Raw genomic sequence first — 229,323 nt, forward strand, 5'->3', positions numbered from 1 at the left:
GATGTGTGTTAGTGTACAAGTTTTGGTCAAATAAACTCAAACATTATTCTTGAAGCAATCCTTACAGGGCTGTTAATCATGTGAGAATGTGTTCAGCCTTGATAAGGACATAAAAATACAGAAATGAAAGTCAACTCGAGCATTAAAGCCAACTGGTTATTGAGTTTATCCTGTTAAAGAGGATCTGTCTTGTGAAACTTTGGGATTGATCTCAGCTCACAAAGATAGCTCAAGTTCAAGCTGAGTTATGTTGCTATGGTAACAAATGGAAAATCCAACTCCTGACCAATTAACTGTAAGGAAAAAAACGTTTTTGTAAGATCCTAGTGGGATAAAAATTAAAAACTTGATGTATTTATCAGTGTTGATTGTTCTATATACAACCTTCATCTGGTATATGAATAAACATGACAACAGTTATATATACATACAGTAGATGCTGTGTAAATTGTCTGTCCCCTTGATGCACGTGTCACATTCAGGTGTGCTGTGTTATGTTTCTGGACAGTAATGTCTTTGCATCCTTTTTATCATTCAACAACAACATCACATGACTCCTAGCCACAAAAGGGGCTGTTGAAGCCTCATGGGAGCATAAGGGCTGCAGTTGTGAATGCTGACAAGATAATCTGATTTGTTCAAATGTGACAAAATTTCAATCACGAATGCGAGAGCCTTTAAACTGGCGTTAGAGGTTGTTGTCCATGACTGTCATCACAGTGGAGAGGCACAAAGGGTCACTTGGTAATCTGGAAAAGATCACCGCTGAAATGATTAAACTGGGTAGAGACATCGACTTTTGAGAATTCAATCAGACTAGTGAAGCAAGAACATGCTAGAAAGTCTTTCCCCCCCACTGTACTTCACAGTTTGTTCTGTAAGTATAAAAATGGTTTGCTGTGATTACTGGCTCGGATTCCTTCAGGGCTCCTGGTCACAGTGCTGCTACTTGTGATATTGATGGTGCAGAAGAGGCAGTCTCAAGCTCTCATACAAGAAACCCTATGCAATTAGAAAAATCCTTTGAGCCTTCTGATCCCCAAAACCTACCATCTGAATCATGTTTTCCACTTGCTGTTGCTCTTCTTGCACATGTAGGATTCCCTCAGGAGACATCCTCTGCTAAAGTCCAGAGAGAGCCATCCAAATAACATCTGAGCCCTCAAACAATCTTTTAAAGCTAATGGTGCAGAGCAGAACACAGTCTTAAAAATGCTTCCGAGCAACTCTGTGTGACCATTAATCTGCAGCACATACATCCTGATCATGACATGACTGATGACGACCTCTTGATTAACACATCATGTCCAGCGCATCGTGCTTTCTGACGTGCACAGCTGGCTGACGCTGCGGGACATTTCTCCTGCCGCCCTTGCTTCCCCAATCCTGGAGCTCTGCACATTCAGGAAAAGCTTGCATCTGCCACATCAACTCTTTTGATGCCAGTGTCAGAGTAAGTTAGGGCAAGCTAAGCAGCATCACAGGAATGTGATCCTGCCCCCTGGCTACTCAGCCTTGGCCAATATTGGTAACCTTAAACTCAAATGACTCTGAGCTGAGCGCTGGATTATGTTTATCTTCATGGGGATGAAATAGAGAGCAGAGGGAGAGAGGGCATGGAGAGTTTAGGCAGCAGCAGGAATAACGTGGGCAGACTTAAAATGATGTGCAGGTACAGCAAAACTCTGTAGGTCAGAGTTTGCTCAAGGAAAAAGTAGCAGCTAAAACACATCACTTTTTTTTTTTTAGTTCTTCAGTCTTGCAGTCCCTCAGACAGATCCACCCTCATCATTGTTCAAACCAAAGAAAGATTTTCTTTTAAAGACTCTAGTCAAGGTCTCAGGGTTTAGATATTAAGTACACTTTTGTGTTAAGACAGCCAATGTAGCCATAAAAAAAATCCCAGAGAGCTAAATTGATTTGATTATTGTTATATACAAAAGGGTAACCTTTTCGGAAATACTGGCTTTTAAAAGATGTTCCTACCTTTGAAGAAAACGACCTACACTCTGTATGAAAATGTCAAAACATTCATCAAGATACTGTGTGGCAACCAGCAGCTGTATATGTATATCTGTGTATCCAGTGCCTGCTGTTTGCACTATGTGCCTCGGTGATATATTCATATATGTTTATAAGTATCTCTCTTGGATCCTGTGTCTTCCCTCAACCTTGAAATGATGTTTACAAAGACTTGAGGCAAGTCTTGTGACCCAACGCTAGATTAACCAACTGGGCAAAACGGGCAACTGTCCCAGAACAGTCCAGGCTTGTTCTGTGTCAACTGGTTTGTGTTAATTTAATTGAACGTTGTTTGAGAACATGCACTGCTAAAACACAATATCAATGCATGATAAAGCCCTTCAGGTGGGTCCTGCTTCGTTATCTACAATAATCTTGAGGCCTTGTTTTACAGAGTCAAAATCTGTGTCAAAATCCAGTTTTGTTTGTACTTAAATTTAGCTTGATCCTATGTTAATTTGTGTAATATCAAATTACCATACAGTTATGAGCAACAGCTCATCTGGCTGTGTTGTGGCCTATATAGTGGTAGAAGTGTATGGAACTGGTCTTATATTTTGTTTTACAGTATTTCATTTTGTTTTATTTATTTGCTGAAATACACAATGACGTATTAATCACAAAAAAAGATAGCAGCACCCAGTCGTAAACGCAGCAGACCTTTCCGGACTGGACTATTGGTTTTTCAAAGCCCCGGGGCTGTTGTGTGTCAGTTCTGGTTCTGTCTTTGTACTCGGATTGACTTAAATAAAGTCTTATCAATGCAACAGAACCTCAAATAAAAAAAGATTAAATCAAAATTGAGGGTTGGATGTAATTATTTCACTCCACATAATGTGTGTGATAGTGCTTCTACAAAGTACTGCAACAGTCAGGGAGAGAATACTGTAGATGTACTGCTGTTAAACTTTGAAACTACTGTAGGGAGGATTTAGGGAGAATGCTGGGTTTGCATTTTAATACTGAATTAGCACAAGATAAAACAGTGCCCTAAATAATTCATGTACAAAAAGTAGCTCGTTTATGAAGTTTAGACCACAGAGCCGTGATAAATGTTTGCTCCAGGTATATCTGATAGAGATTCAGGTTTATCAGACACCTTATTGACACCTCTGATCTGACTCATTCTCTCCCAGTTCTGCTAATGAACAAATTATGGGTGAAATTGAGCACATTTTAATCTAAATTGAAACTAATTTGCCCTCAGGCCCCTCAGGAGTCTTTCGGTGACCCTTAGTAGTCTGTGAAGCCCATTTTTTTTATAGTTAAGCCGCTTGCAATTTTCCCCGCATTTCTTCCAACTTAATTGTTTAATTGAGTCACCAATTTCACTGTCTGCTTGGAACTCAATTCAGAGGGACTTTATTGGCATAAAAATTAGACAAGCCCTGGCCTTCTGCCAAGAACTATTAAGAACAATGAATAAAATCTGATTGATCATCAGTACAACAATAAACATCTGTTCCACTTGTATCACCCATGCAGTGTGACTATTAGGGAGTGTGTGTGTGTTTGTGGGGGCTGGTGTTTTAAACAAGAAAAAAGACGGACTAAAAACACTTAAATATTGAAACCAAGTAAGCAGAAATAAATGATTAGTGCAGGATCTAATTTCTCCTTTAACTCTCTCTCCCTCTATTGGCATGATTGTCACAACAACATTGCAAAAGCATCAAGAGTACATATTATATATAATTATATATAGTATATCTATGTATTTATGTGTATATATATACAGTACATCCTGTGTGTGTAGAGTTGAACTTCTCTCTCTCTCTCTCTCTCTCTCTCTCTCCCTCTCTCTCTCTCTCTCTCTCTCTCTCTCTCTCTCCCTCCCTCTCATTTCCATTCAGTCTGTTGAAGCAGCAGCAGCCTCAGCAGCAGCCTCAGCAGCAGCAGTCTTGTATGTGGATCCTTGGCTAGAGGACAAGCAGTAGGATACATCCCAGTCCCCCGAACTGCCTGAGTCAACATGGTCGCTGTGAGAGTCGTCGCCTGCCTGTGCCTGCTGGTGGGCTTCTCGCTCCAGGTGGACGTGAAAAGTGGGAAAGAAACAGGGAAAGCCGGGAATTTCATGGAAGATGAGCAATGGCTGTCAACCATCTCCCAGTACAGCCGTAAGATCAAGCACTGGAATCGCTTCAGAGACGTGAGTGGTGTATTTAGTGTAATTTGACCAGCGTGTCGTATCTTTCTATATCTCGTCCGGTGCTGTGCTGGTGTTTGAGATGCTGCCTGTGGAGGCAACGCGGGTTGTCTGCTCAGGTGATTTTGCGCACAGTTAACTGTCGCTCTGAAGTGCACATATACACGCAATATTAGCAGTTTGTGCGATAGAAATACTTAAAAAAAAGAGGGAGAACATATAACACAGGATAGTATGTTTAATAATTGGAATGCGCGTGCGTGTGCGCGTGCCTTTTTCTGCGTTTTCTGGGTATTTCACACATTGACTGCCCTCAAATTGACTGACATGCCAAACAGGCTACTATTTTATAATCTTTTGGTTGAATTGACGTTTTTTTTCATCTACAGACCTGCCATATGAGAGTGAATGAAATACAACTCACAGGAAATCCATGGTATTAGCTCCAAGTCTCAAAAGCCATTTCCAAGCTCCTTCTGGGAAACTGATATTCTGAACAGTGTCTGTATTCCCTGATCAATACCCACTGATCTGCCATATTGCACATAAAATGTAGGCTCACAGTTTGGAGGCTTCCAGAGCTTTCAGATGAAAAAAAGCCACACAGCAAGACATCAGTTGTGTGTTCTCTAAATCACAAATATCAAGTAGCCTGTAAGAGTAAAACAGTTCTTGTTCTCATGTGGATCTGTTGTTCAGACTGATTTCAAGGCTGTAAATGGACAGATTTGTTTATTCTGTTCAGCCATGCCAGAAGGACCATTCACTAGAGATAAAAGAACTTATCATCATACAGAAAAATGAATCTCTTACCAACTTAAATTTACTCATATTTGAATTTCCAATAAATAAATGAAATCTTTAAGCTGAGGATGATATGGATAATATCCTCTATAACAATACAGCTTGATAGCAATATAATCTGAGAAACATTTTATAGATACTATAACCTGTTGGGAATGTCAGTTTTTAATCCACTGAATTAAATACCTCTCAAATCAAGGTCGTGCAAAATGCTGTAAATCCAATGTTTTCGTAAAGAAGTCCTGCTCATTAATTTTGCAACATAGTCAGCACTGGGCTGATACAACTAGATATGAAAGCTACCTAAATATTAACAGTATCAGTGTAGTGAAGGATCAAAGCTCTTACCTGGTGTCTTTAAACCAGCAAAATCTGCATTTCCAACTGAAGGTAAACTGTTTTGCTGAGTAAAAAAGTGTCTTTTGAAGGCTCCTGCATGCTGACTTCTGCATGCTGAGGAAAGCAGTGGCCAAAATGTTTGTGCTTGATCGCTAAAGAATAAAGATAAAGAGAATGTGAACCTCAAAAGACAATATTTTACTCTGAGTACAAACCTCTGTTTTATATCGTCATATCATCTACACCACCTCAGTCCAGTCTGTAGCTAACAATTATTTTCATCACCATTCATTTTCTGGATTAATGGATTAGTTGTTTGGTCTATAAAATGCCCGAAAATGGTGAAAAATGTCAATCACTGTTTCCCAAAGCCCAAGGTGATGTCCTCAAATGTCTTCTTTTATCCCAACTAACAGTCTTTAACCCAAGATATTCAGTTTACTGTCATAGCAGACTAAAATTTGAAAAAATAAGAAGCTGGAAAAAGATGGACATGTTTTTTGTTTTTTTTTTTAAAATGACTCAAAACGATTATCAAAATAGTTAGTCCTTCTGTCCATTAATCGACTAATCATTGCAGCGCTAGTCCAGTCCAAAAGTGTAAACTCATCATACCCTAAATAATCAGGGCAAACATCAGGAAATATCAATCACTGATACATAATAAATTTCTAGTTTATTAAGTTAAACTAAAGCAGTCTAACACAACAGCCCTGCAATAAATCCTGCCTTCATTTAGATAGTAATGAGCAGTTTTTGTTTAAATCACTTTCAAGAGACATTGACTCAACTTTATGATCGTTTTGGATGCTGTGGTGTGTGGTGTTGCTGAGAGGTGTTTTTTATATTTATTGTGATTCATACAGTAGGGTTGATAGATTTTATATCATCCAGCCTCTATTTTCACTCTCCTGTCATGATCCAAAAAAAAACAACCAACCAGGGAATAACATGGGTGATTGGGGGGTTGTAGTGAGCATGGTTAGGGGTTGGGAGACTGTGATGCTGGGTGTGCCGCACCGGTAAAGTGATGACGGCTCCCTGGTGCCAAAAGACAGAATACATGGCATGAATCAGGTTGCAAGAGATCTCTGAGGAGGAGTTGGTTAGCAACGGCTCAGATCCAAGCCTCTACCTTGACAACCGGACAGTTGTTTGATCTTGTTGCTGAGAAAATATCACCTCCGACAGATATTCTTATCAATGATAGCCAGAGAGAAGCTGTAATACCTTTGACTGTGCTTGGAGGCTTGCAGGAATGTATCTTAGAGCCCTGGACCCTCAGGGAACAAGAAAGCCCAGTTAGAGAATTTGTACTTGAAATGCAAATTTGTGCTGTCATGCAAATTTGAATATTGTCTTTGCTGGTGTTTGGATTGGTTTGACTGAACTGTCTGATTGGATCATTGCTTGGCTTGACTGATTTCCAGAGGTTGGGTATTAGATGTGTCTTTAATGTATTTATGTTTAGCTGCATCTGGAATCTCAATGTGACAAATGCAAAATGTTGTGAGGAAGCCATGATGTCATTGTGTGATTAAAACAAACCCAGAAATAATAATAATAAAAAAGAGGATAAAGTGCTGTCACTAATGTGGTTTAAAAGTTGGGGTCCCGCATTTGATCTAGGGCCACAAAATATATAGCAGGATTACAGTTCATAATGTATGTATATACATTGTCTATTAAGGTTGAAACAAGTTAAATGATCAATTAATCAGCTACAAAACATCAAGAAAATGTGAAAAAATTCCCAATACATCTCCCTGACATCCTCAATTTGCTTGTTTTGAATGACCATCTGTCCAAAAACAACCCAATCTAATTTAAATTTACAATCATACATTTGCTTAATAAATTACTTATAAGATTAATTTATAATTTATAATAAATCATTTTCTGTCAACTGACTACTTGATTAATCAATAAATTGTTTCACCACTAGTGTTAGTGAAAAGTTTTCACCCTCCTATACTTTTTGCTTGATTTATTGTTTTACCTCTTTGTCTCCCAGTGGATTAATTAATCTTTTCTTCTTCATCATTAGAGAAAGACTCTTAAATGTCAAAGTGAAAACAAATCTGATGATTAGTTTCATTAAAGTTTAATTAATCTGCTGTTATTCGCATTTGTGAAACCACAAAAGATGGAAGAAGTCACAGTTGGGGGAGTGGATACTTTTCATAACCACTGTGTGTGTGTGTGTGTGTGTTTGTGTGTGTGTGTGTGTATGTGTGTGCATAGTGGTATGTTGTAGACTTCCTCAAACTTACCTTGCGAGGCAGCTGAATTTGCGAGATCACAACATCACAAGATCACGTAAGAATCCATCTTGTCAGGCCTCAAGTAATACGCTTGTGTCCGAACCAAGTGGGTAGCTCCCGGTCTGAAAAGTGAAGCCAATGGGAAGGGCCTTAAACCTGCATTATTTCTAATGGCCAGCAGGAGGCGACTACACTGGCTGCAAAAAGAAGTCTAGTTGTATGGAAGTCTATGAGAAAATGACCCTACTTCTCACTTGATTTACTACCTCAGTGAACACTTTCCTAATGAGTTTATGCTCTCAATCGCTAGAATCAAGTCTTCTTCAATGCATCATGATGTTCATTTTGTAAATTATGGCCCTGTAGATTGTAAATGCACCGTGCTAACCAAGCTAGCAGCTAGCACTGTGGTCAGCTTGACCCTCAATCAATTTTTTTAACGAGTCATTACGGTCTCAAACTCTAATTTTGGGCCCTCTAATAAGTGTGCTGGTGGTCATTTTGGAAATTATTGCTCCGATAATAAGATATAAAGACGAATAGTAGCTTTGATGTCTGCCGTGGGGGTGTTGATTGACAGCTGTGATTGACAGTTTGCTCCCCGGCTATGGGATTCACACTGAGTCGGACTACTGTCACAATATTTCAATAAGTATAATATTACTTGATAACGATACCTGCCGTGTTAGTTAGCTAATGTCTGTAGCAGTCTGCATCGCTCGGTGTTCCTGCTAAGCTAGCCTTAGCTTCAGTCCATGGTAGCAGGTTGTGTTTCCAGAGCATGAAAGGAAACACCCCACAGTCCTTATTTCCTGGCTCCAAACATAAAAGATGGTGCTGACCATAAGCAGCAACTCTGGGCTTCAAACTGGCTCCAATGCAAACCAATGGATGATGTTATGCCTTGCAATGTCCATCTTTACATACAGTCTATAGGTAGAAGTTGTGTGTTTTGAGAAGCTAAGTCACAGCAGCTAAGGTGCTATGTGCTGGTCTGTTCATGGATGACTATGAATCATAATAAACAGTTAAGTTCAACAGCATGAGGCAGTGAACTTTATGACATGGTGTCAGAAGTGACCCTTCTGGCTGAATAAGAAAAGAGGTAAGTTTGGAGCAGCGAAATGGCCAAGTTTCAAGCGCTGGAATCACTTGACTTCATCCAGCCATCGGCCATCATTTCTCTCGCTATTGGATCGCAGTGAAACTCAACCAGGAAGATAATGTCATTCCAGTAAAGACTTGTATGCTATGGGCAAAGAGGCAGAGCCGATATTTAGCACCTTCACGTTCGTGGAAAAGGACAATGATGACTATTACGAGGCAGTAATCAAGAAGTTTGAAGAACATCTCGTGCCCAAGCGGAACACTTTACACAAGCATGCATATTTCCACAGAAACTCAGACCAGCAACAGGGGGAGAGTGCGGAGGCGTTTGCAAGACATTGTTACGAACTGGCAGAAGATTATGATTTTGGAGCAACTAAGGACGAACAGATAAGAGATTGCATTGTCATTTGAATCCCAGATAGCAACATGTCTCAGAAACTACAAGTGGAACCGGATTTAACCCTGGAGAAAGCCATTTGCATTGCTTATCAGTCTGAACTCATTAAAGTGCAAAACACCAGCATCAGATCCACTGAAAGTGAAGTAAGTGCAGTTACATGCAAATTCAAATAATTCAAACCGTTTAAGAGGAGGCATGCTAAAGTCAAAGGTAATCGACAACTTAAAGGAGCATCAAAAGCAACATATGACAAGAACTGTTAAAGGTGTGGGAGGATGCAGGAGCTTGGAGCATGTCCTGCAACAGGAAAACGCTGCCGTAAGTGCAATAAGACTGGCCACTTATAAATAATGTGTAAAACTAAGCTCGTAGGGGCAGTGGAAACTACAGGAGCCATTTCAGAGGACATAGATCTTGATGAGATCTATAATGGTTTACAGATCTGCTAATTAATGGTACTACTGTGCAATAGAATTGACACAGGCGCAGATATTACAGTAATATCAGAACACACATACATAAGCCTGTCCCAGTGCCCTCTTCTGAGAAACTCTAAAGCAGTTTTTACAAGTCCTGGTGGAAAGCTTGTTTGCAAAGACAAATTTCTGACTGACTGTGTGAGACATGGACAGAAATACACATTCTGTATATATGTGATAAAAGGCCAATTTACCACTAGGTTACTTGGACGAAAAACAGCAACCAAAATGGGGCTTGTACGCAGAGTGGATGGACTTGAGTCATTTGAGGATGTTTGTGGAGACATTGTACTATTAAACTATCATCCAGTGAAAACGGAGCTTCGGCCAGATGCTAAGCCCTACAGTATCACCACACCACGACATATCCCTATCCTACCTCAAATGGAAGAAGAACTGAAATGGATGCAGTAGGCATCATTGAGGAGGTAAAAGATGTCATCGACTGATGTGCTCCTATGGTGCCTGTGATTAAAAAGAATAAGAAACCCGGAATCTGTCTGGACCAAACTAAGCTCAACAAAGCTGTGAAATGGGAGAGATTTATTCTACCCACACTGGAGGACATTGCATGAAAGCTCTCTGGCAGTTTTCTCCACTGTTGATGCCTTGAGTGGATTTTGGCAAATATCACTTGATGCCAACAGCAGGAGGCTCACAACTTTCTTTACACCAGTGGGCCATTTCTGTTTTTGGAGGCTTCCTTTCAGCATTACATCTCCCCTGGGAATATTTCAGCAAAAAATGAGCACCCTTTTGAGAGGACGATATCCTGACCATGACCACAACCTCAGAGCAGTAATGCAAACCATTAATGCTTCAGGACTGAAACTGAACAAGGACAAGTGTCAGTTTGGGAAATCTGAAATCCAGCATTTTGGGCACATCCCTGGGAAAGATAGTATCAAATCCAACACCGAAAAAGTCATAGCTATCACAGAACTGCCCAGCCCCACAAACGCTACAGAGCTACGCCAGAGGGTTTGGATGATCAACTACCTGGGCAAGTTTTTCCTTGACCTTTCATCTATCATGCACCCCATTAACTATTAAAAAATGATTCTGTATGGATTTGGGGAGAGGAACAGGAACAAGCATTTTAACAAGTGAAAGCCATGTTGACCACTGCACCAGTCTTGGAATATTATGATGCAACCAAGCCAACAGTGATTAGTGCAGATGCAAGTAACTACGGTCTAGGAGGCAGTTGCCTTTTGCTCACAAATACTGACTGAGACGGAGCAACGATATTCTCAGATAGAAAAAGAATGCCTTGCAAGTGTTTGGACATGCAAGCAGTTTGTGAAGTACCTACAAGGCAAGGAAAGGTTCCGCTTGCAAACAGACCATAAACCACTTATCCCTCTGATAAAGTCATATAAACTTAACAAAGCACCTGTGAGATGATGAAGTTGTCCATGTCCCAGGAAAGCAGCTCGTCGTGGCTGACACTCTGTGGGACAGTGTATCTGACACAGAACATGATGTTAAAGCCTATGTACAGCCGATGATATCAACAAGACCAATAGCAGGTGACAGACTGGATGTTATCAGAGAGGCTACTAGCCAGGATACCGACCTTCAGAGAGTTCTTAAAAAATGTCTCAAATGATTAATCTATTATCAAAATAGTTGGCGATTAATATAATAGTTGACGACTAATTGACTAATTGTTGCAGCTCTAGAATAGTCATGTTTTCATGAAATATAGGCAGTCATGTCCTCAGTTATGTTGGTTTGTGCCAAGATGTGACATGAGCACGTGGCTTCTTGACACACTCCCAATCAGCAGTGCGGAAGATTATTGAGAACTTTTATTGAATCAAATAGACTGCTAAAGCACTAAGATTATTTGTTTTGAGATACGCACCTCTATTTTGTGATTTATTATATTGTTTTCTATTATCTTTTTTATTGGTAAAATGTCATTTGTCTTGCCATTTGATAACTGGTTTTTCAGTTTCATTTTCTGAATGGGCCATTTGTTTATTTATATATGGAATAGTTTGACCTTTTGGAAATTACAGTTATTCATTTTCTTGACAAGAGCAAGATATCAAGATAGAAACCTTTTTCATTTCTGTAAGATAAATATGAAGCTCAAGGCATCAGGAGATTAGCCTAGCTTAGCATAAAGACTGGAAGCCCAGGAAAACAGCTAGCATGGCTGAGTCCAAAGTTCAAAAATACTCCTATTAGCACCTGTAAAGCTCATTAATTAACACACTGTATCTCATTTGTTTAATCCGTCACTAAACAGAAATACAAAAACGATAAATTGTGGTTTTACGGGTAACTATTTCATGGTGACTAGCTGTCAGTTGCAGTGACGGTTAGCTGAGATTGATGACTAAGCCGCTAACTGCCTCTGCACTCAAGCTACAGAGAGTATTTGGTGCATGGACATGAGAGTGCTGATCTTGCTATCTAACTCTCAACAAGAAAGCAATTTCACATATTTCTAAATATGTTTAATGTGTGAAATATGATTTTGTTTTGTAGTTCTGGGCTTCTTGTTTTTACATTTTTAGCTATTGTATTTTAGCATTTTGAGAAGAGGCACATAAAATGATCATGAATGGTTAGCGGTGCTTAGTCCTGTCTCTCCATGTGAATCTACAGGCTCCTCATCAAAAACTCTATGCGAATGTTGAACCACTGCACTTGAAGGGAGACAGACAGCAGAGTTGGCTCGGTTCTGCTCAGATGGGACTATTCTCTGATGTACCAGGCAGAGAGATGCACCATCTGAAATGTGAAGGGGTCATATTTGTTTACTAGCTGTCTTGGCAAACAGGTGGTGAGAAAACAGCATGCAGAAAAATTCATACTGCATCTAAATAAAACATGAAAAAAATGAAATCACTACGTGGGCTTTATAAACACAGTGATGCCAGCTTGATTGATGTGACTGGTGTTTAAATTGGACTAGTATACATATGATTATCCAGCACAGATACATAATGAGGAAATGTTAAAAGGGAGAACAATAAGACCAACAGCTGCAGAGGCAGGAGGTGTCGGGATAATCCACAGCAGGTTACAGAGTGTTATAGAAGCTCCATTATGACTGGCATCAATGTCAAGACATAAAATCTCCCGATGAAGATTCCCCCGCATTCATGTTTGCACAGAATTCACCCACACAAAGCCGGCTACACAATCCACAAATTAAGCTCGGCAGTAATTAATTAGCTGATTGTGTCTTCCTGAATCTGCTCATCACTCTTAAAACCTCTTTGACTACTTAATGCATCCGCGATTTTTCATCCTAACACAAGTACCACTTTGCATTCTGGTGCGTTCGGGTGGATCCGCTCAGCAGGAGCTCAGGCCACCGCTCATGTGAACAATACTGTGCTGTTCATTCATGGCCACATTAGATTCTCCCATCTCGCTCTGTGAGCGGTGCAAAGAGGGAACTCATTAAGGAGCTGTACAGCCTTTCAGCCACAGAGGGCTGTTTAAGGTTTGCACCTGCTCTACTGCCAGCTACATTTTTAATGAGGGAAAATTGTTACATCTTCTTCAGGTAAATGGCTTCCTCAGCGTCTTTGGTTGTTAAGATTAGCAGAGAGTGAGTCAAAAATACGAGTGATCATTAGCCTTATCGGTGCATACGAACAAATTAATTCGATTTAAGACAGTGATAAATGCAATAATTAGATAACAATGAGCAGTTCTTTAAATTTCCCCCAAGCCTCTCAGTGTGCTTAAATCTACATCCTCAATATTCATGAAGGAATATACTGTATGTGGAGAAAGGGAGCAAGAGAAAATAACTGAAATGTTCCATATACTGTACATGTATAAGCTTTAGGACTGCAACTAAAAATTCTTCATTCATTATTAATCTATTGATTTTTTAAAATTTTGTTTTAAAATGTCAAAAACTAAGTAAGCTAGTTAAGAGTCTACAGCCATGCAGCTCTGTGAGGCTGTCAAGTGGTGCTTTGAGCTAAATGTTAACATCTGGATGCTAAATATGCTCACAATGACAATGCTAGCATGCTGATGCTAAGCAGGTTTAAGGTTTATCATTGTCATTAGCGCATTGACTAATTAGCACTAAACAGCAAGTATAACTGAGGCTGATGACTGTACTAGTTTTTCAGGTATTTGGTAATGAAACAAAGTATTGGACAAATTAAAAATTTGAACTGATAATGGTGCTAGAGTAAAAGTTAAGAATCTATGATCTGGAACTATGAGTGTCTGTACACAAATGTAATCTTAATCCATCCAATAGTTGTTGAGATATGTGAGTGGTGGACAGACCGGCTGACATTGTCGTCCCTAGAGTCACACAGCTAGCATGGCTAAAAACAGCTAAAGATATTCAATTCACAATAATGAGAAACAGAAAAAAAGTCGAAAATCATTTGACAAGTTGGAATCAGAGAATTTTTGCCATAACATAAATGATTGATGAACTGTCAACATTCTTGATGATTAATTTTCTGTTATTTGACTTATCAACAAATCATTTCATCTCTCAAGCACATTTTAGCCCCAGTGACATATAAGAAAGTGTATATGGCAGTGCTTAGGCTACATAAAGACAGCAAAGGATGGATTAACTAATCAATCTCTTCTCTGCTCTAATAAGCAACCTGGTGCTTCATCCATCTATGAACCAGCTAGAGTCATTATTTATCCGTGCTACTGTGAATGAGATGTTGGCGATGGCCCGGTCACTGATCCTACATCAAAAACAGCTCCTCTGTGAGAGCCCTTTGATAAATGCAGGACCAGGGTTCACTCTGTTTTTCTCCAGATGAAGAGCAAACATGATGCTGTTGCATCCTAAGTGACACTGAGCTCCTTTACTTAGCTCAAAGACACGCTGCCAGCTGTGGGTTTTTCTGCTCCTGTCATCAACCTCAGCCATTTATTAGCCTCCCACAGGATTTATGCTCCAGTGCTAACAGCCAGTGTAATTACGGATATGAAAAATTAGAGTAAGAGGACAGTATGCAATTGTAGAAAATATGATAATGAGGCCTATTTCCAATTAAAAGTGAATGGCAGTGCGGGGGTTGAAAATTAAGATGGGAGAAACCATAACAGTTAAATGAGCTAATAGTTATCTGTATTTCCTCTGCTTTCTGAATCTGAAGATCAGCCTATCAAACCAACTATCTGTGGAATTCCGCTCGTTGCACGCTAATAGGATCAAAATGGCAGAAGCAGTGGAAAGAGACGCTTTCTTGTCTTTTTGTCATTACCGTGCATGTCTTTTGCTGGAGGTGAATGTCGGGAGGGGGGATTTGCTGTGAGTGTTTGGACTGGGCAGATACGATTCACAGTAGAAACAGAGAAGAAAGGAGATCCTGTTGGCTTCCCAACACAAGCGTGGGTGGCTCTTAATTGAGTGGAGAGGCTGTTTTGTGTTGTTGCTCCTGTGGAAAAGCTCTTCTCGCCAGATAGCAATTTATGCTTTGTAAAAAAAAAAGCAAAGGAAACAGTGAGAGAAGCTCAACGGCTGCCTTGAACAGAAGGAAAGCTTTCTCATAAGCAAAGCCATGTTCCACAGCCCACAGATTGTCCAAATATACAAAATCTCTTTCCCCTTTTCACCATGACTGAGTACGAGGAAGCAACTTGTTGTGGTGGCACGGTACATGTAGATTAATGTGTTTCATAATGGAGCCTGGCTGCACCTACTACATCAGTATATTAACACATGCACCAGCAGCAGACGGTCTGAATTCTATCTTTTTTAGCCGTTAACTTCTCTGTGAGTTGCTGAAATGTCGGGCTGAATAATTAGCCTTTCCAAGGTTCTTCTTCTGGCTCTATTGTTCATGCATTATTTATAGTGGCATCTGCCTGAGAGTTGTCTCTGTACTGGTGAAGCTCCTCTATGCCTTGCAGCAGGCAGAGCGATTTTATGCTGCCACTCTGCTTGTCTGTCTTCAGTCATGGCTGGCATGGTGGCACACCCAAGACTCAAGTGATGATTCAGCTTTTTAACAAACAAACTGAACTATATCATTGCTGACTATGCATCAATAATAGAAACTGATGGAACACCAGCTTTATTTCTCATTGTTTACTGGAGGATGTGGTTGCAAAGCTTCCCGGGGTTCATGAATACACAAACACAATATTAGACAAGAAACAAAAAATATAGACACTAACAGCTGTATATAATTGCATAAAAGTAAAAACTAAAAAACAAGACTGAGAGCTTTACTTACTACAGTGGTTCTTTGAGCTCAATGCTAACATCAGCTTGCTAACATGCTCACAATGACAATGCTAACATGCTGATGTTTGGCAGGAATATGTTCACCATCTTAGTTTAGCATGTTAGCATGCTAACATTTGCTAATTAGCACCAAACACAAAGTACAGCTGAGGATTATGGGGTGTAATTAATTGTGTAGGTATTTCGTCATGATCCAAAGTACTGGACAAATTAACATCTAGTCCTGAGTGGAACTTGAATGCCCAAATTGCACCGCAATCCAAATGATAGTTGTCGAAACATTTGACTAAAAACCACAAATTTCAACCTGCTGCTGGCGTTAGAGGAAAAGTCAGGAGATAATTAAAGTCAGTAGGCTTCATCCTCAGGGAACTTCACACAATCAATCCAACAGTTACTGAGATATTATTGTTTGGACCAAAGTAGTGGACTTAACGATGATATTACCATCCCTACAGCCATTGCTGCTAGCCTGGCTAAAAAGCAGCAAGACAAATAAAAAATGTAAGAAAAATGAAAGGAAAAAAGAAGTTAACACAACAGTTAATTCATGCTGATTATATTTGTAAAATACAGTAATTGATGTGAGTGGAAACAGGTTTGATTCTGAAGAGCCTCTTTAGAGTGTCATCTTTCAGATAATTTGATGTAGGCCTGGAGATAGATAATCGACCGTTCTTAGCATTCCTAATAAGATTAAGTACATCTTTAAAATGTATTTCACTTAGAGTTTGAAACTCCTTATATATGTCATATATTTGATGTGAGTCGGTAAGACGTTCTAATCTGGAGAGGTTCTGTATAGAACTGTGTTCCTCAAATAATTTTAGGTTTGAGAAGAGATAATTGACCCTTTTGGCTTTCTTTGCAAGATTAATATTCACTAAAACTAGCTCTTCCCTCAGAAATATAAAATATCACATGCATGATTACAGACATATGATAAGAAACCCAACTGTATTTATTACCACCTGGAAATCCATATACTACTTGACTGCAGTGACATCCCTATCTGTTTATCTGCAATGACCTTTATTGTTATCACACACAGACACGAGGCAGAAACCTCAGTTTACCCTTCACTGGGTAAATAGGCTTCACCTGCTGAAATCACTCTCCAGTAAGGGCCTAGTCATGGGACCTGTTATTTCAGTGGAAATATATATATATATATATATATATATATATATATATATATATATATATAACCCAACATGCAAACATAGCTGTGCATATAATAGCCATGTAGTAAATATACTGAGGCAGCAGAAAAGTGCTGTCCTGAATATATTCAGGTCTGCTTCAGGTGTCTTTATGTTTTTGATAGATGTGTGTTTGGGGCCACCGTTATTGTTATGAATCGCAGAGGACTGAGCTGCACTAAACACGTGGTCTGAGCAAACACAGCCATATCGCTTATGTTCAGTAATAATAGGTGTAATAATGCAAGGTGCTCAGGTTCAACCTGGCATTGATAGATTCTTTGCTTTAGGCCACAAATCACTCACTGTTGAAACAGTAGGGCAAGTACTGTACAATTAGGCCAGGCAGCTATATGAAAACTTTAAGGACATGCTCTTGCCTGAGGTGAATCAGCCCTCTTCTGTATGTTTGATTTTCACATTGGACGAGACAGGTGTCTGGCCGTGTTGAGCTCAACTGTCCCAGAGCTGCATATGGAGGAGCAGAGAGAGCTGAGCCTCCTCTCAGTATTAACTGTCAGAGGAAGAGAGAGGTGTCAAGGACATGCTTGGAAGGGACTGCGATCCTGTCTGTGTACAAGCTGTATTTAGTATGTGTGGCATGTGGTGGATATGTGTGTTTGCGTGTGTGGGAGAGAGAGACAGAGACTATTAATTTGTGGAGTTGGCAGGGTAATGGATACACACTACAAAGTCATATTGAAATGACCTTAAGCAAATCGTATAGCAGGGTAGGGTGCAGAGCTAAAGCGCTAATAGCTTTTTTCTCAGTTGAAAGAATCCGACAGAATCTCATTTATGCGTGATGTAGTCCTTCCTCAAGCCATAACGTGACATCTCAATGTGGCTCCCTGTTTTACTGTAATATCCCGCTGCCACTGCAGGAGATTAGCATTATCAGCAGCCACAACAACCCAATTTGTTCTCATTGCCATGGCAGACAGGGGGAATTAAATGTAATCAGCCAGCTAGCATATTTAACTTAGCTACCCCTGTGAGCTGTGTCATGCAGATCCCTGTGGCATTTCAACTGGGATGGTTATCATCATTATCTTCTCTTTACCATGCCGCTGGTTTCTAAACTCATATGTCTGACAGTTGTAAAGGAGCTCTATAGCTTCAATGGACTTGTCATGGAGCCTAATTAATTTAAACAGCAGGCGTAGCTGTTAAAAAATTGGAAATGGCAAATAAAATAATAATCACAGGCACAGATAGTGAAGTGATATTGTAATCATAAGTTTTTGGAGGTTTTGCTGAATACACATGCTGACAGTTCTCTACAGCACGCTCAAATGGTTGCACAGCTGCTCAGTACAGCCAAAGTGTTCACACAGGATTTTGGCTGCTGAGCAGATCAGATTCTGTATTTTTTGTATTGTCTATTAATGCCACAAAAAGACCAAAACCAACAATGCATTAGTCTGCATCTCAATACTGTCTGACTTCCCTTCCCTGTCTATGGCACTCAGCCCCAAGCACACAAGTTCTCAGTAATATCCTGACATAGCTGGGCACTGTTGTGTATAACTTTAATCAAGTAGGAGTAAATAGTTGATTTGTTGGGGACAATTTTTAGCTGCAGATGATTCACATTTGGTCTTTCAGTGAGAATTTACGGCAGCAGGACAAAGTATATTAGCCTTGTTCCAGACCTCCTTCACATTGGTTTTGGTGTTGTACTCACTGACAGTTGGATGTTTTTGTCTGGCGACAAGACAGCTGACCAATAAGAGCTTTGTAGGTGTGATTGTGTGTGTTGAGGTCATCGTCCTACATAGCTATACACATGAAATAAAGCCACAGAATAATGGCCACAAAAACGGTGACCAGGGTGGATGAAATGGTTGTTGCAGTTTGTTGTAAGTCAACTTACAGAAGTAACAACTCTTTTGGGAAATACACTTATTTGTTTTTTGCTGAGAATTAGATAAGAAGGTTAATTTGATACCACTGTCATGTAGCTTCTAAATATGAAGCTCCTGCTAGAAACCAGATATCTTGAAAAACATTAACTGAAAATTTAGTAGGCTGGACAGATTTATCACTTGCTTCTGGTTGGTTAGGGCAGAACATACACCCTCTCATTCAGAAATCAACATGAATGAATGAATGAAGTGAAACAAAATGGCAATTCACTGTGATTTTAGCTTTATGTGGGATTGAGGATCGTAATGAAGGAACATGTCAACCAGTGTAAAGCTGATGTATTTCAAACAGTTTTTGTGCAATAATGGAGGTCTATGGCACAGAGGAATCAGGCATCGGCTGCACGGATATTACTTGTTAGAAGGATCCATTCATTGTTGGTTTTGGGCTTTTCATGGGATTTGTTGATGATAAAAAATACGGAATATCTCCATCCTTATCCTTTAAGAGATTTGTGTCTCTCACTTAGGATCAAGTAGGACTCATTTTTTAAAAAAGGGAAGCATTACTCACTCACCTTTCTCCACTACGTTTTGCATAGTCTTTTAAGTAACAAGAGGAAATATGAATACACAATTTGGGGAAAAAAAGGGGTTTAATACACCATGGACTTTGGAATAAAGAAATCTTTTCAAGCAAGCTGAGATTGACGCTTAAACACTAACAACATGATGTAAAGAAATACTGTATTTGTCTACATGAATACTGTTTTCCCCCTTGATTACATTTACTGTTCTTCTTCCATCCGATAATTAGGATAATTACATGTCAACACTCAAAAATATCTTACAGCAGTCACTCGGTAACAAACAGTACAAATAACAAGCCCATGCTATGACAGTTAAATGAGTAAAGCAAACTATAAAATCGATTGTTTTTTTTTCATTTCTTGCTGTGTTTTTACAGATTTCCATAAATTAAATTAAGATTGGGGAAAAGAGGCACACTTGAATCTGGCCATCATATGTATGCTAAAACCCTAAAAAAATTCCAAATCAATCAGAAGTCTGTGATAACCAATTCATGAAGACAGCTTGTATTTTAAGTAGTAAAAACCCTGCTGGTCTTGTTTTTCTCTGGGGACACAAAGTCGGTTTGTTAGAGTCTATTGGAGTGGAATTTATTTTCTTAGCAACCACCACATTCAATATTGATTTAAGTTTCCTGGATTAGAAGAGTATGCCAACACCAAACAAGATTTAAACTCATTTTTCTATGTATGTATACTGATAACTTTTTGTGTTAGCAGATCAATACTGATGAGTCTAGCTACTATAAAGTGAAAATAGCACACAGGCATCAGGTGCTTTAGTTTCTGTGGAGCCACATGCTTCAGCTTGTCTTTAGTATGGCTTTTTTTCCCCCTTGCTAATATTGTATGCAGAAGCAGCGTGGCTCAGCACAGTAAAGACGGCCCTGCATAAGCTGCGAGCTCCCTGGGGCATCTGTGTGGAGCTCAACCTGAAGGCTCGCCTCCTCTCTTTCTGCTTCTTTGTTTTGCAAATGGGGGGAGGGAGCGATAAGATGCTGCAGAGTCTCCGCCGTTCCAGGGTTCTGCTTGGCTCAGCAGCAGGGTCCAACAGAATCCATTTTTCTGCAACGCCGTCCTCCTCCTCTCCAATTACTGCACCTCTCAGAGCATGCAATGCCTTCATTCAGCGGTGGAGTCTGCTACAGTGAATTGAGCCAGGCCACTGTTTGATGTGTCACTTCATCAGTGGTTTTTGAGACCACAGCTAAAAGACTCATGAGAATGGAAGAGGTTAATTTTTGTGATGCAACTTCTTGAAATTAGGTCTTGTTAGCCAATGGCTGCAGCTCAGAAGAAAAGCCTGTTGAAGGTCTTAATGTTTTCAGACTTTTCTCAGGTTGGAAAGAGCCTCATTTATGTTAACTACACATAAACCAGCCTGTGACTGGATACAAAGTGTTATGGCCAGTTAGTTAAATCTTCTGCATTCTTAGGCAAGAGCTAAACCAAATTCCCCAGTCAGCCTGATTATTTCTGCATTTCAGCACAGTGCAAATGTTTCAGATGGATGCACGCTTGACAGTCCACCACTTCGTGGCTCAGGAAGAGCGACGTGCCCTTCAGTGTGCAGAGATGGCTGCAGATTGTGCTTCGACCTGTACTGCATTGCAGGCAAGCGTCTTACCTTGTGAAACAACATGCGTCCTTCGCCTGCAGGCCCCCCGAGCACTCCGGCTCAAATGATCAATTTGATCCAGCTCTGTGTTGCTGGGCTGCGACTTAATCCCATAATGCTCTGGTGTTTTGTTGCAATCGAGACACCCTCATTTTTCCCCGTGGGTTGCTTATTTTTTGTCTTTGGAGTGTGATGAAAAATCTCATGCACCTTTCATGTACACCGTGTGTAATCACCTTTAACAACCTGTAATACAATCATAGTTCATGGCAGCATCTGTCAGAGTGAATATGGTGAAGAAATCTTAGACCTGTCATGGTTTAATAAGAGAAGGAATGACCCAAGGATTGGTTTCTTTATACCACACGGATTGGTATGCGGAATCAAAGGAGATGTGAAAATGTGTCCTTAGCTGTTTCTGTGTGATTTCTGCCTCATGTTCAAGTGAAATTGCAATGTTTTGCCACTCTAAAGCCAGTGGGTTCAGGCCGAAAGACACACAGCCTCATTTTGGAACACTCTAATGCATTTCTAAGTGGTTCAATCTGTGGTGGGTCCGCGCCATTAGTGTCTCTCCCATTTCTCTGTCGTTTTCAAAGACGGCGGGGTACAAACTGAGTGAGACATTACCTCCACCACTCAGGCCCCAGCATGCTGAATCAGAGCACCATAATGTCATGGCAAAGGCAAGATGCACTCCCACTGCTCCCTGGTAACTACAGAGACATGGAGAGCGGAATGTAGATTCAAGACAGCCTCCGCCTGTGTGCCCTTTTGCAGCGATTTAAAGTAGGCAGGGAGACGTAGCTAATTCGGCCACATTAATCAGGCAAAGCACATTACTGTGCAAATGACGGCCGGAGTAATGATGAGCTGACAATGTCCCGCCAGTCAGAGAGTCAGACACACCTCGGTGATCTGATAGGATGACACGGCCCCAGCCCAGAGCTGAGCATTCAGCTGAGGAACGCCTCTCTCAGGTTTCCATTAATTACAGACATGACCTGGATCACAAGTCCATCCATCAGCTGCTGTTTATCCAGTCACCGCCAGAGTAAATGACTTCATGAAGCTGGATAAATGACAACTGGAGGAAATGCAGAATGTCTAGATCATCATTTAGCCTCTAACTCATATTCTGCTGCTTAAGTGATATCTTCACTGCAAATATCATCTCTGGAATATCAATAAGGAGTATTGTGGAGGATGAAGCACACAGTTACTGCGCTGAGAGGCAGAGTCTCTGAAATAAAACTCTTGATATATCAAGAGTGTATGTGTGACTTCAGTAATATGGGTTTTTGAAGGCAGCATCAACACTTGTGTAGTGTGGGGGCTGTTTAGAAATCCGTTGAGAAATCATAAGGATCCAACATTAAAGTAAACATAGAGCTAGATAAATATGTTGATTGAGTTTTTAGAGAAGAGGGCTTTGCAAAAAGAAGAGTAATGACCATTTAAATTCATCATGTTGCTGATGTGCCACCTAAAAGCAAAATGCCATTAGGTTTTGCAGGATCACTAAGTTGTGCGTTTGTCATCTAAATTTGGTTGCATTAGCATAATTGGTTCAAAGCAGATTATGTCAAATAGGCCATAAAAATAAGAAGCCAATTTTTGGAAAATGGCTGGTAATGTCTGTTTATTTTATTGGGTTCATCCAAATGTGTTATGTAAGACGTTTGGTAAAGACTGGATGAAATTAACATGTCATATCTTGTTTGTTTAATCCATACAAAAATCTAACTGTGGAAACGATGGCCTGTGGTTTTATGTGGGGTTTATGTGCGTAACTTTCTTGGCCGGGTGCAGTGACCTCCTAGAGTTTTGTTGTATTGAATAAGCAGTCTTTATGCTAAGCTAAGCTAATCACCTCCTGGAGCCAGCTTCATTTTTAACATACAGACATGAGGAAGGTATTGATCTAACTATCTAATGTCAAACTATTCCTTTAAGATATCTTGTTAAACAAACATACAAGACTGAAAACATAACCTCCTTTGGTGGAGGTAAGTCAGGATGACCTATACATTAGAGGCTGTTTGGATACATTATCTCTAGATAAGAATCAATCAAGAAAAATATGATATTTCTGAATTAGATTAGGGAATATGATGTTCTGCGGTGGTCAGAGAGCAGCTTATCTGGATGAGATAAGTCTGATCATTATCTGATATATAATATTTGTGTAGAATAGATGGAGGTGTTGTGGTTCGTAAAATGTTCTGTGCTTTTAAGAATTTTTTGACACCCACCTTTGTTTGATTCCAAATGTCTCCACCATTTCCAGCACATTCACTACAGCAGACAAGTGTTGAAGGTGTGTGTGTGTGTGTGTGTGTGTGTGCTGAAGTTTAGCTTTGTGTGTCTGTGTGTCCTTTAGAGCCCAGACTGTACCGACCCTGTCACATTACAGGGACAGATGAGCTGCAGTGATGGAGCAAGCAAGCGGGCTGAATGCACGTGATGGATCATTGCAGCAAGGCGAGGAGATGCAGATTTTCACTGTGACATTTCTTTTACAGCGCAAGCATTTCTCTGAGGAGCTGAAGTGAGGTCGTGCTCTGGCAGCTCTCAGCTCGAACACTTGGAGCCCACAAGCTCCTCTTCGACAATTCTGCCGTGCAGTTTTTTGAATAATCTCTTTGGAGACAAAAACATAGATACTCCCTTTATTTTTAGATTAAAACATAGTTTGTATTAGAGGTGTCAAGGATTAAGGGTGTCGCCTGTTAATTGCACTTGACGTCTAACATTTAAGCTGTAGATAAACATGGCTAAACATTACTGATGGCTTAACACCACTGTTTTAGATACCAATTACGCAACACTGAGTATGGGTGGATAGATATTAATCCACTACTTATTTTTTCTTCTTCTACTAAGATGTTTATGAATGATAACCTCTACTTTTCTGAAGATAGCTATCTTAAATCTCATGTGAATGTACACAACATGAACATGACTCAATACTTGTTAGCATGGAGCGCCGCTTTTTGCAATGCAACTAAGTAAAGCTATCAGACACACGTTTTAGCTCCAAATGTCAGCTATAAAAGTCTTTGCTGAAGTATTTTCCAAGAGTTTCTAAAGGAAACTTCTAAACTTGCTTGGACCACCAATTCAGAGAAGAAACGTTGGTTCGGCAGCGTGTAACAAGGGTTTGTGGTAAGATGTTCTCAAATATGGAAAAAGGTTGGTCCTAGCTTAAAATAAGTCCCACGCTTTTCTCAGCTTTTCAGCTATGGTTGCTGTCTAGAGGGAGTTTCTCACTCTTCACTGTTTCCAACAATGTTTCTTGTTCCGGTGACACTTTTCTTCTCAATACTTGTTGCTTGTACCACTTTGTCATATTCCTTTTCACAATGCTTTTGCACGGTTGCAGTGTTCCTGTTCTAATTCTGTTCATGAAAACGTTAGTATTGCAAAAGTTTGAAGTCTGCAATTTGGCTGTTTTCCTCTTTTAGTGTTAAGTATGATAACACCATCCTGGAGTTCTCACTATAGTGACTGCTGCTGATATCACATGACATGTTGCTACAAAGTGTTGCTGTGCAACTTTTTTGGGTATATTTTTCAAAGGTTATAATCAGAGTGTGACTTTTTTTTCAGACAATCTAAACCTGAAAGTAGCCTTACCAGCGGGTAATCTTAGCAAGCCAGTTAAGAAGACACTACATGAAAATAAGACAACTTTGGATTTACCTGGAGTCACATTTCTCCTCTTTGGTGCCAGCCTCAAGCTAGCATGTACCCGGGCAGTCTGTCCACTGAACGCACAGAGACCAAATTGATATCAACCCTCCAACAAACCACCAGTAAGACAGCAAACAAGTTGACCCTCAAATTGTCTAAATAATGGAACATTACTGTAACATAATTACTGAATTTCACAAATTTTACACTACTTGTTACTGAAAAATTAATCCAATTACTGTAATGTGAACTGCTGAACACTGAACGTAACATCCCCACTTTGTTTACCTTAATGACCTCTCTAATGAAATTTTCTTCTGGCAGCTGATCCAGTGTTTGGCTTGTGTCAGACCAATAGTGAGTATCGGATTGGTGCATAACTGGCTAGCTCACAAGCCAAGCTGAGCAATTTATTCACTGAGAAACAAACATGCACTTAACTGCTTTAAGACTAAAAGGTTCAGCTTACCCCTGTGGTTGTCATGCAGAGCTGGGATGTGTATGAACATTTTGGTCACTGCTAAGGACAGGTGTGTGCGTGTGTGCAGCAGGGGGGTGACGTTAAGGTTGGCCGGTTCAGGGTTATCAGTGGTATTTATGTCACCTGCAGACGGGGGCTTGGTGGAGGTGAGATAGACGTTAACTCAGAGGAGCGCAGTCAGGCTTGCGGCCAAACGCTGTCAGCCTAATGCCGGTGAGCGGTCCAGGAGGAGCAGTCGCAGCATCTGGATAGTCAAGCTCCATTAGCCTCCCGGCTCTGTTTTACACTGGCTGCATTACAGCCTTGTTGACAAATGGCAGAAGAGGTGGTGTGTGTGATATGAATCACATAACTCAGGGGACCTCCACCATGAATATATACCTCCTTGCTCCCTGATCTTTCCCTTCCTCTCTCCCTCCCTCCCTCTTGTCTAGGCTTGCTGCATACTGTAGCAGCAGCCTGGCTGGGATTCAGTGGGACAGCATTAGCTCTCAACCTTGGTGAAGGACTAAATGCAGCCTCAGCCTGGTGTCCTTGCTGTCACACTGCTGCTGGGAGAAGATAAGCACTCCTGCCTTTAGGACACGCTGTGGGGCTCCCATCGGTCCCTGCAGCACTGGGAGCTGTGTAATTGCAGAAGCACTGCGAATAATTAATTAAGTAATCGTTACATCTGACGTGCGACATGCTACGGCAGTCATGTCTTTGATGATGAGAGCGGCCGTTTTGTGGGATTTTATGGTACTCTACAATTTTTCCAGTGCTTGCTAAAGCACATTCTGAGATTTAAGGTTGGCTTAGCAATAATTTCTCTATATACTGCACCATCACCCTGAAAGTTCAGTGTTATAGCTATAACCTTTAAAATGCCATGTAAAGATGCAGATCTGAAAAGAAAAGGCAATTTTATTCAGCGGTGGTGGTGTTTACATTTCATATGACCTGTTTAAAGGTTTTTTTCTCCTTCTCCTTTCATATGACTCCAGCTGGTTTGGAAGATTTCTAAGATAGCAAACAGTGATATTGCCCCTCGTATATGTAGCTCCAGAACATTTTAACTGCTACAGAGAAAATATTTACCTCTAAGAAACAGTCTCCAAGGTGAAATCTAAAGTCCTGCTGCATCTTGGTGATAAATACTTGCCTCAGTCTTTTAAAGCCTTCCGCTGGCTTTTTGGCTCGTCCTTGTGCCGCCTGTAAATTGTTCATAGTTATATATTAAGATGCTGTCACAGCACTGTTAAGTAGACAGGTGTGTGTGTGTGTGTGTGTGTGTGTGTGTGTGTGTGTGTGTGTGTGTGTACACCAGGTATTCCTCATGTTGTGGGGACATAAATCTGTTTACACAGTCACGTTATGGGGACTCGCCTCCCTAATGGGGACGAAAAGCAAGTCCCCTTAATGATAATCATTAATTTTACAATTAAGACTTCGTTTAAGGATAAGGTAAACTTAGGGTTAGGTTAAGGTGAGGGTAAGTGTTAGGGTTAGGCAAGTAGTGGTTATAGTTAAGTCAATATAATGTCCTCTGAAGTGATGGAAACCTGATTGTGTGTGTGTGTGTGTGTGTGTGTGTGTGTGTTTAAAAATAATAATACTTTGTTAAAGTACTTAAGTATTTTTTGGGAGTATCTGTACTTTATGAGATTTTATATTTCTGTCAACTTTCACTTGTTTTCTGTTCTACCCCTCCTAAAAAAATGTATACTCTTACTCTGATACATTGCCCCTAAGCATAAAAAACAAATCAGAAGAAATTTGGTAGCCTAATGATGTTGGAACAAGCAAGCAGGTTTTGTGAATCAGTGGTCCTAGCTTGCAAGTTAAATCACTGGTTTATCACGTTAACGGGTAAGTGCAAGCAAGTGCTCTCAAAGCCGCGTTAAGTTTCAACCACAAACAATGGTGGTTACGTAGATGAACGCCCATATTTGCGAGAAATGTCTCATGTTGGAGTGAAAGATTCTTCTTACCGGATGAAGTGCCTCTTATGCTTACCCAATGACACGGAAATATTGGCATTTAAAAACTCGATCCAACCTCAAGAAACACATTGAAGTAAATTAAGATTAATCCCGTGAAGCCACAACGTTAATGTTCTTTAATTATCATAATTAGTGTTAAAGGTGCAGTGTGTAGAATTTAGGGGAATGTAGTGGAACTGACTCGGCAGAAATGGAACATAATATTCATAAGTATGTTTTCATTAGTGTATAATCACCTGAGACTAAGAATTGTTGTGTTTTCATTACCCTAGAATGAGCCCTTTATATCTACAGAGGGAGCGGGTCCTCCTCCATGGAGCCTGCCATGTTGTTCCGCCATGTTTCTACAGTAGCCCAGAACAGACAAACCAAACACTGGCTCTAGAGAGGGCCTTTCAGGCTTTTTCACAAGTTTCACGGCCACCGTAGGTTCTCCTACACGCTTGGAAGGGGAGGAGGAGGTGAGGGCTAGGTCAGTTGGTCAACCTCACAGCTAGATGCCACTAAATCCTTCACACTGGTCCTTTAAGCCTGTTCAGATATCTGGTTTAACATGATGGCTAGCTAACGTTGCTGATTACATTCGAATCACAGATATAACGTTTACCACTGAATATTGTCGGAATTAATTCAATGCAAAACTCTTGAAGACATGTCCATAATCCTTAAACACTCTTAATGGTATAACCTACCGGCTGAATATTTCCTCAGGTTACTTGTATTTTACACCAGTGGAGGAAATATTTGCGGTAGTGGCAGGTTACAGAAGAGGATTCAGGATTTTGCATGTCTTCAAAAATGCTATATGTTAAATCTTGAGTTTTGCTTTGAATTAATTCCGTCAAAATTCAGTGGTTAAATCAGTCAGTCAATCAATAAATCAATAAATCAATCAATCAATCTCTATTTGTCACATGTAATCACAGTCAGTTCCTTCAATTTGTGCAACAAGAAGGAAAAACTGGATTTTGTTCTTTAAATTCTTTAAGTTGTGAAAACCTTGTTTTTCTTCAAGTGTAACATAGGCTCTGTTTTTAAAGTGGTGTTCATGCTCAAAAGAATAAACTTCATAATTCTCAAAATGCTGGTGACTTTAACTTCTACCAAAGTCATTTTGTGGTAAGATATCTGTACTTCTACTCAAGTGCAGCTTTCAAATACTTCATCCACCACAGGCTGAAATAAACCATGCAGTGCTATATTTCTCCCAAACACACCGGAGCATTGAATGATGAAACACACAGGGAGAGGCTGTGGTGGGTATTGATGTGTAATGCCCTTGGATCGAAGCCTAGACGGTGAAATGGAATGAAAGGAAAGCAGTCACTCCCCTGTTAACTCAAGGTTGTACTTTACAGGAGCTATATCTGTCTGTGTTGTCAATGCTATGCTTAGTAAATGTGTACTACGTGTCTGCCGCAACTATAAAAAACATCTAAATCACATCTGCCTGTTGACTTTGAAGATTCCCACCAATTTGCCTGTATATTCCCAAGGCCGATGCGGTATGTCATGGCTTATCCACAACTTCCGAGTTGGCAGGAGGCTGGCGTTTGGCAGTCGCTTGTAAACACAGCCAGAGAATGAGCCCTTAGTGATCGGGACCCCTGCCAGCTCACAGAAGTGGCAGCTGATCATCCTCGGTTAATAGGCGCTCATAATCCTCTGTGAATGTCTTATGTTGTCCCCCGAGAGGAGCGAGACTAAGGCATGTATTTGCAATCAGAGTGCATTAAGGGCTGACAGTTTAACTGCTGCCATAACTGTAATAAACCAACCCACTGTTTGCATGCTGAATGGAAGCAAAATGAAAACTGCAAAGTGTTATTTTATCTCTAACAATGGCTCTCTCTCTTTCTCTCTCCCCCCACTGCTGCTTGTCATTGCTACAGGAAGTCGAGGTTAGTGGCTCTTTTGTGAATGTGCACAAAGCATTTTCTGTCTTTTTTGACATCTCTTTTAGGCTGTAGGTGTCACCTGCCCTATGAGTAAAAGCTCATCTTGGCTAGAGCACAAAAAATACATCATTGTCCGCTGTAGTGGAAATTTGCCTTTAACTACAACTCAGAGGTGAAAAACACTGCAAAAAAAATAGATAAAGAACATTAGAAGCAATAACATTTAAAACATAAATAACATCAAATCTGCATGTACAGCTATATGCATACTGCTTCCTAGAAAAGAAGTAGAAATATCGTTAATAATGAGAAAAAAACAAACACAACTGTAAATTTTATGTGGTATGACTCATAAATGGATGTGTGTTCTTCATTTCAATCCAGAAAAACAAAAGTATCAACACAAAAACTACCTCTTTAACTCTGTATCCTGTGCACAGTATTTAAGATGCCTTCGGCTATACTCTTTCAGCTTGACTTGAGAGCTCAGTCTTCGTGTCCCCTGAGCCGAATAAGACCGAGCTAAACTGAACAGACCTGATCCTTAGGGTCCTCTCTGGGCCTGGTGCCGAGTAGTAACCGCTTTATAGTTGATCCTCTCTGTCCTGACACAGAGAGAAATGGGTCAGAATGGATACAGCAGGGGGACGCTGAATTTTTATCATCGTTCCAGCGCAACACCGCGAGGGACACAATCTAAAAAACAGTTAGTTTGCAAATATTCCCTCTGCAACAGTGCAGGAGCTAAAATAGTCCAAGGCTTCTTATAAGATGCATTTAAACTCTTGCCTTGGCTGTTTACTTGATGTTAGAAGCTACATCTACAACAACTACTGTCAGTAGTGAATAAATAATAAATAAATAATAATAATGGTGTTTATACAGACCTTTTAAAACAAGAGCTGCAAAGTCCTTAATGAAAGTGCCACAAAGACATTATGGTTGAGTTTGATGGTTCACTCTTGGCCTTGGAAACAGAGGTTTTTCAGACAAAGCAACCTAAACTCCAGGTCCACTCACTCGCTTTTTCTGGAGCCTTTGACCATATCACATGGTCTTCATCAGTGCCACAGATCTGTAGGAGTTCAATTCTTCGTGATTCTGATGATTACAGCTGCTGATGAAGATGGCTGTAAAACGGCTGATAGTTCCAGAACAAGCAAATAAGTGGACCTTGAGATTGTCTTGTCAACAAAATTATTATTGTTTTAACTTTTCATGAGCTGAGAAAAACCTCCAAATTTGGAAAGACACAGTTTTCACTGGACAGCAGCAATACATTACAATAACCCAAACATTTCAAAAGTGATTTTTAAGAAAACACTGAGTCATTCAGCCTGATATCCTCAGGACATTCACACTGAGTCTGGGGGCCTTCAGAGCCAAAGTCACCTCCACAACAAATCCTTTAGGGGGGAAACAGCCGGGATAGTCCAGTCTGATGATCTCAAGCTGCTCTCTGACTCATATGATGACAGCAGGTCTGAAATGTAGCCATGCACCAGACCAAGCAGTTAAAGGTTAAAATATGTCCATAAATGAACCATATGTTTGTTTGGGTTTGTTTTGTTTTTTTTTTAAAATGAGAACTATTTAATTCTCAGGAGAAGAAATTAATGCATAAATTATCTGTTCGTCTGAAAAATCTATGGAAGGTCTAATTTTTGTTTTAATTAGGAGATAAACAAACAAGGATGCTATTTTTTGTGTGCTGTTCCAAAACAACTTAATTTTGAAACAAAGATAAGATGCCATTTTATTGATCCCCACAGGGGGGGAAATTAGGTGTTACAGCATCACAAGAAACAGCCAGATAAAGATATAAAAGTTGGAAAAAAAACAGGTAGAACTACAACATAAATGAAAGTTATATACAGATACGAATAAGTCAAAATAATATATTGATTTAGTTGACCAAGGAAGGGCAGTATTTTACTGGATGTATATGTTATCCTGACTGAAACTTTTATCCATTCACCACTTGAAATCATTTAAGATTTTACTGAAGTATAATTGAATGTCATCAGCAAAAGAGCAACATTTAATAGTAAAACTTGATAAATGACATGCTTGATTGGATGCTGTAATCCTTTTTTGACATTTATACATTATTTTGTTGCTGTGTTAGCACTTGGTTAATTTCTATTTTCACTGTTATTATGTAATTTAAAATAAATAAAGATTGACCCATCAAACTGACTGTATATGCAGTGCATAAAAATTCTCCCAGAATTTAATGGAACTGAAATAACCTTGGATTTTTAAAAAATCTTAAAATCTTATGTCTTATGATAATTTGCTTTTTGCTCACTTGCTGCCATCTCTTCATCATCGGAGCTGAGTGCATTTGAATTGCTAAAATCACATCCAGATTTAAAATGTCATTCATGATGTGAAGCAAAGTTTCCACATCATTTTGCATGACTGTTATGTTCCTTCATTATTTATGCTCCTCTGAATTCTCATTAAGCACGAGTGCAAGAGCATGCTTCCTCCACTGTGTTGCCTAACATGAATTATTAAATCCATTAATGCAAATATGTTTTCTTTCCAGGATGACTACCTTAAAAACATGGAGGAGAACACAGGTTCTGATGAAAGTAAGTCAGAAAAAAAAGATTTTCTGTGGCACTTACACGTGTGGAGGACGTTTTAGGATGGATGTGTTGTTTCTTGTGAAGTTTTGTGTGTTTTCCACTTACAGCCTGAGTGCATGGAACTGTACTATATGCAGCTTAATATTTAAATGGATTTACTTAAATGGCTGGTTCCACTGTAAAGGAAAAAAAAGCTACTGCAGTTCAGACTCTACCAGCATAATCAATGCTAAGTGCTGTCCGCCTTTATAAATCTGCTGTAGACAATGAAATAGCATGGTGCACATTATCGAAGTGCCGACTTCTTTTAATTGCAGCAGTTGCCTGAGGTCATCCAGCCCGTGGTGAGCACTGGTCCAGGGTGTCAGAGCTTGTGGAGGGTGAGGACGCAGTTGTGATTCAGGAAAGGAAAGACTGAGCCTTCAGTCGGATCCATTAGTTTGAAAAGCCTACTATAATTGCCTTTGTTGCTGAGGGCTCAACTCGAAACTCCCACCAGGCTCCATTTACCTCCATTGGGTCTGTTCCCAGCTGGAAAAAAAATCTTACATTTAGAAAATCAGCTGTGGAGGAGGAATGGAAACTATTTGAACATAGAGAACAGTTGTGCGTTATTTCAGTCAAACGGTCTTTTTGTATTGAACAGAAATGAAACTGATGTAATTAGAAATCACTTAGAGAATGCATACCTCTGCAGAAGTTGCACTATCTTCCAATAATTACCCAAATCCTGAAAAAATTAATGAGTTGTATTGAGCCAAGCTTTTGCAAAATTCATCAGCCGTGCCATCTTTCCAGAGACAAGGTCTTGGTTACTCTAGTTGTTAGTAGTTTTTTTTTTCATTTGGTCACAAATATATAGCTGCTGATGATCTGAAATCTGATTGCTGTAACCTCAGAAGCTGAGGTTTAAAGCCCAGCTGTGGTTTAGCCGCCCTGTCATGTACAATCAACTGCCCCTCGAGGTCACTGTCTCTGAGATTTAAGATGCAGTATATGAGTAAATATAAGTACAGTATAGGCAAGTATATAGTTATCTATTCACCTGAAGCTATAAATAACAGTTACAAAGAAAAAAATATTGCAGGTATATTATAAGATTAACTTCAACCGCAGGTCTTTTACATAGGCTAATTAATTGATGCTATCAGTAAATTATGATGAGACAGAATTTTTTAAATCTATTTAGCATTTGTAGGGGAAAATTATTTCATAATATGAGTAAAAGAGTAATAATTAGTGTTGTATAATCAAAAGTGATCATAATATATGTAATCATAATTATTTTCCGAGAAATTAATGAAATAGTAGGTTCTCTAAACAACCAATTTCCCATGACACCAGTATAGGTAACTGGTGTGTCATGTTGCCATTAATCTCCTGTGCTTGGCAGATTTTAAGATAACTCCATAGTACATCTGGTTCAGCTGCAGTTCAGCCTGTGCATTTTTAATCATAGAAACACTGATCCTAGCATGCAGCTGTTGGCTGAACCCCAGGAAGTACCTGCTTTAACTGAACTGCTGATACTAACCCTTCTTTGGTGGAGGTAGTGAAGTGAAGTATGAATCGTTTTACAGGTCAGACTAGAAAGTACGTTTCATACATAGTGTAGCCAATTTAGCAGGCCCCTTAGGGTTACCAGTGTGTTCCTGCTGCAAGGTGAGTGTGGGAGGTCGGGTATAGCACCACACCCACACTGCCTCACTTAAAAGACACTTGACTCAAAGGAGGAAGATGTAAGAACAAGCAGTTCCAGACGTTATCCCAGTCATCTGTTCTTACAACAGGGGGAATAACTAATGTAATCTCAAGAAAACGCCTCGCTTGCTGTAGTGTGGGCGATGTTCATTTGAATACCATTGATTTCATCCCCGTCCCAGCTCCCACTGGGACTAATTCTGCAGACCTAATTGATCAGGGTCCTCTTCATTGCAAATTCAACGAGACAGCAGAAACTCCGGCAAGGTGTACCTGCAAGCCCCGGATACAACAAAGGACCTAACAAGAGACTTCAGACACCACCGATGCTTTTTTTTTTAAGTGAGGTGATTAAGACATCAGCTCAGCCCCGGAATCTGCTATATGTTTGAGGGTCATTTCAAAACAATAAGGTGCCCACTGCTCAGAATTAATAGAGGAACTGTCATATTTGACCCGGAGAATAAGAAATATTGTACTAATTGGATAAAAAAGAAAACAACTGACTTCAGAAAATTATTCAAACAATGTGCTATAAAAAAAAGAATTAGAGCTGAATGTGTGTTGCATCTTTACTAATTATAAGTAAATAATTTCATAGCTCCAATGAATTTGAATAAAAGCTGAAGGCTGCTTCAACTCAGTGACCGCCAATTAAATTGAAGGGTATAAAAGAGACTTCCAAGATGACAGTAATTGCAAATCCAGTTCAAACTAATTCACTTAAAGCTGTCAAATGAGCCTCTCTCTCTTATGCTTTTAATGTTTATCACAGATAAATCTTTTGGTTTCAGACCGGTGCTACTGTAATTCTTGGCAGCCCAATAACTTTTTTTTGTTCATAGCTTCTAAATACTTTTTTATTAAATGCATACTCTGACAATTTGACTTTAAAGCAAATGGTTGAAAGCTTTTGATGGAGGATCCTGTCCATCTGCAAGGCTTCATGTTCAGTAGAGGATTCAGAGCTCTGATGAGAGTACAGACTGCAGCTCGTGGATGAGAAAGCAGCCATGTTCTCATGTGTTTTTGATCGTGGCGTAATAATAATAATAATCTCTTAGAAAATGGACACTGCCTCAGTGCAGTCACATCGCCTTTGCTGACATGATTACAGGGGGATTTAAAACCCATAATGGCCTCTGCACATAGCGGTCCTGCACTGAATTCTCAAAGCATCAATATGTAAACAACAACCAGGAGAGCAGGCACGCTTGATAACCCACTCGATCTTTATCGCGAATTAAATCTTGTGTTTGGATTTTATTTCCAGTATGTAGGTGTAGGATAAGAGCACTGTGTGAACGTTTTAAGCTGTTGCTTGGAGGCAGACTTGAAGATGCTCGTAAATATTGTACATGAGAGCAGTGAGAGAGCTCTACGTCACCGTCTAAAACTATACTGCAACACAGAGCTGTGTTTCTATGGGGACAAACAGTATACTAATGTTGTGTGTCATTCAGCAGGATTTTAAAAAAACTACCAGATATGGTAAGGTTTAATCATGGACCAATTAGCAAATTTTTATTTTTAGGTTTTGACTCAAAACTCCTGAACAGAGAGGTGTAGTAGGAATATCCTTTTGTTGCCTGGATTCCTTTAAGATTAATCTGTTAGTATCAGAAATGGCCTTTTTTTGGAAATATGCTTATTCGCTTTATTACCCAGAGTCAGATGAATTTATCAATACCTCTTTCATGTCTATCCACTAAATAAGAGGCTAGAGTTAGGAGGCTATTAGCTTAGCTGAGCCTGAAGACCGGAAGCAAGGGAAACAGCAAACCTGGCTGAGCCTAAAGGTAGAAAAAGGACAAGATGGTAATGTTTTATTTTACAGGTGTACAGATACTTAATTCCACACTAATTACCTAGAAATTTAACGGTGCATTTTTAGGACATTTTACAGAGGGTGGGGCAATTTGGTACAAGTTATAAGAAACAAGTAGCAGTAGTAGTATTAGTTGGCGAGTACCTTGTTGCATTTGGGTTCATAAATAGTTGTTAATTTGCAAAATTATTAATAAATTTGACTTTCAACAATTCTTTAAATGACAGAAAATACTTATAGCATATGCATACTAGATTTTTACAATAATTTCTTAAAAGTAGCTGCTGTGTAACTGTTAATTACAGCACGTAACTCCCCATAAAATGTTTCAACATTTCGAATTTTGTACAGTTTAAACAAATGAGATGTAATGTGAGATTTTTTTTTTTACCTTTAGACAGTGCCTGACTAGCTGTTTCATCCTGCTTTCAGTCTTTATGCTAAGCTATTTTAGCTACTTAAATAATTAGGGGGAAGGTATGAGAGTGTTATCAATCTTCTTGTCTAACTCTTAGAAAGCAAGAAAGCCAAAAAATATATTTCCCAAAAATGTGGAACTATTCCTTTAACAAATTTTTTATGAACCAAAAGTGAAACAGTCTTTCAATACTACAAATTGTATCCACTCTTCATTAAATTTGATATAACATATTTAGATTGTCTTTTGCTATTCCAATTTTTCTTGGAATTCTCTCAAAAATTCACCATCAGCTAATAAAAATGTTCTATTATTGAACTAAGATATAAAGAGGATTGTAGAGCCTTGGTGGAGGTGTGTGCTTTCTGAATACTGTCTAGTTTTATTTGATTCTTCCTCTTATATATGCACAGCTCACTGCTCGGCTCACTGCATGGCTCACTGCACCTCCTGTAGCTGTGCTTCTGTGTGAGTGAACGGCAGGTAGTGACTGCTCAGTGGCCAAAAAATAATAAAATGGCACAGAAGAAAGATGGGGAATTACACCACACAAAAAAGCATAAAAATTTATGGTCCTTGACTTGAACCTGCATTAACAAAATGAAATATTAAACCTCATACTCTGATAGCAACCACCAACAAAATATACAGTGACAGTCTCTGTAACATAAACCTGAAGAAAGCCGGAGGAAAAACCTGAATGATGTGTTTCGCTGAAGATAACTGTGATCCATTGAGGCAGACTGAAAATATGAAATATCTTCACTTTCTTTATTGTCGAGAAATAGTCAAAATGATATGTATGGTGACAGTTAATGTCTTCAATCAAAAAAGGAGCATAGACAAATGTATCATCAGCGGTAGAGTGTTGATATTGTTCAGCCACCGGGGTTAAATCATGACAGAACATAATACCTTTTGGAACAGATGAAGGGAATAAAAGTCAAGTGGTCACAAAATCTTATGGAATGACTGTTTCCAGTTTATGAGCTATCAACACCGCCAGAATCCAGCTATCAGTCTTTTAGATTCTCTGCTGAGCCTAAATGCTACGTCTTGTATTTTTATGAGTTTCTACCCCAGCGAGAAGTGTAAGATAAACTGATTTGTAATTCAATTAAGATGGCATAATGCCAGTTTTATCTCACTTATCCTAATGCCTTTTGCTTCTGACTGTTTACCAGTTGTTGCCTCTGATGTGGGTCAAACATTTCTGGGAGCTGCTGGCTTATTTTTACACCAATACAACTGAAGTCCTGGTTTACTTCAGGGTTAGTGTCTGATTTCTGAACCCTTGTTGCTCAATGTACTTTACACACAGCAGAGGGTTTCTTTCTTCTGTCCTGCTGTGAAGACAAAACATGAGATTTTTTTGTTCATACATTTTATCAGAGGGATAAACCCTTTGAGATGAACCATCTTGTTTTCAAGGGGGTCCTTAACACAAATATACAGAAAATACAGTACATAAAGCAAAACAACACAAATACACTCACACATACACAGACAAAAGCTCAGGCCAGGCCTAGCCACTCTCACACCCGCTGATTCCCCCAAAAATGCCAAACTACATACAGTAAATGTACACATACCCATACAAAGCTATATACAAACATTTACATGCACCTACATATTAGAAATAAATTATTTCCATATCTTAAATTTAATTAGAAGCAAGAGCAGGTTGTTTGAAGATAAGTAAAAAGAGATGAAATGAAAAGAGGTAATAGATCTAAATTAACTAGGCAGGTTGTTAAAAACATTATACTCAGTATGCCTTAGACCATACAATGAAAATGCATTTAAAAATGAATTGCAACCAGGGAAAATGGATTTAGGTGTTAACCTATACAGTGACTCATAAAACATTGAGGTTATATAAGGACACCACATTGAGTGGATTAAGATTTGCTTCTGTGGTATTCTGATAGAAAATGTCAGCATAATCTAATATTGGTAATAGCAACTTCTTTTCATGACCTGTAAGGTGAAACAGTTGATAGAACAATAAAAAATTCTCAAATTATTTTCTTTATCACCGAATCAATATGAGGCTTAAACGAAAGTTGAGAATCAAGCCAGATAACCAAATATTTAAATTCCTCCACTTTCTCAGTGGTGTCCCATCCAAAAAATGAATCGACTAATTATTGGTTAAATGCAAAGAATTAGGTCTAGTGCCAAACATACTATAACTTCTTCGTATTCAGTAGAAGTTTGTTGAAAGAAGTAATAATAACCAGTTTTGAGTGGCATCAAATCAGACTGTAATGTACATTGAATTTGTGAGATGTCAGGCTTGGGAGCGTAAATCACAGTATCATCTGCATATAATCAAATATGAACAGAATCAGAACAGATTTGTGGGAGAGCATAATAAAAATGGAGAACAGCAACGGCCTTAGAGATTAACCTTGAGGTACACCTTTTTTCATAATCATAAAATCTGACTGATTGCCCTGATAAAAGACACACTGACATTCATAGTGAAGATATGAATTGAACCAAAGTAAAGAATGATTTGAAAGACCAATAGCACAAAGTGTGTCACAAAGGAGGCAGTGAACCCTGAATACAACTAGAAAGAAGGTTGAACAGTCCTCTGAATGTATTATTGTAATAATAGAAAATGTTTTAAAATCTTTATGAGAAAATTTTGGAAATGTTAAAAAGTCTGGTGATATTTAAGAGTAACTGCACCCAGTCTAATAATCCTGCTTGCCCTTACAACTAGTGCTGGAGTGATGTTGTGATAACAGTGAAAAGAGTGAAGTTTTGACTTCCCCTATGGTTTACATAGAGAACTCTATGTGGCCAAATCTGGGAGCAACATACGGAGATGCCTTTGCTATCCTAAGGATAAATCATCAGGACCATAGATGTAACCTCCTTTATAGCATTGTGGACAAAAAGGCTGGTGGAACGCAAGCTAGCTTGGAAGTTGAGCAGTCTCTTATTTGTTTTTATCAAAGTACAAAAACGCCACAGGCACAAAGCCTCCGATTATTGTTTTTGTATTTCCTCAGAGTTGTCTTGTCATCCACACATTCCACAAAAGTCCACTGTTCCCTCATACTTCCCTCCTGAAGCATCAAAGTATCACCTAGTCGCCGGATTTGTAGGGATCTGGCTGGCAGCCACCTCGTCTGCTGACCGTGTTGACTACAAAGCAGCCGCTCAAAGCTGACTCAGGATTTCACAGCTTAAATTTCTCTCAGCGACCACCGCTTGCTACTCGCTCTTAAATTTTAAAAATTGAGCCTGTAAGTTTTCAGAGGCCTTTCTGACAAGGCGGTAAATGGACTGGGACAGTGTGACAGTTTCGGATGGCATTGACCACAGGCTGAAGAAGGTGGAGGACACAGTGCTATTTCCATCTCAGTCTATCAGTGGAAAAGAGGTTGGCATTGAACCATTCAACTCACTGAAGATGGAGAGAAATACTGGGGCAGGGGGAGAGATGGGAACATGGGAGACAAAGATTGAGTGTCTGTGTTTGTGTGTGAGAGAGAAAAGGCATGCCGGGGAGAGACAGTGATAAGTTGACATGGGGGAAGTGAGATGTGACAAGCCGAGAGAAAGAGATGCTCAATCAGTGCTGTCAGGTTTTCTTGCAATCAGAGACAGCCGTTAGAGACTGCCGGCAGTACTACGATGGGCTGCCTCACTAATGACAGCTAGGCGTCTATGTTTTCAGCTGTGCTGACTATAAAATCAATGGACTCATTTGTGCACACTGCTAGAATATTTTTCATGACACATACCATGATTTTTATTGCATGCGTCTGTGTAAAAGATAATTTTAAATGATGTAAATAACTTGATTATACAGCATGTAAAATAGCTGCTTTGCTCTTTTTTATTTTTGGCAGTGCATGCTATCAATCTGTTAAACACATGCTCCATGTCAAAAGAATAAAAAAACAGCCTGAAGCTCTGTTCTTTTTTTCTCATGGAGGTGGCAAAAATAGAGAATTAAAGCAAAACACCTCAACTGTGATTGACACCTCTGGATTTTCTGTGTTCTTGTTTTCTGTCTGCAGCCGTGGACACCACAAAGGACCCGTGCCAGAATGTGAAGTGCAGCCGCCATAAGGTGTGCGTCGCTCAGGGCTACCAGAGGGCCATGTGTGTCAATCGCAAGAAACTGGAGCACAGGTAGGCGGAGTTTTTAGTCCTGAAATCAGAGGGTGCCTTGCCTTATGTTTGCAAGGCAGGTTACCCCTGTTTAGAAAATTTTTACACGGACAGGACAGACATTTCTGTGACGCTCATGTCAATAGCTGTTAGCTGTGTGCCAGTTAAAAGCCTTTCAGTGTCTGGTTGGAGAGCTATTGATTAGACTCAATAACAGGGCCAGAGAGTGTCATGAGCCAGGAGTGATATCATTTCAGCTGCAACACTCACGCTGTGCAATGACTAATTAACTGTGTGGATGGAAGGTGGTAAAACCCAACAGAGACCGTTCTTATACATGATTGCACTTGAGATCATAACAGTCATGCTACAATCACACACATAAGTAAGAGATGCAAGTGGAATGGAAAATGCTTAATGTCAAGGGTACATATCTCATGATTAATTAATGCATAACTAATACATGACTCACCATCGTCTAATGCATGATGTATCATGAACTGCTGTGACTCAGTATTAATTAATAATGAAGCCACTATTAGTCAGTTTAATTACTTAAAACTACATGGATCATCAGTTTGTGAACTCATACATATATGTAGTTAAACTAGACTAAAATTAAAATGTGATCAAATTAGCTGAAAACTGGTAAAAGCAGACAAAGTTTTCTCAGCTAAGTGCATTTGATATTTCTTTTTCCAGAAGCGAAATAGCACCAGATTCTTATGTTTGTGCACAACATATAGTAGGAAACTGGCTGAGGAGGCTTTGATCAGCTTCCTCGGCTGTAGTGTGTATTGATGTGTGCCCCAAACTCTGCATTTGGACTTGCATTCACGCATAACCTGAGTAGGGTTTGGTCAAATCGAGGCTTATGCTGTGTTCATGTCTTATTGTACACATTGTAAATACAAGCACATGAAAAGGAAAAACCACTCATGTTAGACTTCTATTTGAGATATGGAGAATTTTGGACAGCCGTGTTATCTCCCACTTGGCAAGAAGAACTGCAGAAGTGTCAACAAACCGGTGCCAAAATGCCTGCAAATCATCACTGTGGTTCAAGTAAATAAACTAGGATTCAAATAGAATTTCTCTTATGCTACCTTTGATACTGTTGATCATGATATGTTAATTAAGAGACTTCAAGATTCGTTTGATCTAAAAGGTCCTGTTCTTAACTGGTTTTCCTCCAACCTCAAATCTGCTGAAACTAAGGTTTTCTCAGGGGTTCCACAAGGGATGATACACAACTGCTCTGTCTTCTAAAGGAGCATAATATCAACTACTGGATGTCAAAAAAAATGCTTACAGCTAAATAAAGACCAGTCTGAGATACTTGTAGTAGGTTCAAAAAACAGAAATAGGAAATTTATTCACACCCAGAGTCACTTTCTCTGGAGCACAGTGAGCAAGTCAGGAGTTATTTTGGACTCTCTTAGCTTTGAAAGTCATGTCAGTAACTAACCAGGCCAACTTTTTATCTTTTGAAAAACATCAAAAGTCAGAGGAATTAAATCTCAAGATGACTCTGAGAAGCTGTTTCATGGATTCATCTCAACCAGGTTAGATTACTGCAAACAAACAATAAGAAGACTCCAGCTCATTCAGTCCTCACATGGTACATGCAAAAATGGTTGTTGCTCAAATGGTTTAAAGGATAAGGCTGGCGATTTTCTATATTTTTCTAATTGTCAACAAATCTCATGTGCAGAGCCAAACCAACAATGACTTGATCCTTCTTACAAGTATTGTATGTGAATCCAAAGTCTGATATATTGTATTCCTCTGTGCCGTAGTCAAAAACACGTCACTGAGCCACATAGCTGCACCGGGAGACATGTTCCTTGGCCCTGAAGGCAATAACATAATAGCAGCGATTACATTTTCAGTCTCAGGAGAGATATTCCTTGTGCGGCAGACACCACTGTGTACAGTTCTGTTTACACGGCTTCGCTAGCTTGATGTGCATATCACAACCTCTTGACTTTGTACTGATGTTCTTTGAGAAATGTCTAATGTAGCACATGTAGCAAAGTAGAAACATATAAAAAAATCACCAGCTTTATCCTGTTACTCAGATTTTTTGTGAGCACAGAAACATTCCTCCTCAGGCAGATTACTGTGAAAACATCCTTCAAGTATCAAACTCTGCACAGCTGAAACAGCCAAGTGAAGGAACAATAAGCAAAACACATTTTTGAGTGGAGGGGGACTTTAATATTGTCTCGCGTCACTTGTTGCTGTATGCACTTTAATGTAAAACCTACTGAGTTTGCCTGTAATGAAATGTGCTATATAAATAAAATGGCTTTGCATTACCTTACTTGACTTCCCATGTCAAAAACGATACTTCACTCTACTTCCTATACTGATAATAAGGCAGCTTTAGAAAACATGGTACAGGCTAATCAGAGGAAGTGGAAGCAGAGGAGGTAGGAGAGTGGGTTGAAAACCAAGACAACAGCATAAAGTAAATTATTTTGGCTATTTAATACAGTGTAATACAGTGGTTTATGCTCGTGTTGCAATGCTCCTCCTTTTACAAAGGCCTTTTAGTTTTCTCTGGTAAACCTCAATGAAAAACATTTATCTATTCCCTCACCCATTCATCCCACTTTGACTGAAAAACAAATGAGCAGGGTTGCAGTCTGAAAAGAATTAATGGAGTGAATTATTACTACGTGCAAAGTCTATCTGCAGTGACAGGTATTTATCTTTTTCAATAAAGTGCTTCATTTACAGTCACTCCAGAGATGAGAGAGACTGTGCCGAATAATGGGTAATAAGCACGGCCGCAACCACACTAAACCATCCTAGCATCATTATGTAGAAGCCTCAGAAGTCGTACTGCAGAGCCTTAATGCTTGTGTTCACTGAACATGAAGTCAATCACCATGCGAGAGGAAAGCAAGCACGGAGAATTTTATGAAGCAGTGCATCCAGATATTAGCAGGCAGATTATGGCTTTATGGTAATTGTGATTAGAATTGTCCTGTTTTGTTGTACGGATATACAAGAGACTGATATAAATGATACAGAGTTGTAATAAAAACATCTTGTTACAGGATTTGTAGCTCTGTGTCTGACCTTTTTGGGCCAGTTTGCTCAAATTACAAAACATATCTTCTCACTTACCTCTAGCGGTGTATAGCCATGCAGATAGTTTTGGTTTTATTGACTCAGGATGTTAGATATCTGCCTCTGATATTTATGTTGTCATCCCAACACAATGAAGTGCTCCCAGCACTGAAAAATAAGATTTAAAAAATTCAACATAAGCGAGTCCTCCTGAAAACAATGTGTCCCATTATATTACACTACATTCATTTTACAGACACTTTCATCCAAAGTGACTTACATTGAGTGCATTTAAACTTGATAGGAACAAGAGCTAGCTGTCACCAAAACTTGGAGGCGCATCTCGCTTAAATAAACAACTAAAAGCATGCTCAGTGCTACAGTACAAGGTTTGCTTTAAGAAATGAGACATAAATAAGTCCGGGTGTTTAAACGTAGTCTGAAAAGGTGAGATTTCAGCCAGCAGCAGAAAATGTGCAGCGACTCTGCTGTCCTGGCTTCAGTAAGCAGTTCGTTTCACCATTGCAAGGTGCAAACAGGCATTTAGCTTTTACTCTGGATAATCCAAAGACCTCTCTGTCAACATTTTTCTCTAGAATTACTTTCTACCAAAGAAATAGTTCCTATGGATACTGTTGACTGTGTGTAGCATGTAATTTTCAATGCTGTGAGCGCCACAAAGAATTCCATTCAGCTCCTTTGTATTGGGGTGGCAACAGACATCAGAGAGAGAGAGATATCTCGAACTGTGAGGAAATGTAAGTATCTGCATGGCTAGATACTACTAGAGGTAGCAGTAAGTGAGAAAATGTTTTTCTAACTCTTTTTTTTTTTCATGTTCAGAGTCAAACAGTCAGGGCAGCTGGAGACCCATGACAGCAGCTGCAAGCCTTGTCCTGTGGCTGCCTCCTCACCTGTATGTGGCTCTGATGGACACAACTATGCCTCTGAGGTAAAAGATAAATATTCTACACCAGCATCTCTCTTTGAAAGCATTCAGCCTACTTTTTACCTAGATATATTTTCTTTTGCTTTATGACTGGATTTCGCCACCATAAAAACCCTGAAAAGAAAAGGGAAAACTGCCCGTGTCATCGTTTTAAATAATGAGAGGAGTCTAGTCAAGTGCTGTTTCCTGCTGCGCTGACATATACATGGACATCACAGTTCATCACTGAGGACAATTGCACTGGCCTGATTTGGCCGTATGATTAATGACTGACGTTGTTTTGAGCTGCATCACCGTACACCGGCCACTGCCAGGACTCCTTATTGATTTATGTATAGTTTTTAATTTTGACCTTGCATGAGAAGACAGCGGAAAATGACAGCTCATTCTTGCTGCCTTTCTCTAAGTGCAGTGTCTCATCTGAATGAGCAATCTCTTCTTCCTGCGGTCACCCCCATAAATATTTTAACTGCATACGTGCCTTTCTCTCTCTCTCTTTCTCCTTACAGTGTAAGCTAGAGCAGCAGGCCTGCCTCGCAGGCAAAGAACTGAGTGTCATGTGCGCTGGATTTTGCCCCTGTGCCACAGCCTCCATTACAGTCACAAATACTGATGCAAAACGTGGCAAGTGCCTTTTCCTCACTTTAATTTTGGGATTCACACCTCCTCTTCTGCATGACTGTCATCCTTTTTATGAGTCAAGGTTTCAAAAAGAAAAGAAAAAAGTTACGCTGCAGTTAGGACTGCAGTTTTCTCACAGAACCTATCAACAAAGTGCTCAACATTTGGGATCAATACTCACCAATTTCAGAGATTACTGTTACCCAAATAACCCCCATGTGGTTAAACTGCTCTTTCAATCATGTAGTAATTAATTATTTAGAGTGTACACTATCTATCATTGCAGCCAAACAGTATTGATTGTGCAGGCTCTCGGGCACGTGAAAATGCCAATTGATCAAAGGGATGAAATGTTACTCCTGTTTTTCATCTGTAGCGTGGGATAAGTGCTCAGCCTGGAACTGAAAGTGGATTTCTATTGGATAACAGCAATTTGCTGTGGTAGAGTTAATTGCAAAATAATGTTTTCTTTGATTACCAGATCATACACTTATAAATCACAGTATGAAAACCCAGGTCACCTCAGCAGCTTTACAGCAAGGGAAACCTGTGCCTTTCATTCTGCTTACTGTACATCAATAAGAGCAATATCAAGCAGCGTTGAGCCCCTGCCTGCCTTTTAGGAGGGTGAGTCAGATTGCTGTTAAGTTTCTGCCAGGGCTTTTTGAATGCTGGGATTCCCTTTTTGCTCCCTCAGAGAGCTGCACTGGCCAGGACCTGGCAGACCTGGGCGACCGCCTTAGAGACTGGTTCCAACTCCTTCATGGAAACGCAAAGCAGAATAACTCTGGCAAGCTCGGATCTGGCACCGCTTCAGGTTCGAAACTCACAAAGCGGCTTTATTCTCCGCTGCATTCACACTTACAACTCGATTGTCCATGCAAAGAAATGTAGTACAAACCGAAAATGCATTAAACATGAAAAAGAAAGAAACTAAAGTACCTTGCAAATTATTCCTGACAGCGCTGGACAAGAGCCTGGTAGCCAGCTGCAAGGACTCCATTGGCTGGATGTTCTCAAAGCTGGACACCAACAGTGACCTGTATCTGGACCACGCTGAGCTGGCTGCTATTAACCTGGACAAGTATGAAGTCTGCATCCGGCCCTTCTTCAACTCCTGCGATAGCTACAAGGATGGGAAGGTCTCGACGGCAGAATGGTGCCTCTGCTTCTGGAGAGAAAGTGAGTGAAAGGAGCTGTGTGGAGAGCTGAAAGAGTCTATTTTGAGACTAATAATAAATAATATCAAGATTACATCACAGAGAAATAGAGGGTATGCATTGACGTCATTTTATACCACTGTCTGAGGACAGAGCTAGGACGGTGAGATACGAGGGTGCTATTGATCTTCTAACCTCCCCACAAGAAAGTGCACAGCATCAAATGTGTCAAAATGTCAAACTATTCCTTTAAGTAAGTCTGACAGCCAGCAAACACCTATTTTAAAGCAGGATTTGCTGCCCAATCAAAATTGGAGGATTATATGGTGGTTCTCTTTACTTAAGGCTTCAGTAGTCTGTACAACCTTGAATTGCTAGAATCCTCCATTCATCCACTCTCCATCACTTATCTAGGTCCAATATATATAGAGTAATCCCAAACAATGATTAACAGTTCTCCTGCTCTGTTGAGAGCAATCTGGGTGAGAAATCTTTTAATTGACTCATCTGACAGTTTGCCAGAATCTCTTTCTGACCAAATTGAAAGTCCTGAACTCTGCCCACACCTAGTTTTTCATTTCACGTCCACAGAAAACACAGTCATTACCTGATTAGAACAAAACACCAAAAGTCTTTTGGTCACAACTGCACAATGAACCCCAACCAGGATGCGGGAAAACTTACGGACAGGAACCTCGACAGACCACCCTCACTGCATGCTTTGGTTTACTTGGTCTGCCCGTCGACACATTCACCACCCAACTCACAGCTGATGGCTTTGAATTCGTTCACTGATCTTTGGTCTTTGGTGTTCTGGTACCAGGTACATTCATGGACTACCTTATACTCAAACATGGTGTTTGTTATGAACAATCCATGAGTAGCACAGAAGTCCAATACCAAATCAATACTCAGGGACAAATCAAGCAGTCACCCCCTTCAGGTGTCTCCCAGGAGAGGTGGCGCCCTCTGTAGGACTTCTGCACACTCCCTTTACTAGTGCTTTGCATTTTTTTATGAGCTCATACAATATTCCTACATCTTTGTGCTGGAGATGTTTAACTGAATATTGAAATATAGATTAAGATCTGGCTTGTTTTGATTATTTTGACACTGAGAACATACTGTAGTTCTATTTTTTGAAGAACAAAATTAAATGCCTGTGCCATTTGTTGGTTGCGTAGAAACTGAAGGCAGATAAATTACATGGTGACACAGAGGATTTCCACAACCAGAAATTCCTCAGTTAGTTAAGAGAAATGTCAGATAATGCATGGAGTGTGGTTAAGGTGTTGTAAAATGTAAAATGATCTGGTGTCTCCATGGATGTTTTGCACATGTGCACCATTTGACCTTTACTAAACAAATACAGGACTTTCCTGGCAGTAACCTCATTTGCACGCTGATTATCCCATTGATCAGGCATTTAACCTGCATGCAATAGATTACACCGACTGCCTAATCAATTTTTCATTACTAGCTGGCGAGATGTATAAACTACCCCACACTGAGCCATTAAATAATAATAGTATCATGAAAATGATTTGGATACATACTGTAGAAATAATTACAAACTCTTAAGTGTAATCTTTTCCCTTTGTGACTTCACAATGAAGTCTAGAGAACTGAAAATACCCCGTGAATTCATCTAGTTGGACATATTTTTGTGACAATCTATAAATACTGGGGAAGGTTTATGGCCTTGAGGGCCAAGACAAAATGTCTTTCTCTTCTTGGTTTCTATTTCTATCTCTTCTAGAGATTCAGCCTGTTTCCTTGTCGTTCTCAGACTACATCCATATGTTCTTTCACCCTAGCTCTTGACAATCGATCAGGCCCTGAGGGAATGAAATATAAGACTTAAACAAATCAATACGGGCAAAAAAAAGTGTAATTATGAAGAGCATTGATTGAGATAAAGTTTGGGGAGCCCGGGTTTAAAGTACTGCCTGTCATCACTTTTCTTGTTTGATTCTTCACAGAGCCGCCATGCCTCGCCGAGCTGGAGAGGATCCAAGTGCAGGAGGTGGCCAAGAAGAAGCCTGGTAAATACATTTGTCACAACACAACTGTAGTATTCAAGATAAATTCAACTGAAGATTTTTCTTTCATTCACCTACACCTGACATACGTGGAAGTGCAGAAACACCTTTTGGGCAGGAAAGTGCCACTGACTCACTTCAGATCCTTTTAAAGCCACACCATGCCACGTAGTTAGCCATGAACTGCACTTTCTCTGTGGCGAATGCCCCCGCACTCGCTCCGGGTGTAATTATGTTACAAGGTGCCTGGAGCAGCAGGCGAGAATCTAGAGGAGGCTCATTAAAGAGATCACAAGCACACGGCTAGGATTAGGCCCTAATCAGGCTGGGGGGGATTAGGGGGCAGCGCTGGCTTTGGGAAAGAGCAAGGCTAACGTGTCCGTTTGGCTCCCTGAGAAACCCCACACTATCTATCCAGCATGCTCAACATGCTGCTTTTCTCTCATCAGCTCCAAACCCAGTGATATGTTCTTTCATTCTTGAAGCCCACTTGTCTCATTCGTGGTGTTTTCTTTAGTTTTCATGGTGGGGGTTGTTGCTTGTTAGAGAACTTTGCTTCACAATGAATGCTAAGTTGCAGTCGGGTTTGACAAGAGTGTCCTCAGGGAGGCTGGAACAGTGGAGTGCTGTCACCGAGGCTGTCACTACATTTTTACATGTCACTCTCACAGCATAAAGAAACACACTACGCCAACATAACTGTGTGAAATCACATCCACCGGCATATGCATGGTTGTGTAAAGCAAATAAGGAAAGCTCTTGGTCTCTGTGGTTTTCTCTGCCAGAAAGCTGCCTCTCTATCCTGACTGATGGTCTTATCACAGGTTCACTAAGGCGTGCTGGCATTCTCGTTTATGTGGCACTCATCTCAGGTATCAGCATGATTCGACCATGTGTGCTGAGGGTATAAATATTTAACAACTAGATATGCGTATGTGTTTGTGTGCATCCTCGCAGGTATGTACATTCCCAGCTGCGATGAGGACGGCTACTACAGGAAAGTGCAGTGTGACCAGAGCCGAGGTGAGTGCTGGTGCGTCGACCAGCATGGTGGAGAGATGATGGGCACCAGAATCCATGGCAACCCTGACTGCGGTAAGATATTTGTCACGCTGAGCACCGCAAGAAAGTCTCCTTCTTATGAGGTCATTTTTGTCTCTAATTGAGTCCTCGAAGCTGTATTTTCTCAAAAGATGAAAAAATCTGCCAGTGTGTGTGTTTCAAATGCAAATTAACTTGTTTCATGTATTTTTTAAAATCAAGGTAAGCATTTTTCTTGATCTTAGTGCACTGAGTGGCCTTATTCTTTCTTATTTCAAGGTACAGACACTGATTTCTTGAAACTTCTTGAAAGTTCCTCTCCACTCAAAAATGTGTTTTTCTTCTTGTTCCTACAATTGAATGTTTGAGCTTTACTGTGCAGGATGGTAATCACAGAGTTCGACACTAGAAGGCTGTTTTCACATTTCGTCTGCTGAAAGGGGAAAGTTTCTAGCTTTGAGCTTTTTGAATGAGCATGATTTGTGACATCACTACTAGTTTGAAAGCCAATTGTGGTCCAATATTCAACAACAAGTGTGATATGGACACTTGAAGCCTGCAGTGCACAAACACTGAGAATGGATTTTTCAAGTAGGAGACATCTTGTTTAACAGTTAAACTTTTGAAATGAACAATATTTGCATTTATATAGATTTTGGAATATTTAATGAGGGAGAAAGCGTAGATGTCATTTTAAGGACAGAAGGTAATTATACTATTTTGTGGGGGAAAAAAATCAGGCACATATTATTGTTCCAAGCAGAGTATTTTTATGTCTACATACATGTCTGGAGGATCTTTAAACAAGCTGATTTTTATGGGAAACTGGTTGTAATATTCTTACTTAATTGGCGGGTTTTTCACTCGTTTTAAGATAGTTTTAAAAGTTTTTAGGACTCAGATATAGACAGGAATGATTTTAGAAGATTAATGGATTGAGAAACTAATCTTAATTGTTCTTTTGAGTAATCAATTAATTACTTATTCTATAAAATGTCCAAAAATAGTGAAACATGCTCAACAAAAGTTTTCCAGAGCCCAAGATGCCATTTTCATATTGCTTTTTTTAATCTGACCAAAGATAATGAACCAACAATAATGTGAAACAAAGAAAAGCAGCAAAACTTCACGTTTGAGAAGCTGGAAACAATTCATGATTGGCACTTTGCTTGATAAATTACCAAAGCAATTCATTATCAAACTTGTTTTTAATTAATTTTCTGTCTAGGCACTTTAATTAAAAATAATTCCTTGTGTTTTTATCCTTACCCAGATGAAGTGGCGGGATATTCCGGAGATTTCGGGAGCGGAGTGGGCTGGGAGGATGAAGAGGAGAAGGAAGCAGAGGACAACGGGGAGGAGGCGGAAGAGGAGGAAGAAGAGGAGGGCGAGGCAGACGACGGGGGATACATTTGGTAGAACTGTCTGACCCCACGAGGAGAGCCGAATCACAGCTGCTGGCCTGAAAATCTACAGGGATGGCTCTCTCCTAACAGCAAAAGATTTTGGGATCAGGCTGGGGAGGCATGGAATTGTGTATCATCCTGTTGGGATATGGTGCTGGGCAGGTCCGGTGATGAGACGATGACCAGTTTTTGTCTTAGATATGTGTAATTGCTTCATTCTTGTCTCTGTTTTTTGAGCAACAGAGCTTTTGTTTTGCCGTCCTGGAAAGCAGGACCCACTGACTACTGCGCCATAGGTAGCTAAAGTCCATCAGAATTCCTATCTTGTCTGACCGCCATCTATGCATATAGAGATTACTGGTAATTTTGTATCGTGAAAAATTGCTTGAGTATTAGAGCCGCCGTCCCACTGGAATGACTAGAGATCCAAATTTAAAGGAATAGTTTGACATTTTGGGAGCTTATTCCCTTTCTTGCTGAGAGTCAGATGAGAAGATTGATACCACTCTGACTCTCAGCAAGATTGCAAATAAGCGTAATTCCCAAAATGTCGAACTATTCCTTTAAAGCAGTTCAGTGCAATGTGGTTAATTATTTCAAAACTGATTCTGTACATAAATCCAGTGTAAATGATCTTAGAGAATTTCAGGTTTCAAGCTACCTTTATGATAAAGGTGTACCCCAGCTCCTAGCAGTTTTTAAGTCTTACAAGGATAGACGTGACTATACAGGACCTCCAGTTTGATTACTTTTATTGAAAACTTGTAGAATGTACTTTAATGACCCGAACTGCACCTACAGTAGAAACCACTAGTCGCTCCCCTCTGCTAACTCTGAATTCATGTCAAAGAATGTGCCACAACTATGTTTTATTCTGAGTTTGCAACTTGAAAAAAAAAATGTATTTTGTGTTTATATATATATATATATATAAAAAATGTGTGCATTACTTGAAGTTCTGTGTGTATACTTGAAATCACATTGTAATTTTTTTTCTATGAGAATATTGTTGCCACGTCTTCATTCATGCTATTGGTAGACCAGACATTTGGTTGTTTTTAGTATTGCATGTTAGTAAATAAGAATGTACTTCTAGGCTGAGCACTTTACTAATAAAGGCACTGGAGCCAAGCTGTATGCTGCCGTCCATCTTTTCCAACTATTTCAGGGATCATCCAGGGAGAAATTAGGTTGGATTTGTGGACACTGTGCCACCAAGTCACCCTCCATCTTCTACTATATTTAATGATGAGTATTTTTGCAGTGATCCTGCTGGATAATTAAAGGAACACTGTGCTGAGGTGCCTGTGGGGAAGTTAAATGAATTTGTAGGATAATGGCAGGTTGTTTTTACTCTCTGTGGGAAGCAGTGCTCAGCTTGTTACCTCAGCTGATCCATATTTTCAAATTTAGCTTGGGAGCTAAAATGAACATAAATGAGCTGACCCTGTTTTCAGTAACACCCCGTCCTACCTTACGAGGACTGTGCTGCTTGTAAAACATAAACTAGGCATGTAAATATGAATATTTTTGGAGCACGGCATTATTTTCTCATGACCTTTGGGTACCCCACCTGGTGCATGAAGCACTGATTACTGAATGTTGTTATAGCTAAGGCCCATTACAGCCACCATCACACCTGATTGTGTTTAACAAGGCATTATCTAAATACGATTTCATCATCATCCACAATCACGGAACTTCTGTTGAATAAAAACAAGCTGCAGAGTCTCCTCTCGGTTGGGTCTCTTACAAGCAAATAGGGATGATTGCTGGGATATTTTAATGCTCAGCTGACAACTCATGTTAGAAGAACAAATTACAGCAGCAGTTGGCTGCCAAATGGCGTACCACAGTGACCACAATGGATAAAACAGCACTGTCAGAAGGCATATGGATGATAAAATCTGCAATTTGACTGAGGAAAATATAATTCTGAATGGATCTGTACCAGTCGAATCCTTTACTTAAGTAAAATTAGCAGTATTACAAAGTCCTGGGTTAAAATTCTTGCTTAAGTTAGTTAAGTGTTAAATTACCAATGCATTAACATCCACCTTGAGCACATTATAGCATAACTGAAAAATACAAGGTTTTTCATCTGTCAGATCAGATGAAAGATTACATGCTCCTCTACACTTTGAATAAATAATAACTCTTCAGAAAAGCCTAAAATGCATTGTGTCATCGAGCTGAAACAAGACGTGTCCCTAGAAAGGCTGACATTGTAGAGATACAAGATTTCTACCCAACAACAGCCATATTTTACCAGCGATTAGTGAGATATAAAAAGGTACAATATTTAACTCTGAAATGTCGTGGAAAAAAACTAAAATATCTACCGAAATGGAGACAGTGAAGTAAATTAAGACCTAAAAACTGTATTTTAACACAGTAGTTGAATAAAGGTACTTAAAATTATGCTAAAGTTAATTTATATGGCATTATGATTTAGAATATGAAAACAGCAAGAGATGGTTACAATGGAACTATAATACAATGGTAAAATAGAAAAATCATAATAATTTATCATGAGATTTAAAAGTGGACACTTTGCATGTCTGAGATCTTCATGCAGGGAGTTCCAGATACTGAGAGGTCTGGACAACAACAGTTCTCAGGCTGCCATCATACAGTAGACATAGCTTTACAAATCAGCAGTAAATCTTAAGATATTCTCTAAAACTGACGGTGAAGGGCAGCAAGGAATAATAATCTGGTCCCTTCTCTTGGAGAGGGTTAAAAACCTGGCAGTAAATCTCTGAGCTGCAATTGGCTGATATTACAATACGGCATAGTACAATAATTAAGCCTGGAGATAAAAGCATCTTATCATCTTGAACATTTGAACAAAACATGAGTGCACTACTTGAGTTACTACATGAGTATCTACTGATGGCAGCCTTCTGGCATCACATTTGTACATAGGTAGGCTATTAAGACTACACATAAGATACAGTGCTGCTTATAAAAGTATTCACCACACTGGACCTTCCATGTTTTTTTTATCACATTAAATGAGAGTGGGTTTTTCATAGATAATGTCCAAGTGAAAACAAATTAATATACAAAATAATTGATGTAAAGTTTCTGTGTAACTGCAATAAAAATGTCCGATAGGCAGTAATTAACCTTAAAGACTCTAATTAATAGTTGTACTGAAGCTGGGAGGAGTAATTATAAGGATCCCTGACCTGTAATGATCCAACTGGAGAGATTTGTTCTACATATCCAGCACTTATTATCAGAGAGACAAGACATAATGAAGTCTGTAACACAAAGCTTTATTTATTATTTTTCTGTTTGCAGATGATCTGCTCCAAATAAACAGAATAATATGGGACCCATAATAGAGCCTTGGGGTACTACTAGAAGAGGAGGCTCCTCCAGCCACAAAAGAGAAAACAAAGTACGAGTCGCTCTTCATTTTTGATCTCTGGACTGTCTGTCAGGCGGTTTATCTTGAGATAACTCTCCTGTCAGTGTCACTCACACTTGATTTTTTTTTGTCAGGCTCAAAACTTGTAGCAGATCCCGAGCAAAAGATCTGATGTGACAAGCCTTAAATAATGTACAGGCTCAAAGTGCCACCTTAGTACAGTTTCTGTAAAGCCACAGAGGAAGAACAAGCTTGCTCCCTAGAACTTATATGCTTCACTAGTTCTGTCTGAACAAGGAATATGATCATGTGACTGCTATTGAGGTTAAAAACAAAAACACATGCCCAGTTGAGTCTAAAAAAGGCTGATTTTATTACAGCATTTGAACCCTCCTCATATTTCTGTGTGGATGTTGTCATCCAAGTTGAAACTATTTTGCTGTAAATACTCATTCAAGTTGTTCACATGAATACAGTCTGTTATTTATAAATACCTCCAGTGGTTTATGGTGTCAGTGAAAGGGCAGTTACTGTACAAACATTTACATCTGTATTATACATAATTTACAGGAGTTCAGCGGCCAGTGCAGAACACTGTTCAAAGAAAAAGCAGTTTGTTGACATGCATAATATACTTCAGTAAACACTCAAGACTCCCTGTATAAAATCTTTCATTTGTATCTTTATATCTCTATATGCCACAAATAGCCCTGCATATATTAATTAATAGAATATTCCAAATATGACCCTGTAAACATGGGATGCAAGAAAAACTAAATGGAATACAGTGATCACATGTTTCTGTTCCCCATTTTCTGTTTCACAGTTTCTCATAATGAGGATATACTGTGCACATACATGCATCGGCTCAAAAAATATGATGCATTAAGTGGTGCAAGAGCACTCTCATATCTTTACAGATAGTCAAAAAGTACATTACCTGCAGCACCTGCACAGTTTACATGCTGAATACATGCCAATATATGGATCAGGCTCTAGAATAAACTAAAAAATTAAATTAACTATTCATTTTATTCTCCTATTTAAAATATTGATGCTTCAAAGTGAACAGATTTCAATAAATAGACTCAGACTATGTATGTGTATTCTTTCCTACTCTGAAATGCGGTCGAGTGAGATTGTCTCTGCTACATACACTTGGTTATTCTACTTTATTGCTTCCTGACATTTTAAGGGCAATGCATTATTGCTGCCTTCATGGACAGCCATTGAAAGTAATACAACTTCTGTATTAACATTTTATCTTTGAGTTCTGTACTGAACATCACAAAGTCAAAGACAACGAAGACATCTTTAACTTGTTTCAGTCCATACTAAACACATCTTCAAATTAGCTGCCTTCAGCGCAACATGTAACATCACTTTAGGTCAACAAATACAGGAAATGATGTTGTCTTTATAACAAAAATAAACCAACCAATTACATAAAGACAGCAGCACATTATTCACAGCACAGTCATCAGTGAGCTGTGCAGTTTGACTCAGTTGACTCCATCATTCATGGGATGTGCCGTCTTTTTTTGGCTTCTCAAGGAGATTTGATGATATTTTAGCTCTTTTGTTGAAGTCCAAATCTCTCTCCCTGCTAATCCTGAAGTCATTAACGTACATCTTTGGCTATATGCTTTGAAGGCAGAAACTGCGTATCATCAGATTAAATTAACTATAATGAATCTTTTGGAGGTTGTTTTTTTTTTTTTTTGGTGTCTTTTGTGAGGAGTTATTTGTCTCATTAATCGTTTTAAAATGTTAACCCAACCAATCTGATGTCAGACAAGCATTAAACTACCCACCACAATCACAACGAGTCCTTAATTTTCCATCACTCACTCACTAATAAATTCCAACTCAAGCAGTTGATCTATTTCATAATAATAAATGCAACACTGATGTGCACATATCTACATTTTTGCATAATGTATGGCTGCTCATGTATTGTAATCAGGTATGATGTAACCCTATTGACATGCCATGCACTTAGACAATTTAGTTAACTCTCACATTAATAAAACACGTAGGACAGTTCACCATGAACCACTTTTACAAGTTTGCATAGAAACACTCACTAAATGCTTTGGGTATTAAAAAGGATATGATCTTAACAATATGATTGGAAATTTGGGATGATCGACATGAGGCAAATTCTTTGTCATGCTTGACGAAAATGTGTTGAGAAAATACCCTCCGGTGAGGGTTGAGTCCTGCGTGTCAGTCGATGTACTGTGATAGCCATCTGAAACCTTCCCCATAGCCTTGTTTTTTCAAAACGCTGCACATGAAAATCTCCAGCGGTCGGGCGTTCAGCTCCTTCAGAGAGACATTTCCCTGTTGATTACAATAAGGGTAAATGAGGGCAACAGGAGTCAGTATTCATAATTTAAGAAAGCAGTCATCAGGCACCGGGATATATGCTCACAGAGAGAGAGAGAATATTTCGGACTTGCCTACCTTTCCAGTAACTTGCCCGTCAAGAGCAAAAGCTCCTCTCAGTCCACCTTCACTGATGGCCTCAGGACGGTCAATTTTATTCCCCAAAACCAACACCGGTACATTCACTATGGTTTCATCTGCTAGGAGAGCCTACAAATAGACGAGCAGCAACAGTCAGCAGCAATTTACTGTTTCGAGACACGTGTGGAAACAGCTTGTAACAGTGATGTTATTAATCTTACATCGAGCTCAGTCTTGGATTCTGTGAGTCTGTCGTGATCTGCACAGTCTACAAGAAAGACGACTCCATTCACAGCTGGCAGGTAGTTCTTCCAAACTCTTCGAGCTATCAACACAGTAAAAACAGTGAATAAGCTGTCCTTGTAGTGATTCAATATGATAGTGAACTCCTATCATAGCATTTATTGTCTCTGTGTAAAATCATACAGAAAGAGAATTTTCATATTGGGGTATGATGGTGTTTTCAATTACTAATAACTGTACAGAGTTCACCTTTTTACAATAAGATTTACAATACTGTGATAGTTATTCAAAATTATCTTATCCACACACATCTTTCTGTGTTGGGATAGTATTTTACTTTTCCACATATGTCTTCTGAAGCACTAGGACGACCTCTGTATGCAGTTACTTTCTGCCTTTAAATTTCCATTCAAATGTGCTCAATAATTTAAACTCAGTATCTTAGAGTAGTAGTGTATACAGGGGATACAGACACACCATTTGGCAGATACAAGAACTGATGGTCAACTTGCCTCCACAGGTGTCTGATACAGATACTACTGATACAGTTTATGGCGTCTGATAAAATTAGAAATTGCTGATAGTGAAGACAACATGGAGAAAGTTGAAGAAAGCTCAGTAATGTTGTGCTTTTCAACTGACAACTGACAACAAGTGACATGTCTGTATTTTGTGATCTAACAAACCTATTTCCAGTACTAAGCCTGTCCTCCCTGCAAATTTTGTTCTCGACTACAAAACAAATGAAATAATGTGAACGACTACTTCTACTGTGAATGAGTGAGTCAACCTAATGATGTTTGATACATCAATGTAGTGTTGAGACGGCCCAAATGACAATGTACAGGTTAAATGCTACGCTGAATTTTAAACAACCTTCAGAGATATTTGGCAGAGAAGTCCTGCTTTACAATGTTTTGGCAGCACAAGAAAAAAAAAAAAAAACAGTGACACCTACTTACTTCTGTATGTAAATGGAGAAAGATCTCACCTTGTACGTGTCCTCCCAGATCAAATGTAGTAAATGTCATGCCGCCAATTGACAGCTCTTCAGAAGCTTTGAGAAAAAGAAAATGATGATGAAAGTCCTTTTCATACAAGTGCTTTTTTTGGCCTGCGCAGTGACAACAGCAGGATCTAGGAATCACAGTGTAACTCACAATACAAATCTATCACAATTTGACCACATTAATGATGGTATGACCATACAGGAAAATCTGCAATATGCTGCATATTGCAAGAAATTCATCACAATAAATAACTATATTAATGTAACTGATGATGAACTCCAAATTAACATTTTTTTTAAAAAATGCAGGAATGATTTATGCTGTGTTTATTCACCGCATTAAGAGGAGCTTTCAGTTTCAGAGATCTTCACAACAAACTAATAAAACACAGCGTGCAATTAAGTGCACAGAGACTTCAGCCTTAATACAGAATACTGAAAAAAACATGAATGTGTGAACTACCAGAAAACAGGGGAGTATGGTAACACAAGAAATAACCATACTGGTGCTAGTGCACTGATTAAACATCACTAGAGAAAATCACTATATGTAAATATTAATCACCCCTACAGAAAAACATCTTTTTAGAGCCAAATATGGGTTGGAATCATTATTGCTTATAAGTAAATGCACAAGGTTTCTGTACAACCCACATGTAACCTGTACTATTATACACAGTGGTAAAATGTGAACTATATTCTGAGTAAAGCTGACCCATCCATGTTCAAACACTTCAACCTAGAATGGCACACATCTGAATCTCTCCTTACTTGGATGTAGTGTGGGTACGTGTTGGCCAAGTCGGTCATCTTTCAACATGTGCAGTAGTGTTGTTTTACCAGCGTTGTCCAGGCCCAGGAAAACCAGCTTCCCCGTCTTTTTGTAAAGACCTGGGGGGAAGATTGTCAAATAGTCAGAAATGATCCATTATTGGGGTGCCCCAGGTGCCTGTGAACTATGACATCCCTGGTTTGTGCCCATCTCTATGTCTCCCCTCATTTGTTGTCATCTCTCTACTGTCAAATTTCTAATGAAGCCATAAAATGACCCAAAAAATACTTTTAAAGGGAGGGGGAGAAAGGAGTAAGTGATAGGGGACAAAATCCACGGTCCTTGTTCCGTGTAAAAATATATTCCAAAGTTTATCTGAGGCTTAATGTGAGGCTTCAGTAGCCTAAATTGATCAAGTGGGGATTTTCCAAAGTTCTGGCCTTTTTAGTACAAAATTCCCTCTTTGTGTTTCTTAAGACAATGTTTCTTTGCTGAGCTATGGTGCATGGATAGTAACATAAAGCAGGAATTTGTACTAAAAACACTGTAACTTTGGATTTGTCATCACTGCTGAAGCCTCATATTAAATTCAGATAAACTTTGTACTACACTTTTGCACAGTATGACAATTTGTCCCCCATCACTCACATTAGAGGTGCATTAGGAAGGCAATTCTTCTTCATGGCCAGTATGACCAGTATGCAAGACCAGTTCCATATGGGTACCTGACTATTGTTTTACGACATACTTGAAAATCTGTGCTTACCTAAGAACTGTAGAACGCTACTAAATCCCCTGTAGATCCAGTCAAATAAAAATGACATCTTGACAATCTTTACCTGAAACAGAAAAAACATCACATTACTATTACAGAATACTGCTCTGAGTGACCAGAAAAATTAAAATGCCTGTCACTAATTTTGTGATTTTTTCATTTTTGAAGGCATTATTATTGGATTGTATTATATATATATATATGCATGCATAAGGTGTTTTATATATGTATATTGGCTCCTTCATTTAAATAAGGTTAACGAAATACCAGAAAAACCTATCAACATACAACAGACTTGGCTCAACACACTGTAATCCAGTAGTATATTAGTAGTTTGTACAAAAATTTAATAAAGTCGTATTGTTGCAGAGCTACTATTGCATGTCATTACGTCATACAGGTGTTTTTTAGTATCCTGGTCTACAGATATGTGACATAACATATAGTGTGGCAGGTGGCTAACGGTAACGTTAACGTTACCTTTAAGCAAAATGTAATGTTCACCTGGAGTAGCAACCTTAGCGTGTCCTAACACCTGTATTCATTATCAGGTGTGATGATAAAAGTCCATCTCAAAGGACTAAACAGGTGACTGATGAAATGATTAACTAATCAGCTAGCTTTACCGATGACATTCTTTATTTTAATAGCTCTCCTTTCAGCTGTTAATCGTTAAATTGTAAGATGACTATTACAATTATCAACAGTGTAGGTCAATGCTCCAACCATCACACGCACTGCAACATTTCTGAGCCATGTTTTGGTTGCTATTTGGCTGGTTTCAGTGCGCTTCGTGTGCTATTTAAACCGACATAACGGCAGCTAACTATATAACGCTGCTAATGCTGTGTAGCTAATTAGCATTAGCATACCAGCTAAACCTCTGGTACTTTCTCTTGCCTTATTTGGGTCACGACAACGTGCCTGTACGCAAAATCATTTTTTGCGAGATGTCAACGGCACATAATATAGTTATATAATGTTGTTATGTCAAAAAATGTGCATCCTAGCTAGCTGACTTACCCCTCGGCACTGACCAGCAGCAGCCCAGCACTTGATAGTATCGGTGGTCTCCTTGGAAACAGTCAATCAGAGGTCCTCCACGTCTTCTTCTTCTACAATTAAGCACTCGGTATCCAGACTGTCACTTTAGCGCCCCCACCCCCTCCCCTCCTCTTGAGGTTTGGTTGATGAGAGATAACTCCTCCTGCACGGTACTCCAGAAATAAGAACTGTTTTATCACGTTGAGCCTCCAATGGAATAAATATGAGGTAACCATTACTGTGGAGGACAGAAATATACTCTAGCAGCTGTTTTTAAATGGGCTGCTGCTCATTATGAAGTCAACTAGTGCACAGCATGGATGACAGTATCCCTCATTCAGATAAGTGTCTCTTGCATTTAGCTTTTTGTTTACATTTTTTAATAGGTAAGAGAACGTCTCAAGTTTGGCTTTTTGTTTAGACATCTCATTTTATAAATTAAGAGTTTGCCAAATGCATAAATACAAGGCTGGATTACCAACTGGGCACTGCCCAAGGGCCCCAAAAGCCCCTGCTTTACTGCATATCATTTGGGTGTACATACTCTAATTAATTGCACATTTGTTATAAATTTGCCACATGTAAGACTTAAATAGTTTTAGTTTATATTGAGCTTTGCTTTTTTGTTGTAAAGTTGTGTTTCATTAAACTGCACACAAAAAACTGCTAGCAAGGTAGTATTATTCCTATCATACAAGTACTGTAAGGCTGCAACCAACTATTATTTTCTTTAATAATCCATTGATTGTGCAATGTATAAAATATCAGAAGATAGTGAAAAGTGGCGATCATTATTCCCTGAAGCCCAAATTAACAGATTCAGATGACTTGAACTATTTGACCAACAGTCAAAAACTCATAGATTGAGTTTACCATCACGGAAAACTGGTAAAACTAGCAAATATTCACATTTGAGAAGGTGGAATCAGAGAATTTGGGGCATTTTTGTGTAAAAAATGGCTTAAACAATTAATCATTTCATCTGCAGAGTACTATCACGTATAGTGGGGGTCAACAGGCGTCCAACAACAAACTTTTGCCCCAGGGCCGTATAGGAGGTTAATCCAGCCATGCATACCTCTGGCTTTTTCTTCCTCTTCACACATTTCTACAATATTATATTGTCAAATATCATTTCAACATGATACTAATTGTTCCATTGTATGTAAAAATATCTATATACAAAATAGGCAAATAAATAAATAGGCTATTAAAAATTATTTAAAATTGCTTAAAATTAGCTCATTCTATCAACATTTTTATTCCACTTGATAGAATAAACTATATTACGTTTTAAGCACACAACAAAAAATATGATGTCCACTCAGCACATTATAATCCATAGTACATTTTTTTTTATCCTATAGGTGCATAAGAACACCTCTTAACTCTTGTAACCTCAGTGTCTAGCCACACTGTAAAGGCCAGCGGTGCTTATTGAAGCATACTGTGTAATTGCAGCCTACAGAAGCATCCCACAGGCTTCATCCAATTACAGTTAAGGACTTTAATAGCCAGTAATTTGTACTGTTAAGTAGCTATTACATATCAGGAAAATTAAATACATCATTTATTGGAATTGCGATAGGCTAGAGTGCAATATGTTGTATGTACACATGAATTATTGGATGGAAGACTGCACAGAAACTGGTGTATGTGCTGCTTGTCAAAGATTACAGTTTTTTTTTCCTATTTGGACGCCATATAAATCTGTGAGTAAGTTCAGGTCTATGAGGTAATGACAATGCAGTATGTAATACTGTCAATTATGTCAATGCAACACATAATACTGTGGGATTTAGTTTGGTTTATTGCAGTGTTCTTACAAGCATGAAATAGGTTACCATCCAGTCACATGAATGATGAAACAGCATTAAAATGCTTTCACAGGATCTGAAGTTTATTATGTACCATAATCACACAATGAGCAGTTTTGACACCCAAGTTTGAACGAAGAAACATGTGAAATGTGACATAAAATGTACATCCAATCTGTCAAGTTCATATGCTGCTTAGATGGTGGTGAAATCAGCTGAAAGAAGAAAGAAGTGAAGGCAGGAATGGTTTTCTGCCCAGGATTTTCTTCTTACTTCTCATAGTAGAACCATTTGTCAACTGAAAAAAGATCAAGCAGATTGTCATAAAGTGTCAACAAAATTCTTAGTAAATGGAATTTTGTTGTTAACTTAATAAAACAGAGAAATGCACTTTATCTCTCTCTCTCTCTCTCTCTCTCTACCTCTCTCTAACACACACACACGCACCTGAACTTGGAATGGGATCTTCAGCTCCAAAAGCAGATGCCTGTAAAGAGTTAATGAAATCATTAAATGGTGTTACTTTTGCACAACAAATGCACTTTGAAGGTGTAAAGCTACGATATTTGGACCTCATTATGAGCTGTGAGAGAGCATGTTGTATCTTGGGGGTCTGTTTTCTTTTTTGTAAAAGTCATGAGATGCTGGTCTCCGTTTGAACTAAAAACCCACACCCTTAAGTTGCCAAGTGAATCAGCTGGAGTGAAGCGAAAGAAACGGCCTTTGGCATTTTTTTCTCTGTCTTCAGTCACTAATGATCCTTTCCTTTTTTCTGAAGGCTATGCATCATGCTGCTATGTTTATCATCTCTATTCTATTACTTCTTTTTTTTGGTATCACTTTGGTGTATACTTCAGAGTAGGAAGGGATAGATTGTCAGACCACTAAACATGAATTTTTAAAATTAAAAAGAACTTACAGAATTAACCACAGTCTCAGCGTCCCCAGCAGAGGTGCAGAACGGACTATCGGAGACGCTGGTGTTCATGCTGACACAAGAAATGGACAAAACAAAGGAAACAATATCAGCTTATGTTAAAACAATATTCTGACCCTACAGAACTTCACTTCACTTTAATGGCCACGTGAGTCGGTGGAATATTATGCTTTATTTACAGTATGGAAAAATGCTCAGTACACAGTGCCAGCAGTTTAACATACAGGCAGACATATTAAACAATAAATAAAAATCATATATATTTGGATATGCAATATTCCCATACAGTGTGGAGCTGTATGTATTACAATGCAAAATGGGATTAGAGGATTAGAGTCCTTATTGCAACTGGATAAAAAACTGTTCTTAAAACTGAGTTGTTTTGGTGGACAAAGAGCTGCAGCACCTCCCAGAGGACAGAGATTGAACTAGATAGTGAGCAGAGATGGAATAGGTCAGATATCATTTTACCTGACTATTTGATTGACTATGCGTACAGTGTCTCAATTGATAGGAGGGGAGAGCTGATGATTTTGGACAATCTCTTTTTATTGAGTGTTTGACACGGCTAGAAAACTTTCGAGAAAGATCTAGAAATGCATTTATTAACTTATCACTAATTTATCAGCAGTCTGAGTGTCCTTAGTTTTCTGCTCTTACTCACCGGCTTGTGAAGTGTTCTGGGTGAGAAGATATTTTACAGTCCATTAATCAAGCAGCTGTATGTTCTATAATTTAACAGGATTACGATTCAGTTGATTCTCACTTTCTTGTCAAGTGTTCGGTCCACATTCACAAAGTGAGAGATACTTATCTCCCGCTTGTGAATGTAGGAAATATCACTAATAGCGCTTGTCACATACACTGTCATATACTCTTTGCATAATGGAATTAAGAGGATGAACTTCTCACCAATTTAGTTCACCAGCGTTGGTTTTCTGAGAGATCAGTGCTTTCCAAAACTCATGAGTGCTCTTCACTGTTTCAATAGCAAAGTCCTGGAAAACACAACACATTTTCCTCATTTTGATCTTCCAAAAAAAAAGCATCAATATATATTTATAACAATAAAGTAGATATGCAAATGATATAAGAACATATGTCCTTTTCCCTCTTAAAATATTTATCTTAATATAAATTGAATTTTTAATTTGTCAGATGCCTATTTTTTTCATAGAACAGATGAGATACAAAGTCCTGATTAAAGATACACGTCCCTTTGCATTATCTATCACTTAAGTTTGAAAAATACATCTGAGTATGTATAAAATTTTCAAAACATCAACAATAACAACAAAAACAGGCTCACCCTGTCCTTGAACTGTCCATCGAAAGCAAACTGGTTTTCAGGTTTCCCATCTGGGACTTTGTATCTTTTGAACCAGTCGAAAGTCGCTTCCAGGTATCCAGGCTTGAGTCTTCTAACATCATCGATATCTGCAGAAATCAACAACAGAGCAGATCAGCATAAATTGAAATGTAACTAATGGAATAATGTCTGGCAGTGTTGAAAAAATGTCATTGCAGGTTCTTCCTACTGTTAAAGTCCCCGGCTTCAGGGTCCTCGGTATTGATCACAATGACCTTCCAGTCTGTTTCACCCTCATCTATCAGAGCCAGAGTTCCCAACACCTTGACTTTGATTATTTCTCCTCGAGAGCACACCTGAGAAATAATGATGGCGGACTTTTGAAAAAGCAGCAAACAGTTGAATTCATGTTTCTAGTTATCTAAGTTCGACTTGTTCACACACCTTATTTCCTATGTCACATATATCAATGGGATCATTGTCTCCGCAGCATCCTGTGTCGCCGTCCTTGTGGTTGGGGTCTTCCCACGTCTGTCAAAAGGGAGAGCACGTCTTTGATGGAGCAGAGACATTGTTGGGTTTCCTGTTGTTTGAATATGGTGTGAGAAGGACTTACCTGTGGAATAGCTCCGTAATTCCAGATATAACCTTTGTGGGGAAACACATTTGCTACATAACGAAGATTCCCCTTTTTTATATCTTGCTTCAGTGGGTTGAGGGGATCTTTGGTGGCAATCTGGGAAAACATACAGAAAAAACACAAAGAGACTGACACCTGATATCTTAAACTAAGATATGTAAAAACAAAAAAAAAATAGAAATAATATAAAATATCATGAAGCATCATTGTGTGCCAAATCTTGCAGACAAATGTAAACCATGTCAGTGGCAAAAGTAAGAATATGAATCTCTACACCTTATTTACACCTTCATCTTAATTTATAAGATGTATACATTTATGGGCTGAGTATTAGGACATAATATTCAATTAATACATTAATAGCTTTCAAAAATATGTATATATACCTCCATCTTTGCATTTGTCCATCTTGGAACCTCCACAACGGCGTGAAAAATATTCTGCAAGATGATCATAAACATAGCTTTGTTACCCTGAGGATGAATTTCTATGAAACTTATCTCACTAAGACCTACATAATAGTGATTATAGGCTGAAAGACAGGCCAAAGCTTTTCAGTACTATATGCAAACTCCACACACTTGAAAGAAATAGTAGGTGTATCCAGTGTACAGTATGTGCTCAAACAACTGGACATCCATTTATTAAGTGAGCGATAGTGTTCCTAGAAAAGTGAGTTAGCCAAAGATAAATGACTCATTGCCAACAGAATACTAAAAAATGGACGGACAGGAGCAGCATATTTTTGTACTGAAAACTATTTTTCACATATATAATCCATAATAGGCACAAAATGGGGTCCCTTAAGACCAATTGTGAACCTTTTCTTGCACCATAAAGGCAAAATGTAATTACTGACATGTAGTTTTACAATGACAATTTCAGCCTATACTAAAAGTATACAGTCACTTAAAGCACAGTAGCACAGACATTGAGGCATCCAGTTGGTGCTAAGAGAAAAGCATCTGTCCACCACTACAACACAACAACTTGCACTAGTGTTGGAGACTGATTGGTCTGTCTACATGCTCCTAAAACCAAAACAGCAGCAAGGACAGTAGGGTGGAGGGATTAAAAGGGAATATGCAACAATGGGAAAAAAAAGAAAGAAAGGGCAGTATATATTTTCTCAATATTGTGACACAGTTTAGTCCCTTAGAGTACATCATTTGTAGCTATAAACCACAGGTATATAAAAACTGACATGCAAGAAAAGGTATTTTAATGTACTTGAATACAGCACAGCCCCAACAACAAGCTTTTGCACTCCAAAAGGAACAAATTCAGCTTTACTTTTTTAACAGAAGGTGTAATAATCTGTAGCATTAACAGTGACACATGATGCTCACCTCTGCCTCATTTGCGTAGATCGGTATATCATGGAATGGAGAGATGTATTTACCCTCGGAGTTTTCTATGAAAAGGAATAATAAAAGTGTGAGATCATAAAATTTTTAAGTCTAGTAGCCAATACAGCATGAACAAAAGCTGTTTCTACAGGCTAGTACAGCAACTGTGCATAATCCAGGAAAGATTCAAACAAGTTCATTCAAAGAGATGTGCTTACTGAAAAACACCCTGTACTCCTGGGTGTTCGGCCTGCCCCTTTCCTCGATGGTAAAGCTCATGTCTGTCCCGTGTACAACTCTCCCACTGTGGTCTGTGTGCACTAATTCAGGAGGACTAACTGACAGGTAGCCACTGAGAAAGAGGAGCAGACATGCGCACTGCTTAAGCCGAGGTTACCTGACAGCTGCCTGCATGTGACAGCAAGTCTTCTGTACAAAGTGTGTAAAGGCCAGATGACACCATGCTGGCTTCTGCATGTCATTTCCTCTATGGTTACTAAATTTTAATCACATCAAATATTGGCATCTGTAGCTAAGAAGTGAGTAAAGAAACAAATGAGAGAAGCAGAATTTCTCAGAATAGCAATCACCAGCTAATCCTTCCTTATTGCCACTTTCCCACGGCTGCCACATGGCATGGATCTGAAGTTTCTACTGTCTTTGCGTGTTCAGTGATTTGTTTTCCATTTCCCACTTGTAAGCTGGGGCTCTCAAGAGCTCTTTTCAGACAAAAACAGATGGAGCTGGCGTTAGCTGTAAACCAATTAACAGGTAGGATTAGGTGGTGTGCTAATGTTGACTTCTTGCCTCTGGAGTTTCACTGTAATCATTTGATAACATACTTATGGACCTATTTTTAGAAACCGTATGTGTAAAAATATTTTACTCATCTTTTTTTTTTTTTAATCCATCCCTTTAAGAAACAGGTAGCATGGTATATTAAAGGTAATGACATGTTATGGTACCAAAGGTACAAAGGTTTTTTGTTGTATATCAGATTTTTTATGTCAAAGTAAGTTATGAAGGAGAATAATATTGCACTGATTGACATACATTTAATTTATGATATAATGTAGCTAATACAGATGCTAATTTACACCATTATTTGCACTAATACAGATCTAGGCTACAAGTAAATGCATCTCAAGTATGCAAAAGAAGAAAAATATAAGCGCACTAGCTTCAGTGTGTGGAAGTAACACATTTAAATGAGTGACAAAGTCACCATATTGCAGGAAGGCTGCACAAACTGCTAATCATGTTAGCAGGTGTGGGAACTAGACTGCTAATTAAAACACATTTCACATTTACCATGGTACAAGGTACTGGTTACTCAGAGAAATGGTGCCATATTTAGCATAACTCAGACAATCTAGTTTACAGCAAATGCCTATTGCCCTAAATGTCTGTAGTTTTACTCTGTTATATAGATGATGAGAGCACGGTGATTCAGAGGGCAGCAAGATGCACAATGAAAGGTCAGCGCCTGGGCAGCAGAGCAGTCACGTGACGCTGTAAGCCTGCAGTCTTGCTAAATATTTCTCTTGGCCAGGAGAGATTCTCCTTTAGCCGACTTGTAGATGTTGTAAGAGTCTGGCATAGAACTGTAGAATAACACCAATGACACCACCCTCGTATAAAATAGGATTTTTAAAAAAAAGTCTTATACAGAAAAGCAATATAAAATGATCTGGTGAATTATTGAATGCCCCATATATCATATCCTTCTGTGTCTATGCCATGGAATCGCAACAGTGAGCCCAAACATCAGCTTTAGGTAATCCAGACTGAACAGTGTTGCTATTTAAAGAATTCTCAAAAAGCCTAAGCAAAATACTTTGAATGGTTCTCCTGTGGACTAGTCTCTGTCATCTGCAGCCTCTAGATGACAGATGGAGGGTTTAAAAGCTTGATCATTGTCTATGCTGCTGTGTGTGCTTCCTCTATCACCTACTAAATCAAGCCTCTGCTTTGCCTCCAACTCACAACTGGTGACTAAATAGAATGGATTTTGCTTACTTTAGTGCGAGCCCAACTATAGATCCCTGTGCAGAAGCCTGACAGTGAACTACAGGAGAACATACTGTTCTAATAGTTTTTCTTCCTGCTCATTGGCCAAATGTAACTGGGATCTACATCGCAGCTTCTTCTTAACTATTTGTAAAACAACGTTTGTTATTTTCTTGTTGTGAATGTGAACCATGATAACTAGAGCCGAAACAATTAGTGGATTAATCAAAAAGGAACATTCATTGGCAACTATTTAATAACCAATTAATCATGTAAGTCATTTATCAAGCAAACATTCCCCTGTTCCAGCATCTCAAATGGGAGGTTATACTGCTTTTCTGTTTTATATTTACAATTGTAAATTGAATATTTTGGGCTGTTTCAGACTGTTGGTTGGACAAAACTAAACATTTTGGGCTTGTGATGGGCTATTTTTTTGACCATTTTCTAACATTTTATTGACAATAATTTGAAAAGAATAATTGTCAGACTCATCTATAATGAAAATAATATTCAGTTGCAGTGCTAGATACACTTTTTTACTGAATTTTGCTTCAGTGCACACACGCCATCATGTGTCTTTGGTGCTAGAAATGGATCTGACAACCAGTGAATAATAATGACACGAGACTGTGTAGTTGACAGTATCATTTTTAAATTGAAAAAACTTTATACTATCAAAGTAATAAATAAGTCATTACAAATATCTCTGTTGAGAAAAAAAAACATGTCAAATGGTGTATAAAGATGAATTGTTTTCATGTCCAAAGATGCATCACATTCAAATAAATTTCAGCTCTTTGTAATTCATACAGAGACGACAAAGTAGGAGCCACAGGGTGTGGTCACCAGCTGTAGGATGCCATCTTTAAATGCCTCTGTTTTCTTGATTGTTGTACAACATTGTGCTATCTTCAAGTATTCTCTACAGTATTGTCATCTCTCAGGCACGCAGAAGTATCCAATGGAAGTAGTTCAAGGCACACAGCATGCAGTCTATAGGTGGTGAAATACTGTTTTAGGGCATTAGGACTCCATTGTAGACAAAACGTCAAATTTGAGGGGAGATTTCAGAGCACATTGGGTATCTGTGGCCAAAGGGTTTGACTTCATGTTCAGCCACTTCAGTGCAGGCATGGCAGACAGCTTCTCCACTGGTATTTCTGTGGGTTAAAATATTAAAAAACAGTCAACAAAAGCTCAAACCAGGTCATGTAAGACACATACAGCATGTATTCATATATCAGTATTACCAGTGATGCTATTTCCCTCCAGGTCAATCCTCTCTAGTGTGGCTATTTCAGTAAGCTTCTCAGGAAAGCTGGAAAAGTTGTTATTAGCCAGATTGATGCTGATCAGATGCTGCATTTCTTCCACGGAGTCAGGCAGTTTGGTGAGAACATTCCCTTGCAGGTCAAGTTCTGCAAAGTATTTCAAAATACAAGTAAATCAAAGGGTTGCTTATCTGTTGTGAGGTGAACAGCATACAACAACATGGAAATTAGCACACAATATTTTCTTGAAGATTGAGTCCATGAGTCAACTAGCTGCAGTGTATTATCCACTACCTCTCAGCTGAGTGAAGGTTGAAAAGAATTTGCTGGAAACGGCCTTCATCTCATTGTCAGCCAACGTGATAAGACGGATATTTTGTGAAACATTCCTCAGGACCTTGAATACGCCTTCTGGGAAAGAAATGAGCTTGCAATTTGACAGGTCTGTAGAGAAGAAGAACATGATTATGAGATTAACAAGCATTAACACAGCAGGGAATGTTGAGGGAAAAAAAAATATATATATATATATATACAAACACTTGGTGGATTTCATGTTATAGTTACTTAAGCAAACAAATTTAAGCCTCTGTCACCACCTGCTGGTGAAATCTGAAATAGCATCAACCAGGCTATTGAATCAGTGCTATTCATTCATATGCTGGGAAACTGTTGAAAGAGAGTGAGAGACAGAGAGAGAAATATATGAAGGGAGTCTTACCCAAAGTTTCTTTCCCCTCCTCCACGGTCGCATTGATCCTTCGGGCCACATTTGCGACTGCCTCAGCCATTTTTTCTGCTGTAACTTTTCCTACGAGTATGTCATGCAACATTACACTTAGATGTATGACAGACAAACAACAATCACAGCAACTAATATTATTACAAAGGTACAGTGTCATGCAGTTAACACACTCACTATAGAGAGTGAATATTAAATTGGTACTATCTGTGCTCTTGGGTTTTTTTTTATGTCATCCACATCATATGTGACAGAATAAAAAATGTATTGAATGTCCTTTATCGCTGGTTATGTCCACCTAGCAGCAAGACAGGATGGTGATCAAGTCTGTCTTAAAACAACAGTCAGGTGTCCATATCAACACTGAAAGAGGTTTTCCTTGCTGTAATCATTCCTCCTGTTCATACTGGTCATTAAAAGATCCTCTTCAAATGCACCTTCAGTGTAAGTGATGGGGGCCAAAATCCACAGTGTGTCCGTACAGTCATTTTGTGCATTTAAAAGTTGATGTGAAGCCTATATGAGGCTTCAGCAGTCTGAGTTAGTCATATCAAGTGGATATCTGCCACATTTACAGTCTTTTTAGCATCAAATTCCCTCTTTCTGTTTCCCTGGACAGTTTTTCCCGGTTAAGCAGCAGTGGAAGTATAGTAACAAACAGAGGGACTTTGGCACTAAACAGACAGTAATGTTGAAAGATTTCTAGTTGATTTGACTAATTTGGACGACTGAAGCTTCATAATAGCTTCAGATAAACTTTTAAATAGACTTTTGCACAGGAGGAGGCTTGTAGATTTACATTTTAAGTGCATTGTGGAGGGATCTTTTAATGATCAGTACAATAGCAATACAACAACACAAAAAATTACCCCCTGAGGTTGATAAGGTTTTCAAATAAAAAGAGAAAACACAGGTATGCAGTATTGTATGCTGGACTCAAGTATCAGAAGTAAAAGTACTTAAGTACTCATTTTGAGGAATAACTTGTACAACTAGAAATAATTAAATAATGAGAAAAACCCAAATTAGGAATAACTAGTGAATCTCAACAATAAGTGACTCGTACCCAATGAAATAACCTAATAGTTCCCAAAAATGCTGTTTTTTATGCTTTCAGGTAAGTTAAATTACAAAGTAGTACTTTGTAATACTCTAATATAAGACAGTTTCCTGAAATCTATTGACAAATCTGAAGCTACTAGTCAATACAGTCATTATAGACATATAATAAAAGCAGAAAGTCTAAGTTTAAACCAACAGGAGACTGGTTAATGCCTCTAACGTTATATTATTTGCTTTGGACCTGCAGCAAGGAAGGACCACATTTCCTTCCTCTAAAATGCCCACAGAGGTATGAATTAGTATAAAACAGGCCTAACAAAATCATGTACGAATACAAATGCAGCATGTTGAGCTATAGTTAACGCTATACAGCCATTATGTAACTAAAACCACGCCAAGAAGCCACTTACCCAAACTAGAAGCTACTGTTACAGGACCTGGCAGCTGTCACTGTTAGCTAACGTTAGCTACACACACACAGTCAAATTTGGTGTGTGTATTTTTAGCCCCAGTGAGGGCAAATCGCCTGAAAGTTGCCTTGCTCATTAGAAAAGTAAGACCTATTAAAAACACCTCATAGCAACGACACTTTGTACAACTCGTTGTTGCTTGGCGACAGCATGTAAAGCATGAGCTATACAAGCTAGGCTAACTGTTGCTAGCTAACCGGCTATTCATGAGTGTCAAACCTGCGCTGCCAAGTTGCAGACGATGTAGTTCAATGTAAGTAACCAAATAAGTCAAATAAGCTGTAACAAACTAATTACTTCACATCATCAAGTAGTAATACTTACTATTACTTACAGTTTCAATTTGTCAATATTGAGTATCTACATATACATTTGTACATTCTGCTGTGTACTGAGGCCTTATAAAATATATGCAGAAAACATGCATACTTTTTTGTATATTCGTCTCTACTTTAAGCAATATCTCTAAATATATTTTAAATTATAATTAAATACTTTTTTTTGTATATTTACCTTCGATTGACATGAGGAAGCTAAATGTTGTCTTACCTTCCAGTGCTGGTCAACTAACTCACTGTTTGACTACTGTCATGGTTATGACTGCAGTGAATTCCTGGTTAGTCAGTGTATTTTTCAAAGGATTTGAATACAATGAGCTCTCCAGCTTTAGAAGAATAGTTTAGCATTGTTACAACTAGCTGCCACTTTGCAGTATTTGCTAGATATTCCTCCGCTCTGCAATGCTTTATTTTGAATTAGTGAACATGAGGGGGAGTTTGGCTAGGACTCACTTGTTGATGGCTGAAACAGTGAAACTAGAAAAGTCCACCTCTTCTGGTGTGTCAGTTCTTTTGTATCACACAGTAGTAGTTAACTTTGCCAATTATTTGAGTAGGGACATGTATTGTGTGTTTATCATATGTTTGCAAGCGTAGGATATTGTTGTATGACAGCATAAACCAAATCATACCAGACACTCTGCTATTAGGCTGGATATTATGGGAAATGTTCCTATTCTAGTGCCAGGACAATAGCTGACCAAATTTGTACTTTTTGAAGAAATATAGTCATATTTTTCTACAAAACCCTGTTTTTTTCATTTAAAAAGAAGCCAAACACTCAAATATTAAGTGTTGTTTAACCACAGGCAGCTGTTCAAGAACTTTTCCTAAATAAAATTGCCTAAAACTGGCAACATTTTTGATTATATCAGGAAATATTTGATCAGTGAATAAGTGAAGAAGTTTACAAATCTGAGCAAGGAATTGAAGGAAGCTTTTTGTACTTCGAATGTACAGTTTTTGATACTTACAGCTATGTACACAATTCGGTAGGTACCAAAAAAGTACTGAGTAGCATCAGGGTCAGATAAACTTGGATGGTACTCATGCAAAGGCCAACTATTGTATAAGTACAAGTAATATAAAACATATAACAAAATACATAATCCATTTGCAAATTGTACATAAATACATTTTTTATATTTACAATACATATACATTAATTTACAGTTACACAATTGGTAGAGTACAATAAAAACAGTGCTGGAATATTCAACAACATTGCCATTTCATGTTTACATTGATTAAATCGATAAGTTAAGGGGAATAAACTTGTACATTTGATCGTGAAAACTGCACACAGCTGGAGCACTGGATGCTATTGTTGAGTTTGTATTTCAGCACATCTTCAAATAACAATGTTCTCCTTACAAACCAGAGCTCACATCACAAATTCAAATCCTATCTCTGCACACAGATCAGCTACAATCTTACAGTGCACAGCGACAAATATCAAAGAGCTTTTTTTTCTCGTCTGGCTAAGTGTATTCATTTGTTTTGTTTTTTTCAGAAATTGGTTGCCTCTGTGCAGCGTTTTTGTCCTGTTGTACAGCGACACAGGCCACTCGGGGGTGGTTGTAGCTCTCACTGGCAGCCGCACTCATCCACAATCATGTCTTCGTGATGTTGAAGTAGCATTTCTCCGTTCTCATAGTACAACATGCTTAATGGGCTCATTTTGGTAGGGGCACAGCAGGGCGATGCCACTCTGTCAGGGTGGTAATGTTTCAGTAAACTCTGGAAAAAGAAAAGACAAAACAGAGGATTTTTGTTAGATTGCAGTAGAATGACAGATAATTCCAGTCTCAAAATACAATTTCCCTGTAAACAAAGCCAATTATGTTCCGGGTGTGTATCTTTAATTTTAATTGTTTTTGTTTGTTTGTTTTTTTGTACTTAATTATAAGGGTGTAATGTCTGGTGTAGACCATTGAGGCTGATTTAAATTCATAAGAGGGAGACTATTTTGGATCTATAAGCACCCAAACAAGTTAAACAGTTCCAGATTGTGTGTATCATGTTTGCAAATATCTCAACAACTGTACTTGTGAAACAGCCATTACACATTTTCCACTACATGTATGAACAAGCTGCATCATTTACCTGCATATAAGCATGATTTGTTGGATTTAGGTCTTCTCCCAGAGGACCGGGGCAGGACCCTTCACAGCGGTAGGCATTATATCTTTTAGGAAAGATGATCCAAGACCCCCAGCCGATTTGATTAAAGTCTACATGCAGGTCGACTCTGCGACAGAGAGGTTTTTCACTCCCTCTTCTGGACACGTGCGGGCTTCTCGCTGTTTGCTCTCTCTGACCCCGTTTGCTCCTGCGCCGCTTTGGCCAGTGGGTCTTTTTGATTTCGGCGGGGGACAAGAACTTGGATTGTTCAGCTGTATGAAGTAAGCTTGCTTTGGCCTTTGAGTTTTCATCAGAGCCAGTGTGCGAGAAGACAACCAACAAGGCCCGGTCACTCACATCCTGCTCCCTTCTCGAGCTCGCCGCATGGATAGGCTGATCAGGAAGCGACAGGCCTCTCTTTGTCTTTGTCGCTTTCCTTCTTCTCGACACTCTCTTGTGTCGGATTCTCGCCGTCGATCTCTCCCTGAGCCAGCTCAAGAGAGGACTTGTCATGTTGAACACTTTCCAACTCTGTGATGAAGTGACCAGTGATGATTCAGTGAGCAGCCCCACCAGCTGCTGTTCTTGGCAGCTCTTGTGCGTATGGCACGTCTGGCCATGCTGGTGATAGACCTCCACGGAGATGTTGGAAGCACTCGATGTCCGAGGAAGTCTGATTCTCAGCTCTGCTGCCTGGATCTGTTTATCAGCCAGCAGGGCGTGGAGGTCAAAGGTCGCCACCCAGCGCCTATGTCTGTACACCAAACCTAATATGGTGAAAAGAAAAACATTTTCATGATATTTAGCAAGCTGTTAAACAAGGGTAAACAATGCATAAGCTTATCAGTATTATATGTCAAGATCTGTATAAAACTCGTGACTAATATGTGATGTGATGACACATTAATGTGCCAGAGAGAAAAAATCCACCTGTTGTAGAAAAAATATAACAGCTAACATGTTTGAAACTGTTATACCAAATAAATATTATATTGTTTAAATTGAGGTAATTCAAGTTCATCTCCCTCAGTGATGTAATACTTTCTTTATTTAATATTTAAAATTCCTGATACCATAATAAAATATTTTATCTTTCTCACCTACACGGTGGTATTGCAGTGAAACAAAAATATTCTATTGGCTGAAAAGGAGCCACCAAATTTGAGTCAACAAATATCAAAAAAATGTTAATATGGTGCATCTCTACTCCAGAAGTAATATATCTAAAAAATATGGCATCAATGGAATATGTCTATAATATATGCAAGTTGTGGGCTAATGGTCACTTGTAGGCCTAGTCATTTTGTTTTGCAAAGTCAAGTCTAAGGACAAAAAAAAGGGGTAAACATATATTTTTTGACAACCATTAATATAAATTTACGATTGATGCTTGTAATGATGGAGATTTCAGCAATCAAAGCAGCACGTAAGGCTCTTAAAAAATAATCCAGTCAGATTTGTTACAGTGCGGGACAACTGGGGCTGCACCCACAGCTGTGAATGGGGGCAATTGTGAGTCAATGAACAGGTGTGGTTCAAATTAATCTAAAGGATTAAAGCATGTTAAACATTTAACATCTGCATTGTCCAGTGCATCGGCCTATTTAGCTTGACTGTTGATCAAAAATGCAAAACTATCCTCGCTATTAATCCACTCAAACCAGACACCCAGGCCGAAACCAATCATTTAACACATCTTTGCTTCTTCTTGGCTTCTGCATATCCTCAGTCAAACAAATAGGTAATAACTCTAACACCTAGCAGCGATGTGAAATTGGGTCCAGCAGCAGGGAGGGTTGTCCTCTGTTGGCTACTTGTGCCACCATTAAATCCCGAGCTCTAATCTAATCAAGCCAAGTGTGAAAAAAGAACTAAGGGAAGTTGTTGATTTGACTTGACAAGAGATTTGTATAGGGGGATGTCTGGCGAGATATCTAATCAACATCACCTATTTAAGAAAAAAGAGGTTTGCTTTGAGAATTAGACAGAAATCCGGCCTTTTCACACGCTGATCCTGCATGGTTATTCACCCCCTGAGCGGGATGTGGATTGAAACCCTCTGAGGTCGTCTGGCACGCAGCTTTGACAGGACAACACTTGAGCCCCAGAAAAAACTTAACATTTCAGAGAGCCTTTCAATAAAACTGTGACCTGAGCTTCAAAACCTTAAATAACATATACACCTTTCTCCCTGTCGTTTCCATCTGCCATCATCTCAATCATAATTCCAGCAGGCCTATTTTTTTTGGAGAAGAATAAACCAAAATCTTACTTTTAGCCATCACACTCTTCACGGTGTCTGCTTGCTTTGCGGCATCTTGCTCCATAATATCCGCAGGTCTGGAAAAATTTGACTTGAAATTCCTGTAGAGATGCACCATATAGGTTGGCAGGTGATACCCGGTTGATCTGTCCATCAGGGAAAAACGATGCAGCGACCTCATATAAACTCCATCTCTGGCTTTATGAATCCCTTGAGCCAGCAGCACCAGCAGAGATGCGTGCAGCGCAACACTCAGAGCTCCCAATGAGTGCATGTTTTAGGCCGGTTAATGACAAATTCCTCTACTGGGAGATTAGGGGTGTCTTATATACCCTCACCCACCCCCTTTCATGTTTAACAAGTAGCTGAGAACATTAAAGGAAATTGACATGCGTCCTCAAGACTTGTTACCTGACAGCTCATCATTCATTCAGTTGGTAATGAGGCGCCTGGGTGCGTGTTTACAAGGAGCGCAACTTTTTTTTTTTTGTTTGCGCCATGTTCTTTGGGCTTCTGCAGCCTGATTCCCCATCCGTGGACTAATTGTTTCAGCTATTTGGCTTACACTAATTGTTAGGCTTTCCCATAGTGTAATGTAGTCTACTAAATGCCATCTGAAATGGACAATAGGGAGACCCATTGGGCTACTGTGCTTATTAGACACAGACTAATTAAACACTACAAGCTTTATTAACATAAAACACATAGACAACATTCACTATTATCAGCATTGTAAATAATATCTTGCATAATATATCTCCTCATATGACCTTGTTGCAATTGATCTCCAATGTATTTTTAAATTTATGTTGTAAAATATTAATTTAAGGGATCTATAGTTCACACAAGGATATTATGATAAAAGATAAAAACTGATAAAATGAGGTCTCCCACAAAATAATATATGGTCAATAAAAACTTAATATTCACCTTAAACACACTAGAAATAGAATTAAACAGAATTAAACAGGAAACAGTCACCTTATCGCCCTTCATCATATTATAACTTCCTGAGGTTCACTTAATATTTATACAGCTTATAGGACTGCGCAGCATGTCTGTGGTCAATAAATAAGTATTCAGTGACTTTACCTTACTTTTAAAGTGGATTTTTACACGATTATTCCAGTAATATTAATGTTCCCATAAGCTTTGAGTGATTGATAATTTTAATAATAACATAAACTATGTTAAAAGATTACTGTATTTTTACAGTTTTTTATATTTATGCTGTAGAATATCATTAACTTACATCTCACACTATGTCATGAAGCTCAATAATTAATATTTTAAAAGTTAATAGTCCAATATTATGATTAAGGACTTGCAGAGAGCATCCGAGGTGGACCGCAAGGCTGCGCATGCGCTGTCTGTCTGTATTCGCATGGCGAAATCCTTTTCCTCGTAAATTTCCCGAGAAAGGACAAAAAAAATCAATGGATGTTTTTTCAGGGGTTTAAACAGAAAGCGGTGCACCTCGGCTACATCCCGTTCACCGGACAAACCGAACTGTGAAAACATGTTTACTTCACAGATTGACGCTTTTTCACCTACCGTGTGCTGAAATGGTGAGTAGCTTTAAAGTTTACGGCTGTTGTTGCACGAGCCACGGCAGCCTAAAAGTTAACATCCGTGCCCATTTAGGATGCAAAGAGTCTCGCAGTTTCTGAATACCTTCATTAATTAATGATGCATTGTAATGATCTACAGCAGAGCAGTCTGACAATACTGAAACAGTTAAGGATGTTTTGATGATGCAAAGTGTGTGTGTGAGTGTGTATGTGTGTGTGAGTGTGTGTGTGTGTGGATAATGGGGCATACATGTGCTTGGCACCCCCAACTCTCCATGCCTGCACTGTTTTGTGCACTGCATTGATTCAGTGATATGGTCGCATGCGGTGATGAAAAACAAAAAGTTGGGTGAACTATGACCTCCAGTTGATGCTCTTCATTAGGCAAACACACAGAAACAAGCACATTTTCAGAAAATAATATTTTATGCTTCTGTTTTCTTTAAAAAAAAATCCATATAACACATTTGCATTTTCTGTGATCTATGGCCTGCAGCTGTAAGTTGTTCACATAATATAAATTAGTGTAATCAGAGTGTACTACATATCAAAGTCACACTTCAACACTTTTTCTCAGCTCTCAGAAAATAGGAAAGACTGCAGTATTCAAAATGCATTCAAGCAGCTAAATTATGTATTTGCCGATAATGTTACCAATTTGTGGAAGTCTTTGTTTTGGATAGTTTTCCTGTTTTTTGAGAGCTTCCTTTTTTCTCAGAAGAAACTAGTCCTCTCACTAGTTTCTTCTGTGAAGTAGTATGATGCAGTAAGCAGTAAGATGAGGTTGAAAGCTCTCAAAAGCTAGTAAGTGGACCTTTGAACTTAGATTATTTTGTCACACATACAGTTTTCAAAGGTCAAGAATCAACTTCCTTGCTCAAATACACAGTTTTGGAAATCATGTAGTATGTTGTCATCAGCTCATTTTCAATACAAAACAAATATGTTTCCGGCCAAGTTTTGTGCACTTGGAGTCATTTAAGTATTTCACTGAATATAATCAGTTAGTGCAAAAGTATTTCCTCCTTGTCCAGAATGCCCATATCCATGAACAACACTTACAAAATAAACCAAGACATGTTCATTCCTGTCATAAGTTGTAATACAAAGTATAAAATAGTGCAGTAAGACAAAGCACATGATGCCCTTTGATGTATTGTATCCTGGCTTTTGTTTGCTTTAGCCCGTCCAGCTGGGATCAGTCTCCTCTGTTCATATCACTTTTCTTACAACCTGGGGGAAGACAGAAACTGGTTCTTGACAACTGAGAGCACAGATCACACCGTGAACATCATAGTTAATCAATCGTGAGAGCACGAAACTCTTCGATGAATGGACACCCAGATCATAAATTGATTGAGCTATTTATTCTTGGGTTATCTTGAACAGAAACATTACTCCTCCCAGGCTTAACTTAAAAAAGCTGCTAATTTTCTGTTGTGAAATGTTGTCAGAGTCCTTGCTTTATTATAAAGTATTTATGGGTGGTAGGGGATATTGATAAACTTAAAACATGGGTCCTATTAAGGTTTGGGGTTTCTTTGAGCAAGTTGAACCCCCCACTCAACACCCAGGGGTGCTTAGGCTGGGTAATGACAAATTCCTCTACTGGGAGATTAGGGGTGTCTTATATACCCTCACCCACCCCCTTTCATGTTTAACAAGTAGCTGACAACATTAAAGGAAATTGACATTCAATTCAATTCAATTCAAAGGGGCTTTATTGGCATGGGAAACAGACGTTTACATTGCCAAAGCAAGTGTGAAATAAAAACAACAAAAAAATAAATATACATAAACAGAATCAGATTTTGACCAGCAGATATGGAAGTTTTGTTATTATTAGCCATGTTTTCAAAGTCTTTTTGGGTGGTTGTAATCTGAGCGTAGTATACAGTATGTCTCTGATGTCTTGGTACAGCTGGCAGGTGGTTAAAAAGTGCAGCTGGGTTTCCACCTCCTGCTGTGTGCAGTGGGTGTACAGTCTGTCTTCTGTGGGGAGCCAGGTCTGCCTGTGGCGGCCTCTTTCCACGGCAAGGCTGCGCTCACTGAGTCTGTACATGGTCAAGGATTTCCTTTTAGTATTGGATCAGTCACAGTGGTCAGGTAATCTGCCGCTGAGTATTCTCTGCTTAGGGCCAAATAGTATTCCAGTTTGCTCTGGTTTTTGGTTGATTCTTTCCAATGTGTCAAACAGTTTTCTTTTTGTTTTCTTATAATTTGGTTTAGTCTAACGGGGTTTCTGTCTGGGGGCTCTTCTTGTGTTTATGAACAGAGTCTCAGAAGGTCTCTCTAGGGTCTCTCTGTAGGTGAAGGCTCTGTTATGGAGCGTGTAAGGGTCACTTTCTTTCAGGTGATTATAAAATTTAAATGCTGTCTTTTGAATTTTTATAATTAGTGGGTATCGTCCGAAGTTTGTCATTGGATGTGGAGATTGGATTTGCGTAATTCTGCATGCAGAGTCTCAATTTGGTGTCTGTCCCACTGTGTAAAATCTTGGTTGGCGAGTGGACCCCAGACCTCACAACCATAAGAGGAAGTAGGTTCTATAACGGAGTCCAATATTTTAAACCAGATTTGAATTGGGACTTCTAACTTGATGTTCCTTCTTGCCTCGTCTCTCAGGTCATTCACAGCTTTGTTGAAGTTACCTGTGGTGCTGATGTTTAGGTCGAGGTAGGTATAGTCTAGTTTTTTGTATGTTCCAGAGCAGTGGTATCTAGAAAGAATTTATATTTGTGGTTTTGGAGGCTAGGTCTTTTTTGGAATATCATAATTTTGTCTTAGTTACATTCACTGTCAAGGCCCAGGTCTGGGAGAATTGGTGCAAAAGATAAAGGTTCTGTTGTAGCTCTTTGGTTGGAGACGGGAGCACCAGATCATTTGAAAACAGTAGACATTTGACCTCTATGTATGCTAGACTAATGTCAGGCACTGCAGACTGTTCTTGTGCCCTCACTAGTATGTTGAAGAGGGTCAGACTCAAGCTGCATCCTTGTCTGACCCCCCGGCTTTGGGGAAAGAAGTCTGTGTGTTTTTTGCCAATCTCGACAGCGCGCTTGTTGTTTTTGTACACCGAGTTAATGATGTCATAGGTTTTCCCCCAACACCACTTTCTAAGAGCTGATAACAGCAGATGCTCACGCTAAATTGAATCGAAGGCTTTTTTTGAAATCAACAAAGCAGGAGAATAATTTACATTTGTTTTTGCTTATTTGGTTGTCAGTTAGGGTGCTTAGGGTGAAGATATGGTTTGTTGTATGATAATCTGGTAAAAAGCCAATTTGGGATTTGCTCAGGACATTATTTTTAGGAGTTGTAAGAGTCTGTGGTTTATGACTATAAAGAGGATTTTCCCGAGGTTGCTGTTGACACAGATCCCACGGTAGTTATTGGAGTTTAATTTGTCTCCACTTTTGTGGAGGGATATTAACATTTCTTGAATATTGGGGAAGATCCCAAAGCTAAGGGCGATGTTAAAGAGTTTTAGTATAGCCAATTGGAATTTGAGGTAGGCTACACTTCATGTTCACTGCATTGAGTCAGTGATACGGTCGTAGGCGGTGATGAAAAACAAAAAGTTGGGTGAACTATGACCTCCAGTTGATGCTCATCATTAGGCAAACACACAGAAACAAGCACATTTTCAGAAAATAATCATTTATGCCTCTATTTTCTTTAAAAATCATCTATGTAAAACTTTTTCATTTTCTGTGATCTATAGCCTGCAGCCATAAACACTTGTGTGCCTGAAAAGTTAATCTCACTCACTCTCAATATAAATGAGTGAAATCAGATTGTGCTACATGATAAAGGTCACATTTCAACACTTCTCAGCGTTCTCAACATTTGCTTCATCTTCTGCAAGCAATGAATGTATTACTAATAATGAGAAGATTTTTTGAGATGCAGTAGCTCTCAGAAAATAGGAAAGACTGCAGTATACAAAATGCATTTAAGCAACTAAATTATGTATTTGCCAATAATGTTATCAATTAGTGGAAATCTTTGTTTTTTGAGAGCTTCCTTATTTCACAACAGCTCAAAAAAGTCCTCTCACTAGTTTCTTCTGTAAAGTACACCGTAAGATGTGGTTGAAAGCTCTCAAAAACAAGTTAATGGGCCTTTGAACTTAGATTATTATGTCACACGCACAGCTCCCAAAGGTCAAGAATTAACTTCAATGCTGAAATATACAGTGTCGGTTATGTTTAATGTCATCAGCTCATTTTGAATGCAAAAAAAAAAAAAATCATCAAAGTATGTCACTGAATATAATCAGTTAGTGTAAAAGTATTTTCTCATAGTCTAGAATGCCCATATTCATGATCAACACTTATAGAATGTACCAAGACATGTTCATTCCTGTCATAAGTTGTAATACAAATTATAAAATAGTGCAGTAAGACAAAGCACATGATGCCCTTTGATGTATTGTATCCTGGCTTTTGTTTGCTTTAGCCCGTCCAGCTGGGATCAGTCTCCTCTGTTCATATCACTTTTCTTACAACCTGGGGGAAGACAGAAACTGGTTCTTGACAACTGAGAGCACAGATCACACCGTGAACATCATAGTTAATCAATCGTGAAAGCGCGAAACTCTTCGATGAATGGACACCCGGATCATAAATTGATTGAGCTATTTATTCTTGGGTTATCTTGAACAGAAACATTACTCCTCCCAGGCTCAACTTAAAAAAGCTGCTAATTTTCTGTTGTGAAATGTTGTCAGAGTCCTTGCTTTATTATAAAGTATTCATGGGTGGTAGGGGATATTGATATTGGTTTGAGCAAGTTGAACCCCTACTCAACACCCAGGGGTGCTTTAGAAAACATAATGAATAGTTGATTTTCTTTCATAACAGATTTTGAAAGTGTAATTGTCATGAACACCTGTTTGCAGTTGAAATAGTTATGAGATAATGAACATGTGTGTCCCATAGAAGTTTTGTGTACACGTCTGAGTGCAATGGATACATTTTACCACAAGGTGTCATATTTGGTCTCAACTGAATATATCAGCCCCCAAACGTGCTCCTCTGGGTGCTTTTAATGCATTTCACTATTATGCTCATACTACTTGTGGGAGCTTAACTCTGGCTCAGGTGAAGTATTTTCCTTTACTATCTTTGCCTTTCCTGTTGCTGTTATAAGGCTTTTAGCATATGGGATTTTCAGGGGTAAGACAGACACCAGGCCAGAGAAAGGATACGGACGAGACAAGTGATATTAGCCGTGCGCTCCTCTTCACATTTGGGACATTTAACAGAAAGGATGTTTCTCTCAATATGTCACAGGACATATCCTCTTCATGCTCTTTCTCAGACCTGTGCTCTGTTTTATCGCCTTAAAATAGAAGGAAATGAAGGACTTGAGAGTTACTTCAGAGTAACCATCTTTTTTTAGCGCTTAATTTCATTTTAACTGTCTTTTTACTGACTTCTTCAGGACCACTTCTTGCCTGTTGATATTTGATTCTGATCTTTCAAAATCACTTGGGAAAACATTTTAATATGATTTACTCATCTCACTGATTCATTCATGTTATGAAGCTTGATGGGAGGGTGTTGTTTCACAGTTAGGGCGATACGAGAACATCAGAGTCTTGGCCTGCTGTGCTGCAGGAAGGAAGGAACAGGTGTGGCAGCACTAGATTTTACATCCATATCTCGAAACTCGCCACTTGTGCAAATAAGCTTAATTAGGACATTATGCTGTGTGACAGACTGTTGATTACACATAGTTTTACAAGAAAATATTCCCACAGGCAGCTGCTTAGAAGATAAACCCAATGTTTTTGATTGTTTTGTTCTCTTCTTTTAGCTGTAAAAGATGTATGTTTGGCAGAATTAGTGGGGTTTTTTGTGTAAGTTTATGCCTTTATAGTAGGTATAACATCACTGGATGTTGTTGGCTTTGTTCTTGCTTCATATAGCCTACAGGATGAAATGAGACACTCAGCACATGATGTTGGTCTGACCTCAGGGTTACGACTACAAGAGGTAGAGCACACAGCCCTTCGCAGCTGAATCTCAAGCTTAAATCTAAGTATTTGCCCAGCTGTAAGCCTGTTTGCCTTCGACATGGCATGTGTTAACCGCTAATGAATGGAGTAATTAGAGCATCGTAGTGAATTAGGCTTACGTGATGTCATCTGTGTGCAGTTGTTACCCTCTTACTGATTGTCAGCCTACTGGCAGGTCAACATCAGGCTGTGTCAGCGAGGGCTGCAGCTGATTGTAAGAAGTTTCGATAACTGAAGCTTTAATTTATATGTTTGAGACATTTGTTAAAGTGTTTGCCATGTGTGGGAGGCATTGTGCTGCCAGGAGGCTCTGATAGTGATTGGATAGTGAACTGGATGATGAGTAAGCCTCTCTTGGTCCGCCTCCACATCCTCTTTACACATCCCCACACACATACATACACATACACACACACACACATACACAAATACCGGCATGTGCGACCAGCCTCGCACCTCATGCACAGGGGCTGCATACAAAAAAGTAACAAAAAGCCAACAAGGGAGTATGCTGTCACCCATCTAAGCCTCACTCCCCACTCCTCACCCCTGCTTTCTCCCTTCTCCTGCTGGGGTGCCTGTTTGGGATCTGTCCTCACTGAAGGACACGTTCATTGACTTGCTTTATAAGGACGCGTTGATGATGCGAGACGTAGTGTGATCAACGGGCAGAGACAGATTGCCTCACAGATCGCAGAGGGATGCCAGCAAGGATGTCTGACTGAGACCGGTGCCGCTGCCTGCCGGAGAACTGTCATTTGGGCTATTTTTAAATCCACAATTTTTTTATTTTTTTTATTTTTTTGGTTTTTCATTGTATTCCTTAGAGACTTGAGCACCTATCGGATGGTGGACTGCACAGCTGAATGTCAGGTACAGTTGTGATACTTTACGTTCTCTCTGTTATGATACTCGACTCCTGCTGCAGGCTTGTGGTCGCTATCGGTATGTCCCTAAAGACTGTGATAGTAGAGATATACGCTGGCTTAACATAGCCTTTTATAATAACCCGTCATGTTTGGTATTCAAATAGCTAAATGGATTACATTCTTCATGGCATGTGATGCCTAGGCTCTCCTCTGAAGTGTTTATCAGCTCTCATTCTTTCACCAGAGGACCGGCGCCTGAATGATTCAGGCATCCTTCTCCAACTTAGAGACTGTAGCTGCTAAACAGGACTTGTTTGCATATACACAAGTTTACGACTCCAGTCTGAGAGGCAAGCAAAACTAAACCGTGTTAACAAATGTGAAATGTGCCCGTGCAGAAGTTCCTGAAGGCGTTGACAAATGAAAATGCTGTCAGTTGGCCTGGCAGTGCCGACAGAATATTGTGGTCAGACGCTGGGGTTGAGAAAAAATGAAAGCCACATTACTGCAGCCTTGAAATCATAGGGGGATAAAATTGCCATCTTGAAATGAAATAAATTACAGGCAGGGGCTTTAAAAATAGATTCACACACCCTTTTTAGCAGCTCAATGTCGAGCTGTGATGAAAGCAAGAATGTAGAAGGCTAAAGGTTATTCACATGATTTATGTCATATTCATCCTAGTTGCATAGTTTGTTTTTTTGCACTCATTACGTCCCAGTTGATTTGCTGCTTGTACTAGGAAAAAAAAAAAGCCATTCAGTCAGTTGTTTTCCAGTCATTTTGTGTATTTTGTCTTTTAATCTGGACCATCTTACTTGCAGCGCAAACGCTATTTCAGGCAGCTTGATCAGATTTGGAAATTGCATCCTTGAACAATGCATCGCATGGCTTCCTTTTTGCCACAGTCTCTTTCTAAACAGGCTGTTAGTGATTTTATTTCGAGCAAAAGCAAACATCAGAAGCGTAAGCTGACACAAATTCACAATGAGATCTTTGGAACAGTTTTTGGGGAAACAAAAAAGATTTTCTGCAGAGGAAGCACTGAGCTCATTTCCGCACAGCACTGATATTTAGTTCAGGAACTAGCAATGTCCTGTGGAGTCACGCCTGTATGTAACCCTTAACCTCATTGGTGAAATATGTGTACAGCTGCACGGAGGAAGTTTCAGAGAGTACAACTAAGAATTTCCTGTAAAGGTGTGCTTACACTTCCTCTGCCTGAGGGCATGTGTGACTGTCTTGTGTTCATTGGTTTGGTGGTTTTAGTATCCTGTGATAAGTGAGAGACACTGTCATTGTAGTAAATAACACAGGGATTGGTTTTCTCCAAATCTTATAATATAGTCAGATTATAGTCAAAATCAACAAAAAGTAGCAATGAATTTGGTGCCGTTTTGGAATTGAAAACTTGAGTGCATCATGCAACCACAGCTGATGTTATATTTGTATAATTCTGTTGTTTTATTTGGCTTTGAGAAGCCAAAGAGGCTTTCAGACTTCACATTGTCAGACTGAATGAGTGGTCTCTGTGGAGCCCAGAAATTCCCAGGATCCTTGTCTAAACTGAGTAATGTCACCAATGTTAAATATGCAAATTGCTCCAAATTTGGTATTTTTCTGCGGTCCTCGCTGCCACGCTTGCGGCTCTCCTCTTGGCCTCGATAAGGGAAGTTGCGTTGAAAGATCTCCCAAGCGTTACAAACTGATACCCATCCCTTTTGAACCCCTGCATCTCTTGTGAATGAAGAACGCTCTGCATCCTTCCTCGGGCCACCAACAGATGCATCCTGCAGCTGCACGCTCCTTCCTGTCTGCACTCGGACCCTTTTGTCTGAAGACGTTGCTACAGCAAAGTTGGGACACCGGCTGAATTTAAATGGGGCAGCCCTGAATGGAGCAATGCTGATAGGCTGGCAGGAGGTTCCAGTTTCCATGGTCTTACTGCGCCATTAGTGAATTTGAATATTAGGGTCTTTTGCAAACTACGGCCGGCTGTTTACGGCCTTGGTGGTAGTGTCACAAACAAACAGACAAAGGTGAACTCAGGAACATCTTTATTTTCTTTTGATCATTTAATTTGACAGGAATAGTTTAGCTGAATCTTGCCCCACATTGTCAGAGGAAATCCGAGTTTGTGTTGTGATTTTATTGGCCTCATGAGCAGTGTGACACTACTCTGGCTGACATGTGGGATAAACAGCCTCTCTGATGAGTTGCCTTGATTGGTTCTCCAGGAGGATGTTTATGACTGAGGGCTATTTCTACTCAGGCCTCCGCCCCGGCTGCCCGCCCGCTAGACCAGGCCTTGCCATGCTGAAATCAGTGTGGCTGATGCACTGAGTGTGTAGCAGAGACATCCGTGTGAATGTGTCTGTGCACTATGGTCTTGCAGCAGAGGTGACAGCCTGTAAGGTAAGACAGAGGAAGTTTTTTTTTCTGATGTGTCAGTTTCAGTGAGCAAGCAGCAGTATGTGCTGTAGTATCAATAATGTCACATTTCCTTTGGAGGCCTACAAGCGTCTGCCAGGAAATGTCAGTTAGTCTCATTTTACAAATAACAACACCACATGGGATAAGGTAGAGGAAGTTCTAGTGTCTGGAAGAGGATAATGAAAGAATCCGTTGTCAGTAGTTTATGGCCTTCGACTGAGCCGCATAGGAACATGCATATTATCATGCATGACTGTGGTGGTGGGTAAAGGAAACCTACTGATTAAATGTCCTTAAAGTGACAGAGATTAAAAAGGGTTTGCCATGTAAATGCCCTTTACTGTGAGGAATGCTTGGACTGTAAGCTGTACTTTCAATCCAAATAGGAAACCAAGGAGATGCAGAAGACTTTTTATATCTTACGTGTGTCATATTTTACCTACTGTAGACTAAACTTTGTTTCACTCGAGCAGATGACATTACACTAGGGATGCAACTGTTTATTGTCCTTGCGTCATTGAGAAACAGAATGACTATGTTGAGTTGTAAAAAACGACCATTACAAGTTAAGGTCTTACAATGGCTTTTTTTTATGTTTGATCAGCAGAAAACCCCCCAAATATTAGATTTTCAGTTTTATAAAACAGGGAAAATACATTTGAGAAGCTGGAACTAGTGAATGACTTAATCATATTTACTCTTGATCGATTAATTGAGTTATCATTCCAGCGTGTTCCTTTGTACCTCTTGCTGTACAGTACAAGAGTCAACTGTGTCGTCTTTGTGCACAGCCTGTCCCTGTGAAAGGCAGCTGAACTTTAGCCATCTGGCTGCCAGATGTACCACTACTTCCCCCGGTCCCCTCCGTAGAGACTTGAGTCTCTCGCATGATTCTACTCTCTAACACCAGACAGGAGATAGGAACGAGAGAGCGAGGAGGACGCTGCCTTAAAGCTTGAACTCCAGAAGTTTTTTTTTGCCCAATGCCAAGCGACTAGGCACTTCGAGCTTTGGCAAGGGGTGTTTCCCACCAACTGGAGGGGGTGGGTGGGCGAAGAGATTCAAAAGAGGAAGATTTCTTTTTGGATGTGATGCCAAGTTCTCACACTCCTTTTGGACCATGGCGGACAACAAGCAGCACAGAAAGGGGTCTGGGAGTACAACAAATCGCTCCTCATCTCACGCGTAAGATGTCGGATTTTAGTGGATTGTTGCAGTGTTGGAGGGTTTTTGTTGTTTTTGTGGTAGTCAGAAAATCATGGCAACGGAGATGCTTTTTGTATGTGGTGAGGACTCTAAATAGATTTGGGCAGTGGGAGCACAGTATCCTTGAAAATCGAGCTTCCTTTTATGGAACTTGGGAAGAGGTTCTGCCTCTGTTCACTCTTCATCCCTACCTACCTAAAATCAAACAATTATTCAAGCTGTAAAAACATTTTAGACTTTATTTCTGTTGTTTTTTTGTTAAGCATACCACAAGACAAAGTAAAAAAACAAATCGGTGTGTTGCGATCTTACCTGTTGTTTGTGAGAAGAGAATCTCTCTACTGAATCAAAAGGTCTTTCTGTACAAGGATGACCTGCCCACTCAGCTCCAGACGCAACAAAGAGGAGAGTAGCGGTGACTCACCCGGCACTTCTCTCTCCACAGAGCCTCTGTGCAGAATGATAGTCCGCTCTTTTCGAAGCTGGAGATCACACAGAGGTGCTTTAAGCTCAGGCCGCAGCAGACAGCCCTGCCATACCCCTCATCTGTGTCACATCAAATAGATTTTGATGTTGGATTGATTCTGTACTCTTGCTCTACACAGTGCAGCACCGGTGTTACAGTATGTGTGCGTGTTTATCTGTGGTTCTGCATTGGGCGACATACTGCGATTCTCTGTGTCCGCTGTTTAAGGGTTTATATGTGTTTCTGTGTGTCTTTGTCTAGTCTTTCTGTGTTTGTGTACTCTGGGAGACGGCTAGTTCCTGACCATCTACATGTTACAAGTGATGCTTGAGGAGCGGTGTTGTTTCCGACACTGACTGCTTGTCGGAAGACTAGTTTGTTTATCTGCAGAGCTCCGTGCAGAGCTCACTGTTTATTCAGAGGGGAGGAGGTTTTGCTTGAAACCTGTGGCTGGCTTGTGTGGGGGGGGACTCAGTGCTCCATATCAAGTTGCATGATTAAAATATAAATACTGTCACACTCAGCTGTAATCCCCCGCCACCATGATTAAATCATAGAGATAGGACATTAATGGTGATTGTAATTTGAGTGCTGAGTAAAGCTAAAAGAGGGATTTCATAAGCTCTTGACAGATAACTCTTGCATGTTGTATCTCTCTCAAATGAGTCACTAACTGCTCTAGTTCACAGTTTTTATATTTATTACATTGACCTTTAATCACAGAGAGACAAAACAAGTTCAATATGTACTTTTTTCATGTAATAAATAAATAAAAGTAATAGCAGGCTTACATTACTTCAAGTGTAAATGACTGTAATATTTACAGTTTTTGGATTCAGCAGCTGCACAAAATAACAAATTGCAAATAACAAAAAATGATGAAATCATAATATAAAGTCCACATTTAAAGGAATAACTCTGCATAACTTAGAGAAGGTTAGTTTAGCTTAGCTTAACAATAAGCCTAGAAACGAGGCTTATTGTTAAGCTAGCTAAATAGCTAGCTATACTCTGTCCAAAGGTAACAAAGTCCACCTACCAGCACCTCTAAAGCTCACTAATTAACTTAATTTAATAATAAATAACATGTAATATCTTGTTTGTTTAATTTGTACAAAACTGAAGTGTAAAGACAGTGTTTCCAGTCTATAAGCTAAGCTAATCGGCTGCTGGCTGTAGCTTCAGATGTAGCATTCACGTATGAAAGTGGGATAGATCTTCTCATTTCTTTGCAAGAAAGCAAGTAAACATAATCTCAGAATGTTTAATTATTCCTTTAAAATGCTTCAAAATTTGTTAAAATGTGAACATTTTAAACATCTGTTATGTTACTTGATTATTCATTCATGTGTTATTTATAAAATATCAATCACTTCACAGTGTACGTGTGAAACTGTCCCCAAATATCCTGTATGTGTTAACACTGTGTGTAGGCTTTTTATTTAGCTGCGTGAGTGTGTTTGTTTCCTGTTTCTGAGTCCGCTGCGATGTCATTCACAGCTGCTTGTGGAGCATGGGTACAACTGCCAGTGCCGCGCCACAGCCTGTTTCCGTAGCATCGCCACTTGAAAGCGTCCATGGCAACGGGATGGCCGACAGCAGGCAGTCTCTTAGCATGAGCCCCTTTCAGACAGTCAACATCCACAACAACAAGGCCAAGTCCATTATCACCAACAAAGTCGCACCTGTCGTCATCACGTAAGTCCCTCCCCGAATCCGCGTTCTCACAATTGGGTGTTAATCCTCTTTGATCACTGTAGTGACATCCCCCGCCCTCCAGCCGAATTGTTTGCCCTCATTATCATCTCATTTGTCAATCCGGGCCTGGCAAATAGTAGCTGATAATTGAATTGACCTCTCTTTAACATCCAGACCTACTGTTTTGTTTTGTTTTGCAGGTATAATTGCAGACAGGAATTCCAGATTCACGATGAAATCCTTAAGACCAACTACAAAGTCGGCCGGATATCAGACACTATGCCTGAGCACTACCTGGTGCAGGTAAAGATGACATGCAGGACCACCCTCTCAGCTGCAAGAGGGCACTACACTGTTGCGGAAAGACGTGGAATCATCTCACCTGTCTTTATGTCTGCTCTTTTCACATTCACATGTCCAAATTGCAGAGTGGCGTAGGAACATTGTCATGCGCTGTTTTATGATCTGGGGCAGCTATTGAAACAGGAATGTTGTCACCCTTCTATCAGGGCTTTGATCTGCTCTGTCACCTCTGCTGTGACTGTTCAGGCATGCAGTGATTTGTTGGTGGTAACCCACAGCTTCTGTTTACATTTGTCAGCAGTTTCACCAAAGACTGTGTCCATTTGAAAAAGCTTTCTTTTAGTCTCTTTGTTGCTTATCAAAAACACTCTCAAGAGTGGATAAATCTGAAAACCTCAGCCTCATGTTGGAGTGTGGACATACACTATCAATAAGACTCAGGTCCGTGTTGTACATCAGAAATATTAAGAAGCCAACCTTAAGTCTCTAACTCTAACTCCTCTGTCTGTGATCCTTCATTTTGAATGCCAATATAGCTGATCACACAATACAAGTGTTTAGGGTTGCAACTAATGTTTATTTGATTAATCTGTCAATTAATTGATTAGTCATTTGGTCTATAAAATATCAGAAATTGGCAAAAAGTCAGTTTTACAAAGCTTAAGATACAAACTGAAATGTCTTGTTTTGTCCCAACAAGCAGGCAGTTAATTTTGTGTCATCTAATAAGCTCTAAAGGTGTTATCAGTGATGTGTATGTTTATATAGTCAGACAATTTTGAATAACAACGGAATGATTTGATTGATAATAAATGTGCAGCAGTGTTGGAATTATTGTTCACCTCCATGAACTTCAATCTCATCACTACTTTTTTGTATACTTGTTCAGTTTTCTGACAATGTAAGCAGTAACAAATGTCAATGATTTGACCGATTTCGACAGATTCGACTCTACTGAAGCACAATATAAGGAGGTGACAGAGCAGGGATTTAACCTGTTGAGACAACAGAGTAACCAGACTTCCTGTCGCATTCATGAACAAGTTTGTTATTTGGCAACAGAAAGAGGAGGAAAAGGAAAAGATGTAGAGATTATCCAATTGTTTTGGTGTTTCAGTGTGGGTGAAGAACTGAGAAGTAAATAAAAGAACAGAAACCTTAACTAAAAACAAATTTTCACATCTAAACGCCATTTTCAGATTTATCTGACCGCCTTAGTGTTGACAGGACCTATTTTCTCTACAGAATTCACAAATCCGTGAGGGGAAGCTGGGGAAATGTTTTAACATATGTCAGGGTCACGTTTTCAGATAAATTCATCTGCATTGCTTTCCAGGGGGAGTACTTCATGGTCCAGGACGTGTACGGCAAAGCAGACGTTCTTAATACCACAGGCAGCTACGGTGCGCCAAACTTCCGCCAAGTCAAGGGATCCTACCCACTGTATGGGATGGGTCAGCCAAGCCTGAACGGCTTCAAACAGGTCCTCCAGAGGCTCCAGGCACAAGGACACGAGGTCACCGTCATGCTCTATATACACATGTAGCATTTTGAATCAATACACACAAGCTCATATAAGTTGACTGTTAGATTTTATTTCCCTGTGTCGCTGCCTGTGTAGCTTTGCCCGGCCTCTTTCTAGCCATGTTGTCAGTAAATATTTGAGGAGTCAAGTGCTCAGTCGAGGCTGTGGCTGAATTGTAGAACTGAGCAAACAGAAAGTTGCGGTCGTGTGTACCAGTGGAAAATGAATCTCTCTGCTTACAGCAGCTAGAAACTGACCGTAATTGAAAAGAAATTGACAAAATTATACATCAGCCCTCTCTAAATTCCTTACTCATGCACTGTATGTTATATGACGACAGATTGTTTCCAGTTGCTCTTGGAAGTGGTGTAGTTGCTAAAGGCAGCCAGCAACCATTTACTTTAAAACCCTATTATTTGATTGCTATCTTGCTGTGTTTTTGTAGGAGGTTATATTCTTCTGTGTAAGAGAGGAGCCGGTGGTTTTCCTGCACAAGGATGACAACTTTGTGCCGTACACCCCCAGGAGGAAGGAAAACCTACATGAGAACCTTCACGGCCTGGAAAAAGAGGAGCTGGTGGAGAGCCTGGAGCTCACCATCAGGAAGGAGGTGATGAACATGCAGTTACTCAGCACCTACCATGTGTTTCAGCACATAACAGTGTTTAGAGGAATTAAACCCCCCGCCTCCGTCCTCCTTCCTTCACAGCTGCACGACTTCGCCAAGCTCAATGAAAACGTATTCTACGTCTACAACGACATTGAGTACTTCAAAGACGAGCCACAGAAGATCACTATCAAGTGTGAGGAGGACATCCACGTGACTGAAGAGGTCTATAAGAGGCCCATGTTCACCATGCCTGCCTACAGGTTGTTTACATTGTTCTTTTATTGACCCTAGCTCCTCCACTCTACCAGCGGTTAAGACAGCAACGACGTGTGTCCGCCTAGTCGCAGAATATGCAGGGCAGGTTATAAATAGTGACGCTTGTTTGTGCAAAGGCTGGATGCCCTGCTTTTTTCAGAATAAAGGGGGTGTAAAAGCTAAAGACTGCAGCATCCTGTTTGCAATCAGATCAGCAGAGTCAGCTTTATTGAGATGTCATGAGCTGCTGGCGACATTTCCAGGGCAAGATAATATATTATTCCCCTGATAATGTTTCATAATCCTTTTCTCTGACTGAAGATTTGTAGTCAGAAGAAAGCGGCAGGATGTTTTATTACTGATAGTTTGACATTCCAGGTGGTGTATTTTTAAGTGAGATCATTTTTGAGATCATAGATTATTAGTGATCAAGCAGCAGTGTCTCATAATTCTGATCTCTCCCATTGACCCTTGTCGGAGGAGGCGAAGTTTGTATCCGAGACTCATGAGATTAGTAAACACAACATGAGAGAGCTCAGCTGTCGAGTCTTACTTTATGTACAGTGTGATGTGACCTACTTAAAGACGATATTGACACAACACAGCCAGGGGTTCAGTTGTCGGTAACAATCTTGTTGTATTGCAGGTACTACAGATTACCACTGCCGATGGAGGGAGCGCCATTAGAAGAAGACTTTGACGCGTTTGTTAACATACTCAGGGTAAGCTCATGTAAAAACGCCAATCATGGTACAAGTCCACCCATCAAACTGTCCTTTTTTGGTATGCTTTTTTTTGTCAGTGAGAATATATTTACACAGTTGTCACATATACTGTGATTTTTGTTTTGGTGTGCTATTAAAGTAATTCATGGCTGGAATACTGAGGACATCTGGACTTTGTCACTGAGGTAGACAGAAGGTCAAAGTAGCTTTTTTTTTTTTTTTTTAATCCACATATAGCCTTTTGACTCTTTGTGCTATATATCACTAATAAGAGTGATAGTTATTAAAAATGGCGGAAAACCTGCACTCTGTACTTACTTTTTATCCGCTCTTTGGTCATCCGCTCTGTCTGGTTTCCGTCTTGCCCTTCACTCACACAGGATGTTCTTTTCTTCTTGTTTTTCCCTTTTTTGGACTGACTTGCAGCAGCCGGTCCAGTTCCCTGTGGTTGGAAAGTGGCTCCTTTTTTTTCAAACAGTGTGTGGATCAGAGCTTTACTGAGTCCTTCCATACTCTTTTCTTTTTGTCATCCTCACTTGAGCCATTGTCCTTCTATTGTCTTACTCGAGAGATGCTTCCTTCCTTCATATTTACCGGTGCAATTATGCCTTCATGGATGTTCCCTCACCTCCCATTCATGTGGTTAAAACAGGCTTTAATACCACAGTTTCCTCATCACAACGCAGATATTTCTAAAATGATACACATAGTGACTAAATGATGAAGTGGTGATTTGCAGGTAGAAAGATATTTAGGTCTCTTGGTTAAAACTGCTCAATTTGGCTTGACTTCAATCACCAAAACCATGCTCACTGGAGAACATTTCCATCTTTTGCACTGCTGTCATGATAAAAACATGTCATTACCACCTTAATTATATAACACCGTTCACCTCTGATACCTGCTTTACAGTCTCCTCTATATATGCTTGCTCTTCCAGGAGAGCCCTAGCTTGTCTCTGGGACACGATGCGTCGCGGCCGCTGCCCGCTCTGCTCTTCAGCTGCCAGGTGGGCGTTGGCCGAACCAACCTCGCCATGATCCTGGGCACACTGGTCATGAATCGCTTGAGGGGTGACTCACAACCGCCACCTCAGTAAGAACTCTGCACCGAACACATCTGGAAAACGGAGAGAGAAAAGCGTCACATGAAACTTCATTACACGTTTAATCACACAGTCTAAAGATGTAGCTTTGAAGTTTCTTTTCTCATTTAACCTTTTCCTTGCAGAGTTGAGGAGGCAGCAGCTTCAGAGCCCAAACCACTGTTCCGGGTCATCCAGTCTCTGATTAACAAGCTGCCTAATGGACAGCAGGTCATGGAAGAGGTAAAGTAGATAATTTACACCATTGCAACCTTCATTTATATTGTTTAAAACATCAGAATGGTTTTATATTTCATTCTAGGGGACCAAAAATGTAAATATAACAAGTTGATTATGTCTTTTCTTAATCTGACAGGTTGACCAGGCTATTACTCTGTGTTCAGAAATGCACAACATAAAAGAAGCAATATACGAGAACAAGAGTAAGCTGGAAGGGATTGGAGATGATTATCAAATTCAGGTTGGTGATATTTCTTATTTTTGCAGTGACGTAGCAACTTGTAATTTCTCTCCAGAAGCAGCACCTTGTGACGTAAATGACTGTTGATTTCCAGCGATGTCTGCTGCTGAAGTTATGTTCTGCTAAATAGAGCAACAGTGACACGGCAATCAAAGAATGATGATGAGTCATCAAAAGTCCTTATCAACTGCCTTAAAGAGCTCATGGAGAACTTGAGTAACTGAGAAGTTTAAAGAGCTGAATTTATGACGTAATCTCTGTCAGGAAATCAGTGGGATCTTAAATGCGTGTTTAGTTGAAGTGTGTCACTAAAGACGTAAAGAAACTCCAATTTGAACAGATATTGAAGCTTTTGTTTTTCTTTTAGGGAAGCAGTACCAAAGACTACTTTCTCAACAGAACGAAGCAGAGCTTGGAGCGCTACTTCTACTTGATTGTATTTAATGCATACCTTCATGAACAGGTACAAATTTTTTTTTTTGCTAAGTGAATATTCATCAGAAATATATTACAAAGCCATGAAAATAATCTGAGTTGTATCTCTGTGTTGCATCTTGCAGTATCCTCTCGCCTTTGTGTCCAACTTCAGCCAGTGGATGTGCTGCCACACGTGGCTGTACAGGTTACTGGCCTGCATGGACCTGTCGGAGCTGTCGGCCCCGTCCGAGCTGGTCACCAAAGGAGCCCGCGTCCTGGCAAGTTTTTCTTTCTCTCATGATGCCGTGGCCACTTGAATTTCAATTACATCTGTGTCTCATATTTAAAACCAAAACCACATTGGTGTTGATTAATTTCAGCATCATGCCGCATACAAATACATTCTCATACAAGCTCAGTGTTGCGTGCAAATCCCTCTGCCATTTTTTTTTATACAGATAAAGCTCGCCACATGATATGAATCTTTTCTCACACAGTCATCTGTATCCTCAAACGCACTATATATTATATGTTATGAGTAATATGTAACTGCATGTGTTTGCGCAGGTTGCTGATGAGTATTTGGCTCCTGACGTGCTCAGCACAGTGAAGGAGATGAAGGCAGTCAACTTCAGACGAGTGCCCAAGATGCCTGTTTATGGAATGGCTCAGCCAACATCAGAGGTGCCACACACTATCATCAAATGAATACAGAAGCATGTATTTACTCTGTCAGTGAGAGAATAATGAATCACATAAGTCTTAACCATAATTTTGGAGGACTGAGTTGAAATAAAACCTCTCTGGTGATTGTTTATGTTATGGACAACAGTTTCCATTTAGAGAGGAACCACTTGTACTTATGTGTCCTTAAGAAGTTGTTTGTAACCAAATGCACACAGAAGCAGGAACGTTTCAAATTTTCTTCTATATGTAGCAAATTCAGGACGTTTTCAATGTTATCTCAGAAAATTGTATGTAAATTTTATATATTCATCATCAATTTGCACTCACACAGTCCTGACTATTCATAAGAGTACAAATAGACTTAGGAATGACTCATAATGATTTCGCATAGACTTGCTCGCCCACCACAGGATGCTGGAGACAGACTTCCAGCTCTGTGCCGTCTAATTGTAAACTCGCTGTGTGCAGGCTACCGGAGCAGTGCTGGCCCATTTGACGGATGAAAAGAGGAAGCACAGCCACGTGTTGTGGGTCAACCTGCAGGAGGAGCTGGTATTAGAAGGGAATGGCCAGATTTTCATGCCAAGGGAGCCCTCGTGCTTGGATCAGCATGTTTCTATCCCATCATCAGACCCTCAGCAAATAGAGGTAAAGTTAAAGTTATTGATGTTTAGTCCTTATACATTTTAGAGCTGTTACAGTAAAACAAATGACCAAGAGTGACTAGTTTTCCAGTTACGAGCTTTAGAGTGCTCTAGCGTCAAGTGTTTTGAAGTGAAAGGGTGTTCATGTCCCCTCTGGCCTGCAGAAACTGGAGATGTCTCTGAAGGAGGAGATCTTGAAAACCCAGAAGTGGCTGGAGGTAACGCTGGAGCAGGAGAAACAGATGAAGATGTTTAAAAGCTGCCTGACGGTCCAGGAGATCTTCAACCAGCACAAAAGCTCCCACCAGGGCCTCGTCTACAAACGCATCCCTCTGCCGGACTGCAGCGCGCCCAGGGAGGAGGTAATGATTTGTATGTACAAGTACAGACAGGCAAGAAGTGCAGAGGTGTATTGCAGAAGGTTGAAAATGAGTGAGCATAGTGCTCCCTCTAGTGGTTAGGACCGTTACTGTCTTAGTGAGCATTTTTACCGTTGGGCACTCAACCACAACCACCAACATTGTACTTTATCATCTTCTTAATCTTTGTTGCGTAAGACACTATCTTTGCTGGTTCACCGATATATTTTTGTACATTTATTTCTGAATTTCTGTCAAAATTCATGTAAAAATATGAAACAATAGTTATTGATCTTTTTAAAGCAATTGAATTTAGCAATAAATTACCATTTTAATGTATTTCATTTACTATATATATATATATATGTTCATATGAAATTGTTGTCAATTAAGATTATGTGTAAAAGGGAAGAGATACTGTGGTAGAGATGTGTGTGTATGTATTTATACATGAACTTGGCATGTGTGTTTTTGTCCTCAGGACTTTGATAAGCTGTTGGAGGCCATGAAGAGTTCCTTGGCCGAGGACTCCCACTCAGCCTTCGTTTTCAACTGCTCCAACGGCAAAGGCAGGACCACGACGGGCATGGTTGTCTCAGTTCTTACTCTCTGGCACTTTAACGTAAGACACAGCCTGGAATGTCCTGTACTGTATGTTCATTAAGGCCTTAAATATCCGAACGCCATTTACTGAAAAATGGTCAAATGTGGCCACGATGTAACATAAAACCCGATGTTTTGTACCTGCAGGGTTTCCCAGAATTTGCTGATGATGAGATTGTGAGTGTTCCTGACGCCAAGTACACAAAAGGAGAATTTGAGGTGTGTATTCTTTAAAAGCAAATGTCTTTCTCCTACTCGTAAAGATTTAGTAACACTTAATATTTTCTTTTTTCAGATGAATCAACTGCAGGGTTATGTAGAGTATACATCATTTAAAGTAAAGCATTTAATTTAGTACAGATTAGAGGAAAAGAAAATATTCAGGGAACTTAACATAAGAACAGTCAACAACCATTTAGTCAGTATGTCAAAGGTTACCGATTAGAGTTCCTTGTCAGTTCCTTTCAATCTCACAGTCATTTCCTAGCACAGTTTTTAACATTTCATATCGGTGTTTGGACTGAGATATGATCTTTGGTCGCCTCTCTTCAGCGCATTAAAAAACAACAACGTGGGAGTGGAGATTGACGCGGATTCTAATCTTCATCATGATTAGTTTTACTTTTTATTTCGATGTGAGGAAAAACAAAACCTAAAGACGCATCAACTGACTCATCAAGTCTGCATCTTGTCACTGTAGTCAAAAGTAGTAAAAGAAGGTTTTCTCAAAAGTTGAATGCTCAGAAGTGGAGGCTAATAAACTAACAAAATATCATCACTTAAGTTAATTGAACAGTTGTATGAACAGCAACACATTTTAGTTTGAAAGTAAATTGATACTATTAAGTATCAAACTAATAAATATATATGTATAAATATATTTCTCAAAACTATAGAGCTTCTCACTTTGTAACATTCCACATTCTCTCTGTTTTGTTGTTTAAGTTGTAACGTCATGTCTGTATTTGTTTTTATTTGGTGTTGAGTTAGTATTGCTGTTGTTTTGTTGCATTGCATTCACCACAAGTTACTTCACAGTCAAAGAGCACAGCCAGCACCGTGACCTTCAAAACCTTTTCTCTATTGATTAAGCTTGAAATTCTGTAGGTGGCACTTAATCCTTTTATTTGTTCAACTATGATTGCTATTACTGCTGCTGTGAAAATGCTTTAACCTTTTGTACACACTTCTGAGTGCTTAAAACAGCAACTTTTAAAGATTCAATCCACTCAGTAAATGTGAGTCAGTGAAAGCAGGAGAGAGTGTCAAAATCTTGACATTGTACTTAAATTGAAATCGTATTTGCTTCTCACAATTTTTAGTATTGCAGCTACTATAAAGTTTATTTTTGACGTCCGCTACAACCAGATTTGTGCGACCTCTTTAATGAATCACATCACCAGTTCCTCCAAACAAACAATGAATGCTATAAAATTGTATATTAAAGGAGAACAGTACAGCCTTTTTTTTTAGTTTTCTGACCTCTAACTCTGCACCTGTGATTGAAAGCTTTAGCCAAACAAAGCCAAAAGCCAGAGCTTTTCTCCTCTGGTCTGAATAGTGGCTGTGAATTGGAGCCGCTGGGTGTTTTCTTGATTCAGAGTTGTGACAATGAATCGTTGGTTGGAACCTGCTGGCCGTGTCCTCTGCACTGTAAACATGGCCACACAGAAAGAGGCCGCGCTCTGCAGGCACACAATGCCGCATGCCAATCACAACAGCGCGGCCAGAGGAGTTTCTGGGATACACAGAGCGGTCACCACGGTAACCTCGTCTGCCTCCAATTCAGCCTCTGAAGGATGTGTGATGTTGCCATCCCCATTGCTTTGTCTGCCAAAAAAAAAAAAAAGGTGTTGCTATGGCTGTGAGGTCCAAAGCATTACATGACAGAGGAACTGGTATGGTGTTAAATAATCCTCTCCTGGTGTGATATAGAAACTAGGTAGTGTGAGGTAATCCTCTGATAATCAATGCTCAGGTGTACACAGCATCTTAAGAAAATATAATGCCCTCAGTAGACCTGTGAAGATTTTCTTAAAAAAGGAGCTTAACGACTTGAGCTTAACTCAAAAACATCTGTAAATAAACAGTTTTTTATCCTCATGTATATCAGAATATATTTTCCATTAGTTAAATGTTTTAAGATGCTCAATCTGTAATTTTTGACCACATCTTAAGTTGCATACAGATACATAATAAGTGAGTTATAGATGTGAAAAATGTCTTAACTATGAATAATGATAATTCATAATACAGGCCTGTTTTACTCATTTTATAAAAAAAGCCATTTAAACCAGAGAACATGAATGACTTGGATAACAATGCAAATAAGCAACTTCATATGTAAATATAATTAGGGGGTACTTACCAACTAAACCAACTTTTTTCCTTTTTTTCTTATAATTTGTACCAAATTGCACCACCCTTTATGTAAAAATTACCATTCAATGCTTGTAAATTACATAGCACATTTCCAGGTAATTTGCATAATATTAAGGCTGCTGAAAAATAAAGCATCACTGAGACTTTCAGTCGAATGCACTATAGGTAAGAGATAATAACACATTAAGAGAAATCCTAAAGAGAAACATGTAATCATTTTATGCAACCTGGCACAGATTTGACAGTGGTCAGGCTGCATGCTGATGCTGCTGGTCTCACACACAGACTGAATGAGAAAATAGGGTTTTTGCCTGCAGGCCTGTTCTGTTCTCTGATCCCGCTCTTTGCCTTTCCCGCTCTCTGCCTCCTGTTTCTTGTTATTATTATCGGTGATTTCATTAGTATCTGAAATGAGGGAAGTCAACCAGCTGTAGTGGGGCCACCAACGAGGTTAGTAAACCAAGTTGCAGCTGACTTCTATACAGAGCTGTGGTTTTACATCATACAGACGTGCTGATGGAAACATTCCTCTTCAAGCTAGGTCAACGACGCTGTAAATGAACATGCTGACACACACTTGCACCAATATTTCAAATAGGTCAGGAGTGACAGGCAGTGCTCTTCTTATCAGTTTGTCTGCCTCAGCTGACAAGAACCGTTATCAACAAGCCTCCCACGGTGGACTGGTTGTTTTGTTTTTTTTAATCAGTTTTCATATTACTTGTATGAAGGAGGATTAAAGGGACAACAAATATTATAAAAGATGAGTTTGAAAGCTCATTTTGTCAACTATTTAAAAAGAAGTTTAAAAGTTTAAAACAGAGAAATTGTAGCTTCAGTACATCTCCATCCACTTGTTTTACTGAGCAAAAAAAGTATGTTTATATGCCAGAAATGTGAAAAAAGACAGTTTTTACACATTTTTTGAGCAAATGATGATGTTGTGGGGCCTGCTCCTGCAGAATCTGCATCTTCCTGCCGCTCACTGTTACAGGTCTCCATTCCACCCACGCTCCATACACAGGAGATGCTCTCAGTCGATAAAATAACGTAAAGTCATTGAGGCAGGTGTAACAAAGATTGTGGTGTTTTGGCAGTTTTGTAACAGCTTTTGAAACATTCTTGAAACTTTTAGATGGAAACATTACAAGCGTGTGTTGTCTCTGGTGTTCAGGTCGTGATGCAGCTGGTGCGTCTGCTCCCCGACGGCCACCGGATGAAGAGGGAGGTGGACATGGCCCTGGACTCCGTCAGTGAGACCATGACCCCCATGCATTATCATCTGAGAGAGATCATCATCTGCACGTACAGACAGGTACACACCTTGCTGGTGTATTCGTTAACCAACCCCTAAGATACAGGACATCCAATTTATTTGAAATAAAACTGGTGGACGTTCTCATTCTGAGAGCAAACAACAAAGGAAGGATGTAAATAGCTACAAAAACAAAATGAAACTGCAGACACACTTCTGTGTTCTTGTAAATTGTATCTTTGTGAGGACAAATTTTAGTGTCATACCTTGAAAGTGGGGATGTTTTGTCCAGTCCTCACTTCATCAGTGGGCTGTTTTGATGCTTTGTTTTTAGGATAAAGGTTATAATCAGGTTAAAGTTGGGGTTAGGGATGTAGTTGTGGTGTTTAAAGATTAGAATTAAGTCAAGGGGAATGCATTGTGTCATCGAGGGTCCTCACAAGAATAACAAGAAGAACATAAATGTTCTCATTAGATGCAAAGTCAGTCCAGATGAGTATTCTTAACTTGTGTTGATTATATATTGCAAATTAAGGACAGACAACTGTGTGTTCAAAAGCAAAAAATCATCACACATTCCTCTGAACTTCCTGGATGCTGCCTGAATTGCTACGTTTCGGAAAAATAACAAATACTGATTACTTATGAATCTGTCTCTCTCATGCTGAGAGACAATCAACATGTTGTTATGTATTTTGGTGCACTTCCACATGAGCCCCATAGATGGCGTCAAGAACTTGTTTTAAGGGTTTTTTTTTAAAGCCACAGCTTAGATCCCAGAGACAAGAGTGAGAGGGATCCACTGCTCTGTAAGCACAAACTGCACAGCGTGGAAACATTACTGTGGTGCAATAAGTTATCTCTAAAACTCAATGGAATTCATTTGGGTTTAAATGGAAAAAAGAGTGAGAGGGAATAAGGGTAGGAAAAGAAATGATTACTTGTGGGATTTTGAGGCTTGAACTCTCTATGCTGTTTGTCCAAGTTGTATTAAATACCATATCACATTAGTGTCGGTTGTTTTGTTTGCTACATGCATGGAGTGCACCAGATTTCAGAATCACCAACATCTCATGTCAAGTCCACTGAATGATGATTTTATTATTCATTTACCAAACACAGTCTAACCACAAGGATGAAATGCAGATAAGAAGAAGCAGATGAGGTAGCAAAATATTTTGAATCTTAAAATTTTGAAAGAAAAGCATGGACACAGACTCCAAGCTCTGCAAGATGTTCTTCATTTGTTGGACATTTTGTGCAATAAACAAGGCTGAAATTGGACAAAAGTAGTCTGTAGTGGGGTTTTTGAGACCTGTCTGGACAGGGTCTCTTAATGCTGTGTCCTCTGCAGGACCAAGGCTCTGTTTTAGCCATTTGTAATGCAGACTGTAATCATTGCGCCTCTGTGCACCGTCAGCCGTTCTCAGAAAGCTGGAGGCACCCGGTCCTGTCTCCAACGTATCAATGGGCCTCATTGTCCTATGAACTCTGTCTTTCGCCTATATTCTCTCTCCGTCTGTCACTCTCTGATGCCAGGCTCCAGGAAAAGGCTCGCTATCAGCTGTCAGGGATATTTGTATTTTAAATATTGTGAGGTAAACTTGCACTGACCTCACCTTTTCCCCAGAGTTTAAAGAATAATTCCAGTTTGGTTCAACTTGGCACTTAGTTTTAGCCGTCATTCCTATTGCTGTAATTAATTTTGTACTCACCAGGTTGATTGATGATATCTCAGAATCCAGCTATATCTCTAAAAAGACGCCAGATAGGGCATGAAACATGAGCAGTCAGGGAATCATATATGTTTTGATCAAACGGCCTGATTAGCCAATTCTAAGCCGGATTTATGGTCAGCGCAAGGGGTTAACGTGTCTCCCGCTGTAGATACTCATGGTGTGTGTTTTGATTTATAGTTCAACGCCAGATCTCTCCCGCTGATATGACCACCATAGCATTAGTTGTGCTATCGTGCTTTTAGTAATATTCCCCACATTAACCGCTGACGTTCTTTCATTCACTCTGTGATACGGGCGATGGTGGGCCTTGTTATATGAGTGAATATGTTACTATTCTGTGTTTATGTTGTTTCATTCACTGTGATAGGGGGTTGAAGGTTTGCATAGGAGATGGCTTTCCTAGATGTTTGTTACTGAAAAGGAGAAGATAAGTGAGCTTATCATTTTTCAACTTCATGTTTACTTCACTCACAACCATTTCCACTGAAATCACAGGCATCGGAGAGTTGTTGGAGAAAACACAAGCATCCAGTCACTGGTCTTACAGGTCCACTCAGTACCCCTGTTTGAGGAAGTGCAAGTCAGCTATGGCATAGCATCAGCTGTTATGTACATAGACTTTTAAGCTATGCTGTAACCCCTTAACACGCGAGGGTGGACCCAAAAATTCCCAGAAAAACTGTCACTATAAATCCAGCTTTAAAAAGCAGTACTATAACGTTATTACCCAAACTTTCAGATAGGGACTGACAGACCAGCTCCCTGGTTGGTTTGTGACATACTGTACTTGATCTGCACACCTCTCCTTATTTGCCTCATCAGACTTATTCTTATGGGAGTCACTGTGTTTCCAGATCTGAGCACTTACTTTGGTGAGTAAAATGTCACCGTAACTGATAGAAATAATAGCCAAAACTATAAAAATCAGACCCAAGTTGAAATTAAGCAGCTTTGTCCTTTAACCTTGCCCTTGCGGACCTCAGGTTGGCACTGTGTTCCCCTTTCAGCCTTTCCCCTCTTGCCTGAACCAGCAGGCCAGGTGATAAACAGTGCCAGATGTTGCTAGAACCCGGCAGGCAGCAGCAGACGAGAGAGAGAGAGAGGGGAGAAAAGGGGGTAAGAAGAGGGAAAAAATTTCACCCCCACTCTCTGTCTCTTTCTCTCTCTCTCTCTCCCACTCTCTCTTCTCTCTTGTAGCCCTCCCCCTCCTCACCCCTCCAATGCACCCTCCTCCACTTTGACAGTGGTTGGAAAATGTGTCTTTGATAGAGAAAAAAATATATTTACACTGGGACCCGAACCGTCCGCCAGCTCCCAGAGGGGCCAGGGAAAAGGGGGAAGGGAGGGGAGCAGGGCGAGTGAGGTTTTTTGGAGGGGGGGGGGGGGGGTCTTCTTGAAGGGCCTGTAAATCCCTGCTGCCGACCAGGCGTGACCCCACGTTGCAGATGCATCCTCCAACGTCGGGGCCAATGCAGAAGAGAGGCTGCTTCCTCTCCTCTTCTACCTCCTCCTCCTCCCTTCTCCTCCTCTGTCTCCTGCACAGGGATCAGCTGCAGGGGCCTTTCTTTCCATTGTCAAGCCAGTTTGAGGTAGAAAATCGCCTCGAGTGATCTATGCTCACTACAGTTTACTTCCTCCGTCTCCTGCACAGGAATCAGCTGCAGGGGCCTTTCTTTCCATTGTCGAGCCAGCTTGACGTAGAAAATCGCCTTGAGTGATCTGTGCCTACTACAGTTTACTTTGATATTGTCCTCTTTCAGCGTGGAGCTTTGTTGTGTTAACAGGTGTGTTATATTTAGTATGACACTCAGGCTGGATTTATTGGATGATTATCAGAGATGATTTGCAGATGGGCAGAGAATCTGATAATGCAAAATGTCAAAACATATTCTGCCCACATAAACCAACATCTTCACAATCTTCAAATTTCCATCTGTCTTCCCACGGTTGCAGCCTTCTCTTATCTTTCTTTTTCTTATCATCAACTCACATCATCCTAATTTCATAGCAGTATATGCCATTTCCACGAACAATCATATTTCTCTGTTTGTCCAGTATGTTGAGTTTTGTTTAGCATTTTAGACCATCAGGCATGGGGATGCATGCATTGCCTTGTCTAAGCAGCTTACAGAGATTTCTCACTGCATGTACAGAAAATGTGATCACTGAAGATCGCTGTCTTCTACCCAGTCTTTCAAGAGGCTATTAAAGCAAAGCGAGCAGAGTTGCAGAAATGGAGATTGTCAAATCTCCTAAACCCAACTCCTAATCCTTTTTGTTGGGCGAGACTTGCAGCACTTTTTTCCCCCTATCACCTTTTTTTTTTCCCCCCAAAAATGGAATGCTTTTTCACCCAGGTGGTGAGAAAACTGAAACGCATGGATTGAGAGTGAATGAGCGCAAATCATGCTGTGTGTGTCCAAAGAAAGGCCCTCATGGTTTGGACGGGGCAGTGGAAAAATATTTTCAGAAAGGGGAGAATGCTGCGAGCGGGTTTTTTTTTCTGAGGAAAGGTAGTGGACGTCTTTAGGAAAGAAGAAGTTAGAGGAACTGGGGCCAAATGCTCAGAAGTTTGCAGAGGTTGAGGGGACCGCTGCAGCACTGACAGCCAGATTTTTTTTTTTTTGCTTTGAGAATGCACACACAGCAAGGAGTAGACCAGTGTGAGCTCCAGTTCAATTTGCCTGAATTGAAAAATTTGATCATTAATGGCATAAGATGAAATAGTACATTTTCTTGAGAGTATTGTTAAAAGATTATATGTTCTGGATTTATGGTCATCAATATTTCTCTTATAATTATTTTATCAATTTTGGATTCAGTAATTTTGAAGAACAGTTTATGACAAGTAATTTGTTGGTCACATGATAAATCAAGGAGCCTCAGATACCACCCTGTTGAAGGCGAGATAGCCAAAAAATGTTCAGTGACTAAAGCATGGTGCACTGGAGAAGATTTGTGTGATGGGAAAGAAGAACGAGGGATTAGAAAGAAAGAATGGAAAGAGGGAGAAAAGTAGGTGAGGTGAGAAAGTAAGAGGCAGTCACACTGTAACCTTGTGTCTAGACAGCAAGTGTTTCAGACACGTTTTTCACGCGCACGTCACACATAACAGATACGCTCCCATTTTAATCTATGCAGCTGTCTGCACCGGCTCCGTGCAGGCTCGCCTCTCAGCCATTTACGCTTCAAGTCTATTTTCCTCCGTTTTACGTGTGTCACCGCGGTCGTGTGCATTGGGCTCTGAGTGATTCCAACACACGGGTGACCTATGCTCAACACCGTACCTGAGCGCCTCCAGTGTAGACACACAGACGGAGCATTCGCTGCTGCTGCTGCTCTGCTGACGTGCTGCTCACGCTACGTTTGCTGTTTAGACGCGGGGGTTAGGTTAACGATCCACTCTGTCCACTTTTGAAACTAGTATTTTGCAGCTTTGCACTTTAACCTCAGCTATCTCTAATACTCCTTCAGCTCAAGAGTCTTTGTGTTAACAGTTTTCGTCTCAATTAGGATGACCACTTGACATAAGTGGGCCAATTACAAGGTGGAGTTGGTGAAGGCCAAAGGAAATATTGGCAGGAAAATGAGCCCACCTGAACCAGAGACAAGTTCTTCTTCTCGCCTGAGGTGTGCATTGACTCACAGCTCCTGAAAAGAGGCTCTTATTTAGATCCATCGCTGGGTGGGAGAGGGAAAAGTGGTAGAGCCAGACGTTGTTGTTGTTGTTTTTATTCATAATTTCCAGCCTCTCACATGCCAATAGCAGTATTTGCTGCAGCTGTCTACAAAATGACTTATTTTGACTGAATTCCATTTGAACAGGTGCAACCAGCTGAGGTATTTGGACATGGATAACACCTTCTCCAACCTTGTGATGAGGTTTTATACATATACATAGAGGTAAATAAAGTGTCTCCTGGGACTTTCCAGAGAGGTTTGGTGAGCTATGGGGGGGTTATACACAGCTGCTACTAGTCAGTTGCTATTCAGGAGCTATTAAGGGAGTTTCCACAGCTGTAAATGACTTCAAATGATACTCTAATACATCTAGTTAGTGTTTATAGTGCTCACTGATGTCTAACATGATACGATCCATTAGAGGGCTGCTGCATTGTAACATTGATGCTGTTGATTTATTTCTACGGTTGAGGAGTTATGTGTCTTCATTAGTAACTCTTAAGATAAAATAAAAGAGGTGTACTTGTTTCCTGCACTTGTATCTTTAAGCATTGGGGAAAAAAAACTACATGCGACGTTGACAGCTCGGAGTTGACTGATTGCATATTTAAATGATCGGGTTCCATGTTTCCTACCCTCTGTCAGTGGGCCAATCACATGCCCTTTAAATTATAATTTAGGCTATAAGGGCTGTGTATGCAGGTTTTTGTTCCAGCCTTATGTAGCGCCAGGTCATTTCACGGATTAGTTCCTCTTCTTTGGCTGAAAACGTGGTGATCAGTGAAATCACCTGGTGGTCTATGTCGTTGGAACAAACACAGGCAAATAAACTCGGTTTTCATGGCAAACGATTCAAAACTCTGGATTATAATAATTTTCTGACTGCTTATTATTCTAACTTCTGCTACCACCGTGGCCATGTTCAAAGTTTAATTGCTAAGTCATTTTATACTGTGTAGCTCCACTTCAACATTTTGCTGCACTGTGATTCACTGTGATTCGATGTCAGCAGGATCTCCAGCAGCTGAACTGAAGTGATTTAAAATGTTATTTTTAACATAATAACGCTCTACAGTCAGAACTGCGATCATCTGGTTTCTGATTTTCCCTTTTGGTGATTTAGTTATACCCTTAAACCTGTATACATCATATGTCTTACATAAAATATGAAGTATATGTTCTTGAGGTTAACAATAAGTAAAACATTACCCTCATTGATATAAATGGTGTGGAAAAAAAACTTGACATTAAAAGCTTCATGAAAGTAGGATTTATTGTAGGACTGCTGTGTTAAACTGTGTTAGTTTGGTATTAAATATATACGTGAAAGGATCCATAGGCATAATATATACAAACATGGAAATATTCCTGTGCAAATTATATAACCGACATGTGCTGTACGCTTTGTATGGTAAGATATTTTATTTTTCTCACCAGCCACCTGTTTACTTCAGCTGCCATTTCACACTGCAGGTAGTGTTGTAGGAGCTGTGTGAGTTCTGAAGCAGCTGCCCTTAGTTTTACATGAACCAGCATTGTTTCTGTGTTTTTGTTAGTCCAACTAACACAAACAGTGAGCTGAAAGCAGTTGAGGGCTGCAGGGGAGTCATTTAATTAAGTTATTAATTATCAAAAGTATCGTCTACTACAGCTTCAAGGAGCATGAGCTAATTAGCAACCTTTTTAGCATACTTTATAAACATGTTTAGATCAGCCTCTCAATAGCAAGACCATTGCTAAAGTTATATAGTCTACTTAAGAAATAACACAAACTGAAAGAGGAAATCACAAAAGTCTGCAAGAAACATATAGCACAGATCAAAAATCTCTTAGGTTTTCTTAATTGGCATATTACGGCATTGCATCATTACGTTGTTCTTTCATTAGACCTATAACACACTAATCTGTGTTTTAATTTGCTTTTATGATCCTGCAGCTACTGCCAAGGCCTCTGCAGTTATTATAATTTCGTGTGTTCACTCTCCCTGCGAGAGATCAAGCTCTCTTGCTCTCATGCTCTGACTCCCTCTCTACATGCTGACCACTTTAGAAATCGTCATGTTTGCCTTGTAGTCTATCTCCTTTTACCCTGAATAACTGAACTGCCCTGGCCTGCCCTTTGCCCTGACCTTCCTCATGTCCCCCACCCCCTTTTTCAACCACTGGCCCCAGGACAGCGTTTCAGACCTTGCCGGGCACTCAGAAGGGTTGCTATTTCCTGCCCCCGCACACTAAACCTGTCATTGCCCCAGGCCCACAGACCAGGAATAACTACCTCCAAAACCATGCATGAGTGTTTAAGCATGCCCCCAGTAGCTGTGGTCATGGTATCTGACAGATCCTGCTAAGCCCCAAATCATTTCACCAGGAAAGGGTCTACCTTTTTTGTCTAAGCTTTCACACCAGCTAACTACTGGCACTGAACAAATACCTACAGGAATACAACCCCAATGGTGAAGTGACTTAAATGCCAACCATGTGGGATATGCAGTAAGTCGTGACTGGGTTGAGTTGCTCCAGGAATTGCACTTTCACAATGCCCCAATGGGGAAGCTATGTTTCATACGTGAGGACAGTTGAGCAACAGATGAATCCTGTGTTAACGACGCTATAACTACTCCCATAGTGCCAACAACTCACACAGTCAGCAAAGAACATTCAAACTTGCCTTGTCAAATGGCTTTTTCGTTCCCACAGAGACTGCTCACAGTAGGGGGCAATGTGTGTTCTTTCTGCATTCTTTTATTCTTGGACGTAATCATTATAATGACAGATTTGACACATATGGGCACTTAAATGCATAAGCAATTAGTGAATATATAATAGGTGCATGAACACAATCTATGGGTTGACAGCAGCAGCTGCTCAAATTAAACAAAATAGAAGAAAAGTCTATAGCTGGGCCACCAGCCTAATGAGGAAATAATGATCGTTACACAGAAGACAAAAATCTTTATATTTTTTGCCTCATTAGTCATATGGGTCTTAAAGAAGCAAAGTTTTGTCTGGGGGTGGCGCCAGAATAGCCTGGGTCCAGACCTCTGAATTGCTGCCCACATCTCCTTTTTCAACGATTCAAATAGGTCCGGTATTGGGCTTGTTGATGGCTGCCTCTCTGGTTGGAAAAACAACCTAGCCGATGACAACTTTGATGGCGGAATTAATATTCTGTGCCACGGCCTGGAAAATGCAGACAGAAAATTTGCCATCATCAACCTGGCTGTATAGGTTGTTGTAAATCATTTACAGTAATAATTCTTAAATTGGCACATTGGCATATATATTGGCACATATCATTTTTGTGAAAAACATTAAATTCAATGTTTCTAGCAAACACTACTGCAGCTTCCTAGTCAACGAAAGAATGACGTTGACAGTGCAGATATATCAGTCACCACTGGGGAAAAATGTAATCTTTTTTTCTCAAACAGAAAATGGCGAACATAAACACAATGTCAGATTGAATAATTAAAGGTAAAGTCAATATTCTAATCTAAGACACTTTTTGTCAAATTCAGCGAATATATCCGCTAGCTGTCTGTTCTGCGTATGCGCTGAAAAAAACTCGGGTGGTCATACACAGCACTGTGCTCTGTAAACACAATGTTACTCTGGCCAATCAGCAGCAGGGGGCATTCGTGCTCATGCACAGGACAGGGGGAAGTCAACAGAGCAGCTGTCTGTGTGAAGACATGACAGTCTCCCGTGTCCAGCACCCGTTTAATGGTGGGAGAGGGCTGGCGAACTGGAGAGAGAGGCCGTGGCCAATTCTCATAGGAAGTGTTTTCTCACGGAACAGATACACTTCCATTTTATTGAAGGTATCAATTCACACATTTGTATCAGTAAATACAAACACTGTTTTGTCATTTCTTCCCATGGAGCTGACATGCAAGCTCTAAAAACTTAACTGGACACTACCTGCTCAGTGCCAAGCTACAACTTTAGGTGAGAGAATTTGTCAGTGTTGTGTTCACAGCTTGTTCCCACTGCCCCAAACTGTCAAGAAAAATAAGTTACTGCAGGTTTTAATATAAACAAGATTGGTGTTTTGCATACTAGCTAACATTGCATATTTGGTAGCTTAGCCTTGCTAACACTACTTTGTGCTCTATTAGCTTATCTTTGTCCACCAGTATCTCTTTTTTTCCCTCTTAGCTGACCTTAACAAACTAGCAAGTGAAGAATTGCATTAATCATACCATCTTTACTGTTGTAAGCTACCCCCAAAATATTTATCTTCTGTACAGTGACAATTTTAGCATGTAAAGCTTAGCCTGTTGATCTAAGTGCTAACTTTGAGGTTTGAGCTTTGATGTTAGCTGGTTAATACGCTGTATGGTTATGGTGTTAAGATGCATGTTTGTTTGTTTTTAGCTTGTAATAATTACAACGATTGCGAGTTAATGATTATGTAACATTAGCAAATTTTCCCCTCTTGTCGCTGTATGTTTTTGAAGTACATTCATAAAGCTCCCCGGGATACACCCAAATTTTTCACTCAAGTTGAAACATTTTCAATTTAAGCAGACTTATATTCACGTCAAATTGTGCTGCCCTGGGCGAATTTGCGTATAGTTCACTTTGTATGTAATCATGCCACATCTAAAATTTGCATTGCATTCTGTCTGAAAATGGAAATTTTGACCTGTTGGTGGCGCTAGGTGGAATCACCAAATTCTTTAGGACTTTTTCACTGGGACCCATGAATATCTGTACAAAATTTAATGGCAGCCCATCCATAGTTAGTTAAAAATGTCCCTCAGGTCTAAAGTGTTCATCCACGCTGTACTGTACTGTGGCTGACAAACAACATGTTCTTCACAGCAGCTTTGTGGCTTCCTCACAAGAAAAAAATCAACCATCAATACATTTGCTTTCTATTAACCACCAGCATCAATACAAAATGTCACTTGTGGCCAAGAATAAAAATTTGATTAGAAGAACTCAGTGGGTTTTAAATGTCTGATTAGTTGTAGCTCGCAGACATACCAGTTTAATGCCCAAATTTGGGTTTGCATGCACAAGATATTTTGAAAGCTCAATAAATGATTGATTCACAGTGGGAGTCTCCATGTGCTCTGTTTCCAGGCATGTGCACGTACAGAATGTACCATAATGCGTGTGGTTAATGTGGGCAGATATTCCAGTCTCTGTGTAGGCTAAGTTGATGAGCCCTGTCTCCTCCTGCGGCTTTTGTAATCTCAGCTCAACAGACATTATGTATTTTTGCTTGTATTCATTGCACAATACATTCCTTCATTAGTTCTCCATGTTTTGTTAATCCTATCCTTAGATCCTATTTGTTTTATTGTTGATTAGAGCTGAGAGATATTCAGTTTAAATGCTAAAGAAAGGCTAAATCTATATTCTGATAGAGACCATAATCCACAAGACTTTACTTGTGATGTCATGACAAAGTATCTGAAATGTTTTAACCACAAATTACATTTTCACATTCATTTTTAAGCCGTTGGATGCAAGATGGACAGATTGGTTGATGGCAAATCTGCATATATACAGTATGTGGATTGACACAGCTTGCCCCTAAAATCCACCTCAACCTCAACTTCATGATTTAATCAGTGTAGTGTGGCTGAGCAACTGGAAAAAGACAGACAGAGGATTGGAATCTGTAGAAACCATTAACATAAAGGCATCTCCGTCCCCTCCTCTCACTGGCTGCTACATGGCTTCTCTGTTCCTTTTTAAAAGGAGAGTTTTGGGCACCATCTTGATCCATAAAGATCAGTTCTGCAGCTTGAAGCCAGATGATGTATAACTTTGATTGCTTAGCTACTGGCCAACCTGGCAGGCGGCAGACAGACTGGGTGGGTGGATGGTCGGGTTTTCAGAAAAATGGGAGTGCATGTGAAAAAAAAACATACAGATGCTGGGTGGGTGCATGCAACCTGGAGAAATATTTAAGTATGTATGATGTAAGAAGTATGTTGAAAGTATACTTCTCTCAGTTTTACGCATTGCAGCATCTGGGGGATCAGCAGACTAGGAAAAAGGTTTTAATAGTACTAGTATTATTCATAATAATAATATGTTGCCCCTCTCTAATCAAAGTTGGAAAGCTACAAAGACTTCAACAGAAGCTAATTTGAAATACGCAGTTTTATAGAAGTATACTGACCAAAAAGGAAGAGTGATGTTAGGAGTAATCACTTGTAAAAAGAAGATGGGAGTTTTAGCCAAGAGAGCAGAAACCTCAATGATGCAAGTCTATAATTGACACAGGGACATAACAGCCCTGTTATTTATAAGATGATGGTAAACAATGTTTTGCCTCAGTATGTTTCTTGGTAACACAACACAAATAATGGCCAGTAGAAAAAATGAATTAACTGCTTTAGAAACAATTTGAAGTAACATTAGAAGCATGAGCATTTTTTTAAAAGATAATTCTTCTGTTTGACGGCTGTGTGTAGGCGCTAAGGTGTGTTTTGATCTGTCTGAAGACTATTGGATTTTTATGTAAATAGTAATGTGGTAATGAATGTTATTACCCAGATTGAAGTGAGGTCATAGGTTCACATTATTATGTGGCAGCCACCAGAATGTGTGCAACAATCATTCTTTTCATATTCAGAACGGGAATGGAAAAATATTTAAATGACATGTCAGGCTATGTTTGCACATCAGAGAGAATGTATTAAGTACTTTCAGAGTAGAAATGAATCATTTGTGTGTAATCTGTGCACACAAACAATTAATTCAAGGGTATTAACTGCTAATTTGTGTGAACAAATTATCAAATGTTTCATGTGATAGTTGCCTGGATCTGTAATATTTTGAGTGTAGTTTGTATTTCAATTTCCTTTGTCTGTCATGTTCAAACAATCTAATTATATTACCATCATAAATTGCTAAATGCCACATTTTAGCAGGTTAAGCTCCAATAGCTGTTAAACATGCAACTAAAGATACTAATTATAGCCTTGTGAGCATGGTAACATGAACGTGCATGTTACTTATTCACACTTTTGAGCATTCAGTGCAAACCACAACTTAGTCAAAGTCCAAGTAAGGCTTAAACTGATGAACATCTTGCGAAGTTTGATGATGTAGATCTGTCTGAGATGTCCTAAAATGGGAATTGTACAAATGATTAACTTTTCTGAGTCATGGAGTGACATGTTGGTGCCAGCAGAAAGGTCAGTTATACATTTTAGTGAAGATGAGTGACATGTGAAATCCATTAAATATGTACAGCACATGGACAGAGAGGAAAAAAACAGTTAAGTTTTATCTTGAAGCAACCTTTATTTCGGTTTGATGTAAATATCTGATACACTATCCCATTATCATTCAGTTGAAATGGCAACTGTCACCTTTGGCAACCGAAAGTCAGCCTGGACGGAGAGTATATCCAGAAATTGCAGCTGGACCCTGGTTTGGGTCCACTTAATGAACCTACCTGAAAATCAGTGTGTGTACTTGACTTTGAGTTGTCTGTACATTGAGTCAAGGAGCCATGTGTAGGCTGCCTGTCCACTCTAGACAGGTTGGGGTTTGGTTTAGGATTTGGGTGGGAGGTGTTCTGCAGGATCTGATGAATGGCTGCTTGTGCTAACCTGGGTGGGAAGGGCCAATATGGATTGGCCTCTTTACCTCGGCAACCCCATCAGCTGGTAATTGGCACCATATGTCAGGCAGACAGACCTCTCCATAATGTGCACTTCTCAGTTCAGTCCTCACCCACAAGAGCCCACAGAAAGGTCGACCCTCAGCGCTTGTCTGCCAGCGTTCAAGGATCAGACTGTGGTGCTCCCTGCAGAAGCTCTATGATACGTTTCTTTACAGATGAGCCATCCTTGATACATTTTTTAAAAATGCCAGCATGGTAGTGGTTTTACATCATTAGTACAAAAGAATTGTAGTTTTTATAATTTATGTTGAGGTCCACTTGGAGGCCACTGCTTAAAATGAATTTCAGATTTTATGTCCCCGTGCAACTGCATTAAAAACCACAGCACAGAATATCTTCTAAAGGTGAAGAGAAAAAGAGAAGGAAACTCAAATATGAATGCACCAGTGTCACTCTTGAGTACAAACATCAAAACAATGTTAAAGCACAGAGAGGTTGTGGTAAAATTTTATTTTTAAAATCCAGTTTCTCTAGGTGGCAGTCGTCAGTATTCATAGTGTAGAAAATATAACCAGAAGTCCCTGCTTTGCAAAAAGACAAATTAGTACAAACTACTGTAGCTTCTTGTTTTCACGCTAGTTGGAAACTTGTGAAAATATTCTTGTATTTCTTCAATAACTTTGGCAGATTAGCCAAAGTTGTTCCTATTTGTTGTTTACTTGCATATTACACTTTTGTTTCTCCTCTCATTTACTTACCAAAACCAATGAGAAATCCCTCTTTTCTCAGCTGCCTTTTCCACTTATTCAACATGCTCAGTCAGCTGAACAGCCACCAGTAAAGAGTAGATTAGTGCCAACGGCGCTGAACACACCGCAAAGACAAGGGCAATGGATGGACACAGACACCGAACAACACTCTAATAACAGTCCTGCAAAGGCTGATGGCAGACAGTTGACTTGGTGTGTTCATTACATGATTAATATAATACTTGTTGCACTAATTTAAAACACATCTTCAGAGAGATTCACAGCAAAAGATGGACAGAAATCGCTAGTGCCCTGAGACACTCTGGTAAGTGAAATGTGATTTGATAAATCAATAGCACAAGCTTGCTGGCAATTGACTGACATTCCTGTGAGTACAGTATGTGTGTAGAGGGAGGGGGCGTTGGGGTTCACATCATTTTTTAATAAGCCTTTTTGCATGAATGCTGAGCATGCATTATTGTTGCCTTGTCTTTGAGTGCAATCAGTTACAACAGGATAAGATTGTACTGCAAGATCAACTGCGAAGGACCTGCGATTACTCAACATGCTGCATACCAGTGTGGCATCTTTTTATACCAAACCTGATGACATGCAGTATCCCTTTTTACACAAGACGTGGGCAACATTTCACATATGTTATTCGGGGATTGTTCTGAAACTGGTCTGAGTTGTTTGCATAAAAAAGACAGAGAATGAAACAGTTGCCTTGGGTAGTATTAAATCCCTCACAAATAGAGAGCAAGTGTATTTATTTTGTTCCTGCAAAGTGCATTTATATTTTGGATAATGCAAATAAGATTTTGTTTCATGGAAAGAGATTGTTATAGAGAACTAAAGCTGTGATTGCCTGCAGCACTTTTACCTTCAAAAAGGATAAGGTTAACACAGGAGACAGAGTAGAGCTTAAATCTAATGTAATACACATCAGCCCTTCATACAAGTGTGATTAGTTCAATGTTGATATGACTCACAAACAAACAGGCATTATAAAATGCAGGGAATATTTTAATGTACCACTAAATCCACTTATAAAACTGTGTCACTGAATGAAATTGAAAACCTGAGCACTGCTCTTAAACTATTTGCCATTTTAAAAAAAGCATCTTATCCCAGATGTCGTTTGCATGCTCCATTGCAGTTCCAATGTCAGCTGGAAGTGGAACATCCCTCCAATTTCCAGTATTGTTGAGAGTTGTTTTGCCAACAATTTTCTTGCTTTACAAGCATATGGAATACAGGCTTGTGGTTCATTTAGATATAGACATACAGTAGATGCTTTGTGGCTGTACTTGACCCAGTATAAAGAGGAAATGTCATGTTTTTTGTGATTTTCTGTCATTTCTAAAATGTTATAATGTCAGATGTCTGTGTTAAACATGGTCAAATCTCCCAAACTTGAGGTGAATGTATGTAAAAATGCTCCCTAAAAAGTCTTGTCAACCTGCATATTTCGGATCAGATTCAGGCTTCAACATTTACATTGAGAAGTTTCCATTTCGAGTAAAGAGTGAAGAAAAAGAAGTGAAATTCTACTCCTGAGCTGCTGGAAGTCTGCTGAGATGCAGCTTCCAGTAGCTAACCAATTAGAACAGAGTGGGCTCATCGGGAGGGCGGTCCTTAAAGAGACAGGAGCTAAAACAGCCTGTTTCAGACAGAGGCTGAACTGAGGAGCTGCATAAAGGACCAGTCTAAGATAGATAAGAGGTTTTTTTAAACTGTAAACCACACAAGAATATATCAGATGACCCCCAGAGTATAAATATGGACATTTTGGAATATGGAAATGTGCATGATACATCCCCTTTAATTACTGTACAACCCCATTATGTCTTGTATCTGTATTTCCTCTTTCACTTTTTCTCTCTCTATGGCTACTTACTTACAAACTAGTTTCACTGTATATCTGTCCAGGCAGTAACAAATTAAACGCATCATTAAATATAAATTGCAGGTGAATTATTAGTAAATGTGGGCATTTTAATATACTCACAAGTGAATTTCATGCTTCATAGACGCAAGATGCTACGGGATAAAAAATAGACCTGGGGCCACGAGTGAGATGCTCATGTTCCCGTAGGACATGGGCTAAAATGGCAGTAGACATGACGGAATGATCTGAAACTTGATTCATGATACATACACAATTTTTAATTTATTTTGTGTTTATGTGTACGTTTGTATGTTGTCTCTCTCCATACAGTGAATTTGTGGGTTCTGATGTCAGACTCTGAACACATCTGTTAATACGTGCTTTAGATGGCTCAATGTATTGATGAGTAATTTCCTTAAAAGGTTGGTTTAATGACCGTTGCATTGGATATGTATGTGTGGGTCTGAAAAACGACTTGAATACTGTAAACTTACCAGAAGACGGTAAAACGTTACTGATCTGTAGTACTTGTATTAAGGAGCTGTCAGTAAGTCGCACATTTAACAGAAAGGTGTCTCTGCTCTCGTGAGTGTTTGTGCAGCAATAACATACTCTGGCTCCACTTCTTTTTAAACTTTTCTCTCACTTTCACATTGTCCTCATTTGGAGCACTGCTCAGCCAACCAGCATTCCTGGACTCTCTCAACAATGGTATGTGGTCTGTGTTTGGCCAGCCTCCCATCTCACACAGCAGAGCTGAGGACATACATTATCACACCTCAGCAGCTGGCTGAAATATGGCTTTCTGCCTTGATAGCAACTGACCAGTCACCTCCTTTGTTCTGAAAGACCAGGCAAATGGCAGGATGTTGCAGTTTCCACTTTTTTTTCCTCTCTTCCTTTTCATTGCTTTAGTAGAAATGTTTCCTATTTATTTTTAAAAATGTATGAAGCCTGTTGAGTCCGACAGAATTATTGTTTCATCTCAGTAGAGCAAGTAAGAAATAGGTTTTTATAACATGTTCAAGACCTTTTAGCTTGTCGAAATAAAACAGAGAAGTGGATATGATTATCAGCACAGCACAGGATCATCCAAGACCCTAAAAATGTAATCTTTGTAAATACAAAACTTTCAAGGCTGTCTCCTTTACATGGAATGGAAGAAATTTACTCTTTCTTCACCACATCTTCCCCAACATTGTTTTCTGAAGGAATTTCTGAGGGTGCACGAAAGGCCGCCCAACCACACATATGGCTCAGTTGATGTAGACAGACAGATGGCAGACACAGACTTAGGTCTCTGCAGATTGTAGAGGTGTGAATTATGTAATCTGAGTGTGTGTGTGCGTGTGTGTGTGTATGTGTGTGTATATATTATGAGTATTTGGCCGTGGCTTGTGCATGGATAGCTGCCAGGCTTTGGCACTGTGGAGTTTCAGGATAAGAAATGAAATGCTGAAAGCCCCCTGGGGGTGCAGGGCGCACAGGGTAATCGGGTTCAACAGGATTCACCTGCTCTCCCACTGTAGTCCATGTTAACTTAGAAAGATTAGGAGAAAGTGAGGTGCATGTGTGCTTTCTTTGTTCATCTGTGTTCTCTGACAGTTGATAGACAACAGACAGCACATCGTTTCTTTGCCTAGGTGTAGTTTCTCCTCCGCTCAGTGGCAGATGCTTGGATAACTCAGATCCAACCACGGCTGTTTGGGAACGGACAGGAAACCCTACTCATTCCCCCTCTCTCTCTCTCTCTCTCTGTTGCGTCATTCAGCTCTGGAATGATCGTATTATGGTGTGCTGTGCACTTTTCAAATTACCCTGAGTACTAGCCCACCTACTTGGTAAACTTTCATTATTTTCTGTGCAGCCCCAAAATGTCTTTAATATACTTCCCTAATTTGCTGCGAACCGTGAGCTGATAAGATTTTTACCCTGCATTAACCATCAAAAACAAAGACTGCAAGCAGTCAAAATGCTCATTATGATGCAGACAATAATCTGCCGGAAGAAAGTGTCTGCTGACAGTTCATTGAGCTATACTACACCTCGTCCCCACTTGTTACTTTCTCTTAACCCCAATTGACATGTTATCCAATCCAGCACACACCTCACATTCCACCACACAGACACAGCTGGATGGCAGACCTTGCCACTTGATGCCTGGAAGTGCTTGAGGCTCTAAGCAATCAGAAAAAGAAAAGCAAAGAAGAAAAAAAAGACGAGGGGAAAAAAAAGGGAAAACATCTTGACACCAACTCTACACTGTCAGTGTTGTCACAGCCTGTAATTGAAGAGCAACCCAATTACCAACTTTTTTAGAAGTGGTATGCTAATAGAGAGCTGCTTCATTGCAAAGTTTGGCTTTGCTGGTCTGATATTTTGCAAGAATTTTTTAATTATCTTGTGTCCAAAACTGACTTTTTCCTCTGCCTCCTTTAGACAGTGAATTAGTACTGTGAGAGTACCATTATCTTGTCTCTTGAATACCAATTGAGGGAATTATAGGAAAATCTCATAGTTAGGATAATTGCACCGTTCTAGTATTCCTGACCACAGGGTTTCGCTATGAAATAGTAAATTATTTGGTAATTATCATAAGAACAACTACAGTGTTTATTGATAAAGTGGAGTTTAAGGGTCTTTGGAAGCACAGGGAGTAAACAACCATTATGAGTACTAGGGTGTACTGTGGGTCACAGCTTTGATGGCTTGCTAACTCCTTCTGCCAAATGTCAAAACTGCTATCTGCCAAAGGGTTTCTTCAGTAGATAAAAAGGGGAAAGGAGATGACAGAATGTGATGGGAGATGATGGTCAGCCATATCATACACAGTTTGAAGTTGTCTAGACAAAAGCACTTTACTTTACATAGCTGTGATAACTGTGATCACGTACGATGTTTAAATCACAAGGTATTGGAAGATCTCTTACAGGCTGAAGTAGTGGGTGGTAGAAGGTAGAAAAGAACAATAATCCATCATAACATGCGATTTAAACAAGTGACACTGTTGAAGCTTATATTTTCCTACACTTAGCTGCGTTCATATTACCACATAAACCTGTATTAAGTTAAAACATTTATGTTAACACAAAATGTAATTACTGGTGAAATGTTCAATCCAACTCTGCAGCTTTATACAGCTTTAAGCTTGACGTTGAATATTAAACTGTTAGCAGCTGTTTTTAGCGGACAAGAAAGAATATATCTACCTGCCAAGCAAAAAATGTGAGAGAGTAAAAGAAAAGAGAGAGTGATGAAGAAAGTAAAATATCTAGCAAAAGTGGATGTAAACCAAACTGGAGCTACCATATTATACTTTAAATACTATATATTTATCAGATGGGGAGAAACATAAATCCAAATGATTTCCCTAATGTGATGTTGAGGTGAACGTATGTACAAAATGCTACCGGAAAGTCAAAAGCCAGGGCTTCAGCCCACTCTGAATGATTCTTTTGTAACGTTACATCTACTTCCTCCTCGTGATGACATCAGATTATTCACACATACGTTTGTTGTTCTGTGGGTTGTTCACGTTGTCTACTCATATATTTCAGATCGGATTTAGGCTCGAGCATTTTAACGTATCTGAGAAGTTTCCATTTTGAGTAAAGGGCAAGGAAAATAAGTGAAATCCTAGTTTGTTTACATTGCCTTCCTAGCTGCTGGAATTCGGCCAAGACGCAGCTTTTTAAAGCTGGCCAATCAGAACAGAGTGAGCTCACTGGGAGGGGGGACTTAACCTTACTGTACCTTATAAGGTAATGACACTTAAAGGGGGGCATATCAGGCACATCTCCAGGTCTATATTTATATTCTGGGGCTCTATTGGAATATCTTTGCATGATTTACAGTTTTAAAAAACTCCTTATTTATTATTATTTATCTTATACTGGCTCTTTATGCAGCCCCTCAGTTAACCCTCTGTCTGAAACAGGCTGTTTTAGCTCCTGTCTCTTAAGTTATTGGACCAGTTTGTATGTTAGTTCATTAGCAGGATCAACTCCTTTCAGTGAAATTGCACTATTCACTATTGAACATCAATGATTTTTCTGTGAATTGCTGCACTTAACCTGAATGGAGCAAATGTGGCACTATTTTCTCTTGGTTGTCACTGTTTTTTAATGCTGGTCCAAATGCTAACAACATTTTCTAGAGTAAGATTTTGAAAAAGGTACGCTCTTGACTACAGTTGTTGCTGTATGAAGAAAACTGTGTTGTGCCCACTTGATAGACCAGGAGACCTTTGTTTGCCTCTTTTCTTAGATCAAAAGTGGTAAGACGGAGAAGGAGTGTCAGCAGCTGCTGCTGAGGAGCCTGCAGTACCTGGAGCGCTACATTTACCTCATCCTCTTCAACACATACCTGCATCTAGAGAAGAAGGACTCGTGGCAGCGCTCCTTCACTGTCTGGATGGAACAGGTACATGTCTCACCTTGATATTTGTATATGTGAATTTGAATTCCTTGCAAACGAAAATACACATATAAACAACATAGAATGTGATTTATAACAAGGCAGGAGTCAACCACAAGAGAAAATCAGAACACATCCTCTGTTAAACCACTTATTGAATTTGCTTGTTTCACTATTAGAATTCCATCAGATGGAAATGTCAGGTTAATGCAATGTCAAGTTAATGCTGTTGGTAATGAACCTTTCCTTGCATTGCCCTCGGAAAAAGCAAGGCCAGCAGTGCCATCTGCATGTTGGATCTGTGCTCTATTGCCTTAAGGCACTACAGGAGGGTGAAAAGGTCCGCTGGTGGCCTTTGAGACTAATTTGCACTTTGTCACTTGCTGCTATACACTGGTTTTCTCAGTTTCATCATAATCGTGGCGCGGAAACACATCTTTTACCCAAAATGCTACGTGTCACTAGCTTGGCGGATAAAAAATGGAAAGATAAAATGACGGAGAGTTTTTCTTTCTCTATACCTTTGCTCAGTTTGTGCACATTGTGAACCGGTTACCCGAGTTGCATTTGGATTTTCCTCCAGGAATTTACAAGCTGGTTCTGGTTCTATTGTGGCCTGGTTCTTCACACACTGAACTTCATAATGTCTCGGCTCTGTGTTTTTGTTGGTACATTAATCGTTTGGCCAGCTGTGTCCCTACAGTAAAGTCGAGAATTTATGTGCATTCCAAACAAATGAGTAGTGTATAAGTGGTACCCAACACACACACACACACACACACACACACACACACACACACACACACACACACACACACACTGCAATTAAAATGTATGTTGCAAGATGTTAAAATCACATGGTGGTAAAAAATGAGCAGTTTGGCAGGTTGACAAACATATTTCAGTGTGGTAAAGAGTGAATTTTAAATGTAAAATAAAGCCGCAAGCGGCAATCAACTTTTTACGCTCAACAGACGGAAGCAGCTCAATCGGTCAAAACTAAAGCTGCATTAAAACAGTCGAGTTTCAGGCTTGACAAAGATGACCAAAATCACTCCAGCTAGTTTAATTTTGCTTAAAGAATTTATGAGACCAAGAACATGCTTGCTTCATCATTATAATGCATGGAGCAGTTCAATAATTGCGCACTCAAAGTTCCATCATTCATCCCCCCTACATTGGATTTGAATGAAACTTGGTGTGTATGTTCAGGAGATTGTGCTCGATGTCTCCAATGAGTTTAATCAGGATTGCTCAAAGTCATCTTGAGTTATGAGCAAATATGTGATAGGCCACACCCTTGCACCAATCAATATGGCACTTCAGATTTTGGTTAATACTTGCACCCAGAGCATGCACACCAATTTTGGTAAAGTTCTGTTCCCTGAGTTTCCAGATACACATTTTTGTCATTTGTGGTGCTCCCTATGGGTTTGGCTCAAAATGCTTTGGTAGACCTATTCACAATCACAGACTCACATTTTGTACCAAAATTTATGATGATTGGACAAATGGGTAATGAGTTGTGGCCAATATTTAACAAGCCCCGCCCTTTGCGAAGATATTTTGGTTGATGGCGGCCATGTTTTTTGACCGATATTGCTAATTTACAATGGAAATTTGTATCTCCATCCCCCAAGGCGGTATACCAAATTTGGTTTTAATTGAGTAAAAATCCCAAAAGTAGATGTAACATTCCTCCTCCTATTTCTTGTGAAGCACATGCACATCATTTCCAGTTATTGGACCAGGTTCCATGGTATTAGCTCATTTCAGCTCACGGCAATGTGAGCCGCGGCAGAAGACGACATGTAATAATAATAAACTGGCACAAACACAGAAGGATTCTAACCCCTTCAGGGTTTGAACCCTAATAAATACCGTGAATCTGCATTATGTGGTTTCATTAAAATTTCTGTGCATTTGGTATTAATTAAAATGTGTTAGCTGTCTTGTGGTTGTCCCTGCTTTTGCATGGAGGCTCCGCAAAACCTCTTAAATCTGTTTTTGATAGAAGTAGCATAATTCCGCCACAGATCAAGCATCAGCAGCAGTTTTACAGTATGTTTTTTTTCTTTCTTTTGGCCAAATGTGGAGTTTTGTATATGTGTGTGAAAGTAAACATACAGGCCTTGGTCATGATTTGGACTTGAGCCTGCAATATCGCAGCCATTTTCTATTCTTGTTTGCGAGCAGACGGCCTAGAGACACATAGCCAAGAACCTGGAATGTTTGAAAATCGCTGAATGAAAATCTCTTACTTCTTTGTCCTTATTGAGGTGGAATAAACTCAAAGAAAAAACGTGAAATTCCAAAATAGACTGGAACAATTGCTGTGAAAACAATTGTCACAGAAATATGTGCGGTCAATCGGGGCATATTCTTCCTGTTATGAATAGCAAATATATGTGGTGCATCAGAGTGACTCTAATGGCCCAGTTATGCCATGAGAAAATACAGGCGTGCACACATGGGACAGGAACACCCTGCTGTAAAGCAGGCAACAGAAAACACTTGCCATCAAAACATAACATCAAACTGTCATTCTCTGGATATTTCTGGATATATCAAGGTAGCCTATTTCTTTCTTCCTTCCTCCTTTCTATAAAACTGCCTTCCTGTGAATAAAAACTCCACTTAATTTTGTACATCAGCCTGGTCTGGTCACAGTATGGGAACACTTCTCCTGATGACGGTGTGATAGCAACTGTCTAAAGCTGAAAGTATGAATAGTCATTAAAAATCAGCTGTTTGTGCTATGGATTTGATTGTAGACCAAATTTAGGAGAATTTCAGTCTGCAACCAAGTGGAAAAAGCCGATCATTCTGATATCACAGTATGGAAAATTTGTATTAAAACCTTCAGCTCTTCCATAGTTTGTTTTTAAATTTCACAAAACGTCTGCATAACATTGGTAAACCTGAAACAGTAATTCTTCTATTTGTTTGGATAATTGACTTAAAGAAACTCTGACCGTAAAGGCAATTTAGACCGAAAAGGCAACTGTCACATTTTCCTTCTTATCTAAGACCTCATACAAATCATGCAACTCAATTGCTTTTTTCACAAGCAAGAACCTCCCTGACCTTTTTGAAACTTTGATACAAACACAATGAAGGAAGGGGACCACCTGAAAGCAGCTTATAAAAGAAGTGTCCTTGACAGAAATCTTATTCCAGATGTTCTGGAAGTAATATATTCTGTACTAAATTGTTTTTATTGTGCTTATTCTGCCCTTTAAGTCAGGCACATTTTAGTGTATAGCTGGAACTGCTGAAAACTCCAACCCATAACCTCTGAACTTCTTTGATAAACACAAGGTTCCTCTTCATTCACTCAAATGTACATTTAGACAGGGAGGCCACAGAGAGCGAGCTCTCTTTTACAAGGACACCCAGAATACATTATGAATATAACATATAAGGAACAATAAAAATAATCGAAAAATGTAAAAAGCAAATATGAACAAATAAGCAATACAAAATATAAGAAACAATAAAAGCAATAAAACACATAATGGGAAAACATATTAAGGTAATAAAAAGCAATATATGCACATAAAAGTTAAAGCTCAATTAAAACACATACATTCACACTGCCCCATGTCAGCTAAAAGAGGTTTAAATGATAAATGATTTAAATGGAATTAGCTTGTCTAATTTTACTATCTTCTGCAAGTTGTTCTAGTTGTGTGGAGCATAATATTTAAAAGCCAGTTTCCTAATCTCAGTACTAACACGTTGACCAAATAGTGTTGGGACCTGGTGCAGTGTGAAATTGAGCTATAATTAATATAGTTGTTTGTGCCACAGGTGATTTTTAAGTGTCCTTATATCTGTTACTGCTGCCATGTTGGTGTTCATCCTGTCTTTTCTCACCTGAAAGTGTTTTTTTTTTTATAATCAAGGGGCACCATAATCAATCCACAGATATGACATTTTTAAGTATTTACTAATGTTAAGTATTAACAATGATAACTACTCTTACAGTATGAAGACATATTTATATTATTACATCTGTGTTTTACTGTTATTCTTATTGTTAATCATTAACTGTTTTTACGTCAACCTTCACTTATCGATGCCAGCAGGAGGAATTATAATTGTAAACAACATCAATAAACACTTATATCTGTTTACAGCTACATTATGGAGTTACCCCAAATTTGAATTTATTGTGGCTGGAGCAGTGTTAACACCTCACAGGTGTTGGTTGTGATGCATTTTCATCTCTCACTTTCTGGCAACTCTGCTGCATCTCCCAGAGGAAACTGGAGCCGTGTCTGAACAGGAGGAAAAAAATGACCCAGCATGTCCTTTAAGATGTGCCCGTGCAGTCTGCTGTCACCTCCCTGGTCACTGGCAAGGTCTGAAGGGAATTATGTAACCAGAATAATATATAACAGCCAGTCATCAACTCCCCGAAGAAGATCATTCAGATGGCACCAGAATATATCAAAAGTTATTTTCTGCAGCGGAACAGACAGAAATCAAGAGTTCTCCCTAGTTTTCACTAGAGCATTCAAAGCACTATTACCTGAACTCCAGATAAAGGTTTTTCTGTGACCACGAGGGAGCCGCAGCCCAAAACTCGGTTCTACTTTTTGAGCTGCTGGGGACTTGTGGCACATGAATAAGTGACTTTCTCTGCTGACTGAATGGAAGTCTAATCAATGGCTTACTAGTCAGGTGACAGAGGCTCTGCCATGATCACACGCTGTAGCCGATGACACTTCCGACAAACCCTCAGAGCCTTCAGGAGGGATCACATCTCCACCATCAGCCACAGAGTGTAAATGTGCTGAAAATCTATGCTGCTCAATCACTGCAGGCTGAAACTCCTATGAATAACTCATCAAAATGAAATTACTGTCCTGGCTGCAGTCTGAGCTTACCATTGGATGGAGCTCCTACATGAATTCAATCCAATTTCCTTGATGACTGGACATCTGACAGTGTAATCATCTTGACTGTGATCTTTCCCCACCCGTAGCTACTGACTAACTGCACCTGAAGTTAGAGGTCTGATCTTACAGCACTGACATCATCGATCATTTCTTGCTGTACACTTTTCCTAGGTCCCTGTCTCTCTGCTGTTTACATTTCTATGCTGCATATAATTACAGTACAGTATGTAGTTGACAGTGAGGCAGTAGCATGAAACAGGGAGGTGATATGACAGGTGACAAAGGTCTCCAGTTCGATTCAAACCAATACTAGTTTTCTTGATGAAAGTAACCAAAGTGCACACTGCTGAAATGACAATGACATGCAGGAAAGCATATCCAGTAATGCCTATTCTTCAGTGTGTTTTTCTTTTTGTTCTTTCCAGCAGCAATGACTTGTTTTGATTGAATAGAAGTTACACTGTACCTACAAAAGGTAGGAATTGATTTGAACCAGTCAGGCTCTCTGAGGTAAGCCGGTTGCTCTGGCAACCAGTCTTTTTGGCATTACGGTTAGGATTAGGTGTCATCTTAAAGCAGTCTTTATTCCAATTGATTTCTTAGCCCATAAGAGACTTACACAAAGGACAAAAAAGATGTAAGCTGTGACAGATGTCACATGGGCATTCTTACAGCTAAAATCTTGTCTAAACTCATGTTTGTTTTGTTCTGTGTGTTTGTTTGCTACACATTTTGCTGTTCACTCTGTCTATATTGTTTCCTTCGCATCCTTTGCTTTCACTGGATTATGTGGAAGTGACAATGCAGGGACCTGAATCTCACCCAGATCATTCCAACACTATTCTCAAAATGAATGATTCATGACGAGATAGCTGCTGGCCTGTAGCAAAATCGTTAGTACAACAGAATTTAAATAAGGTCAGCTCTCAGAATGTTCTTCCAAAAATAGCTTGCGACATGGCCTGACCTCACCATTCCAAGGCTAGATAAAAATTTAAAAAAAAAAACCTTTCATACTTTGAAACACAATTTTCTGTTTTTAAAAACATTTAATCAAAAAGTGTGTTCTTAAAAAAAAAATTACTCAACACAAATATTGTGCAGGGAAGTCTTGTGACATACCGGATATGTTTTTCTCCCATCACCATCAGTATTGTGATGCGTTTAGTGGCCCAGTTGCAGCACAATCTGGCGCTCGTCCAGCCAATCTGACCCAACCAACCCCAAGGCACGATCATTAGCCTATCACCAGTGACCGTGGCGGGATCATTAATGACAAACTGTGATGCCAGAGGCGGTGGTCAGGGGGTCCTCACCATCACTGGCCATGCATCCAAAGCCACAGTTACACAACCTGCCAGATCTGAGTGGTACAGTCTGTTCTGCATCAGTGCGTACACATGTGTGTGTGCATGGACTAATTTGATCTCAACATCTAAAAGCAGGAGCACAGTGTTCCCAGTCATACAGGGCAGCATCCTGTGCCAGCTGATATGGAGTCTCTGATCTTTTTGGTCTTGTTGCTTTTGTCCAGGCAGATTGTCAGGGCACAGAAAGGGATCAAAGACGCTAATTGCTACACATATATATGTATATATATATATATATATATATATATATATATATATATATATATATATATGATATGTATGTATTTGGGCTTACTGCCACATTGTGTGCACACTGGACAAATATTGTCCCGAGCGTCATTAGCCCATGTTGCCTCGTGGCCATGTAGTGAGATCAGAGCAGAAACATCAGAGGAGTTATTGGAATTGAAATCCATGTTTGCTAATCCAAAACGCGGTCTTTTACACAATGGCAGGACTTGTGTACAGTGCATACCAGGGATGCCTGCAGGAGAGGTACCCTATCAGTCACTCCAGCTGTTTTGATGTGTGGCACAGAGGCCTCCCTGTCCCCCTGCACCGGCTTGGTATGTGCAGCCTTTGAGATAGCCGACTGTGGGAAAGACCAGCGCCTCCTCGCTGCTCTGCCCCCTCTCACCGCTCCAGCCCGCCTAATGAGTATTGGCGTTTGTGAACTCTTCAATGCAGCATGAAAGACATCTTTCCGACAGCTCTGCTTACTGTCACCCCGAAACATGCAGACAATTTCAAGGCTTCCTTACAAGCCGACCGCAACAAGGAAGGCTACTTGGGAATCTACGCCAAGTTGCTGCAATTTACAACAAAAGATCAAATCTGGTTTGATTTGTTTTTAACGGTGTTTTGCTGTGTGCAGATGTAACGACTTGCTGCTTTTTCATGAGCTTGCCAATGGTGTCACAATATTTTCATTTTGTTTACTCATGTATAAAAACAAGGCTAAATTAACTCATTTAAAACTGGTTAAAAAAAAAAGAAAAATCCCTGTTAAAATGTGTCGGCGAGGACATGATAGCTAACATTAGCAGGTTGTCAGGGTAACGTCACATGTTTTCAGGCATGTAAGTGTGCAAGTGCAGGTGCACACAGTCTGAAATAGACAGTTCAGTCAGAGCAAACAAAGATGAAGGTTTTATCACAGTAAATAGAAGAAATGCTAAAACGGACCAAACAAAATAGAATACAGTCAGACAGAAGATTGAAGTTTGTTTATTTTTTTTTAATGGAGAGGGGAAGCTAATTGTTCCACACTGGAAACAGCTTGGTCTTGGTGGTCTGTGCTGGAAAAAAAAGAAAAAAAAAGACATAGACTTTGAAGGAATACCACAGTTTAAAGGATTGCTCCTCCAAAAATCAGTCATGTCAGAGTGTATTAGAACATCCATACAGACTTCTAAAAACCTTTTTTGTTGTATAATCCTCTTCACTGCTGACCCGTATGCCCCAAACATTCAAAATCGCTAAATACATTACTTCCAGCTGAGCTTTGAAGCTACAAGATGGGGATACAGAAGTAGTGTATTTAGTTCTGTTGTGGAGTGGATTTTGTTGCAGGAGTAATGTGAGAAGTTTCTATCTATGGAAGTTTTGATACCCTTTTTTCCCATGACTCTGCGTCAGCATTAAAATCCGTTACTGCTGTGAATTCAACCTGACTGCAGTCGGTGTCCTCTGCGACGGAGCAGGAAACAAACTTTTCAGAGCCGCGTTTGAAGGATGAATATTTGATATACAAAAGATAGATTGTTGGTGGAATATTCTTTTGTTTGAGAAGAATAGAGGTGTCTGAATGTCAATGCCATCTGCTCTGACCCACAGAGATTTCATGCGGTCGCTCTTGATCCTCTCCATATCAGCCCCCCCCCCCCCCCCCCCCCCCCCCCCCAACATCTTCGTTAGGGAAATCTTGAGACCCCCAATTTCACCATGAGCAGATGGGCCTCTCCAACACGACTTTTTGCCACTTCAGGCTTTTTCACACATCCGCTATTTAGACAGCTGTGCTGTGGAGTAGATGAGTCATGAGTCCGGTTAAGTATCCGGTTAAGTTAACAGCTCAAATCCTGAGTTTCTCAAGGGAGTCCATCCACTGACTAATGGTTCCGCTGCACCCACTCATTTGTTCCCACCAAAGAGCTCATACAGCAGTCAGGCTGGCAGCCGTCCAGGAACACATTAAACACAAATGTACGCAACTGGTCAAGATTTTAGAACACTTGTTTTCCAGTTTTTATTAAAAATTACATAGTTAAATATCTCAATGTATTCTGAAATTAAAGCATAGAACCAATAAACAATTGGAGATTAATAATAATTTCAGTATTTGTTTGATAAAATTTTATCTATTTTTTTAATAACTAATATAACAGCTGAACACACTTGTGGCATTCTTTCTACAATGGAAATCCAATATTGTTCCGAAAGTTCTTCCCAACACTGCAGAAGTTAAAAGTGTTGCACTGTCAGGCTGCTTTGCTTTCATCTTTCCGTTCGGTTCAGCCCAAACCGGCCCGATGCCCATTGTGCTGGCTGTTCCATGACTTGAAGCCTTCCATCTTGTTCTTTTTTTCTATGGTAGTATGTAGACATGTTTTGGATTATTATCTTGCTGCAGGATGAACCCCTGATCAACTAGACCAGAGGGCTCTTCATGGCTCTGCATGATGCTTTGGTCATCATTGTGGTCCAGGTTGCCAGTCACTGTGCAAGTCACCTACTCTGGATCCAGCAAAAGAACCACAGACAATCATGCTTCCTCGTCCAGGCTTTTATAAAGACAGAGGGTTTAGAAGTCAACTAAAGTTCAACTCCTGTAGGAACTGTTTGCATCAACTTTCAAGGTTTCATTTACTTCCATTGCTGCAGAAAAGCTGTGAGTTGTTTCCTATTACTACCTGGAAAAAGGCCTTTTTATAACTATAAAATTAACATTATTTTTAGTTTTGGTAACACACTTTTTTTTTTTTTTTTTTTTTACCTCTGGCAGTTTACCGCTTTCCTTTGTACCATTAAAGGTTATTCACTGGACTTAAACTGCTTACATTTCAGAAATAACTGGAAAATTTGCACTGAAAGCTACACGAGTGCATGTATTTGCTATAAAAAGTAGCATTTTAACAAGACAGTAGCAGCTGCATGAACATTTATTCATAGTGAGACAGCTCACAGGACTGAGGGGAAGGTTGTAAAGTTAGAGTCAGCGTCGACTCAACAAAGCATAAGTTTTAGAGTTACATGATATCTATTGTAAGATTTGATTTTGCGTCGTCAGCAAGTAGGTAATCTAGACCACACTCTGTGGTGTCTTGTGTTTATTTCTGCACAAAGCTGGCCAGCTAAGCTATAATCATTGTTAGAGAAAGGGATATTGTGATACTATTATTCCTGTTCATTGTTCCATTATGTCTTTAACCTGACAGTGCATTTTCAAAGTATCCCGAGCAGCACTTCATATATTGGATTACCTCAAGGCCTCAAGAACATAACCACAGTCATACTCTTCACTTTTGGAACCAGATAATCTGTATAATGAAAGTATTCATGCATAAATGATGCTGTTATTTATCTCCATGTTTAAACATTTCTCCTCTGGCACATTCCTCTCCACTCCAACTTTCTCCTTGACTGTCTGAGGAAACGAGGGAGAGGCTAAATTGGCAAGGTATTTTGGGCCGTGTTATTCATTCAGCGTCTTCTAGGGTCTTATAAACTCGCGAACAGCTGGTGATTTAACCGTATCCTGTATTGATTCCAAGCTGATGCTGTAAACTGCAAGACGATGACTTTCCTGCATGCTTGTGCGCCCCAAAAATAAGCTGGAATCCTTTTAAATGGCCTGTGATGTGAAAAAATAAACTGGAATCCTTCTAAATGGCCTGTGATGTGAAAAAATAAGGTGGAATCTGTTAAATGGCCTGTGATGAGAAAACCGATATACGGATTGATAGAGAATCCTCTGTTAACAGGATTTGACTTTCTTAGACTCTCATAAGCTTTTTTTTTTTTTTTAAATTGAATGTAGTGAACATCACAGTCCAGCACAGTTACTTGAAGCTTCCCTTGCAGAGTAAACTGGGCAAGCTGTGACACCTCTAATGGGGTGTTCAATCTTAAAAAGTTTTTGCGAGGCAGTCGGTGTTTGTATTTGTTTGTATTGTTTGACTTTATGGCCAGATGTTTCTGGTTGTCCATGGTGTTTCCCATCAGTCCTCCTATGGTGTTTGACAGCTACATCAGACCATGAGTCAGCGTGACCTGCTGCTTAACATGGTCACTGAACACACTCTCGAGGGAAATCGCCCGAGAGTGCTCGTTCCTCTCTGTCCTCATTCATTCACTAATGACTCAGAGCCCAAGAAACTGACTAATATATACTGTTTCCATGGTGTTGTTCCAAAACAGTCCCATTACTGTATTGAAGTACAATAGTAAAGTATTCCAATTTTATGTTACTTGTCTTCCACTACATTTCAGCTGTAAACTTTTGCATTTTATAAAATCTGAAAGTGAATCATCACACACCAGGAGGCTTGAATGGAAAATATGGACTGCCTTTATAAAGCCCCTTTATCCAACATGTTTTACAATTTGCCTCTCATTCACACAAACAACAATGGCAGTGAGCTACCATGCAAGGCACTGATCTAACAAGTGGGAGCTACTGAGGCTCAGTGTCTTGCTTAAGGACACTGAAACATGTGGACAGAATACCAGTCCTGTCATTAGCGCTTAGCTCCATCCGGTTTCCTTTTTAAGTATACTTATTAAATAATAAACATGAACTACTGGAGAATATTTATATATGCCTCCTTTTTTGGGATGATTAAAGGTGCTATATGTAAGAATTGTGAAGCAATTTACCTGTATTAATAGCTTTCTATTGCCAATGTGTGAATGGATTGTAACGTAACTTAAAAAATGAGACCTTCCCTTCTCGATTGACTGTAACAGCCTGTGGACTGATTTCTATGTAAAGGATTCAGGATGGTTTTGTTGGGAAAATCCAAAGGATGTGACCTTTATACACGCTCCACAACAACCACCACAACACAGAGTACAGTCGCAGGTGGAAGAGGAGGAATGTGGCTGTCTGTGCTCACTTTTCCATGATTCCCACAGAGTACAAGCTACACACCTCAGCTCAGTCACAGTCACAGCAAAACAAAACACCCAAACCACAATAGTCTTGCGCTGAATAATAGTCGGATGCTGACTGCTGTTCACCACTGGTGTCAGTAAGAATTTCTGAAAATTGCACATAGCACCTTTTAACTTTTTATTTGTCATAATATCACTCCTGATTTCAGCAGCACCTTGAAATATATCTTTGTGAATGTTGCAATAAACCACTCTGCTTTTTTGGAAGTATTTTCCTTTTCACTGCTGTGATAACTAGTCTGCAAATTTAAGATTTTACGCACAAAAGTCACAACCAGTTTATAAAATCAGACAACAATATATAAAGTAGTCAGAATTTGCTCCACCTCAAATCACCTCACCTCACCTCAATAAATTTTCAAGCATTTTGTTAATTAAGTCAATTAAGGGGAATCTATAAAGGGAAAAATCCAAATATTTGCTAGTACAGGCTTCTCAGATTTCGGGATTTGCAGCTCTTCTCGCTTTTAAGTTGTTGTAATGTCTTCGGTTTTGGACTGTTGGTCATAAAATAACAATCAATTTCACAAAGTCACTCTGGGAACTTGTGAGGGCTGTTTTTCACTATTTTTTGACATTTCATAGACTAAACAATTAATGGATGTTCCAAGTACCCAGGCCCCAGAACACTGTATCCTACATTTCCCACAATCAATCAGTAAACAATCAAGCAACTCAATAGCCCTGATGACATCACTATGACATCATTAGGGTTAGTTTGGCTTTTTTTGGACTGGAACGCTTCCTCCAGAGCTACAGAAGAACCATTTTCACAGACTGAATAGTGCTCTTTGTGATGAATAAACTGAACTTGATTTGTAAAATTGGTGGCATGCCCCTTTAACTTAACCTTTGATTTCAGGAATTATGCTTGTAATGGCATATTTCAACATTGTGGTGTTGCTATTTTAGCTTAAATAAATGACCTAAATATGTCTTCCACCACAGCAGACACTAATTGTTCCCATGAAACAGCTGCACATGTACAAAAAAAATGTCATATCATGCTTAAACTCTGAAAAAGTGGCGGTCCAAGCATGCTTGTGGTCATGATGGACACTTTTTTTTTTTTAGAAAGCCCCACCGGCTGTGTTGCCTGCTCATTAACATTTCGTGTGTTTCTGTGGTAGGTGGCTGCCAGAGCCGGAGTTTATGACATCCTCAACCAGCTGGGCTTCTCCGAGTTTGAAAACCTGAGGGACACGCCGCTGGCCCGGCTGCGCTGCCGCTGGCAACAGCAGAACATTCAGTCACTTCCTTTCCGAGGGGAGTTCATCTGAGAGAAGATCACTGTGAACGCACCAAAACAGTACTGTGCTTTTCAGAATAGCAGACATTTACAGTAACAATGTTATGCCTTCTATATTTACCCCTGTATGATGCATATCCTCACATCATGTATTGATACTCCTGATATACTTTCTCTTTTTTTTTTTCTTTTAAACTCACTGGTTAACATTTGGTAGTTGTTTTAATGTTGAGTCTTAGCAGAATGTTGCTCCTATATTAGAAGTTGATATTTGTGCCTTTGCCTTTTCTAATTAATACTAGAATTAGAGTTTCAATGTACTAATAGGTATGTTACTTTTTTTTACAATCAAGATAAAAAAAAACAGTTCTTTCTTTACTGGTGGAGAAAACTTCTGTTACAATAAGGTCAGACTTAAATGTTGTCATGGAAGAAAGAAGCAAATTCCACTCTGTTGTCAGCCAACAATTTTGGTTGTATGTCACAACTGTTTGCTGTAGTGTTACCTGATATTTTTCTTGAGCCCTGTCCTTTTCTTCTCAGCACAGCTGTCATCAGAGGCTGTGCATTTGTTCGACTTGAGGTTTCTAATTTTGAGAAGATTCCCTTTGTAAATACAGTATGAAAGCTGTTGACCCTTTATTTAAATGTTAATGAGTTTTCAAAAGCTGATCAGAGTGGATGTTTTTGAGAGGAGTGTAGCAAGAAACTGTTAGAGTTTATTTAGCTGTAACAACAATAATGTGTCCTTCAGTTCTGCCTGTTTCTTTTTACTGACAGGTGTCATGATACAGGTACTAACAGCACAGCATGTCAGGATTTTTTTTTTTTTTAATGTTATTTAGGGTTTATTTTAAAGCTGTAAAATGTGTTTTTGTATTTGTGTTTTTAAAAAATTGGAGCAAAGTTGCCTAAAAATTGCAAATGTATAATTTCAAAAGTCCCATAAATCATTACTTCCTTAATGTGATGAATTTCTTTTTGAAACGGGGAGTTGGGATGGCACATAAGACAATGAGGGATCACTTTTTTAGTCACATCCTTTAGGGTTGCATGACATCACCATGGGATGGTGAATGAATTTCATGAGACCATACCTGTGGTTTTGCATGTTGTAGCCCATTTACCATAAATCATGTATACTTTATATTATTGTGAGCCATTTTGCAAACCATGCTACTACTATGTTTCCATTCATTTCTGTGCAATGTGAAGATCAGTTGGCAGCTTCTCGAAACTTGATTCTTTTAATCATCGAACATCAAGTCCGTGTCAGTTTTTTTTAAAGTTACTTAATTATTGTGATGCAGTGCAGACATTTACAACTGCATTACAACACAACCATAGAGAAGCACTTCCAGTAAGAAAACCTCTTTTAAAATCACATTGACGTTTTTAATAACACAAATTACTAAAAATCCAGCCCTGGAAAATAACCTCGCTCAACAGTATGTCTTGTGGTTTACACCATTTCTCTCAACCCCATGACCTTTGTGGGTTACATGTCACTGGCTCAACAGAAGAGGCTAGTCCAGTAGCTGCAGCTAATCGAGAAATGACTGTAGCAAGACAGGAAGTGCCAAACGGCATACATGTTTTTTAAAAAGCAGAGATTACATCTGAAAGATGGTGATGACATTAGAAGAGAGCGATAAGGGAGAAACCAACAGCTGCAATTACTGAGCTGTAGTGTTTTGTACACTAACAAAATCCTTGTCGTTGAACTTTGTTAAAATCACGGGTTTGAATGCTGTAGTAGATACTCATTCATCTAAGAATGTGGAGAGTATTGATTTACACAAACTTGTTGAACAGCAGCTAGCCAAGAGGTGACATCATAACTTGAATTTTCTCAGTAGATTACACAGGTCAAGTATGTTTCAAGAGTCTGCTAATTGATTTCATACTGTAAGGAAATAAAAAGAAACCAATGGATGCCCGGGACATTGGAAAAGCACATCGACATATCTAGAATTATATAGCATGCATTTGAAAACCACAAATCACCATAGATACTCTATAAAGTATACATGATTTGTATTTAGGGAGCTACAACTTACTAACTCACTGGTATGGTTCTTTAAGTGTTTTGTTAACAATTCGAGTATTTGGCAGCGGTCGGCTCAGCTGTGGAGTCGTGACAATGTGTTTTTTTGTCTTAAACCCACCCGCTCGGCTCACAGACTTCATGACCCCTGCCAGTAAACGGTTACAATTTCTGTGACATCACCGGTCCGTCAGCAGGAATCAAATTATATGTCTGACTGTAAAATTTATGGTTGGAAACAGCCAGGCCTGCAAATACTTGGTGCAACTTGGGATAAAAAAACACTCGGTATCAATTGATGGAAGGATAAATATACCCTTTAACAACTGCAGCTCATGTTGGTGGCAATGACGGAAAGAGACAAAGGCTGCATGATTCACTGTTCAGGACAACAATTTATAATTGCATTGTCAGCCAAACAGGGCAACAATTAGACCTTTGTTTTTCTTTAACACATGGCAATTATTGTTTCGCCAAGAGTAATTCTTAATGTACAGCGTTTCTTTTACAGTTTTTTGTTGTTCTTTAATTTGCTAATATGTGGTTTAGTTGTAAAGTAACTTGTAGCTTAATGTGTGCTTTAGAAACCATCAATCCTGCCTTAAAACCAGAAAGATAAGCCAGAAAAAAAAAATCCTTCCTGCCGATGCCTCTCCTATTTGTTCTTATCTGTTAACGTATCTAAACATTTGCACTGTATATAACACATCCAGACTCATTGAGCAAAAAGATTGTGATGATTGCAAATGAAATGGTAAGGGAAATTTATATCATCCTTGTATGACATGTGCAGATTGTAATAACACCCTAACGACATTGTAATGCTCTTAATTATTTTTTTGAAACAGGCAATATATAATCTTTTATTTACTGTGTGTGTCTTATTTTTTACTTTCTTTTGGGGGCTAAAATAAATAATTCAAACAGATTTGACAACCTGTGTCTGCTTTTGGTATCACTTCATCATGTCAGTCTTTCCAAGGATAAGAATAAAACTGATCCTTCTGTGTTAAGGATTTAAAAGTGTGGGGACCATGGATATTTTGCACACACCTTTCCGCTGTGCATTGTTTCACTGAAGTTTCCGATCCAGCGACAGAGCCAAATAATTGTCTCTTCCCTCCTCAGCTTCCTTTCTTTTCTCCTCCTTATCTCGGCATCATCTTTTCCTCTAGATACGCACCGCTAAGAACCCACTCGTATATCCGGACGGCCTCTTTGTCTTGTGTCAATGCCAACTTGAGAGTGCACAGCAGGTTATGAACATGGAGCAGCGTACATTTACACAAAACAGATGATTCATTGTTGGGCTGAAATCTTAACATATTCCATATACACTAATAAAGAGCTTAGGCGGATCAAAAGACTAATCTGAGTTGCCTTTTGATGTGGACAGGTAAGGTCTTAATTAAAAAAAAATATGGTCACTCTCTCAAGAATGGAGGGCTGTGTGGGGATTAAAAGCTACTGGCCGGCACATCAGTGAAGCTCACTTGGCTTTGCTGGCCTGCTTTGAAAGGCTGATATCCCAGATCACTTCCCGTCTTGTAAGTGCATAGCAGGCTTATCTTTGGGAGTACGGAAGTTGTTAGGATTTTATCACACCACAGCCTATCCTGGATTATTGTAAATGGAAACCAAGTGGTCCAGATTGAAAAACTCTTTATAGTTTGTTGGACTTGTTTCCTTTCTACATCATCTCAGTTTATTATCCCTCTTTGTTAGGGGAGCGTCTGGGAGATATATTAGATAAATTTACAGTAACACAAACACACATGGCCGTCCGTTTATATAGTGCAGTGTCTGTTTCTGAATTTCTCTTAACTCTACTAGCAGAGACAAATCGGTTAAAACAACATGCGGATATGGAGAGGGGCTATTCAGTTGCAGCATGTGGCCAACTTGACACCGGGTCAAGATAAGCCCAGGACATGAAGACCATGCTTGGATGATATAGCGGCCCCTCGCCTTTGAAATCCTTTCCAGACTCATTGAGATACTCCCCAATGTGAAACTGAAGCTAGCGGTTCTGAAGGATCCTGAGATTACGCCGGACAAAGAGCAGCATTGAGAGGTGAGCAGCGAGAGGGGATGTAATGAACTTCATGTGAAAAGCTTCCCTCTGCAGATGAGAGAGCTGCTCAGGAGAGGAGGCATGGTGCCGGTGTAGGGGTGTATGGGTACACCGCCGTCCTCTTTGATTGTTCTTCTGTGGATAAAGGCAGCATTACAAACACCTCACAGACTCAAGTGTGCTGTCAGGCCTCTCAGGGATTTGATCACTAATAACACAATGTTCTTAAATATAAGTTGGCAAATAGGCCTTAATTTACCTGGGCAATAATACACAATCCCTGATAGGCTACACACCCCACTGAGCAAGGTAATGAAAAGTCTCAGCTGGCAGGATAAAAAATACTGATCTTTTGTAATATCTACTATCAACTAAGGTTTTGGTGAATTATTTAGACACCCTGGATCCAAGCATAAGTGGTTTATTTTTTATTGTGTGCAGTCTGGAATATATTGGGTACATAGCAAAGTCCTTGAGCTGCTTGTAACAGTGTCATAAAAGTAGAAATACTCTCAATAAGGCTCCACAGTTGTAGAAATGTGCTCTTTTAATAATGGGACATAATCAAAAGAGCCATAATCTGCATCTGAAAGGTGATACACATTGTGTCAGGCATTCAGGCTGGTGGTGACCATGATTTATACAGAATACTCGTGTAAATCCTGTCTGGGAATATTAGAGCTTTGTACAAAGATGGATTGTGCACAGGTGACTCAGACCACAGCTGTAGACATAAAACTGGAGACCTGGACTTGAGTCAGACTTGAGTAACAAAAATGAGGATTTGATTTGGACATGACTGCTTGACTAAACACTTTAAATGAGTTGACACTTGAGAGGAAAAAAAATCAGTCTCAAGTTTTGACCTGGTAGAATCACATAAGACTAACAAATGAGTAAGAGAAATTAAGAAAAACAGGTCTTTCATGTCCACAGGCTTTGCATTTTTAAATGTTACATGTAAGAGTCTGCAGCTATGCTAGCAGTTCTGCAAATGCTTTGAACTAAATGCTAACATCAGAATGCTAGCACGCTCTCAGTGACATTGCAAAAATGCTCAAATTTAAAGTTATCATTTTGTTTTAAAGCCACCCATGCCATCATGGTTGGAAATGGCCACAGCCTATACTGACATATTTGACATTTGAGTAATGAAGCAAATATAAAGTTTTTTTAAAAAATAAACGATCACATGGTTTGTTTCTTGGCCCAAGCATGGCAGTGCAAAAATGTGTTCTTAGATCACTATTGACCCCCAGTTGCGTACTGTAACCTATACATCCTATTGCCTTCAAGTTCCCTTGTAGTGCAGTGATGGCAGCTTCATTATACACCCAGAGACCAACCAGCACCCTGTCTTGGAATACTACATGACATCCGGGTTTCTGTGTTGTGGGGTAATTGGATTAAGCACAATTTAATGTGTGGGAAAATGCACCATGTGAACACAATATGAACTAAAATAACAAAGCCCTTAAAACTAGTTGATAAAACAATCTCACCACAAGGTGCCCTGGTGACAAACTCCATCTACTGAAGAAGATAAGATTAAATACTCCAGAACAGCTACGAAATAGACCTTGTGGTGAGATCGCTGTGTCGACTGCTGTTTCCAAAGTCAGCAATGGCATTTCAATCTTAAATCTTAAACCAGAGGCCATAAGATAAAGTAATAATGTGGAATGTAATTAGCAAGTTATTAGATTTAGAGGATAAGGCTGGCGATTTTCTATATTTTTCTTATTGTCAACAAATCTCATGTGCAGAACCAAACCAACAACGACTTACAAGTATTGTGTGCGTATCCTGATATTTTATCTTTCTGTGACGTAGACCTCCGCTGTTGTCCAAAAACTATTAAAAACATGTGAATGAGTCACACCACTGAACTGGGTGACATGTTCCTTCATTATCAAGAGTTTGAGCGATCATGTTTTCAGTCTCCGGAGAGTAGTTCTGTGTATGCACACACAGGAACACGGTTCTGTTTACAGAGCTTTGCTAGCCTGTTGTGCTACATATCACAACCTCTTGACTTTGTACTAAAGTTCTTTGAGAAATTTACAATTTACAATGTAGTAGAAAATTGGCAGCCATATCCTGTGTTGCAATTAATAAAATTACCAAAACCATTAACGTACCTAGTTTGTAATCCAGCCTTGGGCCCAAGAAGCATAAGCTTGACATTTAGGAGGTTAGTGGATAGATAGATGCTGTTTTCATGTCTGTCCATTAAACATGAAGTTACAGTCAGCAAACAGTTAACTTAGCTTAGCGTAAAGACTAGAAACAGGGGGAAACAGCCAAAGGTGAAAAAAAAAAAAAAAAATCTGCCAACCAGCAATTTTAAAGCTCACTAATGAACATGACAACATGAATTGTTTAATCTGTCCAAAAACAACAAGCTGTGTTTACACAGGGGGTTACATGTCTGACTATTTCTTGGCTGGGAGCAGTGACTTCCTGGAATCTCGCTGGTTACTCAGCAAACTCATGGACGATGATAAGACTTACATCAACCTCTCAGCAAGAAAGTAAAAACATGTATTTCACAGAACCACTGTATTCCTTTAACTTTCCACCAGCTTGTATTAAAAACTGTTTTTTATTGTTTTTAATTAGTGGTAGTTTTTGAGATATCCATCCAACAATAAAACGGGACAGAAAACTTCCTCAGTGGAAATAAGGAAAGTAAGACCTTTGACATAAATACAGTTACACACATAGGAGTACTGTCTCAGCTGCACTTATACAGAAGACTCCCACACTCATTACAGTCTAATCACATTTTCTTAAAGAAGGTCAAATGAAACTCATTGCGTCTGACCAGGGTCAAAACTCAATGCTCGTTCTCAGCCTCTCAGTCCCAAATCCTTCCATCCACACAGGGCAGAGGACCATAATAACAACTTCTTCGAGTCACTGGTTTGTAACTTGGCAAACGCAGACACCCTCTTCCCTCAAGCTGCTGGGCAGACTAGCAGCTGCTTTGCATCTCCCTCCATCTCTGAGATGAAAAGTCACATATTTTCTCAGCACGCTGGCATGGCTAGACCACATTACAGCACACACTGAGGCATCTGCAGCTCCGCACACTGTACTGTAACTTCTCCCCATTGCTGGAAATCCAGTGGAAGAAGCTTGATTCTTCCCAGCTCCACCCTCACAGACTACTGTGCAGATTACAGTGTGTCTAACTGATTCAGATTAAGTTTTTAAAGTAAAGTTTCTCTTGTTTCTCTCCTCTTGTTTGACTTTGAAACACTTCTCCCACATATGAGCTGGAACAGAACAAAGACATTCATATTTTCAAGTGTTTATACTTCAATAAATTGCATTTTTGAAGAGGAAAAGCTGTCTGACATGAATATCTGTGGCTTTGTTGCTAAAATACTCAAGAGTCAGTTTTGATTTGAGACAAAAGCGTGTTTAAGTTTCGCTCTTACACTCCTGTTGTGAAGGACAGAGTGTTCTAATGCGAGCACTGTAGTAGAAAATTGTTCTGGTGTGTGGACTTAACCACAGACTATGAGTGGAGCTATTCATTTCAGAGGGGGAAAAACAAGGCTTCTAATTGAATACTATGCTATATTGTGGAATGCCATCCTGGCTTTTGGGACACACATGAAAAAACTCCAAACAGTATGGATGGAAAAAGAGCATAAAACTTCTTACAAGGCAGTTAATGGTTTCCATCTCTTAATGCTGCGGTTAGTTTCCATCTCTTATTAATGCAGAACTCTGGATCACCGTCCAATCCTCTCATTGCCACCCTGGGAGGATGACTGTGTAAAACCCACACCTGCTCTACATTGACCATCCTGGGAGCATGGAGGTAATTAAGCCACAGAGTGAGAGTATAGGCGCTGCATGGGGGAGGTCGCCCAGACCAACAGAGCAGCAGACACAGTCAAGGAACTGTTTGGAGAAATGTTGGTGGAAAAGAATGTCCAGTCTAGACACCTTATTCTCAAAAAAAGTACCTGAAGTTGAAACTCATTTCACCCAACCCCCCTTTTCTCTTCCTCCGAGAAGGATTCCAGAGTTGTTGGTTCAGTCTCTGCGTGGTCATGTCTGACTAAGTCTGGACTCCAGTGGGGTGAGCCGGGGCCAAAAAATCCTGGTTGCTTGAGCAGTCATCCAGAGTTTTAACAGGCTGTCATTCCACTGACGAAATCTACTGTACAGTTTTCACACCTTCTAAGCCGTTAATGACGGTGTTGGATTTGTTCCCCGTTTGCAAATGGAACATATGCTCACAGTGACATCTGCAGGATTACCCCAGATTATAAAAAAGTTACGATACAAACTGCAGGAGGTCATTAAATCTGATAATGCAATGTTTGATTTTTTGGGTTACTACAACTGGATTTGCTAGACCTGGAATATTTGTAGTTGAATTAAATTAATTTTATTCCTATTTAATCGCACACCGGCACTTTACTTAACCTTGAAATGCACTTTATTTGACTCTATATTTAAATGATAGGTTCATCTTTCAAGTCTGTCATAAAACAATAGCCACATGTCCATATGTCCATTGGTTTTGGTCGCTGCAAGTAGTCCTCCTGCCCATACTGGCCCTGAAGAGATCCCTCCCTGACATAATTTCAATTTGAGTATCTTCCAAAATTACAGTCTTTTTAGTGTGACATTCCCTCTTTATGTTTTCCCAGAGAGAGTATGCTTGCTGATTCACATTAGAAGGTGAAGTAAGTAACACAGAGAGGGAAATTTTGTACTACAAAGACTGTAACTTTGGAAGATACAGACTTCATTTGGCTCTGAACTCTGAATCCTGCAGCCTCATATAAACTTTGGCTGAATTTCATAATGCATTTTTGCACAGAATGAGATCTGTGGATTTAGTTCCCAATAACTTACATTGGAGTTGTATAAAGCAGGGATCTCTTCAGGGCCAGTATAGAAAGGAAGAACTATTACATCAAGCAAAAATGCTGTTTCAATATACATCTGGACATGTGAGTATTGTTGTCCAATAGACTTTAAAAAATGTGAACATGTCCTTTAATCTTAAACCGTCATGTTTCTTCTATGTACATTGTTGTTGGTTTTGCCATGAGTGCATTTTTGTGATCTGAGTGTAAACCAAATTTAAAAATTGGGGATGATGATAAAGTTGAACTTGATTTTTCGCCAATAAAAGTCAGAATCCCACTTTTCTTCAGGCATGTGCATTGGAAACTTCTCTCTCCTGCCACCCCTGATTTACGGCCATGTTACCACTGACATGTGTTTGTGGACTAATGTAAACACATATGAGTTATTACCTCGCATCTGGCACACATTTTCACCATCTGTAAGAAAGAAAAATAAATTATAAGACGGAATATTAGCTGTAGATTTTAGAGACATTTTTCTTGCAGTAACAGCTCTCCAGTTTTTTGGGTTTTTTTGGGTTGAAAAAAAAAATCGCTTGGCTAAATATGTGGTTGTCTAGTGGAGAGAAGGCGCTCCCACTGTTGGCTGGTAGTGGCTTCAAGTTGAGCACTTGTGAGTCCCGCAGCAGAACCATTGGTGCGTAATGGCGCACGACTGGACGGCAGATGTTTCACCACCGGGACACTCTGTCTCTGCACACTTTATCTGAACTCTTCCGACTTTTTTTCCTCTTCTCCTCAGTGTAGGCGTGCGTTAACTTGCTCTACGGCTTTTTAAAAAGTTATCTGAGGAAGGAAAAGTAGAAGAAGAAGAAGGAAAAAAAAAATTGGGCTACCTCTTCAAACCGTCCCGGTTTTTACCGGGGAGTTGTCGTCATCAGCACCCCAGATACCCCCCACCCCCAGCTCCCTAAATGGATGGGGCAGTCTCGGTCTATGCAGTTCAGCACAGGCCAAAAGATTGGAAACAACTTGTGAATATCCGTCAGTTTGGCGTCTAGAGGGAAACGCTCAGAAATGCCCGGCTGCCTCGCTGGAGCTCAACTTTGAGGACTTTTCTCCTGCATTTGTGCGTTTTTTTCAGGAGGAAGGACTCTGCTCAAAGTTTACAACAGAAAGGAAAACTCAACGCTGAAGTGGCAGCTCTCACACTATAGCCTCGCTATGGATTGTATGTATTTATTCATGTGCTTTTCACTCAGTCAAGTATTTTTGGATCATATTGTCGCTGCAGAAACACATGGTGAGTCAGTTTGTTTTCTTTTTTTTGCTGGGCTTTTGTATTAAGGACAAATGCACTCTGACTTCTAAAAGTGGGGGAATAATGATAATAAAAAAAAAAAGATGGACTATTTTTATTGATAGGTCAAAATGAGTCTGACAGCTTTACTGTTCTAGCTGAACAAAATCAATAGTGTGTTGAACTGCTGGGTTTCCCTTTATGTCCACAGTATTTTTTTTTTTTTTTACATACAATACGCCTGTATCATAAAGAGAGCATTCATACTGAGCTACCTTTATATGCTTTATACAATCATATGTCTGACAAAGTTAAGTTCTGTTCTCAGTGATACAGCATGTCTTTATAATCAGTCAGCTCACTTTGCTTTTTAGTCTTTTCCCATAGGAAGTTGCTATAGCTCTGTGAATGTGATTCTCACTTGACACTATCTGTCCCATCAGAAAAACTCTCTGGAAAGTTAAGTGAATATGGTCTTATCGTGCCATTCAGCACAGACTCCCATGGCCGGTACATTTCTCACGTGGTCTCTGCTGGAAGTGGAAGTAAAGGTGCTGCTGCTGCTGCCGATGCCGCCTCAGCCCTTGGCAGCAGAAGAAGGGTGGCCCGCGGTGCCCCCGAGTTGCCCTCGGTCACCTCTGCCTCGGCTCAGCACTTGTTTTTCAATGTCACTGTGTTTGGGAAAGAACTGCACCTCCGCTTGAGAGCCAACAGGAGGCTGGTGGCCCCAGGGGCTTTTGTGGAATGGCAGGAGGACTTTGAGGAAAAGGCCAAGGAACGCATCTACGGGAACTGTGTTTTCACTGGGGATGTGACTGACATGCCGGAGGCCTCTGTGGCTATCAGCAACTGTGATGGACTGGTAAGTTACCAATGCACACTTAAAACATTGGCCTACTTGAGAGGGAGGTACTGGGAGGAAAAGATGCCTTTCCCTCTTTGGCACAGTGTCAGACAGATTGTGGAGTATTATGGGGTTGGCCTGCATTTATTCATCTTCAGAAAGTCCCTCACATTGACCACTTAACATATTTTCTGACCTTAGCTTCCATATGCAACATACACTTCTGTGAGACATACATTAAAGCAATACATCTGAAATCTATCAATCAAACATTCATCTCTGTTTCGGCTCTAAAAAGTTTGTAGTTTCGTAATTTGCTGAGAACAGTGGCCGTTGTCATGTTGGTTACCATGGATTTTAAATGTGACCAGTTTTCACTGTATTCAAAAGTAGCAAAACTTCCACAGAGACTTATTGAACCAATCCTGCAGCATCTGTATTCTATCTTCCAAACACACCTATATATTTATTTCTTAAATACTTTTGGGACATTTTATGCCTTTATGAGATTGCGGCAGCAGAGAGATGACAGGAAACAAGGGGAGGGAGAGAGAAAAATGGGGATAGACATGAAACAAATGGCTGCTGCTGGAATTAAACATGAGAAAAAAAACCCTCATATTTTTGCCAAAATATTCCTCTATACACTAGCCGGCACATGCAGCAGTTTCCACATCCTGCTCCTCCATTTGTCAGTAGTTCTTCAGGCAGCCAGAGAGCGAGTGAGCTAGAATATAGCAGGTCTGACCGGTGAAGTAGCAGGCAGCAAGAATTCAAACTCACACCTGCTCAAAAGCTTGACAGGTTGTACACAGACAGGGGCAGTAGGGTTGGAGTATTGAATATGAATCCACTATCGAATCAAATCTGAATGCTTCCATGTTTCTCTATAAACCATCTTTGGCTGAGTAAAGATGTCGGCTATGCTGAGCATATAGCAAGACAATAGCAGAGTTTAATTTTGTTATTTAAATCCGCATTAATAGATATTTTTGGCCACTAGCGGGCAGTGCAACAAGCTGTCAACACAATATTGACCACCATCACTTTATGTGGTGAATGTGCGGAGCATGGATTTGGGGTTGTGTATTTGGCCACCTGGTTAATGTAAGTCCAATATTCACTCTCTTTTTAGCTCTGTTTTTAGTCTCCACTAACTTCTGAGGGAAATATCTTACTCGTGTAGTCACTAACTTTGTCTTACATTAGTGACTAGCTGTCGTTCGGTGCTGGGCAGGTCGCACAGTTGGTTTATCAGACCCTTTCTGCTGAAAGCTGCTGCAGGCTGCATCTGAGCTGACACAATGAGACTGAATGAAAACCATAAAGTTGCAGGCAGTAAAACCAAAACAATGAGCCGAAAGACACTAAAGAGCTCTGAGGGGAACTGCGGAGTCAGGTGATAATTCTCTTCGGGTTCATCACCATAAGCAACCCTTTTCATGTTACACATAGGCATTTAATCCATTGTTAGTGTAAAAAATATTGATTAGTGCAGCTTTAATGAAGTGATATATTCTGCCACTGGCAGTGGTGGTCATTTCAACCAGTGAAAGAGACATCAGAGTCAACGTTTGACTGAAAATCTAGGACTTTCTATATATGTTTTGTACATTGCTCTTTGCTAATAGAAAAGAGTGAAGAGTTAAAAGATTCAATAACAGACTTGGTGTCTTTTGTACCCATCAAATCCAAGTATTTTGCCATCCTGGAATCGGATCCAAAATGGAAACAGTTATTGGAATCCATCCCTAAGACACTGTGTATTTAGCCAAAATATGAGTGTTTGGAACATATGAGCGCAGGGGTGAACAGATGTGGATTACAGGAGTGATTTGAGAAGTTCCTATAAACATTTTGATACTTTTTGAAGTAATAAAAAACATCTTGAATCCCAGCTGACATCAAGTCAAGAAGCAAAACTGCAAACTTTTTACAGCCATCTTTCAATCCTACAGGAAGCAAGTGATAAAAAGAGATAGCTTTTGGGTGGCATATCACTATAAACAGCTGCTTAGTCACGGCTTATTTTGAGGTCTTTGAGATAAAATCAATTCAAAATGAAAGGCCACAATCTCAGCAGGCCTGTTCTTCTTGCATTAACACCAATCTATTTAATTATCCTGCTCTAATGCAGTCATTCAGTGTCATCATGGCCTTTAAAGCTGCAATTCGCTGTGATAGAGCAGAGCAATGGGAGGTGAGCCGAGCCACTAATGGATGTTTGCAGTCAAGCAAATTAGAGTGAATTTTCAAATGTGCGTGTGGCAGGTTGACCGAGCCGAGGCTACTCTTTAGCTTTTCTAAGGCAGCTCTCTGAAGTGTACTGACAGAAATAACATGTGGAATGGGAGTGAAGATAACCTCTTGACCTTGGAACTTTTAAAACTCTCCAAATGAGACTGAAAAACACACTTTCAATTATCCAATAGTCCTTTTTTTTGTTAAATGATCACACACACTGACATTTCAAGTGAGAAAACTTAAGTCTTTGAATCAAGCCATTAGCAGCAATTAACACTTTTTTTGGCCAGAATTTTCACAAGCACACCATTTCATCTCTTGTCTTCTTGACGTGTTTGTTAGGGCAGTTGAGCTTGTTATGTTGCAGCAGCACAACACAAAGAAACAATGAGCGTCTCTTAACACTTGTATTGTTTCTCATCATCACTACACTTTTCCGTTCTCTCATTGTTTCTCTCATGTATCAGTACAACAAACCAGGCCAGAGCTGAGAAAGCTTTTCTTCCTCAGTAAAGACAGAGTTCACAGAGTCATTTCTTTTTTTCTTAATATAATAACAGTGAGCAGTGTGTGGACAATGCCATGCTGTGTTCTCTAATCACAAAGTAATTTCCTGAAAGGCCACTCTATGTGCCCTTCAGTGACTCAAGGCAGTCGCCTTAGGCAGCACAATGCTGTATTCACTCTACAAACATGATGTGAAAGATTTATATGCAATGTTTGTTACAAACTTAATAGCACAAAAGATCTATATCACATTGTTTTTCCATATTAAAGAAGGCCTAATGCACAAAGCAGCTATATAGTAGTCAAGTAGTTAGGAGCTACAGAGTGGAGAAGCCAAAGAGGAATCCTACAGTTAGCAGCGTTAGCGTCAGTTAGCTTATGTTCTGTTAGCTTTTGTTGCTCAGTTTAACTTCTCATGAATGACACCTTTTCTCACTCTTTCTGAAAAGCTGAAATGTGATACTCTTCATACAACAACAGCTCCTATGAGGGTTTTGAGGGTACTCCTGTGAATAAGATACATTCTTGTAATATCAGAATTACTGTAATTACGAGTTTCCAACTTGTAAACAGTATTCATGTCAGATCTGATTCTGAAACGTCTGATATATTCGACTTTGCACTTAATAATACAGAAGTGAAAAAAAACCAAATACGGATGCTTCACGTCAGCCAAAGTATGTTGTTGATTATACGTAAATTTAATGGAGTGCTATATTGTCACAGTTAGTTAGTTGGTCATATTCACATGACCAACTCACATGACCAACTAAAACAGTCGTGAGTTGTCCAATAACGTGAGCACTCACAAGTCAAAAACATGTAAATCTCTACAATGTATCTCATATAATGTGAACCCGGAATAAGACTCATGGGATATGTTGTTGTTGAATGCTAACAAAATAAATGTTCTTTTACCTTTACTAAAATGACAGCATATTCAAACTTTACTATCCAGTATAATTTAGCATTGAAAGGAGACTTTGGTTGGGTCGAACATTAAAGTTATTACAAAACTCAATGCAGACTGGGTTGTGTTAGGGTTAAAAATACTGTGCATGACAATAAAGGTTTATTCATCTTTAATGATGGACTTTCACTGATGTGAAGCTTTGGTGTTTGTTTGGCTTTTGGGCACTTATGTATTATTTCGCATCAAATTGGATGTACAATACAGGAGCTTTCAGAAAAATCGGAGTTTCCTAGTCGTAAATATGACTTGGATGTTAACGTGGACACTATTTACAAGTTGGAAACTGGTAATTACTGTAACCCCAATATGACTTGAATGGCTCATGGGTACTGTAGAATTTAGAGCCAGTAACTGTGGAAAAAGTGTATAAGATAGCATAACCCTCTTGTAAGTAGTGTTAAATTATTCAGGAGAATTTAGAGTTGCTTCACTGAGAAGTATTGAGGTTTTAATGTAAAAAAATGCAAATTGTTTAGTTTAAAATACTGCTGCCCAGTTCCCTTTTCTAATCTATTAACCTTTGTTTTTAAAAGAAATCCGCCACCACTAATCTCCTGCCATGATTTCCCTCTACACAATTGAATACTGAAACTGACCAATCATTCTGGGTTCATTCAGTGGCCCAATTTGTGGCGAAAGAAAGGAAGCAAAGAGTATTTCTGAGACAGTCGATCAATGACCAGTCAAACATCTGAATGCAGGCAACAAATGTTGTCACAGCAGGCTCTTTTAGGATGTCACATCCCAGTAAATGCCTATTCTTGTCCTTTACTGTTAATTTGGCATGTTGGAGGTCTAGAATCAATGTGGCAGAAGGGCCACGATATAGGCAAGGATATCAATAAATGTGTACTGAAGATCCAAGACCCAAGCCAGCAAGTATGTACTTCCCTTGAAACATATGTAAGCTGACAGTTCTGGAGATTTTCTCTCTCTTACGGTGCTCAGTGTGTTGTGTCTTTTATGTTACACCTTCAAGTTTGTCAGGATGATACAATATTTATTTCTATAAAAGGTCTGTTCACAGAAATCACAAAAAAAGTGTATTTGTTGTGGACACTTTTCACCACTTTTTACTCTTAAGTGGAAAATATTTCTATTTTAAAATTGCTGAAAATGAGGTCAGTGTATTATGCAGAGTATCTGGGTCATTGTGTCGAGAGACATGTTGCTGTTGACTTTTTTTTTTAAAACTTTAAGCATCATAAACAACATTGCATTCACCTCCTCTGTATTGTGGCGGCGGATGAAATCTCAGCAGCTGATATCTCCAAACTTAGGCAAACAAAACCAAACCTATCTGCATGGTACATGGAAAAAAAGATGTGCGTGTGTGTGTGAGATTTGGGCAAACAAACGCTTTAAAGGCCGCAGTCAGACTCTTAGGAGTATCGTCCGTGTGTTTCCTTGCATCAAAGCCAACATAAACATGGACCTGTCTGTGCATGCAGGGATGTTCGGGGAGCTTTTAAAGGTGCACAGACAGCTCACAGGCGAAATTATTTAGTCTGAAGTGTCTGCTTGATGTGGAGGGACACAGAGGAGATCACGTCTGATGAAAGGACGGAGTTTGAAAGGACTTAAAACGTGAGTCATGCGCCAAGGTCACCGAATGCGGGCAAAATCTTGGAGATGTACTGTATGTCTTTACATGTCAAGTACCACCAGCACTGCATCTTAAAAAGTTCTTTTGATGGGATCCCTTATAGAGAAGAGACATACAGTATATTTTTGTGAGATACGTATCACAGTTGCATAGATACATTTGTTTTTCTTTTCCCATAGCATGTGCATTCCCGGACACAAAGTGCGAACACACCCGCAGTCATCACATCTCCTAACCCTGAAGTTATTTAGTTATTCTACCCTTTTTTGTGCGCCTGAGTCTTGATGATAAGCTCTTCTATCAGCGTGTCCTCTGCAGTGAGGCCGCTCCCACAGAGATGAGTCCCAAATAGTGAGGCATGACATCACTAGTAACAGATTACGCTAACTTGGTCTCCTGCCATGTGCCTGAGGGGCAAGATTTATAGCATTCCAGGCTCATGACAGATAAGACATGCATACAGTTAAACTGCTATTAATCTGGTATTTTTTGTATATATTTGGCCTTGCAGTGCAGGCAGACTGTCACCTGAAGTTTCTCAAAAAGGGACTTTTAAATGACTGTTGGTGTTCTTAAACAGACCTGCACTTTCAGTTTCATTTTGATATAGTGATTAGTTTCTGTTTGATTAATCTACATGTCAGCGCGTGCAATATCTCTCTCTCTCTGACTGTAACTCCTGTTAGATGGCAACAGCTGTGCGCTCCAGACATGCATGAACTATTGTTGCAGAGCGATGAGTGATGGCTATGATTATACCGGTGCTGCTCATGTGTTGGGAATTAGCGCAGATGACGGGCCGATTGAATTACATGTGTGATGGAAACATGAGTGCCGGATAACCGCAGTCGGAAGAGCGCTATTTATGTGTCCATTGGTTAAAAAGAGAGAGAGAGACCTAGCAACAGTCTGCAGTCAGTCCGCTTACTATTTTTTGGGGGATGGGGGGGTTTCCATCCATTGGAGATGGAAAATGTTTGCATAAATTGTTCTATTCATAAATGTTTGAAGGAATTCTGTGCAGCGCTGGTCTCAGTCCAGTATTCCAGTATCCTCCTCCGATGTTCCAGTACTCTGCTGGCACAAAGGTGAAGTCACTAAATTAGGAGTTCCATCAGCGGAGGCACCGACATCTCAGCCAACAATTAGATTTATTGCTTCCCAGTCAAATCCTTAATTACAGCAGCTACAGTATATCTGTCTAAACATGCAAATACACAGGACACACATATCTGCAAACACACACACACACGCACACACGCACACACACGCACACACACACACACACACACACACACACAAACACACACGTGCACACACACGCATGCACGCACACACAAACACACACGTGCACACACACGCATGCACGCACACAGACACACACACACACACACACACAACACACACACACACACACACAGATACCAGAGAATGTTACAATGATAATGAGAATCATGTCTCAACATATTGCTATATACTGATACCACTACTACTACTAGTATTTCTTCTACTACTACTGCTACTTCTACGACTACCACCACCCCCAATTACTTCTATTATTAATGCTACTACTACAACAACTACTTTTTCTACTAGAAACTACTACCAGTACTTCTACCTGTACTGGTACTGCCACTATTACCACTACTACTTATTTTTCTACTACTGCTACTACTCGTATCACTACTACAACTATGTCTTTCTCTACTACTAACCTTTGGTACTGCTGTTTATATTACTACTACTACTGCAACAACATTACTACCACTGCTATCACTTCTACTATTACTATTACTCCTACATCTACTTCATCCACAACACTACTACTACTTCTACTACTACCACCACCATTTATACTACTACTACTATAATTTCTTTTACTACTAGTACTCCTACTGCTACTTCTTCTACACTACTACTACTACTCCTCCTACCATGACTTCGACCAGCAGTGTTTTCTCTAATAATGATAATAATGATGTTTATATTAATAGTAAATTAAGTATTAATCTTATGTATCAGACCAGCTTTAATTTAAAACCAATTAGCCATTGATAGTAACCTCATAATCTTCTTCAATTAAATGCTCAACTTAATGGCTAGATGATTATTATTTTTCTCCCCTTTGATATTAGTCTGATGCAGATGGGTACCGATGATTATAAACGCAATTTTCTCTCTATAATCCTGATCTTGATCACCAGCTATGCATGCCCTTTGTGGCCCAGCACAGTGAGATGTGAAAGCTGATAAAAAGGAATCAAGTAGTAATCCCCTGCTCCCACAACCTGTCTCATACGATTATTTCAAACCCGCGACTCTGCTGAGTCCAGCACCACTCAGCCATGATTTACTCCCCGGCTTATTGATCTTCCTGGTTTTACCACAAAAGCTTTTATCCAACATCACCATCATGTCAGATGCTACTAGTATCTTGGGAATATTGAGTCAGAAGTGTCATTACTTCCTCTCCAATATAGGTCAGATTTGTTGGAGATCTTTTGACTAAAGTTCATACGATTAATGGTGACCTCGCAGAAATTAGAGCGCATAACTTGATCTGAGCAGTTGACAGTGGATTACCTTTTAACTCTCTCCCTCGCTGTCTCTTGTTTGTGGATCAACACAGAGCGTGCCTGGAATTGAAATTACATGTTTCTAAACAATCTGCCACAAATTACAGGTTAAGCTCCTGGAATGACGGCTGGACTTTGATTTTGTTGCACGTTGCAGCTCAAGCATCTATAGCCTGTGGCATTTGTTCCATTTTTAGATTGTGTTTGTTCGCCATGCACCTTAGGGGATGTCCCTGTCAGATTACTTCAATATATGATGTAAAAAGACAAATATGTTTGATGTATGTTTACTGCCTGCAGGTTATATTCTGTCACTTACATGTAGTGATGTAAAGAAAAAGACCTGTGATCTCCGTAAGCTTATGCATGAAAGAAATATTTATTAAACTAGACAAGTTTCCAACAAAGAAGTGATTTTACAGGCTCTCACCTCATTTGTTCTTTGCCTTGATATGTATGCTGCACTGAGCAGGTGACAGACTCCAACTGGTAGTTTGCAGAGCAGAAAGAAGTCGCTCTGAAATTACATATAGTAAATATCCACCTTCAAAGTTGCTCTTACCAATGTGTGGAATTTAGTGTACTGGTGAGCTTAAACCTTAGCTATATTTACCTTTTTGTACGGTGTCAGTCAGCACCACTCACAGCCCCGGCTTCAGAGCGTTTTTCAGTGCAGAGCTGGCTGAACCACGCTGATATAAATTGTATTCTTCGCCGAGCGCTGCAGTTCTCATAATAATCCCAGTTCTATGTGCTCTCACATCACGTGGAGCAACCTGATGACCACATCACTTAACCTCTCTTGATCTAGAAAAAGCTAATCTCCCTGAATTTTAGCATTACTGTGTGACGTCTGAAAAACCGCAAATGTGACAAATGTGAAAACAATGACAATTCATTTCACAATTTTAATATGCAGATGGTTGACAAATTAAAGGAAAAACTGGTACAGGTCTGAATGCTTGACCCCTCCAGTGAGGGGATCTGGTGGCTATGTTATGCCGTGAGAGGCATTTTGCTGTCATGGTTTGGGTCACTGCAAATCAATACAAAGTTGTTGTGAGTGATCACCTTTATCCTATGATGAAACATTTCTATCCTGATAGGGATAACAGTGCCCCCATCCATAGGGCATGAGGGGTCACTGAATGGTTTGATGAGTATGACAATGATGTGAATCATATGCTACAGCCTTCACAGTCACCAGAAATCAATCCAATCGAACACTTAAGGGAGATTTTGGACTGACGTGTAAGACAGCGCTCTCCACCACCATCATCAAAACACCAAACGAAGCAATATCTTTTTGAAGAATGGTGTTCATCCCTCCAGAAGAGTTCAGAGAATCAATGCCAAGGCGCATTGAAGCTGTTCTGGTTGCACATGGTGACGTAACACCTTACTAAGACACTTTATGTTGGTTTTTCCTTTGATTTGTCACCCGTCTGATTTGTCTTGCATATGTGTGGGAATGATGATGATGTTATTTTCACATGCTAATTAGTAACACCCACACCGAGTGTAAGAGTGTTGCAATTCCAAAACTCAATTCCTCACCAATTATAGCAGTGTGAAAAACACAAATAAGATCCCAAAACAGAAAGAAAGGCTTTGGAATCCGTCCTCACTGTTGAAAATCCCAGTTTTATGCCCCCAGTTGAGTCCTTCCACTGAAATATTAGATATAAAGAGTGATGAAGAGTCAGGGAATCACCAAAGTTGTTGCGGTTCATCGTGTGGGGAACATGAATGTATCAAATTTCATGGCAATCCATCATCCAACAGTTTCAGTGTGGACCAATGTGGCAAAGTGTCTCACCGACATTGCCATCCCTGCTGATTGCACGGCTAAAAAATACAGATATGTTTATCAAGTGGACATTGTCTTCGACTGCATTACAGACTTTTTCTTGCTGTGGGATTTGCCTCTCAGGTTACACATATTTCACCATCTAACTGGTGGAGCTTATCTTTACATAGCCTGACAGCAAGCTCTGTGCACACTTCTCAAGGGTGAAAATACCTACTCTACAATGTTGGAAAAATGTTTTGATTCACAGTTTAAAATGTGTAATTGCAGTATTTTCCCAAAAAGAGACTGTTTTTGATTAATCAATCAATCATTTCGGCTATAAAATGCCAGAAAATAGTATTAAAAAAAGGCCAGTTAAAATTCTCAGCACAAGATGGCATTGTCAATTGTTCGCTTTGCCAGTCCAAAACCCAAAGATTTTCAATCTACAATCATAATAAACAGACGAAAGCAGCAAATCCTCAGATTTGAGAGCCTGGAACAAGTGAATATTTGGCAATTTTCCCTGATAAATAATAATAATGAAGAATTCCACTAGGGCCCTATTTTCATGGAGGCATAACAACCAGTGCTCCAACAATTTGGTATTGTCCTGACCTTGAAACTGAGCCCAGTACAGTGCACAGGTGGGAGGAGAGGCACAAAAAGGAGTTGTGGGTATTTTGATGGAAATTGGGTCCTAGATATTGCGCTGAGAGTAGAATAGAAGTCTCAGAACCATGACTGTGTCTGACACGACATCACTCCGCTGTCACTTTGGTGAATTTTTCAACATGCAAATACACAGCAATAACAGATTAATGCTTAAAATATAAATAAAGTATTTTAATTAAACACTCTCCAACAAGTGGATGCCTTTAAATCAGCATTAAAATTACGTTGAATGTGGTTAAAGCAGGAATGTCAGTAAATGAATATAGCTTATTCTTACTGAATCTGTTATCCACAGCTGCCTACTGTGTGAAAACGTATTCAGTTCCTTAAATCCCTGCAATATCTGAAGGCAGCAGGACAGATATGTTGATAAATCTGAAGCCTCTGATTTGAGAAGTGCCGTGACTGAGTGCAGCGCTTTTACGCACAGCCGATCTCTGTGTTTACCTTGATTAAATTGCCTGAAAACGACACCAGGCTGCCACAAAATAACTACACACATCTCAACACACGTCAGACTTGTCAGTTATAACTCGTTATTCTGCCTTCTGTCTATGTGCAGACGTTGGAAAATCAAGGCTCATTAATCCCGCTGATCTATAGTCACCCTCGCACAGCCCTTTTCAGCTTTGAGCTGATGCACATAGATGAACCAAAATAGCAGGTGCGCAGTTAGTTACGGCCTGTAAATACATGATTGTTTTCAGGTCTCTGTCAGTGAATCTAAATGTAATTTCAGTGGGTAAAGTTGTTGACAATACAGACAGCATTTTTTGAAAATCCCGTGCCTCTGTGTCCCTTCCCCACTACTGACTGCAAACCTACGCCCTCTCCCAGACTTCCCCATACAGTGTACATATGTTTACACTTGGTTCCTCTGTAGGCCCTTCCAGATGCTGCTGCTCTCTCCCCTCACAGACCCGGCTTCACTTTGCTGAAATAAGAGACCACAGAGGAAGTATTCGAGCATGTCTTACTTGGCATTTCCTGGTCAGGGCTTGACAGATTCTTTCACTCCTCTTTGCCCTTACTGTCACACGTCCACCCATAGGTTCAGAGCATTTGTGTTGTTAGGCCCTAGCGATGTTATGCTGAGGATTTTGAGATGAGTTTTTTTAGGCAAAATGTTCTCTTTGCTGCACTGTATTTAGATTTCTTTTTGTAGCTGTAAATACACACATTCTTGCCAGAATCTTGTTGGTGTGCCCTCTTCATGAGTATAATGATAGGCTGGATAGATTTTTTTTTTTTCAGTAGGGAATAGAAGTATGAGAAATGCAATTTGTGTATTGTGTAGTGTATTGAAACAGCACAGTTTGTTGATTAAGCTTAATAGAAACAACATGGCCACGAAGAAAGAAGGAATGCGTTCACTTCAGACTTGTTTGGTCGGTTTTTAGAAGATGCAACATGGCTTTTGCTTCATTTAGGTCTCATTATGTCAGGTGTTCTGTCTTAATGAACAATTGTACTTTAGAAGCAAGTCAACTGCTACATTTTCTTTTTTGGTACATTTTGTCTTAATTGGATCAAGGCATGAAGGGAGAGAGAAAGAAAGAGACGCACGACATAAAACAAAGCTCCCTGGATGAATTTGAACAAATGATGTGGCAGTGACACGCCACTTGTCCACTAAGATGCCCAACAGATACATTTTTAGCAAATGTGGGTTTCTTCTTGCGTGTCTTTGGACTGTCCTCCCACAGTCCAGAGACACGCCAGTTAGGTTAACTGGTGACTTGAAATTGCTCATAGATATGAATGTGAAATGTCTATGTGTCAGCCATATGATAAAGAGCTGACCTGTCATCTCGTCCGTGACCCCGCAAGCGTTGGTAAAGATAATGGATGGAGGTAGAAGCTTTGTGCAAATGGTGATATTGATACACCAGGCTCTAACAGAGAGCCAGGGTGGATTTAAACAAGAACTCTCCTTTGTTTACTCACAGTTTGATGGCATGAGGGATCTATTGGCACAAATCAGAGAGATATTTTATATCCAGTGAGTAGATTGTGTTGGACATCTACATGGACACTTAGGAGGGAAAAGAATACTGTACAAGAACGTATACTCACAATTGTAAGTAATTACTCAAAGCAATATATTTCATACTAAGTGTATGAGAAAGGAGTTGCTTGTAGTGATGAACCCACGGAGATTTATCACCTGGCTCTGCACTTCTCCTCAGCTCTACGGAACTTTATGGCGTCTTTCAGCTTTGGCAGATTCACTGTTTCGATTCATTTTTGGCCACAACGTGCTGCTGTTTACATCAAAAAAGCTAAAAAAGGGACAGACAAAGACAAAGTTAGCAACTGAAGAGTCAGATATTTCCCTCAGGAGTTGGTGGAGACTAAAAAGAGAGTATTGGATTTACATATGTCAGGTGGCCAGAAACAAGACTCCAAATGAATGATAATGCTGCTCAGTTTCTGCTGGATGTGTAAATTAACAACTGTTTGCAAACAAATTTGCACTGCGTCCAAGTGGCCAAAAAATCAATAATTGCAGGCTGAAGACACATTTCCCACAAGACACCCTCACTTAACTCACTGACCAAAGACCATAACTGCTGCTCACTATAAATGACTCATAGTGCAACATTAACCAATAGGTTTACTAGCAAACTAACTCATGTTGTGTTGCGATAACTGACCAGTATGTAGGCAGATATGCCTACACAGATATGCACCACAGGCAGTTGGTTATCTGCAAACATGTTTCCAGGTATGTAGAAAGAAACTGTAGGGGAAAAAAATCCCCCAAAACGTGTGTGAGGTAATTTAGAAAGTAAATGGCCAGCACTCAGAAAAACTCCACTTAACCTAATAACTTGATTACTAATAACAGCATCCGTTGGGCTCTTTAGAATTACCAAAGAAGGACTGCAAACAACATGTTGGTTTTGTACACACAGTTCTCATATTGAGGACTTTCCAAAACACACTTGTGTCTGTACTGAATGAATGCGGATTGGTGTAATGTTTTAATCATAACAACTACAATATCACTTCAATTACACCAAAAAGAGTGAGGAATAAATAACACTTTAATCTTTAATACCTTAAACTGGAGTGGTGACACATGCTTGTATTGTGATTTTGCAGTGTAATAGTGTATTAGAGCTGGACTTTGGCTTCCTGTGTGCTCCATGTAAATATTTACCTTCAGTCACATTAGATATACACCAAAGAGACCTTCAACAGAGGATGTTTACTTTATGGAAATCAGTATGTGCAAATGTATGCGTTCTCTTACATGCTGTGCCAATGCCAATCAGGAAGCTGCATTATCACTTAAGCGTGGATGCAGGGAAAGAGATGATGTTCAGTCTCACTGCTACAGTATTGATGGACCAGACATCAATGTGTGCTGTCAACTCATCCTGCACAGACATCTCTTTGGTTTTTCGTTCTCCGCACGGAAATTAAGCTCCTCTTCTCTTCTGTCACATGCAATTTAAAGTGACAAACCACACACTCTTACGCTCTCTAAATGGAAAAATATATATTTGAACTGTTATGTTTCTTGCATTTATGGTGACATTATGGTGATTTATGGTGTATTTTTCATTGATGGTGAAACACATTTTCATAATATTTCCAGTGCAGCTACAGCAGTTATGCAAATCAGCAGTAAATGTCAGTTTATGACGACTGTCCTCTGAATCAAAAAGCTTGGTCTTCTTTCCATGGGGCCATTTTTCAACAATCAGACAGGAAGAAATCCATCCTAGAAGAGGCAGACATGAAAATTTTTCCTAACCCATAATTTAATGCAGTTAAAAGAAAATATGAGTTTTGATGAGCGACAGAGTGGCAACACGCCTATCCCACTGTGCACAAACTTGTCGTGCACCTAATAATTCCTTTTGCCGTATACTTACCTTTGAATGAAAGCATCAAGATCACAGCTGCTGTCTGCAGGCAATTTAAAGTGGAATCTAGGAAGTGTCAGAAATTGCTAATTTTAGTGGAGCACATCGGGGAGGATGAGGGAAAGCGAGAACATCAAAAAGTAAATTTTCAAACCTCAACACAGGCTTTGAATTCTTTGAACATCACAGATCGGTATCGAAGCTTGTAAGAGTATCCAACAGTGAATACATTAAAAACATAAAGCACATGGAAACATACAGCTGAATTGAGACGTTGCTACTCATCTCGTTCAGGGTGAAATCATGGTGACACTCAATAAATCTTGGCGAAATGCTTGGAAGGCCCCAAATTGTGTCTACCTGTGTCATTCCACACATCCAGACCTCTTCCCTCCACTAAGGCTTCCAATTGATCAGGCACACTATAATTACTGGCTCCAGTGGAATTACCGTCCTTTGAAGGCGGAGGGGTGCACTAATTTGAAGCCCTCTTTTTCCAGTCAGGTCTGATCCGGACTGATAATGGGGAGTTTTTCATTGAGCCCCTCGAGAAGGGCCAACAGGACGTGGAAGTGAAGGGGCGTGTCCACGTGGTCTACCGCAGGTCAGCCATCAAGCGGGAAACGGGCCAGCGCAGGGAGGACCTCCACAATGAAGGTAGGCAGAGAGAGGAAGCATGATGTCAGTGGAAACAAAAAGCGCTGTGCGTGTGTGTGTGTGTGTGTGTGTTTTGACTGGGCGTGAGTACATGGGTGTACACGTGTGATTAAGTGCACTGGAACTTCATAATAACAAGGACAACATGATTGAACCTTATAGAATAAAATAGAGTGCAGCATCATTGTTCACTTGGGTGAACAATTGTCTTCAGGTCACCAACACATTAAATAGACACAAGAGCGTGTAACAAACAGAACAACAGAGAATAATTACAGAACACCAGGACTAGATGAATAAATAAATATAATACAGGCAGTAGTTGCTGCTAAACTATATTTAAAGCATCATTGGTCTCCGATGTTTTATGCTACAGTTCAGATATACTTAAAATCATAGCTAACCGTTTAGCAAAAAATCCTGCTGTTTTAGAAATGAAAATTTTTTTTTTCTTGCTGCCATTGATCTCCATTAATGTCTGTATGAAATGAAAACCTACTAGTACACCCTTAAAAATCTGCTTGACTTGTGTAATTCACTAGAGTGAACATCAAGTCTGTAATAGTTGTGAGGTAATAGAGAGCTGAAGTCATTACGTCACATCTGGGAGTAGCCTCTTTTCCACTAGCTTCTATAACTAAAAGCAATCTCTCATTCAGAATTTTTTTCATCTGTCTTTCTAAGAAAATGAAGCATCTTCCTCCATATTCTAAGTAGGGCTGCAACTCACAATTATTTTCATTATTACTTCATCTCCTCATTATTTTCTCAATTAATCGAATAATCGTTTTGTCTATAAAATGTCAGAAAATAGCGAAAATGCTTGTTATAATTTCCCAGAGTCAATGGTTTCGTCATTAAATGTCCAACCAACAGTCCAAAACCCAAAAATATTCACTTTACTATCAGGTATGACAAAGAAAAGCATTAAATCATCACATATGAGAAGTTTAACCATCAACTTTTTGGCATATTTGCTTTTAAAAAATGACTAAAATGATTATCTGATTATCAAAATAGTTGTTGATGAATTTTCTGTCGACTAATTAATAAATCGACTTGTCGTTGCAGCTCTGATTCTAAGAGAAATCAGCATCCACTGCGGTGCTTGCTATGAATAGTTGACATTGAAACCTGGGATTTTAAAAAGTTATACAACAAAAAAAGACCCTTTCAGTTGAGTTTTGCCTCTATAATAATGTCACTCAAACCTGTTTTAAAATGTTAAGTTCGTTTTTAGTTGAATACTTGTGGCCACCATCAGCAGCAGGAACATGCAGCCTCAGTCTTTGATGTAACTTGCGTAACTTTACACAGGGATCACGCAGCGCGTACCTTCATTAATTATTTGAATGTTTCGACATGGCACTAGAATCTGTAATGGCCCCCCTGTGCTTTTTTTCTACACACTTGTGAGCTATTTCACACATATTTCAAGTGTAAACAGTGAGATTTGTAATGCAGCAAATATTTTTACATAAAGAAACCTCGTTTTGCCTCGTCTCCAAAATCAGGAGGGAGTTCTCAGTTTATGTAAGTGGCTGGTTGCTTTGCACGCTTATAGCCTGATATGAGCTATGCCACGTTTTTAATTAAGTAATTAACAAAAGGGAACAGAGAGTAGTGATGGAAATACGTTTTTGGATGCAGCATTGCTTGGATTCAAAGATAACTTTATACACATAATTCACACAAACAAAAGTGTCTATCTCTCCTGAAATATAAATTCAACACCAAATACCCTGTAAAGCATATTTGAGATGTAGTATAATCATTTGGAAAGCTGTATATTTATATTTGAACTTATGTTTATAGCATTACAAATACTGATATACTGTTTATATAGGCTACTGCAATATATTAATATTAAGGGTAGGCCTACTGTATATTTTTGCCTCCCAGACAACAACTTTTTCCCCACAGAGCCATCTTGAACTCTCTCTGAGCTCATTAAACTGTTTTGGCTATTATTGGAGGTAACCTGAAATCTCATATTTGTGTTAATTTTTCTGTTATTGTTATTGTTTTTTGTAGTGGATAAAACAGTAGTGGAAAAAATAAGTTAAAAGGCCAGATATTTTTCTCAGGAGCTGGTGGAGACCAAAATAGAGCTAAAATGAGACTGAGTAGGTCTCACAGGTGGCCAGGAACACCACTCCAAATAAGCTAAAGTTGCTTTGTGAATGCTAGCTGTGTTAATAGGCAACTTTACATCAACTTCATAAGGTCAATGTTGCAAAAAAAGGGAAAAAACATCAATTAATGGAGCTGTAAAGATGGCAATTTTCACAACACAAGCAGCAGTATGAGTTTGCCTAGATTAGCCTAAAGTAAGCTAAAGTTTGCCTTAAATGAGGAACTCTGATCAAATAATAAGTAAACAAGATTACAAATCTGACCAGACTTTCAACTCTAATTTTCAGTACTTGACCAGATGCTACAAGTACATTTCGATTGGTACCAATAATAAGCCCTGACTGCACAAGTTTTAAAATCCTGCTGATTGATTTACATACTGAACTGAAATTAATGGAAATTAATGGTTAGAAAAGTACATACAAAAACCTGAAAACAAATTGGTATGGTCCTTTGGTATGCACTCTTTCTCTCTTTTAAACACCTATCGCTACTCTGTAGGATTGAGCTAAAGAGCAGAGGCAGTGCTCACCAAAGCAGCTGGTAAAGTGAGGAATGCTGGGCTCCTGTGGTAGTAGAGGCGACAGGGGAGGAGAGCTGGTGACCATTCCTTGGCAATTAAGTGACCCAACACCATCATGAATTCCTTTTTTTATTCCTTCCTTGCTACAACAATAGCTTGAGCATCTGGTGAAAGACTCACTATACTCACTAATCCACTCCATTTCCCATTGTGTATTGCTGTAAAACTGACGTATGGGCCTTTTCATGTTACTCCACAGCTCTGCAGCTCATATATCCTGAGAAACAATTTTAATCAAGTCAATCATTCATGTTTTCCAAGCCTTGTTTTTAGTCTTTACTGTTTTTACCACAGTCCCATGTTAATTCTTTTGTCTTTACAGCTATATTCTTCTATAAGTAATGCAACTGTCTGATGTTGGATTTGCATCCAGCTGGGGAACTTCTATGAATATTGTTGCTGTTGTTTACCTTTTCTATTACTGTTTTTGAACCTACGCAAAATACCGTGAGGTATCAACTCTCACAAAGACTAATCTTACACTTAACTGTTGTGAAAACTTTTCCATGGTGTTACTCCTCATTTTTGACCTTTATAGTGCTGTCACGTTCCTCTGGGAGAGCCAACACCCCTTAAAACAGGTGATGAGGTCTTTAATAGACTCCACAATAATAATCCCTAAAGCACCAGTTTAACCACAGCAGTCAAAACTTCACCTGAACTGAAATAGTGTTTACACTCACTCTCATTTAGTGTCTCTATCCATGCCTAATCTTGGTATTAATTAATAACAGTTGTCCTATTTCCTGCTTATTTAACAGTCTAATTTTTGCAGTTGTTTGACACATTTATTTTAATTTACTGTGCTGCAACTGTTGCAAATAAGTTGTCATCTGTGATACATTTATTTGTTTATCTGTTATGCTTTGTTATTTATATTTATATTTATAATAAATTGCTTTTTAGGATATTTGCCTGGAGCCAGCTGTTTGAATGAGTTCTGCAGAACACTGCATTTATCCATCATTGTTCTGCATTATGCTGTGATTGATAATACCTTATCCAATGGATTTTATAGTATACACAAGATAATGTGTCATGTCTCCATTTGTATCTGGCGGGCTTTAATAACAACCGTCTCAAATGTGAAATTATGTGGAGTGGTTTGCACTTGATTGCAATAATTCATAGCTTCAAGCAACATACCAATCTTTTGAGATACATGAATGTTAGAAGAAGGCAATTTATGCCAGACGTGTTCAACAAATTCTATTTTATTACCTCTATGCTCTTTATCGGTTTGTTTATTCTTTTTGCCTGTTTAGTTGGCAGAACATCCTGCATTTGTAATGAAGTTCAATGAAATTTGGTAAGGCATGTTTGCTATTTTCTAATGAACTGCTGCTGAAAATAATTGATGCATGTATCTCATAATTGTCTCTTACTACACGTCTTTTCATGCAGATCCAGATGGAGAATAAAAATGACTAAACATTTTGTGATTAGGTGCAGCCATGGCAGTAATATGCTCTCCCTGAGTGCTTTTTGATTTATTGCATCTGTTGTGTTTGTGTCACAATGAAGCAATTCAATTTTCAGTTTATCACAAATATGTTCTACACCTGTGGATCACTGTATTACTTTTTTTTTCTTTTTTTTTAATCTGACATCTCAGCTCACCAGAGCTGTTTCATCTCACAGTTTCTGTCATGGCCTGAATCTGTAAAATCCAAATTCACACAATTTATACCTCTAAATGAGTGTCAAAAGACAATTTTTGATAGAAGATATATTGCACATGAATATCACACTTGCAAAAAGCTGCTTTAGAGCTTTATGACATGGATGAATGATCTTTGGAATTGGTGTGACTCAGCTGGGATTCATGCTCTGAATGCACATATTATAGTTAGGCTGAATGTGGGGCAGAGAGGAAATACACTTCTGACTCTGTAGGCCAATGATTTATGAGTCTCAGGGGAGTATTTGTGATCGAGTGACTTAGAATATATAGAGTCCACAGCCCCGTCAATAATCCCAAAGGATTCCTCCTGCTCATCCCGAGACTCAAAGACAGAACTTTGTTTTATGTCGGCTTTGACACAGCAGTATATCACTTCACAGACGCTGAAATAAGAGAAGAAATATCATACATGTATCAGATTCCCACCGTCTGTTCATTGACTTGTTTATGTGCTGGTCGTATTTTGCAGTGGCAGACTTCGGGATCGCAGACCTCCCAGCGGCTCTGGATCTCGTCGAACATAAACTGTCTGAGTCTGAGCGCAAACGGAGGCACGCAAAGAAAGACGACTATAACATCGAGGTGCTCCTCGCTGTGGACGATTCAGTGGTGCGCTTCCATGGCAAGGAGCATGTGCAGAATTATGTTCTCACGCTCATGAACATAGTAAGTTCTGTTCTGATTCTTTATATAATGCTCATCAAATTCTCTCCTTTCTTTTATGGCAGGGTCGTTGAGTTCTCTATATGTAAAATCCCAACATAAGATATTATATCATGATCTATATTTTTTCCTCCTTGTCCTCTCTGACATCAGACATTGCCACACTTGTCTCCAGACCCCCACTTTCTCTAGCTGTTTATGGATTACTGAAGAGGTAAAAAAAAAGAAACTCTCAGCTCATTCATTACGGGCTCCACCAGCTCCTACCACCATAATCTACTTACTGGACCCAAATCCCCCAAGTCAGATTTTCACAGGGTGCTGGTTTCACTCTGTAACAGTTACCATTTGGACCCTGCATGGTGGTCTGATTAGCTGCACTAGACCAATTAGAAAGTTGACTGGGAGCTGTGTGGGACAGTCATGGAAACCAGTGCCAGAAGTCCTCTCACACTGCCCAGTTCTGCTTACAAGGAATGATGTGTTTATTTAATTAGGATATCTTCAACAGGGAGAAATGTCTGATTTTAATGACCTTGGCTGATACTGTGAAGTGGCTGTGAGAGGGTGTTCTGTAATTGTCAGTCCTCAGTGTATAGAGCTTTCTGATATCCATTTATGAGTATTTCAGATCACTGACAGAAAAAAAGTGAATTTGAGGAAGTCCTTAGGGTTAAAATTGTCTGAACTATAGAGTGAAATCAAGCAAAGTTCTAACAATTGACCATATATTTCCCTTCATGCTGAGTCAAATTTGACAGGAAATTGTACAACCTCCGGAGAGAAAGAAGCAGTTTAAACAAACGAGGGTCAAAACTCCTTAGTTCCACTTGTAAGCCACAGGCTTGCTGTGTCTGAAAGAGCTCTGCCCACTCAAATCCCTCTGAATCCCTGCTCCGTGGCTGCAGAATGTGTAGTACCACCTGGAGAAACTCTCCCTGAGGGATTGATTACTGAACATCCTGTCTGCGCGAAGCCAAGGTGACTGCTGAGGTGCCTGCCGCACAATGGCTGTGTTGTTTGAGCACGGACCAGGTTTTGTCCACGTCGATGTGATGCTGTACACAAGCCAGGGACACCTAGCGCCTGTAGCCTACAGCTGCTACTCTCATTTTCAGTCACAACAGTCAGATTCCAGCCCTCTGTGCGCTCCTCCTGGCTTTGTAATTATCCCAGTATGCATGGGGTCGGCCCATCCCTCAGAAGGACACACCAAAAACTTTTGAATGAATTGACTTGAGTCTTGTCAGGAAAAATATGCAACTTCAGTGTTCACAAAAGTCATCATAGAACTTTTAGGATGCTATATTTTGATGTTGTCTTAATTTTTCAACAGCTTCTCTGTTTCGTGTCCAACAAAAACACACCTATATAGGTCAGTATAGACCAGTCTAGGAATTTGAGTTTGTAACAAATCTGGGAGAATTTGGGGTCATTCCAGTGTTCTTTACAGCATTTATTGACCTGAATAGGCTTCTGTGAATGGAATATTTGCTTAAATGCCTTGGGTGTAGCCCTGCGTCCCAGAGCAAATTTGGACTTAGGCCAAGATAGCCTTTCGTCAGTGACAGAGCTTTTGTTCTGCACGGTCGTAATTTTTACCCAGAGAAAGCAAACTGACACACACTGTTGGTGTTTCAGCAAAGGAGTAGCGCTCTGTTATTCTGTTTGGCATATCTGAATCCCTAGACATTTCTGTCTTTATGAGCCTGCACGAGGATAGATTACTGACAAAGCCTGGAAGAGGACACAAGATGCATCTTGGTTTTGAGATTGGACAACATCACTGTGCACATTAATGAAAAAAAAACAACACTAAAACTGGATTTAGATGCTGGATCTTTAGCTGTAACACCTCTACTTAAATCAAGAAAACAAAAACCAGAGATTTCATGATATGAAACTTCAATAAAAAAAGAAAAAGAAACCCGAGCTGCTTCTTTGGCAATGAAAACAACCTTGGTGGAAGTCTGCCTCCTCTGAGTTCTTTCTAGTTATTTGTTTGTTTATATATCAGTTTTGCCATGTAATTGTGTGGATATTTATACTCTGTCTTGTAATTTTCATGAAGCACAGCAAAACCTAAAGGATTTCTTTGCATATGCTTTCATCATCAATAACAGGAGATTAAAGTTTATGGACAGAAATAACATCACTGATGTTTGGCGCCTCTGCTGTAGAATTAATGAAAACATTGGACTTTACCTCAGGGCTCTTGTGGATTTCACAGCGAGTGCAATGTCACTAATTGATCGATGACCTTCGTCAGATCAGTGTTGCATGTTATTGACAGGCTGAGAGTTGATCAACAGACAACTACTAAAAGCAGTTCATGAACTTTTCAAAAGCAATGTAAGGCTTCCCCGTTCTTTTTTGTATCTTTTTGCAACAAAAAAACTTGTAATATGACTAAATAGATTACCTTTATTTCCACAGTACCTTCCAGAACAGTGCTTACAAAGTGCTACATGAATACACATAAAAAAATGAATATAAAGTCAACATAACACATTTGGAGATCTACATTGTATAAATATCAGAGTATAAAAGGTATTCTAAAATTGTGGCATTGACTCTGCTGATATTACACTGAGGGGGAGGCTGCTCATAGTGTTGTAGCTACTTCAATAAAAGCATTGAGCCTGTAGCAAATACATTTTGAAGGTTTTGCTCATCAGAGCTGAATAGAATTTGTGGTTAAATATAATAGATGATGGAGACAAATCATACAAAGTTTTGTAAGTAATTTAAAGCGCCTTAAACTGAATTCTAAAACTAACTGAGAGACAGAACTGTAGAGCGAGAGAGAGATGCTTTCTGTTCTAAGTGGTAGTCAGAACACTTGTGGCTGCATTTTGCCTCAGTTGCAGACATGCAGTTGCTGAACAAGGTAAATAAAGAGTTGTTTTTGTTTAAGTGGAGACAAAGGTATAGATGATTTGCTCAACTATGGTTCTTAGCTTCAGTTATCTGATTTTGACAACATTTCTTATCTGTAGAAACTATATTTGAGACAAGACTGACAAAAGAATAGTTTAACAAGGAAACAGCTAACCTGGCTCCAAGAAATCATCTTTACATCTAGTTTGTTGTACCCAAACAAACAAACAATATATGACGTGTTAATTAATGATCTTTAAAGGTGCTGGTTGTTCCAGTCTATGCTAAGCTAGGCTAACCATCTCCTGGTACCAGCCTCATAATTAGAGCACAGAGAAGGGTATCAATCTTCTCAACCCAAATTAGTCAAGAAAGTGAATAAGTGTATTTTGCAAAAAGTCAAACTAGTCCTTTGATGTGGTGATTGAAGTTTAGGCACATGGATTAAAAACAGCTTGTTGCCCAAGAGATACTACAAGACCTTTTACCAGAGCGTTTGTCAGTATTTTTTTTAAGTTAGAAGCCATCTACTCATTGATAGTGACACAGCAGATATATTGTAAAGACCTCAAGTGTCATCAGCATAATGGTAGTGACCGAGGGGAGCATATACGGAATAGAATAGCATCAAGTATTGAGCCTTGTGGGACCCCACACAAAATGAGCAAAGGAATAGACAGAATTGCCAGTAACCACTTTAAACGCCTTGTTGAATAAAAAGGAAGAAAAACAATTTAGAGTAGTTCTACTTACTGTACGCCCACCCAAAGCCTGAATCTCTCCAGAAAAATGGCATCATCAGGGGTATCAAAGGCTGCACTTATAATGGTGTGACAAACAGTCTGCACTCATAAGATATCATTTGTGACTTGCAGTGGATGTGAAATGGAAATTTGTCAAAGATATTGTTCCCTTCAACTGTTTCTAACAGTTGCTTGGCAACTGCCTTTTTTTGAAGCTATTTGCTATTTGGAGATAGGGTGAGAGTCAAGGCAAAGTGTTGGTTTCTTAAGTAGATACATGCCTATCACAGGCCAAACCAAGAGAGACTCATTAACACTGACAGGAAGCTCATGGGCTAAAAACTCTTTAAAGAATTTGGATGGTAGAGAGTTGAGATTAGAGGGAGACAGATGGCTGAGAGTCCCAAGCTGCAGAGGGGAATGATTAACTAGTTTGTTGAAAGTATTAACTCCAGAACCGCCACGGGTAATTGAACGTTACTATGTTTTAATAAAATATTCATGTCCCCTGGTCTTTGACTTTTCCGAAAACAATATTGTGTAGCAACGCCTATTTTTTAAATAGTGAAGATGAATCCAGATTAAATACATTTATATTTATAGCTATAACCACCACCCGTATATGAATGTATTTATTTCCAGGCAGTTCATGTTTAAACAGTCTAAGTTGCTAGGCGACGGTATTAGTTGGAGTGTGTGATCCGACAACAAAGTCACAGTTAAATTATAAAAAGAGCAGAGGAGAGTAACCTGCAATAAAACCTTTGCTAAGTGCCTGAAGTGCAGGAAAGCTGTCTGTGGAAACTTCATAATCAAGGTAAATATATATTTGCATTATGATGTTATAAATTAAAAAAAGCTTTAATAGTTACCTAAACACAGGTGATGATTAAACAAACTCATTTCATGACATTAGACATTCCTTTGTGAAGACAATTCCTTAATGCAATGACAGAGTACATATTTTAGTATTAGCGACCCCTGGCGGTTCTAGTGCTAAAAAATCCAATATTATGCTTTTTTGCAATAATTTACTTAAATATATAAAGCTAAAGTGCAGGAGTTTTACATATAAATGAGCTTCCATTACATTCAAGCCTTTCCCAAACGAGTTCATACACTGCTGATTAAGCCTATCACCGCAAGGTAAATCTCTCTGTATTTTGCAGTATACTGGAGTTTTTAATTTGGTGTCAGGTTTGACATTCTCGCCCTGGCTGGATGAATGCATGACTGCAGATTTCTGCGGGCCTAGCTGGCATACTTCTGGTTAGCCCTCTGCTAACTTGAATGGGAATAAAATAATTTAATCGTGGAGCTCTTCTAGACTTTCCAAATGTTATCGAAGCAAATGGATCAAATTCTGTTAGTGAGTCCTTTCATGGGGGTTGTGTGATGCTCAAAACAATTTATCCACTGTTTCACAGCTGCAACAGTAGCGACGGAGTAGGCTATGAGGGAGCCTATGTAAGCACAGTGTTTTTGTAATTACTCTCACTGCCAGAAGGAGGAGACATCTTTTTAAAACAAAGTTACAAAGTGCTGCACACGATATAGATACAGAAAAATAAACAACATACATCTACAGTTATATACAAAAAATTAAATTAAATAAATTACAACCCCTTTACAGAGAAGGCAAGTCGGTAGAGATGGGTTTTGAGGAGTTTTTAAAGCCGTTTGCTGAGACAGGAAAAAAGCATTGCAGTAGTCAAGGTGTGAAAAAATTAGGGTATGGAATAATGGAGTAATTCTAGGTCTCTGGTTAATAGCATTGATTTCATTTTTGTGATGATCCAGAGTTGGAAAAAGCAGGTTTGTGCAGGCTTGTTGAAGCGTGGGTCAAAGTTCAGATTTTGGTCAAAGATTACACCCAGGTTTCTAGAGAAGGGCTTAACACTTGAGGCCAGAGGGCTGATAACGGGGTTTCACTTCAGAGACAAACTTATTAGGACCAATGAGGAGAACCTCAATTTTGTCTCAATTTAGCTGAAAGAAATTGAGTGACATCCATACTTAATAGCAGCAAGGCAGTCATGGAGGGCACCAATATTACCTGTACCGTTTGGCTTACCTGAAAAATACAGCAGCAGGTCATCAGCATAGCAGTGGTTAGAGATGCAATTGAACTGGCTAACCACGTTGCCTAAAGGTAACATATAAAGTGAGAAAAGGAACCAAGGATTGAACCCTGCAGAACTCTACAGACTATAGGAGCAGTTGAAGACACAAAGTTGTCAACCTGAAACTTCCTGTTTGAGAGACAGGACAAGAGCCAATTGAGAGCAGAGCCTGAGATACCTACCCACTTATTTAAACAGTCAACCAAGATGGAGTGATCAATAGTATCAAAAGCAGCAGTTAAGTCAAGCAGGACCAGGATTGAATGTTTGCCATCGTCAGCCTGCATGAGGATGTCGTTTGTCACTCTTAGTAGGGCTGTTTCTGTACTACGTTGGTGATGAAAGCCAGATTGGAATTTATTGAAAATATCGTGTCCTTCAATGACCTCAAGAAGCTGCTATGAAATGATTTTTTCAAGAATTTTGAAGATTAATGGTCATTTCGAAATAGGTCTGTAGTTATTTTGTTGGGTTGGATCAAGGGCAGGTTTTTTAAAATATTCTGGATGCTTGCCATCTTAAAATAATCAGGAACACAGCCAGAGGTGAAGGAGAGATTAATAATGGAGAGTAGGTCAAGGGCCCAGGGTAGAAGGGACCTCTTTAAGGAATTTGGTTGTATCTGCAACTTTTCATCACAGAAAATATGTTCTTACGCAGTTGTTTACCTTTTGTACTGATGATTCTCCCTGTAGAGTTTCATATCCATCCCAGCCTTGGAGATGTTTCAGCTGTGAGCCATGTAACATTGGGAAACTGAATGGGGTGTTTATTTTCAGAATCAGGGGGCCCAAATAGCCCCACTTCACAATTCAGAAATTATGTACTTTATACTTTTTTGTGAATTTAGTTAACTGATGCTTTAATAATAGTTTTAACTTGGTAGGAAGTTGCAGGAGTAGCTAAGCTGATTTGATAAGTGTGACCATTCTCAATAAAAACTGATGGGAAGGAAATAAAATATTGCTTTCATCTTCAGATAATGATGATGATGATAAATTATGCACAGATGTTGCATAAATTATTTTCTAAACTTGGAACATAATATATCAGTTTAAATATATGACTCTGCCACATGCAGTGTGAACCCACGTGCCTTAAAATGCCAGCTGTAAAACATATGTTTCCTCTCAGAAACAAGTTCAGAAGTCACACGGAGAAATGTGAGGGTGCTTTGTGAGGCTAAATTACTCCATGTTTACCAGTTGAGAGTTGCCAGTTTGTTTGGCTTGTTGTTAATTACAATCCATAACCAACATGCCCCAACTAAATTACTTACTGATTTATGGAAAAAGAAATATCCACCCCTTATTTTCCTCTGAACTTTTAGTTATCAACCACAAAGCGAGGCAGTTCGTTGGCTTTATAGGGTCCCAGAGGAGTGCTGACATTTATACAGTGACCATTTTGATGAAAATAAAACACGCTCAAGTGGAAATTTCAATGGGATTTGAATGGGATCCTAGCTTGGCCCTTGGTTAAGCATCTACATACCACAGCATTATTATAAAGCCAAACAGCAGTTGACACATTTCTGGGTCAGGCTTCTTTCCCATTGCATAACAACACTGGTTTTATTGGATGATTGCCAGTGTATTAACACAATATTTCATTACAATTCCAAGGTTGTTGTAAGAGATGAAAAAACAACAACTCCCCCATGGTCAGACTGCTGGGACCTCAGAAATAAAAATCTGTGGAGGCAGCAACATACTGTACAAACATGATCAAGTGTTGTTGCACTCACAATCAGCGCAGTTTCAAATAAATGTTTACTTGCTTCAACTGATTTTAGATGAAGCAAATTGATTTCAAGAGAGAGGTGAATTAATTGACTTGATTCTGTGTTACTGATAAAAACTCCCAGGAGTACAAATGACTTCAAACATTCATGTTATTTCAAAGCTGCAAACAAGTAAAAAATACTCTTTCCTAGATGCATGCATGCTCTTACTGTTCTTCTTCTTCTTCTTCCTCTTCTTCTTCTCTCTGCCTTTGATCACACACACTATCCAAACTTACTTTGTGCAGCTCCACAGTGCCACTCAACAGGATTTCTGACAGCCAAGCTTCACTTTTTCAAACGTTTTGGTGCCAGTTGAAGCCTCCGAGGTGCCTAGTTAGAGTGCTGTAATTAACATACCAGGTCCTTTCTCAGTACCTACTTACTAATTAACACCCTCAGTTTTATTGGCCATATTCTATCGATTGGAGATAAACCCATGGACCCATACTGTGGTTTTGCAATTGTGAGTTGAAAATCTTGCACACACTGGGTTTAGGTTTTTGACCTGAGCTGAATCACTTTATTTTCCTTCCCACAGACTGATATCTGACAATATATGCTGATGTATTATTGGATGTAACGTACTCTTATATTGTATGTGTTCTGCAGGCTCAGTATCGTAAGACGCTCTCAATCACCTTCATCAAAAACACTGTGTTCTTTTCATCCTTCAGAGCAGTGACTGATTTCTTTGTTGCTTTCAGGTTGATGAAATCTACCATGATGAATCTTTGGGAACCAACATCAACATTGTCCTTGTCCGCATGATAATGGTCGGGTATCGACAGGTAAGCTATGTCATACATTGTTGCTATTTGATATATGCACATTTCACACAGCTTTCAAGGCGAAGACATTTGGTGCAGGACTGGGTTTGAAACCTGACAAATTTTCATATAAATGAATCTCTGTTGGCGGTCCTGCTGAATGATAACACAACAGTAATTTAAACCTAGTATCATATTGCTGTTATAGCCTACAGGAAATGATACAGTATATTTAACATTTAGTGTGGAATGAAAACAAGAGGGACTGTGCACACCACCATGACTCAATAGTCAAAACAATAGAATGGCAGCTACATTTTTTCCAGACAATACATCAACATCCAATGAAAAAGACGTCATTACAATGAACCCAGGCCCAGGTATTTTTGTGGCACAAAGCAAGATTTGGTAATACTCCATCCGCCCAAAATAAAAGATTCAAATGTTGACAGCACTAACTACAATTTCTGACGATTAAAATCACTCAAAGAAAAAGAATAATACACTAAACTATACAATACTGAAATAAACAATATTTGTTTTGTACAGTGTATTGTAATTCATATAAACCAGTCCCTCCAGGATTTCACGGAGTTTTGTTATTATCGTGGCCAAAAATGCTTGATGCTTGCTTGATCACACAATGTGTGATGATTTATGTGCTCTTATTGTGGTAAAATTGCGGGAATTGGGAAAACCTATAAGCAAAGGAAAATAATGTGATTTTTAAAAAAAAACTCCTACCGATGAAGAGTCATATGTAATCACTTACTTCAATAAAAAGCCTAGTGCATATCACAGAAACAACTTTATTTCAGTGCTAACGTTTAAATTTATTTTCTGAACATGAGAACCATGAGCTAACCGGCTCCAGCTACCGTACGGATATGAGAGTGGTATCACTTTGGCAGTAGAACGGCAGGGTGAAAAGAAGAGATTATAACATCCTCTCCTTGTATTCACAATAATTTATTTCAAAGTCATGACTAAAACTGTTTGTTTTGTTTGTAAAATTCAGACACATTGTGAAATCTGCTGCTCTGATTTCCTGCGTACTAATTGATTTAAGTGTAGTGCCTGCAAATTAATCATTTTCAATGTTTTTGGGGGCCCCTGGCTGGTTAGGGGCCCTTAGCAGTGTGTGATTTGATTACGCCTCAGGCAGACTCTGTGCTACACTCACTGTTTGATTGACAGGTGCTCCTTTGTGACCACTGTTAAATCACTGCAGCAATAATACTTAGCACTAAAGATTGTGTGTAAAAATTTAAACATATTTAAACCAAATGAGCTGTTAAATTATCTTGAGTTGAGAAGTGCAGAATACATGATTTCAGTGATTAATGATAACACTGCTCAGCATTGCACACTGTGTATTAATTATCAGTCATTATCATATTTTGTTTATGTAACAGATAAATTATACGTATACAAGGCAGAGCACAAACATACTAAAATACTCCCATCTGGCTTTTATTATGGTTGAAATATTCAAAAATAGATGCTACTTGAAATAACCCATATTACATAAGAACTTATAAAATGTTTACCAGCTCCTCTGGACACTTTCATTTTTCCTGGCCCCCACATACTGTGCATAAACAGTGTTGTTGTCAATTACCAGTTTCATCCTCGACAGAACTTTGTTGTTGATTTAGATGGATTTTTGAGATATGACAGACAAAACAAAAGAATACATTACTGTTTCCACTTAATGTTTGCTCCCACTTGGAAACTGTCTCTGCAGTTGTTAATCAATTTTGACACTCATTGCCAGTTTGAGAAAAAACACATGACCGGTTTTTGTGTTCACCAATTAAATCTAGCCCTTCTGGAGACACAATGAACTAAGTGGAAACAAGATCTGTCCTCTATGTCCTTTAGGAATCTAATTTATTTACACACATATCTGCATAAGGCGCCATTCAAACTGAAATTTGAACTTTATTTAACTTCTTATGGTGCTGCATAATAGCAGCATCATGACATCTGTCAGGCACCTGAGCCTTTAAAGAGGAGTTTAAAAGGCAGGTTCACAATTTTTCAAGTCTGTCATAAAACAACAGTCAGGTGCCCAAATGGACATTGACACGTTTTTCTTGCTGTAATCATCCCTCCTGTTCATACTGGCCATCAGAAGATCCCTTCATAATGTACTTTCAGTGTAAGTGATGGGGGACAAAAGCCACAGTCTTCCTTCTGTGCAAAAATGTATTTAAACATTTATTTGAAGCTAATACAAAACTTCAGCCATCCAAATTTGTCAAATAAAGTCAATATCTTTCAAAGTTACAGTCTTTTTAGTGCCAAATTCCCTATTTTTGTTACAATCCTTCCACTGTAGCTCAACAGGAAAACACTAGACACAAAGAGGGAAAGGAAGGGACTAAAAAGATTGCAACTGTGGAAGGTATCCACTTTATTTGACTATGTCTGCTTTAACTTTTGAATACTTTTACATCTGTACAGGAGGTATAGAGGCGCAGGTGAACTTATAAATTAAGTTTCGCATATGGATTCACCGCTCATATGTGTTAGACAGTTTGTATAACATAATACAATGTAATAAATGTAATCTCTATTTTTGGCTGCGCAGATGTTCCCACTCTGTGACTTTTCGAGGGAAATTAATCTAAGCGTTATCTCCTTTCAGGATTTTGAATGTGAAAATACATGCACACCTGAAGTGAAGGTGTTATAGTGAGAAGTATTTTTCTTTCCAGAGCAGTTCCCTTTAGAGGGAATTGATAAGGTGAGCAATTACTTTTCTGTTCACAGTTTGAGTGGTAAAAACATTCTCCTGGTCCTTGCGTCTCTGCAGTCTATAAGCCTGATCGAGCGTGGCAACCCATCCCGCAGCCTGGAGCAGGTGTGTCGGTGGGCCAACACGCAGCAGCGTCGTGACCCCGACCACGCCGAATACCACGACCACGCCATCTTCCTCACAAGGCAAGATTTTGGTCCCGCAGGTATGCAAGGTACTGTATTTTTCTCGATCGAGGCCTGTGCAGACTGAGTGCTGATATCTGCTTCCATTCACAAGGGGTTGGCTTCAAGTCTTGCCCAGGTAAGGTCGATGGAAACTTAAAAGTGGAGGCCACAGCTGAGGTCACGAATCCAATTCTGCCAACAGCGACCTCACAGGAAAATTACTGAATAGCTTTCCAAAACCTTGCTGACTTGACATTGATGCCACCCTGGATATGAAAAATTGAGATTGATTGTTGAAGAAAGTTTTTGGCATGTAGAGAAAAAACGGAAATGTTTGTTAGTTTGTCAATTATGTAAACGAACTGTAGTTTTATAAATTCTTCATTAAGTCTGTTTTTTTAACAGAACTTAACTTGAATCTCACTCATAAATAATCAGTAGATGGTTCTCAGTCCTAATAATACATGTATGTAATGATTAGGAGTTTCATAGCATACATGTTCTGTCAGTTTAGCATTTGTCTCATGCTGTACTTCTTCTTTTCAGCACTTCAACAGTGAGATGATCTTTCACAAAATTGAAGTGAGCAACCTAGGCGCCAGAGAAACCGGGTCCAGAATGAACAAAAATTCTCTTTGCTCAAGTTCAATATCTTGCATTGACCTGTGTATATTTTTACCTTTAAAGCGCACGTGTCATGTTTAGAGGACGACCTGAGGCTACCTGGTTTGCTTGTCACACCTCCGGATGTTGCCATAGCTGCGGTTGTGTTGTGTTCATAACAAGCCCAGTTTCTATGGCGTCCTGCACTGTGTTGGGCTGGACCTGGTGCTGAGTCTCGGGGTCACGAGCAGGCATCGCACTCTCTTGTCAAAGTTTAGCTGTGAGATGGTAGATTCTATATCCAAATATAGATATTGGGTTGTGGGGTAAATAGAGGAAAATCCATTCAGTTTATGGTGAGAAGCAAATGGAGATGAAACAACTGTATGAATCTCACATGATGTTGTTAACTGATAGTGAGTTCGTCACATTTGCAAAAGCAAATCCTGTGAATGATTTCAAGTGTTTTTGATTTGCTCTCCATGTTTACTGGCTTGTTTCCCGTGCACTTTGTTCACTGTTTGAGTTTATCAACCAGATGATAGAGTCCACTTATCTCCTCGCTCATGACATCAGCAGTACAGAGCCAAAATTTTGACCCCAGCTGCTGCTGCTGCACCATTTTGCTTCAATGTGCAAAGTTTCCAGTTGTCTCTTCATGGGAATGTAATCTGCATTCTCCTGAATCCCTTTTATCTGCCTTTCAGATAAAGGGTCATGCTCCACAACTTCTTTCATGTCTTACTATTTCACTCGCAACACTAAATCCATTTAATTTGTTGTCATTTATGAAAAAAACCATCAACCATCTGGATCAAAAACTGGCCTTGTTAAAGCACAGTCATGATCACACTGTAGCAACAACAACAACAAAAAAAAAAACACTCTGCTATGACATAACTGCTGCAGATGTTTCTCTTTTTCAACACCTCTAAAATAACCTGATATACATGCTTTTCAAGAGTCTTTATCATCGGCTGTCTGCCTGCTGCATTTTCTGCTTTTTTACCTGCATGCCAAAAAGGTCTTCTGAAGGTCAGAAAGCATGAAAGTTATCTGAAAGCCACCAAAAGAAGGCCAGAAGAGCGTGCTTCTGAACCCAACCAAACGCGCTAAGCTGAATCGCTGCACACCTCTTGATCGAGTTATGTTTAATGTTCGTGCTTTGCTTAAAAGTTTGTTGTCCTGGTGAACTGTGTGAAATGTTGTTTTGCCGGGCGGGTGTCTGCTGGGGAAATTATGACAGACTTCCAAGCTTGCTGTTTACTTCAGGACTTTCTTTAGAGAGGAGATATTCGGTACATCTTCTATCACATAGGATCTCCGTCACTCCCCCTCCACTTGATAAAAGTCTCTATAGTGTCTGCCGTTTATTAGTGTTAAGCATTTCCGGTTTTCAAGATGTTTTGTTGTAGACGTAAAGGCTTCAGTATTTGAATTCGGCATGTCCTTGGTTAGGCAAAACCATAGATGTACTTTGTAATCAGTGAATGCCATCTCGCTCTGAATGCAGACATCACCAACACTACAGTACACTAATTCAATATGTTTAAGTGGTATATTATGTACTTTCATATAGTGATTCATTAGAAACATTTCCCTTCCCTTTTGTTCACCTTGAGAGGTTTGGTTTAGTTGTGAAAACAATACATACATAAAGATACAATATGTGAGTTCACTGAAAGAGAGTGACAAGCACTCTTCAAATCAATTTAAAATGTTATTTTTCAAATGCTCTAATCTTAACTCCAGAGTCTGACAACCAGCTGCACACCAAGAAAAGATTGAGACCTTCACAATGACTGCAATTACATCATATATAGCTAAGTTCAATAATGTCACATCAAGAGATAATTTTCCACCCTGATCATCAGCACTGCATGAGAATGTCACGACTTTCATCTTGGTACTTGATTATTAGGGCTGTGTGGTCTTTTCTGTTGCCCAGGTTACGCTCCAGTGACTGGGATGTGCCACCCACTGAGAAGCTGCACTCTGAACCATGAGGACGGCTTCTCCTCCGCCTTTGTGGTTGCTCATGAAACCGGCCATGTGTGAGTAATGGCATGATGATGAAAGGACCAGCAGAGTCTCATAGGATTGTGCTGCATCCAATTAAGCCGATAGTCTTGCATGGTAACTGTAGTCTGTAATCAAAGGCAGAGCCCTTTAACGGGGCTCTGTTGTCTTAACAAATAAAGCATCTAGTTGCTTCAGCATGTGCATGCAGGTACTCAGCCAGGCAAGATGAGCTTATTCAGCTGTATTGTTGAAAAACAACTCCTGCAAGCAAGTAAATGTATCAATACAAACCACATGCATTAGAATATATATGTATTGTATATGCATATATTCGATACATTCATTACTTGCAGAATATTACTAGGACAATATTACTACTTATAACAGGGTGTCACAATTTTACATTATGTTATTTTTGTGGATTATTGAAAATGAACAGAAATCACAAATATTGATTCATAAAAAGATACCACAATGTGAAAATACTCCTTAAAAAGTCCTGCAATTACACTTAAGTAAGTAGATAAGTATTAGCAGTAACATGTAGCCAAATACCCAAATAAAAAGTAGAAGTACTAATTGGGGATGGGTATCAAATGTCTATACATTATGAGTATTGTCTGAACTGAAATTGGCATCCAATGCATGGTCATAGTCTTAGTCTTGTCTACTTGTTCCTACAACAGATGTTTCCTGATTTAGATCAGTAAACTTTGCTAATTTTCAATGCTATTTCATTTAGACATTTATTTCTTGTACGGTAAACACTGACGTATTGAGAAATAAGGCTTGTTTAATCATTATTGAAGGCTAGTGTAGCAACAGGCTGCATCCCTTCGGTATATCAGCTTGTGGAGCTGCTGTATGACTCATTAGCACCTTTTGCCCATGGTCATAAACCAGCGTTATCATATATAACTACTGCTCCATTTCACACACACTTCTTCTCCTCTAATGGGGATCTGAAGGCTTTGGAGGTAGCCTCTGTGAACTCCGCCCCCTTCTGCAGCACAAACATCGCAAACTGGCCAGACAGACCTGATTGACTCTCCCATCACACAAAAGAACAGAAGAACAGGTCACTAACCTCTTCATCTACTAACAGTGGAAAGACGGCAGACTCTGTGCTATGCCTGTCAGTGCTTAGCGCCCTGGTCAAAAAGCATGACTAAGTGAGTGCTTTTTAAATTGTTTTCTAGGGTGAGTGAATTGTCAGTGTCTGCACAGGTGATGCAGCCTGTAACACACTGAATATTTCCCACAGACTGAGGGATTGACAGGGACTTGCTGTTGAAATGTACATATGCATCACTGCCAAGGCCACCTTGAAAATGCCCAAAACTTGGGTTAGTACCACCTGATAAAATCCAGGAATCCAAGAATTTTATCTGGTTTTAGACTTTTTTTTTGAATATTAAAAAAATCAGATCAGATCAAAATACAATCAGCAGCTTAACCATCTTTTGTGTCTTCATCCCATTTTTTTCTTCACTTTTGATATGATAAACTCTCCTTGCAGCAAAGTGTCCTCTTGCAGTAAGAAACAGGACTTTATGATGTACAGTATGTGAACAAAAAACAGGGTGAAAATCAGTTTGAAGTGATCCACTCTTTTAAAAAACCTGGATGTTTTCCTTTATATATTGGTAAAAACTGAAATCAATGATGAACGGAATTATTTTTCTTCTGTAATCATTAAATTTGGATTTGAAAGGAGTGAAGTAGAGTGTAGTGCAGTGGAAACTTACTGTCTATCTATCTATCTATGATCCTCCAACACTCTTTTCATGTGATCACAATGTAACCTGCCTCAATCAAAGTAGAAAAAATGACTTTGAATTTGAAAAAAGAATTGACAGATATTTTATAATGTGCAGAAAAAACGTATTATATTTTACCCAGCACACCATCATCAATTTGGTCTTTTGAATTAAGGGTATTGCTAAAATCAAGAGAATCCTTTGTTGAACACACCAGACAGGAGATTTATATAAATAGCAGAATAAAGCCTTATTCTCCAGTATGTGAAATATAGTGCAAGTAAAGCACTTTTTTAACTTGAGAAAAGAAAAGAAGGAGAAAACACCTATGGAATCTGAAAATCATTAGACATTTTTGATTGCCTCAAGATCTGAGCAGCTGTTCATCTGAAATTCAATTTCAAAAATCCCCCAGCCATATGAGGTGTGAATTTTACTCCACGAGTCAATAAATCACACAAACCCTAAGCCTTTCCTATATTATGTATATGAAAAATTCTATTCTTGCTTACAATTGTGGCTGGTTGGAAACTGCAGAGTCAGAATTTGCCTTGTTAACTTGTTAAATTGTACCTTATTCAATTTTTTAAATCATAATATAAGTTTCATTACTTATGAGAGCAGTAATTTGAACAGCTGTCCCTTCGCAGCAGCTGTCCTGCAGACCTGACCAGCTGTGTCCTATGTGTCTCCTTGTGTCTGTGTGAGTTTCCTCTGAGTCCTCTGGGTTTCTCAGCCAAAACACATGCAAGATAAATGAAAGGAAAACTGCCATAAATTCCCAATAGGTCTGAATATGTTCTTCCACATGTTTTTGCTCTGTGATAGACTCCTCTCTCCCCCTCTCTCTTTCTCTCTAAACCCAACCGATCGAGGCACATGGCCGCCCACCTAGAGACCGGTTCTGCTTGAGGTTTCTTCCTGTTAAAGGGGAGTTTTTCCTTGCTGCTGTCGCCAAGTGTTTGCTCATGGGGGAATGTTGGGTCTCTGTAAATTAAAGAGTACGGTTTAGACCTGCTCTATGTGAAAAGTGCCCTGAGATAACTTCTGTTGTGATTTGGCGCTATATAAATAAAACTGACTTGACTTGACTTGACTTGGTAACTTCTTCACGGTATTCTCTGCCTCTTGCCCGCTGCATGCTGGGATAAGCTTCAGCCTGTCATGACCCTGAGCAGGGTAAGGGAGTATAGAAGTTTGATGGATGGATATATTATAGTAATTATGTTGTCCACAAGAAAGGGAAGGGATTGTTCCTCAAAGGCTGGATCTCTAAAGGACAAATTCTGAAAAAGACTTTATTATTATGGCTACATAATTACAAAATAAGAGAACCAAGAAGTGCTTCAATCACACATATGAGAATTTATATCACCGCATTACATCTGTAATCATGCACTGAATGAACATGTAATAGAAAATGTTGAGTGTGAGTGTGCAGGTAAGGAGGGAGGTGGTTCTGGGTCACGAAACATTAGCAAAACATCAGTTAGTGAGACATGCCCACCTGATGACCCTGTAGACTTGCCTACACTCTTACACTGACACACAATTTCAAATTGAAACCATTTTTTTTTTGTTCTTTTTCTTTTTTCTCAGGTTGAGGGACGTGGTTCATGCATGAAAACGTTTCTGTTACTGGAGGGTTGCTAATTTGTGCCAATGAAATTGTCTATCAAGCTAATGGTACTGTAGTTTAAGGCCCCTTTACACTGCGATTTTGGGCTGTCTGAGGCAAAAGTTGACAATTGTGAGTAAAATCTTTGGTCCTCAGTCCAAAACGGTGGTCCTAGATCGCACTGTGAGACACGTGCACCAACGACTGATTAAGAGCTTTTGCGACCAGAGACAGCTTCAGGCAAAATTCTGACCGTGTCAGAAATTTAAGAACAAATTTTCACAATGTGACTGCTACTATGACCTGTCTACAAACAAACCAATGAGAATAAGACATGAAATGACATAGAATACACTGGCCGGCGTGACATTTCGTAAGTGCAGTCTTTTGAATTAAGTTTAGGGAGAAAACACAAAAAAACTTGTTCTCCTTAATACCTCCATAGCACACAAAAAACAAACGATGCAGGTGAAATGAAAAAGAAGTTTGTGTGACTTTGCTACATTTTCAAAACATCAGAGCGATGCAGATGGATGATGTGAGCTGACAACATGCTTCTGCTTTCATATATATTTTTCTATTTACATTGTAGCACTAAGATTCACCATGCATTCAGCACACTCTGACATGCCTCATATTCATATCCTACAGTCTGACACAGATTGCGACCAAGATTTTATCGCAGGCTTCTCAAACAATGTTACATCCAATAAACATACACAATTGTTGCACAGGCTAATGACATCTTTAGCCTAAACAGTATCTGAGCACTATCTGCTCTTTGCTTGGGCAAGAGTGGGATTCAAAGGCAGTTTAAAGGTATGTTAGGTCAGGGTTAGGTACCTAACTAAATGTCAAAACACCATTTAACATTAGTACTGGACTTCCATAGGAACCCAACTTTTCTCACATATCACCATGTGTACTGATAGATGCTTCATCTTACGTAAGAACCTGCTTCAAGACCCTTCAAGCTAAGCCGAAATTGCAGAAGAGAAAGCAGCTAACACTTTTTTTTACTTTCACTTTTTTTCACTCAGTCATATTCACTCAGAAGTGAATATGACAAGTACAAGTAAAAGAACCCCAACAAGAAAAGTAAAAAAATACCCTCATAAACCAGCACTAAATGTCTGTGTAACAGGCTTCAATTGTTCTTTACATTGAACTCATTTACTGTTACTACATCCCACTGGGACAAGGCATGGCTGATTACTGAACATGTTATTTCCGAACCCCCTATAGAAAACATTTCCGTTCATTTTCAAAAACAAATTAAAGATGGCATCTGCATCATAGAGTGCCTGATTCCTGCCCCCTGTCCAATTCCATTAGCTTTTCAGTGGGGTTTCTCATCGAGGATTTCTTTTATCAGTCTTGCTGCAAAGCTGAAGCATGGTCCTTGGGTATTCTGTCCATAGAGTATATTGTTAAATACATGAGTAACGTATAAAGGCTAGTAAGATTTGAACACATCATCATTTCAACAAAGAAAGAAATGAGCCATTGGCTAATGAGATATATTGTTATACCTCAATGTGTGTGTTTGATTGCAAATTTCATCATGTTAAGGGTGCTTTAGCCAATGGAGCTGTTAGTGGTTGAAGCCTTATAGTTAACAGAGAGCTCAGATTATATCCTAACCCTTTGAAGAAAACATTTCACTTTAATTCAGTACAAAGATATGACAGATGCTAGTAGCACCATACAGAGCCAAAATGGGACCCCCTGCCATGTTCCACTGGCTTTTGTACTCAGTGCAATGTCTCATTGGGGGTCTGTCTTCCTGAAGAGGTGTTCCTGGGGTTTACTACCAATAAGAAAAAGCCTTAGAACCCTTTGAACAGTTAAACAACAATGATCTCATTAAAGTCTCCCAGCACGCCAGAGTGGATGTTGTAAGTCTTCATAATTGGCTCTCCTTTATTCATTATGTTTACCTCCACTCTTCCAATGTCATCTCTCCAGCTCTTTGACTGTTAAACCTTGAGCTGTCATCATTTAAAAAAAATTCGCCCTTCCTTTGTAGACAAATTCAGTGAACCACAGGACATACAAATGATGTCATGCAGTTCAGTTCAAAGATTTGTTGTCACTGACTTTGTAGTTTGTTTTTTCCCATGCTAAGCAATCGCATCAATATTCACTTCAGTATGTACAGCAGTAAGTGAATGCATTACCGTTCATTCTGTTGCAATGCTCAGTGCTTCTTCAGTTCAGTAGTGCACTCACTCTTTTATGTTCAGTTCAGTACAAAACGAGGCTCATATAAGCACTGTTTATAAGGTGCATAGCCCAGCAGCCAACTGCAACAGAGTAATCACATCATGGTTGCTCTGTGGCTTTTTCTTTGAATAAGCTTTTAACCAGGAAGTAATTTACAGCACTTTGTGCCATAACTGGGCTAACAATGGTGCTTTCAATCATCACTGAGGGGAGCTCCCTTAGTCAGTTATAATGGCGATTCAGTATAGTCAGTTCAGTTTTAAGATTAGTGTACAAACACACAATCTTTAGTAAGGTTAAGTTCTAGGGCTGTATTTTTAGTGATGTGAATGAGGTTTTCCTTCTTCTGCACTGTATGAGCAGGAGTGGCTTATTATGTCCATCAACTTGAGTGCCACTTTAGAGGTTAACTCTGATTTTTTGCTCTTAATAGCTCTGTGTGACAACTTGGCAGCCACTGCAGGTCGTGGTGGATCGAGAAACATACTGTAGGTTGGCAATACCACCAAATGTTTGGGCTTTTTATCCAATACTAAGTAATTTCAGGGCCAGAATGACCAATACCAATACATTTTATTATTAAAAGCAACTTATGCACTATCATATTGGGGAGAGTCATCAATAGGTCATCCCTGAATCAATGTTCGTTATCCCAAAATGATTTGGCCCAACATTATACATTTGTTTTTCTCTAATCTTTGTTAATTAATCACCTGCATGTGAGATTTTAATTGAAAAATGAATGCTTCTTGTGTGAATTCTGTGGACCAAGAAGATGATCATTGCACCCACGCACAATACAACAGTAGTGAAGCAAAGGGTGCATGCACTTAGAGTGCTTTGGTGTGCCCAAAATGTGATCTAACAGTGAGATGGGGAATTTTCAGCTATTAGATATTTGGCCACGTTTCACCATGGGCTTTTTCTTCAACGCCTCATTACATCAGTATTTAATATTGTCTTAACGTAAGCAGCTGTGCCAGAACTTAACCTAATATAGTCTAAACTTAAGTGTCCTAATGTTCTGATTTAGATCAGAAATATTTGATCCATGAATGAGTAAACAAGACTAAGAATATGACCAAGCATCCAGTACCAACTTTTGCCAGTTTTAGTTTTAGGATAATCAATGCTACACATTGCTACACTCTAATGTATTGAGGTTTGATACCCAAACGTAAAAAGTACTACTACTTTTGATTTCATTTGGGTGTGTGCTAATGCATATATTTGCTACTGCTTCCAATAAAAAAAGAAATAAAAGTTATGAATTTAGATGAGGAAAGATCTTATCAAAGTATAAGTCAAGGTTAAGAATTTGACCAACCAATGTCAACTTTAGATTCTGTTATATACAGTATATAACAAAACTGAGTACACCACTGTTCAACATCACTAAAACCTTTTTCTTCTTTAAAAACTCTTATGTGATTTTTCCAGTGTGTTTGGGATCATTGTAATGTTTGAAAATCTCTCTCCTGCCAACCTTCTTGAGAGTGGGAGTCATCTTTTCATTCAGTATTTGGGTATACAAACGTACATTCTTAGTGCCATCTTTAAATGTCATCTCCTCTATACCTTTTGCACTCATGCAGCCCCATATCAGCACACTCCTACATCCATGTTTCACAATGCAGTCACTGTGGTAGTCCTGGCCAGGTCCACGCCAAACATGCTGGACCCATCTGATCCAAACAAATTTATTTTGGTTTCAAACAATGTGCCACCAGGCTTCAGGCTTCTTTTCATGGTCTCTGGCAAGGATTAATCTCGCATTTTTTGCCATTTTGTAAGCAATGGTTTTCTTCTTTGATGTCGTTCATAGAGGTTAACTTCATACAATGTCCTTCATACTGTCTGAGCAGTCACTGACACACCAATTTCTACAGATAATCCTTGCGCCGAGTCAGAAGCACTTGCCTGTCTATTTTTCAATGCAAGGTTGCATAAATAGCGAATTGTGCATGTCATCATTTTTCAAGGACGGCCACTGCACCTCCTGTTATTGGTAGTATAGGTCCCCCTAACCATTGATGCAGCTGTATTTTGGTGTCTGTTCAGTAGCCTACTGATGATCTTGTACCCCCTCCCATCTTTATGAAGTCTCACAATTGGCTTCTTGTTCAGGCAATTAGTCTTAATTGGAAGTCACAGGTGTAATCACTTTTGTTGCACTGAGGTTGAACTTTGAGGCCTGTATTTTTAATATAGTCTATCTAAACTGTTTGTTTTTAATTATAAATAAAATCAAATACCCTACACTTCACCCTAAAAATACTACAATTATTGTAAGATGATACAATTTTGAATCATTTAACATTTTAGTGATATTGCACAAGCGTGCCCTCAGTTTTGTTATATATTGTATATTGCATGGACACATTTTGGTCTGTATCAAGCCTCACCTTCTCCTACAGCATAAAACTTTTTAACTTAACAACATGGAAGAAGTAAGATTTGTTGTTTCCTGTGACTTTGCTGGTCATCATCAAAGCATGCACCTGCTGCTCAATAAACTGTTTTGTTGTTTTCTATCAGGTTAGGAATGGAGCATGACGGCCAGGGGAATCGCTGCGCTGATGAGACCAGTATGGGCAGCATCATGGCACCCCTTGTCCAAGCAGCTTTCCATCGCTATCACTGGTCACGTTGCAGCAAGCAGGAGCTCAATCGATATATCCAGTGCGTTCAGTGTCTCTCACTCCATTATTTCTCATTTTCTCTTCACCCCATATGGGTGCATTGTTGCACAGCTTATGTGCGAAGCGACTCAATATGCTATTGATTTTCTTAGAACTTTCTCTTATCTGGCCTTTTCTGTTTTCCAAAGATCTCATCTTCGCATTAATGACTCTATTTATTCTCATCTCTTCTCAGCTCATATGACTGCCTGTTGGATGATCCCTTTGAACACAAGTGGCCCAAACTTCCCGAGCTACCTGGAATAAATTATTCCATGGACGAGCAGTGCCGCTTTGATTTTGGTGTTGGTTATAAAATGTGCACTGCTGTAAGTTCTTCACACCTGTGTAATTCCCAGAATATTGATTTGAGTTATTTATTTATACCCTTTGAGTCAGCAGAAATCCTGAGGTTCTTTTACATAGAAACATATTTATTACATGACTGACGAAACTCCCGATGTTCCCAGTTACAAGGGATAACAATATAATAGATATACAGTAGATACATATAATAACACATTAAAGACAAATCATTAAAAATTATGGTCTCAACACATCAGATTCCTTGGAAATACTGCATCAAGGTTCTTTTGAGAGATACTAAAGCACATGCTCCTGTAGAAAGACTCTGGCTCCCATGGGAGCTTAAAAAATGAAAACATCTTAAAGTTAGCTGGGAGAAATGGACCTGTGATGTGCAGCAAGGGTGGATTTTCACCCTGTATGGTTTCCTACAGCATGAAAAAACTGAATTGATTAGTTTGTATACTCATCTACATCTCCAAAAGAATAACTGAAGCTTAAATTTGTTGTTCCTCATTTAGTTTCGAACCTACGACCCCTGCAAGCAACTGTGGTGCAGTCACCCTGACAACCAGTACTTCTGTAAGACCAAAAAAGGTCCTCCGGTGGATGGAACAGAGTGTGCACCAGGAAAGGTAGGAAACGCATCCAAATCAACTTTTAATTATATTAGTTTTGTGCAATAAATGGAGCTCTCAGAAAAGATAAAGTAGAGATTAAATGGTTTTAAAGTAGTTTACTGTCATTTGTCTGAACTTTTTTTTTTTTTTTTACTTTTTTTCTTCTTTTCTGTCTTTTATTCCTTGTCATATTTTAGTGGTGCTTCAAGGGCCATTGCATCTGGAGATCCAGCCAGCAGCCTCAGGGTCATGATGGGAGTTGGGGCTCATGGTCAAAGTTTGGCTCTTGCTCCAGAACGTGTGGAGGTGGAATTCGTTCCCGCAATAGACAGTGCAACAACCCACCGTGAGTGCTGTGGCAGCGAGGAAACTGATTCTTAGTGGCAAAAAAAAAGGAAAAAAAAGTGAAAAAGAAAACACATGGAAACAAAAGCAGCTACTTGTTCAGTGGCCAAATATTTTATATGATCTGTGTGTTCATCCAACAGATGATGACATACTGTAAACGTGTGAATGCAAAGCTGGCTAGCAGGGCTGGTTTTTGATCCAGCACTGGCTTTGCAGAAACTTGACCTCAAAGAGTTCAACAGTATGAGCTACTGTACAGTATGTCTCTATGTTTGCTTAATTTGGCATTTTTTTCTAGTTATTTAGTTGACTTCTACTGGATTTAATGATCTATGGTGTACTGCAGGCACAAAATTATACCATTAAACCAGTTGGATGTGCACAGTTATAGAGAATAGAAACACTGATGCACCGTGTTTGGAAATGGTGAAGACATTATTATCATTATAGGGCTGTATCATGAGCATTACACTACCAGACTTTTCAGTTTAGGATCGCTCTGTTTAATATTTATTTTTTGCCCATATTGGAGTTGTGACATCACATCCTGTTTTTGGGCTTGAGTGCGGGGCAGTTTTGTTGAGCAGAAGGCTAATGTGACTGTACCTTTAGTAAGAGGACAACAGGTGTATTTAATAGCATCAAAGGCTGAATTTCACTCAGGTGATCCAGTTAGAGGTACTGCTACAGTGTACTTGACTGTATATTACATAAAATGTCTAGACAGGTTTTGTGTATGTGGTGTCTTCACACTGATAAAGTGAAGTACACTCAAAGTATAGAAAGTAGTCAGTATGCAGAATAAAATGGAGGAGCTGCTCACAGCTGGAAAAAATTAAAAACCCACAACCAGCTCAGGAAACAAATAATAACTATCACATTTTTGGAAAAACATTCTGCTTTATATTTGTGAAGTTTTAACTGGCAGGTTTTCTAAAGTTGCTTTATGATTGACATGTGATGGTACATGTATCTCAACATTTCCTGGTAGTATAGAATGGGTAAACATGTTGAAGACAATAAACAGTATACTGTAAAGATCAGTATATAGTGTGGGGGAAATGGGACACAGTTACTGACACAGTCACAAAATTAAGCATTAAAAAGTTTGTATGAAAACCAAAAACTTAATTTTTTAGTGTGCTGTTGATGGACATTATTACCCGGGAAATGGAGGAACCACTCACAGCTGCAAAAAATTAAAACACATTGTGAATGGTGGAGAGACAGTTCCGTCTTTGAAAAACATTTTGTTTTCTCTTGAGTAAATTTTAGTAAATCTATCACCACATGTTTTATATTTTCCATTTGCACAAATCAGTTAAGTTCATTAATTTCCAGTATACAAACTGAAAAAACAACTTTTTAGACAATTAGTATATTTTCATACCATGTACAATTAGTATGTAGTCTGGAACTGGGACACATCTTTGGTACTGGGCCTGCTGGCTTACTGGGACACTCAAAAGGAATGAAGCCATCGTTAATGGTATTAATTACATCTGAGCTTTTCCTGTTATAACAAGACAAAATATCTGGCCTGAGAAATGTTAAATAATGTTATTAAAACCTGCCCAGCGTGTCACTATTGTGCCAAATGAAGTAAGTTTTTAAGTAACTACAAGCCTGTAAAATCAGCTGCTCAAACTTGTGGTAGATGAAACCTTTTTCAACATGTTTTATGTCAATTTCAGCATCTTATACAGTACATATTAAATACAGTTTTACTTGTTAACATTTATTTTTTCTTTCTTGAGGTTCCAGCTTAAAGAAACTAAATACATTAAGTAAGAGGAGCTTTAGTAATATACTTAATGGTGTCCAAAAGTAGTATTTGTATTAAATAGATTTCCATCAAAACCTACTGGATTTACACCTAGAAAACAGCCTTTATAGAAAAAATTTTGTTTTTGTTTTTTATCAGGCCTGCCTATGGTGGTCGAGATTGCCCCGGGTCTGCTTTTGACTACCAGATGTGCAACACAGAGGAGTGTGCAGGTCCTTATGAGGACTTCCGTGCTCAGCAGTGCGTCCAGAGGAGCAACAAATACCACAACAACATCAAGCACACCTGGCTACCGTATGAGCATCCAGATGGTAAGTCTGTAAAGAGCAAAGCAAAGTCTCTTTCAAGAGGGGAGCTTAAAAGTTTCTTGCAGATCAACAAGTGAACAGATTACATTTGCAGGAGCAGCTGCTCACATGTATATACATTCAGGTGGGTGTTATCTGTCCTCTGTGTCCTGCTGATGTCTTAATCAGATTCTGAAGGTACTTGGATGAACCAAGGCGCGTGTGTATGTGTGTGTGTGTGTGTGTGTGTGTGTGTGTGTGTGCGTTGGTGGATGGGTGGGTGTTTTTGTGTTTTCAGAGGGCCGTAAGTGTGAGCTGAGCTGTAAGTCAAAGGAAACAGGGGAGGTGGTTTTCATGAACCAGGTGATGCATGATGGGACCCGCTGCAGCTACACAGACCCCTTCAGTGTGTGCGCTCGAGGAGAGTGTCTGGTAGGTCTCAACGGTGGTAGCTTCAGAAAAATGTGATTAATTCTCCTGATTTTAAATATCACATTATATTCTTTCTCTGCAGATTCTCTTTTTCTGTCAGGTGATGAATGTATCACACATAATTGTGTGCAGGTAGACTGGCATTTTGTAGATGAAAAAAAACCAAAACATATACAAACTTAAAAGAACATTACACCAATTTAAAATCGTCTCACTTACAATGATTAAAAAATAAATAAATAAATAAATAAATAAATAAAATATTCCTCCTTGTCAAAACCTGGTGCCACCATTATCCACAATACAATTCGCCCGCCGACAGTTCAGTCAGAGATTGCGGTGTGTTATGCTAACTGCAGCTAAGCAGAAACGAGCAGCAACAGAGGTCTGGTAACCTCACTTCTTTCTAACTCTACACCTCCAGATTTTTTCCATTTCCGACCTTGTAGTCTTCTGCCCCAAGTGACGTTTCCTCTGGAACCACAAAAGGCTTCATACAACTTTTTTCACATATGCAGTTGTACTCCCTAAGATAACAACAAAAAGTTACAAATGAAAAGTTATATGACCTTTTTTAAAGTTCTGCTTCTTTTTAGATGATTTTAAAACACAACAAAATAAAGATGATATCCATGTGAAATATTTTTAGTTAGTAAGTTTTATGCCAGAGATCAGCACCCATATGCAGCGGAGTTCCCCTGAGCAATATCCAAACTGAGCTCCTTGTCAGGTGATATTTATCATCTGACAAGGAGCTCAGTTTGGATATTCCTCAGGGGCACTCTACTGAGCTGAGCTTGGAAACGTCATTTTCCCAGAGTACCTTAACCTCCACTAGAGTGTATTTTGATGTTGAAAATAGTGCCCTTAGGAAGAATTATGAAGACGTTTGACAACTAGACTGTAAATACTGTAATTGTAAAGGAAATACAGCACTCTGTTCTAACACAAACACACGTAGTCATTATTTTGTCTCAGTCTTCAAATTGGCAATAAGGAAGGTTGAGACTTTTATTGTTGCAGGCCAGCCGCTCAGTGTTTTGGCTACATTCCTGTTATGTCTGAGTGTGTTATCATCAGCGCTGATGAAGGCTTCGCGCTGAAATGAGTCCATTTCTGTCCACAACAAAAAAAACATAAGAAGATGGATCAGTGAGTGCCGGTGTTTTGTTTTGTTTGTTTCATCTTTACCACAAACATGCACCCGATACTCTCCTGAGATTTGGAGCTGTGTGCACCGCTGCTTTGTACCATGTCTGAATGTGTTTCCAATGTGCATCGTTTTAAAGCAGGCAGCAGGGGCTCTAACCAGATAATATATAATCCCATGGCGTCATTTTCCCAGAGGAGTAATCTCAGTCTGTATAGAAGTCAGCGTTCCCCTGAGTTGATTGACTGTCTCTGTCCTTCCTACTTCACAGCATGTGGGCTGCGACAAGGAGGTCGGTTCATACAAGCAAGAGGACAAATGCGGAGTGTGCGAGGGGGACAACTCCCACTGTCGCACCGTGAAGCTCACTCTCACCAAGACGCCCAAAAAGAACGGTAATGATCAACTGTGTGGACAGGCCAGCGCTGAAATTAGCAACTTTGCCTCAGCTGAGTCATTATATGAGATAACTGTCATCGTTTAAGCTCAAAATCACTAATTCAGAGGTCTTCCCAATCTTCTGTGTCTGACCACAGCCTCTATCCCACACTATCATCAAACAAAGGACTAAACTTTTTGTCTCCATGTCTTGATTCAGAAATAAATGGCTGTTATTACAGCCCAGAATAAGTGCCTGCTGTTTAAGGCTCCCAGCTGTATCATGCTGTGTCTCTTTGTCTTGTTAGGGATGCTGAAAATGTTCGACATCCCAATAGGAGCTCGCCACATTGTTATCGAAGAGAACGAGACCTCCCCTCATATAATTGGTAAGTGTGTCTTACCTTCTTGTCCAACTGTGGAGCACATTATGCTATCGGTGCTAAGTAGCAGAATTGGTTTGTGTGTAGAAGAAGCAAACACAAGACCAATTTTACCAAATGTTACAAAACCTTGATGTTTTCTCACATTACTGTAGCTGCGGGGTTATTTACCTTGTGAGAATAGTTGAATATTGACTGTTGACTGTTACAGACACAGAATAAAAGTTCATCAAGTTCAACTTCTTTATGCAATAAAGCAGCACATTAAAGAGTCAGTTCACCAAAAACAGACACATAAAAATAAACAGATTTGCTTTTATTTGTCCAGATTCTGAGACTATTTGAATACAATGGACCTGAATGGAAATATCTTGTGGATTAAAAAAACTGAAAAAATTTAACTGCAACAAATGTTTTCAGTAACTTTGAGCCTTATGCAAGAACCACTCATACTAACAGACTTATTCTTAAGTGGCACAAATGAGTGATTTAAGGAAACTTGTCACATTCATCAATTTTTTGTACTCAGAATTTTATCTTAGATACGAACAAAATTCACAAGTCTGTCTTTCTTCAGAGTGGAAAAAGACACTTATTTGACTTAAAAATCATAAACTAAAATGAAGTAACTGTACGAGACTTAATACAAAATTAATATTCTGTTCACCATATCAGTGTGATGGCTATCACCCAACAATGTGACATCACCATCTGTATAATATTCTATCATTGGCTGTCACACCCTCTTGACTACTCACTATTTACTGTAGGTCATGGACTGCTTTGTTATTTTTCAGCATATTTCTGTCATGTAACAGATGATATATCATCAACAGCTGTTCTATCAATATTTTCTAATTGTTTCGCTTCTAACACCATTTCTGATAAATTTGTTATGTTTTCTGTCAGCTGCTGATTTCTGACAGCAGGCACTGTGGTGTGAAATTGTTTGTCTTCATTTTACCCTTGGGTAACTTTGTAAATTAAACTTGGGAATGAAGTTATGCTAATGATCTTTTCTGTGAAAAGATGGCATTCATCAGGTTAAAACGAGCGGCTTACGACGTGTTTATACAGTTAAGAGGGTTCGGGGAAAACAAGAGAGATTTAGGATAAGAATGAAAATGTTCTTGCATAAGGCCTGTTGACTCTCTGTCGCAATGGAGATGCTGGTGTGAATCCAAGCTGACTACAGCTGCTGTCCTGTATGAAGGAGAAAACTACAAACCTTTTAGATCCACATTTCAAGTTTAAAGAGCATATTTCATATTGAAAAAGTAGATTTTTTTGTGGAGTATTGCTTTAAGAGATTAAAAGGAATGTGATTAAGGCGCAGGATACAAGGCTTTACATAATTAACATACGTGTAGCCACAGGCATGCTTCCTGTGGGGTTTCATGTTACAGACTTTGCACAGAAATGTTCTCAAAAACACACTTTCATCCAGATCAGTTTCAGGTAAGGTTTCTGGGGAGAAATGTCTGCAGATGTCAGTTATGGCCTGTGCTTCGTGCTAGTGTTTTCTCATTCAGTTTGAAAATGTTTCATCCAGTATGCCCGAGGCTAAGAGTTGTCTTATATTCTATCTGCTTGACAAACTAACAAACATCAATTTTGGAATTTTCCGGAGGAGCCTGAAGTCTGTACTATTTGTCCTTGGGGAATATTATGGGTGTCAGTGCAATTAACACTGCTGATGAGTCACAGGTTCTATTGTGATAATGTGAATGAAAAATATTTTTTTATTTAAGCAACATTGCCGCACTAATGACTTTCAATTGGAGCTGAATGTGGCTGAGTAGGTGGAACACAATGCACTCATGACAGCTTTATCTGTACAGTAAATTCAATTTGCATTACAAAGTGGTGTGTCAAAAGTAATGAGACTGGAGCTCTAAAATGTCTTTAGGTATAAGAAGGTGTGACAGACTCGTATCTTCCAGCTTACAATAGTTCTCTGTGCGACTGTAGAGGGTGAGTCAGGAAACTCTCCCTCTTCTGTTTTACTTTCTGGCTTTTATTAGCTCATGGGAAGAAGAGATGACACACAACTTGGAGGATTTACTGCTGTCTGGCCACAATGCCAGACATCTCAAAATACATACTGACACGTTCCCTGCTCAAAGGAAACTCTCAGAATTCTTTGGCAAGGGAGGGTTGATCCCAAATATCTGTTCAATTTTTCAGACTTTTAATGAATGAAAAAGTTTTTTGCTACTAAAAACAATGTGATGGGCATGTATTCCTTCTTACCAAACATGCATAATATATGTTTTTTTTCTCCTCACTGACAGCTGTGAAGAATCAAGTTACTGGAAACTTCATATTGAATGCAAAAAGTGAAGAAGCTGAGTCAAAGACCTTCATCGAAAACGGTTTACAGTGGGAGTATTCTATCGATGGTGAGAAGGAGACGCTAAAAACACCTGGTCCTCTGCACGAAGGCATTGTAGTGCTGGTGAGTGAGGATGGAAGTGGATAATTGCTTTTTTTCATTATTTATAGTACCGAGTTTTCTAATGAAGTCTCCTCTGTTGCAGGTCGTTCCCCAGGAAGAAGACGCAAAGATCAGCTTAACATATAAGTATATTATACATGAGGACCTGTTACCGCTCATTACCAACAACAATGTGCTTCTGGCTGAACTGGACACTTATGAGTGGGCATTGAAGAGCTGGTCTCAGTGCTCTAAACCCTGTGGGGGAGGTCAGTGAGTGTGTATATGTAAAATAAATAGCAAACAATGTGTTCAGATGACAGCAAAAGATGCATCTAGTCTGGTGTTTTTTTCACCTTGTTGTTGTTGTTGAATGCTTGAAATTATTATTCAGTTATTATCATCATTTTTTTTCGAATGACAGAAAATTAATTGACGACAATTTTGATTATCGATTAATGATTTATGTCATTTATTGATTAAGTTGATTTGTGGGAATCTGGGATTATAAGATAAATAATTGATGAATAAAATAAATATAATAGACTAGACTAATCAATAGTGAAAATAATCTTAAATTGTAGCCCTTGATGAAATACATGAGACTGGCAATGACATACCAGCAGTCAAGATCTATGGATTGCAGAAAGAGCAACGATATGAATGAATTTTTTAACAACTTTTTATTGAAAATTAACATATTTTTAAACAAATAAACAAAAAAATCCAGTCCAACCATACACCCCCACCCAAAAAAACAAAACAAAAAAACTATAATAAAACAAAGAGATTTCCAAAAACAGAAAATTCAAAAAGATCCAGAGGGGGTTAAGGAGTATTATCCACATTGTTGACGTGATAAATAATGTCCTGCTGAAAGTTCAATAGTTGAAGTCTTTGGTCTGTGTAGTCTGGCTGCGGACAGATCCATCATGATGACATCTTGAAAGAACTGTAATCACTTTTTTAATGGAAAGATTGTGTGACAGAATCCATCTTTGATCAAGTAGTTTCTCCGCTGCTGTTAGTGTTAGTGTGCTGTGCTCTATTCAAGTCACATCCAAGTCATCAATCAACAACAACAACTTAGGATACAAAGGAATAAGTTTCTTTGTCAGCATAGATAGGATGCACACTGCTGTTTTCCAGAACATATATACAGGAAGACACTCCCAATTCATATGTTTATAAGTGCCAATAGCCCCCCTGGGAACATAGATCACAGTTTGCACTTAAGGTGGAGTCCAGATTTGTCTATTTAATGTAATTTATGCTATATGTCTGTATTTCCATCCTTCAGGCATACAGTACACAAAATATGGATGCAGGAGGAAAAGTGACAGCCGTTTAGTGCATCGCAACTTTTGTGAAACTAGCAAAAAGCCTAAACCCATCCGCAAACGCTGCAATGTTCAAGAGTGCAGCCAACCTTTGTAAGTGACTTTCAACTACTATACATATCGTATATCCATGTATTTATATTTCAATAACTAATGCAGCATTAAAAGTGGTAATAATGGCTTTGCTTCCATACTGTTTGTCATCCTGTCATGTTGTATGCATTTTAGACGGAATAAGTACTATGAGAAATAAATGTAATTGAAATGTGTCATGGAAAGCCTTTTCAAAGAGCCTGCTGTACTTACAGGTGGGTGATGGAAGAGTGGAGTCCCTGTAGTAAGACGTGCGGGAAGCTCGGCTACCAGACCAGGGTGGTGCAATGCATGCAGGCGCTCCACAATGGCACCAACAGGCCCGTCCACAGCAAACACTGCACCGAGGATCGTCCGGAGACGAGGAGAGCCTGTAACCACACCACATGCCCTGCCCAGTGGAGGACAGGGGCGTGGTCTCAGGTGAGCCGGAGGGGGACCTGGGTCTGTATTTATACAAAAGAATCACACTTACGAATAGAGCCAACTTTCACTATAATTCTTGTTGTTTTTGTGTTAAATCCTTACTATCTCCAGTAAAAATTAACACCTGAAATTAAAATAATTCTGCATTTGCTTCATTTTTGTGATTTTACCTTTTCTTATTTCTCCGCTTTGAGGGACACTTGTGTCTTCTTTCAGCAGAAAACACAACATTTGGGTGCATAAAGTCAGAGTGAAGATCTATATCTATATATTCTTATTTATGCCAAGCCATTAAAATACAGAAGGATTTTAATATGTTTGTAGGGTTGTTCATATTCTGGCATAAATGAAAACTGACATAAACATGAATTACAAAAAGGACTGTTGTCACTGTAGCAATGCCACTTTTAGGGCAAACCTGCCCACTCATCATGTCAACACTGATGTATCTTGTCATGAACATGTCATGGCTGCCTTCATGATCAAAAACAAATGAACTGTTAAGATATAACTGTCATATGTGGGTGGATCATGACAGTGGTTGTCAAGAGCTCTGACAACTCTCAAACCTAACTGCAGTGATAGAGATTGGGAGCTTAATAAATATGACTGTAATAACAGTTTAATAAGTTTCATATACCTTTAACATATGTTCGTATATTTGTGTTGTTTGTACGGTAGTGCTCGGTGACCTGTGGCGAAGGGATTCAGCAAAGGCAGGTGGTTTGCAAGGAAAGCGACAACACCATTGGAGAGTGTGAGGGCAAGAAGCCGGAAACAGTCCTCATTTGCAAACTAAGTTCTTGTCCAGGTAAGATCCAAATATATGTCATTAGAGACCAGAATTTACCAGTTTACCAGTTAGTTTGCTGCTTGTCTTACATATTCTGTTAGAGGGAAACTGCCTCTGCATGAACAGAGTCATATTTCTTTTCTTCTTTCTAAAAACCTGTGGATGTTTTATGTCTGCTGCATCATGCATAATCATCTGACAGCAGATTTAAGCAAGGACGAATAAGGGCATCTCATAGTATATGATTTTCTTCTGGCTCAGAAGTATTAAACTCAACATGTGGTTTGGTCATCTTACATAATAATTGCCTCATGAACATGAGAAGTATTTAGCCAGTGCCAAGAGCTAGAATTGCAAATTTATCATATTTAAGAGTTAAAGAACAGTGGAAGAATCAAATCAAAATTGGCACAACAGGCCCAAATTGGCAAAAACATTTTCCCCTCACCCTGGGATTCTATTAACATAAATATATGATAGACTATATAATGTATTTTTTGGTTTGTATGATGGATCACACCAGCTGTTCTAACTGCATGGCCCTTAAGTTATTTGTGGGATAAAGAACATCTTTCAGCTTCTATGTCAAAACATTTCTGCACTAATGCTCTCCTACAGCCTTTCTCATACTGCTTCCTCTTCAAAGAACCAGGAGCTATCAATTTTTTCTGTTTCCCTGAGTGGGCAGAGAGCGGAAAATGGTGTGGTTTTTGTCAAAAACATGAAGAAGAAGTCCAGGTTGGGCCCTGTGTTCTGTAAATAGCACCAGGCTTTATTATAGGTTTCTAACAACACAGCTTTATTTTCTTTTGGAGGTTGTCAAGAGCTTTTCTTGGGTCTTGTGGCTTCTGCTTAAAGTCCCATTTAGGGATGTTTACCAAAGTTTTAGCAACATTTTGTCCTGTCTTTGCTATTGTATTCAGGACAGCCAGTGTCTTCTCTCACCATTGAAACCATGGAAAATTCTACAATAACAGATGAAGCTGTACAACAAAGGGTTCCTGAAAACCCTGTCCTCAAAATCTCTTCAAGTAAGTCAGTGTCATTTTTCTCAAAGATCTATCACTTTGATCTGAACTTGAATGTGTACAGTAGAAATCTTTTTTTTTTTTTCAATTTTGCTCTTAGTGACGTTCTCTCTCCTGTTATTACTAGATGAGCCATGCCTGAGGGATAAATCGATTTTCTGTCAAATGGAGGTTCTTGCCCGTTATTGTTCCATCCCTGGATATAATAAGCTTTGTTGTGAGTCTTGCAACAAGAAAGAAAGCCTTGCCACACATGCTCCTGACCTCCCAAACACCCCAGAGGCCTCGGTTGAACCTGAGACCTCTGTTTCTTCTCACTCTGCATCACCCAAGGTTCCTCTACCCACTACGACCCAGAACCCACCACAAACCACTAAAGCCATCAGCAGACGACCTCGCTCCACTGCCCAGGCGCCAACCACCGCCGCTGCTGAAGCCTCGGCATCCACGGGTGCTGCTCTGCCCCAGGGTCCCACCGCCGACTCAGACCCAGGGCCTCTTCTACCTCCAGGGCCGCCACGGCCAACAGCAGACTCCAGTGGAGATGCCTCTAAAGAGCACAGTCCAAACAGCACTTTAGGCCCAGTCGCTGCCAGGTCAAGAAGGGACAATTTAGGATCCGAGAGGGACTCAAGTCACAGAACCCTGTCAGCTCAGAAATGAACAGTGAGCGATGTTGTGATCGTGCTGCTTTGTGAGACGGTCTCATACATCAGCTCATCCATTGCAGCGTCTGATAGACTCGCAGTCATGCTGCAGATATTACTTTCTTTTTTACAAAGATTTTTTTTTTCCATGCCAGTGAACTTAGACCAGACCAGTGATGGTTACCTCATCAAAACTCCAGAGCGACGCTGCATCGCTCTGTCCTCTGTGCTTCAAAGAAGAAACGGAAGAAAAAATGTTGTCAAAACGAAGGTGCTGTAAACTAAAACGACTACAAGACGTGTTCAAAATGTGATGACTGCATTGCTACATTCATGTTTTTATCTGTGTACAGTTGTGTAAGCCTGTTTTTTTTTAAGTGCATTAGAACTACTATTGAACTTGTATTGTGAACATGTGAGAAGAGGTCAAAGTCCATGATTTTGGAGGTGCATGTGTCAGCTGTGGAGTCTAGAGTGTGCCAACAGGATAATTATAGACTTTTATAATAAAAAAAAAAGCTGTTATGTATTATGAGTTATGATTTTGAATTGGATTTAAAATTTCATTTCTTCTTATTCCTTTTCTAATGTGCCTGTTACATTTCATCTAACAGTTCGTTGTCTCCTTTAGCTTCATAGCTAATGCACAGATATGAGGATATAACTCTCTGCAAGACAGCCAATAAGCTTCAAACTATTCCTTAGGTGATCATTTTATCTTTTTTTTTACTTTTCTGTGTTTAATGCATCAGTTAAATGCAAATATAATTAATAAATTTACATTGGTGATTTTAGAATTTATAAGTTTATTAATGGATTAGAACTAAAGACCAGTAAGTCAATAATTATTCAAATGGCACACCCCAGGACTCCATAGTCATTACTCCTGGCAGGGAGCTTCATGGCTTCTCTGTCCCTGGTGCTTTTTTTTTTTGTTGTTGTTGTCCAAATCCAACATACTAGTGATTCTCCTCACTGGTCAAGAATCATGATTGTTTGCAAGCCAACCCCACTGTAGCATGCCCTCAGTCTGCCTTTGTGGAAGTCAGTCACTTATGCTTTAACAACAAAGAAACAAAAAAAAAATGTAAGAAAAACACATTATGATATTTTTTGTAACTGATATATTTTTCAGATAATAATGTATATAGTGTAAATTTCAAGTTATGAAAAGAAATTAACAAGCAAGAGTAGAACGGAAGGTATGATGCAAACTGGAAAATACGGGCAACGCTGTAAGTCTACAGACTGTGGTTGGTCATACTGTTACACCATTCCTGCATTGCAGTTCATAACATCATTATGTTTATTGTATAGTTCTTGTATATACGTACGTGAATGAAAGCTTTAAATGTTAATATTTATTGAATTTTTAAGTGGTAAGGAGAACAAAGTAAAACACGTTTAAAAGAACTGAGATTCTTGTTGTTTCACTTTCCTCAATTTAGCCTCCATTTACTCTTTTTATACAGTATTTAGCTTTTCTCACAGCTTTTGTTTAGAAGTGGACCTGCAAGAGTACATGATGAAACATTTGTAATAGCTACTGTAATCGAGTGTCCTTGAATTCTTTTTTTACAGACCTCAGATCAAGACCTTGCATTCACTTATTTGTTCAGTCTGAATTGAACTGTGCTTAAATCAAGATGAGACATCTGTTATGTAGTGTTGCTATTAATGCGGTATTCACATCATTTGTATTTTGTGAAGGATGAAAATGAAACAGGCAGAATAGGCACATTCAAGCACTTTAATATTGTTTCAATCATATGCAGGGACTCATGCAGTTAGCCTTCTATCAAGAGACAAATGATGATTCCTAATCAGGAAATCCTAATGAGGTTTGAGTGGCACACTGTGACATTAATTCCTATTATGAGCCAGCTTCCTTCTGCCATGCTGACATTTGGCTGCTGACACTGGTCTGTGCCAGTTCTGCTCTGCAGAGTGTTAGAGCTGAGCGTCTCCTCCAGGCAGCCTTTCTGCTCTCGCTGAAAGGGCAGCGTTCCTCCGAGCAGCCAGACACCATCTCCCAGACTTCCCCTGCGAGCGATGACAAGGTGCTGCTGCGGTGTTGGTGTCACACAGACTTAGTCAACCCAGGGTGGCGCTCGCTGTGAGGCGTCTGCGGAGGTGTCTGGTGAAATCCAGCTGTGCTTGGGGCAAAGCCTGATTGACAATGGACTTTGGCAGCCAGCCCTGAGAACAATGTTATCTTTGTTAGAACCCTGAATTGTATTTTTGTGACTGTCAGTCTTGGTAAACAAAAGAGAGTTCTCTGTACAATAAATATGCATTGTTCATATGCAAATATGGTTTCCTATAGAAAATATGCATATGCAGGCAAATTGGTATGCAGTATTATTTTATTCAATATAATTTATTAAATAGCATTTTTCCTAATTTCCTATTTTCCTAATACATATATTTACATAAAAGTAATCTGAGAACAAAACTGTTGAAAATGGAAGGAAATTAATAATGAGAGTAAGGAAAATATTAGTTTGACAACATAATATTAACTCAAGTTTAAGAATCAGCTTAGGAAGATAGTGAGATGCAGTTGACAGCTCTGAGAGAAGCTAGTAAGTGGACCTTGATTTGACTTCATTTTTTCAAACTTTGAAAATCTCCCGCCAGAGCCATTAATTACATTTACAACTGTTTCCACATGCTGAGTTGTACTTCTCATCATGAGTAAACTGAATTTCATTAATAAAATCAATTTTGTGAAAACTTCCATTTTCAAGACAAGAATGAAGAATTTCATGTAGAAGTAAATGTAGCAGTAAATGTAGTACTGTACATCAGACATGATATATGTACATATAGACATTATACATAATTTCTATGCAGTTTGGTATAATCTGTTCCAAATGAAGCGCAAAGACAGACAGCACCTGTTAGTTGCATGCATCCACTCAACAGCAGCTACATCTGGCTCTGCAGTTTATTTACTATGATCCATCAGCTCCTCATTTATCTCATGTCATGCTGCTGTTGACTGATTGTGCTGTTTATTCTCTCCTCCACCACCCCAGCCCCCTCAGGTCTGGTTCCTTATCTCTGTCGCCAGCATACTTAATTGTGATTGTGTATTCTCTTTCTGTACCCCTTATCTCATAATTGTGTATTCCATATCACAGTGATTTGTGTCTGCTGGGCTCTGTTTTGTTAATCCTGGGAGAATATGAGCATGATGCGCCACATGTATTGAGAGCATCTTTAAGAGCAGATCCTGACCTGGAATACAAATGGCTGCAAGCATTTCAACAGCTATTATTGCAATTCCATGATGCTTGCCCCAGGTTGACACCTGCAGATCGATTGTGCGTGGTATTGTTTTCTTTTTAAAGTTAATTATTTTTTTCGCGCAGCAGAAAAGGGCCAACACAAGAAATTCACTGCTCTCCAGATAAAAGTCTGGCAAAAGTGGTGGAGACAAGAAACAATGTACAGTAATAGAAAAACACTCTGCACACTCCCATCTGTGAACACATTTGATGCAATAAATGAGTATTGCACATACTGGAGTCTGCAGCTGCTTTTCCTGTTATCATGCACAAAATGGAGAAAAAAAACAATACTCATGAATTTACCTTTACATCCATATTAAGAAGCCATGTGATGTGGCTCCTTCTTGAATTCTTGTCAAGAGGTTTTATGATGATGCAGGTTGGTCCATCCTCAGCTCTGTTCACATGCAAACACATTAGATCATTAGTATTCAACCGAGGTTTATTATGAATCATGTGCAAGTCCATAATGTATATTTTTATTTCCAAACTAGAACATCTTCAAACTGTTCTCAAATGTTGCGTTTTTATCAGTACATCAAAATTTACTGGGCTTTGATGTCATATCCATCATTGGAAGATCATTTTTATAGGCAAAACTGCAGAAATTGCAACATTTACTCAAAATATCGCTTAAATTATAATGGCTTTAAAAATGTGCTTTTGTTTCCATCTGTTATTCTATGGCTCCTGTCCTCACATTCTTCAAAATCCTCTGACATTCATCTGCAGTAATAAAACATTTTTATCTCACATGCATGAGATATGAATGTAGACTTTAAGGCCACTGATATTAGCTGGAGCTGAGCGAAAACACGCCGTTTGATTTGTTTCTGTAGAATCGAAGATGTTTTTCCATTTTGTTCTGACATTTTAACTCCTGGGTGGCTGAGATTACTCTAATCAGACATTGTACATTGTGAGAGAAAGTTTAATGAAGCTCTGAAATATATTTTAACACATGATGATTTATGCCCAGTTGAAACGGAGTTGTGTCTTGTCTGCAGATGTCTGCCTACCTCACAAAGCCTGCCTGAGGTGGGAAGGACTCCAGCTGAATTGTTGCTCCTCCAAGATAAATGCAGGACTTTTGTTTGGAACTGTGTCTAACACTCAGAAAATCTCTTTGGCCAATCAGATTTCCTGCCGTCTCTGATGAAACCTCGTGAGTGACGATCGTTTCAGGTCCGACATGCTTAAGAACCTACAACAAAGAGACACAAATAACCCATTTGGTTTGAAAACATGTCATGAACTGAATTATTTTGAGTACTTGATGAAAGGTCTAGCAGTTCAAGAATAGATAACTTGCTGCAAATATATCATGATGTCTGTGAAATGTGGCTATAAACAGAAATGTGCTAGACAACTGGACCTTCATTGAGTTAAAGAGAAGTCTTAACTGAACGTATAGTTAGGAAACCTTGTCAAAAAAGATCTTCTCTGTTTGTATAACCTGTGATATTTTTATAGGTTATAGTTTCAGAGTTGATGAAATATCCAATTATCAACAGCAGCCTTGTGTTAGTTGTTGAAAGGTCAGCGGCTCACTTTGATATGCTGGATGCTCGGGTTCCACTGGGGCATCTCCTCCAGTCTAACGAACAGGAGGTTGTAAAGTTCGTCCGGGCTGGCCTCCAGAACTGCCTCCAACCTGAAGACCTTTCTGGCCCCCGGCATCACTTTGCTACTGATCACATCCCCATTGCTCTAAAATGGTACAACAAACAAGCGGAGGTATAACACAATGGCAAGACAATGGTCACCCGGTTCAAGTTATTTCAAATGAACTTTGGAAAAAGACACTTTAAGTCAGTCAGGATGGCATTTTAATCAATGGGAAGTTACCTGTGTGATCTCGATCTTCCATCCATCTTTCTCCTCCAATATATTGAGAGCCTTCCTCATTCCTTCTTGGCCTTGTTGTATATAGAACAGCTGATCTTCTTTCGCTGGCACAGACTTTACATCTTCTGGTTTGGGCTCTGTAAAAGATTTTGTTTTGTTATTTCAACAATGATACCTTAAAATTGCATGAAACCAACAAAATAACATTGTTGTTTTTTTACCGTAATAGTTTAAACCAATAAGCTTTCTCATGTGATGTTGGATCTGTTCCGATCGCTGCAGGTGAGTGATCTCCTGGCCTATCACTGCCACCACTGTGCGTTGAAGTCCTGCATGAATGAACAGTTGAGAGAAAAAAGAAAAGAAAAACAGCTCAGAAGTTTTACTCAGAATCCAACATTTGCATGATGACTGACAATAAAGGAATAAAGAGAGAACTCCTTCCTCAAATTGTGGAGAGTGTTTACCTGCCATACTCCTCAGATGTGGGTAGGAGATTCCACAACAGAGCTTAACAACAGCAGGCAGCATATTGTCTGTCTTTGGCAGTGACAGCAAAGTAACAGAGTGTGTCTCTGGTCTTTATACGGCCTGTGAAGGACGCTTTATTGAGATAAGGGCTAATGAAGAAGATAGGACCTGTTCTGAATTCTCTTCTGAAGGCCACACATGACAAGACTTTTATTAACTTAAACAGAGCATTGGGTGCAAGGCAAAGAAGAAAATCTATCATAAGAGCTGTGATTTCTTAGTGCATTTGTGTGAATTTTAAATCACAATTTAAAAACCACATCACAATCACAAGGGAAGCAATCCTATTTTAGTTATTTAATTGTATACCATGTGTTATCTAATGAGTAATAATCATCTACTTTCTGAACAGCTCTGAATCAAAGACTATATAAAGTAGATAATGATAATCTACTTGAGAACAGACTGCTATCGGTTAATTTAGTACCTAATGATTAGTTAGTGTGCCTGGCCTGCTTTATACTGCAAAGGCACACTTATATTATATTCCATACTTATTCTTATTCTTCATCTTCTGTATAAAACTTTGGCATGTAACTAGTCTCACAGCATTGCCAGCACATACACAAAAAATACAACAAAACGTGCGCTTTGAATGGAAATGGTATGCTAAAGCAATAAGCTACAAGAGGCTGTGGTTTACAGTAATTGATAGTGTGAGTACAGTGATTGAGTGATAGAACAGCTAGCTGTTCTAAAATCATTGTAAACCATGGCCTCGCATGGCTCATTGCTTTTATAAAAGTTACTACATATACCTGGCAAGGTTTCATAAATTAAACACACAGCAACAAAAACTACAATAATTTATTGATAACAAATAATCACTTTTCCGCCAAACAATGTAGTTCTTCAGTGACATTTAGCAGAATGGTTGCCAAGCACAGACACAGTGGAATATTTCAGATTTTATAATAGGTGTCTTTTGCGCAGAATGTTCAGACCCTGAGTAATCCAGGCCTTCAAATTTTATCAAAAATCTTCAACAAATTATCATCTTACTCTCACAGCCTCCACTCTACAAGCATAACTTATACATCAAAATATAGACAAATTTGTCCTCTCCCCTCCAATGTTACTTCCATTGAAATAGGACTCATGGTTTTTTAATAAATTGCCCAAGAGGGCAGAGAGTGCCGTCTAAAAGTCTCATTGACTCCCATATTATCTAAGTTCTGAAGCTCCTTTAAAAAATGGAAATGAAGGTGATATATAACTTATCACCTTTATTACATATCATACATCAGTATTGCCAGTGAACTCTCGGGTCGCTCAAATTTAAATTTGTTTTTTGATGTGAGTTATAAGTTGTTCGATGTCTAATTTTGGCTTAAGGGCTGAAATATTTTAACGGATATGAATGTCGGTGCTTGTTTCACCCCTACCATTGGGGGGCATGATTAGACTCACAGGTCAGTCTCTGAACATTTCTCTCTTAGAGATTGAGGACAAACTCCTGCATTACAGAACCAATCCAAAGTCTTTAGGGCGGTCCTTCATATTGGGGTGGTGATATACAGTTCACTATTGAGTAGAATGGGGGGAAAGCATAATTTCCAGTAAGGTGTGTCCTTGACAAAATGTAAGGGACGTAGGTTTGTTGGCAGCTGTTCTCACTGCTATTTAAGCAGCTACCTTGCTTTTAGAAATCCCCAAACTTCGGTAGGCAGAGATCTTCAGTTGTCTGGTATCCCAAGATTAGTCTGTGGCAAATTCGATGGTAAATTCTCAGTCTACACACTGCACACACACTGCACACACACTGCACACACACACACACACACACACACACACACACAAACACACAGTGTCATTTCCGATTTTCAAAATAAAAGCTCGAGATGGTAACTTTATCATAACAGGAAAGTCAGGATGAGCCAGGATTTTCAAAACAAAAGCCTCAGAAGGTAACTGCATCTTAACAGGGAACTCAGGACAAGGCTTGTTTTTCAAAATAAAAGCCCCCAACGGTCACTGTATGTTAACAGGAAATTCGTGATGGACCTAGTTTTTTTTTCAAAATAAAAGCCCCATACAGAAATTGTATTGTCAATTGAAACTCAGGATGAGGCGGTTGTTTCAAAATAAAAGCTCTAGAAAGTAACTGTATCTTAATAGGGAGAAAGTGAGATTAAGATTTCTCTGTGTTAGTGTTAGTGTTTGTGTGCATGTGTAAGTGAAGGACCACATCCAATCCTGAATCCTGAATTCTTCCTGAAATTAGGTTTTTCAGAATATCAGGTGCTATCACAAAACCAGGTGCTAGTTTTGGGATGATGAAAAAATGTTTTGCAAAAAACATCAATTTCATGTTGGCAGAAGCATGTGTCCAATTGAAAAATCTGGGTTAAGGGCAGCAGTAAACAAGGCGCCATTACTGCAGTAGCATCTAATTTTTTACCCACTTTTGCCATGAAATATGACCAGGAGAACCTGTTACATGTTGAAAATATGGTCACTGAAAAAGGCCATTTAACACTTAATGGTCTAATGGTTTTCATATGTCAGTCACACATTTACTGGGCTGTGCTAAATAGTAAATGGACTGCACTTACAAAATACCTTTCTAGTCTTCCGACTACTAAAAGTACTTTTACACTACAAGCCACAGTCACACGCTGGAGAAGCCGGGAATTGAACTTCCAATCTCCTGATTAGTGGACGACCAGCTGTGCCTCCTGAGCCATAACTGCCTTTGTCAGCTGCTGTCAGCAGCTAAGACAAAATTCACAAGCCTCTGCAACATGACATGAATTTCATTTTAATTAATCTCCATTAGATCCTCTAGTTTACTTTCAACAGACTGACTGCATAAGACCAGTGTCTGTCTTCAGTGTGCCGTTGATCTCTTGCTTGCAAGGTTACTACTAAGTTTCATATGTTTACAGTTTTTATTAAATCATTTACATCATCTGATAACAATGCAAGAAATCATGGATTGCAAGTTTGTTTTATTATCATAAACTAGCGAGCAATACTACACAGAAGTTTCACATCCAGCCTGTAGAGGTCAGACGGAAATGTAAATGTTTTTCCCAAAGTTGTCATAACCCATTGCAAACTAGTATTATCAGACTGAAAAACAGCCACATTTACATGGGCTAATTTCATGTGTCGGAGGGGCCAACTGTAGACTGCAATCAACTCAAACATCTCTGCCTTCACTATGTGAACGCATTCATTGTACTTCTGCCACTGCAGTAATGGTGGTGTCTCTAAAGAGCACAACACAAAAATCTGCAGGTGAATTAATTTACTCTTCAGTAAATGGCTAGTGGATTCTTCTTCATTGTAGTAGGAAAAGTATAATTTTCATAATAATATCAAAAATACTACATGGCAAGTGGACCAAGGAATCTAAGGAAAACTTAATCTTGTTTCAAAACCTCACAGCTCAGGAGCTATGATGGAAAGTGTGGTGCAATCTTCTCTGGCCACAAATTTTCCGCCAAATTATTAATCTAGCTTTCAAGGTATACCGCTAACTAAACCACACAGACAGGCAAAAAATAAGTTCCTCAACAGAGGTAATCATTACAGGCAAAGACACTAAGTGGCAAAAATATATTCAGCTCATTAATTCAATTGAGACAACACTCACATATTGGTGGAAGCCAGTTGTGGAGGATGCTTGAGAGGTTGTAGGTCTTTGGGGATCAGAGGGAATTCAAGAGATTTCAGTTCATTTTGTCAGAGCCCTGAGATGTGACCATGAAAGACAGAAAAGACTGGAGCAGCTTTGTAAGGACAAGTATCACACTGATAAACCAGCAGTGAAAAGATGCCAGCCTACTAATTTTTTGTGCTGCTTCACAATGGTCTAATCAACCACCAGAGTCATAGGTTGTGGGGTAAAAATGAACAGATTGAATTATGACACATTGTATGCTGATTTAAAAAAATGATTATTTTCATTACATGGTTTTACAGGTCATTATTAATAATTATCCTCATGACCCACAGAGTCCTCAATGATAATTATGGGGTTTATATGACAGAGAAAACATACTGTAGCTGATGATTTCTGCTCACTCCATGAACAAAGGAAATCTCTGTGCACCAAGAAGGCCAAATGGTAATCAGATGTCAGAAAGGTTGTAGACCGAGATGATAAATGTCACGTAGGCTGCACCACTCACACACTTGTGCCTGCATACGACACACAAAGGAAATAAGAAGGTAGTGAGGGACGGCAGGGGATGGGTTGTTAATCCTCCAACGCTGCATTCTTGATGTTCTTTCCTTCCATCCACCTCTCAATAAAAGCCAATAACCATGTCTAAATAAAGACACAATTACGGTTTGTCATTTAATTTCATTAATTAATTTGTCTCTGTACTGACTCCTTGTGGTTAGCTGCCATGTCTTTGTGGATTCTGCTTTTTAGAGCACATAATTATAATTACTAATGTATTTGATTTTAATCCCTACACACAATAATCATTCATTCACCCATTCACTCATTCATGGTGATGAATGCGTCATCTGTACTGATCCCTTTTCCTGATGGTGTCTCTATGGATTTTCATCTCTCGACCAAATAATCATCAATGTATTTAATTTGATCTGTAGACACAATAATCACTCATTCACCCATTTTCTATTTCATTCATTCATTCATGGTGATAAATGCATCATCTGTACCGACTCCTTTTCATCGCAGTCACAAGATATCATATCTTTGTGAATTATAATTTCTAGACACAATTATTAAAATAATTTATGGTTTAATTCTATTCACTCATTCATTCACTTATTGATTTGTTCATTCATTCATCTGTACCAACTCCAATTCATGGCAGTTGCTAGTTACCACATCTGAGTGAATACCAATTCCAGATATTACAATATGGTTAATGTTCTTTTCATTCTTTCATCTTGTTACCATATCTGTGTGTATGACCCCCTGGAAAGAATAGTTTATCTTCTAATTTAATTTAACAATTTATTGACTCTTCATTCATTCATTTATTCATTCATACACTCAGTCACTCACTCATTAATTAATTAATCTTGAAACAGAGGTGTTATCTTAGTGGCCAGTTACCATGTCTGTATAAATTAAGATCCACTGACTCTGCAATGGTTTAATATTCTGTTTTATTCATTCATTCATTCATTCATTCATTCATTCATTCATTCAGTTATTCATTTCTTCATTCATTCATCTGTACCAACTCCTTTTCATGGTAGTCACTACAGTAGTTACCATTTCTATGTGAATTAGGATTCCAGATATGATGATTTATGTTTTTAATTTATTTTTGAATTCCTTTTCAGGGTAAATTGAGAATCTCTCTTTGATCTGACTTGTATATTTCTAAAATGAGGGGGAAAAACAGATCTACTTACTGTACAATCCCCACCTCTCTCTTTGTGGGGGCTCTACCTGTCTCTACTCATAGTTAAGTGAGTTACATAAGTAAGGTCTGTGTGTTTGTGTGTGTGAAGCAGGGTTACTATCATATCTGTAAAATTTTTGGTACAGGGCCCAGTGCCACCCTTTCCTCTGAAAGCTGCCTTGCAGCAGCGTTGCTGATAGAACACCAGGAAACAGCTGCCTCTTATCGCCCAGAGTCAACAGGTGTCCTTGCGAGAAGGCTTCATGACGTGAATGCTGAACTTCACCTGCTGATCAGGCCAGCTGACCTCAAACTGCGGTCACGCCACCAGGGAAGAAACCTCTTGCAGCAAGGACTTGTTTATGAATAGCAACGAGGTGTCAGTTGCCCCCGAAGGGGATGTAAAGTATGAACAGGCAAATTACTCATAAAATGGGCCTTAATTACAATTTGTGTGATGAAGTTTATTTTGAGCACAAAATGTTGGCTCTGTTTCAGGACACCATGTGGCCCCAAAGTGTGTCTCATCTACAAAAGTGACATTAAAGTGCATTTGTCCATGAAATGCTGGTGAAGTGTAGCAAAACACATTTTGTGGCTTGAATGATTCAGCAAGCATCACAGTACTGCAGGTTCAGATTTCTTCATTGTATAATACAAAATGCCCTCTGTGGCATGAACTATGACACTTACTGAGCATCTTGTGACATCAGACATACTGTATATTTTCTGCCAGACAAATCCTTTTTGTGCTCAAGGCAAGGCATTTTTTTGGTATTGCACTTTTCACACAGACCATTCAAAGTGGTTCAGAATAACAGAATAAACAACAAAAAAATAAAAATGCATAACAAGCAAAGGAATTAAATAATATACTGGGGATCTAAAAACAGAATAAAGTTTAATTAAAAGCAAAAACAGCGAGGACACATCTTAGATCTTTTTTTCTTCTTTCTTCATCTTCAGATTTTTTTGCAGATCCTTGCAGCATGGTAACTGAACGCATCTTCTCCATGTTTGAAATTAATTCTGGGAGCAATCAGCAGACCAGTGCTGACCTCAGAGGTCAAGAGGGCTGATAAAGCAGAAGAGATTAAGGGATGTATTTTTGTCCTGCACCAATGAGTCATCATCAACCTTCATTTCACCTCTAAAGACCATTGTGGAACCAATCTCATTGTGGAGTTAAAAACATCAGATAAACCAAACGTGTAAGAACTAATGAGTTCAGCAGTGTAATACATAAAATGCAAATAAACAGAAAACTTCTTAGAGGAAAGGAATGAGTACACAGACCACTAAGATCGTGTTCTGTGAAGGCATGAACAAGTAGCATTATTTAGCAGCACTTTAGATGTTATTAGGGCTTGAGGTGCAGCTTTCCGAGAGCCTTTTTAAAAACCTGAGAAAAGCCCCCCTCCAACCTACTAAAAGTAAAGACCTGATGTGGCTGTAGTTCTGAATCCATAACTACACCAAGATTTCTGATTTGGGTTTAGTTCTTGGCAACATACCACACACAGGTTTTGCAGTTATATCCTTATTTAATAGCAGGAAAGTGCAGAAATGCTGTATCATATGTTGCACATAGTTTAACACATCATTAAGCATTTGTTGCTTCATAATGAAATGTATAAACTGGATAATATATGTAATTTAAAGGATTGAGAATAAATGCTGAAAGCCAGACTGTAGTTTGCCTTCAGTTTATTGAGAGCTTGGAACAAGACATAGATTTGATCATCTGTGCTGTTTTTTAATTTTTTTTAATTTTTTATGCACATGCCATAGCTGCTAATTTAATACATACAGTATATATTCCTATTTTGTTGAGAGATTCTCTTACTAACAGCAATAAGTTAGACACACCACCAAAAACATAGGAAATAAACCATTTTACGACAAAACAACATAAATGTAAAGGTGTAAAGGCTAGTGTAGATGCTATATATTACAAAGCAAATGCATTTTTTGGTCCTGACTGAAATATCTCAACAACTACTGAGAGGACTGGCATGAAACTGACATTCAAAAGATGAACTCCTGACTTTTTGTCAAGTGCCACCAGCTGGTTAAAATTTTTTTTATCTAGACAACTGTGAATTACTATGAAATTATAGGTGTAAATATCCATGGTACCCAAAGGATGCATCCAAATGACTTTCAAGATCATTTCATGATTCCCGGAAAACAAACCCTAATGACTTTGGTAATTTGGTTCCACCATAAAACTGACATTTTTTTTCTTTTAAAAATATCTTAACAACTGTTAGATGGATTGCTATGACAATGGTAAACACATGTCACCTACAGATGATGAACTATAATCACTTGTCCAATTACTTGCCTTATGACAAAAAAAGTGCTCATTAGTAAGTGTTAGCATGAAGATGAACATCGAAGATGATGAACATGGTAAACATTATACAAGATTCAAGATTCAAGATCCTATTATTGTTATTCAGCAAAACATCAGTGATGCAAAGCAGAACGAAATTACGAGCATGGTACCATAAAAAATACAGATAAGTATATAAAAAGAGAGCTCTATAAATAAATCTCTCTATAAAAAGCCGAAATAAATAATTTATGTAAATGTACATGATTTACATCATTTTTACAACATGTTAGCATCATTATTGTGAGTGTGTTAGGGTTATTATAGACATTAGCATTGTGCTAATGAGTACAGCCTCACAGCTGCTATGGTTGTAGACTTTTAGTCTTGTTTAAACATGGTCTGTTTTAAAATTTCCATTTCCCTGCTGTCTCCCACACATGCATCTTTATTGCTATTTTGCTGTTACTCCTGTGTTTTGCCTGAACAACAGGCAGTTTGGTAAATAATTGAAAGAAAATTACTGATGGTGATGAAGACATATTTGGAGACCTGATGGCATCAGTTGTGTTTTTTCTCTTGCTGGTGGTCACATAATGTTAAAATTATCTACATAATATAATAGTATATATTTTTTCATTGTACAGTTCATACAAAGAATGAAGCCCAGAGTGCTTTACAATAAGGACACGCAAGTAAAACAGAGAATATAAAACTGTTGAGGAAAGGATAGATGCAAAGTCAGAGTAGTTACAGTAGGGAAATAGAGGCACAAAGAAAAAAGGTAGGCTACAGAAGAGCTTCAATAAAAGTACTAATAAAATAATGACACAGAGAGAGGTTTTGAGCAGCGATAATTTGGCATGCTCCCTTCCTTGTCACCCTCTCAAGTAATATGGATATTTGTATTTGAGGAAAGCTTTTTAGAGTTGTGAGGACAGCGAAAAGATGAAGAATAGGTGTTTGGAATACTGCAAAGTGTGAAAGGAAATGCATTTGGTCTCCAGAGTGAACGCAGTGTGTCCTCTCTGGGCAAGAGGTCTGTATGTGTCAGCCCTTTTCTACTGTCACACATGTGTTCACTCTGAGTCTGGATCTTGTGAAGGTTTTTTCAAGTGAGGCTCTGTCACAGAAGACAGCTAACAATTATCTACTGTCTATGCAGAGTGAAAGAAGTTTCAAACTTATTTGGGGGTCAAATCACATTACTCGCGTAAGTATGTTTGGTTGTTTGGGTTACATTAACTAAGGAGGACACTTCTTGCTGCTCACTGTTTAATGTTGAAAATGTATGCTACATATTAGCGATGCAGTTCTGTTTATTACAAGAATATTATCACTTACCTTTTCCATGACTACAGATCAATTTAGTTTTTTATATCTTTGTGAGGCTGGTGGTGCTTTGAGCTTAATATTAACATCTGCATGCTGATTTAATGTTTAACATGTTCACCATCTAACAAACCATTAACATATTAGCATGCTAACATTTGCTCTTTAGCACTAAATACAAAGTGCAGGTGAGACTGGTAGGAATGTAATTAGTTTGACAGGTATTTGGTCATAAAACATTGGACAATTAAAACTTAATTACAATTTATCCCGAGGGGAACATAAACGTCTGAACCCAATTTCATGGAAATCCATCCTGGAGTTGTTGAGCCATTTCAACTCATTTCAACTCCAAATATATTAACTTCATAATAGCTCTAAAAGAAAGGTCAGGGGATCGCCAAAGAGGAAGGATTAATCTTCTTGGCACCATTAACACTTGTACAAATTCCATGGCAGTCCAATAGCTATTAGATATTTTACTAAAAAAACAAAATGTTAACCACATGGTGGGGCAAAAGGAAAGGTCATGCGATCACTAAAATCAGTGTGGGCTTCATCCTCTGAAGACCATGAACATCATGAATGAATTTGGCAATCCATCTAGTATTTGTTGAGATATTTCTGTCTGGACTTAAGAGGTGGACCAACCAACATTGCTTCCAGCTTAAAAATCAAAAAACTTTAATTGGCAGAATCCTCTGTGTAGGGGCTCAACAGGAAGTTTGCCCAAATTTGGCTTTAAATTGCAAAAAGTGCCCTTCTCTTTCTGTTTGGCCCCACCAAGAGCTAAATCTAATTCTCAGGTAATTGTAGCGTTGGGTCAGGTTCAATTATTGTGTCCCCTTAAACAAATTTATATTCCTTGGATGTGGGACCTTTTCTGGAATATTTTTATTTTTGCTGTCTTCAGGTTTGTTCAGAGCCCATCTGAACGCTTGTTGTAAGATTTTAAAACTTTACTTTTAAGCCATGTTTGGAGGTTGACAGCAGAACTACATCGTCTGCAATTTTGTCTTCTTGTCTAAAGGCTTGGGACCCGGTTCATTATATCCTAAATTATGGGAAAGTTAATTTGCTATATTCAATAATGTGGGGCTGAGCCTTGCTTTTCTGTCCAATTGACACTGCATATTCATGATCATTTTTACCACAATACCACTTTTTGTTACTTTGACACATTGAGGCAAAGGCTTTTGGGAGGTAGACAAAGCAGGGGTGTGTTTCACATTTGATTTCATTAACATAAATGTCATTTAAAGTTCACAGCGGTCTGTGGTGGGACAATTTGGCATAAACCCAATCCGAATTTGGTGTATGGATAGATGGTGTGTGCAGATTGTTAAGTCCTCTGAGACAAAACTATGATTTCAACCTTTATTATTTAATGGCTCGACATAAGTTGACTAGGCTGCAGTAGCTTGCCAAGGTTAAAATAATGTCTTTGTTCTCAGGGAAATGACCTATATTGAGAATCAGGTTAAACTGTGTCACCAAACTGTTTTAAAATTCAAATACATTTCCTTGATCTATATTTTAGCATTTTGTTCAATATGTCATCAGAATTAAAAGCCCTTTCTGTCCATTAAGGGCCTTGTTTGTTTGCATTTAGCTCTAGTTTCATGATGGAAAAATCTAGTGGGCTGTGATTGATTATATCTAGCAATTTTTAAAAGCTCATGTTGTTTGTGGTTCAAACAGTCCTTTGAAGTGAAGAATTCATATCTCTATCTATATCTTGAATCCCTAGCTGCTCTGAAGATGTGAGTGAGAGTGTGTTCTAGTGATTCCTGAGGAGGAGTGTTAGGAGTCCTTAATCTAATGTTGTTTACACGTCTTAGATGTTATTATTATAATTCAAATTACCTTCAATACTGTGGACTAACTTGGAGTTCTTTTTTGTGGTAATGTGCTTGATTCTAATTTGTAAGAGAAAATGTGTTTTGAGGGAAAAGCAGTGCTGTCTGTATTTCATTTATCAACATAATGCAATATAATGAAGACACGTTGTTGATCAATTTTTCTGGCAAGTAGCAAAAACTGAATAGGTAATTAACTTGTTTTCCTACAATATCTGCTATTGCAATACAGTATCTGCTTGAAGCAACTAAAGCTTTTATAGACACTCACAGTATTCAGTTAAGGTCAGGGAAAGATCATGGTTAAAGTTACCATATGGTTTGTTACACCTAAAGGATACACACAATACATTTTGGTGAGAAACACTTCACTCCACAGGGCACCTTTTAAATATAAAATAAGTCCAAAGTGACTTGAAGCAGAGACTCGACTGTACAAAACAAAAAAAACAAACAAAACCACAATCTTTTCCTAATTACATTATTACATTACATTTATTGAGTGATATAAATGACAGGACTTATAAGTAGGTTTGGAGTTATCTGTCTTTTTGACTGTATGATGTTTCTGTGGTCAGGGGCCTGACAGTAAAAGCACTGAAAGAGGCCAGGTCCATACCTGTAATCACGTACACTGGTGTACTGCCTCCTCTGTTGTACCATAATTACAGTATTTCCTGTTGAGGATTCCTGTTGAGGATAATCTCTCTCAGTAGTTCAGTAGTTTAGGGGCACTGTGTTCTCACCTCTAATTTACACCAGTAATTATCATTAAATCCATTATAGCGATACAATGTCAGCGTGCTTGCTCTTCCATCTGAATACTGAGGAGAAGCATGTCCTTTAATCTTCACTAATTAAACTAAGTTACAAATGTAAGTGTTCTGGCATTACGCTTTCCCAAGAATGTCTGACACAGATCTGAACTGTATCTCTCAGCCTTGTGTCTAATTTTCAGGTGTGCATTGTGCTTTCGGTTTGTATGTCTCTCAGCTCAGGGCTGTGTCCTTGAGGTTTGTATCAAAGATGCTCAATTTCACTTTGTTAATGTTAATAGCCCTCCTCTCCTGTTGCTCTGTTGCTTTTTGTTTATTACTTATGTAGTTTTTTTTGTGTTCTTCACCTCCCTGTCATCTGCACTAATAACCTACAACCTCAGCACACTTCTGAATATTGCCACTATAACTACATACCTTTTTTTTTTTTTTAAGTTACACATGATAGCTCCACTTTACCAAAAGACCCTCCGGGACGCGGATCCTAACAATGGAAACAAGCCTCTGCGGAGAAGCAGGAAGACCAGTGGAACACCAAGGAAAACGTTCTAGGGTGCAAAACAGACTGCGTGTGGGAGCACAACGTCCACCCCTGCCCATTATCCTGCTTACAAATGTTCAATTCATGGATAACAAGCTGGATGACATCAGGGCCTGGATCCACTTCCAACGGGACATGTGCTAGGGTAACTGAGGCAGGTGACCTGACGGATGAGGACCGCTCACTATCCTCAGATAGCATATGGAAGCAGGCCATTTCAGGCAATGATGCGGCACTGCTGGCCTTCTTCTGACCTGGACAAAATGAATGCGAGCCTGAAATAGTCCACATGTAAAATAGCAAATATGGCTCAAATATCCCAAATCAAATATGGGCCTTTTTTGGTAAAGATGCGGTAAAGATCAGGTATGTGTATTCTGGATGTCGGCCAGCTCTGGTTTATCTGGTTTGTTCTTGGTTGACATATGGCTTGCTTGTGGCCCAGATCCGGGGAAAAAGGAGCAGACTACCCAAGTGCTGTCAATCCACGTGGTATGTGGGCTAGATGAAAGTGCTGAAAGTGTTGGGGGTGGGCCAGGTCTGGGCAACAGCAATTTTGCTATCTGGGTCTGTCTCAGAGCATGACATGACGAGAGCTCTGAGACAAGTGAACAGCAGGAAGCCCAGACACCATCCCAGGGCAGATGCTAAAATCATGGGCTGACCAGCTAGCCCCAATGTTCACCCCTATTTTCAACCGGTCCCTGGCCCATTCTGTCATTCCTACATGCTTAAAAACATCCTCCATTATCCCCAAGAAGACCAACCCAACCTGCTTAAATGACTACTGCCCTGTAGCACTGACCTCTGTGGTGAAGAAACACTTTGAGAGACTCATCAAAGACTTCATGTGCTCATCTCTGCCCGTCTCATTAGACCCCCTTCAGTTCACCTATCACTTCAATAGGAGTACTAATGACACCATCTCCCATGTTCTCCACTCCATTCTCTCTTACCTGGACAGCAGAAAGGGGAATGATGAGCACCTGCTGTTCATTGATTACAGTTCAGCGTTCAACACTATAGTTCCCCTCAGATTGGTCACAAAGCTCATGGACCTGGGGCTGAGCTCCTCACTCTAGAGTAAAGATATAATGTTTGAAGGATTTCAGTTTGAAGTTTTCTTTTATTATTAAACAATAGTCATATTGAATGTCTTATATTATGAAGTAAGAGTTGTATTGAATTTATATTTGAATATGTTTCTGAGAGTAATCTGATCACATAAGTGTTGCTTGACTTTATTTCATTTCACTATAGTATTAAACTTAAATTCAGTGTAGATGGTTTGAGATGTGTAGGTGATTTAAGAAAGTTGAATTAATGAAGGTTTGATGTCTAGACATCATGAAGTGTTAACATGAAGGTTACTGTTTCATATGTTAATAGAAAAACTGACTTATTATGAAATGAATGTGTAACGCTTAACTCTTTCTTGAATGGCTTCACAATATAAGATAAAAGGTGATATGAAATGTTCAGACCTAGCGACTCTGAAGTGTGAATTTGCGTTTAAAACTAAAACTTAATTCCCTCGTGTTTTTTTGCCATCTCAAGTCGAGGTCAAACCGCTCCTTAAAAGTCTAGAACAAAGGAATTGAATGTTCATCAACAACTCAGCACGAAAACCTTTAAAACACATCCAAAACTCTGCCTGCTTTGATCAAAATTATAAAAAAAGGAAAGCTTAACTGAAGTCAGATGAGCTGGCCTACAGAACTAAAGAAAAATTCTTAATACGTCTGTTTCATTTGTTGTTCCACCAAGTATATGCGTATTTTATCTTTTAACAAGTTTAGTTTGTTTTTTTGTTTTTATTTGTATTGTATTTCCACGTACAGTATTTTATTTTTGAAGTGAACACCCCTGAAGATTTGATTGTAAACTTATTAAACTTTATTAAACTTTATTCGGCATTAAACTCAGGTTACTACAAGCCAACCAAAGCCTGAATCCAAACTTAAATGCCTGAAGAAGAAAATTACTGGATCCCTGTCTGCTTTCTGGGAGCAGTACAGCAAATGAGAGTTAAGCCGACTCAAAGACTCATTCCCGAGCAGCCTGAAACTACATGACTCCTTTCAACCGGTGTTCAACACCCCCGCACCTCTGAAGACTCATCTGTAACATGGACCACATGGTTCTACCAAGCTGTAACTTGCAGCCAACTACCAAAACAATGCTGGACCTGACGTCCCTACAACAACAAAACTCGTCAACAGTAAGGCATAACATGGCTTTGTGATCAAGGGTTGATCTCAAATAACATTAAAATTTAAAAAAATAATTTCTTTAGAGAAGTTGAACTAGTTTTCTCTTAGCATTGCATTCCCTCGCTGCAATACGTCAGCATTGAGTCACACACTTTGTTATGAGACTGATTCATTGATTGATTGACCACAATGAGAATTAAATTCAAACTTTAATATTTCCTCTGGACATTAAAGTTTACTTCAAGGAGGTGGTGCCCAGCTGAGGTTATGTTTTATATCAATGAAGTGTTATGTCACAAGTCTACACACATCACCACCCTGATGAAGAAAGCAAGGCAGCACTTGTATCACCTCAAGCAGCTGAGGAAATTCAAGATCTTCTTCTTCTTCTACACTGCCACAGTAGGGTCTGTGCTCTCTGGAAACATCACTGCCTGGTATGGAAATTGCAGCTCTCAGGATAGCAAAGCCCATCACAGATGTAATTGTAAAAAGACAATTACATCTGATTGACAAGAGCCGTGACACTGTTTACATAAAAGTTGGTAAACTCTTCAAGTAAAGGCATCACCAGGACGGCACTGTCCTGCCTCCAGGACATCTACACCAGGTGGTGCAGGTCATTAAGGACATTCACCACCCCAACCAACTGTTTCAGTGGCTGCCCTCTGGCAAGTGTCTTCACTCCATCAAGGCCAAGACTGAGAGGCTGAGAAGGAACTTCTTCCCTCAGGCCATATGGACCATAAACACACACATTCTGCACCTATTTTGCATTCTGCATCTTTTTGCAGCTCAGCACCTTTCATACTTCACCATTTACATTTGCGTTTTGCCCACTGATCCCTACACCCTGAAAATTGTTTATAACTTGCCACCTATTTCTTACTTATTTCATTTTTACCTTATTTTTATTATGTACATATATATTGTGAAATTCCATCATTTATCCCTGTATATAGATTTATATTATTATTATTATATTAATATTCCATTACTTTTCCATATATGTAGCTTTATATTTTTATTTTTGTACTGCTATATAGCTTTATGTTCGCATTTGCACAGTTGTTGAAGTTGTTGCAATTTCATTCCACCAATGTTGTGTACAATTATGCATGTGACAAATAAAATCTTGAATTTTCAGTGTAGAAATAGCTGTGATTAACATTCTTATGTATCCACATTTGAGACTTGGTTTGGTCTCTGTGGCAACAAATGACTAACATCAGAGTTCTCAACTTCTCAAAGTTCCTGCTAGTTTGTTACGCTCCCTCCTCCTCCCATCTTTCTACATTTATACGCTGGCACTTAACTTGACTAGAGGAACTGTCTTGTCATTCAGATAATTGAATAATACTCATTTCAGGAGGGACTACAAGAGCTCACACAGTTTCTTATTATTGGATTCATGCCCTGTAGGGCTGCATCTTCATTGGTTTTACTCTTATTATTTAATTGGCTTCCCATGCACAGACACGCTCACTTAAAGTCCCCCTCCAGTCAAAAATATGTTTTTCTTATTGTTATCATTCAGTTGGATGTTTGAGCTTCACTGTGCAGAATGATGTATGTGCAGAGTATGATACCAGGGCCACGTTTCCCCTGGCATTAAAATGCAATATGTATCTGAATACTGGATAAGGAAAAAATGCACTCAGAATGCATTGTGATCAGAATGCATTCGGATCTGCCAGACCACATTTGGAGGTGGTCAGGCTTGCATTGTGAAGGGATCTCAGCCAATATTGTAAACGCAATGTGTACAGCATTCACAAGAAAAAAATCATCTCAGTAATTTGAAACGTCACCCAGCTCCACCTCTTCCTGCCAGCTTAAGCAAGCCCTGCATAAGCTACACACATAGCAGTAGCTAGGAGTCATCCTTCACAAAACATGATTTAGAAATGAAGGAATCCATCCGCGGCAGCAGTTTCCTTGACCTGGGATCAGATAATGTATCTAGAGACAGATCACATGTTAAAACCAGGTGTAAATGTGGCCTAGAAGATTATTTTCACGAGAGTTTCTCTGTACTCACTCAAAAATCTGAGTTAAATGGGTACACTAATGAGCATTTGACCTAGGGTCCGGTATGTAACTTACGCAAGTGTGTTGTAAAAACTTGAAGCCTCTAGTGCACATAAACTGAGAGTGGACTTATCAGTGAAGCCAGACACATCTTGTGTCCAGCAGTTAAACTTTTGAAATAAACAACATTTGCGTATTCATAGATTCTGGATTTGTCAGTAAGCGAAAGGGCGGAGATGTCATTTTAAGGATTTTTTTTACATAGTAATTAAACTTTTTTTGTTAAAGAACCATAACAGACAATGTATTATTCCAAGCAGAGGATTTTTATATGCTTTGAAACATGACTAGAAGGGATCTTTAAAGGATATGGCTGGCAATATTCTATATTATTCTTAAGGTCAACAAAGCCCATAAAAAGACCAAAACCAACAACAAATTATTACAATTCTAACAGGTATTGTTTATCTAGTCAAAGCTTGATACAGCTTACTCCTCTGGGTACAGTAACATGTTCCTTTAATACAATGATGCTGCTTTAGCCTCATCTTATCATAATGACAGTAATTCCTGTTGAGGATAATCTCTTTTAGTAATTCAAGGGTACTGTGATCTCAACTCTAATTTACACCAGTAATTATCATTAAATCTATTATAGCGATACAATGTCAGTGTGTTTGCTCTTCCATCTGAACACTGAGGAGAAGTATGTCCTTTAATCTTTACTAATTAAACTAATTCACAAATAAAGTGTTCTGGCATTGAAGGCTGCCCAAGAATGTCTTGCTTATGACGCAGATCCCTTTGTAACTTCTGCGGTTGATATGGTACCCGCTTTTAGATGATATTCTATATCTCAGTGAAGTAGCCTACACTCTTACAGCCTACACAGTTTGAGGATGCTTCTGTCAGCTTTAAGCTGCTGTTTCATCATCTCTGTTTACTGCTGAACCAGTGAGTTGATTATTTATTTCCCTCAGTTTAATTTTCTTTCAGCTCTTCAGTGGGTAAGGATTGGGCATTGGGTAGTGTGCAGTTATTTTGCCTATCAAACTTTCTTGCATGAGACATATTGTTTACAATGATAATGGTGGCAGATTAACCATCATAATTCTTTGTATTTTTTGAAATAATGGGTCATTAATTTCAGGCAGAGGTAGCCAGAAGCAGCCTTCAATTTAGCTAGTTAGTCCTAGTGTTATAAATATAAAGGAAAAGGTAATATCATACATCATCATTCTTGGTGACCGAGGTAGATTTATGCTTTATTGTTCCTTTTTGCAAACAGTATTTTTCACTTTTAACATTACAAGATAAAAGGTTTGTAGGATGAGGACTAACTAGTGTGATTAGCAAATGTAATGCTATCTTGGATAATAAGTTTGGCTGGAGTTGCTGGAACATAAACCTCCCAAATTCCAATAAAGAGCAGGACAGAGCAGGTAAGCTGCTTTAGTTAGCCTACACTCTGATATATAGACATCAGGGGCAAGTTATCTCATAGTAGATGTGCTATTGTGAGGGGTTTTTATTATGTGTTTGTTTGTTTTCACTAACAAAGTGCAGTTAGCTAATGAAATGCTCTTTGGCCTTAGAAGTAACACTGTATTAGGTTATTACAGTAAACTAATTAGATGGGCATGATAACCAGCAAACAAATACCATTTAATCCAATCCTTACACTTTTTTGTCAGTTTTCTTGTTTAAATATATTGTTTTTATTTCATGCATTGTTTACTTTTATTTTCCCAGAATGAGTTTTGGTTCACATTTCTGTGAACTCTTCAGTTATTTTGTTGGTAGCTATGTTTACACTCACTCTGCTATCCTTAAATCTGGAGAACAGGAAGCTGTTTAGAGCAGATTCATATTCTGTTCATAGTCTGCTCATATTGTATGTGAATGCTACCGAAGCTAATTGCATTGTCCTTCACCATTTCACACTATTTATGGACAGTAGAAAAATACGGGCAATTGTAGCATGACCAAGGTTATTTTTGCTTTTAAGCATGTCTGTAATGGTGCCATTTACAATGCTCTCATCTAGTGTTGTAGATATACAGTATTTACCCACACTGCTGTCCTTCCCTTTCATAACTGTGATGTTGCCTGTGATAGATACACAGATGTCTCAATCTGAACTGATATAACCAGCTTCCCTGGTTTAGTTTAGTTTATTCGTTTATTTAATGGGGGCCTTGCACAACACAACCATTGGGCCAGAGTTACAGTAGCTATATAGCTAATTTATCTGTGGTCCCTGGGCAGGAAGATATGAAAAACAATGCAGTGCAATACAAACAGTACAGTACAAACAAAGATTACCAACAGATATTATTTATGTAGTCAAAGCCTGATACAGCTTTCTCCTCTGGGTAACATGTATTTAATCCTGTTTGAGTAACATTTAATAAAACTACAGTACAGTGCCCAGCTATTCTTGGAAATTACTTTGACTGTCAGTTACCTTGACAACTTATTATCAAAATCAGAACGTTTGAGAGATTTCTGCATTTGTGTTTTTGTCCTTGCTTTTCTCACTGGCTTGAAATGGGCGGTGCTCTGCTGGGAAAAAAGGTGATGTCAAGTATTTCTGTGCACTAATCAAATTCATGTCTTCAGTATAAACAAATGGGCTTGGGGCTGAGTGTTACAGACAGGGTAGAGAAGTCAGAGAGTATTGAGAGACAGACTAACAAATTATTGGTTTTGGGTTTTTTTTTATGAGATTTATAAGAAAAATATAGAATAACGCCGGTCTTACCCTTGAATCTACACCATCAACTGCACAAGCTAAACTTTAGTGTCATCAATTGGAAGATTTTGTTGACCCCATCTCTGTGTTGCACTCAAAACTTTAGTATCATATAAAAGCCATAATTCCTGGAGCATCTGAACACTGAATGGTCTCAGGATTGTGCATGAAGAGACAGTCCCCATCTTGATTATTGATGGGGACCAAACGCATGGATCAACAATGGCACTGATGTGCTAATCAATTTAGGAGAGCAAACTAACAATTATCATTTTTGCTTTCTGATGTGTCCTTGATATTGCATTGGTTGTCTGTGAGGAGAATTTTCATCAGACTATATAAGTTAAACATTGGACAAGTGTAGTTTTCTGATGTGATGGCATTTGCCTGCTCTGTAATCTCACTCATGGTAGCTTATTGCACTGCTTTAATTGCACTGCTGCAGCTGGAAGTGGTTTATGTTTTGGGAGGCTGATCAATTTTTCCGACACTCACTACCTGTCAGCTACATTCAGGCTCCATCCTGTTTCCCAAAGTTTGGACTGTGATCCTATATTGCTGCCAGTTTTAGATCATCCCTGCAGAGGCCTGTAGGTGAGGTCAAAGACTCCACATCTGTCTTGTTTACAGCCTCAATTTGCATTGTCAAAGTTTATTGAATTAAAAAAAGGTATCAGCACGTTACCAATATGTAACTACAGCAGTGTGAAAACTTTAAAAGATAATGGTCTAGATGATAGGTCATGTTCAGTAGTACATTGCCAAGTATGTGAATTAACATATTAAATAATTCTAACTACCACCCACTACCACTTTACTGAAACTGTAAAGGGGTTTATTTATATTCCAAGCATACCTCTGCATACAGAAGGTACAATTGTGTTTCATCCTATCCCTGATTTGATGTTCAAGTTTCACTGTGCCTTATTACTTTGTGGTCCATATGCAACTTACATAAGTGTAATGTGAAAACTTGAAGCCTTCAGTGCACATATACTGAAAATTATCTTCTCAGTGAAGTAGGAGACATCTTGTATTCAGCAGTTAAACTTTTGAAATGAACAATATTTGCATATTCATAGACTCTTGACTGAGGGAGATGTTGTAGATGTCTTTTTTAGAATATCTAATCAGGTAACTCAACTTCTATATGGAAAAACCATAACAGACAAAGTACTATTCAAAGCCAAGTATTTTTATATATTTTAAAACATGTCTGGAGGGGATATTTAAATAAAATACAAGAACAAAAAACACTGACATCCACCTACCCTCCAAAAGACAAACAACATAACCATCCCACAGAGACATAGAAAAATAATAACTAATCATAAGTTTCAGAAAATGGAAATGTTTTCAGTTTACTTTTGGATGTGGACACAGTTGTGTGAGGTCTTAGGTCATCAGGCAGTTTGTTCTAGATAACAGGACCAAATTAGCTAAAAGCACCTTCATCAGATCTGGATCTTATTCTTGATGCAGTTAGAAAACCACCATTTGATGATCTGAGAGACTTGAATGGACATTTATTCAGTGAGTTGTTCAGAAATGTACTGGGGGAGGAAAACCATTAACTGCTTTAAAGATGATTTAAGTATGTGTTTGTTTTTGAGTGTACCTGTGACATCTGAATGAGTTGGGGTGTTCTTATTGTTTGTTTGGATAATCTAGCAAAGAGAGCATTGCAGTTATCTAACCTGGTTGAGATGGGGCGGCTATGGCTCAGGAGGTAGAGCGGGTCGTCCACTGATCCGAAGATAAGTTAGATCCTCGGCTCCTCCGGTCCGCATGTCGAGGTGTCCTTGGGCAAGATACTGAACCCCAAATTGCTCCTGAAGGCTGTGCCATCAGTGTGTGAGTGAGTGTGAATGATTAGCAACTCCTCTTGATTAGCAGGCACCTTGGATGGCAGCCTCTGACATCAGCGCGTGAATATGTGTGTGAATGGGTCAATGTGGCATGTAGTTTAAAAGGGCTTTGAGTGGTTGGAAGACTAGGAACCAGCTTCTCAGAGTCAGCTTGAGATTTAATTCCTGCTGTCCTAGTTAAGTTACTGACAGTCAACATAACTTAAGTTACAGTCCAAAATAACTCAGAGGGTCCTGACTTGGTCACTGTCTACTCATATGTGTATATTCCACATATGAGTGATAGGATATACTACATTTCTTTATACTGTTATACAAGTGGGAGCATGTACAAATTAAAAAGCAAAGGTGCAAGAATTGAACCTTGTGGAACCCCTGCGAAAACCTTCGTTTCAGCAGATATGAGGTTGGAGGGAAAACCAGTTAAGAACAGGACCTGTTATATTAACTGAATATTGAAGTCTCTTGATGAAAATATTATGATAAACAGTATGAAAGGCAGTACTGAGATCAAGCAAAACTAAAATAGAAAGTTTTTAACTTTTAAATCATTGTTAATCTTAAGGTCATTAATTACTCTGATAAAGGCTGTGTCAGTGTTGTGATTAGATCTGAAACCTGACTGTAACACATCATAAACACTGTGGGTGGAACAGTAATTATCCAGTTGTTTGGGTATAAGTAAGTTTTTCTAGTATTTTGCTGAGAAAGGGAAAATTTGAGCATGCTTGATAATGCTCAGTATCTCATTTGAAAGACATGGAAAGACAAACACAACAATGCAGTGGGATGGAGTCAAGAGAGCAGGAGAGGACCAGTTGGAGGCATTATTGTTGAATATTGTAATATTATCTAATGGTTGACACTTTGGTGTACAAGAAATTCAAAAGCTTGTCACATTCTACTGCAGAATGAAATTCACTCGGATTGATTTGATAGATAGATTAATCAGTTTGTTGATTGTAGAAGAAAGAAATGAAATGAGAGATGTATGGACTATCTGGAAGATTTCATTTCACTGTTATAATGATAAAGTTTGTTCTGTCCTCCAGCAGATTATTTTCATTATGCTCACAATGTCACAGTTTCATTGCTTTAGGTGATAGACTGTTACATTTTGGTCAGAACAACATGGTCAATAGTAATTGATAAACATATTAGCATTTGCATGAATGTAACACTTCTTGTTTAGTCTTGGGAACAGTAACATGCTATTTAAACTCAAATGATTGTAACAGACTGTTGAACTGTATTGTATCTGAGTTAGTGCTGATATCAACATGAATATTAAAGTCACCAGATATTACTATGTTATCAAAGTCCAAGGTGATTTTGGATGGCAATAGCCAAATTCTTCAGAAACATTTTTAAAATAACATGCTATAAATAGTTAGGTTAATTGGTGACTTTAAATTGCCCGTAGGTGTGAATGCGAGTGTGAATGCTTGTCTTTCTCTATTATATATGTTAGCCCTATGATTCACCAGCGACCTATTCAGGATGTACCCCACCTCTTGCTCAATGTCAGCTGAGATTGGCTCCAGCTACACATGACCCTCTAGAGGATAAGTGGTAAAGAAAATGGATAGATGGATGTTATAAATAGCTGCAACGGTTCCACACCTCCTGCTAACCTGAATGCAGAAGTGTAATTGGCTGGTGATGTTTCAATGAGCGCTTTGTTACCAATTTGATCAAGCCAAGTTTCAGTTACTAAGATACAGTCCTGTCTGTGAGGTAACCTACTACCATTTTAGGCTACATAATGTTTTTATGAGTATAATTTCAAATATGAAATAGCCATTCTTCTAATAATCATTTGCCATCCTCATCCACCCAATTATATACTGTTCTTGATGCATTCTTGGTTTTCATAGAGTAACCTCAATTTCACTAATCTCGAATAATGCAGGTGGCTGTTTCATGACTTAATCCAAGAGGTGGTGTAGAAATGCAGGAAATTTGTTTTTAAATTACAATTTTTTTTCTGGGAGAGAACCCCCAGATCCCCCGCCATTTATATATCTTTCCAAGTTTGCTCCCGCATTTTAATACGTAACCAAGTACCCTTGCTTGGACGTGTTGTCTTTTTTCATGCAGTGGGGGGTGGCTCACGAATTTCAATCACTGAAATCATGGATTTCAGTCATGTTAACTTGACAGGTACACAATGGTCATTTGTCTAATTTTATGAATTCGTCAAGTGTTACTCAGGATCTGTCAGCGTGAAGTTGTAGAGCTGGCCTAAGTAGAGCATGTTTGTAAAGTTAATGCAGCATTGCAGCACTACAGCAATAGACAAGGCCAGAGAGAGGTCGAGTGGGTCAATTTACCACAATTAATGCTCATTTTATTATGAACAAAAATACGTACTACTAAAATCCCATAGGGTTTACATAAAACATACATAAATTCACATAC

General features: G+C 39.2%; 8 protein-coding genes and 1 long non-coding RNA gene across 17 annotated transcripts; 3 read left to right on the forward strand and 6 right to left on the reverse strand.

The window, feature by feature from the left end:
- Positions 1-3,877: 3,877 nt before the first annotated feature.
- On the forward strand, positions 3,878-51,218 carry LOC121886415 (testican-2-like). 2 transcript variants are annotated; one of them, XM_042396350.1, is made up of 11 exons: positions 3,878-4,171; positions 29,111-29,119; positions 31,671-31,716; positions 39,704-39,818; positions 43,722-43,830; positions 44,337-44,451; positions 45,146-45,265; positions 45,412-45,630; positions 47,591-47,653; positions 48,608-48,745; positions 49,965-51,218. In XM_042396350.1, the coding sequence occupies exons 1-11, from the start codon at positions 3,995-3,997 to the stop codon at positions 50,108-50,110; spliced, it is 1,257 nt and encodes a 418-aa protein (XP_042252284.1). In that variant the 5' UTR covers positions 3,878-3,994; the 3' UTR covers positions 50,111-51,218. The 2 variants fall into 2 exon arrangements, with proteins under 2 accessions (XP_042252284.1, XP_042252285.1); XM_042396351.1 differs by lacking the exon at positions 29,111-29,119.
- Positions 51,219-53,825: 2,607 nt separating this feature from the next.
- Positions 53,826-59,910, reverse strand: sar1aa (secretion associated, Ras related GTPase 1Aa). 2 transcript variants are annotated; one of them, XM_042396286.1, is made up of 7 exons: positions 59,771-59,910; positions 58,739-58,811; positions 57,972-58,091; positions 57,183-57,248; positions 56,170-56,273; positions 55,946-56,077; positions 53,826-55,822 (listed from the first exon to the last, which is right to left on the reverse strand). In XM_042396286.1, exons 2-7 carry the CDS (start codon positions 58,794-58,796, stop codon positions 55,706-55,708), a joined length of 597 nt encoding a protein of 198 aa, XP_042252220.1. In that variant the 5' UTR covers positions 58,797-58,811; positions 59,771-59,910; the 3' UTR covers positions 53,826-55,705. The 2 variants fall into 2 exon arrangements, with proteins under 2 accessions (XP_042252220.1, XP_042252221.1); XM_042396287.1 differs by lacking the exon at positions 59,771-59,910 and adding an exon at positions 59,252-59,324.
- Positions 59,911-61,654: 1,744 nt separating this feature from the next.
- Positions 61,655-77,947, reverse strand: ppa1a (inorganic pyrophosphatase 1a). 2 transcript variants are annotated; one of them, XM_042396604.1, is made up of 12 exons: positions 77,681-77,947; positions 66,062-66,195; positions 65,844-65,908; positions 64,881-64,934; positions 64,471-64,590; positions 64,299-64,385; positions 64,084-64,210; positions 63,855-63,982; positions 63,458-63,543; positions 62,528-62,597; positions 62,056-62,095; positions 61,655-61,906 (listed from the first exon to the last, which is right to left on the reverse strand). In XM_042396604.1, exons 2-12 carry the CDS (start codon positions 66,120-66,122, stop codon positions 61,878-61,880), a joined length of 867 nt encoding a protein of 288 aa, XP_042252538.1. In that variant the 5' UTR covers positions 66,123-66,195; positions 77,681-77,947; the 3' UTR covers positions 61,655-61,877. The 2 variants fall into 2 exon arrangements, with proteins under 2 accessions (XP_042252538.1, XP_042252539.1); XM_042396605.1 differs by lacking the exon at positions 77,681-77,947 and adding an exon at positions 67,155-67,246.
- lrrc20 (leucine rich repeat containing 20) lies at positions 68,487-72,037 on the reverse strand. Of its 2 annotated transcripts, none has more exons than XM_042396607.1 (5): positions 71,951-72,037; positions 69,849-69,938; positions 69,422-69,571; positions 69,107-69,274; positions 68,487-69,016 (listed from the first exon to the last, which is right to left on the reverse strand). In XM_042396607.1, the coding sequence occupies exons 2-5, from the start codon at positions 69,916-69,918 to the stop codon at positions 68,880-68,882; spliced, it is 525 nt and encodes a 174-aa protein (XP_042252541.1). In that variant the 5' UTR covers positions 69,919-69,938; positions 71,951-72,037; the 3' UTR covers positions 68,487-68,879. The 2 variants fall into 2 exon arrangements, with proteins under 2 accessions (XP_042252541.1, XP_042252540.1); XM_042396606.1 differs by lacking the exon at positions 71,951-72,037 and adding an exon at positions 71,342-71,581.
- On the forward strand, positions 70,664-135,463 carry pald1a (phosphatase domain containing paladin 1a). 4 transcript variants are annotated; one of them, XM_042396598.1, is made up of 20 exons: positions 70,664-71,220; positions 90,197-90,394; positions 90,595-90,697; positions 92,034-92,213; positions 92,668-92,832; positions 92,932-93,092; positions 93,734-93,809; positions 94,753-94,907; positions 95,043-95,139; positions 95,273-95,377; positions 95,745-95,840; positions 95,938-96,072; positions 96,362-96,478; positions 96,950-97,129; positions 97,290-97,487; positions 97,966-98,106; positions 98,235-98,306; positions 101,644-101,784; positions 121,648-121,803; positions 134,380-135,463. In XM_042396598.1, the coding sequence occupies exons 1-20, from the start codon at positions 71,141-71,143 to the stop codon at positions 134,527-134,529; spliced, it is 2,706 nt and encodes a 901-aa protein (XP_042252532.1). In that variant the 5' UTR covers positions 70,664-71,140; the 3' UTR covers positions 134,530-135,463. The 4 variants fall into 4 exon arrangements, with proteins under 4 accessions (XP_042252532.1, XP_042252535.1, XP_042252536.1 ...); XM_042396601.1 differs by lacking the exon at positions 70,664-71,220 and adding an exon at positions 77,483-77,694; XM_042396602.1 differs by lacking the exon at positions 70,664-71,220 and adding an exon at positions 84,162-84,595.
- On the reverse strand, positions 72,897-76,415 carry ndr2 (nodal-related 2). Its single transcript, XM_042396603.1, has 3 exons — positions 76,136-76,415; positions 73,846-74,630; positions 72,897-73,479 (listed from the first exon to the last, which is right to left on the reverse strand). Exons 1-3 carry the CDS (start codon positions 76,398-76,400, stop codon positions 73,327-73,329), a joined length of 1,203 nt encoding a protein of 400 aa, XP_042252537.1. The 5' UTR covers positions 76,401-76,415; the 3' UTR covers positions 72,897-73,326.
- A 5,518-nt stretch (positions 135,464-140,981) lies between the features above and the next one.
- On the reverse strand, positions 140,982-143,905 carry LOC121886708. Its single transcript, XR_006092823.1, has 2 exons — positions 142,295-143,905; positions 140,982-141,900 (listed from the first exon to the last, which is right to left on the reverse strand). It is a non-coding gene; the product is annotated as an uncharacterized LOC121886708 (long non-coding RNA).
- A 131-nt stretch (positions 143,906-144,036) lies between these two features.
- On the forward strand, positions 144,037-201,591 carry LOC121886706 (A disintegrin and metalloproteinase with thrombospondin motifs 14). Of its 2 annotated transcripts, none has more exons than XM_042396922.1 (22): positions 144,037-144,763; positions 145,204-145,622; positions 160,356-160,512; positions 165,385-165,581; positions 173,815-173,898; positions 176,699-176,855; positions 179,360-179,465; positions 187,576-187,719; positions 187,915-188,047; positions 188,546-188,659; positions 188,842-188,990; positions 190,917-191,089; positions 191,364-191,497; positions 192,919-193,042; positions 193,334-193,414; positions 195,703-195,866; positions 195,949-196,114; positions 197,146-197,278; positions 197,494-197,701; positions 198,386-198,515; positions 199,421-199,528; positions 199,653-201,591. In XM_042396922.1, the coding sequence occupies exons 1-22, from the start codon at positions 144,685-144,687 to the stop codon at positions 200,186-200,188; spliced, it is 3,696 nt and encodes a 1,231-aa protein (XP_042252856.1). In that variant the 5' UTR covers positions 144,037-144,684; the 3' UTR covers positions 200,189-201,591. The 2 variants fall into 2 exon arrangements, with proteins under 2 accessions (XP_042252856.1, XP_042252857.1); XM_042396923.1 differs by having other exon boundaries at positions 176,699-176,846.
- Positions 201,592-201,908: 317 nt separating this feature from the next.
- star2 (steroidogenic acute regulatory protein 2) lies at positions 201,909-205,873 on the reverse strand. The gene is made up of 7 exons (XM_042396925.1): positions 205,784-205,873; positions 205,538-205,645; positions 205,317-205,453; positions 205,020-205,178; positions 204,488-204,672; positions 203,772-203,865; positions 201,909-202,371 (listed from the first exon to the last, which is right to left on the reverse strand). Exons 1-7 carry the CDS (start codon positions 205,845-205,847, stop codon positions 202,267-202,269), a joined length of 852 nt encoding a protein of 283 aa, XP_042252859.1. The 5' UTR covers positions 205,848-205,873; the 3' UTR covers positions 201,909-202,266.
- Between the last annotated feature and the right edge of the window lie 23,450 nt (positions 205,874-229,323).

This window comes from Thunnus maccoyii, chromosome 20, assembly GCF_910596095.1.
Source record: "Thunnus maccoyii chromosome 20, fThuMac1.1, whole genome shotgun sequence".
Taxonomy (NCBI): domain Eukaryota; kingdom Metazoa; phylum Chordata; class Actinopteri; order Scombriformes; family Scombridae; genus Thunnus; species Thunnus maccoyii.

Coding starts and splice junctions, on each gene's coding strand:
- LOC121886415 (XM_042396350.1), top strand. CDS start 3,995: ATGGTCGCTGTGAGAGTCGTCGCCTGCCTGTGCCTGCTGGTGGGCTTC. Junction 39,819..43,721: donor CGCAAGAAACTGGAGCACAG/GTAGGCGGAGTT, acceptor TTTCATGTTCAG/AGTCAAACAGTCAGGGCAGC. Junction 48,746..49,964: donor CCATGGCAACCCTGACTGCG/GTAAGATATTTG, acceptor ATCCTTACCCAG/ATGAAGTGGCGGGATATTCC.
- sar1aa (XM_042396286.1), bottom strand. CDS start 58,796: ATGTCATTTTTATTTGACTGGATCTACAGGGGATTTAGTAGCGTTCTA. Junction 58,092..58,738: donor TAGCGTTCTACAGTTCTTAG/GTAAGCACAGAT, acceptor TCTTCCCCCCAG/GTCTTTACAAAAAGACGGGG. Junction 57,249..57,971: donor CGTACCCACACTACATCCAA/GTAAGGAGAGAT, acceptor TTTTTCTCAAAG/CTTCTGAAGAGCTGTCAATT.
- ppa1a (XM_042396604.1), bottom strand. CDS start 66,122: ATGAGCTTTACCATCGAGGAAAGGGGCAGGCCGAACACCCAGGAGTAC. Junction 64,591..64,880: donor GGACAAATGCAAAGATGGAG/GTATATATACAT, acceptor ATGTTTTCCCAG/ATTGCCACCAAAGATCCCCT. Junction 61,907..62,055: donor AGATCCCATTCCAAGTTCAG/GTGCGTGTGTGT, acceptor ATCTTTTTTCAG/TTGACAAATGGTTCTACTAT.
- lrrc20 (XM_042396607.1), bottom strand. CDS start 69,918: ATGGCTGAGGCAGTCGCAAATGTGGCCCGAAGGATCAATGCGACCGTG. Junction 69,572..69,848: donor GGAGGGGAAAGAAACTTTGG/GTAAGACTCCCT, acceptor TCTTCTCTACAG/ACCTGTCAAATTGCAAGCTC. Junction 69,017..69,106: donor GGAGGGAAATAGCATCACTG/GTAATACTGATA, acceptor TTTAACCCACAG/AAATACCAGTGGAGAAGCTG.
- pald1a (XM_042396598.1), top strand. CDS start 71,141: ATGCCTCTAACGTTATATTATTTGCTTTGGACCTGCAGCAAGGAAGGA. Junction 93,093..93,733: donor TTCACCATGCCTGCCTACAG/GTTGTTTACATT, acceptor GTTGTATTGCAG/GTACTACAGATTACCACTGC. Junction 93,810..94,752: donor CGTTTGTTAACATACTCAGG/GTAAGCTCATGT, acceptor TTGCTCTTCCAG/GAGAGCCCTAGCTTGTCTCT.
- ndr2 (XM_042396603.1), bottom strand. CDS start 76,400: ATGCACTCATTGGGAGCTCTGAGTGTTGCGCTGCACGCATCTCTGCTG. Junction 74,631..76,135: donor GAAGAGTGTGATGGCTAAAA/GTAAGATTTTGG, acceptor TCACCATATTAG/GTTTGGTGTACAGACATAGG. Junction 73,480..73,845: donor CAAATCATGCTTATATGCAG/GTAAATGATGCA, acceptor TTCTTTTTCCAG/AGTTTACTGAAACATTACCA.
- LOC121886706 (XM_042396922.1), top strand. CDS start 144,685: ATGGATTGTATGTATTTATTCATGTGCTTTTCACTCAGTCAAGTATTT. Junction 187,720..187,914: donor GAGCTCAATCGATATATCCA/GTGCGTTCAGTG, acceptor ATCTCTTCTCAG/CTCATATGACTGCCTGTTGG. Junction 188,660..188,841: donor CAGAGTGTGCACCAGGAAAG/GTAGGAAACGCA, acceptor GTCATATTTTAG/TGGTGCTTCAAGGGCCATTG.
- star2 (XM_042396925.1), bottom strand. CDS start 205,847: ATGCTGCCTGCTGTTGTTAAGCTCTGTTGTGGAATCTCCTACCCACAT. Junction 205,454..205,537: donor TATTGGTTTAAACTATTACG/GTAAAAAAACAA, acceptor AATCTTTTACAG/AGCCCAAACCAGAAGATGTA. Junction 202,372..203,771: donor TTCTTAATATGGATGTAAAG/GTAAATTCATGA, acceptor CATTGTTCTCAG/GGCTGGCTGCCAAAGTCCAT.